This window comes from Aythya fuligula, chromosome 1 (assembly GCF_009819795.1).
Source record: "Aythya fuligula isolate bAytFul2 chromosome 1, bAytFul2.pri, whole genome shotgun sequence".
In the NCBI taxonomy this organism is placed as follows: Eukaryota; Metazoa; Chordata; class Aves; order Anseriformes; family Anatidae; genus Aythya; species Aythya fuligula.
The window spans coordinates 172,939,910-173,228,267 of record NC_045559.1 but is presented as its reverse complement, the minus strand read 5'-3'; positions in this window follow the sequence as shown (position 1 = coordinate 173,228,267).

Here is a 288,358-nt window from a genome sequence, read left to right as displayed (position 1 = left end):
TTCAATTTTTAATTTAAAAGATCACAAGCACACTGAAGTTTGACTGTCAGTACATTTTCATAATTTCCTCAGTCTTGCATAACTCTCGAGTATTTCAGTCTTCCTTCCTTTCTAGGCCAAAATCTTCTGAAGATCTCTATTCTTTTAGGCACTACATTTCTGATATTAGTTGGATTGTTTCAGGAGCATATGTGGCTGTCACTTCGCCACTTCTTGCCAAGGTGATTGGCTCTGGGGCAGACGCATTCTACAGTGGAGTGGGGGGATAAAGGCAGCTAGGGTTTTTTCCCACATGGAGGCCACTTGAGGCAGCTGAGGGAGCTGCCAAGACCTGGCAGTCCTCGTGAGAGCAGCTGATGAGGTGTGGGTGGAGCCAGAACCTCCCACCTGCTGTACAAAGGCACCCCTAGGGAGCACAAGCAACCAGGAACTTGGTGAACAGGGTGAGCAAACAGGGCATGACGCATCAGCCAGGGCATGGCGCATCAGTCAGGGCGTGGCGCATCAGTCAGGGCATGGCGCATCAGTCAGGGCATGGCGCATCAGTCATGCGTCATGGTGTGGCAGTTTGCACAGTAGTTCAAGCAGGCAGGATGCTCCTACTGCTGTTTTCCAACGGTGGTTGTAACCCACTGACAAAGAGCCCAGCCATGGTATCTACCTGGTGGAAAGCCATGACCTCTGTGCCCCTTGAAGCTTCTCCAAGCCCCAGCTAGCAATGCAGCTACCCAGACAGAGGTCTTGGGAAAACACATGACCATCCAGGTCTTGAGCTTCAGGGTCTGTGTGAATATTCTGTCAGTGTCTGTCAGCAGCAGTAGTGGGTATGCCTGTGGGAGGTGTGCTCAGGTTGAAGAATTGCTCAGCCTGGTGGCAGAACTTCAGGAGGAGGTGAGTAGGCTGAGGAGCACTGGGGAGTCAGAGAGGGAAATTGACTGGTGGAAGCATATTCTACCCACCCTGAGACAGACTCATCAACCAGCCACCACGCAAGAAACAAAAGTTCCCCTATCCCACTAGACAGCCGCTACACGAGACAAAGGTTCCTCTATCCCACCAAGCAGTAGTAGGGGACCTAGGACACTGTGGGGAATGGAAGCAGGTTTCTGCTTGGGGTAGGGCTCGCACTCCCTGCCTATCTTACCTTCCCAGTTACTTTTGCACAACAGGTTTGAGGCTCTGGAACTTTCAAGTCAAGCAAGCTTGACTTTCAAGTCAATCAAATGACGATGTAGATGAAAGCCCATCCTGGTTGGAAGGGGTGCTGATGGCAAAACAACCTACCCCCTGCATCACTACATCTTGTACCAAGAAAGAATGGTTATCGTCATAGGAGACTCCTGTCTGGAAGGGACAGAGGGCCTGATTTGCTGCCTGGACCCAACCCACAGGGAAGTCTGCTGCTTCCATGGGACTTGGGTAAGAGACATGTCTAGAAAAGTCACTTGCCTGTTACAGCCCTCTGACTACTACTAATTGCTGTTTTTTCAAGCTGGTAGTGACAACATAGCAAGGAGAAGTCCAAGGGCAATCAAAAAAGACTTCAGGATTTTGGGTTGACTGGTTAAAGGATCAGGGCAAAGGTTGTGTTTGCCTCTGTCCTTTTGGTAGCAAGAATTGAGATCAACAGACAAACTCAATTTATAAATACGTGGCTCCAAGACTGGTGCCACTGACAGAACTTTGTGTTTCTTGATCATGGGAAGGTCTATGCAACACTAGGCCTGCTGGCACCAGATGGGATGCACCTCTCTCAGAGCAAGAAAAGGACTTTTGCCAAGCAGTTAGCAGGGCTGATCGACAGAGCTTCAAATTAGATTCAAAGGAGGAAAGGGATAAAACCAGGCCTGCCTGTGATAATCTATGGGATGGCATACCAAAATCAGAGGGACAGTGTGCTAGTGAGGAACCAAGAGATACCTCAAGATCAACTGCCCTTGTCCTTATGGAGGACTTCAAATTGCCAGATGTTAACTGGGAATATCACGCAGACGACATAAGCAAGTCCAAGAGTACCTCCATGGTGAAGGTGTTAGTGAAGCACTTCTTGGTGAAGGTACTAAGGGAGCCAACTAGGAAAGGTGCCCTCCTAGATCTGTGTATGAAATGTTTTCTTAATGATTTTAATTTCACTTCACAGCAAGAACCAAGACCTGTGTGGTTAGGACACACTGTAGACAGAAAAATTATATAGGCTGAAAGGCCCTTGGAAAAAGCATGACAAGTTCTGGAAACAGATCTCTTATTTTCTGGGAAAAATTTCTGACAGCTGTGTTAAACCACAACATTTATTAACAAAAAAAAAAATATATAGTGTCAGCAAGAAGAACTGAATTTCCTCTCCTGGATATATTTTCAAAGAATAATCTCTTCATTTACTTTGAAACAATGACTGAAAGTGTTGTACTTGCATAAATGGAAGTACTTCTTAGCAGTCTGGTATAAAGATACTTTACTAAAAGACTTTAAAAACATATCAAAACAAAACAAAGAGAACAAATTGTTTCTCCTCAGTTGATTTCATGGTCTTTTTCTATTCAACTACAGCCTGGAAAAAGCTGATTTTACTTTTTTTTTCCTTTTCTCTATCTTTCTGTTCTTATTCCATGGTATTGACTATCTACACACAGGAAGAAGTCAGCCATGCTACCTAAGACTTTTCCTGACTGGCTTACAGGTATTCAACTAATAATAGTAATGAGGGCAATGATGATGTATTCTGAGATATGATGAAAACTAACAGCTTAGTGAGACTGAAAAATTTATTTAAAATTGCAGATAGAAATGAAATATTGCTTTTCTTTTTTTTTCTTTTTTTTTTTTTCTTTTAATTATTATTATGATTAGATACTTAGGTAGTTTCTCTTAATATATTTTATTAATTGACTATGGAATATTTTAATATTAAAATGGAGTACATCTGAATGTCATAAAGGCATCAGGTTCTACTCAGAAATGTGATTCTACTGAAATTTTTTAAGCTTGTTGAACTACTTTTGAGAAAGAACAACATGAGTGGAATTTGATCAAAATGCTGTTTCAATCCTTTCTCAGTGAAAGCTTTCATAGAGTGAAACTCATAGTTTCAGTTTGGCTTGCTAAAGATTTTGAACCTTTTGTTGATCTTTGGTTGAGTTTTTGATTTATATGTTTTGATGCCTATCTGAAGCTTGCCTGCTTTACATATTTAATACTGTTCAAATAAAACTTAGCACTCATTTCTAAATTTCCTTCTCATGGTGTAAATGAACATGAAGTTTGACTTAAGCAAATCAAACTGAGAAAAGATTCTTAAGCATTCTAATATGTACTAAATTTCTTGAACTGAATGAATCATTTGAACGAATCATTCTTGCAATCTTTACTAAGCTTTTTATTGTGGAATCTATTTTTACTCTTTTAACAGATATATAATTTGTCTTAAACTATTAAAAAATAAAATAAAAATAGGTCTTCCAAAATGTAGAGTAGTTGAAAAGAGAAAGAAAGGTAGAAAACTGTATGTGTGTATATAGCATTTGCCCTGAGATAGTGTCTAGCTGGGATATACCACTTAACTTGAACACTAGGAAGAGTTTATGAATTTTATAATCCAGACATAGACTTTTCTCTGAGTTAGATATGTTATTTTGTTTTCACCACAGGGGAAAAACAAAACAAACAAACAAATAAACAACAACAACAGCACAACAGCAACAACAACAAAACTACCTATTGTGTCATGCTCCAAAGCTACAATAGAATAGAAATTCTGGACTTAAGTTTGATGACTATAATGTCTGAAGTTATTCTCTTACAAGAATAAGATTCATGCCTATGGACCATTTCCTGAGATGATGCCTCCCACACTTCTGATTCACAGTGTTGCGTTTGGCATTTGCGTTATTACTCTAAGAATAATTCTACAGCAGAAACAAGGGACAAACAGTGTTATTTCTGCTGTTTAGAACAAATTTGAATAAATAAGGGTCGAAAGCAAGATTCTGAAAATCTTGGAAATTACGGTTATGGGACTAATTTACAAACAATTTATATGTTTACTTTTGTAGATGAATTCTGTGCTTCATATACATAGAATGTTAAAGATAAGCTATTTTCTCATCACAGACTTAAAAGTACATCAGATATTATATTTTGAATTTGAGTAGAAAAGAGATTTTTCTGATCACATGATTATTTTTGATTACTGAGTGATGGCTAAAACTTCAGGAGAAATGGAGAATCTCTAGGAAAAATAGAAATACACTCTAGCTAAGAATTAGAATACATGTAAGAATAGTAATGGATAATTCCATTCTGGTATAATTGCTTTACACTTTTGGTGTTTGTAGTTAATGAAAATACTAGCTATTGCCAAAATACTGACAAATAATTAAAATTGTAGCAAATAAAATGCAAGTTCATTAGTACCTAGCAACATCTCATTGTCTGACCAGTTCTAGCGAAGGATAGTCTGGGGTGTAGTGTGGTGGGGAACCAGTCACTGAAGCAATGGGTTCATAATTTACTGTACTTTTGATTCTCAAAATACCTCTTGTCTTTCACTCATAAAAAATCCTGAATGCCAGTTCAGTTGCTTAAATATATAGATAAATATATATACATATTTAGAAGTACTTAAAGTACTTCTTTAGAAGTACTTAAAGGCTATACCCAAATAAAGACGTAGATCTGAAAAAAAAAAAAAAAAAAAACACTTTAAAAAAAAAAAAACAACTTGGAATTTAAAAAAAGTTTAGATATATATGTCTCTGATTAGAGCTTCAGCTTGGTAGTACCTCACATCTAAAAATGTCTAAACACCTATGTGATCTGCAAGTTCTCCAGCATTGAGGCTCAGAGTATATGAACTTCAGTGTTCTTCTTTAGAATGGATACCACTGTGCTCAATAGGAAGTTAGGAGTCTTATTAGAACTTAGGAGATGACATACTGTTTTGTATGGGTCTTAGCTCATGGCAGAGCCTATGTAGGGTACAGAAACTAAGCATAATGGTGTTTGGCTCCCTGACACATCCAGGCCACTATGCTGTTATAAGAACATATGACATTAAATAATAATAATTTAATAAAATTATTATTATTATTACTACTACTACTACTAATAATAATAATGATGATGAATGAACAATAATGAATAATAGTATGTGATGTAATTTGAAATCAATCAACAGAGGAAATGCTTAATTTTATATAATTGTGTCTTACACAACTGAAGTGTGGAGCACTTTTTTTTTTTTCTTTCACTATCTGGTCACCCAGTGTGGCTGTTTTATTGTGATTCATTCTTCCAATGACTATAATCTAACATCCACATGACTAAAATATTAAACACATCTCTGAATCAATTTCTTATGTCTTTGTGGAGAAGTTTAAGGGTAATTTTTGTGGAGATGTTTAATCGTAATCAACCACTTTACCATGACAATACCTTGGAAAGTGACTGACCTTAATACCTGTTCTTCTATTAGTATCACAGAATCACAGAATTACTAGGTTGGAAGAGACCTCAAGATCATCGAGTCCAACCTCTGACCTGACGCTAACAGTCCCCACTAAACCATATCCCTAAGCTCTACATCTAAACATCTTTTAAAGACTTCCAGGGATGGTGACTCCACCACTTCCCTGGGCAGCCTGTTCCAATGCCTAACAACCCTTTTGGTAAAGAAGTTCTTCCTAACATCCAACCTAAACCTGCCCTGGCGCAACTTTAGCCCATTCCCCCTTGTCCTGTCACCAGGCACGTGGGAGAACAGACCAACCCCCACCTCGCTACAGCCTCCTTTAAGGTATCTGTAGAGAGCAATAAGGTCGCCTTTGAGCCTCCTTTTCTCCAGGCTGAACAAGCCCAGCTCCCTTAGCCGCTCCTCGTAGGACTTGTTCTCCAGGCCCCAGGCCTACTTTAGTAGCCAAACAACACAAGACTTTACACCATTTCCCTCAAGAGAAATCTGAGATTTTACTCTGAACTGTTTCAGGATCCCACATAATATTTTACCTTCACAAGAATTGTTTGGGATTATACAAATCCTGTACTTCTCCTTAAACCTCAGAAATGACTTGAGAAGCTCTCTATTTGAGGTACTTCTTGTGGGGGCTCTAGGCATCTAAATGTTTGTGGAGTGAGTCTCAAGAACGCATCTTAGCGACTCACCTAAATTTTTAGATACCTAGGACTTCATTTAGTTGCTTGAATATCACTGACATACATGTAAAGTATTCTAGGGTATCCAAGGCACTTATCCAACAGCTGTGAAATCTGGGACATCTGTATCTTTTTTCGATTAGTGGCTGGAAGCCATTTATGTTCAGCATCTAAAATATCATTACACACCCATGTTTAGGTAAATTGATTCCTGGGGTGTGACTCATTTTGACTAAATTAGGTGACAGTAGGGTTAGTGTTTGTATATATACTGAGTTATTAAGTTTTCTATAAGGTCAATAATGATTTTAACAACATGATAAATAGAATCTAGAAAACTGTACATTTCTTGCTGAAGAATATACATGCACTCAGACAGAGGGATAGTTCTCTATACTTCACTGACTATATTGTCAATCCACTCAAATAGTAAAGTAGAAACTACTTAGATACAGACATTGAATCTGTTTACCCAAAAAAGCTCCTGTGTCTTTGTTTTATTCTCAGTCTATCCTCAGGCTTCTACTTTGCAACTTCTTTGGAGCATTTAGGCATTTAAAATATTTTCCAGTTTGTTACAGAACCACAGAGTGGCTGAGGCTGGAAAGCACCTCTGGACGTCATCTGGTCCAACCACCCTGCTCAAGCAGGGATGCTTAGGGCAACTTGCTCAGGACCATGTCCAGACAGCTTTTGAGTATCTCCAAGGAAGGAAATTACATAACCTCTTAGGCAACCCAAGCCAGTGCTTGGTCACCCTCACAGTAAAGAAATGTTTCATGATGTTCAGATGGAACCTCCTGTGTTTCAGTTGTCTCTTGTCCTGTCACTGGGCATCTCAGAAAAGAGCCTGTCTCTTTGCACCATGCCTTAAGGTAATTTTATAGATTGAGATCCCCCATGAGCCTCTTCTCCAAACTGAACAATCACAGCTCTCTTAGCTTTGACACAATGGAGTAATGTTAATCATCTTAGAGGCCCTTCACTGGACTCTCTCCAATATGTCCATGTCTCTCTTGTAAGGAGAAGCCCAGAACTGGACACAGCACTCCAGGTGTATCCTCACAAGTGCTGAAGATGATACAAAGACAAGGTGTTTCTGATCCAAAGACAAGTTATTTCCATCTGTTAGTTAGATAACTGAGCTATGCTCACAGTCAGTGGAGCCCAGAGCCTAAATCATTCTGGACATTTCCCTAGGATCGGATTTAGATGCGTAAGTACATTTGTTACCTGCTATTTGAGACTTCATAGGTTTGTTGGTCTCCATCTTTATGGGGCTAACAGATACAGCATAAGTTTCATGGAAGACTAGAACCCCAACTACTAGATCTCCTTCCTAGCTATTGCTTAGTAGAACAGTTATGGGTATAAATATCTTTAAAGTTACATAGAAAAAAAAATTCATCCTATCAACTTTGTTCTGGAGAAGAGACAGGATATGTAACAGACAGGACAAGTGTGCAAATGTTTGCTTCAAAATCATAGGTGTTATAGGATAATAGGGTGTTGGTTTAACGGTGGTTATTCAGTCCTGATACTTACAGATGCCTGTAGACTGTCACAGTGCAACAGCATACTCTAGATCAACCCCTAGGTTAGCTCTCAATAAGAGATTTTCCTGGAATCAATTGTACCTGTTCAAGATGGTCAGTAATTTAGTGCTAAACAACAGTTTATAATAACAGCCAACTCACAAGAAAAGGCCAATATTTTCCTGCCAAGATAAATTGTGAATTTTGCCTACTTTCCTGAGAAAACTGTTAAATGCATTTGCATTATAATATATTGTAATGAAACATGGTGCTGTAAAAACAGATGGTGTTACACTTATAAGTCTCTAAACCCTTGTAACATAAATTTATTCATTTTATTTGTTTTTATTTATTATAAATTCATTTTTATATAGAAAGAATCTTTTTTCTTTTATAAATAAAGGTATACTGCTCAGATGTCTTCTCCTAATGTCGTGGTTTAACCCGACCGGCAGCTAAACACCACGCAGCCGTTCGCTCACCCTCCCCCCTCCCTCTCTGGGACGGGGGAGAGAAATGGAAAGTGAAGCCCGTGAGTTGAGATAAAGACAGTTTAATAAGACAGGAAAAAAAAAAATAACAAAAATAATAATAACAATAATAATAATGATGATACAATGGTGATAATACGAAAGTAATAATAGTATGTACAAACAAGTGATGCACAATGCAATTGCTCACCACCCGCTGACCGATGCCCAGCCTAACCCCGAGCAGTCCGGCCCCCTCCCCCCGGCTAGCCACCCCTATATATTGTTTAGCATGACGTCAGATGGTATGGAATACCCCTTTGGCTAGTTTGGGTCACCTGTCCTGGGTCTGTCCCCTCCCAGCTCTTACTGCACCCCCCAGCCTGCCCGTTGGCAGGACAGAGCAAAGGCTGAGATGTCCTTGGCTTAGTATAAGCACTGCTCTGCAACAATTAAAGCATCGGGGTGTTATCAGCACTCTTCTCATTCTAAGCCAAAACACAGCATTCCACCAGCTACTAGGAAGAAAATTAATTCTGTGCTAACTGAAACCAGGACATCTATCCACCCCTTATTCCATACCATTTATGTCATGCTCAGGTTACACTCTTTTCCATACATTCTAATTAGTCACCTATAGTAATCATGGTAGTGATAACATACAGTATAATATACTATTTAACATGGTGCAATTCAGTTCATGGGCTATTCTCACCCAGTATTAAATCTCCTTGAGGTACACACCGGACCTCTCCGTTCTTTTGCATCACCCACCAAGTATATCCAGGTCCCTGAGCGAAAACAATTCCACGAATAGGTTTGCCTTTTCCTGAGGCAGGAGTAGCCCAGACTGTTTTACCCAGCATATTTTTTACATGCACTACAGGAACTTTATCCCCATCTACAGTACGTAACAGGTTTGATTGGGCAGGTCCAGCTCGGTTGGTAGATCCCCTAGTATTGACTAACCAGGTGGCCTTTGCCAAATGCGTATCCCAGTTTTTGAACGTCCCAGCGCCCATTGCTTTCAAGGTAGTCTTTAACAGGCCATTGTATCGTTCAACTTTCCCGGAGGCTGGTGCATGATAGGGGATGTGATACACCCATTCAATACCATGTTCTTTGGCCCAAGTGTCTATAAGGTTGTTTCGGAAGTGAGTCCCATTGTCTGATTCTATTCTTTCTGGGGTGCCATGTCACCATAGGACTTGCTTTTCAAGGCCCAGGATGGTGTTCCGGGCGGTAGCATGAGGCACAGGATATGTTTCCAGCCATCCGGTGGTTGCTTCCACCATTGTAAGTACGTGGCGCTTGCCATTGCGAGTTTGAGGGAGTGTGATGTAATCAATCTGCCAGGCCTCTCCATATTTATATTTCAGCCATCGTCCTCCATACCAAAGAGGCTTTGACCGTTTGGCTTGCTTGATTGCAGCACATGTTTCACAGTCATGAATAACCTGTGCTATAGCGTCCATGGTCAAGTCCACCCCTCGATCACGAGCCCATCTGTATGTTGCATCTCTACCTTGATGGCCTGAGGTGTCATGGGCCCATCGGGCTATAAATAATTCACCTTTATGCTGCCAATCCAGGTCCACCTGAGCTACTTCAATCTTAGCAGCCTGATCCACCTGCTGGTTGTTTTGATGTTCTTCAGTAGCCCGATTCTTGGGCACATGAGCATCTACGTGGCGTACTTTCACAGCCAGGTTCTCTACCCGAGCAGCAATATCTTGCCACAATGCAGCAGCCCAGATAGGTTTGCCCCTACGCTGCCAGTTGTTTTGCTTCCATTGCTGTAACCATCCCCACAGGGCATTTGCTACCATCCATGAATCGGTGTAGAGATAGAGAACTGGCCATTTTTCTCGTTCAGCAATGTCTAAAGCCAGCTGAATGGCTTTCACTTCTGCAAACTGACTCGATTCACCTTCTCCCTCAGCAGCTTCTGCAACTCGTCGCGTAGGACTCCATACAGCAGCCTTCCATCTCCGATGCTTCCCCACAATACGACAGGACCCATCAGTGAACAGGGCATATTTCTTTTCATTCTCTGGCAACTGGTTGTACAGTGGGGCTTCTTCAGCACGACCCACCTCCTCCTCTGATGATATCCCAAAGTATTTGCCTTCTGGCCAGTCCATGATCACTTCCAATATTCCTGGGCGACTGGGGTTTCCTATTCGAGCCCGCTGAGTAATCAGTGCAACCCACTTGCTCCATGTAGCATCAGTTGCATGATGCGTAGAGGGGACCCTTCCCTTGAACATCCAGCCTAGTACCGGTAATCGGGGTGCTAGGAGGAGCTGCGCTTCAATACCGACCACCTCCGAAGCAGATCGAACTCCTTCATATGCTGCCAATATCTCCTTTTCAGTTGGAGTATAGCGGGCCTCAGATCCTCTGTATCCCCGACTCCAAAACCCCAGAGGCCGACCTCGAGTTTCCCCAGGTTCTTTCTGCCAGAGGCTCCAGGTGGGGCCGTTCTCCCCGGCTGCAGTGTAGAGCACATTCTTTACATCTGGTCCTGTTCGAACTGGCCCAAGGGCTACTGCATGGACTATTTCCTGCTTGATTTGTTCAAAGGCTTGTCGTTGTTCAGGGCCCCATTCAAACTCATTCTTCTTACGAGTTACTTGGTAGAGTGGGTTTACAATCAGACTGTAATTTGGGATGTGCATTCTCCAAAACCCCACAACACCTAGGAAAGTCTGTGTTTCTTTTTTGTTAGTTGGTGGAGACATAGCTGTTATTTTGTTGATCACATCCATTGGGATTTGACGACGTCCATCTTGCCATTTTATTCCTAAAAACTGGATCTCCCGTGCAGGTCCTTTGACTTTATTTTGTTTTATGGCAAAACCGGCTTTCAGAAGGATTTGGACTATTTTCTTCCCTTTCTCGAAAACTTCCTCTGCTGTGTCACCCCACACAATAATGTCATCGATGTACTGTAGGTGTTCAGGAGCTTCCCCCTGCTCTAGTGCAGACTGGATCCGCCCATGGCAAATGGTAGGGCTGTGTTTCCACCCCTGGGGCAGCCTATTCCAAGTATATTGGACTCCCCTCCAAGTGAAGGCAAATTGTGGCCTGCACTCTGCTGCTAGAGGGATGGAGAAAAATGCATTAGCGATATCAATTGTGGCGTACCACTTGGCTGCCTTCGATTCAAGTTCATACTGAAGTTCCAGCATGTCCGGCACTGCAGCACTCAGTGGTGGCGTGACTTTGTTCAGGCCGCGATAGTCCACTGTTAGTCTCCACTCGCCATTAGACTTTCGCACTGGCCATATGGGACTATTGAAAGGTGAATGAGTCTTGCTGATCACTCCTTGGCTCTCCAATTGACGAATTAGCTTATGGATGGGAATCAGGGAGTCTCGGTTGGTGCGATATTGCCGCCGGTGCACAGTTGTGGTAGCAATTGGCACTTGCTGTTCTTCGACCCTCAGCAACCCCACAACAGAGGGGTCCTCTGAGAGACCAGGCAAGGTAGATAATTGTTTAATGCCCTCTGTCTCTAAGGCAGCAATACCAAAAGCCCACCGGAACCCTTTTGGGTCCTTGCAGTATCCTCTTCTAAGATAGTCTATGCCAAGGATACATGGAGCATCCGGACCAGTCACAATGCGGTGCTTTTCCCACTCATTCCCAGTCAGACTCACTTCAGCCTCCAATACAGTCAACTGCTGAGATCCCCCTGTCACTCCACAAATATAGATGGGCTCTGGTCCTTTATAGCTCGATGGCATTATAGTACATTGTGCACCGGTGTCTACTAAAGCCTTATACTTCTGTGCGCGTGATGTGCCAGGCCATCGAATCCACACAGTCCAATAAACTCGATTGTCCCTTTCCTCCCCCTGGCTGGAGGCAGGGCCCCCCTAATCCTGGTCAGAATCTTCCTCGTTTCTGTGTTTGAAGGACTGTCTGCTGGAAGTTGGAGCAGCAAACTTTTCGGAGAATCCCTTTTTCCTGATTGTTTTCTTTTGCAACTCACGTACCCGTGCCTCTAGGGTCGCGGTAGATTTTCCATCCCACTTTCTCATGTCCTCTCCATGGTCTCGTAAGTAAAACCACAGGGTGGCACGGGGTGAGTACCCACCATATCGTCTTCCTTGTGTGGGTGAACGCCTACCCCTGACAGCTGAGACACTGCTTTGTACAGGTGCGAAGGAGAATAATCTCTCTTCAAGTTGGTGAACCTTTTCAGAAAGTTTCTCCCAAGTGTTCTCCTTTGGTCGGTGGGCACTGGTTGGTTCAGGTGGGGAGGACAATAGATTCTCTTCAAGTTGGTGAACCTTTTCAGAAAGTTTCTCCACAGCTGAGACGCAGGCCTGTAAGGAAGAGGAGAGACTTTCTTCGTACTGCCGGAGTTGTTTAGCCGCTTCACCCACTGTGGGTTCCTCATCCTCTTTCCAGGCCATTATTGCCAATGAGCTGGCATATGATGATGGTGCACTCCGTACAAACTTCCGCCACATGGGTCGTGTACACTTGACTTCATCTGGATCTGTGGATGTTTGTTTGAGGTCTGGATCCTCATAAATCACTTCCCGTACGGCTAATTCCCTCAGGTACTGGATTCCCTTCTCCATAGTGGTCCACTTGCCTGGTAGACATAAAATTTCTTCCTTGAAGGGATACCTTTCCCTCACAGCTGAGAGGAGACGCCTCCAGAGGCTGGTGGGTCGTGCTCCATCTGCAATTGCTTTGTCAATGCCGGCGTCTCGAGCAAGGGATCCCAGCCGCTTGGCTTCCCTGCCGTCTAATTCCACACAATTGGCTCCAGAGTCCCAGCACCGGAGCAGCCAGGTGACAAGCTGCTCACCTATACAGCGACCAAAATCTTTTCGCACATCTCGTAGCTCGCGCTCGTTTAGGCTTCGGGTAGTTACTGTTGCTCTTTCGGCATCCTCATCTTCCTCCTCCTGAATCCTTGACGGCCCAGCGTCGTCATCATCTTCGTCATCTCTATACTTAGTTTTGGCAGAAGCCTTACCTGGATTGGCAGAAGACTCTCTGCGTTCTAAACGACTTGAATTTCTATACCATATTTTCACCTTCTCTACAGGGGCAGCTTGCACTGCTACTGCTCGTTTCTCTGACTTTGTTACAGGGTCTGCCACAGGGGTTGGAATGCCCTCTGCAGGGTCAACTTGCACTGCTACAGCTCGTTTCTCTGACACGGCCACAGGAGCTGGAGCGGCTACAGGAGCTGGAGCAGTTGCAGGAACCGGAGCTGTAGCGGCTACAGGAGCTGGAGCTGGAGCTGGAGCAGTTGCAGGAGCTGGGACTGGAGCAGCAGTAGGAGCTGGAGCTGGAGCGGCTTCAGGAGCTGGAGCTGGAGCGGCTTCAGGAGCTGGGACTGGAGCAGTTGCAGGAACTGGGACTGGAGTAGCGGCCGGAGCTGGAACTGGAGCGACTGCAGGAACTGGGACTGGAGCAGCTGCAGGAGCTGGAGCTGGAGCGGCTTCAGGAGCTGGAGCTGGAGCAGCTTCAGGAGCTGGGACTGGAGCAGTTGCAGGAACTGGGACTGGAGTAGCGGCCGGAGCTGGAACTGGAGCGACTGCAGGAACTGGGACTGGAGCAGCTGCAGGAGCTGGGACTGGAGCGGCTGCAGGAACTGGAACTGGAGCGGCTGCAGGAGCTGGGACTGGAGCGGCTGCAGGAGCTGGGACTGGAGCGGCTGCAGGAGCTGGGACTGGAGCGGCTGCAGGAGCTGGGACTGGAGCGGCTGCAGAATCCACCGTAGGGGTCACAGTGGCCGTTGGATCTGTCACAGGGTTTGGAGTGGCCGCAGGGTCTGTCACTAAGTTGACAGCAGTATCAATGGCAGCTCGATAGGCATGAGCCAGGCCCCAGCACGTTACAATGATTTGTGTTACTTTGGAACTGCCAGAATCATTACACCTTTTTTTTCAAGCATTCTGCCAGTTTTTGAGGATTTTGCCATTGTTCAGGGGTGAATTTCCAACACACTGGGGGTGCCAACTGCTCTAGATGCCTGCCCATATCCACCCATACTCCCTGCCACCCACAACTATACTGCCTCCGGGCAGATCTCCGGATGAGCTTCATAAGTAGTTGTTTAACTTTAAGCAGAATCTGAAGTGCATTCATGAGGCAGAACAACAAGACTATGGTATTCTGAGTATTCCAGAAATATTCAATATCTTGGAGAGCTATTGTGACAAGCTCAGGGGATAAGAGGGTGGTGAAGGAGGAAGGCAGAGTGACCCAGGAGGATACAGGGGTGGTGAAGGAGAAAGGGAGAGTAAGCAAGTAAGGAAAAATATCCTCCCCTTTCCCCTCCACAGATTGACTCTCTAATGGAGAAAAACAATAGGTATAATTGCTAATAGTTCCCAAGATGCTGTTTCCAAAGTACAGAGTCCACGATGTTACTGAGTATAAATACCAAGTTAGAGTCATGACCAGATATCTTATCGTCTCATAAGCCATTGCTATAACACTTAGTACCATAATGGTCTGAAACCAGGGCCCGGAGAGGAGAAACAACACTACAGAGAGCAAATACGGAAAATAATGTACTATAATACTCAATTTGGAAAACAGGCGCAGCAGAGTTGTGATTAAAGCAATCAGCATCATGACAAGTGACTATTAAGCAGGTCTAATCCTTACACCAATTTTAGTTTAACACACTCTGATCAGATCTGCCGTTATCTCAACCTTTCGGGCCCCACGTTGGGCGCCAAAAAGACTGTCGTGGTTTAACCCGACCGGCAGCTAAACACCACGCAGCCGTTCGCTCACCCTCCCCCCTCCCTCTCTGGGACGGGGGAGAGAAATGGAAAGTGAAGCCCGTGAGTTGAGATAAAGACAGTTTAATAAGACAGGAAAAAAAAAAATAACAAAAATAATAATAACAATAATAATAATGATGATACAATGGTGATAATACGAAAGTAATAATAGTATGTACAAACAAGTGATGCACAATGCAATTGCTCACCACCCGCTGACCGATGCCCAGCCTAACCCCGAGCAGTCCGGCCCCCTCCCCCCGGCTAGCCACCCCTATATATTGTTTAGCATGACGTCAGATGGTATGGAATACCCCTTTGGCTAGTTTGGGTCACCTGTCCTGGGTCTGTCCCCTCCCAGCTCTTACTGCACCCCCCAGCCTGCCCGTTGGCAGGACAGAGCAAAGGCTGAGATGTCCTTGGCTTAGTATAAGCACTGCTCTGCAACAATTAAAGCATCGGGGTGTTATCAGCACTCTTCTCATTCTAAGCCAAAACACAGCATTCCACCAGCTACTAGGAAGAAAATTAATTCTGTGCTAACTGAAACCAGGACACCTAAGCAAGGCAGTATTGGGACAGAACTACATGAATAGGAATTTGGAAGCAGTAACAGTCAGAAATGTGTGCACAACTGAGTCATTTTCATGATAAAAAAATATAACAAGCTAATAGCTCCTTTAAAAATAAATAAATAAATAAATCCGTGGGTCTACTGCCCATCTTTTTTACTTATCAGTGTGCACTTAAAGATGAGGGAATTGTCCTTCACAGTCTTAAAAATGCTGTTGGGATGATAGACTTGTTTAAAGTCAATCACATTATACAGTAAGGGAAGAACTTCAGTGGAAGTTTGAGTCTGTTACAAAGGATGCCCACAAATGATCAGAGACTGACTAATCATTGCCCTGAAACCGCTGAAAATGATGGGATTTTTGAGTACCAGGTGTCCAGGTTGAAAATAGCAACTAGCTGCCACTGTGGAGCAATCAGCCTTATGCACAGGCAATTCTGCATTGCACAGATTTGGGCTCACTGTGCATAGAGGCATAAAGCCTCTATTTTACATGATTCTCAGTGAAAGCAGAGACATTGATTGAGAGGTGGTACAGTGGAACACAGGACTGGGATGAAAAGGGATGGGGTACAGGATGGCACTGAAGGCCCCACAACAGTAAGCAATCCAGTAACGGTCAGTGACAGAGACGCAGACCTGGAACAGTATAAGACTTGTTTTGTCAATAAAAACAACAAAGAAGAATTCTTGCATATCTGACATGAATTACACATACAGTAATTTTGGATGAAATTTGGAGGTGCAAAGAAATGAAGAAAAAATGTAAAAGTGTTTTAGCAAACACAAAAATAATCCCAAGTGGACCCTAGCGTGAGGAAGAAGAAAATGTAAACATGACCACCACACTCCTCCTGGCAAAAAAAACTCCAGGTGCTGATGACTTTCCATAGCATCAACACCATCACTGATGTAATGAAACCACCAAGCAGCACGGGAAAGGTGACCATGACAACAGGAAAAGTAGAAACTAAGGAGTACATGAATGATTTTAACCTCATTACTCTTCACTCTCTTTTTCTGTGAGGATCAGATCAAGACTAATAATGATTCTTGAATTAGACTGTTAAGATTGCAGTGACACTAACAATAAATTCCTGGCTTTATATATAAGATGCATTTCCTCTTTGTGCATTAACAAGGTTTTGAGCATAACAAGGGCATAAGAAGGCTGCTCAGATTGACTACCTCAGAATACATGAAGTATTCAATAAAATGTAGTAGATTAAATAATAAAAATGTTATTAACCTTTAACAGAGATGATATTACTGATGGACTAATAGAAAGATAGCTAAAGCTGTGTAGATAATTACCATAGTACATTTCCCATGAAATAAAATTTAATAAAACATGGACCCCAAACATATTCATAGTGTTGTATAATAATTAAGTTGCCACCATACTTACTGTTCTTTAATGATACTTTATGAACTTTAATATCTATCTAGAAATGAAATATTTTCTTCTCTCAGGGAATAAAAGTACAATGACTTTTTTTTTTTTTTTCCTGTTTTAAACTAGTGTGCTTAATGAAGGTCATAATCCAAGAGATTTCCTAAAAATAATTTATCTAAATTAAAAAATAATAATACACATTGTACTATACGTAGAATCCTGGGTGCTTTAAAATATTTTTTTTTCCACATAATGAAGTACATGTTCAGAATGTGAAAACCTTGTGCTGAAACAAATATTACATGTGCCCATAAATTAATGTGTCCCCTTAGGAAAATGAAATTTCACAATGTAATTACCCCATTTCTTCACTGAAGACATAAAGAAATTTATGGAACTAATTACCCTGATAATGGAGAGGGATTTTTTTTCTCTTTCATTTTAACCCCACCTAAAAGCACGATATAGGAAAAATGTAATTCATTCAGCTCCACAGCGGTGCTGCTGTTATATAGTTATTAGAAGAAACTGAGGCATTTTAATAGTTTTGTGTCATCATTAAACATAAACTTCCAATATAGTAATAAATATAAACTTCCAATATAATACTGGATTTGTCAGAATGGCATTCTACTTCAAGCTTTATTCTGCTGCTTTTTGGGGGGTAAAAGTACAGTTAAATGGAAAATAGGGAAAGAAACAAAGAAAAAGAATTGTTTAAACAACTATTTTCACAAGTGCACTATTCCAGAATTGTTTTTAATACAGTGTATGAAGAGTCACATTTAATCATGTTCTTCAACACTAGAAAGTTTTTATGGAAGGTTTGGATGGTTCTCCTTAGGACGAACCTCAAAGGCTGAAGTGTTTAAATGTAAACACTTAAGTATGGATTTTTTCATAACAGTAATTAGTTAACATTTGTCCTTTCACAATATCAAAATTCTTTGCAAATTAAAACTATGTGGTTTTACTAGAGGCAATATTCTCTCTTTTATACTTTAGACTACATATCAAGAGGCTAGATAGAAAAAGGAGACAACGGTAAATCAAATGAATTATTCCCACCTCTCCTCCTCAAGAGGTTCCCTAGAAAATGTTTGTGGGATTTTCCTTTTCCAATAAATTCCATTTATAAAAAAGGAATGGAAAAGTTTATAGAGTACCCCACATCAACAGAAGACACAATTATGGTGATATTTCCCCCCTGGAATTAATCCTTGACATTTCCCATAGCCTGCAAAGTTTAGAAACTCAGGTTTAATCATGTTTGCTAACAATATTTGAAACATCAGTGGATAAACAATTATAGCCTTCTAGAGTACCCAGAGTTGGACACTGAAACCCAAAATCTTGCTGTAAATTTTAGTGGTGAATACTGTACAAGCTGTTGTGTTGACTTTGATATCAGTCTTGATCAGAATTCCTATGTTATTGCAGGGTTCTCAGAATTACAATACTTTTGTAACTAAAATAAAATATTTGGCACCATGTTTCATGTATAATACATGTAAAAGCAGTTTATTTCCCTCATAGCCATGCTAAATGATACAGATGAGTCGAATGGTGATTTTTGTTTTAGAAGTGTTTCATTCCTCCTTAGTCACTTCTGTAGATCAACATCTTGTCACCTTAAGAAAATTAATTAAAACAAAAAAGAATTTTCCATTCATAAAGTAATGCCAATACTATGCTCATCATTTACACTCTGTCCATAAGAGAACGTCCAGCACTATTAGCAGTAAGTAAAACAAATTAAAATTTCTACCTCATTGAATTCTATTTGTCAGAGTAAACTCTCCCACATGAGGGAGGAGAGCGCTGTCACGGGTGCAGGTGTGCCCTGCTTCAGGGACTCCTCGAGCATGTAGCTGGGCTGCAGCAAGAAATCAGCAGCCTGAGGAAGTCTCTGAGGGTGACAGATAGGAGGGGTCTCCCTGCCCCTGCTGTTGCAGCCCTCTCCTATGTCCCAACAAGGGGTAGAGGCTGCCCCCGTTGAACACATGCGGAACAGAGGGCTAGACTGTCCACAAGAGAAAAGGGGCTGGACCCCTGTCTTGGCTCGGAGCAGAAAGAGACTTCTGTCCCAGACACCCATGGTGCCACCTACCCCCACGGTGTCCCTGTGAAATAGATTTGAGGCTGTCAGGGAGGTTGCAGAAGAGGCTGAGGGTCTGGACAGTAGTCCGAACCCGGGAAGCAACCCTGAGAAGAGAGTCAAGATTGGGGGAAGTGCAAAACATAAGGATCAGGGCTGGATGGAGCACCGCATGGTAACCTGTGCCACAAAAAAAAAAGAGCAGAGAGTCCTGGTGATTGGGGACTCCTTGCTGAGGGGCACTGAAGCTCCTACCTGCCACCCAAATAACCTAGCCAGAGAAGTGTGTTGTCTTCCTGGGGCATGTGTCAGAGACGTTAGGAAGGCTCTGCCATGGCTCATTAAACCGGAGGACTACTATCCTCTCATAGTCATTCAGGTTGGATCCCAGGAAGCCGCTATTAGAAAAATAAAAAATATTAAAAAGGACTTTGCATCCCTGGGGAGGTTGTTGAGGGGATCAGGTGTGCAGGTAGTGTTCTCCTCTGCCCTTCCGCTGGGTGACTGGGATGCAGAAAGAAGGAGCAGAACAGGACAGGTAAATGACTGGCTGAGGGGGTGGTGTCTGAACCAAGGATTTGGGTATTTTGATCTTGGGCCGGGTATGTGGGCTATGGACAGACACCAACTGAGCAAGTGGGGCGCAAGTGTGTTGGGGATCAAGCTCTCTGGACTGATTACCAGGGCTTTAAACTAGCTTTAAAAGTTTAACTAGCTTTAAACTTCAAACTAGGTTTGATGGGGGAAGCGAGGGGAGCTAAAGGTGACAGAGAAAGGCTGGGGGAAGTCATCACTACTGTCACTGTTGAAGACAGGGAAAAACTTCTGAGCTCTCCTGTAGGATTGTCTGAAGGCTCCTCAGAGAAGGTAGTGTTCCCGATCCCCTGTCCAGTATCTTCTTCTTGCATCCCCCCAGGGGTAACTGCACCTGCCGCTTCCCTAAAATGCCTGTACACCAATGCACGGAGCATGGGAAATAAACAGGATGAGCTCGAGATCTGTGTTCGGTTGCGGGGCCACGATCTTGTTGCGATCACTGAGATGCGGTGGGACAGCTCACATGACTGGAATGCGGTCATGGAGGGCTATGTCCTCTTTAGGAAAGACAGGCTGGGGAAGCAAGGGGGTGGGGTTGCCCTTTATGTGAGGGAGCAATTAGAGTGTACCCAGCTCCAGCTGGGGGAGGGTGAAGGACAAGTGGAGAGCTTGTGGGTAAGAATTAAGGGGTGGGCTGGTATGGGAGACACAGTGGTGGGGGTCTACTACAGGTCTCCAGATCAGGAGGAGGAAGTTGATGAGGTCTTCTACGAGCTAGTAGCCTCACGATCACGAGCGCTGGTCCTCATGGGGGACTTCAATTACCCAGACATCTGCTGGGTAAGCAACTCAGCCAGGCACGAGCAGTCCAAATGGTTCCTACAATGCGTTGAGGACAATTTTCTGACACAGGTGGTAGAGGAGCCGACGAGGTGTGGGGTGCTCCTGGACCTCGTTCTTACCAACAGGGATGGCCTTGTTAGGGATGTGAAGGTTGGGGGCAGCTTGGGATGCAGCGACCATGAGATGGTGGAGTTCGATGGAACTAGGCAAAGGAAGTAAGGCTAAAAGCAGGATTGCTACCCTGGACTTCCGAAGAGCCAACTTTGACCTCTTCCGGGACCTGCTTGGGAGTATCTCATGGGATAGGTTGCTAGAAGGCAAGGGTGCTTGTGAGAGCTGGGCTACATTTAAGCAGCACTTCTTCCATGTTCAGGATTGGTGCATCCCGCAGAATAGGAAATTGGGGAAGGGGGGCAGGAAGCACACGTGGATGAGCAAGGAGCTCATCGATAAGATCAAAAGGAAGAAGAAGGTCTATGAAATGTGGAAAAAGGGCCTGTCCTCTTGGGAGGAGTATAGATGTGTTGTCAGGGCCTGCAGGGACAAGACGAGGAAGGCTAAAGCCCACCTAGAGATGAGGCTTGCAAAAGAGATAAAGGATAATAAGAAGGTTTTTTTCAAGTATGTAAACAGCAAGAGGAAGACTAGGGATAATGTGGGTCCCTTGCTGAATGAGGGGGGTGTCCTGGTCACGGGAGACGCTGAGAAGACAGAGATACTGAATGCTTTCTTTGTTTCAGTCTTTGCTTCAAGGACACTCCCCCGGGACTCCTCGCCCCTAGCAATAGGACAAAGGGTCTGGAAAATGGAGGGCTCCCCCCTGGTGGATGTGGGAGTGGTTCAGGAGTGTCTGAGTGGGCTCAATGCACACAAATCCATGGGTCCTGATGAGATGCATCCGCATGTGCTAAGGGAGCTGGCAGATGTGATCGCCGAACCACTCTCTATCATCTTTGAAAGGTCCTGGAGAACAGGTGAGGTACCTGAAGACTGGAGGATAGCCAATGTCACTCCAGTCTTCAAGAAGGGCAGGAAGGGGGATCTGGGAAACTACAGGCCAGTCAGTCTCACCTCTGTCCCTGGAAAGGTATTGGAGCTGCTTGTTCTGGATGCCATCTCCAAGCAATTGGAAGAGAAGAAGGTTATGAGGAGTAGTCAGCATGGATTCACCAAGGGGAAGTCGTGCTCGACCAACCTTGTTGCCTTCTATGTTGGCATCACCAGCTGGGTAGATGGGGGGAGAGCGGTGGATGTCATCTACCTTGACTTTAGCAAGTCTTTTGATACTGTCTCCCATGACATTCTACTAGCAAAGCTGAGAAAGTGTGGGATAGATGAGTGGATGGCAAGGTGGGTTGAGAACTGGCTGACTGGCCAAGCTCAGAGGATGGTGATCGGCAGAGCAGAGTCTGGCTGGAGGCCTGTGACTAGCAGTGTTCCCCAGGGAACAATTTGCTGGGTCTGGTCTTGTTCAACATCTTCATCGATGACCTTGATCAGGGAATAGTGTCTGCCCTCAGCAAGTATGCTGATGACACAAAGCTGGGAGGAGTGGCTGACATGTCAGAAGGCTGTGCTGCCATTCAGAGAGACCTGGACTGGCTGGAGAGATGGGCAGGAAGAAACCAAATGAGATTTAATAAGAGCAAGTGTAGAGTCCTGCACCTGGGAAGGAACAACCCGAAGTATCAGTACAGGCTGGGAGATGACCTGCTGGAGAGGAGCTCTGACAAAAAGGACCTGGGGGTCCTGGTGGATGACAAGTTGACCATGAGCCAGCACTGTGCCCTTGTGGTCAAGAGGGCTAATGGGATCCTGGTGTGCATTAAAAGGAGTGTGGCCAGCAGGTCAAGGGAGGTGATCCTTCCCCTCTACTCTGCCCTGGTCAGGCCTCACCTGGAGTACTGTCTGCAGTTCTGTGCTCCCCGGTACAAGAAAGACAGGGATCTCCTGGAAAGAGTCCAGCGGAGAGCCACAAAATGATATGGGGCCTGGAGCATCTTCCTTATGAAGAAAGGCTGAGAGACCTGGGTCTGTTCAGCCTGGAGAAGACTGAGAGGGGATCTCCTCAATGTATATAAATATCTGAGGGGTGGGGGACAGAAGGATGTAGCCAACCTCTTCTCAGTGGTTTGTGGGGATAGGACAAGGGGCAATGGCTGCAAGTTAGAGCACAGGAAGTTCCACACTGACCTGCAAAAGAACTTCTTCATGGTGAGGGTGACAGAGTACTGGAACAGGCTGCCTAGGGAGGTTGTGGAGTCTCCTTCTCTGGAGATATTCAAGGCCTGTCTGGATGCCTACCTGGGCAGCCTGCTCTGAGGAACCTGCTTTGGCAGGGGGGCTGGACCTGATGATCTTTTGAGGTCCCTTCCAACCCCTACTGTTCTGTGATTCTGTGATTTTGTGGAAAAAAAAAAAAAAAAGTGCATTCATTCATTGACACCATGATTGACTTACCATACCTCTTTTCCCTTTACTTACACAGACAGTCCATGACAGCTGTAAATACAGGAAGCCTTACAATGATTCCAACTTGTGGGATAAAGGCCATACACATGCCATTTCAGGTGCAAGACTAATTAATTTAATAGAATATACCCAGAGGGAAACTAGTAAGGCAGATTCTGTCAATAATTGCAACATTTTAAAAAGACCTAGCTTGGTTTTATATGAATATTCTTCCTTCCTCTAGTGGTCAGTTTCTTTATGATGTAAAATGAAGTCCAAATTCATAAGATTTTTCATGTTCTATACATACTTGTATGTTTTGTCAATGTGAATGATGAATTAGAAACAAGTCTGACTTACTTCATTTGGTGATGTAAGAGTGTGACCACCTCCTCTGTCCTAGGCCCACTCCTATGCAGTTATGGAGGCCCAGTCCAGTATCAGGGGACCTGGTGCCTCTGCCAAGGCTGGAGGATGCAGCTGCTGCTTTCCCCTCTTCATGTTCAACCAGTAGTGAAGTTGAGTACATATCCAAGACAGAGAGAGAAATGGATCTGCTCCATGGTCTTGCCAGGCACAACAGTGAGACTAACTGATTTGTGTTCCCTGGGTCTTCTTTTTTTCCCCTTTTTGAAAATGGGGGTAATTTTTCCCCTCTTCCAGTCAGTGGAAACTTCACCAGATTTCCATGATTTCTCAAATATAGTGGACAGAGGCTTAGTAATTATGTCTACCAGTTCCCTCAGGACCCACAAATGTATCTTTTCAGGTCCCATGGACTTGTGAACCAGCTAAGGTTCCTTAGCTGGTCTTGAACCTGATCTTCTCCACTGGACAGTTAATTGTCATGCACAGGGCTCAGCCAGACAAGCATGCTGACCATCCTCATTGTTATATGATTGATCCCTTTTACACCCCCGTCTGTTCACCTTTTTCTTTTTTTTTTTTTTGTTTTTTTTTTTTTTTTTTTTTTGATCCCTTTTTCCCCTGCATGTTCCACCATGTGTTTGCAAAACTTTACTGATTCTCCTACCTCTCCCAGTCTGGGTACCCCTGGTTCACAGTCTTGTTATCTGCAAAGTCCCAGTTGATCTTTTTATTATTATTATTTTTTTTTCATTGTCTCCTCATTTGTTTTCACACTCTCATATGTCCTTATCAATTAATGTGACTGCCTAGGTTTATTTCCTATCAGAAACTTCCTTGTCATTTGTCAGTCACATTTGTTCTCCTGTCTGTTCTTGTTTATGGCTTCCTCCCTTTCTTACTGTCCCTTTTTGCATTGAACAAGGTCCTTGAACAGATACTCCTACAGGAAGAGATACTTTCCTTCCACATATCCTTACATCTATAAATACACAGATTTTCACAACCTTTAGATTGCTTTTTAAACAACTTCAGGTCTCAGTTACTCAGGCTAAACACCAAGGACCTTCAAAGGAGTTTTGTTTTATTAAGTGTTGAATTATTTCAGCTTGAAGGCTAGTCTGTGCATTGTATCCTTTTGTGATTCAACTAAGCCAATCCACGCTAGCTGCAGTTCCAAGTGCAATATCCTGTCAATATGGAAAACCTGTAGTTCCTTAATATACCTCTGTAAGATTGTATTAGGTTTATGTGGCAAGTTTTTTGGTATTGGGGTTGTAGAGGTGGTGTCTGTTAGAAGAATCCTGAAGCTTCCCCTTGTTAGATAAGGGCCAGTTTCAGACAGCTACAAAGGGACACGCCGCTGGCCAGAGCTGAACCAATAAGCAATGTTTGCACCTCTGTGACAACATACTTAAGAAAGGGGAAACAAACAAACAAACAAACAAACAAACAAAACCTGCTGCACAACAGCAGCTGGGAGAGTGAGGAGTGAGAACAGCCCTGCAGGTCAGTGCAGCAAGAGGGCAGGATATGCTCCAGGCACACAGCACAAGTTCCCCTACGGGCTGTGGAGAGGTCTCTGCTGGAGCAGGCAGCCTATGAGGCAGATCTCCACACTGCAGGCTGCGGAGGAGCCCCTGGTGGAGCAGGTGGATGTGGCCTGGAGGAGGCTGTTGGCCCATGGAGAGCCCCCGCAGGAGCAGGCCCCAGGCAGGAGCTGCAGCCCATGGAGAGGAGCCCCCACAGGAGCACCACGCAGGATCCACCCAGGTCTGGGGGGAGCTGCCGCCCATGGGGGACCCATGCTGGAGCAGTTTGCTCCTGACAGATGGACCCCATGGTACAGACCCATGTTGGAGTAGTTCTTGAGGGGCTACTGCCTGGGGGAAGCCCACGCAGGATCAGTTCGGGAAGGACAGCATCCAGTAGGAGGGATCCCACGTGGAGCAGGGGCAGAGAGTGACCATGGAGGAGCAGCAAAATGCTATACAGACTGACCACAGCCACCATTCCCCTGTTCCCTTTCCCCTGTTCCCCTGCACTGCTTGGGGGGAAGAGGTGGAAGAGGGTGGATGTGGGGGAAGGTGATTTTAGTTTGCTTTCAGTTTCTCAGTTCTCTAACTTTTTAGTAATAGATAATACATTTCTCTAATCTCCCTACTCTGAGTCTGTTTTGCCTGTCACAACAATTGTTGAGAGATCTTCCTGTCCTTATCTCAACCCTTGAGCCCTTTCCATTGTATTTTCTCCCCCTCTTCTTTTGAGGAGGGGGAGTGAGACAACAGTTGTGTTGGAGCTCAGCTTCACAGCTGGGTAAGACCACCACAAAATACACATATTAAAAATAAAGTTTAGTAAGACAAATATGAATGTGACTGGTGGCTTGATGACTTTATTTGGCCACAGGTCATATAAATTTGATTAGTAAAGGATGGAAAGATTTGTCCAAATACAACCTGCTAAAGATTCAATTAGTGTAACATAAAACACAGGCCTTTAAAATCACCTTTAGGTATGTTGAAAATGTATACTAGCTTCTTTGTTATGAGGTGGCCTGAAGGTGACAGAAAGTATACAGAAGTGTTTGTGCATTATTGGTTCAGGTATATGCCCAGCTGCATCCCAACTACTTACTAAGGTGTGTCTGAGCTATTATGCATTTTCCATCATGTTTCTGTGTTACTCCATGGTTTCCAAAGAAAGGATATCTAATCATAGTCAAGGCAAATTCATGGTGCCTCTGAATATCTTCTAAATTGCATGATTACTAAGTGAGGATCCTGTCAAACTTGTGAAACATAACATTTCAGAAGGAAGCCGACTAAAATCAGCAATGAGCACAGCAGAAAATGTCCATGAACAGGGCTTTTCAACTAATTACCTTATATATATACAATATATGTGTGTGTGTGTGTGTATGTGTGCCTTCTTTCTTTTTCTTGGGTGCTATGATTTCTTTATTCTACATACATTTTCTTTTCCTAAATTCTAGGTTTTTCTCACCTCTTTTTTGTTTCTTCTTTCCTTTACTAACTTGTCTGTCTCTTCTATGTTTATTTTCCTTTTTTTTTTCCAATTGTTTAATTTAATTGCTCAATTGAATTTTATTTTTTTTTAATTTAGTATTTTGATTGTATGCTGACATTAAGTTGGACACCTTTGCCCAATCTGGTGGACACTGACATTATTAATCTGAAATAAATAAATAAATAAAGTGAGACTTATATTTCTAATCTTTCCATTAGGACTATTAATTAGAATTTCTAAGCAGTCGTGTTACACTTAAAACATATCCTTGTTAGGTCAAAGATAGACAAATACTTACAAGCAAAGAAGATCAGCAAAAATATAGCTTTTTTTTATTATTTTTTCTTAAAATGGGGAACCTTTATACTTTATTTTAAATCTGATACTTACCTTTGATATAAAGACTGCACTTCAACAGATTAAAATCTTGGCATCTCCCTCATTTTCTGCAGACACGCAAATAGATGAATTCTTATGAATTTTAAGGTGCCTCTATTGCTTTTATTATTTGCTGTGAATTAAATTCTTCATATGTCTGTTAAAGCATGTTTTCAATTTTATTTTATTATATGTGTTAGAAAAATCTGTGCTATGATTCTATGAAAAAGTCTTCTGCTAAAGACTGCTAGAGCAAAAACAACTATTTTTGGGTGGATTTTGTTCAAAGGCCTCTTTTTTTTTTTTTTTTTTTTTTTTTTTTTTCAGGTGGCACTGCAAAGAAAACAGTTATCCGAGGTAAAACAATAGGAAAGTGTTCAAAAGAAGGAACAAATGCAAATATGGTGATTCTGCATGTCATTGAGAAAAGAGAAAGGAAGGGGGTGAAAAAAAATGCAAAATATCCAATAGAAACACTAACAGTAAAGATCCCCTTTGACTTCTTTCTTCAAGGCAGGATACTGTATAGATTCAGCATTACAGTGGATGAGATTCGCCAGGATAAGTGTTACTCATCTGTATTTTGGTCTCCACATGTCCTGGTTTCAGTTAGGACAGAGTTAATTTTCTTCCTAGTAGCTGGTAGAATGCTATGTTTTGGCTTAGGATGAGAAGAGTGCTGATAACACCCCGATGTTTTAATTGTTGCAGAGCAATGCTTACACCAAACCAAGGATGTCTCAGCTTCTTGCTTTGTCCTGCCAATGGGCAAGCTGGGGGTGCAGCAAGAGCTGGGAGGGGACAGACCCAGGACAGGTGACCCAAACTAGCCAAAGGGGTATTCCATACCATCTGACATCACGCTAAACAATATATAGGGGTGGCTAGCCAGGGGAGGGGGTCCGGACTGCTTGGGGTTAGGCTGGGCATCGGTCAATGGATGGTGAGCAATTGCATTGTGCATCATTTGCTTGTACACATTTTTAGTAGTAGTACTGTTATCATCATTATTGTTATTATTATTATTGTTGTTATTATTATTATTGTTGTTATTGTTATTTTCCTGTCTTAATAAACTGTCTTTATCTCAACTCACAGGTTTCACTTTCCCATTTCTCTCCCCCAACCCAGAGAGGGAGGGGGGGGGGGGGTGAGTGAACGGCTGTGTGGTGGAAATCACCAGTAATGGTGTGATGCTGTTCTGCTTGTAAGTACAGAAATATTCAAGGGGAATACAATTGAATAGTTCTGATCTTCTCCTCAGCCTAATCACAATTAATCATCTTTGTTCTGTTTTTTGATTGTTTTTAATTTGTCATTCCTTATCCAAAACCCCTGAAGTTCATTGTTTACTGAGTATATTATATGAATTCATTTCAGGTAGCATTACATTTAACTGCCTTTCGTCTAGATTATTGGAAGATAAATGGTCTAATTAGTGCCTGTAGTAATCTGAGTTAAACATCTTACCTTTTTTGGATAGTTTCTTAGGTCACATAGAGAACCAAACAAACAAACAAACAAACAAACAAACAAGGGACAACAAGGAACAACAAGTCTGAAATGAAAGAGTCTCCTTTGATAAAATCAGTGTAACTGATATGTGGCACATGGTTGCTGTTTAACAATGCAGTAAACTGTAACAGCTGACCTCAGTTTCTCTTTCAGAATACCAGAAAGTATGAGAAGTATGTGTTAGCATATATTTTACAATAGAAATTCTGCAAGCATTCCATCTCATGTATTATTTTATATTTTTGTAGCTCTACTGTTTGTGTATTGATTTTATTTGAATAGCCATTTGTGTGACGTTTACACTCCTACTGAGTTTTGAATAAAACTCTGAATCTACAATTTATAGGCAATATTTTGACTCGTCTATGATAAATCAAGCTTCTTTAATAATCATTCTTCAGTGCCTCAAATGAACATAACATATACAGGTAACTAGTTTAAGAAGAGTAGGTGTACAAGAGAAATCATATTTAGACAACAAATGCATGAACTGGAAATGACAGATGAGCAGAGCATCTACTGTTTCAATTTGAACAGGAGAGACATCTTGTACTTCTGGGATCTAGTCTCCAGGCAACTAGAGATCAAAATAAAACATTCATTTACTTCCCGTTGTACAACAATAGTCTCTGAATAATATGAGTGAAGAGCAAGAAAAGAGTAGAATGTGGCAGGCAGGTACAGGGTTTTGTTTATAAAATGTGTGCAAGAGGAATGTCTACTTTGTAATGTTATTTCTGTATTTGATCCAATGATCATAATTTCAAGTATATCATAAAAATAATCAAAACTCTAGGCAGTTACAGAAATCATCTTTATATCTCAGCTTTTCCAAAATAGTTGCCAGCTTCCAGTTAATCATTACTAAATAAAATATTTATAGGAGATAGTATTTTCAAAGGAAAACAAAAGTAGTCATTATGTATAAAACTCAGGAACACCCATGCTAAATTAACTTGTGAATGTATTCAGCATTCACTGAAATGTACATACAACTATTGCACAGTAGCAGTGAGTCAGATGTGGAAATCTTACTACCTATGCCATTACTGTGCATTCATTATGTTGAAGACTACATGTAGTTACAAAATTGACCTTTTTTATGTGATTTATCAGTAGATTACAATCAGATACACTGTGCAGGAGTCCAAGAAACATGACATAATGGTATGTATTTTCATACATGCACATATTCACAATTTTTGGTCTTGACACATGCTATCTACTTTTAGATACTTAGTCTGTGGGCTTAGTTCTTTCCAGTCTCTCTTTATTGTCCATGAATGTATGCAGTTGCTGTATAGAGCAACTCGGTCATAAAGTGTCGAAAGCTAGGTGAGATAAAGCACTTGAAATCTCTGTAAGGAATGCTCTATGTAAGAACTCATCTAAACCTTCTACTTACACAGTCTACCAAATGCTTGGTTTACTTTACCAGCTTAATATGTTAAACACAATTTTTAGGTAAACTTTACAGGAGAAAAATTGATTTTGTGTAACTGGTTATTGGTTACATAGATGTTGTGTCTATGAAGTTTGGAAGGAGGTTGTTTGGGACTGGTGATACTTGGAAAAAGCTTCCCTTCCCTTCCCTTCCCTTCCCTTCCCTTCCCTTCCCTTCCCTTCCCTTCCCTTCCCTTCCCTTCCCTTCCCTTCCCTTCCCTTCCCTTCCCTTCCCTTCCCTTCCCTTCCCTTCCCTTCCCTTCCCTTCCCTTCCCTTCCCTTCCCTCCTTCCCTTCCCTTCCCTTCCCTTCCCTTCCCTTCCCTTCCCTTCCCTTCCCTTCCCTTCCCTTCCCTTCCCTTCCCTTCCCTTCCCTTCCCTTCCCTTCCCTTCCCTTCCCTTCCCTTCCCTCTTACTTATTCGTTGTAGACCTACCTGCTCATGGGCACTGTATTTGAATTTTCTAAACGTGCTGTGCACTGTGCATTATCAATCAGCTTGCACAACATCTGATGAGGGCTGGTGCACCTTCAGCATCAGAATCACTGGAGAGGAATCATATAGATCTGCTCATATAATCCTACTGAAGATATTCCACACAAATTGGGAGCCTCAGATATCATCAGAATCTTCTCTTTTTCTTCATTGCATTTTCTACACATTTTTAGTTATTTATGCACTTATTTTTAAAGAATGGAAAAAATGTAGCAGTCAAAAAAGTGAGACTTCAAAAACATTTAATATCCACTCCTCTTACTGAACTGCAAGGACTAGTTATTATATCAAAGTGCAGACAATTATAAAAAAATGTCAGGTAGGACTGTTTTTTTTCCTGAACATCAGTGGTTTTAAATTCAACACCTAGTGCTGTGCTAGTCATCTTGAGCTTGTGTTATCGTCAATGAAAAGAAATAGGCATCTCAAGAGAGAGATTAATCTCATCCTATGAAAGGCAACCAAATTAGATCAAAGCAGTCACCCTCTGGAAGTGCATATTTATCTTCAACAACCATAAATGAAGCCTGAGGTGAACAGCTTAGACTCAGATGTCTAACAAGCAAATGTTAGGTGAAATGAAACTCTAACATTCAACGCTGAAGTCTCTGTACAATATTAACTCCATCAAATTCCTCAAATTCCCCTATTTAACATACAGCGCAAGTCTCAGCACAGGAATTTAAAAACTTTGGAGCTTTAAAACAACTGATGAAAAAGAGTTTTGCTGTCAGAGAAAGTTGCACATTCTACTGGGCATTGACAATGTTCTTGAGGCATTAATTCCCATAGCAGAGAATTTGAGTGAAAATGTCCAGATAATCCTGAGAAGGAGATTGCAGTTCCCAAAGGATGTGGTGAAGACTTGAAGTAAAAAGAAAATGCTGCTACCAGTCTTCCCAGAAGAAGAAAAAGTCTTTCTTGACCTAGAATTGGGTGACCGAGCTGAGTAGAGCTGGTGCTAAAATTTCTATCATTTACAAGGAAGGGAAAAGGAGAGAAAGAAGGAAGGAAGGAAGGAAGGAAGGAAGGAAGGAAGGAAGGAAGGAAGGAAGGAAGGAAGGAAGGAAGGAAGGAAGGAAGGAAGGAAGGAAGGAAGGAAGGAAGGAAGGAAGGAAGGAAGGAAGGAAGGAAGGAAGGAAGGAAGGAGAATTTAAAGTAACCCTTCCACTCTCTCCTCTTCCAGACACATCCAGAAACAGTGGAAATGTGGTTCAGGAGTAAGGGTTACCACAAGCAAAAAAGCAGCTGTCTTTAAAAATGAAATTGAAAGGGTCAATTTTTAATATGTATGTAATTAATAGAAAGACTGATACTTTTTAGCTTTTAAAGTCTTCCTTTCCTTTCCTTTCCTTTCCTTTCCTTTCCTTTCCTTTCCTTTCCTTTCCTTTCCTTTCCTTTCCTTTCCTTTCCTTTCCTTTCCTTTCCTTTCCTTTCCTTTCCTTTCCTTTCCTTTCCTTTCCTTTCCTTTCCTTTCCTTTCCTTTCCTTTCCTTTCCTTTCCTTTCCTTTCCTTTCCTTTCCTTTCCTTCTTTTTCCCAATAACATTAAAATGCATTTTTATGCAATTCAAAAACACATGTTACTTTAAAGTTATACAAAGTTACAACATTAAATGTGTGATTAAAAGTCTTCAGCAAGTTCAAATTATCTGTGTTTTAAAAGTTAACTTGAAAGATAATTCTAATTTATACTAAGTTAATTATTAATAGGTGTCCTGGTTTCAGTTAGAACAGAATTAATTTTCTTCCTAGTAGCTGGTGGAATGCTGTGTTTTGGCTTAGGTATATTTCTATTTCTTATTGTCTGCTAATGTCAAAATCACTTTGGAAGTCCATGGAACAAGCAATGTGTTTCTATAAATACTGAATTTCTCAGAGCAAGATGAAGCAACTAAAATATAACTCCATCATAAATATTATTCCGATTTGTCCTGATGTTTGACAGCTTTCAAGAATTTGTTTTCATCTACTTCAAAAACTGCATTGAGCATGACTGACCTTGCAAGTTTCAATGGAACAAGACTGAAATGGATTTGAGCTCCAACTTTCATGTAAACCAGGCAGAAGCTTGGAGTTCATTGCCACATTTAACTTGGGAGGAGAAATTTTGTTTTGTTTTGTTTTTCTCTGCAAAGCAAATTGTTTAACAGAGAGAAAAAAAAAAAAAAAAGACAAACAAATAAATAAATAAGAACAACACGGGCCAATAAAACGAAAAGCAAGAGTCTGTTTCTAAAAGGTATATGGTGATAAGAGGTATATCATTTTCCATAGTAAAACTTTTCCATAGTAAAAATTTTCCATTTGAAAAGGAAATGTGAGACCTTAAAATATGAAAAAGAAGAAGGTTTTAAATATCTGGTTGATGGAAAAAAGATTGGGAAAATTAGAGAGAAGTGCTGTTTGTGGACAGGAAACAATATTAGTGCTTACAGACTCCAAAAATAAATAAATAAATAAAAAAGAAGAAAGAGAAAAAAAAGTGGGCAGTAGTGGTGGTCGTGAGCTGCTGGTTTTTAGCTATGGAAAAAAATGAGAACTTACTTTATTTAAAGCTAATTTATTTAAAGCTAAAACAATCTTGTTTTGCAAGAAATAGCAAAACAAAATTTAAATGGCTTTAGCTTTGGCTTTGAAAATTTGTATGTCCTCAGACAATATTTTATTGCTAATACATATTGCAAATGCATATCAAGTTCCAATTGCCTATGGTTCCAAAACACACACACACACACAAAAAAATGATACTATATATATTTGTTTATTTGTTGGATGAATTGTTGACTTTGAATAATTTGTCCAGCTCTGTTATTCAGCAGATGTGACTTTTATAACTGTTTAGTAAAATACTATGTCTAAATTAACTGCAGAATCCTATATTTTGTCCCACTTGTTTTTCTTTTATAAAATCTCTAATATTTTGAACTTTTTTTTTTTTTTTTTGGAGGGAGATGAGTGTAACTCCACCTTATCTACATTCCATCTCACACCAAATCTAATTAAAAAGAAAACCTTGTCCTTGTTTCCTCTTTTAATTCCTTTACCCTAACTCTGTCTCCATTACAGACCTTATGACTGAATGCTTTAATTTAAATTGCATTCATCATCTGTTTTTACAACACTATATGCACAATTTATTCCATATACTGTTCTTATCTTGCCTTATTTAATTGTTATGTGTGTTGGATATAGAATATACATTCTCAGAATTAGTTGTGTCATACATAATAGTTGAAAAAAATCATGTTATATATGTTGAATTTATTGATAGAGGTCTTGACTTTCTGAAAATAATAACTCTGGAACGTTTTTTATGAAAACAAGTATAATGCTATTCAGTGATTATTGGTAGGGTTAATGTGATTACAACCAATCATGATAATTTGTTAGGAAAATAAATCACAGCAATTGTAGCTTACTGATATTCTAATTATTTGAAGGGTTTTTTTTTGTTCACAAAATCCTTCTCTAGCCTGGCTTTTATTGAATACTACAGTGGAAGATTCAATGGATTAACAGACAGATGGATAGATAGACTGAATGAGCTTTTATTTTACCTTCTTTAGTGTGGAATAGAAAGTTCCAGAATACAAGCATGTAAAGATCAGGGCAGGAAACAGATCATAACAAATCTGAACTGGAATTCAAATGATACTGACAAAAAAAGGCAGAGGTGGATGGGACTATGAGGTATTTAAATTATCTTGTCTTCACAATGACAGCTTATTTTCATATATATAATTAAAATATTGAATAGTAATCCTTTCAAGATGTTCCAAATATGCAGTCTTAGAAACAAAATATTGTAAAAATGGATTGGCAAAAAAGTTCACTGCTGTTGAATGAATACTTTTCAATGCACACACAAAAAAATCTTGCTGAAAATGTATATCTATGTCTACCAATAAGAACTTACTATTGTGTATTGCACTTCCTTCAAGAGAGATTATTTTTAAACTGTCCTATTTAGTCACTACATTTTTTATTATATTTTTATTATTTATTACCATAGCTCTATACTTGCCTTTTCTTTATTATTTTTTTCCTAATATATTTGGAATGTTAATTCAAATAACTTCTATCACAAAATTGTTGCACGAAGATTGTCTTCTGCAGTTACATAAATGACAGGCAATGGTAACGTGGTTATAGAAAAGAGATATAAGGGGAAGAATGAAACAGATAGCCAGGCAGATTCTAGCTCTTTTGTGTTACTCTGGAAAGTAGACAACAATTTTCTAAGTTCCAAGAGCGTAGGGAACAGAGGAGTGCATCTGGGATAAGACACTCCAGAGATACGTTATTTTTTGGGGAATAGTGACTGTCAGATAGGAAGAGAGATTGACAGACACTGCTCATCCTGCATGCATTCAGGAAAATAGTGGTTCAGCAGAAGGTAGAGTTTTCCATTTGACTTTCACATTCAGCATCATAGGTTGGGAAATAAACTTTTTGAATGGTAGCAATATTTCATAGTCTTCACTATGAGTCCATTGGGTTATTATTGACTAAATAAAGCAGTTTGAGGATGAATGCTATTTCATCATACTTTATCTTACTCCTAAACCTAGATATTAATATTAAAAATACTTTTTTTTTTTTTTTTCCTTCTTCTTCTTCTGTAAAACTTCTGGATTAGCTGATTTTTTTTTCTTTTCTTTTCTGTTCTCTTCAGTGAACAATCATCTGCCGGCCAACAATGCATCCTCTTACAGGGAGGTGGAATAACTGCTTACCTTGCTGGTGTTCTGTGAGAAATAAGTAGCTAATGCTGGTTCTAAGTGCTTTCCAGATGAGAATTGCTAAGTAAGTGCTAAGTGTAATTACTATTATTATTAGAGACACATTCCAACCCAAACGTTTCTTTGATTTTATAGCTGACATAGATTCCATTTGGTATAATATGCAAAAATGGTCTTTTTAAGAGTGGTCAGGTAATAAAAGTTCCTGTGGTGTGTCTTGCTGAGCAGCTCATTTTAATTTGCAAGCCAAGGATCAAAGGTATTTTTAAACAAACAAGTAGTCTTGCTGTTCTTAATGGAAATTCTTGCAAAGTAAAGTAGTATTTCACATAAGTCAAAACATTTCATTTAAAATCTGGATGGCTCTCATATTTGAAAAACAATCCTCAAAGAGACCAAATCCTGATTAATATGTGCAAAGAGAGAGCTCTCATTCCTTTGCACAACCACACAAGAAATGAAAGCATTGGCACAAAACAATTTAAACATGTGCCTAAATGTCATGTCAGTGAACTTTAGCTCTTTGGGTGTCACTCAGATCCACTAAACTTTACCAATCTGGTAAATTTATACTAGAAGAATCCCTAAGCAACTGTGTTTCTTCCAGTGAGCATAAAAATGGTCATCAAGCCTTACGACACCTAAATACTTGAAGCGTCTATTCATTTCAGAGCCTCTGTAAATTTTCAGGTGATAAATTCCTTTGTCTTTCTCAGTTGCAGCACACAGTGTGATACATGTTCTTAAAGCACTCCTACAGGATTCATCAATCCTTATAGGGCAGCCGGGAATGAAACTAAGAGAGCTGGAGATGAGAAATAACCATTCCCCCAATGATGAGAGCTCCACTCCCCACCTGACTTAAGTATTACTTGCAATGTTACTAGAATACAGATTATACATACACTGTTTTGGGCATTGCTGATACACGTCTTTACAGTCCTAAATGTCTGGACCACAGTGTAAGCAATCACAGTCTTTATTACAGTTTCTTTACCAACATGAAGTAAACTTTGCTTTTCTGTTACAAAATTGCTTGGTCATTTTTTCACAGCTACCAGCATCACATTAACACAACCACGTAATATTAGCTGGCAGAGAGGCAGAGAGAATCTACACATAGAATTTATTTCTTTAATTAGCTATAGTATAAGAAATACGTGTAGCTAGTTGTACAGAATTAACTAAGGATCTAAAGGTTTCTGGACATTCTATACTAGGAATCTTGATCTTTACCTTCTCCACAGTGCAACTGTACTCATATGAAAATAAAGCATTCTAATACTGAGTTCTGGGACAATTAAGACCTGCTGTGGAAATAATTCGATATGAAATTCTTGTTGTTATGCATCATGGGGGTATAATATACATATGTACCTTTTCAAATGGGGTAGACTAAAAAGTTACAAGAGGCATTATCAATACAAATTTCTCATGGCTGATGCCTGTCAGACTACACTTCTTTAGGACTACTCAAAAAATGTTATAGGAAATCTAAAGAAAATGGAGTACCCAGCAAAGAAGGTCAGTCTTCTGGGGAAAAAGAGAAAAAGGAAAGAGAAAAAAAGAACTTAAATAAGATTTTTACAGCTACCTTTTCATTTAAGCAACAGCTGCATCCAATGTAATACAGCTAACACAATAAAAGCCATTGTCCAAAAAATTATTGTTATTGATTTATTTTTTAAAAAGTGTTATAGATCATATTTGTCAGAATTAACATTGCTAATAATTATGCATTCATAGCATTTCAATTACTTCCCCAAACCAGTAAGACTACTGCTATTCATTATAAAAATCTCTTTAATTTTGGTATGGTATTAAAAATCACTCTTTTCTATAATTTCACCTAATAATACAGACTCAAATGCCTGTAAAGATTGTGTGAAAAGCTTTGAAAATAGTAAGATGAACCCTGATCTTTCAAGATGTCAATGTCATCTATGGTCACAAGGTATCAAGAGGGGACATGGAGAGACTTTCACTTTTCTGCTAGCTTCTTAAAAACTCGTAAGTAGTGCCTCATAGTGAAGGCATCAGCATGACTTGCTCAGAATAAACCTGCTTAACAGAAAAATGATTCATCCTGGGAATTATCACTGTCCCTCAGCAATCATTGATAGCTTCAAGGTCACAGTCTAATATGAAACTAAGCATATTTTTGACTCTTTATTCTAATGGTTCAGTGGACAATCAATATCATTTCAAATTTCCTGAACAGGAAACAAACATTCTTAAGGTTTACAGTTCAAGAAATTATTTTAAAATAGAACTAGAACTAAATGTGATTTAAAAAAAATAATAATCCATTCTTCTGTTAATTTTCATTTTGAATATGTTTTTGCTAATATTGTGATTACTGTTTTTTGTCTATTTCTTTCTCTCTCTCCCCTTCCCTTCCCTTCCCTTCCCTTCCCTTCCCTTCCCTTCCCTTCCCTTCCCTTCCCTTCCCTTCCCTTCCCTTCCCTTCCCTTCCCTTCCCTTCCCTTCCCTTCCCTTCCCTTCCCTTCCCTTCCCTTCCCTTCCCTTCCCTTCCCTTCCCTTCCCTTCCCTTCCCTTCCCTTCCCTTCCCTTCCCTTCCCTTCCCTGGAGGGAAGATGCTCTTCCATCTTCTCTGGAGGGCATCTCTCAGTGAGTTCTTCTCCCAGTCTGTACTCCTGTCTAAGATTGCCCAGGTGCAGCACCTTGCCCTTGGCCTTGTTGAACCTCATGTGGATGACATGGACCCCCTTCTCCAGTCTGTCCTGGTCCCTTTGAATGGCATATTTTCCTTCTTTGGTTTCAACTGTACCACTCAGCTTGGTGTCATCTTCAAACTTGCTGAGGGTGCACTCAATCCCACTATGTTACTGATGAAAATATTGAAAAGCATTGGTATCAAGACAGACTTACAAGGGACATCTCTTGTCACTGGCCTCTGCCTGGACATAGAGCCATTGACCACTACTCTCAGGGTGTGACCATTGAGCCAATTCCTTATCCACCAGATGGTTCACCCTTCAAATTTGTATCTTTCCAATTTAGAGGTTGGGATGTCATATGGGACCATGTTAAAAGCTTTACAGTAGTCCAAGCAGATGACATCCTTTTTTTTTTTTATTATTTTTATTTTTCCCTTGTTGTCTGCTGCAGCCACTCCATCACAGAAGGTCACCAGATTGGTCAGGCATGATTTTCCCTTGATGAAGCCATGCTGGTTGTCATGAATCACCTCCTTGTCCTGCATGTGCCTTGACATTGCTTATAGAAGGATCCATTCCATGATCTTGCCAGGCACAAAGATGAGGCTTACTGGTCTGTAGTTCCCCATGTCCTCTTTTCTACACTTTTTAAAAATTGAAGTGATGTTTCCCTTTTTCCAGTCACCAGGGACTTCATCTGACTGCCAGGACTTTTCAAATATGAAAGGAGAGAGGCTTGGCAACTCCATCAGCCAACTCCTTCAGGACTCTGAGATGCATGTCATCAGGCCCCATAGACTTGTAGTCATTAAGTAGTGTCAGGAGGTCCTGTACTTGGCCTTTGCTTACAGTAGGAGGGACTCTGATGCCCTAGCCCCTGTCTGGAATTTTGGGGACTTGAGAGATGTGGGAAGTCTGACCACTTATGAAGACCGAGGCAAAGTTGTTAAGCACCTCTGCCTTCTCCTCATCTGTCATTACCTTTTCTCCATCTTCATTTTTCAGAGGCAATACACTCTCCCTGATCTTTTTTTTTGCGGCCAATGTACCTGTAGAATGCCTTCTTGTTATTTTTTGCACCCCTCACCAAGTTTAGTTCTGTCAGTGCCTTGGCTTTCCTGCTCCCATCCCTGCATATCTGGACAGATCTGTACTCCTCCCAAGGCACATGTCCCTGTTTCTGCCATCTGTGCATTTCCTTCTTTGCCTAAGTTTGACCAGCAGAACCTTGTTCAACCATGCCATTTTTCTACCTTCCCTGCTTGATTTATTACATATGGGAATAGAGAGCTGTTGTGCTCCAAGGAAAATATCCTTGAAGAGTTGCCAGCTCTGATCAGATCCTCCGTCCCTAAGGACCATGTCCCATGGGATCTCATCTTCTAATTCTTTGAACAGCTGGAAGTTGGCTCTTCTGAATTTCAGGGTCCTGACTTTGCTCTTTGCCAGGCCCATATCAAAAGTCCCTTTTGATGTTTTGGAGTCTCCTTGTTGGGGCCTCAGTTGTTTCTATGTGAAAGAGCAGGAACAGGTGATAGTCCTTAGGTCTTTCGGCTTGACCAAGCTCTGTAGCCTCTTTGTGATGTCACAAATGCGAGCCCCAGGCAGGCAGCAAACTCTATTACTCAGAGAGTAATAGAGTAATTTCCAATTCCCAACACCCTCTTTTATTTTTTTTTTGGCACTGGTTCTTATACAAGTGGTCTGCTGGTCCACCTTTTTGCAATTGCCCTTTCCTGGATCTTGACCATTACCATTGTTGTTGATACCCTCTCCTTTTTGAGCCCCAGAGCATCATAACTGTTGTGTTGGTGAAATTCAGGGGCAAGAGGGAGGTTCCTCACTCTTCTCTGAGCAGAGATGAGGGTCTAGCCTCCCTTGTCTTGTGAGTCTGTCAATTCTGATGGTTTCAGTTTGGAAGCCACTTTACCATCCCCTTGCAAGAACTTAAGGCAAGGCTGTTGCTCAGCCCATGCCAGTGCATGATGCCATGCATTGATCTCTAGCTTGGATTCCTGGATACATCATATCTGCTTTGCTCTTCACACAATCTGGCAACTTGTTCAGAGATTTCATACATCTGGTCACTCTTGCATCCATGATACCCAACTCTGCCTTGAAGGCCCTAGGGGGACCTCCAGATATTGGAGTTCCCAGCAGTGGATGGTCTGGGCAGTTCTTTCAATCCATGGGAGGTCTTTCTGGGTAGAGGAGTCTGCCAGGGGGGTTTGTGGCCCCTCCGTCTCTGTTTCAGTCTCATTTGCATCATTTTGAAACCTATGCTGGCAGGTGTGGTGGGTGGACAGCATTTTTGCCTCACAGGAAAGGGGCTTTGTGGTGCTGCCAGAAAAGAGAGAGCACCTTCTTTATCGTTTAAAGTTAATATACTTTCATCAATTGTTACTTATGCATATTGTCATAACAGCTATTACTCTTTTTTCTTTTTTTCTTCTTTTTTTTTTTTTTCATACTTCACTATATGTATTCTTTTTTCTTTGAGGGGATCATGTTGTAACTAAAACCATGAATTTTATTATCATCTTTTGCTGTAATTGAAGTAATATTATAATGAAAAATAGAAAAAGAAGTTGAGAACAACTGTAAAGCTGTGTCAGATCTACATATAAAAGCTGGAAATATATATACATATATATATAAAAGATGTAGTATTTTTTTATATGCAAATTTGATAAGTTCATTTGTCTAGTGTATGAGTAAATTTCATATACTAGATATCCATCTCTTCTTTATGGAGAAAACAAAACAAAACACAATAAAAATAGCAACAACAAAACCAGAAACAATGTTTTAATAAAAGAAATGTTCTGAACAACATTGCCCAAAGTAAATTCAGTCTCAGCAACATGATCAGATTGCTACAATTCAAGGTGCAACAATTCAAGACTTGCAGTAACTAACTGTGTTGACCTTAGCTAACACTGCAAGGAGTTGTTCTTGATATTTTGCTATATTATTATTATTTTAAGTGTGAAGTCTCTATTGGGTTCTAATTGCAACCTTGGCTATGGTGTAGAGAAATCTTAATCATCTTCACTGATATGACCACAATTTACACAATCTTAATTAATTCAATTTCCTAATCTTTACTAGATAATGCTAAAAGTTATATCTACACTACATGATTTGATTATAAATTCTCATCTACTGTTCTCATCTTTATCTTGATTATGGTGAATTCTCTCTTTCTGTCTGTTTGTTTGTCTGTCTCTCCTGGCATTCATTCAAAGCTGAATAGGAAAAGAGACCACTTTTATTATCTGGTTAAACATAATTTAGGATAGCCATCTGAAAACAATCTGTCTACAGCTTTCAAATGGAACAGCCAGTATTTATTGCCAGAAGAAATTTAATATTAACAAATAAATGCACATAATGAAGGTTAGTTTCACTTGCAAGATCAATGACAAAACAATCTGAACCCCGCTCGAAAGAATGATAGCAACTTTGTAATAGATATTTCAATATTATTTTGGTTTGATTTTTACCATTAGTATATATGATCACCTTTTATTCTGTAGGATGTCACCTTTTGGTACCTTTAAGAGATAAAAATCATAATATAACTAATACATTTCACTTTAACAAACATGTACAACCTCCCCACATTATTTTTTTTCTTAAAAATGTATATTTTATATTCACATGTTACATATTCATGTCTTATGTTCACATTTGTGTAAATATTCACATTTCATTTACAAGAGTCTTCAGATGTTTCTTTAAAAAACATTTAATCAATTATTTCTGCATGTATACTTTTGGTATACTTATTGTTTGTGTAATACAATATATTAATGTGGATCTGAATATGTCATGATCTGTTAGATAAAATTTATGTAAAAACAAACAAAAGCAAAATTAATTTTCTATTTTTGGAGATAGACTTCAGTGGTCTAAACAAACTTTTATAGACTATAGCATATATTTATCTTTTGATATTAAAAGTAGGAAGATTGCCAGTTAAATAATGAAATTTAACAAAAAAACATTCAATGTTGTTTTCTCTCACACATCAAACACTTCCAATGAATTATTTACTTTTTTTTTTTTTTTTTTTTTTTTTTTTTTGATCACAGTAAATACATGCAAAATTAAGGTACTCTATGGCAAGATTAATATTTTAAACTTGTTACCTCATTCATGCACCTACATATTGAGAGGCCTATCTACATATTTAGGTCTGAATCTTTCAATAGATGTCCATATATTTGAATTTCTAAGATGGCTTGAAACCTACATCATCTAAAAGTTTACATTAGAGTAACTGAAACACTTAAAAATATTTTCTAATCCTGCATTATTTGAAAGCTCATTTTGGCTCTAGTGTTTTGCCCTTTTCCACTTGCAAAAATATTTCTACAGTTTGTTTTCATTTTGCTTTCATATAACACAAAACAAAGTTTCTTTGTGGGTTATTATAGTCTAATTGGTCTGCAAATTACTGATGGTCCACAGTGCTATGGGCAGTGGTTTGCAGTTAAATCGTAATCCACAGTACACTGTGATTTCAGTACAGATTCCCATTAAATGTTTGATGATGGGAATGTGTGATTTGATGGTAAATTACTATAATTGTTTATAGAGGTCTGCTGTTTGTTTTGCAATAACCTATGTCCAAGATTCTACTATGTGTGCCTGTTCGCGTGTGCCTTTGTTTACAAACCTATTCTCAGCCAGAACTCCCTACTGCTGAAAGAGTAGATGAAGATATTTGAAAGCAGAACTAAACAGTAACACCAATTGAAATAGTCAGGAATACTCAGACCAGATTCCTTGTGTAAACAGGAACTGGTCTCACAAAACTTCCTCCTGTTCTGCCCTTGAAACATTCACCTTGGCATAAACACCAGAGTTCTAAATAAGACACATCAGTATGAAGTCTCATATTAATGATATTTTAGACAGTAGCTCTGTACTTCACTTAACATGTTCTTTCACTGTTTGTTAATTGGTATCATTAGCACAAATGTCATGCTTACTTAATTTAATTAGTTCTTACTCATTATATAATACTAATTTTCTTTTTCTGAAAACATAATGAAGAAATTCAAGTGAAAACTTTTTGTTTCCTTTGCTTTTTGCGTTAGGTCTTCTACCTAACTGTTTTTAATGGAATAGTTCTTAGAAAAACACGAACTAGTATTTAAAAAGTGATATATTTACTTAAAGGGAAATAGATTCTGGAGATTTCCTACCATATTCACATCTTTTTATCTACAAATCATTTTTCTGTACTCATCAGACACGAATTCAATTAAACACTGAATTGTACATTTATCTCTGACCATTTAAAATTTGTCAAAGTGACCCAAAGCAACTATTCATGAGTTTAAATGCTTTTCTGGCTTGGAGTCTTTGGGTGTATATTCAGACATACTGCAGAAATCATTATTTTAAAGTATTTACTGTGGAATGAAAGCTAGATGATAGTAGTCAGATGCTGAGTTTTAACTGGCTATGGAAGCTGCAGAAAGACTCCCTCATACTCAACCACTTTTTATTATCAGATGAGTATAGTGCATAGGTAATTCTATGATAATAACTCTACATTGTAAATAGTGTTCAGTGTAGATTACTATGTTATAGTAACCTCCAAAAATAAAATTATTAAAAATAACAATAAAAATAATAACAATAAATATAATAATAATATATATTTTTGAGACTTCAAACTACCAGACTACTATTAACAGAGCCTGAGACTGTGACTTCCGTTGGGAAACAACCTCTGCCCTAAAGATTTGACAAAATAAATGCACTGAAATACAGTAAGGAAAATAGAGTTGCTTAAGGTCACACAGCAAGTAAATGACCTAAATGGGTAAAAAAAAACAAGGAGCTCTTCCTAACAATTAGAGATCTCACACTGCCCCAAACATGGACATTCTTTTCATTGTCAGGCTTTATAACATGCTTCCCTAAAGATTTCAGCTTTACTATCTGATGTGTATTCCATTGATGCCCAAGCAGTTTCTAAGTCATGACTATGTGTGCCAACCTCCACGTGTCAATACACAGCCCAACAATGATTTTATATTGAACACACACATAGAAATTTCTTCAGATTTTCTTGCATAAAACATTCAGGTGGCAATTTTATAAAAATTGATACTAGTCCTTTCTTTTGCATGCTATGAGTGATGGAAGTAAATAGAGACCCAGAAGTCATGCACTGAAAGAATTTAAGCAACATTAGGGATTTAAACAGTATTATAATAAATATAATGAAGTACTGTAGTACTCTTGATGCTACAGAATTAACATGGAAAGAGACCAACATTAAGAAGAGAAATTAAATTTTACTATAAGTTATTTGAACTATTTGAACATTTAGTTACTTGAACACAATAGGCTGTATAGTAGGGAGCTAGTATTCTTTCTAAATACAACTTTCATCTGTTTGCTTAGAGATACATTGATTCATACAAAATTCTGGAATTTAATTTGCTGTGTAAATTAAATTAAACCTTTAATTTTAATAATTTCCATACCAAGAAAAAGACTCAATAAAATAAAGCAAGTTTCTTCTAATGTGAGAGTAGAAATTTTAGAAAATATTTAACCTGCAGCCTTCTTAAAAATGCAGTACCATTATTAGGCAATATTCAAAATAACAGAATTTGCTTTTCATCTATAATAATTTTATTTAAAAATTATAAATACATAAAAATATAAATAAATTATAAAAATATAAATATATAAAAGCAAAAAAAAAAAATCCCTAAAATCTAGAGCAAATTAAATTTGATTTGTTGGCAATAGAAGTTAATTTCATACTTTAGCTCCTTTCATAGTTACTTAAAAAGAGTTTTAGAAAACATTGAGATACATGTTGTCACATTTATGTGGAGAATATTGTTGTCAAAATAGGTATTCATGATAATTTCTTATCCTTTAACTGACAGACTGTATTATGAGTCAGATCCCTCAGATAATAACTTCAAAATTCATATTTCAAAATTCATATTTCAAAATTAGTGATATTTATTTAGCCATATTTAGGACAACCTGAACATGGCTTCATTATTTTCCTTTGAAGAAAAATGTCTGTTTTAGGGATACGAATATTTCATTGTGTATAACACATTATACTGTGCATAATGAGGGAACTTAAATATGGTATAAATATGTTGATAAATTAAATTTGAAAGTGAAGTCTGAGATGATTGTGCAATACAACTTGTCTTGAAATATAAAACATAAAAAGACTTGCTATTGTTATATCTTTCCAGGAAGATATATAGAAAAGGAAATTTAATTTCAAACAAAATATTGTTTTGTTGTTGTTGTTTGTTTCTTTGTTTGTTTTTTTGTTTGTTTGTTTGTTTGTTTGTTTGTTTTGGGGGGGTCATTATATTTATTTAACTATTTCCTTGTCTTCTGACAATTACCTGTTTCCATGTTTTGTTTTGTGTTTTTTTCTTTTCATGCTTCAAAAACATAGACCTTCATTATGTAATTTCTAGACAGAAAAATGTAAACTCTATGTTACCTAAACAGACAAAGGCAGAAGAAAAGCCACCAACTCCATAAAACAGATACATAGTGAATTACCCTAAAAGCCTAGTGAAAATTACATCAACGATTTTGTTCTAATGTGTCATTTATTGTAGACTTTGCAAAGGAGAGAGGTAATAAATTGTTCTGTAGAAAATGATAGAGGTGACAACATAACCTAGATCTTTAGATTTCATAAATGAGTTTTAGTACACACAAAAAGAGAGAAGTACTAGATTCTTTAAAAATTCAATGTTTTCCATGTACAAAGGTTAAAGGCACCATTTTCTTGGAAGCAGCAGAGAGGATTTTGTTTTGAAATATGTGAATAGTAGCAATGTCACCTGGACAGTGACATTTGACACAAGTAATCTAACACAACAGAATAGCAGTTATCTTGAAAAACACCAAATATTCATAACTCTTTCACAGAAACTTTTTAACAAATACAATTTTTGACTTCCACCTCCTCCCCCAAGTGGTGTAGGGGACCGGAGGAATGGGGGCTGCGGTCAGTCCTTAGTGCCTCATCTCTGCTACTCCTTCATGGTCACTCTCTGTCCCTGTTCCAAACATGATTCCCTCTCACGGGATACCATCCTTCCTGAACTGATCATGCAGGGACTTCCCACAGGCAGCAGCTCTTCAAAACCTGTTCCTACATGGCTCCGTACCACGGGGTCCATCCATCCCCCAGGAGCAAACTGCTCCAGCACAGGTCCCCCATGGGCAGCAGATCCCCCCAGACCTCCTGTGTGGGCTCCTCTCTATGGGCTGCAGCTCTGGCCCGGGGCCTGCCTGTGCAGGGGCTCTCCATGGGCCGCAGCCTCCTCCAGGTCACATCCACCTGCTCCACCAGGGGCTCCTCCACGGGCTGCAATGTGGAGATCTGTTCCATGTGGGACCCATTGGCTGCAGCGGGACAGCCTGCTCCACCAGAGGCCTCTCCACAGGCTGCAGGGTAACTTCTGCTCTGGTGCCTGGAGCACCTCCTGCTCTCCTGCTGCGCTGACCTTGGGTTCTGCAGGGCTGGTTCTCACTCTTCACTCTCCCAGCTGCTGTTGTGCAGCAGTTTTGTTTTGTTTTGTTTTGTTTTCTTTTGTTGGTTCATTTGTTTGTCTGTTTTCCATTTCTTAGTTCTGTTCTCACAGAGGCACGAACATTGCTTATTGGTTCAGCTCTGGCCAGCGGCGTGTCCCTTTGGAGCTGTCTGAAACTGGCCCTTAACTTAACAAGGGGCAGCTTCTGGATTCTTCTCACAGAAGCCACCTCTGTAGCTTCCTGCTACCAAAACCTTGTCAAATAAACACAATACATCTTCCAAACCCTGAACTCGTAATAATTGATAATAATTCTTTATGAGAACATTATGTCTGAATTTGACACATCACTTTACCAGACCATTAGAGGTCAAAGTTACCAAGAAAGCTACTTTAAGATGATGATCATAGGAAAAAAAAAAAAGAAAAAAAAAAGTTTTAGAAAAAAAAAAAAAAAAAAAAAACTAATTTTAAGTCTTCAATTTGATAATAAATTTATTTAATAGGCATCATTTTTTTCACAAAATAAAATATCCTTTATGCTTGTTTTGTCCTTTGTGGTGAATGGACAAAACAAAAGAATATCAAAGACCACAAATTACCTGTGAAGTTGCTCACTTCTGGTGTTATGTGAGATGCAGTATATATTGAAAGAACATAAAATATATGCCATGTGTATGTAGCAGCCTGAAAATCAAGTAGAAAAGAAAGACACTGAAGCATTTCCATAGAAGAAGAAGAAGAAGAAGAAGAAGAAGAAGAAGAAGAAGAAGAAGAAGAAGAAGAAGAAGAAGAAGAAGAAGAAGAAGAAGAAGAAGAAGAAGAAGAAGAAGAAGAAGACTAGGAAGATCGATTTACAGCAGCTGAAGTATTCAACTTCAAATCACACAGAATCCAGCACCCCCAGACTCAGTTATACTAGTTAAGGTTGTAGCAACAGATTGCCTTTGAGTTTACTGCAAAATCACAAGCTGCAAATATAAATGTTATGATAGGCTTCCAACATTGTGGAGAGTATTTAGGGTGAAAATCACAGGAACGGCTTTCAAGTGAGCTCCAGCTTGTGGATGTGTGTGTGTGTGTGTTACCATGGATAGAGAAAAAAAATTAGATAAGCTGCTCTTATTACTTACGTAGTACTCAAAAAAGCAAGGAGTCAAACAAGAGTTTTCTTCCTTTCTATCTTTCTCTCTTTCTTAATCAATCAACAAATAAATAAATAAATAAAGATGACAAATAAATAAGTAAAGCAATAAAGGACATCATTAAAGAGAATTGATTGAATCGAGAAATCATTTCATTATTGTATTTTAATAAACAATTTCTATTTTGAGGTAATGAAATAGTTTAACTAGGCAGTACTAAGGTGACTCATATTTGTTCGAATTGTTCTTGGATCTAGATCTGAGCTATCTGAGCTGTCAAAGGAACCTAAAAAAATGAAATTTTTAAGGGTGTTCCATGCCCAGCTTCTCCCAGCTGTTGAATTGTCACATTTATAAGCTCCAACCCACAGTACCATAATGCTAGAATGCTAGTCATTATATGAGGATGTTCAGAATACTCTTTCTTTCAAGTAACTTTATTTTTCCCAAGTAGCAGGTCATATGTTAGAATTAAATACAATCCTGGGTAGTTAGGGGCCCAATAATGCAGGACTGTATACATATGTCACAGTCCCATATGATATCCTAATCTCTAAATTGGAAAAATATGGATTTGAAGCATGGACCATCCGGTGGATAAGGAATTGCCTTGATGGTTGTACCCAGAGAGTAGTGGTCAATGGCTCTATGTCCAAGTGGATGCTGGTGACAAGCAGTGTCCCTCAGATGTCTGTCTTGGGCCGATGCTGTTTTATATCGTTATTGAAAATGTAGACAAGGGGATCAAGTGCACCCTCAGCAATTTCGCAGGTAACACTAAGCTGAGTGGTACAGTTGATACAACAGAAGGAAGGGAAGCCATCCAAAGGGACCTGGGCAAGCTTGAGAATTAGGCTCATGTGAATGTAATGAGGTTTACCAAGTGTAAATTCAAGGCACTGTACCAGTGCAATCTCAGACAGGAGTACAGACTGGGAGAAGAACTCACTGAGAGATGCCCTCCAGAGAGGGGCTTTCTGGTGAATGAAAGACTCAATATGAGCCAGCAGTGTGCATTTGCAGCCCAGAAGGCCAACTGTGTCCTGGGCTGCATCAAAAGAGGCGTGACCAGCAGGTTGAGGGAGTTGATTGTCCCCCTCTGCTCTGCCCTCATAAGGCCCCACTGGCAGTGCTGCATCCAGGTCTGGGGCCCCCAGCACAAGAAGGATGTCGAGCTGTTAGAGCAGGTGCAGAGGAGGGCTGCAAAGATAATCAGTGGGCCGGAGCACCTCTCCTATGAAGAAAGGCTCAGAGAGCTGGGGCTGTTCAGCCTGGAGAAGAGAAGATGCCATGGTGACCTTATTGTAGCCTGTATAAGAGGCTTAAAGGCCTCTTATAAAAAGGATGGAGAAGGACTCTTTATTCTGGTACATAAAAATAGGACAAGGGGAATGATTATAAACTAAAAGAGTATAGATTTAGATTAGACGTTAGGAAGAAATTCTTCACTCAGAGGGTGGTGAGGCACTGGAACAGGTTGCCCAGAGAGGTTGTGGATGCCCCATCCCTGGAGGTGTTCAAAGCCAGGCTGGATGGGGCCTTGGCCAACATATTCTAGTGGGTGGCACCCCTGCCTATGGCTAGGGAGTTGTAGTTAGATGATCCTGTAATTAGATGATCTTTAAGGTTCTTTCCAACCCAAGATGTTCTATGTTTCCATTTGTTTCTATGTTTCTATGATTCTTTGATTTTCAAAGCATTTTTTTTCTAAAAGAAGTACTGAGTTTTGCATCTGAAAATTTGCAGAGATATTTATATGTGAAACTCATGCAAACAAGGCAATGAACAGAATATTGTCGTACCATATGCTTATATATACTGTGAAATTTAAAAATAAAATAAAAACAGAGCATCATTTTTACCAGGATTACACATCTATCTCATCCAATTGATGTTTCTGATATTAACGTGTATTATGTATTCTAAAGATAAAGAGTATTTCATATTCTACTTAGTACAAATCAGAGTGATGAAGCTCTTGCTTAATGACTGAAGACCAAGAAAGAACTCCAAATAATAATTCATAAAAATAATAAAAAAAATAATAAATAACAAAAAAAAAAAAGTGTGCAATGACTTTCATACTATGGCCTTTAGATTAGAACCTGTCACTATCTGCCATTGTTCTCAGAATGTAGTCTATAACTTTGGTTTGTTTTGCTTCATTTTGTTTTTTACTTGTAATCCTGTAGTATTTTAAATGCTAGCAAATAGGTAAAATGAGAAGGCCACTGTAATATGTCCTCATCTGCAGATACATTGAAAGAACATGAACTATTTTATTTATCCAAGTGAGCTATTCATTCTTCACTGTTTTAACAATCAGCAGTCCAACAACAGAGCTGGAATCAGAAACTTCCTCTGTTTTCCAGCCTTGCATACATACAGCTAGTAGTCTAGAAATTCTCTCACACAGTTTTCTTTTCTTTAATTATTGTTAAAATGAAATTTATAACATTACTCTTTATCTATATTATTGATCTTTTTTGTTGGTAAAGCACTGAAGAGGCCTGCAAAACCTGCAAGGATAAATAGGCATAGCCACATATATCCTCAGGACACTGGCCTGGTGCATACTCATTATCTGTGCAGTTTTCTACATCCACAATTCACAAAATGTGCATGTCCTGCATATTTTGGAGCCTGACTGGAGCTATTCCATTTTGCAACAAACCCTTACATATTTGTTTAGTCACAGAGAGGAAGCAGGACTGCATAGTACATAGGAGGTACAACATTCACTCAATGTGGAAGGAGAATTAGTTTTCATTTCTTGTCCCATTATTTCTTTGTCTAAAAATTTTTGAATTTAATTGAACTAGATTTTCATCTTGTGATAACTGCTACACTACAGAATCATATCTGTTCATTCTCTCTATTTGATTGAATATTTATTTTATCAAAATGAAATCATCTTCAGTTAGTGAGCAAGCCCCAGACTGGAAAGCCTCATAGCTTGTAAAGTAAGTTTTTTCATTTTGGCACATAAAAATGATGAAATACCAGAATATGGATTCTTCCTGAGTGCACAAAGACTTCCTTTTCCTGTCTATTAGAAATTATCTTACATCTTCGATATATGCAAAAGTCAGTTGTAAATTCCAAATACAAGGAAATGTCTTTCTATAGCCCAGAACCATAAAGGACTTAGAGGGATGAAATTTAAGTCAAACCCTCTAATCCATTTTTCCTGTAGGTCATATGTAAAGGTGACCCGCACAGAACAATGGAAATGCATCTTCCTTTCCCTAACAAGCAACACAATTTTGTACTGGATTCATGTCTATATTTTCCAGTGATCCCTTCCAAACGCAGCAATTCTATGATTCTACAGATCTATGATTTAAACAAAAAAAGTTATAAGGAAAATAATATATAGGACAAATAATTATACTATATGACTCTCTCCTTTGGGATGCTGGGTTTGAAACAATAAATCAGGAAAGCCTATTTTCTATAACAGAATTAATAGTTAACACTAAGTTAAGGTCCTTAGCTAGTGATCACAGGATTTGAAGTTCTGCTTTTTTAAATACAGATGACTGCCAGGTGTTTCTTGACAAGCAGTTTTTCACTTATAGAAAGATATTTCTCATTGACACGAGTTGCTAATCTCTTTCCTTAAAGGTCTGTTCTGCAATATTTCAGTGTGAGGTAAAACTTTAAATTCATCCAGAACTGATTAAATTTCTCAAGATAAGTCAGTAACTTATCTTGAGCAGAACTCCATGTTTCCCTGTAAGAGTTAGTGATATCATTCTGCATAGCAACAGAAATGGCTTCAGTCTTTACACCAGTCTTGGGAAAGCAACTACTTCCATCTCCTCTCTTCATCATCTTTTGAAAGAATTTAGACAGACCACGGAAACTGGCCTGACATTTTTTGAAGTAATTGACTATACTATGATGTCTAATGTGTATCTATTCTAACTTAACTCATATGTTAGCAGAATTATTATACTGAATTCTGAAACAAGACTGTCCTTTCTTTCCTTCTTGGTAATACAATTTACTGCTGTTTCAAATTCTCGGACAGGAGATTTAATCAGAGAGTTATTTCCTTAATTTGTTTATATTTATTTCTTTTTATTTTTTTTTATTATTTTATTTTATTTTTTTTAGATTTATTTGTATCTTCAACAGCTAGCAGGGACAATTCTTGACAATTCCTGGTGTCATATTTGTTTTTCTTGTCTGATTTTTTATTTTCCATCTTTTGCTTGTGTTTTAAATGAGACTTCAGAAACTGTTTAAGGTCTTTTAGATTGCCACAAGCAGATCTGATGCTGGAGACTGCTTTGAGGAGTAAGCCTCTGAGTAAAACTTTAACTCTGCTGGGAATTTTTCAATAAAATCCTGATGCCTGCTTCTGGCAATCTACATTTCATTGTTTGAGAGCAAATATGTTCTGTTTACAAATGAGATATAGAAAGATTTAATTTTGTTTTGCCAAAATATAGATTCCTTTTGAAGAAACAGTCTGACAGACACAAAGTCCTGATTCCATGTATCTTTTTGTCATATTATTCTGTCTCCTGTCTTTAAATTATGTGAAATTTAGGCTTAAAAGGGTGATAGGTGGGTCATTAACTCTACAATCTTGCAGTTAGTCAACCATTTATTACAACTGAGACCTGTTTTACTGAAAGAAGAGCAAAAGGTTTACTAAGAGTAGGCAAAACAACCTCAGGAAACATGAGAAATGAATTGAAAATAATATTAATTTTGCAGGTGCTTATTCAGTTTGACCCTTGTGATAGTAATGAAAATACTAAACAGCCTTTAACTATCAAATTAAATCATAGTATAAAATTTGTTAGGACTAAATGTAAATGTCAAAAATTGATTTAAAGATTTGCATTAGGGTAGCTTTGGAAACATATGGAAAATTTCCTCTACTTTACAGAAAATATACTTTTCTCCATTTACCAGGAAAAAAAGTTCTCCTTTTACTGCTTCCAAAAATTTCACCTTGATATATATTCCTATAGACTAACTTTTAGGTATTTCTTAATACAATCGTAGGACTCTAACTGGCTGAATCAAAGCATGATTTTAAATGCAGTTTTAGCTGTTAAGAGCATGTAAGACTTGAATAAAAGGAGTTACAACATTCAAAGGAACACATTTTTAACTACTTGGTACACAGAGGCAGCAATGAGCAGAGAGGGTGGAAAAACGTGCATTGTTTGTGGTATTTAATTGAGAAAGTGAACAAATCACTTTCATCATACTACACAAAGTGCAATACTAATTCCAGTAGCACCAGTTCTTCATGAAAAGGGAGAAAAATGGTGGTTAACTGTGGCTGAATTACAGTCTGATTCTCAATCTTGTCCTGTAGGCTTAAGGTAGAGCCATGACTGAGTTGTAGTGAAGGACTATGAAGTGATTTCTCATTGAATCAATAATTATTACTTAAAATGAATGCATTTTATGTATGCATAAATTCTGTACTCATCCAGCTCTGAATAGACTCAGTGTCCACTTAGATAGAAATTCATTTATTTTCTAACAATATACCAACTCTTTCTTCCACCAGTAGAGACAAAGAATCAATGAATCACCAATTAATTTGTATTATTTCTGAACTGACTGTACATCCTGCTTCACAGTTAAAAGAAATAAAATAAAATAAAATAAAATAAAATAAAATAAAATAAAATAAAATAAAATAAAATAAAAGACACAGCATGGCCTTGACATCTCCAAAAGTTAAAATATGTTTTCATTTAGTTTTTTGTTTTGTTTTGTTTTGTTTTTTCCTCATTATCTGCCTTATATTCAAGAAAACTATATGTGACCAGTAGATCCATAGCATGTTTTATGGACACACCAAGTGTATCTTCACTATGTTTTCCTCTGTGTTTTTCTCAAGTCACTGAAGAAGATTTTCAGTAATGAACACTTGCCTGCTCATTTCAGAATAAGCAAAAACTGTGTCTTTCTCCAACTCCCAGAGAACTGTGATATCACAAACACTCTTTTTGAATGTATCAGTACTGATTCTCACTAATCTACTCAGTCAGGGTGCTCGATTCCTCCAAGTGAAATTGAATTGACTGTACTTAGCTTTTCACATGATCTTAGCTTCAATTAACAGGCTAAAAAAGATTTCAGAGATGAATATAACGCTGACCTTATTCCATATATAAATAGCATATAATTAGCATGAGACAGGATTTGGTTCTAGATTAGAGAGCTAAATGTGTCATGACTGTAGAATTGTAGAGTCATGTAATATGCCCAGCTGGAAGGAACCCACAAGGATTACCAAGTCCAACACAGGACTACCTGTACATTAAATCATATGTCTTAAAGTATTGTCTGTCCAAATACTTCCTGAACTGTGTTAGATGGCTGTGTTAGACGGTTATCTAAGTTCTCATTATAGCTGGTGTACATGATCTTCTGGTGCTATTTAAGACAACTTAGAGTATCTGTATCCAGATGCAGTTCCAGATGATCACAATTTTTCTGTAGGTTGTGTATTGTATCTATGTGACCTGAGTCCCCTATCTCAGTCCCTAAGGCATCCCAAATCTCAGACCCTAAGGCATCCCAAATGGTTCTATTTACCTACTTTTCAGTAACTAAATCCCACCTTCCAGTGACTCTACCAAGATGGAGCTTGATTCAGGATTCAAATAGCTATATAATAACTAGAGCATTCATGATGCTCTACAATATCTATCTAGATATTCTAGAATATCTAAAATATCTGGAATATCTGAGATAATTGTTTTCAAATGTGACATGATCAGAAGAACCATGATCTTCTTGAAGTAAAGGTCACATAGAATAGAGGACATATTTGGCACCAGAGACCTATGTTTAGGCAACTGAATTGTACTCGACATTAATTATTTTACATAAATCTATTCTGGCATAATTATCAGTTTCTGCTTTGGAGAAGGTTTTACAGGTTGTATAGATTTTAATTAAGCATTCCCATGTCTAAACCCCTCCATAATTTTGTACCAAATGTCTAATCTATATATGACTAATAATGATAATATGCTGCTAATGAGACAGATGCTATATTCTCCTTCTTGAACAGCAAAACAATCATCACATATTTCTCATTGGACATGAAACCAATGAGGCCATATGTGTAGCAAAAGTCTTCTTCATATAAGTTAGGATGACAGAACAAGACCTTTTATAGTAAACATTTTTTCATACAATTTCAGTATTTGCTGAATATGTTATTGTTGCATGAATGAACATAAATGTTACATAAATCCTGTTACATAAATTTAACATCCTGCAAGAGAACCAAATGCATATTAAGAAAAATAATCCTTTAACTGAAATAAAATATAACGATCTTATGTATATATAAATACTTTAGAAACATATCATATATATATTTTTGAAAAAGGTTTAATTCAAAATACACTAGTAATAATTTTCAGCTTTCAAAAGATGCAGAAAAAAACAATCTTGAATTCTTGCCAGTATCAAATCCTTTTTTTCATGATTAGTCTTATACCATTTGTTAAATGTAGCACATTAATTTATGGTACATTCAGTACAGTTAGATAAATTATAATTAATAGGCTACCTTGTTTATATTAGGTCAAAACCAGCATGTTGAGACTATTAATGGGCAATTCATTTACACAAAATATTATTATACACCTCACAGAAAAATAAAATTCAGTTATTATGACTTCTTTATTTGTAGGTCGGTTTCTAAAATTAAATTTCAATAGCTGTTTTAGTACAACTCAGATAATACATAGATCAGCTGTACTCAAATTAATTAGAATGCTTATTGCAGTAACTAATGCTGAAAGAGAACTGCAGCTGAATGTAGTTACTGCAACCCTAGTCATTCCAAGTGGACTTTAAATCTGGACTGACACAGCACAAAATTTTAAAATTATTGTTTTACAATGATCAGTCTATTGCCTTTATTCCCTCCATCTTCTTTATTCCTTTTCCTTTGCTCATGGACACATCACTAGCATGATCCTATTAACCTTTCTAAACAGGGTGTTTATCTCATACTCAGTTTTTACTTTTATTGACTGCCTGGTGGAACTATAAAAGTTTTAAAAAGTATTTTCAAAAGCAAAGTCTTTCAAGGTTTGAATTGGACCTTATACAATGCTACAGTAGTGCTACCTACAGTTAAAATACCCAGAGGCCTGAGACCACCACATTATCAGAAAAATAAATAAATAAAAAAAAAAAATCCTCCCTCAATGGGTGTTCCACTCAAAATATGCCCAGGTATATCCATATAAAAACATATCCAGGGCACAGACGCTGGATTACAGAATCTTCAACTTAAAGTATAGATTAAGATGGTATGATCTCCTCTTCATCTTTCTCTGATAGGTATGAGATATGTTATAGAACATGAGTAATTCAAAGACCATGGTTTTTTTTTGTTGTTGCTGTTTATTTGTTTTGTTTGTTTGTTCATTTGTTTTTAAAGTTTGAAGCAGAAAATTACATGCATATAAATAAAATTCACTATTAGAATTAAATTTGGCCAGCGATGTCACGGGCAACAAGAAAGGATTCTGTAGGTACATCAATGATAAGAAGAAAACTAAGGATATTGAGTGCCTTCTATGTAAAGTAACAGAAGACCTGTTTACCTGGGATGTGAAGAAGGCTGAGCTACTCATTGACTTTTTTTACCTTAGCCTTCACCAGCAAGAGCTCTAGCCACACTGTCCCAGTCCCAGAAAGTAAAGTTAGGGAGTGGGAAAATTCTGAGATGCCCACTGTAGGAGAAGATTAGGTTCAAGATCAGCTAAGGAATGTAAAGGTGTATAAGTCCATGGAACTTGATGATATACATTTGTGGGTCCTAAGGGAACTTGTGGATGGACAGCTAAATCACTGTCCATCATATTTGAGAAGTTGTGTAAATCTGGCAAAGTTTCTACTGATTGGAAGACAGGAAACATTACCCCTATTTTCAAAAAAGAAAAAAAAAAAGGTGTCACATTAAGGGGTGTAGCCAATTAACCGTTACAGGTCCAGTCGGATTCAGATCACAATCACAGATTCACCAATAATATACTTACTGAACTGCCATGGTCACAGATTCACCAATAATGTACTTACTCTACTTCTGTAATGTACTTACTTCTACTTCTACCCAGTGATAATTCACTGTCTGCAAAAGCCAGCTAGCATGCATGAAATACACAGGTGCGCAGCCTGGAAATTAATGTGTTAAAAGGCACAAAGATTCTATAGAGATTTCTAAGTTTCTGTGGAGACACACAGTATAACCAAGTGTTCAAAGCTCTTCAAAGATGTCCCAATGGAGGGGGTGGAAGGGGGGGGGGGGGGGGGGGGGAAAGGGTGGTAAAGAGAGGGTCAGCTTATCGACTGATTCCAGGAGTCAGGAGGTCCTCTTATGCCAATTTATACTATTTTCTGTCTTACAGGTGGAGCTTGAGTGACTCTAGTCAAGCATATCTTAGTTATGATTGGTGAAAAGTTTTCCCGTCTCCCTTTAAAGGAATAGGCCCCAAAAAATTCAGAGCTCATACTCAGTGAGGGGTGGTCACACCTTGGAGGCAGGTACCTTTTGGGATGGAGGTGTGTTTTGGTATCATAATGATATTATACATTATACGGTCTACAACTTCCTCGTGAGGGGGAGTGGAGAGGCAGGTGACCTATTCTCTGTAAACACCAGTGATAGGACCTGCAGGAATGGTGTTAAGCTGAGGCAGTTTAAGTTTAGGCTGGACATCAGGAAGAGATTCTTCACCGAGAGGGTGGTTGCACACTGGAACAGGCTCCCCAGGGACATAGTCACTGCACCAAGCCTGTCTGAATTTAAAAAGCGATTGGACTGTGCATTTAGTCATATGGTCTAAACTTTTGGGCAGACCTGTGCGGTGCCAGGAGTTGGACTTGATGATCCTTATGGGTCCTTTTAACTTGGGATATTCTATGATTCTATGATTCTATTATAATGAGCAAAAGTACACTAGGGTACAGCATTTGTCAAAACATGACAGGTCCTTGGCTGAGGGTAGCAAAAAGTGTGGCTTATTGGTCTCAGTGTGTACAAGAATAATCGAGTCACCACCTAGTCACAAAGCCTAGCCGTGGTGTCTCCACTCCACTCTACACTCTGTACTGTTCCTTAGAGCTAGCACACCAGGTTCCCCTAATGTGATAGCACCCAAGGTTAGAAGCCTAGGGAACACTCAGGTAATGCAGCTACACCCTACCCTGAAAGCCTCTTCAATGCTGTACATTTTGTTTAAAATGTGAATGTTAGTTTTATTTTCCTAGTTACTTTAGGCAATTACACCAGGCCAGTCAGTCTCACTGCGGTGCCTGGCAAGATCATGGAGAAGATCCTCCTGGAAAATAGGCTAAGATACATGGAAAATAAATAAGTGATTGGTGTCAGTCAACATAATTTCAGTAAGGGCAGATCGTGCCTGACAAATCTGATGACCTTCTATGATGGGGTTATAGCATTGGTGGATAGGGGTAGAGCAACTGACAGCATCTACCTGGACTTGTTCAAAGCATTTGACACTGCCTGCCATTATATCTTTGTCTCTAAATTGGACAAACATGGATTTAATGGTTGGACCACTCGGTGGGTAAGCAATTGGCTGGATATTCGCACTCAGGGAGTAACAAGTGGTAGTCCTCAGGGTCAGTATTGGGACTGGCATCGTTTAACATCTTTGTCAGTGACCTGGGCAATGAGCCTGAGCGAACCCTCAGCAAGTTTGCCAATGACACCAAGCTGTGTGATGCAGTCAACATGCTAGAGGGAAGGGATACCATCCAGAGGGACCTGGACAGGCTTGAGAGTGTGCCTGTGCAAACATCAAGAAGTTCAACAAGGCCAACTGCAAAGTCCTGCATCTGCTCTGGGGCAATCCCAAGCATAAATACAGGCTGGGCAGAGAATGGATTGAAAGCAGTCCTGAGGAGAAGGTCTTGGTGAGTATTGGTGGATGAAAAACTAAATATGAACTGGCAATGTGTGCTTGAAGCTCAGAAAGCCAACCATATCCTGGGCTACATCAGAAGAAGCCATGGCCTGCAGGGCAAGGGAGGTGATTCTCTCCCTTTACCCTGATCTGGGGAGACCCCACCTGGAGTACTGCATTCAGCTCTGGGGCCCCCAGCACAAGAAGGATGTGAACATATTAAAATGAGTCCAGACAAGGGCAATGAGGATGATCAAAGGGCTAGAGGACCTTTCCTATGAAAACAAAAAAAGAGTTGGGGTTGTTCGGACTGCAGAAGAAAAGGCTCCAGGGAGACTTTTGCAGCTTTCCAGTACCTAAAGGGGGCCTACAAGAATGCAGGAGAGAGAACAGGATTTTTGTCAGGGAGTATAGTGATAGGATAAGGAGTAAGGGCTTTAAACTAAAAGAGGGTAGATTCATATTAGATATAAGAAGATTTTAGTATGATGCACTGGAACAGGTTGCCCAGAGAAGGTGTGGATGCCCCATCCCTGGAAATGTTGGAAGCCAGATTGGATGGGGTTTTGAGCAAGCTGATCTAGTTGGAGATCCATGGCAGGGGGGTAGAATTAGGTGATCCTTTCCAATCCAAAACATTATATGACTCTGACTCTAAATCATATGCTATTGAAGAGCATAAGGTTATCTAGCTCCTTCAAAATATTAAATGTTTCTTTGTGCCTTATGAATCTGGTTCATTTAAAACATAAACATGTTGTCATGAATAGGACAATTTATACTCAGAAATTTATTCGCAAATAAACTCAAGAATGTTAATTTTTAGTTTAAATGAGTGCCTGCCAGGTGGGGTGGATCTCAACTTCTACCACAGAGCATACTTCTAGAATTTTTTACCGCTTTTTACAGTAATTGCTGCTAATTGCCTTTTGTTTGTTCTCATGGTTGTCCAGTGATCAAGATCCTGTACATTCTTCCTGTCTTAGTAATATCGTATAAGCACAGGGAATTTCAGTGGAAAATAAAGTACCCTGAGATTAGTATAATCACTGATTAAAGAGCAGTAAGATCAGCACTAAAGGAACAGCATGTTTATGTTGTGTTTACCTGAATCGTGAAAATGGAAACATATGCATAAGTTTGTGTTTACAAAACACAGTGAGACACAGTGAGAGAGTGAGAGAAATCCTTAAAGGCTGTCAGGAATTACGGCCTATCCTTAGTCTACTTAAATAAGATTTAGAAATGAAGCAACTGTTGTGATAAGAAACAGAATTAAAAATAAAAAATAAAAAAATGTTGCATTGTTTGGTTTGCTTGTTTGTAAACAATGTAAACAAAGCTTAGCCAAACAAACCTGTTTCACAGTAATTCTGTAAAAATAAATTATCTAGTAATTGCTGTTAATTACAAGTATATGTCAGTGTGGTAACAATATTAGTAGCTAGGGGAAGCAGATTTAAAATTTTGTTCCTTTTTTTTTTTTTGCTTCCCAACTCAAATCTTATTTTTGATATCTGAAAGAACAGAAATAATGACTAGTAAGAACTTTTATATATAAAATTCAGACCTGTTACTGAAATTAATATAATATTCTCATGTTCTTGAATAACTATTGCTAGTTTTTGTTATCCATATAGCTATATATTTTGGTCAAAACTATTGAAATGAATAAGAAAATGTTTTTATAATTCCTAAAAAAAAATACCTTTCATATTTACAAATTCAAATACTTGAGCATAACTTTTCAATTTTATCTACCTTAAACATTTTGTCATACTCGGTCTTCAAAGAGATTCCTCAAGCTTTCAAATATTTCTGTGTAAAATAGAAAGAATTCCATAACACTGTGATCAGCAAATACAATACCTACAGATTTTTCTTTCAATTATTTCACATTTTAATCAGTGTTAGGAAAAAAAAAAAAAAAACTGATAAACCAAGTGATTTTAAATAAATGCGTACATAAACAGATTTTTCTGAGCCTAGGAAGATTACTAAAACCTATTTGGAGAAAATAGAAGAAAGAAATAAAGTTATACTGGAAAATTAATAACTACTTTTGTAGATGTTTAAATCGCTCATGATTTGATACAAACTGATAAAATGTATTTGCATTTTATCTTTAAAAATATTTCTTTTTATTTTTTTCCTAATTTGTGGGTGTTCAGTGAGGAAATATAAAGCATAAAACCAAAAAATAGAGTCTACACCAAACTGCTGCATTAAGCTAAATAAAATAAATAAAATAAAATAACAAAAGATAAATTGCATCTGAGCAAAGTACAGGGTTGTGGCATTTGAATATATTTATGTAGTGTTAAAAATTCCGGGTCAATTTAGCTTTATAAGATTTATTTATGGGGTTAATAAAAGGCAAGTAAACAGCGCTGGGTGCGCGGGGATTCTGGGCTCCTCCAACACGCACACACATTACATCAGGTGGCTGGTTTTTATGCTTTAGGCTAATTTAGCCTAAATAATGATTTAGGCTAATACATATTAGCCTAATCACAAAGAAACTACTTCTAGAAAAGGCAGGGTTATTATAATTAGTTCCCGGAATCCAAACCATCCCACTGGCACATGCGTATCAGTCTCCGGTGGTCCCTCTGGGGGTCTCTCATGCTGAAGGCTCATAGTCTTACTCCCATGCTTTGTCCTTGTCCTTTGTCCATCTTGGCCGGATATCAGAGACTTGCGCAGTGTCCCATGCAAGCTTTGTCTTTTAGTCGTCCTTTCTCCTTAATCTCTTGGCCGGATATCAGAGACTTGCATAGTGTCTCATGCAATAGTAACAATAGTTAGCAGTTATTCTGAAACCCCTTTGTTCTCTTATCCCCGGATATCAGAAACTCAAGGTTTACCCTTCAAGCCCTTATTGACATGAATTGCTGGAACATTCCTTAAAGTAGCATCCTACAGTCATCAACAGGATACATAGAGAGCCTATGGTTAACCAGAGGAGACAGAATAGAAGAAAATATGAGTTTTAGATCTACTAACTGAAAAAGAATGGTTGCAAATATTCATAAAATATATTAATTGATTAGATATTCTGTAGCTGCAAAGATGTCAGCAAACATACAACATAACTAAACAAAGAAAAAAAAAAAAAGATTATCTGGGTGTATTTTAATTTAGAACATTTTCTCTGAGAATATATAATCTTTGGCTTTCTCTTAAATGCTGCTCCACAGTTTTCATCTATTTGGAAAACAGTTGTAGCCTGCTTTGTGGCTCATCAGCTCTCCACCTTTTCTGGAATCAACCATATGACTGTCGCTAAGCTGAAATTGCTACCATTAGAAAGGCTTTATAAAAGATCCATTTTAGGTAATATGCAATATGAAGTAAAACTGTAGGTTGTAATGTATTATCACTCAAAGGATGTTCAAGCATGTGCTAGCAAAGAAAGGGAACAGAATATTTCTGTAGCCTCATGATGGTCTTAGTTGTCCCAGAACTCAGGAGAAAAAAAAATAAAAAATAAAAAATAAAAACATATTTATAACCCTTCTGGGTGTAGCCTAATTTTATGATTTAATCATACAATGTAATTGTATCAATTTAATAAAAAATTAATTATATTAATATAATCAAAAAATTATAATTCTCATTCTTCAGCATATTTGTATGTGCAACTGAGTCACAACAGTAAATGTAGACTGTGTCTAAAGAACAGTCTAGCATACTTAACAGAAGTGAAGATGTGGCACCCTAGCTTCTGACTACAACTAAATTCAGCTGTTGTCTTCATTACTCATAACAAGTCATTCTTCCTTGACCATCTTTTTCTAAAAGATCTGGCTAAATAGACCGCTGTTAAATGTGTGGGATTTTTTTTTCTGTTTTTATGTTTTCTTTGTTTGTTTCCGTTGGTGATGTTTGTTGTTGTTTATTTTGTTTTGTTTTGTTTTTAATTAAACGCACTGAAAACAATCAGTTGAAGGAGAAAACATACTGATTTTATTGTCAGAACAGAAAAGATAAAACTCACAGAAGCTATGGGAAGGAGGTGCAATTCAGCCTTAGTATTAAGGGTATTTGGACACCAGTACTGTTTTTTTTCTACCAAATAGTTAAACTTGTTTCACTGGTATTTTTTGAGAGTACATAGTGAAGAGAGACATGGGCATACTGGAGAGAATCTAGCAAGTGGTCACCAAGATGGTGAAGAGACAGTCCCTGTCCTATGAAAAAAGGCTGAGAGAGCTGGGACTGTTCAGCCTGGAGAAGAGAAGGCTCTATGGGGATTGCATCATTGTATGTAAATACCTGAAGGAAGGTTGCAAGGAGGATGGAGCCAGGCTCTTTTCAGTGGGACCAGTGCGAGGACAAGAAGCAATGGGCAAAAGCTGGAACAACACAAGGTTCCATATGGACATCAGGAAGCACTTCTTATCTGTGTGTTATGGCACATTGGCATAGGTTGCCCAGAGAGGTTGTGGAGTTTCCCTCCTCGGAGGTATTCAAAAGCCATTTGGTCAAGTCATTATAAAAGTGTCCCTGCTTGAGCACAGGGTTCGGACCAGATGACTTCCAGATGTCCCTTCCAACCTCAACAATTCTATGACTCTGTGATTTTTCTCTGTTCCAAAGGTTGAAACACTGTGCCACTGCTGTTGTATGAAAGGGAAGCTTAGAAGAGAGTGACAGAAGAGTACAGGTGGAGAGTAACGAATGAGGATCCAGGGAACCAAACTTGCTGGGAAAGTGATTATTGGAACCTTCTGCAAGAGACAGATATCCACATTCCCTGGCACTTTAGTACATTTTATTTATATTTTGTTCTTGTAAAGAAGTCTTTTTCTTTCTGATACGACGCTGTTTTGGATGTAGAGCTGTTTTCGTTGCCTACAAGTGGTGTAACACCAGATAAAGGAAGGGAGACCAGGAAAATATACCTTAAATTCCATGTCTGGGCTACCACGTTGGAAAGAAAGATAGATAGGAGAGGGGATAAAGTTCCTTAAAAGACGTCTAGGGAACTGTATGTACATGTATATCTTGCTTGGGAAGGTTCATCTGAGCTCTAAGTGACTATTATGCCCTGTGGACTAAGGTGTTGGAGTCACCACAAGATACTAACATATTTTCCCCTTGTTTATAATCAGCTATCTAAAATTAAGTTATTCAATTATGTCAGGAATAAATCTTCCATGATTTTTTTCAGTTCTTTTTGTTAAAAGTAAAGCAGTGTGTTCCTCTGAATTCAGAATAAGTTTGTATTTTCTGGCAGACAGAGAAAAACAACCCCTCCAAAATACTAAATGTAGTTATAGTATTATCACAGAATCACAGGTTCATTTAGGTCAGAAGGGACTCTTCAGGTAGTCCAGACCCCTAGCTGGACCACCTAGCACAGGTTGTCCAGGTCCACTTCCAGTCAGTTTTTTAGTATTTCCACAGATGAAGACAACACAATCTCTTTAGACCACCTGTTTTTTGTGGTTTAGCCCAGCAGGCAGCTAAGTGTCACACAGCTGCTTACTTACTCTCCCCAGGTGGATTGAGGGAGAGAATCAGAAAAAAAAAAAAAAAAGATAAAACTCCTGGGTTGAGATAAAGTCAGTTTAGTAGGTAAAGCAAAAGCTACTTGTGCTAGCAAATCACAGCAAGGAATTCATTCACTACTTCCCATCAACAGGCAGATGTTTATCCACTTCCAGGAAATCAGGGCTCATTACACATAAGAGATTCTTGGGAAGACAAACACCATTGCTCTGAGGGCCCTCCCCTTCCTCCTTTTTTACCCCAGCTTTTATTACTGAGCACGCTGTCATATGGCATGGAATATCCCTTTGGTCAATCTGGGTAGGCTGTCTGTGTTCCCTCCCAGCTTCTTGTTTATCCCCTGCCTGCTCACTTGGCAGGGCAGCACAAGAAGTAGAAAAGTCCTTGGCTCTGTACAAACACTTCTCTGCAACAGCTAAAGACATTGGTGTGTTATCACCAATGTTTTACATCAAAAATCCAAAACACAGCATCAGATAAGCCTCTATGAATAACTACAATAAGGGATATCACTCAATAATTATAGTCACAAGCAAGACAAACTCAGCATAGGAAGGTTAATATATTGCGTTGACTATCACTAGCAGACTAGAACAATGAGAAACTAAAAACAACAACAACAACAACAACAACAAAAAAAACCTAACCCCCATCCACCCTCTTTCATCTTCCATCTCCTCCCCCCAGCAGCACAGGTGTCCTGGTTTCAGCTAGGATAGAGTTAATTTTCATCCTAGTAGCTGGTAGGGTGCTCTGTTTTGGATTAGGCTGAAAAGAGTGTTGATAACACACTGATGTTTTAATTATTGCAGAGCAGTGCTTACACCAAGCCAAGGACTTTTCAGCTTTTTGCTCTGTCCTGCCAGCGGGCAGGCTAGGGGCGCAGCAGGAGCTGGGAGGGGACAGACCCAGGACAGCTGACCCAAACTGGCCAAAGGGGTACTCCATAGCATCTGACATCATGCTAAACAATGTATAGGGGTGGGTAGCCGGGGTGGGGGGCCGGCTGCTCAGGGTTAGGTTGGACATCGGTCAGCAGGTGGTGAGCAATTGCATTGTGCATCACTTTTTTTCATACATTATTATTATTATTTATTTATTTATTTCTCTCTTAATAAATTGTCTTTATCTCAACCCACAGACTTCATTTTCCTGTTTCTCTTCCCCATCCCAGAGAGGGAGTGGGGAGGATGAGCAAACGGCTATCTGGTGCTTAGCTGCTGGCCGGGTTAAACTACAAAAGCAGGGGAACAGGGAATGGGGGCTGATGTGATTCCCTAATGCTCGTCTCTGCCACTCCTTCATGGTCATTCTTTGTCCCTGCTCCACGTGGGGTCCCTCTCACGGGATGCTGTCCTTCCTGAAGTGATCCTGAGTGGGCTTCCCACAGGAAACAGCTCTTCAAGAACTGCTCCCACATGGCTCCGTACCACAGGGTCTATCCCCCAGGAGCAAACTGCTCCAGCGTGGGTCCCCCATGGGCGGCAGCTTCCCCCCAGACTCCTGCTCCTGCATGGGCTCCTCTCCACAGGCTGCAGCTCCGGCCCTGGGGCCTGCTCCTGTGGGGGCTCTCCATGGGCCACAGCCTTCTCCAGGCCACGTCCACCTGCTCCACCAGGGGCCTCCCCACAGGCCGCAGGGTAACTTCTGCTGCGTGCCGGGAGCACCTCTGGCACCTCTTCCGCAGGGACCTTAAGGTCTGCAAGGCTGGTTCTCACTCCTTGCTCTCCCAGCTGCTGTTATGCAGCAGGTTTGTTTGTTGGTTTGTTTGTTTTCTCTTACTTAGTTCTGCTCGCAAAGAGGCACAACCAGCTTTGTTCATCGGCCTTGCAGTAGGCAATTGTAGGTGCCTTTTCAAGCTGGCTTTAACTGACTTTTTTCTGATGTGGGGCTTTTCTCACAAAGGCTACCCCTACAGCTCCTCTGCTACCAAAAGCTTGCCACATAAACCCAGCAAATGGTTAGCTCTGAAGTGCTCAGGTAGCTGGACTAGATAATCTTTGAAGGTGTTTTCTCACTGATTTGCCTTTTCTTGCCTTGCCTTGCCTTACCTTGTTCTTCCTTTCCATAAAGCTGCAAATGAATAAAGCCATGGTTAAATGAGATCGATGAGGTTTTACCACTATTTCAAGGGAATCCAAGTTCCTTTAATTTCATGATATTGTCAGAACCTTCTTTATTTTGCTTTCTTCTCCATTCCTCTGTCGACAATGGTCCTTACTGACACATACTTTTTATGAGAAACAATTTTCCAAGCAGCGGGTTTTGTCATCTTCATACTACAGCAATAATTTCTCTCTTCTTGTCACACCATTTATTCTTTACTCCTTTTTGTTATTGTTTGTTGTTGTTTTTAATGCTTCAAGTTTTCCATTGCTGTTGCTTAATGATAGGTTTGACTGTATACAAGTCAAATATTACTTAGATTCAGCTGTTGCCTTCAGTCTCTTGTCCAAGTGGATTCCAGTTGGATTACTTGGAGACCTACAAGTAGATAAATTGCCATTCTATCAGTATTACTTCCATGAATAGAAATAAAACAGAAAATGAAGTACAAGTTTTTCTCTTTGGTAAAAAAAATAAAAAAATAAAAAAAATAAAACTAGAAGTGCAATGGCATGTATTGCTTGAGTATGCTCTCTTGCTATACTCTGTGAGAGGGTACAGAACATCTGGTGCCTCCTGGACATCACATATAGAGTAAAGAACATCAAGAAATCAATTTCTGTAGACAAAGACTCTATGAGAAAAACAAACAAATAAACATGTATGTTTTGAGTATTTCCTGTACTCTACTCAGGCTAAAATTTTTTGTCAATTACTTGAAGTCTCAACAGCTACACTTCTAAAACTGTAATTTTTTAGGCATGTTCCAGTGACAGTATAAGTGTTACTCAGTAGATATATGGTTAGCTTATTTGTATGTGGATCTGATTTGTTATAAAATTATTGGCAGGGATAATTGCAATCCTGTCTATAAGTGGAGAATAGTTTTAGCCATCATAAAAGGTTTCCAAGTTCTAGCTACTTTAGCTGTGATTTTAGAGTTCTCAGCTGTTATTTTTCTTAGTTCATATGTATGTCTTAAATTCATTTCCTAAACTTGCTATTCTGCAATTCTACACTGAACTTAGAGCTTTTCTATACTCTATATTATTATTATTATTATTATTATTATTATTATTATTATTATTATTATTATTATTATTATTATTATTATTATTATTTTATTTATTTATTTTTGATGCAGAAGTTACCAGTTTGTGAGGGTGATTGTGAATCCTTCTTTCTTACTGAGCAGTAATTCAGTAATCCTTTCTTCTCATTCCATTATGATCTTATGTTTACATATGGAGCCAGAAGCATGCAGGAACTAGTAATAAAACCTTATCTCTATAGAAAATAGTACCTTTATTTTTTGTGACATACAAAAGGAACACATAGTGCCTGTAGCTTCATTTTAAATAAATTGTTTTAGTAGAGTATATATAGGTCTTGCTGTTTGGTTCACTTTTGCTTTATTCACATTACAGTAAACTGTTTTTCATCAGTATGCTTAGCTCACACACAGTGTAAATCAACTGATGTCAGGAATGTGGGTTGTATCCATGCATTTGATAATGTGAGTATTTTTCATCAGAATGGTATAATATTATGAGCTGGCAAGGCAGGAACAGCAATTATTATCTTAAACAAGACTAGGGAAAATTTTAAAACCCAAAGATAAAATTCTGAATCTTATCTCAAATGTTATTTACATGTTAAAATAAAGATGTAAAAGCCTGATTTCCCCCCTCAATATGTCTTCATTGGAATGCCTTCAACAGTAAATGCCTTAATAAAAATCTTATAACTTATGACAAATTGAAAAATTAATCAGATTCAACAATTTTATTCTCTCTAAATTTATCCAGAAAGGGAGATAGAAACATTTGGGACATTCATGAAGAGAGAAATGAGACCATCTGCTACGGGAGACATGCCATTGTGTAGATCAATGGGAGTATAGCTTTAAGGGACATTCAAAAGAATTTCTACATTGAACTGAGTAATGACTCACAAAGAAAAAACTCATGGGGTTTAAATAAGGGGGAATGTGTGCAAAGTTAGACCTAGGAGAGAAAATGAGAGTTTTGTTTGTCCCCTGATGGTGCACTAACTTAGAGATTCATTATACTGGTTTCTAGTTCAGTTTTTCTTTCCTTCACATGTTCCCTTAAGACATTTTCCATGTTTCAGTGGATGTTTTTTGCTTGTATCAAACCAAAATTAAAAAGTAGTATCTCTGAAAGCCATTATTTAAACACTGCAAACTCTACACCCAAAAAATGGTGCTGGTTTCCAGTTTCCACCTAGTTGAGTAGAATGATATAAATAGACTTTAAATAGCTAGCTAAAGGCAGATTTTTATCTTTATGTTTTCTTTGTTACCTGGTGTTACCAAGAGAAAAGGGGCTAATGCATGAAGAGCAGTAACCTTTTCAGTATTTTTCTGACCAGTACGTCAAAATTCCTAACATCCATCCAAGTAGCATCACAACAAATGAAATGAACTGCAGCACATCAACAAGCATTGCAAAAATAAAGAAATGCATTTAATATTTCAGTGTTTTATTATGAGACAGGAATTTCATGGCATGAAAAATGCCTTCTAAAGAGTCATCGGGTCAGTTCAGGACCCCGATTTCTGTATTTTAGTGACAGAATCCACCAGAAAGAAGTGGCACTGGTTTTTGTTGCCATGGAAACCTGTGTTGCCAAACAACAGGCTGGGTATGTTCTAGCAGTTTAAACTTTCAGGCTGCTAAGAGACTGACTGCAATGATAGCAGAAACAATACCTTTTGCTGGATGTTTTTTTCTGATTTAAAAATAATAACAATAATAATAATAATATTTTGCATATTTTTGAACCACCATGATCACTCTTTCCCATTTGCTTTGCTTGTTATGCTTGTTGGTAGCATTAGCTATAATTAATCTGAACTCTAAATTCTGCTCTAAGTCTCTTACTTCAGCTGCTTAATATTTTCCAAAATCCCCTCCTGATAGTTTTTTGTTTTCCTCACATGGTCATTTGTAAAATAGTGAATTTTGGTGAGATGGATGAAGAAAACAAGGGACTAATATTTGTTTAATTTTGTTGGTTTAACCTGTTTGTACTTCCTCTGCTTGTGGGTGCTAAAATAATTGTAACAATAATAAGATAACTGGGTGGGATTAGATACCTCTAGCTACAGAGTAAAATTACAGATAAATACAGCTGTTCTTGTAATTGGCATTCAGATAAAGGCTACCTCTGGTGGGGCTGGAGCTTTAGACAAGCCTGTCTGGAGCAGATGGTGCAGAGTTCTCTCTGATCTAAGACATGCTATTATCTACAGACACCCAGGTGGGAGTCCTCTGATCAAACGTAGATGCCTGAATTTAAACTAGTTGCCCTAACTTCTCTATATTGCCAATAAAAAGAAACAGACACTGTTAGTAAGAAATCTATTTCAGACTAATGTAGACTAATAAACTAGAAAAGATGAACTGTGCCCTATATGCTCCTGTTTCTCTCCATTGGCTATAAAAGAAGCTTAGTGCCTAGATCAGGCACTCTGTCACTTGGACTCATTGTTTAAAATTGGGTGAGCTGAATCTACTTTTTGAATGGGTTATGTAGACTCCAATTTCTATTGCCTTGTTCATTAACTGAGTCTCATTTGGAGACTCTTCTGGCCACACACACTGTGTTTTCAGTTAAATGTAGACTCTAGTCACTTTCAGCCAATGGTTTAGTTAATTATAAATCATTCAACTTGCTTTAAATTAGCAGGCACCTGGGAAGGCCCTTCTATGCTATTTTTTCCAAATATTTGAACTTTTGTTGTTGTTTGCCTTTTTTTTTTTTTTTTTTTTTTTCCCTAAATGCCTCATAGTCATATGCTTAAGCATATGTGTGTTTGAGCTTCCTGGTAAGGATGGAACTCAAGATGTAAATGCAGAAGTTAATGTCTTCAATGCATGTGTCTGCATGTGAGCTGGGTCTCTAAGCTCTAATTGTAAGTCACTGACTCAGTGCTGTTGCCAATCTGTAAGCATCCACTGCCATTTCACACTCCACAGGGTAACAGAAACCTTCACACAGCATTGATAGATACAGCACTGTAGCAATGGAAGACCTGTACGATGTTGATCCAGCAAAGGATACCTAAGGAAACCTAAGGATAAATAAAATGAATTCAGACATAATGATGTTGGACACTAAAGGATTTCCACCAACAACAACAACTGGAAAGAAGTTCAGCTGATCAGTAGTAGATGCATCCTTTCAAGTGAACAATATCTCACAATACCTATGAACAATATCTATATGAAAATATGTCACTTTGCTTCCACAATGTCATACAACAGTTCTCTGACAACTGGCAAAAGGTATAAGGCAATATAATTCGGGACAAGCTATAAGGAAAATTATAGTGTTCAAGGGTTAAACATTTCATTAGTTTTTGTTGTGAACAATTTTATCCAAATGTGTTTGGTGACAGTGTTTAGAAAGGAGGTGAAGGAACCCTTCACAGTAAATTACAAAAGCAGAGTGTTAATGGCTTAGCTGGGGGTCTATTTTTCAGAACAGCAGCACAATCAACTGATGCTGAAATCTGTAAGTGTGCAAGCACTGTGTATGCTAGGAACTGACCCTAAAGAACTGTCCTGTCCTCTATTTCTACTGTTTTGTTTATGGAAGACTTGATTTATATTTGGTTGAAAGTCACAAATAAGTGAGTCATACTTGGCGTACATTTATTAAAACTAGTTCTGTTATTTTCTTTAATTCATTAACTGTGTGAATTTTATTTTGCATGGATGTACTACAGTTCCAGTAATACACTTTAACTGTGCATTACTGCAAAAATTGTTTTTGTAGGAACCTGGTGAAGAACAAGCTGGGATAGTTTGCTGTTCTCAATGTGCCCTCAGGTGAATTCCATTTTCTTATTTTTCTTTCTGTGTTCGGCAATACCTGGGTCATTTATTTTTCTTCCAGCAACCTTTGCACCTCAGCTGATGTAAATTGGCAGAGATCTGTTGATTTCTTTGACATTGTATTAATTTACATAAGCTTAGAGTAGCTCCAGAGTTGCAGGAAGTGACTTTATAGAACCAGATACCTTCAGTGCATTCAGGACATCAGACTTTTATGTCAAAGACATGGATGCATCTTTCTCCTCTGGGAGAAAGACTCACCAAATATTTACAATGTAGCACACATATATTTCAAAAATATGCTGTCAAAAATAGTGTGCCTAGTTCCCCTGGTTTCAGAGTACTGATATTTACATAATCCTTTTCCTTTATCAGCAACTGATCATGCTGATATAGAGCTGAATAGTGGTGTCTTTGTTGTTTGTTTGTTTGTTTGTTTGTTTTCCTCTCTCTCATCCAGAAGTAATTCAGTTTATTTCTTTCTATATACTGATTTTACTTCTTTAATCTCACATCTCTGCCTATTTCTTCCTATAAATCAAACACCTGCTTATAAACATCTTCACTACTTCTGACAGGAAATGAATCCAAAATAAAAAGTAATATAAGTCATGGTTTGGGATTTTTCTCTAGAATGGCATACAGAGAAGATACTAGTTTATGAAATCATAACTCTTTGCAATTTCGTTCATTCAGCTGCCACAGTTACCCATACAGATTTTGCACCTAGTAAGAATTTCATATCCATCTTCACTGAGATCCCAGGCAGGCAACTATAGTTTTCTCTTAAACACTCAATTTTTATTTATTTATTATTTTCTCTCAAAATCCTTTTACCTTTCCTGCAAATAAATGAAAATAATAATAATAATAAATAAGGTGGTTAAGTTTATAGATACAGAATAGATACAGAAAGTGAACAAAACCATTCTGAATTTGTGTTCCTTTATATGACTCTTATGAAATAAATGAAATAATACAATATATAACTATTGTTAAAACCCTCAGTAAAATATTGGTCCAAATAAATTGTCATAAGGATACAGTCTGTCTAATGCCTGAAAGTTAATTTCAAGGAAATCAGTATGAATTATTCAAGTTATTTAAAACTGAAAAATCACTCACAAAGCCACCAAGAAAGAATGTACAACAAAAATAATAATGGTTTACCCTTAAAAAACAATATTTTCATACAAATCTAATCAGTTTGCTGGCACTTGTTGATTTTGTTTAATTTTTAATCTGAAAAATTTCTAAGTGATTCCTTCCTATTTCTGTACTAATAACAAACAAACAAAAAATAATGTATAAAATGAATGTAGCAGTTTGTATTTCACATTGTGCTTAAATATTTTTTTATTAAATTCAATTGAAATAGCATACATTATACTTGCTTAAGTATTCATATAACATGCCAGAAGTATTTGGTGATTGTTAACACAGTTAACAGTGTGTATACTGCATACTTTGTAGAACAGGAGTGGCTGGGCCACACAGACTGTTTGCCATGTTTTGGATGGTACAGCTGGAGGAAGTAGGATCTTATGGCAAGAAGGGAAAATCAGAAGAGGAAAATATTTCCTCTACAGCAACTCTGATTTTTCACCAAAGGGATGTTTTTTGGGGTGCAATACAGAACAAACAGAGAGACATCCATCAAAGACAAATGCCTGCAGCATGGCTTCAGACATGCAGGCTCCTCAGACTGTGATTAACATTAGCTGAGCTTAGGCTAGATGCACTGAATGTTGTAAAGCTGTCTACAGATATCTGGCTGCTCAGGGAGACAAAAATGCTTGTTGAGCTGACTGAAAATTAATCTTGTTCCAAAAGAGCAGTTACTACTTAGACAAGTCTGTAAGTCCAGAGCAAGAGAGGACAAGCCGGTGGAAGACTAAAAACCTTTAGCAGCACCATAGTGACATTGGTTTTGAAAGCCTCCTGAAAATGCAAGATATAAGGAGTGAGAGGGCTGTCTTGAAGCATGGTTCAAATCCACAGCCAAAAAAGAGAGGAAGAGAGGAGAGAAAAAGAGAGAAAGAAAGAAAAAAAAAAAAGACAGAAATAAAGAAAAGAGAAAAAGAGGGAGGGAGGGAGGGAAGGAAGGGAGGAAGGGAGGAAGGGAGGAAGGGAGGAAGGAAGGGAGGGAGCAAAATGGATTGGGCAGGAGAGAAAAAGACATCTTTCATCCTCTTCATCCTCTGGTAAAGGGGAAACTTCAGAGGAATTAGATTGTTTTTACATCGGCACTAAACGCATTTTTTGCTGTTTATTTAATCAGCTTAACCTGACATTATGTAAGTCATGTTTCCAACCAAATTTTAAATACAAGAGAACTTAATAGGTTATAATTATTAAGATATGACATTTACAGAACTCAGGGCTGTTACCATGTCTCTCTGTTTATGTGCACTTTCTGCCATGAAAACTGAGAGTTTGGGATTTTCAGTAAAAGGATAAATCAGGAGGATTCTATATTTTTCAGTACAGTACTAAAAATGTTATGAGTAAGTATGAGTAATGAGCTATGATTTTAATTCATAATTATATACAAAAATCATTTTTGGATCATTTTGGATCAGGCATTTAATTTTAGTCTCAACAAAAGCAGGAGAAAGAAAAGCTGAATTATTGTGAACTGGAAAAAAAATAGAAATTAGGAATGGGAAACAGAAGGAAATAATGCAGAACCTCATAGGTTCATGAAGGACAAGAGAATAAAAAATTATAGGAGAATGGTAAATTTGATAGAATAGCTGTGGAGATAGAAGAAAAAATGAAAAAAATAAAATAAATATAGGTAGTAGTATTGTATTAGAAAACAAATATGCTCTAAGTAGTTGCTTCCTACTACTTTAAAATATTTTTATATAATTGTCTCTTATGACCAATCTCCCTGCTGATTTCTAAATGCAATGATATTTACAATCTTTCACAACACCTGATAAAAGAAAACTGAGGAAAACTTTCTGTAAAATTCAGCACTAATAAAGGAACCATGGGGAATTGAAGGATCAAGGCAGCTTCAGTCAAAACAAGTATGACTCTTACCATGCAAGACTCTTGAGAAATGAAAGAAACAATTCTTTGTCATTTAATATTGATAAATATTAATATCATTAATATAAATATCATTATTATTGCTAAATATTGATATTTAATATTTAATGGAGTGTTACCATCTCTTAAAGTAAGGTGTTGCCATCCTTCTTTGGATCATGTCTTTGTCTATTTAGCCATGCTGAAAGAAGGTCTGCAAGCAGGATATACAAAGCTGAAACTATAAAACAATCATTTATTGGAATACATGGAAAACATGGAAAACATAGCTAGGTTTAATGAGCTACTACGTTAAACATCAGTATGCTCACTACTACCAAGAAGTAACTGAAAAGTCTTCCCTGCCCAGACAGGCATCAGTGAGGAGGGGAGAGATCAGCCTCAACTGCTACTTAAAATGTTGTCTGGTTTTGCTTAGTTGATGATCCCTCATTCTTGCCAAACTGCCACCAACATTGAGACCTCTGGCATGAGAAACAGACATTAATCATACCAACACATTTGATTTTGTTTCTTTGGTTGTATTTCCTCTTTCAATGATAGCTAAATTTTGTTTTTCATCTTGACTCGTTAAGATAATAATGGATCCTTACATCCATAATTGTACCACTGCTTGTAATCATACCTTTCTTGTCTTTCATGGCTCTATGCTCTATACTTCCTTAGAGCTCTTTCTTACAACTTAGCAATTTTCTCAAAATTTTGAATGAATGTTGCTAAGCTATATCAAAGGAAGGTCAGAGACTGTTGTAACATAGATGTCTGGGACCCAGGGAAGCAAGAGAGGTGACAGCAGAGCTCAGAGAACAGCTTTACGAGGGATGAATTTCCATGGCTGACCTGGACACATGGAGATGAACAGATTACACTGCAATTTGGCTTCAGCCCACTTGGCTGCAGTGCCTAAGTTAGGTGCCTAATTACTGGAAGCTTCTGTCCTGCTGGGAGAGACAGAGAAGCTTATTCAGGAAGGGAATTAGACCTTAATGGGCTAAATAAATACCTATAGATGCCTCTTGTACTCCTAACCCTCTCTCCCCAGAGGAGTTTTTGTCCAGCAATCAAGTTTAGTAAAGAATTTAGTTAGGAAACCATTTGTACACCTTGGGATGAATCCAGATCTTTACTCCCAATAATTTCTTAATGAGGAACTAAGTATTTTCCCAACATTTACTGATAAATGATTGATCCTCAAACTCCTACTTGTGAATATTTGTAATGCATGTCTACATCTGCTGAGCTCATTCATACAATTTACATTAATAAGAAGTATTTTATAAATACATCCAAACTACTTTTAAAAGAGCTAAACATTCTTCTTATTCTAGGCTCAGAGATTAATACTGTTGCTGACCTACAGCACTAGGGGCTTTAGAAAGTCAAACTTACAGTTTTGGTATTGCTGCTGAGATGTGATGGATAATGACAATGTCAGTAAACAATGTTGCCTTCTCATGCCAATGATGGTCATGAGAAGTAATCACAACCACCACAACAAAGAAGCACTTATGGCAGCAAGGGTTTTAGCAGTTTTTTACCATCAGCCTGAAACTTTCTGAATTGCTTGTCTTCCACCAGGGACTCCTTATGGCTTAGAAGCACTTGGAATAAACCAGGTTCTTCACCCTAACAAAAGAGAAAATCTTCTAGCCATACCCCCATAAGCAAATGGTGGTGTCCTGCACAGTGTGCCAAGGATGGTCATGGCAGGCAGAAGAAAGTTTGCCCTGTGCCACTTACACACCCCATGGGTGGACCATCTCCTGCATTCCCCACAATTTACTCCACGAAGTAAAGGACATGGTACATATAGGAATCCCCTCCTATTTTGTGCATGAAGGAGGCTATATTATCTTTAATATCCCCACTGCTTCTTCCCAGGCCTCTAGTTATATCAAATATCAGGACAGAGAACCCATGGTCAACTCTTTGGGTATCTCCAGGGAAGGCTGGATATTCTTAGGATGCTCTTGGCATTTCTTGCTTTTAGACTTTTGATACTTTAGCCCATATACCCCTCCCCTTTTTCCTCTCTTTGTCTCATGATCTGTTTCTCTTTGTTGTAGTTTTTCTTGTTTCATGTTTTTCTGTGATGGTTGTTTGTTGGTTGGTTTAATTTGTTTATTATTTGCTGTCTCAGGGAGACCTAAACTATTACTATTGCTATTGCTATTGCTATTGCCATTGGTATTGGTATTGGTATGGGTATTGCTATTGCTATTGCTATTGCCATTGGTATTGGTATTGGTATTGGTATGGGTATTGCTATTGCTATTGCTATTACTATTACTATTACTATTACTACTACTATAACTACTACTACTACTACTATTATTATTATTATTTTAATCAGTTCTGAATACTTAGGAGTTATTCTGTTTTGGCTGGGCTCTGGCACAAAGAGATCATATCTGATCCTGCTTTGCTCCAGCCAGGTATCTTCTGGCTCACACAACTACCTAATTTAACCATGACATCCCTCATTGAGCTATGTTGCAATCAGTTTCTTAAAGCCTTGCTCAGTTAAACATTTATAGGCTTAATTTGCTGCTGAACAGTCATACACTCTGTAAATCTTAGTCATGCAAAAGGTCTGAATGATTGGAATCACAAGTAAAAATTATGTGGATGAGTAAGGGTTGCAGGATCAAACCATTAATTAATAAATGTCAGTAAACTACTTACTATGAAAGATGTTGTGGGAGTACAGCATACTTCAGTTAAAACATCAGATTTATTTCTGCAAGTTAGTCATGGATTTTGTGAAATAGCAGTGTTTCCAGAACCTAAGAAACTTGAGATTTTTTTTTCCCCCACAGGAAATTCCATATATAAAACAAAATAAAGCAAAATTTCAAAAAATGTTAACTGATGCCTGGAGGAGACCTGCTTTGCAGTTTATCACTTTATACTGCAATTTACTGTACACTGTGTCAGAAGCCACTTATTTCTGACTCATAGGAGATTCAAAGTCCAAAAAAAGTACATTAAAAATAAATAAATGAAAATCCTTCTATCCAATGGTAATTTGTAATCCAATTTGGTAATGTCAGATTTTTTGGGAAAATATATTTTTAATGATGAATTAATCACAACTGATTTCTAATGTATGCACTTTCCTATATAAACACAAAGAAGGAAAAAAAAAATCCTACATCAAGAACTACTGTTTTTCTTCTGGTTCTCAGTAGCAGTTACGCAGATGTGATTTCTGCATATGCTGGCATAAAAACTGAAAGTAAGAGGGCCGTGGTTTAAGCATTCCCTCTGGATAAAAAATAAAATGCTATTTTGTCACAAAATCACAGCATTTGCAAAATATTAGGCTTGGTGAAATATTCAGATTCCCTAAAGAGTATTCTAAGTGCTTTTGCAGAATATGTTTTCCTCTTCTCTTTCAGCATTAAGAAGAAAGATTGTCAGATTAATAGAATGGAATGAGGAGGAGTATTGGATACATTTTTTCTGATGCTGATAAATAACTACAACACTTTTTTTTTTTTTTTTTTTTTCCTTTTTATTGGAAAAACAGGGTGTTTAAATGATGTTTTAGAAATTTCATTTGGAAGTGAAACAGCACATTATAATACCCATCTTTGTAAAGCAGTGCTCCAATTTACATATTTTTCTAATCATTTTCTTTTTTCTTTCTCTTTCTTTTTCTTTTCTCTCCTGTTTTAAGTAAATAAGTATATCTTTGAGCTCACACTAGGTAGGACCTATTCTGCAAACAGTGACACCACTATCAGTAGGTCTATTTTAAGAATGAAGTGCTAAGAATTTGAGAGGAAGAATATTATTATTTATTATTTATTTATTTATTTTTAAGGAGAAAAATAGCATGTGTATGTCAGGTGGGGTTTTAGAATCTCTCATGGCTTTATTCTACATTTCTCATTATACAATGATAGTTCCCATGGTAACTATTGCATCATTTGGCACACATGCTACCTGAGGAAAACAGAACAATTCAATAAAGAAACACATTCACCATTGTGCAATGTGAATTGATTTACTTATTGCCTAATTATGTTTCCTAAAACCAGACAACTGCATCAGTTCTCATTGTCAGCATGACCACTTGCCTGTCAAAATTAACATTTGCGCTCCAAGTTCTTCACAGCTCGAACCATTCTCTTCCATCCACTTACAAATGTTGACACTGCTCAACTACTGTAGAAAAAGTAAATCTCCCACTCTAACTCTACCATTTCTTTCTACCTGCTGATGTTTTCTTCTTTGAATGCAGAATGGTATTGGAGATTTGCTATGAGTAAATAAACAAATGAATTTATACAGATATCTTAGAGTTTTGTTTTTTTCTTAGAACTCTTGCTTTAAAATGATTTTCATAAATCTAGCTAGCTGCTTGCAAGACAATTTAGACTGTATTAAGCATAGGAAAACCACTTTTTGAGTGTATTCCTTTGTATAAGACCTACTTACAATTCTATACATATAGTATCAATGAGTAGCACATATAAGATCTGTAAGAAGGGTTTGATGTTATCCAATACTCAGCTTTTCCTATTGTTCACTATTTTTTTCTCATCCATCCTGTTTTCCAGATTCTGAGTATTTTCATTTTGTTTCTCATTCTCAAACAGGAATCTCTCTTGAGTACCTGTCTCAGTTCTTTGGAATTTTATAAACCTCTTTCTTCCTTTCCTAACAATTAATTATTATCACCTATTATCTATGCCTAAGCTTGAAGTAATTCTCTTGACTCCTTCTTCTTAATTTTTTGTTGCTGCATGAGACTCTGCTTTTTGATAAAACAAGAAAATCCTTCTGTCCTTCCCATTTATAATTTCTCTAGTGGTTATCTGAATTCTGTCTTTATTCTACTAAATAAAGTTGGGAGTATATTAGAATATATTTGTACTTGTCAATCTGGAACAGACGTAGAGTGACTATTTAATTGCATTAACCTTCATAACTCAGGAAAAAAAAAATTAAAAAAAAAAAGATATATATTTTTTCAAACTTATGCCAGGACACACATTTTCTAAAGCTTTAAACCACAGTCTTGAAACATTAAAAAGGACACACAGTATGCCCACAAACAATGTAACACTGAAAAACACTGCACAAATTCCACTACTGTCTCTTTAAGATAAGTGCTATTTAAATTCATTCGTTTCCCGGGAAATGATTTTCTGATCTATCAAGGTAAATAGGTACTGAGGGATGCAAAATTAATCAAGAAAAATGAAATGAGGCATTTTTTTATGTTGCTTCTATCAAGAAAGGCTCTTATTATTACAGCAGACTAAAGTGAGGTCAAGTGGCCTTAGATATGTGAAGCAGCAGAACTTAAAAGCAGTGAGGAAAGGACTTGGCTGGATAGCTTTTCTCTAAGAAAGTGATAGAGAGAAGATTCTCTTTTGGGAGACTGAATTTCACAAATCTAAATGGCAAGGCACTGTGCAGAATGCTCTTTTCTATCTGTTTTACATATCGGAATTGATAAATGAATGGTCTCAAAGAAAACTGGTAGCTCCTTAGCTTTTCAGAGGTACAGAGATCTTCAGGTGTGTTGAAATCATTCCTTCTTAGCCCTAGTTATGTAAAGAGTTACAGCAGCTCAGTTTTCCAAAAAAGTCACTGATTTGTTTAACTCTCTATATGAGTATGGACTAATAAAGTTAAATTCTGCTTTCTGATTATTCCAAACCCCTTGCATCACTCTTCACTTTTAGCCAAGGTAAGGACTTAATTTCAAAAGCTTCTATTTTCCTTGACATTTTTGCGTAGCTAGAAACTTTTGGACATCTGTCAATTTCTTAGAGAGGTTTATAGAAAATAACTTCCTTGTAATACTTTTTGTTTTGCTGTTTATTTCCTTGTGTTCCCCAGTTCTTACTTGTGACCTTTTAATTCTGGAGAGAGATTATTCATAAACAGACAGCACCTCAGTCTTCAGAGAAGACTTTCACCTCAGAACTGAGGTGAAATAAAAGTAAAAGTGGAGGTGTCTTAGAACTTTTGTTACTTTCAAAGGTCTTCAAGTCTGTAGTGTTTTCTTAAGGAAAAAAGACTTTGTCATCAAGTCTCTCTGCTGAAAATCTTGGTCATGCATTCATGTGACCTTAATGCTGCTCTTTCTCTTCAAATAACAAGATCCATTTTTTATTTAGGAACATTGCTTAATTCTGGTGTTATTAATCCCACTATGCTTGCTGACACTTGAAAGCATGACTCTGTCACAGGCACTGAATATTTTGATGTTAAATTTTTCCTGTGGGTCCACTGGGACCCAAGGATTCTTGTATATTATAAGGGGATTTAAACGGGGAGTCTGCTGGTGAGGTACATTCAGCCTGGCTAACAATAAACACATAAACATGGGACCCTGCAACTGCTAAGTGGTTGGTTGACAAGATAATAGGATGCTGACCCTACAATACTCTGTCACTCTAATGCACCATAAATCTGCACTGCAGTTGAAGAAATCAGTTTGATTCCCATATCCACACAGAGGAAGAGTTTATCTCCAATCAGATAACCAAAGAAACAGATTATGTCACTGTTTTTCTGCATGATTTTTATTTTGTTTTGCTTTTTGTTGTTGTTATTTTTTTTGTGTTGCTTTGTTTTGTTTTGTTTGTATGTTTACATGCCTGAATTACATCAGGTAGATCAACATATGTTGCTGCATGAATGCCTGTGTTGCTAAATAGAAATGTGTGGCAGGGGGCAAGGAGAAAAGCATGACCATGCTTTTAGATGGCAACATGAATTTATGGCAATTAAAAATGTCTAGGTGCTGTGATCTGAATCAGGTAACTAGACTATAACAATAACTATACACCCCTCATAAATTTTGCCAGCTCTTTTCACCCCAAGAGAAGATTTGAGGACTGAATTCTGAGAATGAACATCTCTCCCTCAGTTACACTTTCTATGACCTGGGAGGGTAGGACTTTTAATTGCTATCTCATAGAATGTATGAAGTCAGTTCTCTTTAACATAAACCATTATTTATATTCATCCAAAGGTTAGTGAGACCAACTAAAAGAGTACTCAGTAATGCTGTCCTCCTTAAGCCTCTTTCACCCAAGATGCTGCTCTGAATACTTTGCTATTCAAAGAGTTAGTAAACTGAATTCATACTTCAATTTAAAAGAGTTTGAGAAAATCTAAAGTGAAATTCAATGTGCAAAACATTCAATCAAAAACTAAATTGCAATCTCAATTGTGGAGCAATTCCAAGAAAATGCAAGTCAGTCTGATAACCAGAATGCAGAGTGATGCAGGCTCAACTATTTATTTTTCTTCTTGAGGGATAAATGAAAATTATGTTCTCAGTGCCAGGCATGTTCTATTACAAGCATAATTAAGGCATTGATTCTGATCTAAATTAGAAACACTAGGAAAACAGGAGAATAGGAGATTTGCCTTTGACTTCAATTTTGTAATACCCCCTTAAGTTTTACTGTTTTTCTATTATTTCTTTTCTTTTTTTTTTTTTTTTCTTTTTTTTTTTTTTTTTTTTTTTTTTGCTGGGGGGGAGGGGGGAGGAGGAGGGAGGTACAACACCCTTTCACTCACAATACAAGAGATGCAACCTGAAGCATCTTCAAGTGAATCTCAACAATGATGAGAAGTACTGAAGAACTGCATAAGCCTCCATTACTACTTTGGTGCTGTGGGACTTGAGTATTTCACATACTTCTGTTCTATACACTCTCTGGCTTAAACTTTCGTGGTGGAACAAGACAAAGATGAGTAACACCCTAAGGAAAGGTCCATGGGCAGGGACAGAGATGAAGCTGAAGTGTGCTTCAGCAGACCCTCTTTAACCAGATCTGCACACTTTCCATGTAGAGCAGATGCCTTTGTGAGACAAATGCTGGTTTTATGTGAAGAGATTTAAAATCTCAGTTTTTGATTGAGTAACTATCTCCACTAAAAACCTGTTAAACTTGGGGTCTTAATTCCTGCCCTTGAAATGTGTGATATATTGGTGCAGAATCACATACCTTTAGAGTATCTCATCTTTAGAGTATCTCATTCTGTAGGTTTGCAGATATGCATAGAGATCACTCAGACTTGGTGATTCCCATTCAATTACCTCTAGTAATATTATTTTTCTTGTCTTGTTATCACAACCATAATCCTTGTGTGTATGTGTGTGTGTATTCTTCAGCAACGAGGATACTAAGGTTTTAAAAAAAACCCTCTCACTTGCCTATTTTAGACTAATTCCCTATATATAATTTATTATATATATATATTCCCTATATATATATATATATTTTTTTTTTTTTTCTGATATGACTTCAACCAGGCAAATTCAACTGAATTTCTCATTTTACATGCTAAAAAGCAAGATGAAGAATCCACATAATGTAGTATTGACACTAAAGCATAGAGAAAAAAAGAAAAACATAGGCAAATATTTATTTGCATTGTTTAATTGACTTTCTTTGCTCATGATCTCTGTTGTTTTGTGTTGCAGGAAGCACGGCCGAAAGCACGACAGACACCAGTAGAGTCAGATCATGCTCCATTTTATTGCCCGAATAGCCTAACTTTTATAGTGAACTTAACAGGGGCAGACAGTGTTTCACACAAGATTATTAGTCAAAAGCACTCAGACAAACAACTACAAGAAAACAACCCCCTTGTGATTAGCAGTCACATAGACCTTGTCCTTGAGGCCAGCTACTGGTAACAATATTTTCCTGAATTCCTCAATTGGGCGATGTGGGAACACTGTCATGGGAACTTCTCATAGTTGCCCTGGTAGCTTGGTTTGCTCAGCTACAGCAAGCCATGGGATTCTTGCTGTTTCAAAAATCCCTCAACAGTTTTGTATTTGCTAACCATGTTCATTTGAACAAAACAGTTTTATTGGAACAAGTGGTCACAGAAAATGAAGTTGAAAGTCATGAATATTTGCACAGACCAAACTTTTAATTCATATAAAAATATTCATGGCAGAAATTCTTTCTCATTTATGAGATCACAGTTCAAAAGAACTGGAAGAAAAAAAAATGCAGTATTTGATTTGAAATCATCACAACAAACTCCAAATAGGAAATAAATTTAAAAGAACATACAAAGATATTATAATTTGTGTTATAAAATACATAAAAAGAACAGAGCTAATATTCAGTATGAATGCAATTTATTTCAGAGTACTAGGACTATTATAAATTCTCTGTTGAAACTAAATTTTGAAGGAAAACTGTTTTCACCTGTTTTTGAGTACACCTTGAAATGTTTGGTTTCTGCTAATTTCACCAAAACATGATGTTTTAAACTAAAATGTTTGCAGTTATTAGCTGCTACTTTCATGACAAGGACAATATGTTTTGATTTTGGAATGAAAAAAAAAAAAAAAAAAGTAGTTGGTATTACTCTTTAGGTTAGATATTTTCCTCAGTGGGGAAAAAAGTAATTAAATAGTCCTAATTGGATATAATGAGAAGTCCTTTAAAACTGTTATCTCACTTTCTTCCTCTGTATTTTTATAAGCAGACCAAGCTTCTTTTCTTGCCAAGATTTTCTTTTGAGTAGGAGAACTGATGAGTATTGATTCATTCCATAAATATAGGTTTGTGGTGCTGAAAAATTAAGATTTGTCATTTAGTACAATCCAGTTCTGTGATTTTTTTTTCTTTCACAACAAGTGATTTGCTGTGAAGTAGTCCAGACAAAATCTAAATCTTTCATCTTAGCAAAAAAAAAATGGTGGGGGGCAGGGGGATAATAATCAAAATAGTGAAAGAAAAATAGTTGGTTTTGCTAGTTGTGTGTTACATCTATACAATTTTGGACAGTTTTTTTCAAGTCCTCCTATACTTTAAATGCCCCAAGTAATTCTTGTGTGGTTTTGGTTTCATTTTGTTTTCTGACAGCTCATGTCTGCTACAGGAAAGATTTCCCTAAACCTTTCAGAAAAACATACACGCAGAAATCATACACATGGAAAAGCTGAAAAAAATAAATGATTAGGTTTGATTCCTGAAACCTGTCCTTTCCCCTTTTTAAGAGTGGTTGAAATCTCAGCCTCATGAACTGCAAGGTGACTGGCATACATAAAGATGAGCTGGCTATCTAACTAGATGTCTGCTTAATACAATTATCTGTAATTCAGGCTTTGTCTTTGTTGATAGTGTTGTTCCTTTTATACACCTTTTGATCAAGATACATATTTATTTAGCTAAATTGTTTTAGGATTGTAAAAAATCCTATTTTATACCAGAAAAAAAAAAAAAAAAAAGACAATACAGTATATAGATACTGTATTAAGTAATTTAGCATTGTAAGCAAAAGAAAATTAGATTACTTTTGAACTTTCTGATTACATTAAAGGAGAATTAGTGGGAGCTTTAATTCTTTTTGTTCTCCTATCAGTTTTATTAAACAGCTTAAACAGGAGTTCAGTTTTGAGAAGTGATGCTTTTTCTTTGAATTGTATTATTTGTATTATGTTCCATTGATTTATTGTGTTTATTGCTCTTGTCTCTTGTTTTGCCCTTGCAAGCAATATGTAATTGGACTACATATTTTGAACTTTTAGGACTTTTTTATATCTTCTGATTGTGTTATCTGATGATTTAATATTGATGTATTTGTCTTTTAAGGACTTTATTTTTCCCTTTCATTTGGTCATTTTCTATAACATCCTCTATAACCTCCTGAATACTCTGCATGTTACAACAATCTTCTGCAATTCAGGTGCTGAGCATCTAAAACAGGACACATTCACAGGGTAGAAATCCACATCTTTAAAAAGTGGTGTTCTAGGAACACCAATTAGATGTGCATGATTACCTCCTAACCTGCTAAATGGCTGGTTCAGATCTCCTGCTGTCAGTAAACAACCAGGGGCTGATTAAAAGTCTTGTTATCATTCCAAAACCCTTTGATGTATGCATGTACCAGTTCTGACCTCCTTTTTTTTTTTTTTTTTTTTTTTTTTCCCAATTCCGTATGTGTTCCATGGGGTAAGTTACCAATATGAATAGTGGAAAGAAAATAGTAATTCAGTGTGCATGACCTACGATGGAAAAACCTAATTGAATATAGAAGAGTCAGTGTCTTACTTGGCATTATTTCATAAACCGTTTCTCAACCCCGCAATATACATGTACTTACTTTCATTATATCTCACTGTGAAAACCTTGAATTGTTTAAATAAATATTATAAAACTTAATGAATTATTTAAATAAATATTATAAAACTATACTAGTGTTTATAACAAAGAATAGTTTGACATTACCAAAAGTAGAAATAGTCAAAAAGCACCCAAAATATTGCAACAGGAGTAATACTTTTTATGTTTCCTATCTATTTAGCTCTGCTCTTTCAGAGTTGCATTGTGAAGTGGATATTAGTCCAGTTTTATTCATTTTCTAGCTAGGTGATATTTATGCAATGTGTATTGTATCTCTTGTGAAGTAAATGGGAATCGTCAGTTCAGATCACATTGCCCTCCAAAGAGTAAATATGTTTTAATGTTTCCAGTTAATAACATCATGGACTTGGTTGAAACCAGTGACCTAAATGGATTTTTTTTTTCCTAGTTTAATATCAGTTTCCTACACCTGTTGTTCTGATAATAATCTTTTGTTAGTGAAAATATAATGAAAAAACATCATATCATTAAATTGTTGTTATTATTCTTACTGAACGTTGAGATAAGAAGTCAGCTGCAGAGAATAATAACATTTGAAATTTCTAGAGCAACTTGGATGAAGAAAGCAAGAATCCTTTTCCTGAAGACCTTCAAAGACATACCTCAAAAAAAACAGTTTAAAAACAATAAACTCTGTCAATTCTGTGTGAAAGAGAGGTATTCTATCAATTTTGCATCCAAAAAGCATTACACCTTTGGTAATATCATTACTACCATACTTTATTCAGAGTCCTGCTCAGTTTTATCTAATGCATAGAAGTGATCCTAAGGACATAAGAAATGCTGTGCTGGGTGAGTTTAGCTCAGGTTATTTAGGGAAAGCATGAAAGTGTAGCCTTTTTTTGAAGTCCAATATCTGTGTACGACACCATCCCCTCCTACAGTACAAGGAATAGTTGCATTCAAGCTGTTGGAGACTAGTTCTTGACCAGTTCTAACATCCATCAACACAACTTCTGCCTGTGAACTTAACTAATCCCTTCCTGAACCTCCTGATGTTGTCTGCTTCCCCAGGTAGACTCTCCAGAAGTTCACTACTGTCTGTTTAAAGATGTGTTTTAAAATAACATCCTGCCACCTCTAGAGAATAGCCCCTAGTTCTGTACTGTATATCTGTGGTAAAGATATCTAAGTTAAAAATGACTGGACTCAGACATAAGTTGCCTGAGTTTTCATCTGGAAAGGGAAATTAACTTAGGCATATTAACTTAGGACATGTGCCTAAGCTAAAATCTGCAGGCACAGAAAACATAGTGACAGGTGTAGAAAGGACTATGTTATGGGGACAAAGTGAAGAAAGAGGATAATTACCTCTATGACAGCCTGTGTGTTTGACCCTTAAAGTGACCACAGAAGGGGAGAGGTGAAATTTCCTGAATGTAGAGCACAAGGAGAGAGTATCTTTGTCATGGTGAAAACCTTTAAAATTAGAATAAAAGCACATTTGTTCAGAAGACAAAGTTCTACAGGGCTAATTCCAGTGGCAAAAATTCTCATAGGAACTGAGAATCTTTGTGGTTTGAATGCAAGGCACATTTTTTCAACCTTGCTATCTTTATCATTAACAAACAGCACTGTTTAAAAAATAAAATAAAATGCCCAAAGCAGACAACAATTAACTTTCAAAACAAGACACTTCATTAAGCATACTATTCATGTAGGAGAGAGGATGAAAAACAAACAAACAAACAAACAAACAAAAACGCAAAACAAAACAAAAAAGAAAAAAAAAAACAGTCAATACTTGATAGATGTTAGTCAAGTGTTGGATGTTAGTCAATATGCTCAGATATGATGACAAGTGCGGTATAAGAATTCATTTAAAATCAGATACCTAATCCAGTCCCTGAATAGTAGATGTAGTGATATATTCCTCTTCAGCGTAAACACTGAACAGATTAAAACTTGTGACAGACCTGCATCTCAGAAACTTAGAACTCCTATAGGAGTTAGTTGTTGGTCAACAGGAAAATTCCTCATAGAAAATACTCCCGGGTATATACTCAAACTATTCTGTAGTTAAGCTTGGTTTAGGTCTAACACAACTTTTACAAAGCTGTTTTACACCTCTTTCACTGATTCATGTCTTGATTCATTCTTGTTTACTAATTTCTCACATTCTGACTTTCTAAATAATCCAGAATTTTCTCTATCTGCCCAGCTAAATTAATGTCTTGTTTCCAGTAACTTAATTCTCCTCCCCAGACATTAGTAATGCAGATATTCTTCTTAATGTGGACTATCTACCTGTTATTCATTTCACATTGATGCTTGTCTCTTCAGAACTTCTGCTCTTTGACTTGGAGGGGGAAATTACTTTCCAGTGGATTACAGTTTGTGTAGCTCTGTACAAATTTTGATTGTGCTTCCAAGGCTGTAGTTGTGTGTTCTGAGGTCCAAAGCACAAAGGGGTGACCATTAAATGAGTCAAATAGGCAACCCAAACATTTCTCCGATAAGGAAGAAAATAAGTGGCTGTTAGAAGCAATTGATAAAATACCAGTGTCAGTAGTTGACTGTATTCTCTGCTGTAAATAAGTTGCTAAAAAAAAATAATTGTAGCCACATTGCAATAACAACAACAACAACAATAAAAATTAGTATGATCCTTGTTTAATCTGAATATTTAGAAAATTATCTTTGAAACTGAATTTTGGGTCAATATTTTTTCACGCTAAATGAAAGTTACCTTTGTTTAAAACCACATAAAGTTAGAAACAGTATTAGAGCTCTGAGAACTCTGAGTCAACAGAACACAGAGACACCATCAACTCTCCTGTGTTTATCATGCCTAAATTATATTGATGGGATGGCCTACTGAAAAAAGTAGGTCATCAATACACATCTTTAGTTAGAAAATTAAGGTTCAGAGAGAAATATTGACAGCTTTAGAAGGAACTACAAAAGTTAGAAAGAAAACAATATTTGTAGAAAAAAAATTAGTAGAGTTGAATCCTAAGGAAGACAACATGTTTAAAATAAATAAATAAATAAATAAGGCAAGGAAAGAAAGATCACATTCCTAAAAGAAAACAAAACCCCAAATGTAGATGCTGCTATGAAAACAAGTTAGGATTTTTGAGATGGCAAAGTGATAAACTCTATAATAGTACTTCACATCTTGACTTAGATCTGAATAGGAAATATATTTGGTGGTCTTATGACAGTGTTTTTTTTTCCTTTGTTTGTTTTTTTTTTTTTTTCCCTCTATAATACCAGAATGAAACAAAACAAGTATATTCTATAACAAACTTTTGCTACTGGCAGAACTTACATGTATGTATTTTATCTTTATCCAAAGGCATTCTGGCCATCTGTATGCAGGACAGAAAGGCTGGCAAATTCTGATTCATTATTGTCAATACCTAGGCCATGTTCAGTTTAACTTCATGGTGAAAGAAAAGGCTGCAAAAATAAATAAATAAATTAATTAATAATAAATTAGTTACTTTATGGCATCTAGAAAGGAGGAGTAACAAGAAAACAGTAAGGAAGAAATTTATTTTTTTTAAAGAATAAAATGTGAGAAGAGGACAGAAGTTGTACTCAGAGTACAGCCCTAGAATTTATAGCACAGAACTTTTATGTTGTATGCTTCTATTTTATTGTAAATGAAGGCACTGTATTCTGTCCCTGGATCCTGCATGCATGCAGCTGAACTAAGAATTGTGATAACTATGTAATTACTTTGACATGCAGGTAAAATATTCCCTCCTTCTGTTGCAGCTGATCTCTTTTACAATGTTTTGGTCAGAAACAACACATATGACGATGCATTATTATCCTGAATGTTAATTCACAGATTAGAAAGAGCATCAGTCTTGTATTTCATTTCTACAGAAATGAAGGAGTTAACAGTTCTCCTAGGCCTTGAACTGGTCATGTCTTGATTCTTTTATTATTTTGCGATAAGCTACATAACTTAAATGACAACTAAGGATATGATTATGCAGTATACTCACACTAATGTTATCTCTTAGTTAACCTGAATGGTTAACTCTCAGTTAACGTGAATGCGTGGTACAAACTGGCTTGCTTGCTGTTGACTCCAACTCTAAAAACAGGACCTCATCATCACAATTTTCAAAAGCAACCTCTGTGTTTAAGGTATTAGGACAATATGTTAAGTTTATTTTTCACTATCTGAATATTCTGTTATTTCGGAAAGTCAGGTCCTTTAATGTTTCTGAAGTTGGATACTCAGAGTTGTCAGCTGCCTTTGAAAACCTTGGCCCTACACTAAGTAGATATTCAGTAAGATTAGGTTACCATTAATTTTTCTAGCTTCCTGTTCACAAATTAAAATTAGTGTGACCTAGTTCTTACCATGTAGCACTTGAGATTAACACCGTGCTGCGCAGTTATCTTGTACAAAAGAACAGCAGATCCAAGATGGCTGAAAATGACTGGCAACAATTTGGGGAGGGTTATTCCTTTTGCATTAAGTTTTATATAATCCTATCACTTTTTTTTTTTTTTTCTTATCTTTGACTACTATTTAGAAAGATGAAATCAGACCAATCACAAGGTAAAATGCTACCTGACTCATTCATTCTCTGCAATAATGTCATTAGGGACTGAAATGCCTGCTTTAACAGAGAAATCCCTGTTGCCTCCTGACACTGAGCTACACTACACCTGCCAGTCTCACAAATGTCATTTTTGTAGATTCCTTTTTTTTAAAAGCAAGCTGAAGCATCTAATTAAGTTTAAAATAGAATAGCCCTAGGAAGAACTCTTCTGAAAGCTGTAGTAGAGATAGCAGCTCATCTTAACTGGAGGCTAAGACTTGCAATGCTGTGTTCTTTCATGAAATCATGAGAGCTTTATGCAAACAAAAGTAATGTTTTTGCAAAGTCAGCCAGCACAAAGCAGCCATGTAACTAAAGAAAAGAAGCCAATCCACACATGGAAGAGAAATTAACTTTGGAAAAGAATAAGTGACAGGTGAAATGCAAATAGACAGATGAGCTGTATTTGTTCTGGTGTGATTTTCCAGGTCGGGTTTGGCACCAATATGGTTAAAGAGAATAGAAAAAAATAAAATAAATAGAGTTCAGCAACATGTTCTAAAAAATTCAGATTGGTTTAACAGCAAAATCTCTTCTGCAGTTATCACAGTCAATGTAAAACCCTAGGCCCTTGTTTTAAAGAAGCTTTCTGCATCAGAAAACGTTAGGTGCCTGAGGGATTAGCTGAGATGAGGAAATGTGGTTGCATTTCTGTGTGTATGAACTACCAAAACCAGTCTCAACCGCGTCTAGAAGGCCTGATCTGGAATGCCTGTAGTATCAGTTGAATTAATTAACTTCACTCACTAACTCACTGAGGGTCAAATTCTGATCCTGAGGTACAGGCCAAAACAATGAGCTGTATGAAAACTACAGTAGCTAAGAAAGCCCAAGCAGTACAAATCCCTTTTCCCCAGCCCTTTTTTATACCCAGTGAAAGAAAAGCACAATTTACTTGCGTTGTTTATTGTTGTCTTCATGTTTTCTAAGCTGTATTAGCTAGGTAGAGAAGTGAAGAGAGGCCTAAAGTTAAGACCTTTACTGTCCCTCTGAGTTAGCTGTAAGAAGCAAAAAGATATACTTCATTCAGATATACCTGCATGAAAATCCTATATTATTTTTACAGCAGCTTACAAGAGCACTTTTCTTCTTCACGATCTTGAATTGGATGTAATCCAGCTAACAATCTAGCCCCCAAAATGACACTGTTTCAAAAGTCACATTCATAATGCATAAAAATCAAAGACTATTCTGCAAAACTTAATTTAAAATGAGCAAACAGAGTCTGTTGACCTTATACTCCAAAAATTATACCCTTCATATTATTTTAAACATACACATTATACTTTAGCAGATTACTGTGCATTTTAATATTCACTCAAATTCATTGACTTCTAAAAACCTGAAGTTAAATTTTTGTGAAACAAAAGTGTTTTAGGAGAAAGAGTATTTTCTGAGAACCTTTCAAGTACAGAAGCCTTGAATCCCTGCTTTAGAAGACCTATCTACTGAAATGCTGACTTTCTTGAAAGTACAAGGGTTATGATTCCTGGAGTTTTGTTTTATTTTGTTTTCCTTTGCTTTGCTTTGTTTTGTTTTTGTTTGCAGTTTTAGTTTGGTTTGGTCCAGTTCTGTTTCTTGAATTGTTTTTCACAGCCAGGATACTGAACTAAATCAGTAGGTGTTTACAGAAATCCCTGAGAGAGAATACCAACGCATTTGTCTTAATATTAATAGAAAAGAAATACAACCTTCCCCCCTTCCCCCCCCCCCCAAAATTGAACCTGATGTACTGAACATTTATTTAATAGTAAGTAAAGGAAGCAGCATGTAATGAAACTCCTACAGTGATAGCTGACCACTTTCTCCCTTTAAATTTGAGAGATTGTATTAATATGTTAAGATATATGTTTTGTTTTATAGTGCTTCATACAGATAACATCTCCAAATGTAAGGAAATGTTTTCAGTAGTTTTATGACCTGTTTGTTGTGCAATAACTGTTCATTGGTACAGCTGCAATCTCTTGCTTAGTTTCCAAAGGTTCCTTTGCTAAAAGTAAAAGTATTCCACTTTCCTATCCCATAACTACATTAATGATCAAGGAGTATTCAGAGAATGTAGAGGAGATATAAGTACCTACTTTGAAGCAAATCTCAGTAAATGATCTTGTTAAATGATTAGTTTTGCAGAATGGTGCCAACAGTAAACAAAGAACAAAGAGATGGGACTTACAATGATTACTTATTTGGACAGAGACTAACAAGGTAAAATGTACACTAAAAACAAATAAACTGTTGAAGTATGGGCGGGATGGGCACACAGTGAGGAGGAGGGGTCATTAATAGGTCCAACCCTGTTTAACATCTTTATTAACTATCCAGATCATGGATAGCGTGCATCCTTGATAAATTCATAGATGACACAGAACTGGGGGGAGTGGCTGATTTACCAGAGGGCCATGAAGCTATTCAGCAGGCCCTTGATAGGCTGGAGAGCTGGACTGACAAAAATGTCATGAAGTTCATCAAGGACATGTGCTTGGAGAACAGGAAAGTCCTGCACCTGGGGAGGAGCAACTCCAGCCACCAGAGCGTACTAGGGGACACCCAGCTGGAAAGCAGCTCTGCAAGAAAGGGCCAAGGAGTCCTGGTAAATACCAAGTTGAACATGAGTCAGCAATATGTGCCCTTGCCACTAAAAAGGCTAGTGGTATTCTTAGCAGTGTTAGGCAAAGTATTGCCAGCAGGTCAAGAGAGGTGATCCTTCCCCTCAACTCAGCATTGGCGATGCCACACCTAAAGTACTATGTCCAGTTCTGGGCCCCCAACTAGAAGAGAGACCTGGGCATACTGGAAAGAGTCCAATGGAGGGCTACCAAGATGATCAAGGGACTGGAGCTCCTCTGCTATGATGAGAGGCTGAGAGCTGGGACTGTTCAGTTCCCAGGCCTAGGGGGAATCCTACTGGTGTCCTGAAGGAAGAGTGCTAAGAGGACAGAGCCAGGCTCTTTTCAGTGATGCCCAGTGCCAGAACAAGAGGCCATGGGCACAAACTGGAACACAGGAGGTTCCATCTAACCATCAGGAAGCACTTCTTTAGTGATTGTGACAGAGCACTGGAAGAGCTTGCTCAGAGAAGCTACGGAGTTTTCCCCTTCCTTAGAGATCTTCAAAAGCTGCCTGAACAAGTTTTTGGGTGGCCTGCTTTAGGCATCCCTGCTTGAGCATGTGTGCGTGCGTGCATGCATGTGTGTGAATCAAATGGCCTCTAAAGGTCCTTGCCAAACTCAACCATTCTTTATTGTGTAAGAAATTCTTTATTGTGTAAGAAAGGGGCCTGGAGAACAAGTCCTACGAGGAGCGGCTGAGGGAGCTGGGCTTGTTCAGCCTGGAGAAGAGGAGGCTCAGGGGCGACCTTATCGCTCTCTATAGGTACCTCAAGGGAGGCTGTAGCGAGGTGGGGGTTGGTCTGTTCTCCCACGTGCCTGGTGACAGGACGAGGGGGAATGGGCTTAAGTTGAGCCAGGGGAGTTTTAGGTTAGATGTTAAGAAGAACTTCTTTACTGAAAGGGTTGTTAGGCATTGGAACAGGCTGCCCAGGGAAGTGGTGGAGTCACCATCCCTGGAAGTCTTCAAAAGACGTTTAGATGTAGAGCTTAGGGATATGGTTTAGTGGGGACTGCTAGCATCAGGTCAGAGGTTGGACTCGATGATCTTGAGGTCTCTTCCAACCTAGAAATTCTGTGATTCTGTGAAATTGCTCAGGCCTACCTTTTTGCTTTCCAGAGCTATACTTGTAAAAGACAGTAGAGATACAATGATAAATTATTTGTCCAAAATAAGAATATTAAGAATCTACAACCACCTGTAAAACCTCTATTAAAAAGGGTGTTGTCTTACCTATGTGCTATAGATACAGTTTGACAGAAAAGAATAATATCTTTTTTAAATGTTTTAATGACCTCAATTAAAGTTTCACAAGAAGCATGGTATATAAGAATGTAAAACTGAATTCCCCCAGTGCAATAAGTACTGTGTCTTCAACACATTATGCAGAGACTGGAGTACCAAAGTACTTCACCTATATGGCACTGTCCCATATAATTTGTAGTGTTTCTAAGGGAATAATGCTTGGAATTATATTATTCCTGGGGTCTATTACTTTAAATTTCAGACTGTATGGCTTTGATATTCAGAATTCAAAGGGTTTAAAACTAGGAAATTATTACCCACACATGAAGCATAATTTGCTGTATGTCTTTTCCAAATACTCTTTCCTTACATTTCTTTCTCTCTAATGGCTGGAGGGCTGTGATTAGTTGTTTCTCCTCTGCTGATGATTGACAATGGTGACAGCAATGTTCCCAGAGACAACAACATCTTTTTTTCTTTTTTTTTCACTCTTCCTTAATTCATACAGGAGGACTGGGAAATGGGAGGAGGGGAGAACAACATATATAACATAACAAAAGCACATTCTATTTTCCTTACTTCTATTTGTATCTTACAGAGACATCATATTCTTCACTTTGTATAATAGGAATTCTTTTTTATAAAATCTACTGTCCAGAGAAAGTATTATGATAGTTCTTTTCCATTGTTTTTGCCTAGAAATAGATATAAATTCTGGGGGTGTGTTTAGCAAATATACTCCCAGAACACTTAATACCTGATGCTAGGTCTTTTGAGAGGAAAAAATGGTATCGTAACCACTCCCAGAGATAGCCATTAAGGTGCTCTTTAACTTAACATCTCACCTAGGGAGCTTCCAAATAAAGTGTATATGTATATATATATAAATATATATATATATATAATTATTACTCTCTCTTACTCTCTTATAGGTAATACAAATATTATAGAATATTAACGTGGAAATTATTATTTTCGTTTTAATTTTATGTTTTCCTCCCCTTTTTGTTGCTACAGCTCTTCTAGAAATTGCTTCCTATATAGAAGATCCTCTTCACATCAGTGTGTTATCAATGTACATATATACCCGTAGAGCACTGCACTGCACGAGTATCTGGCTCAGATCAGCCAGGTGCTGCCCTAGATAGCAGTCTTTCCCTGTGGGCACACCCTTGTTTGTAACTTAGGCATGCAACCTACTTTAGAAATTCCCATCCACACGCACGAACATACTCATACAGAATTAGTCTTTTCCTCACTGAAAGAACAACTTTAAGGAAACATCCTCTCTGAAGAATTCACATTTGTATTGGATAAGTAAACCAGCAGCAGGAGAATCTGTAATTTGTCTTCGCATGACCTGTCTTTCAGATAGATGGCCAATAATGTTTTCTTTACTAAGCAATAACCAGTCTATGATTTTTATTTATTAAACAAACTTCTTCCTCATTGAACTATTACTTGTTCTAAACTTTCAAAGAGGCAACACAGGTCAGCTGATGTGGGAATCTCCATTCCTTTATGGGACATCTAAAGAAGTGTTATGAGTAGCAATATATTTTAAAATCACATATTAATCAGCTCATAGAATACTCCTATACTGGAGCTTTATTTAGAAGGGGAGAGGGGGAGGGGGAGTGGAGAGTCAATTATGAAAAGCTTAAGTAGTCTTTGAACTCAGATTGCAAAAAGTATGTAGTCAACCATAATTTAATAATAAGGTATGTTTTATCCTCCATGTTCCTATATGCTGTAAAACTCCTTACAGAAGTCACAAGGAATTATAGCAGTTCAGTATCCTAATGTTAAGTTTCAGAATAAAAGTCATACTTCAACTGTACTGCCAGATAGCAAAGGACATGCAAAAAAGGTGGTAGCACAAGTAGGACATAGGTAGTATATAGACCTTCAGTTCTTGACTTCCCTACAAAGCAGTAAATTTCCTTCTACATCCTTAATCCTATACAACCCAAAAATCTGTAACAATGCCAACTTTATTGTTTTGATCATTTTATTGGCAGCAATGTTAGAGCTGGTTAGCTGCAAATTATTCTGTCTGAGCCTTCAAACATGAATACGTTTATGAACTATGAATTATGTTCAAAGACATGTCACTACTGCCCTCACAGCATTATACAAAGAAGTCCATTAAACTGTACATAATATGGGTTTAATGCTATTTCCTTTGATATCTATAGAGAAAAAGTCTTACCATGTGCTTAGTGCACTGGTTAGGATTTTGATGAGCATGCTCAGTCTGGCTACTATAGCACCTTCCTATGTAATTGTAATCCTGGGAAAGTCAGTAGGAAGAGAGAGAAAAAAAAAAAAAAAAGAAAAAAAAAAACCACAGATGTTTAAATCCTGAATACCAAAATATGCATGTTTGCTGCAGTTATGTTAAACTGCTAAATTTCTTCTAGCTGGGGTTTTCAGCCTCATTGTCCCATGTTTTAACAAATGTATTCTATCGTAAGTGAACAGGGGCATTACTTCTTCTAGCTGCACATAGAATGAAAGTTGCAAACCACCCCATCCCCAAATTTATTAACCATTTCAGGTTCTAAAATCTTATTACAAGTCTCTGTTTCCCAGTATCTCTAAAAGAGCTGTCTCAACCCTGGAGAAAAGTGAGAGAGAGAGTGGGACCAGTGGGTGGAATTTATCTCAACTAGCTTAGTCTGATGTATTCTTTAATGAATTTATAAAATATAGAGAAAAATAGGCATTTTAGGATATGAGTCAACTTGCATGTTTTCTTTAGGATGCTATGGCATTTATCACAGATAATGACATTTATTTCCAAAGGAGCCTCGCTCAGATGTAGCTGTCTTCAGATGTCTATACCCATTCACACAAACCTTGCCTCTGTGATTCATAGCACTCCTGTTGGCAAAGGTTGAGAGACCTCCACTCAGCAAGCTCATGCTGCAGATTCCTACTCCTTTTAACCCATAAGGAGAGACAGACTGTGGAGATCAGTACTCTGAACTCTTCCAAAGGATCCAGAAACTGAGCAGCTACTGTGGTGGTTGTGGGTCTGCCACCATTACAGACTCTGAAGCTACATATATATTGTTGACCTAAATCATGATTTAAGCTTGCACTTGATTTGTAACTTTGATCATTAACACTGCTTGAAGACTAAATTAAGCCAGTGGTATCTCTTAGCTAGAAAATATAAGTAGAGGAAATGAAATACTTATATTTGAATAGAAAAGGTTGACAAGAACCCAGTTCCCATTTATAAAAATAGGTTGTATAGATGTAGTTGTTCTCTCACATCATTAAGATTTTTATATATTTTTTTTCCCATCAAATACCTATCTATAAGGCAGAGAAATGAAGAAATTAATACATCCTTTCTAGCACTTCCTTGCCTACTCTTAATACACCCAAAATGGCTGTTGTAGTAGGTAGTTCCCAGTCTTATTGTTGTATACGGAGAATACTTATATTCTGTGTTCCTCATATTGTTTAGGAAAATTAGGTAATTTAGCAGCCAATTATATTAATTAACTTTTATGGTAATTTATTTCATTGATAATAGAGGTTCTTTGTATTTTCCAAAGTATTAACTTTTTAAAAGTTGGTATTCATTAGGAAAACAACAACAACAAATGCACACTGCTTATAGCTGTTATATGACAAGGAACAGAGATACAAGATATGCAAAGTAGGCATACTTGGAGACAATAGGAACTGCAGGTTTTTCAAATTCTTTCTTCCCTCCAGTCCCAGTGAATCTTTCCCTGAAATAAGTTAATATCAAAGCTGTTTTCACCCTAAATTAGTATACAACTTTGAGCTTTTCAACAGAGACCATGCATTGTTGAAAGCCCCCAAATTCAGTGATTTGTTCAAATCCTGAAGCCTCCCTGATCTGTCCTCTGGTACCACTTTTGCATTCTACCTGTCTCAAAGTCTGCTAGAAGTATTTAATTATATTTTTAACACTGCTTTACTTTACATGAATACACTATTTTAGCATTTACAAAGAATTTTTGAATTCTAAAAATTCTTCTATGATAGCAGAAAAAAAAAAAAAAGTTATTTTATCAGATATCTTTGTATGTCCTTCTAGCTACCATCTGCCTGTATATTGTTTTATTTCCCAAATAAAAGATAAACAGATAATATTATTTCTTCTGCGATGTTTGTTTGCATAGGTGGGGCTTTCATTATCAAACTTAATGCAGTGAGCATCACAAACACATAGCTTGATGTTTACTGCCAAGTCTGATCATGAACCTTTCTAAAAAACTTGTTACAATAAAACAAAACAAAACAAGACAAAATAAAATAAAACAAAACAAAACAAAATAAAATAAAATATTTAGCAGATAATTTTAAATACCAGATTTCCTGAATGTTTGATATTTTACAGCAGGTCTCAGTGCCATAAAAATGTGTGCAAACTGGTTATTTGCACATACAAATATACATAGTCAGCTGTTGATGTTCTCAACTACAGTACTACAAAGGCGTATTTAACGCATATTTATGGTATGGTGCCTGAAATGATACTGTATAATTGATATATTAGTATTCAATATTTAGATTCCAATCTAGCTATGCAGAAATATCTCATCTGCTTGAGCAAGTTCCCTAGATCTTGGGTCTGGATATACATGGCCATTTCTTATTTACCTGACCTCTAGAATGGACTAATAAAGGGTAAACAGATTCAAAGCACTGGCTAGAACTTTGGTACCACTACCTCAGTCCCATTAATTAAATACAGAGAAAGGGGAAAATTGGTAGGTGGTAACACTGAGATTTCTCACTTTCTTCATTCTGCCCCTTAAAATGATGCATTTATGGAATGCTGTATACAAATTTTCAATTGTATCATTATATAAATCCAGACAGCATGTAGGCCACTTCCTACAGATCTGCAAAAGGCATTTTAAAACAACAAGTGTATCATATTATAAAGCAATGCATGTATGCAATCACAATTTCTAAAGGCTGGGAAATTTGTAAAGACTGCAGACAAACATTGAAAAGAGCTACACTAATAGGTAGCATAAATAAATCACATTTTGGAGGGAAACTCGTATTTAATCAAGAAAGGGTCACTGATACCAGATGGGAGACCTCTGTACTACTGGAAGATAAATGAATTGTTTTTACTACACTGTCCATATAACAATACACTATAATTAAAACTGCAATATTGAACAACATGATTACAAAATTTGACATATGGTGAAATACGTGTATTATGTTGGTTATATTTAAGATACAGAACACCTTTTATTATTGTTATTACCCGTCTCCAAATTTTTAAACACTGCTTAAATGGAAACATAGCAAAATTCCCAGTATCATTTATGTCTTCTTGTCAGCTTTTATGATGTCCTACCTTTAATTTTAATACTGTAAAATATTTTGCAGTTGTTTACCTTTCTTTGACTTTCAAATAATCAGTGTACTTTTTGCTCGTTTCTTCAAATAAACATACATCAGTTTTTGTCTATTTATTTATAGTCTGCTCATAATGCTGGAGAGTGTAGACTTACAGATTATTCACATTTCAAAGTGCAATATCAGTTCCATCATCGTAGATTTTCAGCCTCATATTACTAATTTATTTACCAATGAATGGTCCGAAAACAGTCAGTCCAACTCCATAAACAATATAACCTCCTCTACATCTCCTTTACATCTATGCATATGCAAATACACACTTTGCTTATGACAATAGCTTTTGTTCTATGTCCTTCTGGAAGCTAATAAAAAGATTTCTATGAAAGTGGTACCCATTGACACAGTATTTCTTCAGATGAAAACCATTAAATCATGTGAATTATTTCAATAGCTTGGCTTCCATTTTTGACCCTCAAGATACTCTAGAATCACTGAGCACTTTGATACTCAGCTATTTTCTAGAATCAGCACTATGAATACTGTGACTGTAAAATGTTTGATCTTTGGTATTCCATTCTGAAAGCATTGTCTAAGCTGTATATTAACATTTTGCTAAATAGTTATATGTAATACATAGTTAAATAATATCTTTGCTGTGCTCCACAGATCCTATCTAACCATAAAGCACAGGACTGTCAACCCACAACCATGAAAATCAATAAAGTAAAAACAGTAGCCAGCTTCTTCTTATTATTATATTCTTCTTAATATCAGAACTGCATATTCACCCTTATCATACAAACACTAGCGAGGGTTTGAAGCATTTATTTTTATTTTTATTTTTTTTTAACTGAAATATTAATGGACAGCGTGTTCTTTACTCCTTCATGTGAAGTGCAACAACATACTGTTAAGTAGTAATTACCTTAGAGGTACCCTATTTTCAACAGCAAATTAAGTGAATCTAGCTTATGGCTTCTATGAAAGTCTCTTAATAGTTAAAACTTAAGTTTCAGCTCATCAAAATGAAAGACACTTGTGAAATCAATAGCAATAACCTCATTGACATAAGTGATGTCAGGTTTTCAACCACTATGAAATGCTAAATGTGTTTCATTAAAGGTACAATAATTATAAGGCTGTTGATGAAACCAAGTCCTGAATTCATTAATCAGTTAGTATGAAATCTAAAATAATGACCTAATAAGACAAAGTACTTCAGGATTTGGACTATCAATAAAAAGAAAATAGAGTAGCAAATAATATACTGCATTTACATCTATACTTTCAGACTTTAGCCACAGGCTACCATCAAAGTAACAAGAGCCAAAAGTAGCAGTTTAATATCCAAGTTTCTTGTTAGCATGGTGAAAAGAGAAACAGACATAAACACAAGTCCACAGACAGTTCAGCTGATCAATTTTCCAACCAGCAGACATTTGTTAATTGGGCATCCTCATTCCAGCATGCAGAGTCTGGGAACAAACCCCTAGAGGGCATTTCGAAAGTCAAAAAGACCTGGTGGAATGGCTGCTAGAACTCTACAGAAATCAGCAGGAGATCCATATTTTGGAATAACTCCAGGATTTCTTCTCCACAGGACAATGGAACTCAGGAACATGGCAATTAATAACTTCTACCTGGAGGGATATAGGGAATAGATGAAACAAAACATTCCTTTTTTCTTTTAGTTATGACTCTGGGGTTATGTACCAGCACAGTAGCTATCACTTTTTCTTTAGTTTTGATTTCACTTCTGTCCTGCCACATGCAGACAACAGCACATTCCTTGTTTCAGGGTTAGGACTGTTTCTATTGAGTGTAAATTTCTAGCTACATTTATTTGAAGTTTATGGCATTCACACTTCTTCTTTAAGGACTTGGATCTGCAGTCCATAGTCACGTTGTCTCCTTTATGCATGCTACTTACACCATTAATTTAATTAGATATATAGGATACTGAGGAGTGATCAAAATTACTTTTTTTTTTTTTTTTTTTGGACAGGTGCCTTCTTGTCTGGACCTTCAAATTTCTCCTTAAAAGTCACCACTATGGGAATGCATACAAAACCCCTGCATTCCGATAATGGCTAAGCAGGTGGTGACTTGTAATTACTGTGATTACTGCTATTGACTAGCTACAAATTGTGCTCACAGCGTGTCTGTGCTAAAACATCCTATTATTCTTGTTATCCCTTCCTCTTGACATCCCACACTTGTTCTTTTTTTAATCCTCCTATAATGTCATGTCTTTAAATTTTTAAGGTCTGTAGAATGAGGATTTTTTTTTTTACACATGGGTCAGCAAGTACATTACCATGCTGGTACCAGGTAATACCTTCTACCACAAGAACGTATGTAGTAGACCCCATTATTAAATAAAGGGTACTCAGTACAATTCAAGATATCCCCTTCTGCAATATCTATGCATTTGTTATATATATAACCACATAAACATATTAGACTCAACAAATCTGGTTCTTGCAACAAAAGCTGCAAGCAATAATTTCACAGGAAGTCAAACATTATTTAAATCCTAAAGTTCTTTTGAAAATCTGTACTGGAAAGACTGAATTCTCAGAATTCATTCTGGCCTTTCCCAATCAGAAAACCTGGCTGAATTCATATGAGCTTACATATGCTTCTTGATAAAGAACTATTCCTCCTCTTAAGTTGAAATCCCTTGATTCCATTAGCAAGAAGTCACAAACATCACTAGTTCCAGTGTGCTCAACAGGAGTAAGCAGTTCACAATTTAACTCAAACAACAGCAATACTTATTTATTTATTTATTTTTATTTTCTCACATTCCCACACAGTGATATGTCCAGTGATAGTAAAGCATTGCATTAGTCATGACTTAATGCAAGCTACATTAAAAACAATAAAGTAGAATGCAGCACATTAGAAATAATTCCATCCCTTAAGCTATTGCTAATGTTTACTGCAGCATATGGCTAATAGAATTGGAATAAAATATTATTTTTTTCCTCTGTTGACTTTTTGCTGAATAGCAGAGACTTCAATAATCCGTATTCAGATAAGACAAAGGCACAAAGCGTTTGGTTGTGTATCTGTGTTTATATGAGTGAAAATGAAGTCAGAGGTGCAAGTGATACAGGAAGTTGTGTCAAGGGGAAAAACTAGCAGTTGTCAAACTCCCAGATATTCCTTTTTAGCGATTAATTTCATGATGGTTATTTGATAAATCTCATCTATTTGTCTAGATTCTCCTTCTGTATTTTTTTGCCTCTCCCTCTCCCTCTCCCTCTCCCTCTCCCTCTCCCTCTCCCATCTTCCCCTTCCCCTTCCACTTTCTCTCTAAGCATTTTTCCTCTTTCCTCTTTTTCTTTTTCTTTTTCTCTTTTTCTTTTTCTTTTTATTTTTTTTTCTCTTTTTCTTTTTCTTTTTCTTCCTTTTCTTCTCTTTTATATTTTTTATTTTTTTATATTTTTATTCTCTTTTATATTTTTATCCTCTCCTCTCCTCTCCTCTCCTCTCCTCTCCTCTCCTCTCCTCTCCTCTCCTCTCCTCTCCTCTCCTCTCCTCTCCTCTCCTCTCCTCTCCTCTCCTCTCCTCTCCTCTCCTCGCTTTTTCCTTTTTTTTTTCCCTTCTCCCTTCCCTTCCCTTCCCTTCCCTTCCCTTCCCTTCCCTTCCCTTCCCTTCCCTTCCCTTCCCTTCCCTTCCCTTCCCTTCCCTTCCCTTCCCTGCCCTGCCCTGCCCTGCCCTGCCCTGCCCTGCCCTGCCCTGCCCTGCCCTTGCCCTTTCCTTGCATTTCTTTCCAAGAGGACAATGATAAGCAATGTATGACTTTTTCTTCTGAAACACATTGTAAAGACATATCTTCAGTGCTATTAGCCTCCTGTTATCCCAAATTTATCTTCCAGTCTTTCAATTAAAGAAGTACATTGATTCTGAGTTAAATTTACTTCAAGGTGATGTATTTCATCTGATTTTATGATGAGTATTGATTTTTATTTAGTGTCTACTGTGTGGTTTCAATAAAAATAATAATGAATGTTGTTGATGCATGTTATTTACCCTTTGATCTGACTTTTATAGTTTGAGGACTTTCCTGAAGGTATATGCTATGTTAACATGAATCCTGACTGGTTGATATAGTTCATTTATCATATATTGAAATGCTCCTGTTCATACCAGAATAATTTTAAAATTTGATCTTTAAACTGGTTAAGTGCAGTTCCCTTACATTATAGTGTGTTTCATTATCTCTTCTTCTGCCACTACTGTTTGACTTTCACCAGTGGCATATTCATCTTCTGCATTTATTTAGCTTGTTTTACATATGGTTGAACAGTGAGAACACTTTGCAAGCCTTTTTGCCATATCTGTATTTTTGAGCCATAAGAACAAGCCTGAAAGGAGATGTATATCTACATGATCTACTAGCTCAATACTCTTCACCCTGAATTTGCAGCCATCCAGATGCTAGGATCAAAATCTGAGAAAGGCAGTACCTTCTTATTGGGGTTTAATGTGGCAGGCAGTTAAGCACCACACAGCCATTCAGTCACTCCCCTCACCCCTGGAGGAATGGGTTAGGCAAAAGAAAAAAAAATAAATAAATAAAACTTGTGGGTTGAGATAAATACAATTTAATAAGAAAGAAAAGGGAAAACAAACTAACAAAAAGAATATGCAAAACAAGAGATGCATGGCACAATTGCTCACCATCAGCCAACTGATGCCCAGCCAACACCTCAGCAATGGGAGCTTCCCCCGCCAACTCTCCTCAGTTTTATTGTTGAATCATTTGGTATGAAAAAATCCTTTGGTCAAGTTGGGTCAGCAGCCTTGAACGTGTCTCCTCACGGCTTCTTGTGCATGCTCAGCCTCCTCAGTAGCAGTTCAATATGAGGAGCTGAAAGTCCTTGACTTCAGGCAAGCTCTACTCAGCAACTAAAGCACCGGTTTGTTATGAGCATTATTTTCCTCCTAAATCCAAAGCATTGCACCATACCAGGCACTATGAAGAAAATCATCCCAGCAAAAATCAGGTTACTTTTGAAGTTTACTTCTTGATACACACAGATTAAAAGGAAAACTTTTGTGCTGTTTTCCCTTTCTGATGGCATCTCATGACTGACACCAAACAGAGTAAAGGGACAGGGATTTTTCCTGGAAAGTTCTAACATTGTCTGCCTCAAAGAGAGAAATAACCTATTTAAATTAGGATGCTCATAAAGGGAATGTATGGAATAACATCTCAGGAGGTCCTTTGCTTTCTGGATGCTCCTGAACCCTATAGCAGACATGATGATATAAATAGTCTGACTAAAACTATATTCTACAGAAATCATGTTACAGCAATGCATATTGTATCACTGCTCTCAAGTGCCTTTATCCTAGAAGTCCGCAAAAGTTCATGTGAGTCTAAACTCTGCTTTCAGCATTTCAGTATGAATCACAATTTCATTGAAATATTGGTGCAGATGCTCGTGATTAATGCATACTGTAAACTCAAGAACAGTTCACAGAATAAGTTTAAAAAAAAAAAAAAAAAAAAAAAAAACAAGCAAACAAAAGTAAGATGTTGTTAATATGTTGTGAATAAATATCATATAAGAGGTTCTGGTTCAATGTTTATATCAATTATCTATAAATTATTATTTGCTAATCATTTGGTTGAACCATGATTAGGCAGATTATGAATCATAAGGTATGATTTGTCTCTTCCAATATAACAGTTAATTTGTTAAACCAGATACCATAAAATGTCAAAGGCTGAACATACGAATTTTCATGTTAAAAAAATATAATAATAATAATGAATAAGTATTGAAAATTTCAGATTTTGCAGAGTATCACTTTTATGTGACATCTCTGCAACAAGATGACCCAAGAATAAGCATCAAAATATTTATTCTTATCCGTTATGACCAACATCCAAATACTTAGACAACTTTACTTAATGATAATTATTATCCTATTCATTTATGTCTAAATGTATAAATATGTAAACTTTGTAAAGTTGTATTGCTGACAAACTGGATGTTACATTGGAAGAATTAAGAGTGAAATAAAACCTTAACAGTGGATAAAAATGAATTTATTTGAATGATAATGATAAGATTAACCTATCCAGACTACACTTCATTAAAATAAATGAAAAGAAGGTAGGATATAGCTTCTCTTTCTTTTCTTTTCTTTTCTTTTCTTTTCTTTTCTTTTCTTTTCTTTTCTTTTCTTTTCTTTTCTTTTCTTTTCTTTTCTTTTCTTTTCTTTTCTTTTCTTTTCTTTTCTTTTCTTTTCTTTCTTCTTCTCTTCTCTTCTCTTCTCTTCTCTTCTCTTCTCTTCTCTTCTCTTCTCTTCTCTTCTCTTCTCTTCTCTTCTCTTCTCTTCTCTTCTCTTCTCTTCTCTTCTCTTCTCTTCTCTTCTCTTCTCTTCTCTTCTCTTCTCTTCTCTTCCCTTCCCTTCCCTTCCCTTCCCTTCCCTTCCCTTCCCTTCCCTTCCCTTCCCTTCCCTTCCCTTCCCTTCCCTTCCCTTCCCTTCCCTTCCCTTCTCTTCTCTTTTTTCTTTATTTTTTTCTTTTATTTTCCTTTTTTTTCTTTTTTATTTTTTTTCCTTTTCCTTTCCTTCCTTCCTTCCTTCCTTCCTTCCTTCCTTCCTTCCTTCCTTCCTTCCTTCCTTCCTTCCTTCCTTCCTTCCTTCCTCCCAAGCTCATTGACCCTAATGGTCACTTTTGTCACTATTATTTTAGCTTAGAGGACTGTTCTTTATTTTGAAGTCTTTTCCTATTTAGAATCCAGAGTTCCAGAGGTCACTTATGATGAAAGAATCTTTGAACATCCATTATCTGCAGGCATTCAAAGATTAGAGCTGTCATTTCCAGAAGTACATATTGACAGAAAACTGCTATTTTTTAGTCTAATTTTGTTTTCAGAAACTATTTAATACAGCACTGTCCATCAAGTGGGTACAGAAGGACTAAATGTGAAAGATAATTTGAAAGCACTCCGTGTCAGTGAGATGTCACCTACCAATTACAGTGTATGAAGGCATTCTGAATGACATATGTTCATGTTTTATCAACAAAGATACTGAATATAGCACTACATATCTGATGAACACTTTTTACTATAATTTTCTAAGAGAAGATTCATGTAATAATTTGTCTTTGTAAGTTTACTTGTGTGCATATGTTTGTCTGTCCTTCCGTATGTAATCTATAAAAAAAAAATATTTTTGAACACGGTGGCAGATTTCAACCAACAAAAACAACAGGGCACAAAGATAACAGAGTTTTCTAAGTTTTGTGAAAATAGGCTGTAGCATAAAGAAAGGAATTTCAGTGAGTTCTTCAGCTTAATATTAAACAAGAGAAAATGCATTTTATAAATACACCCATTACTGGGAAAAGCATCAGCCAATGCTTGCAGTCAACTGCAGAATGCAAATTTTATAAATAAACCTAAATGTTGTTAGTTCCATGCTCACAGAATAAAGAATTCATATTGTATGTGGATACTGTTCTGTGAGGAATACTGCATTACTGTTGAGACTGTAGTTGGTTAAAAGCCTTGGGCTGAATTTTCGATTAAAATATAAATAAATAAATAAAAACTGAAGTAAATGTGTACATACATGCAAAAAAAAGGTATACAGGCATTCAGTTGCATATGTGAAAATAATAAAAAAAAAAAAAATAAAAAAGGAAAAGCTTTGGAGACATACTTTTTTGGTTTCCAATTTCGCTTTCAACATTTATGATTTACTCTAACATTGAATGTAAGAAAGAATAAGTGAATAAATTCTACGATTTCCATGTCTACTATCTTAGCACTCATGGAATAAATTCTTCGGGGGGGGGGGGGGGGGGGGGGGGGGGTGGGGGGAGGTCGGGGAGGAGGTGTAGGGGGGAATGTAAGAAGCTTTTCCAAGTATTGATCCATTCTTTTTTTTTTTCTCTTTTTTTTTTTTTCCTCCTCCTCTCCTCTCCTCTCCTCTCCTCTCCTCTCCTCTCCTCTCCTCTCCTCTCCTCTCCTCTCCTCTCCTCTCCTCTCCTCTCCTCTCCTCTCCTCTCCTCTCCTCTCCTCTCCTCTCCTCTCCTCTCCTCTCCTCTCCTCTCCTCTCCTCTCCTCTCCTCTCCTCTCCTCTCCTCTCCTCTCCTCTCCTCTCCTCTCCTCTCCTCTCCTCTCCTCTCCTCTCTTCTCCTCTCTTCTCCTCTCTTCTCCTCTCTTCTCCTCTCTTCTCCTCTCTTCTCTTCTCTTCTCTTCTCTTCTCTTCTCTTCTCTTCTCTTCTCTTCTCTTCTCTTCTCTTCTCTTCTCTTCTCTTCTCTTCTCTTCTCTTCTCTTCTCTTCTCTTCTCTTCTCTTCTCTTCTCTTCTCTTCTCTTCTCTTCTCTTCTCTTCCCTCCCCGTGCCTTTCCCTTACATTTCCCTTGCCTTTCCCTTACATTTCCCTTACATTTCCCTTACATTTCCCTTGCCTTGCCTTCCATTCTATTGCCATGCTTTGCCCTGCCTTGCCTTGCCTTCCCTTCCCTACACATTCCCTTTCTTACACCTTCCCCTTCCTCTTCCCCTCCTCCTTTCCCTCCTCCTTCCCCTCCTCCTTCCCCTTCCCATTTTTTTTTCTTTTCATTTCATGACAATGGTCTGATTGTATCATGTGCATTCTTTTTGAATTTTAAGCATATAAATTAAATGTGAAAACACCTGAAACAGTATAACCAATGCATGTTACTATTATGTCAGATTAAGAAAAAAAAATTGATTCAATTAATCTTTTATAAGTATTTCAATAAGATTTTCACTTGGCCTTGAAATACAATTCAGCATATTAAAAGGAGTTTGATATGCCAGGGGAATATAATCTGTTTATTTTTCAAAACTGAGACCATTCTGGAAAATTTTAACTGAGGTAATAGAAGTTTCATTTGAAAGCATGCCAGAGAAATCAACTAAATCTCATTTTCTTCATTAAAAATACAACCCAGAAAGAGAATTTACAAGACTTTCAATCCTCATATAAATAGACACAGGAACATGTACATGTATACACACATAAACACACATTAAAAACATATTGTCTAGAAAGTAACTGAATGACTTCTCAATGTCAGTAAATTCTCATTATTTTTAGTTCAAGTCTTACCAAAAAGTCTTACCAAAGTGCAGTCACTGTTTTAAACTAGATTTTTTATTTTATTTTATTTTATTTTTTCTGAAAAACTAGCCTATTATTTAAATCCTGCAGTGTAGGTGAGAACTTCTGAAAATCTGACATTATTATTCAGAAACATATTTTAATTGTATTTAGCACCAGGATCTTCAAAAGTATTTTAGGGCTCAGCTGTTATTTCAAGGCCAGATACTTTGTGTGGGATTCAGTTAAAGGGCATAGGCACATTTAAATACTACATATAGTTAGGTATCTGAGCTACATAATGATCAATAAATGCTTCACAAATAAGGCTTGAATTAGTTGCTACACAAAAATGTCTAATGCTGTTTGAAATACTATGGGGTTTATAAATCCTGTCTACCCCTCTTGAAGAGTGATACACATGGATATCTCAGTCACATGTAGAAATTAGATTTTGATACCTAACATTGGGCATCTAGTCTGGAATAGAATATCATCCTTTACAGGTTGGTTGAATTCACTACACTATTATTTTTCAGCATTACATCCTCAAAGAATTTGTATTAACTCTATCACCTATATCAGTTTGCCAAGAGCTAGCACCATATGAATAGATATTTACCTCAAACTAGTTCACAAATATGCTGGGATTCATTTCCCTGGTTTATATATTAGAATTATAAACATCTGCATTTGAGCTAGTCATAATAATGGCAGCAAGTATTTTAAAGGTGCAGTTTGTCTTCTGAACAGAATTGTCAGTACTAAGGTGAGATGAACCGTGCTCTAAAAATTAGTGGTTTTATCAATGGACTTTATGTAAGGTGGCTAACTAATCTGTAGACATCTAAGAGATATCTGAGGGATCCTAGATAGAGCAATTTGTTACTCTTCAGTTACTTGCGTCTCTGTCCTAATCATTTTATGTTCAATAACTTAGGTGCCTAACTTAACTGTTGGTCTAAATGTTCAGATAATAAAAATTATGTATTTTAACAGGAATTACAGCCCTAGTTTGAAATTACTGGGAGCTGGCTGACTGTGAAGAGTCACAGAGTCACAGAATTGTTGAGGTTAGAAGGAACCTCTGGAAGTCATGTGGTCCAACCTCCTTGCCCAAGGAGGGACAACTAGATCCACTTGTCCAGGATCATGTCCAGACAGCTTTGTAGTTCTGTCCCAAGGTGGGAGACTCTGCAGCCTCTCTGGGTAATCTATTCCAGTGCTTAGTTACACAGTGAAGTGTTTCCTGAGGTTTTGACAGAACTTCCTGTGTTTCAGTTTGTGCCCATTGGCTCATGCAAGGTGTCACAAAATGACTTAAGAAGTTATATTGCTTAGGGACAGGCCTTTTCAGAACTGCCAGCATAGAGCTGGGGAGGAAACACAAGCCACTGGCACCTCACCACGTACACAGCATTTTGTTATCTAATTTAATGGTAAAGCTGTGGATTTCTGCAACAGTCTCTTTCTCTCTCTGAAGGTCTAGACGTTAGCTAGACAAGTGTGAATATGAACTAGATGATAACTGCTTGGCCTCAAGGAGAGAGGCTGGTCTTTTACTCTCTTTTATTAAGCAGGGTAGGCAAAGAGCCATTTGTGTCTTTAATCCATTGCTTTTTAATATAGGCAAAGACATTTGTAAGACAGCAGCTTCTACCAATCTTTATGAGTTAAACATCTCCAGGGAAAAAGACTGAAAACAATCTTGCAATTCTTAACAGTTACAGAAGGCTATACTTACAAAACATTCATATAATAGCACAAAACATAAGGTTCTAATTCTTCTTTCTCTTTCACTGATGACTTTACTGGACAACCTTGATAGCTTCTGGGGATTTTTTTCCAGAAAGTTTCACCAGATTATTTGTGAGGGCAATCAAAAAGACCAAATAATATATACATTTAAAACAAACAAAAAGAAGAAACATCTATTTCTGTTTCAGACCTGCTTAGGATTTGAAATTCAGTACTTAGAGCCTAATTCTGCAGATATATTTCAGAATTGCTTTCTTGTGATTGTGAGTTGTTAAGTTGCTACAGTTCTAAGTACTACTTTAAAATACTACTTGCCCTCATGGAAATGACTTCATGCTCATGGAAACTGTTTAACTGTTGCCCTGAAAAAAAAAAAAAAAAAAAAAAAAAGAAAAAAAAAAGTGATTTATAAAGACAACTATAGGAGGCATCAACTTGGTACTTGGCGTATCATATTCTTTAAAATGATTATTTAAAAGACAAAAAAAAAGGACTGAGTAGTTAAGTAGTAGCATGCATTACTGTATTAGATACTGAAAAGTTTCAGTAGCCAATAAAAATAAGAGCACATTCTTTGTTGTCTCAGGTTCTGAAGAGCTTCAAGTCTAAGCATACAAAGAAAGAAAACAGAATATATGTCAAGTGAAAGAATGTGAAAATGACAAATAAATAAATAAATAAAGGTTTGTTTGCTTCTTGTATTTGTTCTGTTTTCACAGAATCACAGAATCACCAAATGATTGAGGTTGGAAAAGGACCACTGGAGGTCATCTGGTCCATATACACACACACTCAAGCAGGGATGCCTAAAGCAGGCCACCCAAAAACTTGTTCAGGCAGCTTTTGAAAATCTCTAAGGAAGGAGAAGACTCCGTAGCTTCTCTGAGCAAGCTGTTCCAGTGCTCTGTCACAATCACTAAAGAAGTGCTTCCTGATGGTTAGATGGAACCTCCTGTGTTCCAGTTTGTGCCCATGGCCTCTTGTTTTGGCACTGGGCATCACTGAAAAGAGCCTGGCTTTGTCCTCTTAGCACTCTTCCTTCAGGACATCAGTAGGATTCCCCCTAGGCCTGGGAACTGAACAGTCCCAGCTCTCAGCCTCTCATCATAGCAGAGGAGCTCCAGTCCCTTGATCATCTTGGTAGCCCTCCATTGGACTCTTTCCAGTATGCCCAGGTCTCTCTTCTAGTTGGGGGCCCAGAACTGGACATAGTACTTTAGGTGTGGCATCGCCAATGCTGAGTTGAGGGGAAGGATCACCTCTCTTGACCTGCTGGCAATACTTTGCCTAACACTGCTAAGAATACCACTAGCCTTTTTAGTGGCAAGGGCACATATTGCTGACTCATGTTCAACTTGGTATTTACCAGGACTCCTTGGCCCTTTCTTGCAGAGCTGCTTTCCAGCTGGGTGTCCCCTAGTACGCTCTGGTGGCTGGAGTTGCTCCTCCCCAGGTGCAGGACTTTCCTGTTCTCCAAGCACATGTCCTTGATGAACTTCATGACATTTTTGTCAGTCCAGCTCTCCAGCCTATCAAGGGCCTGCTGAATAGCTTCATGGCCCTCTGGTAAATCAGCCACTCCCCCCAGTTCTGTGTCATCTATGAATTTATCAAGGATGCACGCTATCCATGATCTGGATAGTTAATAAAGATGTTAAACAGGGTTGGACCTATTAATGACCCCTCCTCCTCACTGTGTGCCCATCCCGCCCATACTTCAACAGTTTATTTGTTTTTAGTGTACATTTTACCTTGTTAGTCTCTGTCCAAATAAGTAATCATTGTAAGTCCCATCTCTTTGTTCTTTGTTTACTGTTGGCACCATTCTGCAAAACTAATCATTTAACAAGATCATTTACTGAGATTTGCTTCAAAGTAGGTACTTATATCTCCTCTACATTCTCTGAATACTCCTTGATCATTAATGTAGTTATGGGATAGGAAAGTGGAATACTTTTACTTTTAGCAAAGGAACCTTTGGAAACTAAGCAAGAGATTGCAGCTGTACCAATGAACAGTTATTGCACAACAAACAGGTCATAAAACTACTGAAAATATTTCCTTACATTTGGAGATGTTATCTGTATGAAGCACTATAAAACAAAACATATATCTTAACATATTAGTACAATCTCTCAAATTTAAAGGGAGAAAGTGGTCAGCTATCACTGTAGGAGTTTCATTACATGCTGCTTCCTTTACTTACTATTAAATAAATGTTCAGTACATCAGGTTCAATTTCGGGGGGGGGGGGGGGGGGGGGAAGGGGGGAAGGTTGTATTTCTTTTCTATTAATATTAAGACAAATGCGTTGGTATTCTCTCTCAGGGATTTCTGTAAACACCTACTGATTTAGTTCAGTATCCTGGCTGTGAAAAACAATTCAAGAAACAGAACTGGACCAAACCAAACTAAAACTGCAAACAAAAACAAAACAAAGCAAAGCAAAGGAAAACAAAATAAAACAAAACTCCAGGAATCATAACCCTTGTACTTTCAAGAAAGTCAGCATTTCAGTAGATAGGTCTTCTAAAGTAGATAGGTCTTCCAAAAGTATCTGGGTCCTCAACCTTGCCCTTTTTGAAGATAGGAGTTTTGAAGACTGGGGAGGGGAGGGGACCACTGCACTAGGTGGTTGTGACTACCCAGAGGAGAAGCTGTTGTTCCACATCACTAACCTAGAAATTTTGAGACTGCCTCAAGGGTGACTATTGTCTTTTCTGTTTTAGATTGTACTTGGTGATATAACAGCTATCGTGTATGTCCAGTCACTTTATTTGTCATAATTACTGATGTGGAGCAGAAGAAAATACTTCCTTTTATCCTTGTGAACAATGACAGTGGGAAGTGTGAACTGATTATTGGGAACCTCCTTGTCTCCCGGTACCCTAGCATCTTACTGGCCATGTTGTAGACATTTTGACAGTGAGCCCTATCAAAACATTCAAAGCATCTCCAAATATACCAAGGTCCCAGATTCTTATGCAGTCGAATATAATCTCCAGGGTCTCTTGGATATTAATATAGCCAAAGTAAGTGGATAGCAGGATAAAGGCAAATTTTTGGCTTCCCTGAAAAATTATTTGGTTAGGGATACTCATTTTTGTAAATACAGGGCTGAGCAAGAGGTTTACCACTTAAGGTTTACATGTCTTTCTCATTTCTGAAGTCTCCCTGGAAAGCAGACGTTCTATGGTATTCTACCTTTGACCTGACATGTTGCTCTGCAGAGCTGAGTTTTTCAAATAGACTTCAAAGAGAGATAAAGTCTGAGTTCACAAAGACTTTGTTCTTTTAAAACCATTTTCAGCTCAGTTGTAGGTGGCCATCTCATACTCACATCCTTTCTGCCAGGATTTTTTTCTTCAAGATATGGCTTAAGTTTCCTTAAACAAAAGAAGAACTGCAATATGAATATCCAATATATTTGCTGAATCTGCTCTATCTGTTAGACTACGAGTGCAGAGGGTAGTGTCACACTCTTTCTGTCACAATCTAGAAGATAAAATGTCTTAAGAGCCTAATCACAGGGTAATATGCGTCTATAAACCCAGTAGAACCCCTAATAGCTTTAGAGAGTCTAAAGCTTAACTTTTTCATCAGAAGTCTTATCAGAACTTCACATTGTAGCTTGTACATCTTTATGTTTTATTTTGTATGTTTCATTCATTGACCATGAGCCAGCACTGTGCCCTTGTGGCCAAGAGGGCCAATGGGACCCTGGCACATATTAAAAGGAGTGTGGCCAGAATGTCAAGGGATGTGATCCTCCCCCTCTACTCTGCCCTCGTCAGGCCTCAACTGGAGTACTGTCTGCAGTTCTGGGCTCCTCAGTACAAAAAAGACAGGGATATCCTGGAAAGAGTCCAGAAGAGGGCCACAAAGATGATACGGGGCCTGAAGCATCTTCCCTATGAGGAAAGGCTGAGAGACCTGGGTCTATTCAGCCTGGAGAGAAGAAGACTGAGAGGGGATCTTATCAATGTTTATAAATACCTGAGGTGTGGGAGACAGAGGGATCTGGCCAACCTCTTCTCAGTGGTTTGTGGGGACAGGACAAGGGACAATGGCCACAAGATAGAGCACAGGAAGTTCCACATCAACATGCAAAAGAACTTTTTCACAATGAGGGTGACAGAGCACTGGAACAGCCTGCCCAGGGAGGCTGTGGAGTCTCCTTCTCTGGAGATATTCAAGACCTGTCTGGATGCCTACCTGGGCAACCTGATCTAGGGAACTTGCTTTGACAGGGGAGTTGGACCCACTGATCTCTCAAAGTCCTTTCCAACCCCTACAGTTCTGTGATTCTGTGATTCTAAAGCAAACAGATATTGAAAGTTTGGCTCATTGTTTAAATACCCAATCCACTTAACCTCTAATTCTTAGAAACTAGGTATGCAGAAGATTCAGTTAAAGAAACTCATCAATACGACTAATAGAATCATTAAGGTTTATTCATACATGCCATGAAGTCACATGTTTTAGCCTCAGTGAATCAATATGTATTGCAAATTCATTTTCATGAGCTTTCTTTTCCATTCATCACTGATTTAGTAAAGTGCAAGTGCGTGGTGCCTCTGCATAATTACAGGTGCCTGTTTCAATGTTACTAGACAAGTTATAATTAATATGTAAATCCTTTTCTTTCTTCTGAAGGGGAGAAGCATGTTGGTATTTTAAAGAGCAATGTGTGAGCTATGGGGCAGTGACAGGATAAATATAAGGAGAGTTCATTTGTGTATGTGCTGAGGAAGGTAAATTACAAGCTTCACTGTCCCTTACTACTAACAAAATTGTGCAAAGTTATGCATCAGGAGGCTGCTTCAGAAATAGCAGAAATTGAGGCATAAATGGTTACAGGACATGGGAATAGAGAAGAACTTGTTGTCCTGTAGGCAGGCACAGTAGCAAAATCACACAGGAAAGAAATTTAAAAAAAAAAGGGAGGGGGGGGGAGGGGAGGGAGAGAGAGAGGAAAAGGGTCAGATGAGAAACAAAGGAAACAACAATGGAGTTTGTTCCAAACTCTACTCATACAGATTTAAATCAAGAATAAAACCAGTTCTGGGTGTAAAAGAGAGTAAATGGGAGGTGAATTTGAACCATTCATTGAGAAAGTTTTCATGTCCATGACTGTGATATTAACAACAGCATCAGTTTTGTCAGTTCTGTGGTGTTTTTTTTCAACTCATTCACAACTTCATTGAAGCTCCACTTGAGAATCCACAAACCAGTAGAAATTAGGACCTAGAAAAATATTTTAACAAATATTGACCTTATTTTTGTCCTACTAAGAGAGCTCAGTTTAGCTTTTATCCAAGAACTATCCAGGCAGTTGTCAATGTAGCATGTGGGTTTTTATGTGATTTAACCCCATTTTCCCAGGTGCCAAAAATAAGACACCCTTCTCACTGATGAAATAATCTGAAAGTTGACAGCTCCTGATTTTCATTTTATTTGTAATTTTACTCAATTTGTGAGATGTGATGATTACAGATCCAGTTTTATATGTTTTTTTCTGGACTGTGTGGAACTCCAGTGGCTTCAGTGGGGCAGAGTGACCACAAAATGGTAGAGTTCTCTATTCTTGGTGAAGTTAGGAGGGGGATCAGTAAAACTGCTACCTTGGACTTCTGCAGGGCAGACTTAGAACTGTTCAGGACACTGGTAGTGAAGGTCCCTTGGAAGTCAGTCCTGAAGGACAGAGGGGTCCAGGAAGGCTGGACACTCCTCAAGAAGTAAGTTTTAAAGCTGTAGAAGCAGGCTGTCCCTGTATGCTGTAAGATGAGCCAGCTGGGAAGAAGACCAGCATGGCTGAACAGGGAATTTCTGTTGAGTCTCCAGAAGAAAAAAGAGTTTATATCTGGTGGAAGAACGGACAGGCAACTCAGGGAGAGTACAAGGAAGTTGCCAGTGCATGCAGAGAAAAAATCAGAAAGGCTAAAGCCCAGTATGAGCTCAACCTGGCCACTACAGTAAAGGATAATTAAAAATGTTTTTATAAATATAAATATAAATAATGGCAAGAGGAGGGCCAAGGAGAATTTCCATCCTCTACTGGACACAGCGGGGAACATGACTACTGAAGAAAAGGAAAAGGATGAGGTTCTTAATGCCTTATATACCTTTCTTTACTAGTCAGACCACTTATCCTCGGGGTACTTAGCCTTCTGACCTGGAAGTCTAGGATGGGGGGCAGAAGAAACCCCCTACAATTCAGGTAGAAATAGCTAGAGACCTGGTGCTTCACCTGGACTGTCACAAGTCAGATGGGATGAACCCGAGGGTGCTGAGGGAGTTGGCCAATATGATTGCTGGGCCACTTTCCATCATCTATCAGTGGTCATGGTCATCTGGAGAGGCCCCAGATGACAGGAAATTTGCGAATGTGACACCTATCTATAAGAAGGGTTGTGAGGAGGACCCAGGGAAATACAGGCTAACCTTGGTGCCAGGAAAGGTGATGAAACAGGTCATCTTGAATGCAATCACACAGCATATGCGGGACAACTGGGTGATCAGGCCCAGTCAGCAAGGGAAAGCCCTGCTTGACCAACTTCATCTCCTTCTATGAACAGGTGACCCACCTGGTGCATGAGGGAAAGACTGTTGATGTAGTCCACCTAGACTACAGGAAGGCCTTTGACATGGTGTCTCACAGTAATCTCCTGAAGAAGCCAGCATCCCATGGCTTGGACAGATACACTCTATGCTGGGTTCAAAACTGGCTGGATGGCTGGGCTCAGAGAATAGTGGTGAATGAAGTGAAATCCAGCTGGCAACCAGTCACCAGTGGTGTTCCCCACCGGTCAGTATTGGGGCCCATCCTCTTTAATTATTGATGTTTTGGATGAGGGAATTGAGTGCACCTTCAGTAAATTTGCCGATGACACCAATTTGGGAGGAAGTGTTGATCTGCCAGAGGGTAAGAAGACCCTGCAGAGGGACCTGGACAGGTTGGATTGATGGGCAGAGGCCAATGGGATGTGGTTCAACATGGCTAAGTGCCAGGTCCTGCACTTTAGCCACAATAACCCCATGTAACACAACAAATTTGGGGGAAAGTGCCTCAAAAGCTGTTCAGAGGAAAAGGATCTGGGGGTGCTGGTCAATGCTCACCTGAACATGAGCCAGCAGTGTGCTTAGGTGACCAAGAAGGCCAATGACATCCTGGCTTGTATCAGGAATAGTGTAGCCAGCAGGGCCAGGGAGGTGATCATTCCCCTGTACTCAGCTCTTGTGAGGCTGCACTTCGAGTACTGTGTCCAGCTTTGGGCCCCTCAATACAAGAAGGACTTTGAGGCCCTGGAGCATGTCCAGAGAAGGGCTACAAAGCTGGCGAAGGGCCTAGAACACAAGTCCTATGAAGAGCAGCTGAGGGAACTGGGGTTGTTTAGTATGGAGGAGGCTTAGGGGAGACCTTATTGTTCTCTACAACTACCTGAAAGGGTGTTGTCGGGAGGTGGGTGCTGACCTCTTCTCCCAGGTAACTAGTGATAAGACTAGAAGGAATGGCCTCAAGTTACACCAGTAGAGGTTTACGTTGGATATTTGCACACATTTCTTCTCAGAAAGAGCAGTCAGGCATTGGAATGGGTTGCCCAGATGGTAGCATCACTGTCCCTGGGGGTGTTTAAGGAAAGGTTCGAGGTGGTGCTTAGGGGCATGGTTTAGTGGGTGACATTGGTAGAAGGGGGATGGTTGGACCAGATGATTTTGGAGATCTTTTCCAACCTTAATGATTCTATGATTCTATTCTTGCTATCTCAACAATCTGAACACAGAGCTACAAACTTTGTCTTAAGTATGCCAGTTGAAAAAGGTTTTAAAAATACATAGTTCTGAGGGTCATACAGCTGCTAGTTTTTGAGTCAAATCTGCTACATGAGTGTTGCACACTTCATACTTCTATAAGTGCCATTATGCTGACACAAATGAATTTTCGTGTCTCCAGTCTGCAAGAAACTCCACTTAGTTGGGCTGCTGTACCCACGTAAAACCAAAGGTCTGATGAAAATCTTGGTTAAGGAAATTGCCCTGGAGCTAGAAGGGGGAAATTGAATTGTTCACACAAAAGAATTTGGTTATGAGAGCTTTTCTTCAGCCACTTGGGTCTGTCAGGGTTAGCTATCAGAGATATCAAGTCTGTTTTGTTTTGTTTTTATATCAAATAAATCCTGCACATGACTGAAGCTTTCAAACCTTTTGCTCAACCACAATCCTATCCTACAAATAAAAGCATGGTGGTGGAGAATATCTTCTAGCTGTGAGGCTTCACTACTGAACATACGGCTTAGAGTGGCACTCGTGAAAGATCACTTGCTTCTCAAGATTACAGTAGAAATTATCTAGATAAATTTTTTGTTTATTGCAACAGCTGGAAAAAGCTTGCATCTGAGCTTCATTATACAGCTCAAATCATGTTCAAAAACCCTCATAAGGAAAGATTGCTAGGGCACAGCTGGACCTCATAGTACTATGAATCCATGGGGTTCATTTTCTGATACAGTGGAGAAGAAAGGGTAAATTAAAGTCTGTGGAAAAGCAGAAAAGCACAAATCTGCTGCTGTTTGTTGTGTTTTTGTTTTTTTTTTTTTTTTTGGTTTGTTTGTTTTGTTTTGTTTTTTTTTAGCTCCCATTAGGAGCTTATACTGCTCCTGGGGGAACAGTATTCAGGCTGACCACTTTGATAAGACACATTATTGAGTATTCTTAGGGTTTAGAAGTGTTCCCAAACACCTTGCTGTGCAAAAAAAAAAAAAAAAAAAAAAAAAAAAAAAAAAAAAATTAAAACCTGTTACTAGAAAACACTTGTTGAAACCTTGGGTATCAGCTTTTTACCTGGAATGCTGGAATGTGCGGTTTCTGTGGGTTCATATGCAGTTTACTCTCTAAATACTTGAGATATGTCCTGGGGAGCTGGACAGTTGTAAAGACTTTCACTGCCCTGTTTGCTTATTTGTCAAATCTTCAGGCAAGAAGAAGTTTGCTGTTATTGGTTACCCCTGAAAAAAGAGAGGGGGTGGGAGGGTGGGAAGGGAAAGAGAGAGCTAAAGAATTGCTGAATTGGGAATGCAAACTATCAGAAAGATTATGCTAGCTTGTCTCTAACTGTAACAAGAAGTGGATGAGTAGATTTGACTGCAAAGAATTAGACAACCATCTATAATACTTGTAACATGAATTTTCCTAGCCTTCAGTCTTTGCTACACAGGAATTCCTTGACCCCAAACCAGTTTTCATGTTTTCACTACTTCTCAGGGGATTTATCCTCTATGAACTTGTTCAGTCTCTCCTGAAATATATAAAAACTTTAAACATCTTGTGACAGGGAATTTTATACTTCAACCATACATTTTATAAAGAACCTAGCAATTCTTAATACAGACTAGGCTGAGGTAAATAAGTAAATAGCATAAGTAATGTTATTTATATACACACACAAAAAGGAATGTTTTGTTTTGCTGCACATCATGGAAACAAAATAGAAACGTAGGAGAGGAAGTGTAATTAAACTACAATTAATCTACTAGATTAAGTAGGAAATTCTTTATCTTTTATTATTTTAAATGATCGTAGACTTTCCTGAGAAAGCTCTCATAAATCTTTCTTTATATCTTTCTTTATATACTTTACGACTTAAATAGAACATTGCCCTGGAGAGAGAAACTGTACTCTTTAAAGTCCATCCAGGTGTCTGTATGCATTTAATGTTTTTCCTCCAGACAAGTTTATTTCTTAGTTTTCTGAGAGACAGTCCACCTGTTCTCAATTACAATAGGCACTGGTTCACTGCCTTGATCTTTTAGAAATGCAGATGTCTCCTCCTTAGAAGAAATATCATCTCATTGACTGACCAGTTAACCTTACTTTACAAAACTCTACCCCTTTGTGTCATGACTTAATGTACATGCATGACTAATTGTGAATCTCATTTAATGTTCTCAAAGATAAAACCAGAAATTTCATTGCTGGCCTTCATGTGACATCAGGCACAATGATTATTTCTGTTGACCATACCTTTTTTCAAGTTTGCTACAGCAAAATTTAAAAAGTATTTTGGAGGGATTTTAATGCCTAATTATACTGACTGTATGCCTAATTAATGCCTAATTATACTGACTGACTGTTGTAACATGACACTGAAAGCCTATAGATTCTGTCACTTGGATCCAAATGCTCCTGACCACTATCAGTAAGGGGTTACTGCATGTTAAGATCATCCTAGCTTTCAGTTTCAGTGAAGCCTCCAATTCTCAGCTGGCATACAATAACTAAAGTACATTCTGCTCCCTTAAAAAGAAGAACAGCAAAAGCAGTTCCCCACCTATTTCCTATTAGGTCTTTTACATATACTTTACATATATGTAAATACGTATTTACATTTTACATATTTACATTTAGGTATGTGTGTACTCATGTAATTATTATTTTTTCCTTCTACCTCAAAAATGTGCAATAAAGAGAGGTACATTAAACAAAACTTTTAGGATATGTTTGCATTTGTTTAGTTTTCTTTCTTTTTTTTTTTTTTCAATTACATTTCAAAATTCCTGTAAATATTAATTTGTTAATAACTTTAGTCACCATGTACGAAGACATGGTGACATAAATAATTTTTCAAAGAGATGAAATATAATTGGGAATGTCTATTATAACTTGAAAATATTATGCCAGTGAAATTTGGAGGCTCTTTAACAAGTTGTATTGTCATTCATATTGATATATGAACATCAATAGCTACTTTTATACCTGTTATATCCACAAATAAATTGTTTTGAAATTTAAAACAATTGTTTCGAAATTTAAAACAGCATATTCTAGAGCATAAAATAAATATTTGCTGATGTAATTAAAAAAACAACCAACCAACCAAAAAAAAAAACAACCGTTATGCCATAATTACACACCACTGAAAAAGGACTACATTCTAAAAATATTCTGCATTTGGAATTGCAGGTAATTTCTCCAAGATAATTCTTTCTCTTGCTCTGTCACCACTGAGTAGCAAGATACGCAGAAGTGTCTAAGTGTGTCTGTCCCAGTGAATACGTTAGAGACCTGAGCTTCTTTTCAAATCTGCCTCCTTATTTAGAATTTTCAGTGTTGGATGAGACTAAGAATCAGGATCTGAATCTTTCATGTAATGTCACTCAATATTAGTGTTGACAATGTAATAGATTTAATATATACCTATATGGAAAAAAAAATCTAGCTTGTAGAACTTGTGAAAACAGTCATCTTGGTCTAAGATGAATCAATGCAGTTTTGATGCTTATTTCAGGTTAAACAAATTTTGTGGACAACATAATTTGGAATATGAAAAATGTTCTGACTCATAATTTTCAAAAATATGTTTGTCTCCACATTAAAAAAAAAAAAAAAAAAAGACGAAAAAAAAAAAGTTCCTGTTTTCTTTTCCATTTCCTTTTCTTTGATTTTCACTATTATCAAGCAAAATTGGAAGAAGAAAAAAGTGAAAACATTAAATATGTAAATTGCATAAAATAATGTTTTTAAATAAGAAACATGCAAAAAAAAAAAGACTAGGAATTAATCTATTAGAAGACTTAAAAAATTAAAAATATTTCATATGTTTTTCCTTATTATTAAACAGCTTTATTAAGTACCCTGCTGGATCAAGCTCAGCATATAAACAGTTTAAGTCAGACATACACACAGATACACACTGGTTAATACTGGAATTACAGAAATGCTAGAATCAAATTTTATATATATATAAATTTTTTTTAGATCAAAGTGAAAAAGTGAAGGGGTGTAAAGGTATATCCTGTCCCCCCACCCTAAAACTTATTCTGTGGAAACAGCTTATCTACAATCCTTCTCAATCATTTGTTTCGTCATAAGATAGTATTTTCCTCTGATGTCTCATATGTTTGGTAGAAATCAATTAAGTTTAATCAGCATAAAATGGCTAGTCTGCAGTCAGAGGAAACCCAAACAAAACAAGGATCTCAAAAAGAAGACCTGATTTACTAGGCATTGGTCAAATCAGTAAGAAATGTCTATAGAAAGTGAACAGTAGTTAGCTTCATAAGTAATAAATTCCAGAATAATGATTTCATCATGATGATATTTGCAATCATGAGTATATGCACGCACAGATTTCCATAAACTTAATTTGATCAGTACATGAAAATACCAAATCTGGTGAAATATAAACTACAATATGAAAATTAAAATCACTTTAGCTACATCAGGTAATATCAACAAATATTCTCAGCAGGGCTCTTAGTAAAAATTATTATTTTAAGTGAGTATAAGATGAAGTAACTACCAGTTGAATAATGCATATATTCTGGTTATTGCACTTGATCTGCCTTTCATTGTTCATGGTAATTTAAACATACAGTTTAAAATATTTCAAAAGCAATTGAAATTACTGGCATCTAAAAGAACCTGATGCTTTTCAAGCCCCAAAGAAATATATAAACCACTAGACATGAAGAATAATAGTTTTCTTATCATCCATATAATACTTCAGTGATGTATCAAATGAAAAGATAAAGACCAGAAAAAAAATAACATGGAAATAAGGAAATCCCTTTTAATGCAAATAGCACAAGTATCTGATATCCCCTATAAAACATAGTTTACTATATGCTTTAGAAAATTAAAATCAAATTACTTGAATCATTTTTCTTCCACACACCTTTTTGTACCCATCTCCTTTGTACCAGAGACTGAAAAACAACATTTGTATATAGTTAAAATCTTCTCAATGTTCTTATTAAGACAAATTATAACACTAATATTATTATATATATTATAAAATAATTCAAAAATAATCCACCTCATTGGTAAGTCCTTTAATATCTCTCCACTGAATCTAATCTTGGTTAGCTGAGTTAGATCTACAACAGATGTAGAATCTCTAGATAGCAAACTTAAGGTTAAGAGTGACCCCAAGATATAAAATCTGTTCTTTATATAAAGAATGGTATATAAAATTTAACAAATTATAATGAATAAAGAATGGCATATAAAGTTTAAATTAATGCAACTGTCTTTAAAATTTAATATATAAACTTACTAAAAAGTCACAGATTTTGAACACAATTCACCTGTTCTTACCTACCTTTTTTAAGTCCCCTTCCTAACACTTTTGAGAAGACCATGACTCTTTCTTCCATGTATTACTTACATATACTTATTACTTACAAACTTATATAGAAAGAGAATGTGTGCTTCTTTAGGGGTAACTGGTCAAAGATCTTTTCCAAGGCACAAGGGATAATAAAAAAAGGGAAACAGTAGTGGGAATCAAGTTTGTTCAATCACACTAATTTAAGAAGTCATGTGAGAATACAGGAATGTTTGTACCAGCAGGATCATCTACTTGAAGACTTCCAAGCTGAGAGACAATGACAAGAAATAAACCTCTCACTAACAGTAATCAGTGGCTTATCAAACTACAGGTGCCATTTCCAGGAAGATCAACCTAGACTTGGCAGCTGATAAGGATAATTGTGGCCAAGTGATGCCTGGCCTGGGAGGGTGAAGGAAACTCCAGAGCTCTGCAAACTCATGAGGATGTGCAGAGGCAAGGGAGAGCAGGAGGCACTAGGAGGTTGGTAGAAAAGGGTATAAAAAAATATAAAAAGCTTCTATATACAAAAGGTATAATATGCTCATCAGGACAATCCCTGCATCTGATCACTGCAGTCTGTCCCATCTCATACTTTTTTAAGAAATCTTTTCATGAACTCTCTCTTCCATGCATATGTGTGCTGCAAGGACTACACACTAGCTGCTGGCAAGACCAGTATATGTGTCAGTGAAGGTTGATGCCAGCTACTGGAGTCTGGCTGGGGGAGTTGCCACTGCTAGCCTGTGTTGCCAGCTACTGGAGCAAGTGAGCCTCTAAGCATCAATAGTTACAGGGCCCTCTCTGGACCTAGGAGGGTTCCACAGATTTGGGGCCTGGAGTGCCAGCCCACCAGTACTGGGGGACTGGTGAGAGTGGACTGGATGCCAACTACTGGAGTCAGACCAGGGTTGTAGGTCCCTCTAGCCTGTGGTGCCTGGTACTGGATTGAGTAGGTTCCTGGCATCAGCTGCTGAGCTAAGTGGCATCTTCTACTCTCAGCCATTGGGGTTGGATCAGTATGTGTTCACAAGACCAGCTACTTGAGGGTCATGTCAACAGCTTCCAGCACAGGTCCAGTTCAGCTGCTGTTCAACTGCTCTGGGTAATAGTGGTGGTAGGGGGACAGTTGGACCAGATGATTTGGAGGTCCTTTCCAACCTTATTTATTCTATGATTCTGTGATTGTCATGAATGAGGCAAGTGCAGGGCTCTGCACCAGTATCTGGAGTGGGAACACGGGTCACAGCCCATGTGCCTGACACCTGCTGCTGGGGGCAACATTTGTCTACATCTTCCCCAAATACTGCGTGCGTGGCTTGTACACATGTATTTGCTAGCAAACTTTAAGCTGGACTACCTGTCAAGGAGTAAGGGCTTCAGGTCTATGGGGTACAGGGTCCATGCTGGTATGCTGTGGTGGTTTTACCCAGCTAGGCAGCTGAATTCCAACACAACTGCTTTCTTTCTCCCCTTCCTCAAAGGGAAATGGGCAGAAAATACAATGGGAATGGTTCATGAGGACAGGGAAATCACTTAAAAATTATAGTCACGAGCAAGACAGACTCAGCATAGGAAGGTTAATATAATATGTTGCCTATCACTAGCACACTAGAACAGTGAGAATCTAAAAACAAACTAAAAACACTTTCCCTCCATTCACTCTCTTCTACCTCCTTCTCTCCACCCTCACCCCCCCACGCCCCCCCGGACTGGAACAGGTAATGGGGATGCTGTGAGTCCCTAACACTTCATCTCCAATGCCCCTTCATGGTCACTCTCTGCCCCTGCTCCACGTGGGGTCCCTCCCACAGGATGCCATCCTTCCCAAACTGAGCCTGCGCGGGCTGCACCACAGGCAGCAGCTCTTCAAGAACTGCTCCCACATTAATCCATACCATGGGGTCCATCCCCCAGGAGCAAGCTGCTCCAGCACAGGTCCCCCACAGGTGGGCGGCAGCTCCCCCCAGACTCCCGGCTTCTGCGGGGGCTCTCCATGGGCCCCAGCCTCCTCCAGGCCACATCCACCTGCTCCACTGGGGGCTCCTCCATGGGCTGTAGCATGGAGATCTGCTCCATGTGGGACCCCTGGGCTGCAGGGGGACAGCCTGCTCCACCAGGGACCTCTCCACAGGCCACAGAGGAACTTCTGCCTGTAGCACCTCCTGCCCTCCTTCTGCATGGACCTTGGGGTCTGCAGGGCTGGTTCTCACTCCTTTCTCTCTCAGCTGCTGTCACACAGCATTTTTTCCCTTTCTTAAATCTGCTCTCACAGATGCACAAACAAATGAACTTACTTGCTCAGCTCTGGCCTGTGGCGGGTCACTTTGGAGCCAGCTGGAGCTTGCTCATATGTAACATGGGGCAGCTTCTGGACTTTTCTCACAGAGGCCACAACTGCAGCACCCCTGCTCCAAAAACCTTGCCATGTAAACCCCGTACATACTGGGTACTAACAGAGGGACTTGCAAATGTGGTGTGCTTGAGTGATGAGTGTGTACGTGTTACACGTTTGCAGCAAACTTCAAGCTGGACCAGCTGGTGAGTAGATGACCTGTGAATTGGGTAAGGGGCCCAGGATCTGGCTGAAGGTTTCTGCATGGGACGAGGGGCCATGCTAGTACTTGAGGGATCTGGGCAGTCATGCTGGATGGGCAGAGGGGCTGTATCAGTACTTGAGGGATCTCTATCAGTACTTGAGCATGAGTACTTGTGAACCTAGAGTGCTCTGTGTGTGCCTGCACTAGTGAACTTCTCTCTCTACCATCTGGAGAGGGGGAAGGTGGTTTAGCTGTCTGTCTATGTTTATGTGAATACTGTGTGCAAGTGCTGTTGAAGACAGCCCTTGACCAGCCTTTGTGGTTGGTCTTGCAAGTGTCCTGTCTCTGCCTCTGTGTGTCTGCATTTCTGGGATATGTGCTCAGCTTTGCTCCATATTGAATTTGCAAAGGGGAAAGCAGCAGCCACATCTTCCTGCCTGGGCAGAGACCCCAGGTCACTGTGCACTGGGTTAGGCCCCAGTGGCTGGACAGGAGCAGTCCTGAGCCATAACAGCTGGAGGAGACAGCCACACTCTTCACCTTGCTACCTTGCTTAACAATATAGTATATATAGTAATGATATAGTTGTGTTAATATTTATATATCAAGGTGTTATATTAATACAGTGGAATTATTCACTAAAATAACAAAAACAAAATATGAATAAATTATAAATAACATAGAAGGGTACAACATAGGAAACAATAGAGAAACAAAAATATATTTTGAGTAAATTAAGTTTGCTATCAAGTCCTTTTTTTTTTTTTTTTTTTTTTTCCTTCCCCCCCTTCCCTCCTCCAGAAGATTTATAAACCCATCTCTCTAAGATGTGGACTAGAGGAATTTACACATATAGATGCAAGTTCTTCTGTCTACACGTGTAAAATAAACCAATAATTTCAACTACTAGAAACTTACAATTTATTAATTTGATTACTTAGCATTTTTGGAATTCAGGCCAGCACTTTACATTCTTAAATACAAATTTAGGAGATTAATTGCAGGCACTTATTCTTGAAAATGTGGTCTCAGATTCCAATGTTAGAAGTAAGCAATTACAGTTACTTAAATTGTTCAGACAAAGCTCCTAAGCAATTTCTGCCTCACATAACCAAATAGAAGTTTGCCCATCTTCCTTAAATATAAATAATTAAATTGTTGCAAAAATGACATACAACTTGTCACAGAAGTACCCAACAAATCAGTTCAGACTCCTTCCAAGCCCAAGCAGTATGTTCAACTGCTAGGAACAAACACTTAACAGAGTCAGGGCAAAGAGCAAGGAGCTGTGTACAATCATTTAAACAATTTCTAGAGCATTTGCCTCAAAAGCTGAAAGCAGAAAGCTACTTTAAATAGTTTGTGCCTACAAACTATATGAATTCTATCCAAGTCTATGTGAGCTTGAAATCACCTCCTCAAAAAGGCTCTTGTCTTGTGAGATTCCTTGAAGGAGGCTATCTGATCTGTTGGAGCTCAACTGAAGACTAAACTTTACCAGAAGATGGAGCTGTGAGGTTCTGCCCCTCTGTCTCTGTTTCATTGCTGTTTTAAGTGCAGCAATAGCCTCACGTAGAATTCAGATATCCAGTCACAGAGCTTTATCCAAAACCTGAGATCTGCTCCTTTTGCTCCTGAGTCAGATTTCCTCTCACTAGCTCCTCATTTCATTTTGTAATTCTGATACATCTGGCTATATAACCTCAAGAGGAAAATTGGCATTAGTTTTGTACAAGGTATATGTCCAAGGTACTTAGTCATTAAAATACTCTCCTCAAATGTGGGTTTAACCTCTTCAGTGCTGAAAAAAAGCTAGCAACCTATCATCTTCCAATCCCCAGTACTCATTTATGCAAAAAGCCAATTGGTATGCTCCCACTTTTGGAAGACAGGCTGGATACAGACTGGATAAAGACATATCAGATATCTTATTCGTTTAATTTAATAGAAGTCAATAAAAGACTCTTGGAAATTATGGTTATGACTTCCCACAGATAAGTAAAGGCAGCTGACTACTCTTTCTGTCCCTGGCAAATTAAAAACCCTTAAAACAACCTTTTCCTTCTACTATGCATCACTCATTTCCAGATCCACTTTATCTTCTGTGCTTGTGAAACTGTTATGGGGAATCACACATCACAACAATCTGGGAAGCAGTGTTGGAAGGAAAGGGAAGATGGTCCACTTAAGCCAGCACTGGCACAGAATAGTGCAATGGTATCCTAATGGGTAAGGCTGTAGTACACTCTGGATTTCTGTAAAATTTGTGACTTCAATTTTATGTGTTCAGTCCAAGAAATAACTTTACCTTTCTCAAATGATTGCATGTATTTTCCAGTAAGTATATGGATATATGTCAAAAAAAAAGATCCAGAAAACACAGAGACAGGGGTTTGTGGGCTAAAACTACAGACTGTTTTCCAAGCATGTTCATAAAGTTTCCTTTTTTATTCTCTGAGCTACTTCTGTGGATTTTCCTGTAGGAAGAAGTGAGCAAACCCATTGCTTTCTGTGTATACCCCACTTAAGTCTATAATTAGCATTCATTCTTTAAACAGGTGTCAGTTTTAAGACAACCTTATAATGGTACTTTAAAATGTTGCTTCACATCAATTTTTTGGTGAGAAACAATTGGAATTACTAGGTTATTTTCGTAATTTTGTCTTGAATCAAGTATTTAAAGGCATACTTAAGCCTAACATCTTATACTTCTATACTTCACAAATAAAATAAAGTAAAATAAAATAAAAGAAAATTAACTTAATTGGTAGCTATATTTGGGGCCAGAAGAGAGAGAGAAAGAAGGTTTTTGTTTTGTTTTGTTTTGTTTTGTTTTGTTTTGTTTTGTTTTTAAGAGAGAAAAACAACCTAGTATGAATTCTTGTGCTGAGTCTAAGTGTCCATGTTTTAGTAGCAGGGTTGCTGCAGAGAGCCTTCTGTGAGGGAAGGCTCGGGCTGCCCCATGCTGGACACAGTGGTAGCAGCCAACTCTTAACAGCCCTGACTTATGGCATGGCTTGTCCCAGAAGCCAAGATGGAGGAAAACGTATTTAAGAAAGGGCAGAAAACACTACAAAGACAAAAGTAAGAAACAGCAAAAAATGAGTAAGAAACAGAGTGAACACCAAGGACAGAAGGTGAAGGAGGTGATCCATGGCACTGGAGTAGATGATCTGCTGCAGCCCCATGCCAAAGTAGAGGTATATTTCTGAAGGAACTGCAACCATGGAGGAACTCACACAGGAGTAAAGAAAAAGAAGTGGCAGAGAGGAACCTCAGTGTACTGACCCCTACGCCATTCTCCCTGCACCAGCCAGGGGTAGAGGAGTCATGCAGATACTGAGAAAGGGGAGAGGAAATGTACTGTTTTAACACCTTTTTGTTTTTCACTATTTTAATTGTAAATAAATTTTAATTTTTCCTAATCTGAGTCTGTTTCGCCTACAACAGTAATTAGGAAGCAAGCTCCCTGTCTCTGTCTTGAACCATGAGCTTTCTCATCTTGTTTTCTGCCCCTGTCCTGATGACAAGGAGAAGTGATTGAGCAGCTGGGTTTGGTTATTGACAAAGGCTAACTCACCATAATTCCTCATACTTGTCTTATGGCACAATTCTATACAAAAGGAATATCTGTCATCCCTTATTTTGCTTTTACATTTTCGCTTGTTTTAATTTTGTTGTTGGTTGTTGGTTGTTGCTGGTTGTTTTTTTTGTGTGTGTGTGTTTTTTTTTTTTCATTTTATATTACTAATGTTTATTTTCAAATTATGATCCTTCTGCAAACTTAACTCTAAACTGTATGTACTTAGAAATCCTTAGGGTTAGATAAATGTAAATTGGAAACATTTCAACAGTTTAGATCTCTGATATCCCATATATTTAAAGTGGGAGACTGACAGCACTTTGCAGATTCTAAAACAAAACAGATTTTCAAGCTCTTTTCTGTATAACTCTCTATAAAGATATATTCATCTGAACTTAACAGACTAAAATTACTTTATTGCTTTCAAGTTGGTAATAATTGCACAGATCGTCCCTGAGCTGAAAGCAATACGCTTTCTATACAAACAACATTATAATTCATGCTGAACAACAGCACCCTCAACGTACACTTATAACATAATACTACAATGAAAGATCTATCTTGTATCTAATTCCTATTCTAAAATGATAGAAAAATAATAAAGGTACATCTACCAGAAGGTGAAAAATAAGAGTCCACGTACTAGAAGAAGTATAAAGAAGGGCTACTACATTAGGGAATGAAAAATCTTTCATGCAAAAAGGAGGATAAACGAGATGTGCTGAGAGCTAATATGAACTGTTCACATGTCCTTCAAAAGGACTGCTGTCTAAACACTTCAAGGGAACTTGAACAAGACTTCAACAGAGCCCAGAGAAAAGCCTTTTGCTTTTTTTTTTTTTTTTTTTCATATCAAAGGAGTCACCTTAAGATCAAGCTGAGTATAGGAATCTGCAAAATCATAGGAGTAATTCATCACAGTAGTGAGGTTCTGGAACAACTTTTCACAATAAATAAATAATATATTATTTAAAAAATAGCATGATACAGCTGGTTTATAGAAAGATATATGTAAAGAAAATAACTTACCAATGTGTGCAAATATCTGAAGGAAGGCTGAAAAAACAATTAAGCCATATTTTTTTTCGGTGGTGCCCAATGCTAGGACAAGAGATAGTGGGGGCACACTGGTACACAAAAGGTTCTGTCTAAACATCAGGAAACAGTCCTTTACTGTGAGGGTGACCAAGCACTGGAACAGGCTGATGAGAGAGGCTCTGGAGTCTTCTCCTTGGAGATCTTCAGAAACCATCTGAATATGGCCCTAGGCAACCTGCTCTAGGAGTCCCTTATTGAACAGGGTGGTTGGACCAGATAACCTTCAAAGGTTTCTTCCAGCCTCTTAACCATTCTGTGATTCTGTGATATCTGTTCACTTGTAGTCAGTGGTTCAAAGGGCCCTTTATTTTAAATTTCTTTTTGGTTTATAAAGTTTTTTGAAAATCTGGACATCTTCATGTACAGTGGCAATCATAGTGAGCATGATTCACAGAGAAAGGGTTCACAATCTGTCCTTAGTTCACTTTTAAAGCAGATTATTGCATCATCAGCAAACATTGCTTGCCGTTCTATTTCAGATCAGTATGCAAACTGTATTACACTTTTTTCTTCTTTAAATCACAATGCCTTAATTTAGCTAAACTTCAAGAAAATAGATTTATTCTCTTGGAAAGAAAATGGATAATTAAATCTTCCTTGAAAATGATTAAGTCTTATTGAAAAAAAAAAATCTAGTAAGAAACATCTAATTGTAATTGACTGAAAGTGCTTCATTGAGAGAAAATAGATCAAAACATTTGTCATGCACAGCTGAGATCAGCCAAAAAAATAAAAATCTAGTACTTGGATGAGAGACAGACACCCACACAGAATAAGTCACCTTTACTCTATTGTCTGTCTTCAAGCACATGACAGCAAATATTACTAGGAATGACACTGCAAAATCACTATGCCCCTATAATTTCAGTACTTGCTCACTTGAGGTGGGGAGTCTATTAGTGCTTACCTTAAAACACATCTAAAAATAGCAGAAGAAAAAAGTATATTATTTCACTTATAACTCCTATTAAAATGCCCCTCCTTTTCTACAGGACAGTAATAATATTCTGAAGCTGTTACGCTCATTTTTATCCCCTTCTTTGACTTTGCTGTTGGGCAGTGTCAAGCTACTGTTGCTCTGAGAATTAGCTTACAAAGGCTGTTTTATTGCTGTTCACTGAGCACCTTCCCACTGGGACCTTTAGTGTCACCTCAGTAATGCAGCTAGCTGGCTCCAGTCCAGTGCCTAGAATCTAACATTTATTTATATCTTTGATTGGATTTTTTTTTTTTTTCATTAAATCAGTATAAAGTATTGCAAAAGCTCAGCTTGAATTCTAATTTTGTAATGTTGCATATTCTGACAGGCATCAATTAAAGTTTTGGTGATGAAGTAGAATCAATGAGAGGGAGTCTCTGACAAAAAAAAAAAAAAAAAAAAAAAAGGAAAAAAAGGAAAAAAAAAAGTGTGTGTGTTTTGTTGTTTTTTTTTTTTCCCCACTATGTTTAATTTTAAATTCATCATGTATTTAGTAAAAGTAATAGTGTGCAGACTGGTTCTAAATAAAGCAACAAGTTATAATGCCCAAGGCAAAAAGCATACCAGTTTCCAGATTATTGCATATTTCTGAGAGGAAAGCAGAGCTAAGTAAGGGAGGCATAGAGGGATCCTTTTTAATTTAATTTTGAGTACGATCTGTATCAATTTTAAACCACTGAATTTAAAAAACAACAAAAAAAAACATGCTTGGGAAATCAGCATCAGATTAAAACTAAGTATTTATTCCATGATACAGATAGACATGCATATTCTTAGACAAGCTTTTGGATCAGTTGCTATTGGTCTCTTGATCAAGCCAGAAGGCAGATACTGGACTTGATTTTGATTTTTTTTTACACAAATCTACATCTGAATTAAAGATGACAAAATAATTATGTTTATCATTGGAGATATTAATTTGTGTCTTACAAATGGAAGATTCTTCACTGTAGAGAAGCTAGATCACTCATTAAAAGAACGACAGTCAAATGAGGTAAAGGTTTCCGGATGTTTCAGTGTTGTCATTTTTTGTTTGTTTGCTTGTTTGTTTCTCCCTTTGTGTTTTTTTGCTTGTTTTAGATCCACCTGATTTCATATCACTTTGTAATGGGACTGCATTGCATTGCACAGGACAGCCAATGTACTTATACACATTATTCACTTCCATTAGTCCAGAAAAGCCATTAAAGGTATATTTCAGTACAACATTGACTTCATGCCAGAAAGGAGTTCCAGGAAGTCTGAGGTCACTAGGCCTGTTCAGTCTGGAAAAGAGGAGGCTGAGGGGGGAACTCATCACAGTCTACAACTTCCTCGCAAGGGGGAGTGGAGAGGCAGATGACCTATTCTCCATAAACACCAGTGGTAGGAGCCATGGGGACAGTGTTAAGCTGAGGCAGGGGAAGTTTAGATTGGACATCAGGAAAAGAAAGTTTAGGCTGGACATCAGGAAAAGGTTCTTCACTGAGAGGGTGGTTGCACACTGGAACATGCTTCCCAGTGCAGTAGTCACTGCACCAAGCCTGTCTGAATTTAAGCGTTTGGACTGTGCACTTAGTCACATGATCTAAACTTTTGGGTAGACCTGTGCTGTGCCAGGAGTTGGACTTGATGTTCATTATGGGTCCCTTCCAACTTGGGATATTCTATGACTCTATGAAGTCCTTGTTCATTCATTCAGGCCTCCTGGTGCTTTTGTCTGACTTCCTCTTTGTCGGGATGTATCTCTCCTGAGTTTGGAGAAGGTAATCTTTGAATATCAACCACCTTTCTTGGGTATTCTCCTGGATTGCCTGTGCCCTGCTCTGCTGACCCTCCAGCAGATATCAGGGTGGTTGAGGCTCCCCATGAGGACCAGGGCTTGTGAACATGAGACGTCTTTTATCTGTCTATAGAGGACCTCATCTGCTCCCTGATCAGGTGGCCTGTAGCAGACTCTCACTATAATGTCACCTGTCCCTGCCCTCCCTTTAATCTTGACCCATAAATTCTCGTTTGGCTCCTCATCCATCCCCAGGCAAAGCTCCGTTCACTCCAACTGCTCAATGACATAGAGGGTGATGCACCCTCTTCATCTACCTTGTCTGTCCATCTAAAGAACCTGTATCCTTCCATCCCAACACTCCAGTCATGGGAGCCATCCTACCATGTCTCTGTAATGCCTATGAGGTCATAGCTCTGCAGGCATGTATACATTTCTGACTCCTCGTGTTTACTCCTCATACTACGCGAGCTAGCATAGAGACATTTAAGCTGGGCCCCTGATGAAACTGGCTTATGGGCTGGAGTGGCTGGAATTTCTTTGTGCTGTTCTTCAGGTGTTCTCCTGCTAACCCATGTCCCTTCTCCAGGCTTTGGGCATCTATCACTGAATCTAGCATCACACTGGGAGGAGAGGGATAGATTGAGCTTCCCCTGGCAACTTTAGTTTAAAGCCCTCTTCAGCAATGATGGCAAGCCTATGTTCTTCCCATTCTGACAGGTGGACCCCATCAGTGCCCAGCAGACCTGGTTTCTCAAGGTGAGTCCTATCATCTAAGTAGCCAAACCCCTGTCTGTGGCAACAGCCCTGTAACCATCTGTTGATTTGCCATATTTGACTGGTCCTTCCATTCCATACTGGTCCTTTCAATCCTGCTATCCTAGTGTCCTTTGTTTCAGAGTGGCAAAACAGAAAATGTTTTCACAGCTTTTTTGGACCTGCTTCATCCTACTCTCAATTCTATGTTCAGGGTTTTCCTCACCTTTTCACACTCTATTTCCAAGCATGCAACAGTCAAGTAATGTCCTCTTTCTCTCTCCATCCTAAGAAGGGGCTAAAGCTGAAATGAGAATTGAGAAGGCAGAGGAATGATATTCATTCTTTCACGTGTCTAAGTCAAGGCTAAGCACCTCTTTATATTCTTAAGAATACTCCCAGAGTAAGTTGTTAGTTCTATTATATGTGAGTGTAGGATTCATCTCACTTAACTTTAAACACCTGTTGTGTGGAAACTGTATGATCTTCACAAGTAGCCTCCTCTTGCAGTTAATGATGAGTGACAGGCACTTCTAGAGCACAGCTGATTACATTCAAAAACGTTTGTCTAAAGCAGACCAGATAAATCATGCCTCAGAATCACCTATTTCTCTGTTTCTTTATTTTTTTTACTATAAAGAAGTTAAAACCATTCTTGGGTGAGGACTTATACATCTAAATAATTCCAGTGTTAGAGCACCTTCACTGTTTTGATTATACTTTCCTCCAGTGAAGCCAAGAGGAAATTTGTCGTAATTTCAAAGACATAAATATTGCATCCATTTGTTTCAATGAGAACATATACATATATTTTACACATATGTATATGTATACATATATATATGTTTACATATATTTCTATAATGAAATGATACTTAGAGAGTAATGTTTGTTTGTTTGTTTGTTTGTTTGTTTTCTGTTGGTGGTGATTTTTTTTGCTGACCACATAGTCATTGACAAATGGGTGTTTTACAAAAACAAAAGCAATATATTTACCCTCTTTCCCTGTTGTCAGACATTATAACAACTTATCCCTGCGCTATAGATCTGTTTTAGAATTTTTCATACCATTTTTGGTAACAAGAGTCAAACAATGTACAGAAAAGTTTATTATTCTGTTTTAGTACATCTGAAAATTGCCATCCTTTATATTTACCCTGAAAAGTGTTGCTGTGGAGTTATATCAAAATCAAAATAAAATAATAATAATAGTAAAAGAACAATTTACAGATGTTTATCACTTCTATGTGGTAAAGAGCACATTACTCCAGCCTCTGATATATGAAGGTCTAAAAGGTCACTTCTTTCCTTATACATGCAAGTTCTTCACAAAGCTAACTTTTTTTTTTTTTTTTTTTCTGAATTCCATTAGCTTTTTTTATCAAAGACCTGCAGGTGTTCTGATGTATTCAACAAAAGATCTATTTAGTTGGCATAGTGGCTGCAAATATTAGGAGGGATTGAGAACAAAATTACTGAAGATGTGCTTCAATGCATCCATTTGCTTCAATATATTCAGTGCTTAAATGTGTATATGTTGTTGTTTCAATCCACAGAAGTCTTAATTAACACCTAATGGATCTTTCATGTTACATGGAAACCTCACATATGCTTGTTGTACAATTTTTTTTGCATAATAATGCATGAATTCATTTCACATTAACCTCAGCAATAACCAAAATGTGATTGCTCATTTTCATTAAGTCAAACCACTTTGTTACTAAAGAAATCTACTTTTACAGGCTTATTTTATATAATTTATTAATGAGCTATTTATAGTAAAAGGGGTGTTCTTAGAAGAAGTTTTCCCAGCATATGAAAGCTGGGTCAGCCTGATATTGATGTCATGTTTGTTATATACTCTGCAAAAAAAAAGCTAATGAGCAGTATTATCAAGTTACATATTTATGCACATTTTCATATGCTTAATTATATATATATATTTATATGATGTTTTTGTTGTGTCTGAAACCAGTGTTTAAAAAAATGTCTAAATTGGCTTAAAAGTTGAATAAGAATGTTAGAGATCACTGTGTAAATTATAATGATAAAAATATCATGAAGAAAATAAAAAAGGAAGACATTTTGGTTGAAGAAACTGAATATGAGATTTGATGTTTGTAGAATGAGTCAGACTTATCAAAACATTGTGGGTTTGTTGTAGGGTTTTTTGTTTGCTTTTTGTTTCATGGTGTGTGTGTTTTGTTTTTTCTTTTTTTTTTTTTTTTTTCAAGATATTCTATCTTATAATTCTTAGCAAAAGCAGCAAAGAGTTTGACCTTCAAACCACTTGATTTCAGATCTTTTCATGGTGTTTAGTAGTCATTTCTTTTCTACGTGATACTTGAGTCACGTATTGTCTGCCCGATAGGATTACATTTTCTAGGAATACTACTAATTTTGACATATAAAACTATTTTTTCACTATAAATAACACATTTTTCACAGAATGGCAATTGGTTGGTTCTCCTTCTTCCCCTCCCACACCTATTCATGTCTAAATGCTCATTGGGGTAGTACACAAAAAGAATCATGAGATTTGGGTAGCACCACCAGCTTCTCATGACAGGAGTAATGATGTAAATGCTTGAATTATGATTCTTATAACTATGGTTTTAGGACTATAAGTGGTTATCACACATAAAGCAATTATTGGATCTACAGTGAATTTGATTAATTTGAGGAGATTGTTATTTTCACTCCTCAGACAGACTTTGTAGAATTCCAAAATATGGAGAAAGATGCATTAAACAGAAGTCTGTCACTTCCTAAATATATTCTGTAATCATTAACCTTTCATATAATGCTGTCATCAACTGCTATCATTAAAAACAAGTTGACCATTGCTGTTTTCCAGGTGTCCATTCCAGGGCAATTATGGGCATACAAAAATAGGATTTTAGGAATTTAAAGAACTGCATGTTCATACAGTAAAGCTTTGGATACCAAACCAAATGGATACATTAACCATTTTAGACAATTCTTTGCCAAATAATTTTAAGCTATTGAATATTCAAGACATTAAGAGATGATCCTTAACACTTATGTGTAAATAAAAGTATGGTAAATAAGCCAGAGTAATTTGATTCGTGTATACACATATAGGTGTTTAAAGCTATTTAAGATACTGATCTTTCTTTGCCACTCCATATGGATATTACTAACCTGTTGATTTTGTGTTCTAATACCACATTGGTATCTCAGATTCATCAAAAATGGATTAGCTATCTGGATGTGGGTAACTAAAGTATTGAGCTTTTAGATTACTATAAATTGATAAGATTCCAAATATCTTTGATATATATTGCATTATTATATATATTTCATAGACTAAAATTCTTAGAAAGTAAGATGAAACTTAATGTGAATTTAACAGCATTCTGATATAGAAGACAACCATTGTTTAGAGTAGTTATTAATAAACCATATCCTCTCAAATTTTGACATTAATCACTAGCAAAATTACTGCAAATTACCATGCTTTGAACATGACTCAACAAAGTGATAACAATAAAATGCACATCAGAAGCTCACCCTTGTAAGTTCTTACTTGGTCTTTGTCATTTATGATAATAGGTTTTAATTATGCTTCAAGATATTTCACATGAAGAGTAAAGCACTAGTAATAAGAATCCTTGCTTTCTGTCTATGCAGATTTGAAGGGTGACATTATCCAGGTTTTGTTATATTTTAAAAGATATGGATTAATGTTACCTTTGAGAAGAAAATAGTTGAAGGAATATATATTTAACATGATAATGCAATTATATACAGAATTTCAGAAAACTACAAGATCCCACTGTAGAAAAAGACATAAGAATAGAATCTGTAGGTATAAGACAGTCAGGAAAAAAAATAATAATTTTCCCAATTCCTATTAAAAGTGTGCACAAAAGGTGGGAAAGGATGGGAATTAAGATATGGATCATTTTGAGTGTTTTAGAAAAAAACATTCTAATTCTTCATTCTATTCCATCACTGTCTTCTGCCTTAACAAAAGTAGATCTTGACAGTGGTTTAATGTAAATTAAATGAATGTTGCTGCTGTTTCATTGTATGTACTAAGAATGAAGTAGCCACTTTTATGTTTGACTTATAAACATAACTATATAGATATGTATGCATATCTATATGAAGGAGGTGTGTGGGGGAGTAGAAGTGGAAGTGCTGTTCCTGGTACTTTCTATCTGTGTAAATTTGGAGTAAAAATCCAGATCATTACTTCCATGTACATTGGAATAGGGTCTGACTCTTATCTTAAATGATAAAAGGGAAAACCTATATACTAGTAGGGAAGTTCATGTAGGATTTCTTAATCTGAATATTACTGTTCAGTGCTGCAAGTTAGCAAAAGGATAACAGAAATCAAATTCAGATTAGGAGAATTGCATTGAGGGAAGTGTATACTGTTTAGAAACCAAAGTAACTTGTCCTGTTACAACTTGTCATGTTACAACTTGCCATGCTTTTTCAGGTTTCTGAATAAAATGTAAATGTAAGAAAGATATTCAATTAAGTTCGAATGGTAAATAATAAGAAAAGAATGTTGTTATTATTGTGGTTCATGCTATACACAAAGATGAGGAAGCTGATCTATGCACACGGAGCAACATATTGTCATTATAAAGTGAACATTGAACATGTTTGTATATTTTTTCTTGTGGCTGCTGCAAAGTTTCATTTTAACAGAGACAAATCAAAAAATACACGAAGCCAGGGAAACACGTATATGTGTATGTGTATGCCACTTGTCATGTATCAAAGTGTTTAAAAGAAAAAGAAAATGTTCAAAGAAGTACCAGCTGTAGAATGTGTATGACTGAGAGTTCATGAAATCTTATTAAGCAGAAATGTTAAATAAGTAATAATAAGAAATAATAAGTAATAATAACAAATAATAATAAATAATAATAAATAAGTAATTCATCCAACTCCTAGCTATCTATATAGAGATAGGATTGACTGGGTGAGTCCTAACATTTCAGAAGCTGTTGCTTTATTTTTCCTTAATGCTAATTTGGTGTGTGTGTGTGTTTGTTTCAAAACTAATTTTATCTTGCTTTCCACTTCAACTGTATTGAAAGAATGTTGAATACAACATCCATGAATCTGTCTCCTCAACATAATGTTGGTGGTGTTTCTCAAATCCCAGGCTGAACTAGAATGTAAATGAAACATTGCCAAAGTCTTTGCAACACTGTATTGATCCTGATTCCAACTGCAATAATAAAACTCAGAAAACAAATTTCAGAAAGGACAGGCACTTGAGTAAAAACAAACAAGCAAACAGGACCATATTGCAGTATGTATATGTGCATGCAATATGTATCTGTAAACTCAGCAATTTTGTGCAATTTCACTGGAACAGACTATACAGGTCATTTTAAGTTCCATAGGGTCATGATTCTTAAATGAGAGATTTGAGATTTAGGCTAGTTTTTTTTGTTGTTGTTTTGTTTTGTTATGTTATGTTTTGTTTTGTTGTGTTTTGTTTTGTTTTTGTTTCTTTGTGGTTCATTTTTAAACATCTTACAGTTTCTACAATGGATAAAGGGTACATGATTGTCATGTTAAAGGGGATGTATCAGAGTCAGGCATTTTCCTGTTCCAGAGCCCTGCTAAGGGCTGTCACTGAGACAGTTTCACGAAGATGAATGTATTTAATAAGGTAACAGATATAACAGATTTGGAATTGTCATTGATAAATATACTTACTGCAATAGCGCAGTAAGTGTATATATGATATATATGTATATATGATAATAGTGCTAGCAAAATGCTGTCCAGGGTATTCCTCACCAAAAGGAGCTTATTTGTGAGGAACTTATTCCTCACATATCAAGAAGGTGTCCCTGTCATCCTGTCATAGTAGAGGAAGAGGACAACCGCCCATTAACTGCTTCTTTTAGGTCTCCAATTTCTTCTTACTTCCTACCACCCCATCCTTTTTTTTTTTTTTTTTTTTTTCCTAACACTAACTAATGTTTTACACTAACTCCTGACACTTTATTATATACTAACATTATCTGTTCCCTCCTTGGGGTGATGTTTAGCATGATTTGGATGAAGAGTCAAGTACTGTAGTCATACATTTTTAGCAAGTATTTCATTAAGCTCATTAAGTGTAGAGTCCTGCACCTGGGAAGGAACAACCCGAAGTATCAGTACAGGCTGGGGGACGACCTGCTGGAGAAGAGCTCTGAGGAGAAGGACCTGGGGGTCCTGGTGGATAACAGGTTGACCATGAGACAGCAGTGCCCTGGTGGCCAAGAAGGCCAATGGGATCCTAGCGTGCATAAAAAGGAGCATGGCCAGAAGGTCAAGGGAAGTGATCCTCCCCCTCTGCCCTGGTCAGGCCTCACCTGGAGTACTGTGTCCAGTTCTGGGCTCCTCAGTACAAAAAAGACAGGGATTTCCTGGAAAGAGTCCAGTGGAGGGCAACAACGGTGATACGGGGCCTGGAGCATCTTCCCTATGAGCAAAGGCTGAGAGACCTGGGTCTGTTCAGCCTGGAGAGAAGACTGAGTGGGGATCTTATCAATGTTTATAAATATCTTAAGTGTGGGAGACAGTGGGATTTGGCCAACCTTTTTTTCAGTGGTTTGTGGGGAAAGGACAAAGGGCAATGGCCAAAAAATGGATCACAGGAAGTTCTGCATCAACATGCAAAAGAACTCACGGTGAGTGTGACAGAGCACTGGAACAGGCTCCCTCTCTGGAGATATTCAAGGCCTGTCTGGACACCTACCTGGGCAACCTGATCTAGAGAACCTGCTTTGGCAGGAGGGTTGGACCCGATGATCTCTTGAAGTCCCTTCCAACCCCTACAATTCTGTGATTCTGTGATTATCATATTCAGGGATGTGAACTTTAATATTTGTTTTATAAATAATGAAGCTAAATGTTTCATACCAGGCTTCGTGGCCTTAAAGATTCTGTTTTGCCAGCAAAAAAGGGCCATTCCACAAACACAGGATTCCCTCCTTCAGCAATCTCTCAAACCAAGCTTGTAGACCTTCATCCACAATGTTAGTATAAAAGATAAACAAGAACAAGCTGCTTAATTTCCCTTTCCCTAAGGCTGGTGCTTATCAGTGACACTGACACGTCTGACTATTCTCCACAGTGATGGAAGACAAGAACTATTAAAGATATCTCAGAGAACTATTTTGTACAGTAGATGAAGTCCAAAGATGAGGAGGGTTATTTACTACTGCAAATAATGGCATTGTTAATAACAATAGCAACACTTCATTTCTAAAGCATCCACATACATTTGGCCTTTATTTTCCAATGACCAGTTAAGCTTCAAAAGAAACACTGAAAAAATCAGAAGGCATAATCACAAAGAGAACTTATTTCCTCACTGTGAGAAATGATTTAAAATGTCTAATTAAAAACATTTATCATCTTTCTGTTCTCTCTCCTTTTTTTTTATCCTTAACTACAGTACAATCATTTTAGTGATTGATGCCTTCAAATTCATGTGTTTAACTTAGTCATATGACTAAAACTGAGTTAAGTAATCACTGGATAAAAACACTTCACTGAATGTTAAAATATTATAATGTGATATATTATGTGCATTCTTTTAACTCTTTGCTGTTGCTTAACCTAGCAGGCGGCTCAGCACCACACAGATGCTCACTCCCCAGGTATGAAGAGGGAGAGAATCCAAAAGGTAAAAGAGGGAGAATTTATTAGTTGAGATAAAGACAGCTTACTAAGTAAAGCAAAAGCTGCACAAGCAAGCAAGCAAAACAAGGTTCTTCCCATCAGCAGGCAGGTGCTCAGTCACTTACAGGAAAGCAGGGTTCTTCACTCATAATAATTCCATGGGAAGATAATTGCCATCAATCCAAGCGTGCCTACCCTCCCAGCTTTTATTGCTGAGCACAATGCCATATGATATGAAATATCCCTTTAGTCAGTCTGGGTCACCTCTCCTGGCTGTGTCCCATCCCAGCTTCTTGTGCACCCCCAGCCTCCTCACTGTCAGGGCAGCATATGAATCAGAAAAGTCCTTGGCTCTGTGTAAGCACTGCTCTGCAACAACTAAAAACACTGGTGTGTTATCACCACAATTTTCATCAAAAATCCAAAACACAGCATCATATGAGCTTCTATGAAGAAAATTAAATCCATCTCAGCCAAAACAATGACACCCTTTTAATGTTCTTCGAAAGATATATTAAAATTTCTGTTGAAATAAATCTGTTAAGTAGGTCTAAATATACTGACCTAAACAGAACACTTGCAAGCAGTATAAGTAACATACAATTTCAGTGTCATGAGAAGAAAAGTTATTAAGTATTTAAGGTTTTGAAATATCAGTGAAAAGGTTAATGGAAAAATGAATCTGTTAACTTCTATTAGGACTGGATGATATGGGGAACTACCAGAGAACAATTTTGCTTCCTGGATAGTCTTTCCATTGTTTTCATTAATATGAACCACTTCATAGTCATAGCCACGTTGTAGTCCTGATAAAGTCGGGAAAAATATTAGCTTTCCCCTACTTGGCCACAGTGGAAAAAGCATAGGACTAAAAGTTGTCTTAGTGAATCAGAAATTCAGAATTTTAGAGAAAAAATAGGTTTCCTTATGTTCAGGTGGAGCCTCCTATGTTTCAGACTGTGCCCATTGTCTCCTGTTCTGTCATAGGTCTCCACTGTAAAGAGCCTGGATTTATCTTCTTAGGTCTTGACATCAGGTATTTATGTACATTGAGGAGATCCCCCTGAGCCATCTCTTCTCTAGGCTAAAAAGTCTCCTTTCCTTGCAGGAAATTTGCTCCAGTGCCTTCATCATCTTTGTTGCCTTTTGTTAGAGTCCAACAGTATGTCCATGTCCTTCTTGTTCTGGGGAGCACAGAACTGGACATAGTATTATAGTATTCTGGGTGTGTTATCACCTACTGTCATCAGACACATATAGTAAGGACAGCTGTATTACACAAAAATATTTAGTTTACTGTGCATGGATTTACCACCAGGAACTAACAAGACTTTAACCTTAAAAAAATAGTGATGGCACTCTAAATTACGTGTTGCAGTCTACACTCTAGACTGTCCCTTGTATTAGGTCTGTCTTTACTTCCCAGTCTCAGGATTTCATTTCATAACAACCATATCCAATTTTGAGATTTTTGTTTTGTTTTCTTAAGAAATATAAGAAATCTCCATTGCATACCTTCCAGCAGAGGCATATGTTTATCCATATAGCACAGAGTGATCATGATTCTGCCAAAACATAAGGTATTTGTATATATTATACTAAATATCATTAACTCCATAATTCCAAATGTCTAGTTTTGATTGTTTAATAAACCAGAAAAATCTCTAATCATGTGATTAATGTATCACTAACTACATTTTATTATTAGGTTAAAGCCTTAATCTGATTTGAATTATTATCAGAGCATCTGGCAATTTGTTCATATGAGTGCCTAAATATGCACTATATAATAACTATAGCATAGTAGTATCGTACATTCAAGCGTTCAAGTATCCCAATAAGTATTTCACTATATTGCCCCAGGTTTGTTTCTGGAGTTGTCTGTTTCTTTCTTTCTTTTTTTTTTTTTTTTTTTTTAATTATTTTGTTGGTGTTTATGTGTTGATTATTTATTTCATAAATTATCAAGTATTTTGGAAATATGTTCCCTTCAGTATTTATACCTGTAACCTTTTTTTCTGCTCTCACAGAGATGAACAGATTCCTATGACTTCTTATGTAAGTTGCAAAGTTCTAATTGCTGCATGCTGAGAAGGTATTTATAACAACCAGTTCTCATATGGTTTAATGGCTTCTGTTCACTGAGTTGCCTGTCAGTTTTACCAAGACTGTTCAAGCAAGTTCTCCAGTTAGTAACTATTAGTAACTAACAAGAATATTTATACAATCGAAACAGGAATGTACTTTTCACCTGGCATTTTTTCATGATTGTAGGGAAATGATTCTTATTAATATATCTCAGTGTTCATTAACATTGAGAATGAGGAATCTTTTATGAGAGACAAATGCATCTATACTAACTTTTTTCATAAATTGGACAAGCTCTACCTATTTTATGCTGAACTATTTATTTCTTTATGTAGAACAAAATGACAATGAAAGTATTGAAAAAGATTAAATGGTAAATATTATTTACCATTAATTAAATGTTTTTTTTTAGGAAAAACGTTGTAGAAAATGCCTTAATTAAACGTTTTGTTTTGCTTTAGTTTTGGTTTTGTTTTTCAAACAAAAAAAGAGCTAGTTCCTCTTCAGTAAAGAATGTAGACTTTTCCTCAGGAAACAGAGGTTAACAAGACTAATGAGTCAGCAACTCATTGAGAGATCTTTATACAACAGTAACAAAATAATAAATATTCAAATACATCAAGCAGTGTTATTTTAACTGTAAATAATATATATATTTTTTCCCATGAATTTCTGAAATTTGGTGGAAAAAATGTTATCTATATATACACAAAATCACATACCTCCTATTTACTATATAAACAAGAAAATTATTTATATAATGAAGATCCTTTGAAGGACAGAAAGCTAAACTCACAGGGAAAAAAATACCTGTTAAGCTTTTATTTTTCTTGACCGTATTGCATCTGCATATTGCATATCACATGATCATGCCACATATTGAATTTCCTTCTTAGAACATTAATGTCACAAAACATTTTGAATTCCCATTGTCTAATAGACTTTTAAAAATTTGTTTTAACCTTTGCCAGTACAATGAGAAATTTGCAGTCATTCTCTTGTCCAAGATAGGCCTTTTCAATATGAAACAAGAAAAGAGCTCTCATAATAAGAAACTAGTAACAACTTTAGCTCTTCCAAAAGTTGGACATTTCTTGGGGGCTTTTAATTTGGCATTTTAGTGTGAGTGGGTTGTACTTTCTGTTTTTGCTGTTTGGTTTTCATGAAATTATATTTCTTGTGGAGTTTTAGAAATAACAGCTCATGAATAAAGCAATAATAACAAATACCTTGTGTGTGTGTGTTTGTGTGAACTTTGTTACGTACTTTCTAATGTTTTATAGAATTTGAATGAATTCTGAGATTTTCAGAATAAGTCCACATTTCAGAGTTTAGTGTCTTCAGTATTTTCCTGTAGAAAATTATTCTCGGGTGTTACATCACAAAATCAGAAGTCTGAGTTTTGCTTTCACAATGGCATTTTTTCCAAAAAAGTTTTAGTGAAGGTGGAAAGTTCTTCTAGGATATTAAATAAATTATTTTATTTTGAATTCAGAACACATTTTTAACATACTTCCTTGCATCATTCTCTGTTCAGTTTCTTTAAAAAATTAAAATTCCCTGAGCGAGACAAACAGATTAAAAAATATCTGACTGTGCGGACATATATTAGTTGCTTTAACAATACATAAATAATTATGTAGATTATATACTTATGAAAAAACTACGAAAATATTATTCAGTTACTGGAAAAAAATGAGAAAAATGATTTCAGTTACTTTTTATTTATTTATTTATTTTACTCTGATAAAAAGCACATAAAAAGTGTAGACCTTCCCATGATTTAAAAACCCAAAGTTCTGCTGGTTGCACCAGTCCCAAAGCCACGTCTTAATGTGATGAGCCCACTTGTCAGCATCGATCCCCCCTATCGGAAGGACAAAGGCAAACACAACCTGTGCCCCTGATCCTTTATGTAGTCGCCCCAAAGCCCTAAAGTCCCTTTTGATTGCTCTCAGACTTCTTGTTGCTACCTCATCATTACCAGCCTGAAAGACAAGTAGCAGATAGTAGTCGGTGGGCCGTACAAGGCTCTTGATTTTCTTAGCAAAGTCTCTCACCTGAGCCCCAGGGAGACAACAGACTTCCCTGTGGGTTGGGTCCATATGTTTGGCTACTTGAAATAAGCAAGAGATAGTGATAAGCAAGAACAGTCCTTGGCTGACCACATAACTCCTTTCAGTTTCTTGCACAATGGTCTATACACACATGCAACATTTTCAAAACTTTTTTTCCAAATATACTTGTCCAAATGCTTTTTTCCAATTGATTGTTTATAAAAAAGTAATAAGGCTTTAAACAGCATAGTCAAAATATATGAGCAGATATATGTGTATGCTTACAAGTTCATTTATTTATTCACATCATCTACAATAATAGAAAAAAAAAAGACTCAATATTTTATTTTTATCTAATCTACATTTTTCTCCAGTGTTTCATGTTAGGTATGAAATCAAAATACACATTGCCTAAATATATGGGACCTGGAATGGAATTGTAACATTGCACTGTTCAGTTGAGTACTTTATTTTTTATTCTACTAAAAATTATTTATGTATTTCTTATTGAGTACACACTTTTTATCACATTAATAGTCTCAGGAAATAAAAATAAATAAATAAAATAATTAGTTATATTACCATATAACTCTTAGTAATTAGCTACAAGGAACATCTGTAATTTTGATGTAATGATTACTGTACTAATTCATGGAGTGTGCATTGAAAAAATATAAAAGCCATGTAAGTTATTGACATAATAATAGTTCATAAACAACATCATGATAGTTCTAAAATAACATCACAAAATCTAACATTTCTAATTTATTAATGCTACAATCTTCTATAATATACCTGTTTCTCTCACTTTACCCAATCACCCAATTTTATTTCACATACAACTGATATAAATGTTATACCTATGTGGGTATATGTACTGTGTCTTTATACACATATGTTTATATAAAGGACCAAAAAGTATAAATGTATTGCACATAATTTTATATAATAACATGAATATAGATACATAATGATTAATTTTAAATTAAGATACCAAACGCTTCTTCCAAATACTTAAAATGCACAAAATACATATAAGAATAACTGCATAAGCACCTATAAGCAGTCATGTTATGCAAATACTTTTGGGAGAGTGCTAACATTTTATAATCTGTATTTTAGAAGGACCAACCCAACGAGAATTTTGTTATATGCACTTATAAATCATGGCAAATAAGGATAGACAATGAAAATACAAGACAACATTTAATACCAAAATGAAGTTTGATTTTAGCTAACTGACACCTCCAAGTGTAGGAAACAGCTTGACTTCGTTACAAAATAGGTGATATGTTTATCTTACCTTGTGCTCTCCTGTTCCCCAATCGTCTTTGACTTACCATATTGTGACCTTTATAATAGCTTTATAGAGAATCAATCAGGCCAAGACACAACTGTAATGCAAAGAGGTATTCATTATTTTATATTGGCTTAAACGAATAGGCATGACAAGTAAAACATGGGTGATTGATTTCCTGACCTTTGAAGTGTTTTATATGTAAAGTGCATAAGTTCTATCCATACAAGATATTTAATGTTAAAAATGAATTTTAATGTTTAACAATATTTGTTACAGGCTGCCAATGAAACTCATGTTTCATGACAATAAAATCTACTGTTTCATCTCTTTGTAGTGACTGCTTATATGATTTTCTTATATCTTTCCAGTTCTTTAAAATATAGTATGAATAAAGAATAGAGGATGAATAAAGAATAAAAATTATTTTAATAGATACTCATTAATATGATTATGTACTGAATTGGAATCAAGTAAAAATCATCTTCAGGAATTTTTCAGAGACTATCTTTCCAAGCAACTACATAAACTGCTAATGGATCTTTCGGTGTCAGTATAGAATAACAGAACTAGAAGGTATATGGGAGTAGGAAAAATACGTGAACAATGCACATGTTCTGTTTTGATGAAAATCAGAACTTTTTCAGAAAGAAATTCATAATCTAATGAACATAAAACAGTTCCTTGAATCCTCATGTACTTGTTCACTAGAGAAGCTAAATTTTGAGGATTCACCCATAACATTTTTATAGAAGACTTAGGTAATACTTTCTGAAGTCCATTATGGCTTGCAGTACATAAAATGCTAGAAATCCATTTTGAGACATGAATCAAGGTATATCACGTTCAATTATAATTCAAAGGTGCTGACCTTCTTAAATTCAAATGTTTTTATAGGCTCTCCTGTTGGTTACTGTCAAGTTCAAGTGTCTCTTCTATAAGTATCATCTGCTTGAACATATCATTTCAAATAGCTTCATCCAAAAAATCATAGTTAACAATGTGGGTGGTTTATTAAACAACTGCTAAACCCCTGTATTTCAAGTCTGTATTTCAGTGTTCTTTTCCTCAATTCTATATCCCATGGATGTTAATGTGGCGTAATGACCACACAGACACCAGGGTTCTTTTAGGATCAGTAACTGCTACTTCATTGATGACATAACTTCTCTCTCTTACTGAGGGCCTAACTTCATCTCTCATACTGAGGACATAACTTCATTCTTCTTGTTGCATTCCCATATTGAGGACAGGCTCCCATCTTATACTACTTGCCCCACAGCAGTCCATTTCCACTAACTATTCATTGGTCAACAACTTTTGCCCGGCAACACCAAACACCCAGCAGTTCCCATGCCTTAATGACTGGAGAACAAACAACCTGAGACAACAAGGCACTTCCTGAATCACCCTTCTTTGCTCCTTCTAAACTCTTTACATACCTGATGGCCTCATCGTAAAGAGTCGGATGTTATCACCAACAATGGGGCTTGTCAACCCCCATGGCCACACTCCCACGTTAACTTTTATGACATTTTTAGTGCTTTTTAGATCTAGTTTAGATGACTACATCTAAAATGATAAAGTATAGAAAAACCCGGAGTGGAATTATCATGATTTTCTTATTTCTGCATCTCCTACAGCTTTCTTCTTTGTTTTCCCTAATTCCTTATTCTAGGCGTGTTCTAGTAAAATAAACAAACAAGATCAATACATTTTTGTCTTGAAGTCTGGGAGAATTTGATTAAAGGAATGATTTTTTTTTCTTAATTATTATTTCTTTAGAAGCAGAGAAGACAGATGAATTCCATATTTCAACTCATTATCTATATCCTAGTTGGAAAAAGGAGACCTCAAATTCACTAGTACGGGTATTGAGTTGTCCTGTTCAAACAATCTTGTCTTCTCAAAGAACTTGGTCTCTTTCAAGATAATTGTCCTGGTCCTTATAGCAACCTAATATTAATTTTTCAAATAAAAATGTGTAGTTGACACAATTTTACACTGCCAGATCTTCTAAGAGGATGAGGAATCTTCTATCCCTCCTCATCATTAACTGAGTGTTAGTGCTATGTATAACTTTTACACCTTACAAAAAGAGTAATGACAGTGATGTTATTTCCAAAAGAGTTCATTTGAAAGATGGTACTTCTGGAAATGATGTAGTTAGAGGTAGTTTTGATTCCAGATTAATACAGGATCAGAATTTCCAACTATAAGAATTTCCAACAATGCAAGTCATACAGTTATCCACATTTTTCTAACATCAGTCTCTGTTAAATTAAATTTTATAGTCAATTCACACTTGAATGTAGGCTAAAGGGTATGATTCTTTGATTTTGTCTTCTTTAAAGAAATACCACAAAAAGCACTTTAAAAATTGCTGTCATTAAATCACACAATGTACAATTGGGCAGAATAAACTCTCAGTGCATTTAACAATAGATGATAGTTAAACATGCATAAGAGAACTGACATGTAAGGAAAATATTTTAAGAAAAAAAAGACAAAAAAAAGTCGAAGAACATAAATATATATATATGTAATTTTAAGGGATAATGTCTGCTGTTAAAAGTTTTAAGTCTTTTAGAAGTATATGAAATCTTGCTCATATGCTGACACTGAAGATTACTATTACATAATTGATTCTCCTCCACAGATGATGCAGTTTCATCAAAGAACAGAAAAAAATAGACATGGAGGAACACTAAAGACTTTCAGTGCTTCCTCCACTTCCCTTCAGATTCAAAAACCAAGATCAACCTGACTCTGTAGATTATATCCTACATTAAAATGATTTTAGAATATATAATGATTTACTCTGCTACAGGTTTTATACTCAGTCTGCAAGGCCTCAGGCCTGAGGCTTGTTAGGCTTTCTCTGTCCAAGCTTTTCTTTATGTACCTGCAGGTTTGTTTTACTTGGTCTAGCTGTGACAGTAATTTTTCTAATTGACCAGGTGGCTATAGCTAACTTTGCTTGCCTTTGTTTCTCTATGCATGGTACCACCACTGTTTTCCAGCTCTCCACATACCAACATAGGGAGTGGAGCAGAAAAACAAAGGTCTTGTACCATTGCAGAGACCTTGAGAGGTGGGAACACAGGATGTGGTGGAGAAGAGCAGAGGAGTGGCATAAAAAGGAGCAGAGCACAGGCTTGCACTGGAGACCCTATGGCTCCAAAGAACTCACCCATGGTCAATCACAAAAATGCAAACCTGGAGCTGGGAAAAACTGGGTTAAGGGTGACAAAGAGAACAAAGAAATATTATCTGACTTATATGAAAGTCAATATATACTAAATGCAGATGTAATGTGAAAGAGGAAAGGTGTAAAAATGTATTACTAAACACATAAAAATAACCCTGAGCAGACCCTACAGTGGGAAAGAAGAAACCAGGGTCATGTACATCAAGTTCCTCATTAGAAAGGGGCTCCAGGGCCTGACAACTTCCTGTAGCAACCCCTGAGAGGGGATCTTATTTATGTAAATAAATATATTAAGGGAGGGTGTCAAGACAATAGGGACAGACTCTTTTTGGAGATGCCCAGTGGTAAGATGAGAAGTAATGGGCACAAGTTGGAACACAGGAAGTTCCAGCTGAATATAAGGAAACATTTGTTTACTATGAGGGTGACAGAGCACTGGGCCAGGTTGTCCAGAGAAGTTGTGGAGTCTCCTTGTCTGGAGATATTCAAAACCTGCCCGTGTAATGTGCTCTAGGCAACCCTGCTTGAGGAGGGGGGTTGGAGTAGATGATCTCCAGAGGTCCCTTCCAACCTCAACCATTCTGTGATTCTGTCATAAAGTCCTGTTAAGATTAAGATTCAGATTACACTACTAATAAATCATTGGTCTTTATTTATACACATGTATTTATACAAATATAACTTGTAATTTATTTGCCCATAATTTGAAGTTTTGAGCGTAACAACTACAAGGAATTTGTTTGTTTCAATTGTACATTTATTTATCTAAAATACTTGCAGATATTTAGCATAGAAGGAGCTCAGTTTCAATAACCTAAATGGTACTACCTATTCACTCTATTAGCATTGTTTAAAGCATTTTATTTCTTAAAATAGGAAATGACTCAAGTGTTTGTTTTGCTACCTTATCAGAAGGAATCTAAATAGGACTGTCAAGGACTTTAAAATAAATATTGAATGTTTATGATATATAGGCATGTGATGTGCAATATGTGGCATTAAGTATGTGATGTATGTTAACTTTCTTTCCATGTATTCATATATATATGCATACATGTGCATGTGTTTATACATGCATTTGTGCAAACTGGTGTTATACATACAGACACTTACTACATATACCTTTTTATATGCTCATTAAATTCCTATTTTTATCTATTGTCAAAGACAATGTGCCAAAAAAATCAAAGGAAGATATTCTCTCACATTTTTTTGCAGCCCAACTTTTTCAGACTCAAGTGACTTATTTAAGAGTCTCAAACTTCACATTCTTTGTAATACTACTTTTTTGGTTACAAAACCACTGATTTTAACATTGTATTTATCTTCATGAATTTTATTATTGTTTTTACTGGAATACATTTTAAATTGGGCAAACTGAATTTTACAAATCTGTAAAAATCCTCTAATCATTGATTATAAATATTGCTGTTGGGTACTTTTGGAGAATACTGATTTTGACAGAATGCTGGAGAATAACCTCAGCCAGGGATTTAAGAGTTTTCTTAAACTGCCATGTGAAAAATACTTCTTCACTATATCTGAAATGTTTTATGTAGCAAGACTGAGAACACTCTCACAAATTTAAGGGTGAAAGATTAAGACATTTTTTTTAGAAGAAACTACTATTGTATTTGAAGTGCAACTTATTTCATAATTTTAAAAGTCAGCATGCAGCTATTGTGTAGTTTCTGGCAATCAGAAAATTGAAATAAATACTAAATTTCTTGAATGCCTTACATCTCCCTCTCCCTAAAACATTAGCTAAAATATATAATTAAACAAAGCAGCTATATCTAAGTGATCACAGAATAAGCTAAAATCAAAATTCATCATTGTGCTAACACGTTTAGTTATTTAAGTAAGATAAATTATTTACTGTTTCAATAAAGAAATAAGTGTAGAATAACACAGTATTGGAACAAAATGATCCACCCAAAATCACATGAGAGGGTGACACTGATATGACTTAAGATAATAACAACAACAACAACGTTTGAGTGGCTAGCTATACCTGAGCTATTCAATGGTAGGCTCCATTCACAGTCAATGGAGAGAAACAGACCCTTCCACATATGATTTATTTCACCCTAAATGAAATGTCTAATATTGGTCAGATTAGCTGTACCCTAAAATAATAACAACAATAGCAATAGCAGTAATGAAAACAATAATAATAATAATAACTCTCCACTAATCATCTCCACGCGCACACAGATGGTTAATGTAGCTGTCAGTGTCTACAATGCAGATGGTCAAATATAACGAAAACTGAACTCGTCAAATTTCTGTAATGCATTTTAGTATTTTTCATATATCTGGTCAAGACCCCATTTTCAATTAAGGTTTTAATAGTAGTAATCAGATGGAATGAGGAATGATTCAAATGTATTTGAGTGGAGTAAGATGAACAAAAGCTACTCAAGCCTGCAAAGCTGGGAGCCTGTATGCTCAGAAAATCTCAACTATAAAAGTAAAAAAAAAAATTTATAGAGCCACAGTAATTCTGAGTATCTAATTCTAATTCACAGTACTTGTGAAAAGGTAAACACAGGAATAAGAGTTAAACAACTGAATACTAATTTAACACTAAATAAGTCTCTCAGTCTGAGTGAAATGCCATTTTAAATTCACAGAGTTTTACCCAAGACACTATATTAAGAATACGCCATACGCTGATTCACAAAACTGACATTTTCAATAAAAAAAACTTATAGGGATTTCAGCAGATACTTTTGTAAACTATGTATAAGAACGCTTAGTGTTACAAAGCTTGCTAGAGAATTGAGTTATTTCATTAATCGGTAGGGTTTTTTGTTTGTTTGTTTGTTTGTTTTTGTTTTGTTTTGTTTTGTTTTCTGTTAGCAAGATATTATCTTTCTCGGAGTCTGTCTATCTAGGAATTATCACCATGATAGAGAGATCCATTATAGATGGATAGAGCCATTAACTCAATGCAGATACTAAAAAATATATATAAATTAATTTTCACAGCTGAAATTATCCTCAACATGCCTTACATTTGCAGTCATTGAAACTGGATGTATGCAGAAGCTGTCCCTCAAAACTTCAGGGCACAAAGGAAAATTGTACTAGCTATAGAAAATGTTAATTTAAAATCTGGCTTAACTCCAGGTATGCAAAAAAAATATATTACATTTAAAAATGTTGGAAAAAGTCCTTTTCAGGCAATAACTGTGTGTTGTCTTGTTCATCTGTAAACTTGACCACTTATTATTTTTATCCTTATTACCATAATGAATATACTAGGTTTGCTGAGTTATGTTACCATTTGTTTATAGGGCTATTAAAGACTGCTTAGATACTGTGGCTTCCAGCTGGTGATTGTGCAATCAGTGGACTTTCTGAACTCACATTTACGACATTTGCTAGCTCAATGTCTTAGATCACTCTTAAAATCTATCAGTGAGTCAAGCTGCTTAGGAAAAATCTTTTCTACCTAAGTCTCACCATAAAAAGTCAGGCAGAGAATCATTAAGGTTGGAAAAGACCTTTAAGATCATCTGCTCCAATGTGACCCACTAAACCATGCCCCTAAGCACCAAGTTCAACCTTTCCTTAAACACCCCCAGGAACAGTGATGCTACCATCTCCTTGGGCAACCCATTCCAATGCCTGACTGCTCTTTCTGAGAAGAAATGTCTCCAAATTTCCAACCTAAACCTCTCCTGGTGTAACCTGAAGCCATTCTCTCTAGTCCTATCACTGGTTATCTGCAAAAAGAGGCTGACCCTCAACTCCCCACAACGTCCTTTCATGTGGTTGTAAAGATCCATAAGGTCTCCCCTAAGCCTCCTCTTCTCAAGACTAAACCACCCCAGTTCCCTCAGCTGCTCTTCATAGGACTTGTGTTCTAGGCCCTTCACTAGCTTCGTAGCCCTTCTCTGGACATGCTCCAGGGCCTTGGTGTCCTTCTTGTAGTGAGGGACCCAACGCTGGACACAGCAGTTGAGGTGTGGCCTCACAAGAGCTGAGTACAGGGGGATGATCACCTCCCTGGCCCTGCTGGCTACACTATTCCTGATACAAGCCAGGATGTCATTGGCCTTCTTGGCCACCTAAGCACACTGCTGGCTCATGTTCAGGTGAGCATTGACCAGCACCCCCAGATCCTTTTCCTCTGAACAGCTTTTGAGGCACTTTCCCCCAAATTTGTTGTGTTACATGGGGTTATTGTGGCTAAAGTGCAGGACCTGGCACTTAGCCATGTTGAACCACATCCCGTTGGCCTCTGCCCATCAATCCAACCTGTCCAGGTCCCTCTGCAGGGTCTTCTTGCCCTCTGGCAGATCAACACTTCCTCCCAAATTGGTGTCATCGGCAAATTTACTGAAGGTGCACTCAATTCCCTCATCCAAAACATCAATAATTAAAGAGGATGGGCCCCAATACTGACTGGTGGGGAACACCACTGGTGACTGGTTGCCAGCTGGATTTTACTCCTTTCACCACTACTCCCTGGCCCAGCTGTCCAGCCAGTTTTGAACCCAGCAAAGAGTGTATCTGTCCAAGCCATGGGATGCCAGCTTCTTCAGGAGATTACTGTGAGACACCATGTCAAAGGCCTTCCTGTAGTCTAGGTGGACTACATCAACAGTCTTTCCCTCATACACGAGTTGGTTCACCTGGTCATAAAAGGAAACAAGTTTGGTCAGGTAGGACTTGCCTTTCATAAACCCATGCTGGCTGGGCCTGATCCCCACAGTTATCCCCATGCATATTCTGCATGATTGCATTCAAGATAACCTGCCGTATCACTTATACTGTCAACAATTTCTTGTTAGTAAAATGGAAATCTTAGCAGTCTAATCCAAGAATCATAATTATTACAGAAAAAGAAAAACACATATATAGAGAAAAGGTCTTAATAAAATATCGTAATTTATATTTGTGAGGTCTCCAGCGTTATTCTGTGTCCAGCCCTTACCATCCTGTAGCTACTCTCCCTTATGTCATGTCCCGTGTTCCCATGTCTCAAGACCTCTGCTATTGCACCAGGCCTTTATTTCTCTACACTATTATTATGTTAGCTTATAAAATGTTGGTGGCATTGTTTAAAAATAAACAAAAGGAAAACAAAATAGCTGTAGCCACCTTGTCAAATATAAAATAAATAAATAAATAAATAAATGAATTGCTATAACAGCTAAACCAAGATAAACACAAATGAGGGAAGATCAACCAAAGATCAGACAGAGCAGGTCTGACAAGCCTGAGTCCTGAGACTGTGCAAGCTCAGTATAATTCCTGTGGCTTGTTACTAGCAATGGAGATGACATATTTCAAGCTACAGGGTAATACAACATAGTTTTCTGTTTCAAGTACTAAAGCACATCCTGCCTCTACTCCAGCTGTGTATTCTAGATGCCCTAGGATGTCTGAAAATGGAGATTTGGAGGATAGTCAGAGTACGGTCATCGACAGGTATGATATAGCACAAGAAGGATGTTGATCTGTTAGAGAGGATCCAGAGGAAGGCCACAAGGATGGTCAGAGGGCTGGAGTATCTATCCTATGAAGCAAGGCTGAGAGAACCAGAAATGCTCAGTCTAAAGAGGAGAAGGCTCCAGGGTGACTTCATTGCAGGTTTTCAGTACTTGCAGGAGTCTTATAAAAAAGACTTTTTCTCAGGCAGGTGTCAGGACAAGGAAGAATGGTTTTAAACTAAAAGAGGGGAGATTTAGGTCAGATATTAGGAGAAAATTCTTTGCTATGAGGATGCTGAGACACTGGAACAGATTGCCTAGAAAGGCTGTGGATGCCCCATACCTGAAGGTGTTCAAAACTAGGTTGGACAAGGTCCTAGGCAACCTGATCTAGTGGTGGCATTCCTGCTCATGGCAGGGAGCTGGAACTAGATGAACTCTGAGGTACATTCCAACCCAAATCATTCTACAAGTCAATGATACAGTAGATCCATGTTCTGGAAATCCCTGGCTGCAGACCAGGAAGAGTTCCTTAAGGCAGCTAGGATGACATAAAGTGCTTATGTTAAAACCTTCATATGTATAATCTAGGAGGAAAGAAAACTCTTCTGAGATGGGAATTATGCCCATCTAGAGATAAACCTAATGTGAAAAAATTGCTTACAACAGCATGTTTTCTGTTGATTATAGTGGGAGAATACACAGCTAACTGGGACTTGGACACCTACTTTTAAGACAGCAAACTTAAATGAGAAGAAATAAATATTCCTTGCTTCAGTTGCAGCAAAGGTTTCTGAGAAGTTCTTGATTGTGTGTTATCTCCACTACTATTCCAATCCTTCAGAGTAAGACATTTTTCTATTTCTGAAATCACATAGTCGTGCTAAGCTAGCAAGATGTTAACACAGCACAGCACCATGCTAATAAGTCTACTGGTCTTCAATTTGTTCCAGAAATAGGTTTATGCCATGTCAAGTACTGTCTGTATAACATACCCTCTCTTTTTAAGTCTAACACCTCGTTTGATTACATTTTTTTTTTTAAACATAAAACAAAAGTGTGAAATGCAGACTTTAACTGTCACACTTCTTAATTAATTTTCCTTTTTCATGCTTTGTAAAACAACTGTTTCAGTCCTACCTCCCTCCTGTTCCTCACTTCAAAGAGCTTCTCTCCTTAGAAAATAAGTTCTTAGGTATGTGGGCTAGCTGAACTAAAGCATATCGTATGGGTTGAAAATAATGACATTCAAAGAACTTCCTCTATAATCATGCCTAAATGGCTGATCAGGGAGTATATATGGAGGTATGGAGGGGAACTGATTAAATAATGAAAGCTATCCTTCAGCTAGTATAGTTAGCTGAACTGAGTAAGTCTTAAGTTATTCTTTTTGAGTTCAGCAAAAGTGCTGTTCTAGAGACCTTGCATCAAAGATCACCATGCTTTTTGGGCTCTCTGAAGTCCATTTATTGTGTTATGGTTTTGAATTGCTTGCTAACTCTCTTTTAACCATAATAAGGATGAATTCTGATTGCCCTAAAGAAAGGCTTGAGTAGGTTGTTAAATTGGTGTTATGGGACGGTGAATTCCTGTCCTCAGAGACACCTATAAGCTTTAAAATAAAAATGAAAAAAAAAAAAATACTTTTAATGTCTGCAAGACATTGAGTGTCTTGAAGATTCTCACTGCAATAATTAATTGCATATTATATAGCCAAGTGACTAGTTTCTCTCCTGCACTATTTTATTTTTTATTTTTTTTTAATTTTATTATTTTTATTTATTTTTATTTCTTCTTCTTCTTCTTCTTCTTCTTATTATTATTATTATTATTATTTGTTTTATTATTTTATTTTATTTATTTTTGTAGCTTTATAACCTGAAGGAAGCCTGAGATACGTAACATACCGAAAATTTATATTAGACTGCTTGTCTTCTCTAAGCAACAAGTATGCAGTAATGCTTCCAAAATGGTTTAATACTCCCCAGTTTATTTAACAGCTCATGTTTATTATTTTCTTTATTCATCTGATACCTAAAAGAATCACCACTAGATATGCTGAATTAGTCTTCCTCATCTAGCAGTGGATCTAGTACACCTAACTCTTGCCCAATTCGGGGTTTATGTGTGGAAATATATTTATGCCTCTAACAATATCTCTAACAATAATATAAACTAGTTAGTAAGCTCCTTCTGTGTTTTCCTGACCCTGGCACTTAAGTTCAAAAGGCATCTCCTGATTTATCTTATAAGTTTCCCAAGAATGCAACTTCAGATATTCTTATAACATGTGGTGAAAGGCACGAGACGAATGATTTGCATCATAACCTGGCTAGGAAGTCAGAGATATTAGGTGTAGGTCTGCTTTAATCTGAAGAAGCTTGAAACTGTTTTTTTCTGTCCTAAGAAAGTTCCACAACCACTTTACCATATGATATCCTTGGTGGCAATATTACCTATTCCTCCTTTGGAAAATAAACCATTGTGAAGTTAGGAATGCAAAAGTCCAGATGCAAAAAAAAAATATTTTTATGAGATTGGAAAGGGAGAGAATGAGATTTTGGATTCACTCTTTTAAGGGTGTGTGCATAATTTTGGGGTCCTGTTTGTTAAAGTTTTGTTTTTATTTTTATTTTTATTTATTTAAAATTAACGAATATTCTAATACTCAACATACATAAACATCAGATGGTTAACTGTCATTTAGAGGAACTAGGATCTCTTGAGGATGAGATGAACATGATATTGTCTTATCAGAATGTGAACATTTCAGTGGAAATGGATTGTTAAAGAAAACAGAAGGGAAGCAGAAAGAGTTAACATTCTTTACTTAGCAATGCTTTGTTAATCGGAGGGGATGTGGATTAACCTCTGTGATGAGTACCGAAGCTGTCCCTTGATAGATAATAACCAGGTCCAGATAGATACAAAAGGGACCTTCCATTTGCCAGAGCTTAGACAAATGACTGACATTGGTTGTGCCTTTGTGAAAGCATATTTAATAAAGGAAAAAAAAAAAAAAAGAAATGCTGCTCAACAGCACTTAGGAGAGGGGAGTGAGAAAATATGAGGGAAGCAACACTGCAGAAAACATTGTCAGTGAAAGAAGCAGAAAAGATGCTCCATGTGCCGGAGCAGAAGTTCCCCTGCAGCCCATGGGTCCCACAACAGAGCAGATCTCCATGCTGCACCATGTGGAGGAGTCCCCAGTGGAGCAGGTGGATGTGGCCTGGAGGAGGCTGTGTCCTGTGGAGAGGCCCCTGCAAGCTCCGGGCCCTAGCTGCAGCCCATGGAAAGGAGCTCATGGTGGAGCTGAAGGTCTGATGGGAGCTGCCACCCATGGAAAACCCATGCCGGAGCAGTCTGTTTCTGAAAGACTGCCCTCCATTGTATGGTCCCATATTGGAGTTCTTGAAGCGCAGGAGGGAACCCATTTTGGAGCAGGGGAAGAAAGTGACCATGAAGAAGCAGTGGAGACAAAGTGTTATGGACTGACTGTATCGTAGCTGCCATTCCCTGTTCCCCTGTGCCACCTGAGAGCAGGAGGTGGAATAGGCTGTTTGGGAGGAAGGTGGTTTTAGTTTCTCACAGCTCTAGTGTGTTAGTAATGGGCAAAATATATATATATATATATATATATATATATATATATATATTAATCTCCCTTATGTTCACTCTGTTTTTCCCATGAGAGTAATTGATGAGCAATCTTCTTGTCTTTATCTCAAACCTTGACCCTTTGTCAGTGTTTTTTCTCCTCTTCCTTTGAGGAGGGGGAGTGAGAAAGCAACATGGCGGAGTTTAGCTGCCCATCAGGGTGAAACCACCAAACACACTCAGTATGAGGAAATAGTGGGAAGAACTGGAAGCTTTAGTCCTTTCCCAGAGTTATGATATCATTAGTATTAGTGAGACTTGGTGGAATGAGTCCCAAAACTTAAGTGCTGGGATGAAGAGCTATTGCTTGTCCAGGGGAGATAGTCAGGGCAGGTAAAGCAGAGGTGTTGTGCTGTACATAAGGGAGAGATTAGGCTTGCCATCAGGGATGACTCAGTAGAGAGACTCTGGGTGAGGATTAAGGAGACAGACAGCAAAGCACATATCCTTGTGGGTGTCTACTACCAACTGTCCACCCAGGGTGATGGCACAAGTGAACTATGAGTCAGAGTAGAGGGGAGAGTCACATCCCTCACCCTGCTGGCCACACTTTGTGGGCTGCAAGTGCACATTGCTGGCTCATATTGAGCTGCTTCTCATCAACCAGCAGATACAGGTCCTTCTCCTCAAAGCTGCTCTTAGTTCATCCTCTGCCCAGCCTGTATTTTTGCTTGGGATTTCCCTGACTCAGATATAGGACCTTACACTTGGCTTTGTTGAAAACAAATGCTGTGAACACCAGCTATTTCACTGCAGGTTCCCCATGGATACTTTACTAGAAATTAAACCAGCAAAAGTGGGTGTAGGTAGACTTTCCCTCTGCATCAGAAATGTAAGTATTGCTGAAGGTGAAACACAGTGACTGGAGAATTACTTGAATTTTATAAAATCAGTTTAAGTTTTGAAACACAGTTCAGTTTTTTCCTTTCAGTATGAGAGTGCATGCTTACTGTCCAAACTTCAGCTTAATGATGTCCAGCAGAATCTTAATATGTCAGGGTTTGAAAAACAACAAAGAAGTGTGTCTTTAAATGTTGATCTCTAAAATAAAATAAAAAGAAAAATAGTAACATTGAAAGTAATAAAATAAAATAAAATAAAATAAAATAAAATAAAATAAAATAAAATAAAATAAAATAAAATAAAATTAGGTTCAATACCTATCCAAATGAACAACAAATGCTAGCTGTCATAGGCATGGATGTTTTCTGTTTAGCTCTGTGCTATTCAAGAAAAGTAATGTTGCAAAACAGCCTTCGGTGAACTAACAGTTTGTTTATTTTTTCTGCTTCATTCTATTTTCATGTCTTTATATTCTTAAAGTTTGACGGGATCCCACAGACTTCATTAGGTGTCCATAAGTATGTATAGGAGTCCTGCTGCAACAAAAATAAATTTATTTCATCTACAAATATAGTTTTAAAATAATAGTCATCTGTGTTTTCTTTAAATTGATTAGACTTGCTTGTCTGTTTTAATTTTGAGGTACTGTACATACAATGTTACAGAGACTCTATTGTCTCTTAATATTAGCAGGCTTTACCACCTGAAGATTTTCTCTTGAATGCAATCAAACATCTGAGCTGGATTCACAACTTTCACTTTTAGTTTATGTGTCATCTAACTCCAGTATCTAAACAAGTTTCTATCACCTTCACCTAGCAGAATAAATAGTTTCAATAAATAAATAAATATTAAAAAAAAAAAAAAAGCTTAGCTTAAAGCTGTAAAATATTCACAGTTACGCTTCTGTGATCTACTTCCTCAAACACAAATGCTAATACTTCTGTAAGCAAGACAGTTGAAGGTTGTGATACAAAGTTTGTAGAGAAAGATAACATCCTTTATTAGACAGAATGAGTGGAAAATAATAATAATAATAATAAGTCACTATAATTATAGAATAATTACCATTATATTGTTATTATATTTATTATGTTTATTATTATATTTATTATTGTTGTTATATTTATTTTTTTATTATTACTATATGCAAAACAAGTGATGTACAATGCATTTGCATACCACCTGCTAACCAAAGCCCAGACACTCCACAAGCAGTGCCCCTCTCTCCATCCCTCCAACTCCTACCAGTTCTCCCCCTAGTTCAGAATAACGTCATGTGGCATGGAATATCCCTTTGGCCAAGGCCAATTTCAGTCACCCATCCCTTCCCAGCTTCTTGTGCACTCCCAGACTAACTGCTGTCAGGGCTTCAGGAGAAGCTGAAAAGTCCCTAAATAAGGGATTTCATAACCATACTTCTCAGCAACAACTAAAACACCAGTGTATTATCCCACCATGCCAGCTACTAAGATGAGAATTAACTCTATGCCATCTGAAACAGGATGATATCATTTCTTATCCATGCTTAGTGCTTGTAAGACTTGTCTCATTCTGGACAAAAAACTGGGAGCACTGGTTAATATGCCAGCAGGTAATGCTGTTATACAGAGGCACATGGACAAGCTGAAGAAATGGGCTAGCGGGAACCTCTTGAAGCTCAACAAGGAGAAGTGCACCTGGGGAGGAACAACCCCATGTACACATATATCACGTTGGGTTCCACTCATCTGGAAAGCAGCTTGGCAGAAGAGGACCTGATGAAACACCAAGCTTAAAATGAGCCAGCAATGTGCCCTTGCTGTAAGGAAGGCTAATGATATTAACTTTCTAATACCAGAAGGTCAAGGGTGGTGGTGATCCTTCCTCTCTTCTGCACTGTTGAGACTACAACTGTGTGCTGTTTTGGACTCCTTAGTACAAGAGAGACTGGAAGCTCTGTAGATTGTCCATGTGTGAGTTGGATAGCAGAGGTCGACTAAGATGATTAAGGGACTGGAGTACCTCACGTATGAGGGAAAGCTGAGAGGGTTGGGCTTTTTCAGCCTAGAGAACAGAAGGCTCATGGGGGCTTTCATTAATATACAAATACCTGAAGGGAGGATGTAAAGAAAATGGAGCCAGGCCCATATTAGGGATGCCCAGTGACAGGACAGGAGACAGCGGGCACAAACTGAAACACATGAGGTTCCATCTAAACATCAGGAAACAGTTCTTTACTGTGCAAGTGATGTAACACTTGAACAGGTTGCCCAGAGAGATTGTAGAATCTCCCTCCTTGGAGATTTTCAAAAGCTGTCTGAACATGGTCCTAGGCAAGTGGCTCTAGGTGACCCTGCTTGGGCAGGGGGCACCAAGCAGGGTCACCTAGATGGAGATAGGACCAGATGAGTTCCAAAGATTCCTTTGAACTTCAACCATTCTGTTATTCTGTGATCTAAGATCAGGATAAATAGAGAATATTGTCATCCACTTTTAGATAGCTTGAAAGAGATTATGTAAATTTGCCATAAAATATTGTTATCGCTAGTACAAAATGGATTTAAGGCTTGAATGTAGTCATAAAGAAATACAAGTGTCATTTTATTATTAAAATTTCACCCTTGAAATATATCTGTTCACCACCTCGTCTCAAAATTCCGTCATCTGTGTTCATTGAAATGGACAGTAATTACATTATCCTGTGGTGTCTGTCTGTTGATTTTGTTGTTGTTGTTGTTTTGGTCTGGTTTGTTTTGGTTTTCTTTAATGTGTGGAATATTTATTTTTTTTTCTCATGTAAAGTTCTGGAAGACAAAATACTAATATCACTCACCAAGTTCCAGAAGTAGACTATAATGATAATGCTGGATTTTAATTAACATTATTATTTCAGACTTTTGCATAAGAAGAAAATAACTCTGTAATGCTATCTATTCTCATTAGAAGCCTTTCAGAAGCAGATATCATGATTTCCATTTTTGTATAATATGTAAATTAACTTAATGTGTCCCACAACTACGCACTGTGCCTTGTGGCTGTCTGCATTTTGATCAGCTGGACATTACCTGTTTATAGCCTTGGTAACCTGTTGGGAGAGAAACAGAATTGGCTAAGCAATTAAAACTCAAAATAGGTCACAGCAGTACAATACACTAACACAGTGCCTGATTCTATATAATGGACTAGACATCACAAATTTTCCATACCTCATTTTTTTGACAAAGATTTTAATGAGAACAGAAACTGGCACAATATAAATCAGTATGACACAATTTCTTAAGCATAAGGGGTAACAGAAGAGGTGAAATATTAGAATCTCAGGATGTTCTCATTAGTCTGAAAACTGAAAAACTATGATTGTATTTGGTCACTCTAATCAAATCCAAAAGGAAAGAACCCTCACAATTTCTCAAGCACTTTGAATAATAATGTAAAATATTATTTTGCAGAGAAATGCAGAGAGATTTTTCATGATACGTAGGAAGGACACAAACATTCAGGCTTAAAAGCTTTAATTTCCAGTGTCCTGACCTGGGATGGGTTCTGTGTTCTTAAGTGACATATGTGGGTTCTCTGAGAACTACATGGGGCAATGTAGCTTCTTCATGTTCTTATGTAAGCTGTAATATTTTGTTTATTTTAATCTTCTCAACCACATAGAATAAAAAGATGAAAAACTTATTAATAAAATAGTATAACCGTTAAAGCCTGAGACATTTAACATACTTTTAACACTCTTACTAAAAGCAGAATTGTCTTCTGAAGTTCTACAAAATAATTTATTCTACAGTGTTTTACTAGAATATTAAAATTCAATAGATAGCATTACATTATGCTTATAAAAAGCTTATATCTAGTTTTATTACATGTAGTAGTATTCATCAATTGGTGTAAATTGTATCAGTATGGATTTAATAATGGTATGGATTTAATAATGGTAGACAGGTTTTTGACAGTGATTTTTCTTTAATACCTTATTGGAATAAAATGTAATAGAAGTGAGCATGATTTTTTAGATGCATATAATTCTGTATAAGCAATAGTTATTCATTTTCAAGCAAAGATTTTATAATGGTATTTGAAATTTATTGGATTAGTCTGGAGAATCATGTTACTTTGCTGAAGTTATAATATAGACCCTCACTAATGTTACCCAGTGTCTAACCATTAGGATCTCTTTTTCAATTGCTTAGAATTGTTTGATATTTTCTAGTCAAGGTGGCTTCACAATGAATTTATTTATTTGTGGGTTTTGCTGTGTTTTTGTTGTTGTTATTGTGTTTTTGTTTGTTTCTTTATTTGTTTTATTTTTATGCAAACGTAAAGCAAGTAAATGTTATGTTGTTTGGAGGGAATATATTCTGTCTAGCCCACGTTGACTATTAATGACAAATATCTCCATTGACAATTCAAAAAGACTAAGATGGTAGTACTGTTCAATTTTGGAGTAACATTTAAAGTTTTAAAGTTAGATTGGATAAAGCTAAAGCTAAAGGCTCAGACAAAGAAATGAGTAACATTGTCTTTTAACTTGTAGATGCAAAATAATCAAATCCATTTGATTTCCTGGAGACTGCAATACAAGTACTACACTGAATTCTGTCAGCTAGAATTAGAACTGAGTAAGTGCAGAAAATAGTTATTATCATAGAATCATAGAAGGGATTAGGTCGTAAAGGACCTTAAAGGAAATCTAGTTTCAATCCCTCTACCATGGGCACCCACTAGATCAGGTTGCCCACGGCCTCATTCAACCTGGTCTTGAACACCTCCAGGGATGGAGGATATGCAACTTCTCTGGGCAACCTACTTCAGTGCCTCACCACCCCCTGAGTGAAGAACTTCCTCCTACATGTAATCTAAATCTCCCCTCTTTTAGTTTAAAACCATTCTTCCTTGTCCTGTCTTTAGCTGCCTGAGCAAGAAGTTGTTTTCCATCTTTTTTTATAAGCCCCCTGCAAGTACTGAAAAGCTGAAATGAGGTCATCCTGGAGCTTTCTCTTCTTCAAGCTGAACATCCCCAGCTTTCTCAGCCTTTCTTCAGAGGAGAGTGCTCCAGCCCTCTGATCTTCCTCATGGGCCTCTTCTGCACTTGGTCCACATCCTTCTTGTGCTGGGGGCCCCAGATCTGGGTGCAGTACTCCAAGTGGGGCTTCACAATAGCAGAGCAGAAATGGGGGACAATCACCTCCCTCCTGTACCTCCCTTCTAATCCATCAGAGGAGGTACACTCTTAATGACCATTCTTCTCTGGCTAATCATAGAATCGTGATGTATCTATAGAATCCCTTCTTGGTTTTACTTGAATCCATTGTATATTATAGGTCTGGCCTTATTTGAGTCTGTGTTAAATTGTTGAAATTTACTATGTGGACTGCCTCTGAGTTATTTAAGAAGATAAAGATTTTTTCTTGAAAGTGTTGTTTCCTTTATATGTGGGATTAACAGCACGCACCAGAAGTGACAGGTGGAAGCTGAAATCATCTGTATTCTTAATAATGTTCATCTAACTGGTACATTGGAACACAAAGAATACAAAAGGGAAAGGTGAGAAGATGAAGTAGATGAGGAAAGTCTTTTGTGTATCATTAATATAATATTTATATATTAATAGAATCATAGAATCATAGAATATCCTGATTTGGAAGGGACCCATAAGGATCATAATGTCCAACTCCTGGCATAGCACAGGTCTACCCAAAAGTTTAGACCATGTGACTAAGTGCACAGTCCAATCGCTTTTTAAATTCAGACAAGCTTGGTGCAGTGACTACTTCCCTGGGGAGCCTGTTCCAGTGTGCAACCACCCTCTCAGTGAAGAACCTCTTTCTAATGTCAAGCCTAAACTTCTACCGCCTCAGCTTAACACCATTCCCATGGGTCCTATCACTAGTATTTACAGAGAATAGGTCAACTGCCTCTGCACTCCCCCTTAAAAGGAAGTTGTAGACTGTGATGAGGTTCCCGCTCAGCCTTCCTCTTCTCCAGGCTGATCAGGCCCAGTGACCTCAGCCACTCCTCATATATCTTCCCCTCTAGGTCCTTCACCATCTTTGTCTCCCTCTTCTGGACACTCCCCAACAGTTTAATGTCCTTCTTGTACTGTGGTGCCCCGAACTACACACAGTACTCAAGGTGAGGATGCACCAGCACAGAGTAGAGCGGGACAATCTCCTCCCTCGACTGACTAGCAATGCCATGCTTGATACATCCCAGGATACGGTTGGCCCTCCTGGCTGTCAGGGCACACTGCTGGCTCATATTCAACTTGTCAGCCACAACCCCCAGATCCCTCTCTGCAGGGCTGCTCTCCAGGGCCTCAACACCCAGTCTACACGTAAAACCAGGGTTGCCCCATCCCAGGTGCAGGACCCAGCACTTACTTTTGTTAAACTTCATGCGGCTGGTGATCGCCCAGCTCTCCAATCTGTCTCCAGATCCCTCTGCAAGGCCTTTCCACCCTCATCCAAGTCCACAACTCCTCCAAATATTTATATTTATAATAATTTATAATATTATCTAATAGTAATATTTATAAATGTTTATAATATGTATATATAATTAATATAAATATTTCAGCATAAAATAAAGCAACAAAAATAAACCTATGCCAGAATTTCCTGTTTCATTTGGTATCTTGAAACCTTTAAATGTCTAGGTTAGCCATACGAGATCACTATATATTTCTCTCTATATATACATATATATGCAATTTATTTTTAAATTATAAAGTAATTATATTACCCATTACTTTATAATTGGTAATTAAGAATAGTGTAGAAAATTTCTGAAACATATTAAGGTATCTACCAACACTATTAGTAATTAAGGTAACTGCTAACACTGTTAACTAAAGTTAATATATACATTTAAACTTTAACTTTCATCTAAATATTGTCTTAAAATTGGGTACTTTTTAAACTAATCTGACAGCAGAATTATAAGTATTTGCACAAGTAGTTCCTAGGTACTTTTGCAATTTTACATCTTAAGAAAGAAAATATGCCTTGAATTAAAAGGACCTTGAAAGGTCACTATAATTCATGTTATTTATTCTTTTCAGTTTTTCTTAAGATCTTTCAGTTCTGTACAGACATTTTTAGTATCAATTTCCTGATTTTGTTTCTTCCATTTGCAGATATAGCTTTTAATCTCTATAATCAAGATCAGATATTTCTACACTGTCAAAGAACAGGTTCTGGGAGCTGATCTTCTATAGTGTGATGAAGAGATCTGATAGCCTTTTACAGCTTCTGCAACAAAATTTGAAAAAATGAGTAAGCCTTTTTTTTTTTTTTTTTTTTTTTTTTTTTTCCTTCCTCAGTGACAGACAGCAATGGCCACTGATTGTGGCTTAGGAGTTGCAGACTGGATTTTTCAGAAGTCTTTTATTGGCAGAATAGTTCTGAGCTGGAGACATTTACCTGAAGGGTTTATGGAATCCATATACTTGTAGACTTCCAGGCTTAGCAACCAATGTTATGGAGTGAAGTGCTGGCAGTGGGAAGTCGGATGTAGGCAAGAATGATCCATGTCCCTTCTATGATTCAAAATAGGTCCTGTTACCTTGGTCAAGCTGTGTACTCTAAGGAGATCATTCACAATGCATATACCTTAGCTTACTTGTTGGCTTTGATTTTCTGATTAGCCAGGTTCTTCTAAAATAAAACAAGGTTTCAACAATGTTAACAGCATGCTCCTGTGCATGCTGGAAATTATATTGTATGACTTCCCATTCCTTTTGTTCCATAAAGTACTATCACACTATCTTGTCAGGCTTTGAACCCTCAGGATGTTATGCCCACGGCATCATATTGCGTCTCTTCAACATAAGTAACAGCACATGTCATAATGTAACAAAAACATCATGATGGTACTTGCCACACCTCCCACACATTCAGAGAATTATAGAATGGCTTGGGTTGAAAGGGGTCTTAAAGATTATCTAACTCCAACTCCCCTGCCATAGGCAGAGAAGCCACCCACTTGATCAGGTTGTCCAGGGCCTCAACCAACCTGGCCTTGAACACGTCTAGGGATGGGGCATCCATTTCTCTGGACAACCTGAGAATTATTTCAGGAGCTCCATTTCAAGAGCTCCATTTTAGGAGCTCCATTATTTCAGGACCTTTAACTGCAAAGCATGCTAGCTATCATCATGCCCTAGCAATATAAGAACAATAAACATGGCCCATTATAGTCTTAGTTCAAGTGATTCAAAGTGGTTTTAATTGAGTTACATTATAGGGGATCAGTTTTCTGTTCAGAAGATGGAAATAATTCTGAATCATTTGGTTTAGAAACTAGATATTACTTTTCTGAATAGATACTGTTAACAGGGTAGGTGTAAAGTACATGCTACATGGTATAAAAATAACATTCACTGATGTTCTGACCATAAATTAATCAGAAAATTCCATCAGTTTGCTTAACAAGTATTTCATATTCTTGTACATTTTAACTAAAATGAATGAGCAAGAAGTGTTATCACTAGATGTTTCAAATGGTGAGAAGGTCTCATTTAAACTGATCACTTAAGGCACAAATTACATGATAAATATTTAGGAAACAAGACATGGAAGAATCTTGCTCATTATTTGTCTAATTCTCTACTATAAACATAAAGGTAATTCATGATGTTTACCCTAGATGCGGTATCTGGAGATAACCACTAAAGATTTAGTTGCTTTATCACTGGTATATAGTGTTAAGATGCTCCAGAAAAGTGTAAAACCTTGGCTAATACAAAACAGACACTGTGGGAGACATAGATGATTCTTCATTTCAGGTTACCTGAACACCAGTCATGGTACTTAGGATATGGCAAATTTCATGAGATCCTGGCCAGATGAATTGAATCCCTAGAAGTATTTATCTTACTTATTCCAGGTCAATAAAATGAAGATGTGTAAATTGCCATTGTAATAAATGAAAATCCAGTTAATATAGTCAATGGAACCTGGAAAGCAATTGATTTCATCATAACGTAGGCAACCATATTTGTTCAGGTGAGTACATTAGCTTAGGTGATACCATTGATTCCACTGATGTGTTTTCCATTAACTATGAAGTCATCTAGCCATCTTTCTCAGAAGCAGTTGTCTATACCAAAAGTAGATGAAGGAAGGAAGGAAGGAAGGAAGGAAGGAAGGAAGGAAGGAAGGAAGGAAGGAAGGAAGGAAGGAAGGAAGGAAGGAAGGAAGGAAGGAAGGAAGGAAGGAAGGAAGGAAGGAAGGAAGGAAGGAAGGAAGGAAAAATATGAAAGAAGGTTGGCTACCTAAGTTATATAGAACATTTTTTAAATGGGTATCAAAATCAAACGTAAAACTAAGAAGAGCATATTCCATATGTAGTAGCCTATGCTTCTATTTAGTTTTGGGGGTGTTTAATAAATATATAGTTATGTCTATTTAACATCTTTGTCAGTTACATGGATGGCAGGATTGAGTGCACCCTCAGCAAATTTTCAGACAACACCAAGTTGAGTGGTGTGTTTGACACTGTGAAAGGAAGTGATGCCATCCAGAGTGACTTTAAAAGGCTTGAGTAGTGGGTCCATGCAAACATCATGAAGTTCAACAAGGCCAGGTACAAGACCCTACACTTGGACTGAGGCAATCCCAAGCAGGCTAGATGGAGAATAGAAACAGGCTCTAAGGAAAGGACCTGAGGATGTTGGGTGATATAAAACTCAAGGTGAGCTGGAAATGTACGTTTGCAGCCCAGAAGGCCAAGCGTGTCCTGGGATCCATCGAAAGAAGTGTAACCAGCAAGTCAGGAGAGGTGATTCTCTACCTTTACTCTTCTCTAATAAGACCCCACCTAGGGTACTACATTCAGCTCTGAGGCCCACAATATGTGGACGAGGACCTGTTGGAGCAAGTCCAGAATTTGTCCACATGGAAGATCGGAGGGCTGGAGCATCTATTCTATGAAGATAGGCTGAGGAGGTTGGGGTTGTTCAGCCTGGAGAAGAGAAGGCTCCAGGGAGACCTTATAGCAGTCTTACCCTACCTAAAGGGGGCCTAGAAGAAAACTGGGGAGGGGCTCTTTGTCAAGGAGTAGAGTGATAGGACAAGGAGGGATGTTTTTGAACTAAAAGAGATTAAAAGAGCATAGATTTAGATTAGATATAAGTAAGAAATTCTTTACTATAAGGGTAGTGATGCACTGGAACAGGTTGCCCTGAGAAGTTGTGGATGCCCCATCCCTGGAATTAGACTTAGATGCCTACAGTTATAGCACCCCAAAGGAAAAGACAATCAATGACTTAATGACCAAAAACTTTCTTTGGAAAGAAACAGAGGCATACAAATGACAGTTTGACTAGACTGAAGTTGATTCACATAAGCAGTGAGAAATATTTAAGACTTTGCATACAGACAGCAAATTAGAAAGAAATGCTTACTTACTAGTAAAATAAATTATCTCAACATAAGAATGAGACAGAGCTATAAACTAATGACAATGGTCCTAAAAATGTAAATTTGAACCAATTCAATGGCTTGGCAAGTAAAATCCACCAGGAAAGATTTCTAAGTTGAAAAAGAGACCTAGTGTCTCCTAAAAGAGACTTTATTGAAGTCATGGATACAGATAGTCCTTAGACTTTGCAAAGACAGGAAGTAAAGATAAAAGAAACATATGGCTACACTGGGAGATCTTTAGTAAGTCAAAACTTGAAAAGGAATAATTCAAAAGTAGAACCTGGACATACTGTTAGAAAAGACAGAAACCTTAGATTTAAAAGCACCAAGGTAAAGGCATGATATGAGGTGTAACTATCAAACAGCATAATTGGAAAAATAATGGTACTATAAAAATATTGAGGAGGAGATATTTAAAATTATAAATTCATTATGACTTGAGAACTCTACATCTTCTTAACACTCTACATCTCCTTAGCCTAAAAGTGGTAATTGTGAAAGATAGTAAAGCAATTATATTTGCAATGAATTGTAAGGAAAGAACGGTACTGAGAGACCAAGCAGGAATTTCCTGGAATGAAACCATTTGAAATTTACTATAGAAGCTGTGAGATTTTTCCCTGAAGTAACTAAGATAGTAGAAGAAATACTTAGTGGTTATAGAATTGTTGAGGACTGAAGAGGTCCCAGAAGAATGAAAACCAAACATAGTACCTACTCATGGAAAGCATAAGAGACAGGACTCAGAGAGCTGTAAAACAAACCTAGTTTTGATTCCTAGAAGGATAATAGAAGAAATTATTAAATAATTACCTTACAAGTAACTAGATAATTATAAGGTGATAAAAACCATCTGTCATGTATTTGTTTAGAATAGATTCTGTCAAACTAGATTTCCATCTTTGACAGGGTAACAGGTATAGTGGATAAGGGGAACAAGTAAATGTGACATATTAGCTTTATTAAGATTTTTAATATATATTTTCAAATGGCATTTTCATAATCAAACAAGAAAATATCTTTCAGATTGCAGAAAACATCTTTTAAAGTTACAGAAATATTATTCAAAACTGGTAGGAAAAAAAAAAAAAAAAAAAAAAAAAAAAAAAAAAACATAGAATATCACTCAGAAGGATTATTTCTGTCCCTCTATTTCCAAAGTTAATTTAGCAGCAGTATATCTTCACTTTCATATTCATTGTGCCTTAGTCAACTCAGCACAGGCATCTCATGTTCATTTGTACATTCTATAAAGTGCAAAATAGACACCTTAGCCAGTACGCCATAGTTATTTATCTTCACATTTGTGGAGGAATGGTTAAGTGAAATAGGACATGTGGATGTTGGGCAGTTAGGAGGCAATGGGCTAGTGAAGTACCGTACTCAACTCACATGAGTCTGGGCACGTACGCAGCTGGCTGAGAGCCAATCAGGCTCAAGGACACGGTGCCCTTGAGCGATTGGGAAAGTCCCTAAGGCGGGACGGTAGCTAAAAGAAGGAGGAACTAACTGAAAAGAGCGGGAAGTGTTAGCCAATCCTGAGCTTAGTTTTTGCAATATGTATGAGTTGATTATGTTCGAACTAGATAAAAGGCGACTGAGCTATCCATTAAAGTTGAAGTTCATTGTTCACTCATATTGAGCGTCTGTGTCTTCCTTCCGTCGACAACACACTTTCTTTGCTTTTCTTTTTTTCCCCAAACTTTCAATAACAAACTTTTTTTCTTTTTGAGAAACAAACAAAAAAGCCAACATCACAACATCATACCTACAAAGAGAAATTCACCTCTTTGAGACTTCCATTTTTTCATGATTAATTTTAAATAAAATATCTGTTGGTATTAATAGCAAAATAAATGACCCATTCCGTATTCAGTGGCAATGCATAAAACATTGATTCAGGAAGATGCTCCATGTTTTCCAGTTAAAGGATAATCCATTGCTATCAGTGATATATTAGTGTTTTCTCAATTCCATAACAGCTGTATTACTGACTATTCTCATGGATGTATAGCTCACATTCATTCATTCATGGACTTTTCAGCTATTTTCCACAGTTACTTGTGTTGTGACAAGAATACTTGTCAGAAATGTTTTGTTCTTTTATTTATCTTAAATCTAGTTTCTGTCCCTTGGTGTTTTTTTTTTGCTGTTTTACCTCTTCTGTTCTTCCTGACAGTTGTCAAGGAGTTCAGCTCCTTAGTTCCAGCAAGTTCCATGTGTCTTCAAAAAGTGTGATACAGTCAAAACAGATAGCTGATCTGACTAACCTTGGCCCACCACCTGTTTTGCCTCTCTAGACAACTGGAAACATCAACTTATCAGAGCATCTTTTGTTTTGAATTGGAGATGTAGGGGTGTTGGGATTTCTTTTTCCTCTGAATTTCCCTCATAGCAGTAATTTCAACTGCCAATATAAATAAGTAATACTTAATAAATAAGTAAATAAGTAAGCAAGTAAATAAATAAATAAATAAGTAATTTGATGGAATGATATGAATCAGATATAAAAATTGGCGAAACATATCTGGTGAGGCTGACTCAAATTCAGAAAGGAATATAATTACTATATTTTTAATGAAAATAAACATTAAAAATTGTTATATGATGCATGGAAAAAAAAAAAGAAAATCCATATGAGCATTAAATGATAAAATAAAAAAACGGAGCTTAGGTGATTTGACTAAAAAAAGAAAAAATAAAAAACTATCTGGTACCATCTAAGGTGCTTCATGATCTGAGACATCTTAATCATTAGCTGCATGAGCAAGAAGTTGTTGTCCAAGCTGAAATGAGGTCATCCTGGAACTTTCTCTTCTTCAAGCTGAACATCCCCAGCTTTCTCAGCCTTTCTTCAGAGGAGAGTGCTCCAGCCCTCTGATCTTCCTCGTGGGCCTCTTCTGCACTTGATCCACATCCTTTTTGTGCTGGGGGCCCCAGATCTGGGCGCAGTACTCCAAGTGGGGCTTCACAATAGCAGAGCAGAGATGGGGGACAATCACCTCCCTCCACATGCTGCCCACGCCTCTGTTGATGCAGCTCAGGACACATTTGGCCTTCTGGGCTGCAAGCACACACTGCTGGCTCATGTCAAGCTTTTTGTCCACCAGAAGCCCCAAGTCCTCCTCTGCAGGGCTGCTTTCAATGATTTTTTCTCCCAGTCTGTACTCATATCTGGGATTGCCCTGACTCAGGTGCAGCACCTTGCACTTAGACTTGGTGAACCTTACTAGGTTCACTTTTCTATCTTGTCCAGGTCCCTTTGGAGGTTTTCCCTTCCTTCTATTGTATTGACTGTGCCACTCAAACTTGCTGAGGGTGCACTGGATCCCACTGTCTATGTCATTGATAAAGATATTAAACAGCACCAGCCCCAAGAGAGATCCCTGATGGACACCACTTGCCACCATACTCCACCTGACATAGAGCCATTGACCACCTCTCTCCAGATGTGGACTTCAAGTGAATTCCTTATCCACTGAATGGTTCAGTCATCAAATTCATCTCTCTCTCCAATTTGGAGACCAGGATGTCATGTGGGACCATGTCAAAGGCCTTGTACATGTAGAAGTCCAGTTAGTTGACACTGGTTGGTCTTCCCTTGTCAACTGATACAGCCACTCCATCATAGAAAGCCACTAGATTGGTCAGGCACAGTTTGGCCTTGGTGAAGCTGTGCTGGGTGTTTCCTTGGCTGACTGGCTTGTAGATCACTTCCATGTCTTGCATGTGTCTTGTCATTGCTCCGAGGAGGATCTGTTCCATGATCTATTCATGGGGGAAGGGGATGTAACTATGAGTGAAGAAAGCATACCAGAAAACATGATCACTCTCTAACACAAAATACTTGTGAACTGTCCCAGTGCAATCAGGACATGTTCTGGATATGTGATATGACCGATTGCCCCGCTGATGTGCCTCTACACCAACACACGTGATATGGGAAACAAGGAGGAGGACTTGGAAACCGTGGCACAGATTCTTCACTCAGGGTGTGAGGCACTGGAACAGGCTGCCCAGTGAGTCTGTGGATGCCCCATCCCTGGAAATGGTCCAGACCAGGTTAGATGACACTGGGCAACCTGACCTAGTGGGTGGCATTCCTGCCTATGGACAGCTGGTTGAAACTAGATAATCTTTAATGTCCCTTCCAACCTGACCCATTCTATGATTCTATGAATCAATGAATCCACCATTCTATGATTCTATAGTTCTATGATTCCATGATCTTGCCAGGCACAGAGGTGAGGTTCACCAGTCTGTAGTTCCCCAGGTCCTCCTTTCTATCCTCTTTAAAAATGGAAGTGATGTTTCCCTTTTTCCAGTTACTAGAGACTTTACCTGACTTCCAGGTCTTTTCAGATAAGATGGAGTGAAGCTTGGAAACTCCATCAGTCAGTTCCTTCATGACCCTGGCATGAATGGCATTGGGCCCCAGAGACTTGTACCTGTTCGGTTTTGAACCAGATCTTTGCTTACAATCGAAGGGACTTTGCTCCCCCAGCCTTCATCTACATGTTCAGGGAAATGAGAGATGTAGAAAGCCTGACTGGCAGTGAAGACCAAGGTAAAGATGTTGACTACCTCAGCCTTCTCCATGTCTGTCATTACCAGTTCATCCTTTGGAGGGGGTACACTCTCCTTGGCCTTTCTTTTCTGAGCAATGTACCTATAGAATCCCTTCCTGCTTTTCTTTGCATCCTTGGCCAAGCTCAGTTCAATCCATGCCTTGTTTTTCCTGATCCCATCCCTGCACATCCAGACTGAATGCCTGTATAGGATCCCCAGGCCACTTGTCCCTGCTTCCACTGCCTGTGCATTTCCTTTATCGCACCACAGTCTGACCAACAGGTCCTTGCTCAGACCTTTTCCTGCCCTCCCTGCCTGTTCTCTTGCACCAGGGGATGGAAAGCTCTTGTGCTCTAAGGAAAACATTCTTAAAGAGCTGCCAGATCTGTTCAGCTCCTTTGTCTCTAAGGACAGTGTTCCAGGGGATCTCATCTACTAGATCTTTATATAGCTTGAATTTCACTCTTTGGAAGTTCAGGGTCCTGACTTTGCTCTTTGTCAGACCCATATTCCTCGAGATCACAAACTCAACCAGGGCATGGTCACTACAGCCCAAACTGCCTCCAATCTTCATCTCTTCAATGAGTTCATCTGCATTAGTGAGCACCAAGTCCAGTAACACTTCTCCTCTGGTTGTTGTCTAATACCTGGACCAGGAAGTTATCCTGAATGCACTCAGTCTCCCTGATTGGTTACAGTGTGAAGTGTAGATTTTCCATCAGACATCCAGGTGGTTAAGGTTCCCCTATCAGGATGAGGGCATGCAAGTGCAATGCTTCCTGGACCTGAAGCAGGAATGCCTCAGGCACAGGCCTCCCTTGATCAGGTAGCCTGTAGTAGACCCCAACCACAAGGTGTCCTTTATTGGTCCAGTCTTTAACTTCTTTCCCCAAGCTATCAACTTGTCTATGGCTGTTTCTCAGAGGCATCTCTTCGAAATTCATTCCCTAACATAGAAGGGACAACACCCCTGCCCCTCTTTCTATGCCTATCTCTTCTGAAAATCTTGTAGCCCTGAATTCCAAAGAAAGAATCCATTCTGCTGTGTATTTTGTAGACATCACAAAACACCACCACCACCACTTCTCTGTCATCTGTGTGTTCACTCTGAAATTCAAAAACCCAGCTGCCTGATCTAGTTGGATTTGTGATGCATTTAGGGGAAAAGATTGCATCTGAATTTTCTCTCCTTTCTTCCTTTCTTCTTTCCTCTGTAAATAAGTAAGTAAACAATCCATACAGTGGGATAAAAATGGGGGCTCTATCAGCACTACCCCAGTTTACAATAACTGTAACTTCAAATGAGATATTTAAGGGGTAATACATTCTGATTTTTTTTTTCTTTCTTTCTTTATTTATTTATTTATTTTTATTTTAACTTTCAAATTGAAAAACCAGCAAAGGAAGACTGCCTATCTACATTACCTATTTGGATTGGATTAGAAACTGGAGGCAGTTGAATCACCTACTCAACATTTTACCTAACCTTCAAAACCTGTTAATAGAAAACCTACTTTAATGTTACTGTATCTGTATCTGTTTTTGAGAGAACAGGAGTAAAAATAAATTTTTCAGCTCTGCTGTCTCCTAGTTGCAATAAGTGACTTAAATTGGCTTCCTGCTATGGGAAACCTAAGCATTAGCTAATTTGGCTTATACATTTGTGCTTCTTTAACTTTAACCTGGATAGGTGTGTATAACACTCAGCAGGAGTATGTCTTGTTTCTACCAGCAGGCAGAAGTTGTTTATAAAATGTCATTTTCAAGTCTGATTAGGAATTAAGGTTTTTAGAAGTAAGAAAAAACAAAACAAAACAAAACAAAACAACAACAACAACAAAACCAGTAAAGAGTATACTGCAGATAATATTAATGTGGTCACTTTAGAAGCATAGTTCTTCACAGAATGTTACTGTTCCCACTCACAGCAGGGTGACAGACTAGATGTAGAAAGAATAATAAAGTTTTTGTCTATGTTTATGACCAGCACATGAGACAACTAAAATTAATAGAAAGAAAAAAAAAAAAAAAGTGACGCTAGCCCCCAAAAGAAATTACAGTAATGATATAAGTTGTTGGGAAATTTGTTACTTTACAATAGAAAACTTAGGCTTACTCTCCTAATGATGTAGCTGTACTCTATGTAGCACTTCTCCAGGAATCACAGCTATAGTATCTATTACATTTTGTAATTCCTAAAGCAGTGAACCCTTTTTATTCTCTTGATTTCCTTCTCTAAGCATATATTAACACTTTGAATTTTATTTCTGTTGCAAATCTAAAGGTGTTCCTGAGACACCCTATTGTTTAAGATTACTGTTAATCTTAAGTAGCATGCTGAGCAACTGGATACTTAAAGAGGAGGAACATGGCAAGCATAATGTCTAGACATCATTTCCTGTCTGTTTACAATAATTCATATTGGAAGCAACCCAGACTTTATTTCAAGTCATGAACAATGCTGCAGTTTGTGTCTTTGGGTCTCTAGCTGAGAGTCTCCCAATTCCAGAGCCATGTACCTGTGAAATATCTATATCTAGCAACCTACCTATCTGTAAATGTCATTTGTGTTTATATATACATTATACGTACAAATGAATGTATATACACAGGCATTAAAATGTTTGACACAAATAACGATATATGATACACTGTCTTATTTCCTCAGATATGTTCATTCTAGATTGGTGCTTTTTGGCTAAGAAGGAAAATAAGCATGATTTTTTAGGACATTCACTAGAAATATTTTTGTTTTCTTAGATTCACTTACTTTGAGCTTGTTCAAAGCTCAAAGCTGATGCATTTTACAAATGTACATCTTGTTCTAGGAAGGCATAACATCAGTGCTGCTCTTTATTGGTCATCTAACAATGACCAATAGCTCTCTCCTGCTTGCCATGAATATAGCCCTGCAACAAAGTAATTATTTATTATTATCTCAAATTAACATGTATTTATGATAGGCATATATTTTATTACAGCTGGTCTTTTGTCTTATTTAACTGCAATGCAAATACATAGCTAGTAGTCTGAAATTCATTTTTCCCAGTATCATGATACATCAGTTTGGGTTCTGGGACCTTCTCATGGGGAATTTATCTGAATTTACTTCTATAATCTAATACTATATTAAAATATGTGAATAAAATATTAATATCCCCTCCATGAACTTAGCTCATATTTATGAAATAAATAGTTCCCCCCATTGTATTTCTAATTTCCCAGTGCTCTAAGTCTTGTAATTGAAAACCATAGTGTTTATTTTCAGTATTGGTTATATAGGAGACAATGGAATTAGAAGTGTTAATGTCTAAGTTTAGCTTAATAGGTATAGATCTTTCATAATGAAGCCAGGTAGAAATTAAGAGCGAAGTACTTAACCGATGACTATACAAGTATGAGCTGGTCAGATAACCAAAGACACCATATTAATTAGTTGTAACTTCTGCTGCCATGTTAAAGAGTTTGGCTCAGAGAAGAGGTGATCTGGTGTGCTGCTAAATGCTTTAGTTTTATGTGAGCTACTGTAATTGCGCAAATTGTTTTACAAACTTCTTGAACACTTTTTTAGAATATGTAGAGGGTGCAGCCAGAATTAAGTCATGGGGTTCAAACCCATATAATCATTCAGAGTTTATCTTCTGGCAATCTTTTCAGTGTATTTCTTCCTGCAGATTTCTGTTAATGGTACCCTAGCATCTTTTCCTCCTTTTTAGTGATATAGAACTACATTAAATTTTAAATGTTAAATACTTTATATCACAGTGGATTATATTATGCCACCTAATACAAAGTGAATCGAGAAGGACAGCTTCTGTACTTCTCATTCGAGTTAAAAAGTCAATCCAAGAGCTCAGTATAACACGCAATAATAAGAAATATAACATAATGATATGTTTCTCGTGTAAAACATAGTTTGAAAATATAATTATTTCCTAAATGTATATAATGCACTAACACTGCAAATTTAATCTCACAAGTCACAGTGTTGCTCAGTTTTCATAAAGTTACTCAGTTTCAGAGCAATCAAGTTAATCACTTTCTTGCTATGATGAGAAAGTCAGTGACCTTATATCAGACTTATATAAGTGAAATACATCGATGTTATCATTTTCTGTTAATATATATCCTATACGTTGTTGTATAAATCATATAATTTTATGAGTTAAATTAGTTTTTCCTAACTTCAGTGAAAGCAGCATCCACTTCTGATCTGGACTATGGAAATTATTTTGTCATAATATTTTTGTGGAAAAAAAAATAATAAATATGTTTGACAATATTGCACCCTTCTTTTATGTTTGTGGATACATTTCTCCTACCCAGAATAAAACATCTAATTCATATTGTAAAAATATGTGCAAAGTGTGAACACCTGCTTCGGTCATGTTTTCTGATAGAGGACCTTTTCCACACATAACAGTAATGAGTAAAGGGGGAAACTAAACCACAACACAGAGAGACACATACCATTTAGACACGAGCTAACAGAGATAAAACCCAATAAATAATAATAATAATAAAGTAATAAAATAAAATTAAAATAAAATTCAAGTCACTAATGGATGAGAAATGCTCAGATTTATGTGGAGAGTTATATGGGGGAAAAAGTGAGTAACTGCTCATCACCTTATTTCATTTAATTCATATGATAGCAAAGCCTAAGTGAGAGGGAGGACATCAAGAGGGATCATGAGCTTCTTATAGTCTTTAAAAAAAAAAAAAAAAAAAAAAAAAAGCTTTTCTTTTTTAAGAAAAGCTTTTCTTTTTTTTTTTTTTAGTTTTTTAAGCTTTTTTTTTTTTTTTTTTTTTTTTAAAGAAAGCTTAAATAGCTGGTGTTGGAATTATAAAATACAAAATTATGGAAGAACTGCATGAGTTAATATCACTTGGTTTTCAAATTAAATTTGACAGTCAATTATTCTGTAAGAATAACAACTACCATAATTACTTTTACTATGTTGGAAGAAGAAAAATGTGAAATTAATATATATATTTTTTTCATTTTAAAGTAGATACTGGACATAAATTCAGTGTTGTAATCACTAAAAATACAACATGAACTTTAATATTTGGATTTGCTTCAAAAAGGTATGTGCCTTTACAGAAGTTGCTGCTATGGACTAATGAGTCAACATTCATGTTGAGATACATAACTAATCAACATTTCACATCAATGTTTTGTCTCAACAGTTAATGGTTTAGCAGGTGATTTATTCCCTATAGTAAGAATGAGTGACTCCATAGATTATATATTCCTCATATCATCACTGACATATATGTATTAACTTAATTGCACAGCTCAAATACCCTTTTTAAAAGATCTTCCACAACTGGTTGTGTCATACAACCCCATGGTAGGATTCAAGAATCTGTAGGTTAAGTATGCACTTTTTAATCATACTTAGGAAGAGAGAACGGAAATACTTCGAGGACATTTTAAATAATGCCTTCAATAATCTCTAGAACTGAGTCTGCAATACATAGAACAAACACTATATATCAAGAAATTGATTTAAAAAAAATAAATTAAAAAACAAAAAACATAAATGTCACACAGGACTATAAAATTGTCAGAGAAAATTATTGGCAGTATATACTATGAAAGTCCAAGAAGACCTTTTTACAGTATATTCAGTAAAAGCAACATCTTGCAGTCCATACTGTGACAGAAATGGTATTGTGCTCCAACTATTCAATTCTCATTTTGGCTCAGAATTTTAAAGATCTTCCAAATGTGTTTAGATCAATCCACAGGTTCAAAGACCAGTGAAAAAAATGTATTTGAAAGCTGATTAATTTTGTGAATATTTTGACTTTTTTGTAACAATGGATACAATATTTCAATGTAATCATGATTATAAATGACTATATATAATCATATGTACTTGTATATATTCATATATACATGAACATTTATTGATCAGCCTGGAGAAAAGGAGGCTCAGGGGCAACCATATTGCTCTCTATAGGTACATTAGAGGAGGCTGTAGCAAGGTGGGACTTGGTCTATTCTCCCATGTGCCTGGTGACGGGACGAGAGGGAATGGGCTAAAGTTGCATCAGGGAAGGTTTAGGTTGGATGTTAGGAAGAACTTCTTTACCGAAAGGGTTATTAGGCATTGGAATGGGCTGCTCAGGGAAGTGGTTGAGTCACCATCCCTGGAGGTCTTTAAAAGACGTTTAGATGTAGAGCTTAGGGATATGTTTTAGTGGAGGACTTTGTAGTGTTAGGTCAGGGATTGGACTCGATGATCTTGAGGTCTCTTCCAACCTGGATGATTCTGTGATTCTGTGATCTCTTCTCCCAAGCACCAACAGATATAATAAAGGAAAATGGCCTCAAGTTGTGCCAAAGGAGGTTTAGGTTGGATATTAGGAGAAATTTCTGAAAGTGTTGTGCAGCATTGGATTAGGCTGCCCAAGGAAGCAGTTGAGGCTAGAGTTCTTCAAGAAACATGTACATGTAGAACTTGGTAGCATGGTTATGTAGTGGACTTGTTTGTACTATGTTAATGGCTGGACTAGTTGATTTTAAAGGTCTTTTCCAACCTGAATGATTTTATGATTCCACGAAATTAAAATGCTTTCATTACAAATGTAATGCTAAAGTTCAATAAGAGAACTTTTTTTCCAACTTTAAAGCACTATTTCTTCCTTACCTACTGGTGATTGTTATTTTTTGGCTGGTTGATGACTGAGTGCTCCATTTTCTCCCCGCCTTTATGTATTTTAGAAACAAACCAGTGCATATGCAAAACCCAAACCAAGAAGCATGCCTTGTTGATTTATTTGAAGTTGAAACAGAGTTTTATGGTTCTAGGTTAAAAGGTCTGATTAGGAGTCACCTTCACATTTAGGGCTAGAGCAGATTTAAGCAGTTTAATCTGCTAATTTCATGTAACGTGCGGATGGTGCTTTTCAGAGGCTTCAAATCCAGTACAAAAATTAAAACATTTGGCATTGGACCTAAAGTATAAGGCTAGCCATAGGTCCTGCTCTACTTGACCTGTTAACCTGCTCATGAATTGTGTGGCCACCACAAGGGCATACACATGTACTGAATCTAACTCTGGAAAACTAGCTTTATGGTATTACACCTTTTATATTTCTCGTGTTGTATTTCTATTAACTTGAGGATCTTCACATCATATTTTGCACAGTGCAGATTTGTTCTGTCTCAGGAGCGTACTTACTGAGTAACATACTTAGCTGAGACTACTTCATTAAAGTGATCTTGGTGTCCATGTGGATCTGGTAGGATGTATATGATCTTAGGATTATATTCCAAAATTGTCTACTTTGTGGTCAACAGAGATAAAACAAAGCAAAAAGAATAATAAAAATATTAGGAAAGGGTATTCTAACAAGGTTGTAAACTTCCCTATATTGCAGTATAAATCTAAATCTTGAATACTGCATTCTTTTCTGATCATCCTAGCTGAAATGTATTTAGCTGGATTAGAAAAGTTTCAGAGAAAGTAAATCAGATGGGCAGTCTTCCAGAATCTATGAATGTTGTGATTGCTGTGTGGTTCATTGGAATAACATCTTCCCATTGAGAGGAACTTTATATCAGTTCTAATTACATTCTTCATTCAAAACATGAACGATATCCATGCTGTCCTCTGTCTTTCTATTTTTGGATATAGGTCTCTCTATAAAGAAAGATTAAAGTGCCTAGGAACTCTTCAGCCTGAAAAAGGTACAACTGAAGGGGAGATATCAGAAAGGACTACAAAATCATGTCTGGAATGGTACAGGTGATGAATAAAGAGTGATTATTCAGTATTTGTCATAAAAAAAAAAAAAAAAAGAATTAGAGAATATCCAGTGAAAGGAATATTCAACAGATTTGAAACAGTGTATGATTAAATTATGGACCCCCATTGCCACAGAGCATTACAGAGTTTAAGATGAATAGATTTGAAAAGAAAATGAATAGAACACAGTTCTGTCAATGGCTGTTAAATATTGTGATCCCAACTCAATCTCCCAGAGACAGGTTCATGAACAAATAGTTTTTTTTAAAGCTAAGCTCAGATAAGCCTAAATATGATCTCTACCATAGCCTATATATGAACAGTCTATTTCCCAAGGGCTTTTCAGCTAAATGTAATACAATATAACATATTTAAAAAGGAATCAGCACACCATAGAATCACTAATAAGGAATGCTTACAAAACCTCATAATCATTTTCATTTCCAATTACAATATCTCCTGGTTTTAAATGGGAAGGAAGTTCTATTTTGGCTTTTTTTTTTTTTTTCAAATTTACTTTGTACATTTCTCCCTGCAGAGCATCTCAAGTTTGCTATCCTTCCTATTAAAAGTAACGTAGATTTTCTATACAATTCAATAGTTTTGGATCAAGAACTTTCTTGGACTGTAAGATTTTTCCTTTTTCCTTCAGAATCTCAGAATCATGAAATGATCTCTCAGTTATTATCTGCTACTACTGATAATTTGGGGTTATGCCTCAGTCAACAAATTAATCATGCTTCTGCAAGCAGGAAAAAATAATATACACCGAAGGGTAGAAACAAGGGTAGAAAAGTCTGTTTACTGTCTGTGTGTAAACTAAAGAGAAAAAAAAACAAACACAAACATTAATTTAAGGACCCTTGCTAATATTTATTCAAGCTGTAAAAATATCTGTCATTCAGAAACAATACCAAAAATAAAGAAAGGGGAACAGGTATTCAAATATTAATTACATGCTGAATGGAAGGTAGAGAAAGAGTTCACTGAAACTTGTTGGTTAGTAAATGGTACATTAATTTTCCTGAAAGGTCTTACACATACCAATAAAACAGTAATAACTGTTGCAGAGATACATACCTTACAGATTATTTTCTCACTCTCACCTTGTGATAGTAATAATAACCTTCAGAGTGTCTACCATAAACATTGCTAAGATGCTTATCATTCTGATATGCATGTACTTGTTATCTGACTTTGTCATGAAACATTTAGAAATGTGTAGAAAATAATAAAATCATCAGAACAGTTTCCTGGGAATAATGAGTAGCTGCCTTTATTTCCTCTCCTGTGATCTATGAGCTCCAGGAAATACCTTATAACTCAATTGTTATTGTTCAATCTGCTGATGAACTTACTCCATTCTGCCTCCTGCCAAGATCCTGATGTATTAGGGGCAGCTGTTTTATCAAGTGGCTGTATTTAATCTTAACAGAGACACGAGAAAGATCATGGGTTTGTCCCTGGTCAATTAGTATAAGATCATTACCCACCCCCTCCACCAGATCGATGAACATCTCCAGGCCTGTTCCTATCTCCTATGTAACTTGTAGGTACAGGACTCTTTCTCTACCAGTTTAATCATCCAATTAGTTCAACAAATGTCTGTCATTCAGAAGTATTTAGAAGGTCTACTCACTAGGTAATTATGTAGCATAATGTAGGGAATTCAGTAGATTTCTTTTTCCCCATCATTATTTGTATTGATATCTTTCTTTTCAAATGCTGTTTTGTGTCAGCAATAACCAAAAAGAATGGCTTGTCCAGTAACAAAAGCATATGATGAATTTTAGCGACATTTTAGTGTCTAATGTGGGAAAAAATAAAATATTTTGTACTTTTACAGGGTTCTAAAAAGCTTGAGACTTTCTGCTCAGTGCAGTTTTCCCAAGTTTGTTTCTGATTCATTCTGCTCAGATTTAGGTGGAGAGTTAATATGGGAGAACAAGTGCATAACTGCTCATCTCCCTGTTTCATTTAATTAATGATAACAAAGCCTAAGTGAGAGGGGAGGACATCAAGAAATCAAGAAGGATCATGAGCTTCTTATAGTCTGAGGAAAAAAAAAAAAAGAAAAAAGAAAAAAAAATAAAAGAATAATGAGTAAAGGGTGAGGCAATAAACTACAACATACAAACACATGAACTGAGAAACTGAGACAACACCCCCCCCCCCCAAATAAATAAATAAATAAATAATCCTGTCATTAACAAATGAGACATTAAGAGACTTCAGTCACAGCTTTTGAAAGGGCCAACCTGGACTTGGTAACTGATTAGAAGGGGTAAGCAAGAGGAATGTGAGGGTTTGGGATATTCCAGGGGCATCTTTTGGACTGTGCAAAATTAGTAATAACGGTTCAGTAGGAGGGGTTTGGAAAGAAGCAAAGAGTGGAAGACAGACAGAAGTATGAAAGGGACATGTTGCCTGTAAAACGGAGCAGGTCAGCAACTTTTTTTCCTGAGCGGGCAAAAAGAGGAAAAGATACTTCATTGTCTCTTAAGTTTAGATGAAGCTTGATAGTGTTATATATGTGGGTGCTATTGCAGTTAGCACCTTTCCTGTGTCAGCTGTTAGTAGCTTCAGTGTCTGTGGAGTACACACTTATCTGCACTACTGATGGAACTTGGAAATAGGGAAGCTGCAGCCACATCCATTGGCTTTGGAAAGAGCCCCCCAGATATCAGGTCTGGGCACCTGAAAAGAGCATTTCACCTTCTGAGATGAAAAACATTTGTCATTTGTTTTGAATGATTATTCATATCATTATGGGAAGTAGAGCCAATCATTAGACAGATTTGTGCATGAAGCCAGTGTACCTTCCTTCCAAGAAGAGCCTTCTTGATATGCATTCATGGTATTAAAATGATTTTATTTTTTTTTTAAGTGTATATCTCTCTGCCAACACAGTTCTTTCATCCTTCATTTCCATACATTTCTAGCCTGCTCCTGATAAACTTCATCAAATGTCAATGATTTTATGCTAGCTACACATTCTTAACTGGACTTCTAAATGCATATCAAAACTAGAGAATTAATTTTCAGTCTTCATTTGTTACTTGAAAAGATACTTGCTCTGGAATATGTACGGTTAAATCCTGTAGTGTCTATATGATTGATTTTACCTGAAGCTAAAATAATCTTTTTTCCATTGTTGGGTGGAATTGTTTTCACCTTTTAGGGATAAAATAAACAGCTAATCGAAGTGTTGTGGTTCCTTTTATCATCAGTGGAAGGAGGCAGGCAACCAGAAACAGACATTAACCTCATCCAGACGCATATCTTTCTTTGAGTAAAAATCCACATGGAATTATCTCAGGTTTAGGGTGGTGTAGCCAACAATGAAAAAATAACCAGATACATCAGATTGCTCTGATGCTGACATATGCTGTCTCCCTTACTGGCAGTATAATATCCACCCTTTGGAATGGTGCTTGGCTATCACTTAGGACAGACTGATTCATGTTCATATACTGTTCACATGCATGATCACATTTTCCACACTTGGCCTTTTCAAAAATCACAGTGACAAATTCTTTGCTGATTTATATTCCACTCTGCATTTGAAGAAAATATGCCCATGGAGTTTAACTTAAAATGTTTTATATTTTCTTAGGTTGCTATGTAATTATATAAAGAGATGTATTTTCAAATAAAGTATGTAAGAACACTCAAGATCAGGAGATGATTCATTATCACAGAACCACAGAATAACTGAGGTTGGAAGGAACCTCTGGAGGTCATTTGGTCCAAATCCTCTGCTCAAGCAGGGACACCTTGGAGCAGGTTGCCCAGGACCATGTCTGGATAGCTTCTGAAGATCTCCAAGGAGGGAAACTCTGCAGCATCTCTGTGCAACCCGTCCCAGTGCTTCATTACACTGAAAAGAGACAGCTTCACCCACTTTGCATCCTCCCTTCAAGTTTTTATAGACATTGATAAAATCCCACTCTGAGCCTCCTCTTCTTCAGGCTGAAAAAGAGGCCCTATATTGGACTCTTTCTGGTATGTCTCTCTTGTACTGGGGGACCCAGAACTTGTGTTTACAAACATTTAATGCGAATATTAACAAATTATTTATTGATAATAATTTATTAATTTAATCAGTCATCTAACACATGGCAGCTATCTGCACAACTAGGACCTCAGTCAGAATCAATGATACTGAGAGAAGCTCCTGTAATCATTTATTCCCTATTAGCAAAGCCTAACATAATTGATAAGAGAAACTGGAACAGCTGCTACAATGGCTTACCTTCCTCCAGTCCTTCATTATAGATGATTTTAGTTCAAAAGTTAGCAGTGTAAACATAACCAGCATGCACCCATACCAGACTATCTTTGAAAACTTCGAAAATGTTAAGGGTTGTTATAAGTGGCTGCCATATACACAGCTCTGGGCCCATGACTGTGCCTGCCTGACTGCTGAAGCCCTGAGGACCCCAGGTCTCCACGCAAGGCCAATGGATGTGGCTGCTACTTTCTCCTTTGCAAGTTCAACCAGGAGCAAGGCAGAATGTGTATCCCACCAACATACAGACACACAGACACATTGACACGGCCGATCACACAGACCGCCACAGCCCAGGATGCACCCACACAGGGCTCGCACACCACACCAGGGGACCAGCTCAGACCCCTCCTCACCTCAGTCTGGCACAGACAGCAGCTCCTTGGTGCAGGCACGCACACACACTCCTCCAGGCTCACCAGCTGCTGTGTGCACACACACCCCAAACAAACATGCTTTGGGGCAGACACAGACACTGCCCCCAGCAGCTGACACCAGGCACTTGGGCTGTGAGCCGTGGCCCTGCTCCAGCTGCCAGCACAGAGCCCCTCACTCACCCTCATCCTACAGCAGCATGTTTGGGGACACACACCGTTCCCACCCCAGGGGCTGGAGGATGAAGACCTCCACCTGCTCCAGGAGCTGACAATGAGACCCCACCAGCTCCAGCAGCTGTCAGGGCACCTACATGCTGGCCTGACTCCAGCAGCTGCCCTCCTTGCCCTCTCAAACACTTGAAGACCCACCCAGTAGCTGGCACTGAGTCAGTGTGCCAGACAAGCATACTGACCTGCTCTGTTTTATATGCAACTTGTCCCTTTTCCACTCTTTGCTTCTTCACAATCTCCTTCCACTGAACCGTGCTTAGTAAGTTTTTCACAGCCCCACAGATGGCTGTGGAATATCCCAATTCCTCCATTCCTCTTGTTTCCCCCTTCTAATCAGTTACCAAGTCCAGTTTGACCCTCTCAAAAGCTGTGTCTGATGTTTCTTCATGTCTCATTCATTAGCAACTTTTTTTTTTTTTTAATATGTATTTCTTGGCTGTTGTCTCAGTTCATGTCTAAATGGTATATGTCTCTGTATGTTGTGGTTTATTGCCTCCCCCTTTACTCATTATTGTGTTTTGCATGGAAAAGGTCCTTTGTCGGATAACCTGACTGATCACACCTTCCACATACGTTACCTTTTCTGCCCCCTTCTTTTTTCAGAATTCTTTATACTGATAGGATTGATTTTTTTTTTATTTGTGTGTGTGTTTAAAAAAAAAAAAAAAAAAAGATACAGTGATTTTCGTTATATATACATATATATATTTATTTACATGTGCATACAGGGTATTCACTTGCAAAATTAGGAGATTTGAACTTGAGAAATTAAGATATTAAAAATATATAGCTTTGCAATCACATATAAATTCCTGTTTCCTCTATAGGGCTACCTTTCTGTAGCCATGTTTGAAGTACTTTTCCTAAGGCTGGAAGAGTGAAATGCATAACTGTATAATTTAAATGTATAGTATTCTCATTCTGAGAAAGATGATAGGAGATACCCAAAATCCATACAACAGAGACCTACCTAAACACTTTGCTGTGACAAGCCCATGACAATGGGCTTATGTCTGTGGACTGCGTGAAGTAAAAGAAAGATGAACATTATCAATCTGCCATATGACTATATTGCATAATGTTACTACACACAAAGATGTTTTCATTTCCCTTTATTCTATCAAGAATCACCACCTGTTAATGTATTCTGCATGTAATTGAATGTTGTCTATGCTCTTCCTATAAGAAAAAAAAAAAAATCAGTGAATAACAATGGCGAAATCCACCCACCCTCTTTTCTTCTTGAGTGAAAATCTGTATTATTAACCTGGAAGGACATAGGAAAGAAAGCAGCAATGCCTAGGAAAATGTGGGGGCTGGCATCTGTATCTTGAAACAGGGCGCAAAATTCATTTTGCACTTTCTCCTTACCCAAAAAATAATATTTAACTCTCTTGTCTTTATTTTCATAACTATTTCTCAACATAGGATATATTTTTAAAGTATTTAAATGGAAATCAAAATGAACACTCTACTTGCAGGTACCTCAGCAGGCTCTCTCCAAGAGTAACTTCTCACAAATTCTTTCAAACCACACAGTGGGAGCTTTATGAAACCTTATTACAAATTAATTGTTCTAATATCTTCCTAATGATTTTGAATTCAATGATAGATTATGTCCTGAAGCATATAATTCCTTGGAGCAAATAATTTCAAAAATGATGGTTTTATTTTCTCTCCCTATGCATTTTCACTGTGTACTGGGTCTGGCTGGAATGTTAACTTTCCCGGCAGCAGCCCATACAGTGCCGTACTCTGTACTTGTAGCTGGAACAGCAGTGTTATCACACCAGTGTTGTGTCTACTGCTGAGCAGCAGTGGCACAGCATTGGGCCTTTCTCTAACCCTCCTAGGGGGTGGGCAAAAAGTGAGAAGAGAAACATCACTAGGGCAGCTGACCTAAACCAATCAAAGAGATATTCCATACCATGTGATGTCACACTCAGCAATAAAAGGTGGAAACAGGAAGAAGAGGGGAGGGGTGGCCTCTCGTTGGGAAAACGTCGGTCCTCCTCTCGAACACCGGCTGCGTGTGTTGAGGCCTTGCTTCGAGGATGTGGTCAATCATCGCTCATTTGTGGGAAGTAGAGAGTAATTTCTTTCCTCTGCACTTCCATATAGCCTTCATTTATTTTGTTTGGTTGTTTTCCTCCCTTCTTTTTATTTTTCCTTTTCCCCTCCCTTTTCCCCTTTCCCTTTTTATTTCCCCTTAGTTAAATTGTTTAGTTCATGGTAGTCTTTATTTAATTATTATAATTATTTCCCTTTAATTAAATTATCCTTATCTCAACCTGTGAGTTGTTCTTTGCTTTACTTCTCCCCCTCCTCATCTAAAGGAGGGGGAGTGAGAGAGCGGTTGTGGGGTTTAGCTGCCCAGCACGGTAAAACCACCACACACTGTCTGTGTGTGGTGGCTTGAACCCAGCCATCAGCTAAGCACCCACCCCAGTTGCTTACTCTCTTCCTCGCCCCTCATTGGGATGGGGGAGAGAAGTGGAAAAGCAAAGGCTAAAAAGTCATGTGTCAAGATTATGACAGCTGCTTTAGGTTAAAGCTGGTAGGCAAATAAGCACCACACAGCTCATTCTCCTTCAGTGGGATATAAGTGAAAAAAAATCATGGGTTGAAAGAAGGACAAAAAGTGAAGGCTATGTGTGCAAGCAAAACAGAACAGTATTCATTTGCTGTGTTGGCAGGCAGATATAAGCCACTTGCACACAAGTAAGATTCATCACATATAAAGGTTACTTGGGAAGACAAACACTTAAACCAAACATTCCACCACCACCCCCCTACCCCCTTTCTTTTTTTAGCAGCTATTGCTGAACACAGCATCATACAGTATGGAATATCCCCTTGGTCATCTGGGGTCAGCTATGCTTGGCTGTGTCTCCTCCCAGCTTCTTTCCCACACGCAACATCCTTCTTTGGTTGGAGAATCACACTAACAAAAAGAGAAAGCCTTGACACTGTTCAGCAATAGCCAAAACACTGGTGTGTAATCAACACTGTTTCAGTCACAATTCCAGAATACAGCACCGTATGGGTTGCTGTAAAGAATGTTAATTCTGCCCCATCCAGAGCCAGTACAATGTGTTAATTGTTCGTTCATCTTGGAACCCCACTGCACTGTTGGGTGACATTCCCTCCTGGGAAGATCTTACTTAAAAATAAAATCTAGTTATGAAAATAAATGTGTGTTGGTTTTTTTTTGTTGTTTATTCTCTTTTGTATATTTTTATCTGACATGAAAGGATTTACAAAGGTAAAAAAAATGAGGTTCACACATCTGTGCCTATCCAACATGAAATTCCATTTCCATTAAAACATTCTCTGGCAGCTTATTTGCTAATGTATGCATTTGTGTGCATGCACGCACACTCATGAACACATAAAAGTCCATGAATATATACACAATAAGTTATCTATATGTATCAAAGGTTTGCTTTTTATTAGTTGAGGTTTGTTTATTTATTTATTTATTTATTTATTTATTGCCTTCAGCTATGTTATACCAGGATAGGGGGAGAAAGTAGCTAATGAAAAAATACTATGAGGCATACCAAAGTTTCAACTATTTTTAATATTTTAAACTTTGTAGATATAAGAATTTATATGAACTCTTTTGAAGACAACAGATACTCCCATCTATAATTGCTTCTCAAAATTTTTCTGGTTTCAGTCAAAATAGAATTAATCTTCTTCATAGTATCTGGTATGAGCTATGTTTTGGATTTATGAGAAAAATAATGTTGTTAATACACACATTTTTCAGTTGTTGCTGAGAAGTGCTTACACAAATTCAAGGACTTTTGAGCTTCTCCTCCTGCCCTACCAGTAATAAGGCTGGGAGTGCACAAGAAACTGGGAGGGGACACACCAGGACAGCTGACCCAAACTGGCCAAAGAGATGTTCCATGCCATATGATGTCATGCTGAACAAAAAAAAGGTGGGAGGTGGGAGCTGTTGCTCAGGGACTGGCTGGGCATCAGTCAGTTGGTGGAGAACAATTTCATTGTGCATCACTTGTTTTATTTACATATATATATGTATGTATGTATGTGTATTATGCATATTTCTATATGTTGATATTATTATTTTCCCTTCCTTCTCTGTCCTATTAAACTGTCTATATGTCAACCCATGAGTTTTATGGGTTTTACATTTTTTACAGTTCTCTCACCCCATCCCACTGTTGAGGTGGGGAGTGAGTGAATGGCTCTGTGGTGCTTAAATTCCTGCCAGATGAAAACACAACAAACATATTTTAAAACAAAACAAAACAAAACTTATTTTTATTTTTTTCTCTGAATATTAGTTCTAACTGTACTCTAAGCAATACTTTTTTTTTCTTTTATTATGTTATATAAATTTGTTTTCCAAAGTTAGCTGACCTAAATCATCCACAGCATAATTTCTAAATTACTTAACTTCCTTTTGCAATGGTGGGCAATACATCTCCATTGGTTAGAAGCTGTAGTCCACCCATTATTTTATGAGGAGGTGCACTGAATTTCTTTAGTAAGCTCTGCTAAATTAGAGGTAATATATATGAATAATGCAAATTCAGACACATGGTTCTGCATTCAGTGAAACCTGAATTAATATCATAAAAATGCATATTCTTTGAGTAGGTTTTAGTGAATAACTGCAACAATTTAAACCTACTGTATAATCTGCTTAAAGGCGTTGCAGTCTTTGATTGTGTAATTGGCTTTTTGTTTCTCAACACTGAGGCTCTAAAGCAGTTCTGATCCAGAATATATCTGTACAAAGACTATGCATGGCGAGAATAGAGGCAGACAAAATTATCTGTACTGATTCAAAATGTTGCCAATTCATATTTGCAGCTGAATATTTACACTATTAGTCACAAGAAAACAGACATTGATACCCATAGAACTCCCTGGTAACACTGCAAGTTGAAAAGGTTTTGGTTTTAGAATCATAGAATCATTCAGGTTGAAAAAAGCCTCTGTGATTATTCACTCCAACTTTTGACATAGTACTAAAGTCTACCAGTAAGCCATGCTACTAAGTTCTACGTCTACAGATTTCTTGAAGACCTCCAGGGATCTTAGCAGCATAGAATCACAGAATGTTTTGGGTTGGAAGGGACCTTAAAGGTCATCTAATTTCAACTTTCCTGCCTGGGCAGGGACACCTTCCACTAGACCAGGTTGCTCAAAGCCCCATCCAACCTGTCTTTTAACACTTCCAGGGATAGGGCATCCTTGTTTGCTTCTTTATTTCTTTGCTTATTTTTTTATTTGTTTGTTTGTTTGTTTTGATGCAGAATGGTGATTTTCTACATTAACCAATAGTGCTCTCTTTCAGACTGATTCAACTTCATTGACAGTAAAATATGGGCAGAATTTTTAGGCCTATATCAACCACAAAAGGGATACAAGATATCTCAGGAAAAAAGGTTATCCTTGAGGATCATAGTTTTTTAGATATTTTTTCTCCCCTTCCCTTCCCTTCCCTTCCCTTCCCTTCCCTTCCCTTCCCTTCCCTTCCCTTCCCTTCCCTTCCCTTCCCTTCCCTTCCCTTCCCTTCCCTTCCCTTCCCTTCCCTTCCCTTCCCTTCCCTTCCCTTCCCTTCCCTTCCCTTCCCTTCCCTTCCCTTCCCTTCCCTTCCCTTCCCTTCCCTTCCCTTCCCTTCCCTTCCCTTCCCTTCCCTTCCCTTCCCTTTCTTGAATCAAGAAAAACAAAATAAAATATTTTTTAGTCTGCACTATCTAAAATCACAGCCATTTGCATCTTAGAAGCATAAAGCACTATTTTTTTTTAGTAATTTATTTCAAAAATAACTAAGCTGTATTCATTAAACCATTTTACATTAATCTTACATGCACAGTTAGATGTTTATAAGCTTATATTAATAGGTGGACTAAGAGCACTCTGTGAATCATCGTTTCTTTATTATGAAAGTGTATAGTGTTTCTGTCACATCAGCTAAAACTAACATAAAAGTATGAGAAAATAGGTTTGTGAGAATAAAGGGGTTGAAAAGTCTCTCTTGGCATGAAATCTAGCCTGAGATACTAGGGATATATATTTATATGATCATATTTACCTTGAAATTGAAGGTGTTTTTGCTGTAAGTCTGTCTCAAAAGCTTGTCTCATAGTAACCAATGTCTTAGAGTAACCTGACATGTCTTATAGTAACCAATCTGTGGGGGTCATTATTTTTGTGTTGTTGTTTGAAAGCAAGGGCCATGCCATTAAGTCACTCAAGTCTATAAAGTGATAGACTAAATAGAAACCCTGAATTTGTTAGGAATACAAGTGTCCACATGGCTGTGTTTATAGTAAATTGAAATTGCTCCTTATAATAAATTTAGTTGTATAAATAATTAATAATGAATATATAAATAATGAAGAAACAAGTAAAATTTTGTAGTAGTCACTAAACTAATTGAATGTTTAAGCTCTGACTTTATAGTGAACTGCTTTAAAAGGATCAACTGCTTAACTTTCTCTAAAAATAAAATAATAAAAAGATGGCCTTATTTGATTATTGGAAATGGCATTTTTTGCATTTGCATTTGTTCATAATTAATATAATTAGAGTCAAACACTGACAGAACTTCTGTGTCTCATAATTGATTCCCTGCTCATTCCACTTGCATCTGTATTTTTTATTTTTTATTTTTAATTTTATCACAGACATCTGTGAGATAATAACTGTGTGTTCAATGTAAGGCAGTCTGTCCTAAAGTACAAATCCAATCTGACTCATTGAGATCGCCATATGAACTTATGAAATTATTCTCTTGGAATGTAACATTAGGAAATGTCATAGCAAGCTACCTCACTCACATATTAACTACATTTACTTATTAAAGATGGGAGAGGAGGCAGTGCTTAGATACAAATGAGGTTTATATTAACATTTTGGGTTCACTGATGCCAAATCTTTTGAGCTTCTCTAGTCAGATCTTACCACCATATGGCAGGCATCAGTTTTATCTTGTGGTAATCTGATCTTCTTGCACCAAATCCCCAGTGAATGCAAATAGAAACTGGAAAAATGTCGTCTGCTTTTGGATCCAAAATAGAACAAAGACAGACCAAAGCTGATATCTTACCATTTTTCTATGTACTGTGTGGTAATTGCTACAATAACATTATTGGGAGAAAAAAAACCTGTTACTCAATTTGCAAGCCAGGGAACCTAAAAACTCATATTCTCCAGGACAGAACATAAAGCATGTTGGCCATTGAAAGATTTCTTATAAGGAAAGCATACCTTTTTACCATTTATTGGCAATGGTTTTTATCAATGTGTATGCATATGATATAATATGAAATGATATGATATATGATATGATATGGTATGATGTAATGTAATGTAATAATAAGGGAAGGTGCAAAGAAGAAGGAGCTAGGCTCTTTTCAGTAGTGCCACGTGCCAGGACAAGAAGCAGTGTACACAAACTGGAACACAAGAGTTTATGTCTAAACATCACTAAGCACTTATTTGATGTGCAGATGATAGAGCACTGGAACAGGTTGCCAAGAGATGCTGCGGAGTCTCTCTATATGGATATCTTCAAAAGGCCCCTGGACACGGCAACTGGCTCTAGATGTCTCTGCTTCAGCAGAGGGGTTGGACCAGATGACCTCCACACTCTCTTCCAAATTCAACTATTCTTTGATTCTGTGAATTTGTGATTTTTTTTTTTCCAGGGACAAAATCTGGGCTTACATATGTGTGAGAATCTTGATCAAACACCTGTAAATTATTCCTGCTGTTTTTCCATGTAGGTACTGCAGATAACACCTTGGGGTAATAATGTAAGTAATATCAGTGCCTGCAATTCATATTTCTCAGCTGAAAGTTTAGGCTCAGGCAAGTACTAATAAATAAGGAACAAATATATATCTGCAAAAGACAACAGTGAAAGTTTCAGATTTCTTGTTCACCACAATATTCTAACAAAGCTACATTTTCAGTTTATAAAGCAAAGTGGATGGTAAGGAGCATGCTACTCTAGATTTTTTTCTAACCTATACAGAAATACTGACTGAGAATCTAAAGTTACAATACAATTTGGATCAAAATTATTTCAAAGATAATAATGACAAGTTTTCTAAGGAGTTGATAGGAGAAGAGAAAGAGAAGAGGAGAGAAGAGGAGAGAAGAGAGAAGAGGAGAGAAGAGGGAAGCAATACAATCAACAAAAACAAACAAACAAAAAAACTATGTGAGCAACTCATTGCTCATGTGAAGTAAGAGATCGGGTTCTTAGAAGAGAGCATTTAAGGGATGGAGTACTGTGGGAGAACTGGCAGTAACTGAAAAGACAAGATTATATATTCAAAATGGATATATAATAGATATATAAAAGATAGGAGAGCAATACAGGTTCAGACTATCTTTAAAGACCTGAAAATATATTTCCAATACATAAACAAAGAATGGAAACAAAGACAAATGATTACAGATGCACATAAAGGAGAGGGAAAAAAAATATTGGGAAAAAAATCTGAGAGATTAAGGTGTACGATGTGTTTCTATTAGCAAGGAACAGAAAAGCACTAGAAGAAGATTCCATAAACACATTAGAAATAAACAGAAAAGAAAGCAAAGATATAAAACAAACATTGAATTAGGTAAAGACAGAAACAAATAGTTATTTCTTTGCTTTAAATAATTAATTAAATAAATAAAGTCCAACAAACTTTATTTTGAGTACATATATAAAGAAATAAACTTTATGAAGTGTTATGTTTTTTCTGTTGTTTTTTCATTCTTTTTTTTTTTTTAAGTATGCAAATTCAAGTTGTGCAATTTGGTTAAATTCACCTCGTTACATGAAGAATTTATTATATAGGATATCTGGACCTCTGGCACATTATTTTTAGGAATCTGGAGATCTAACAAGAATAAAATTAATACCTAAGCTCAATAAATAAATAAATAAATAAATGAGTAGGAAGAAAAATGCAAATAAAAAAAGAACCCAGAACATTACAGTCCTGTTAGTATGACTCTAATTTCTGGCAAGATTCTATAACAAAAATATTTTTAAAATCAATTTATAAGTACTTCAAATATAATAAGGTCATAGAAATGGATAGTATGTCAAGAGCTGATCATGTCAAACTAATCAATATTTTTTTTCTCTGACAAGCTAACAGGCCACGTGAATAAAGAAGAAGTAGGTTTGGTATAGCTTGACTTTATGAAGTTCTTTGACACTGCCATGCCATCCTTATAGGCAAACTAAGAAAATACAGTTAAGGTGTTATCACCTATTGAAAAATTACCAGAAGAAGTAGTTATGATTGGTTTACACTATGAGGGCTCTTCAAGTTTAATTCCTTATGGATATACGGCAGACCTAGTCCTCTTCAATATTTTCATTAACAGTTGGAATAGGTGAGGTATATTAATGTATGACATAACAGCAGAAAAGGTGACAAGCATTTTCAAGTAGAGGATAGGAATATAAAGTGATTCTTGACAAATTCCTACAAAAAGTCATCAGAATTAAATTAAATATAGATAAATGTAATGGTTACACTAAAATCTAAAGTACAAAGGAAAAATGAGGAATAACTGGAATAACTGAATAAGAAATAGTTTAAAAACAACCAAACCAAAAAAAAAAAAAAAATCATTTCACCTATAAGACATTATGATACCTATAATTCTGCTCTGGCTAGCAACAGGGAAATTCTGGCTGCAGTCTTCCTGCTTTTTAATGCCCACAGATTGTCAGCCCCACCCTTCCAAATCACATTAAGACCCAAGACATTTGATCTCCTGTCAATTGGCTGGGATTTTGTTTGTTTGTTTTGTTTTCACAGCAGCAATAAAGGATGCAACGTTATGAAAAACATCATAACAGTAAAATATTTTGAGGTCTACCTACAACTGCCAAGCTCTAAATAACTAGGTTCATATAAACCATATCAATCATAATAAATATATACTTTTTGGAAAGCCTCTACTTTTCCTTTCTACAGTAAATGGTTTCCATAGTTGCAGATATTTTTTGTAACTACTGTCTGATATGTTCATTTTCAATTTATCTTGTTTCTTTTGACATACAAAAGGTTTTTGATTGTTTGTTTTTCAGATTTTTTTCTGAAGTGCGTTTGTTAGTTTAGGAAATCTATTTCACTATATGCCAGACTGAGAGATGCTTATCTTTCTGTCTGTGGAAGGGGTTTACAGATTAGTCTTTGTTTAAAATGTAAACATGGTATTGCAGAAAATGTAAACAAGGTATTGCATGGTATATGTAATAGCATACCCAACACAACTAATTGCACAGAAGAACGTAATATATTTTAATGGCAGAAAAGGGAGGTTATATAAAGTCTGTCAAAACAAAGGCTGGTAGATAGCCAAAGAATGGGCAAAATACTTTGGAACAGGGAATCTATATATTAAATATGTATCAGCAGATATTGAATATTTAAACAGGATTTCTTCTAACACAGCTTGAATATTGTACGTAGTGTTCCATGGTAAGGCGAAGGATACTCATGAATCCTTTTCCCTGTGATACACCTGTTGCCAAAAAAGGAACATAGAGTCCACACTCAAAATACACTAAGACTGAAAGACATTGAAGAGCTTCATCTCCCACTGGCCCTAGCTGGAGTCACTTTGTGTTCTGTGCTTTCTCATAATAAGACTGTTTGCTTAGGAACCCAGGAATGTATTTAATATTGTCAACTTTAGTGTGTTATTTTTAAAAATCTTGGTCAACATAGTGATGTGCTTATGAATAATATTGCTACATTTATTAACTTCGTGAGAAACCCATTCTCCCAGTAAAGCTGCCCCATCTGAGATTCCATAAACTCATAGCAGATAGTGAGACAATATATTTCTGCACACATTGAAAAGTAAAGCTTGTATGGAAGACATGCTGACTCAGAAAGCATCTGCTAAGCAAATGAGTGAGAAATCTATTGTAGAGAGTTAAGAAGCTTTAGTACACATACATACTTATTTCACTCCATCTATTTAAAGGGCTGTCTGAGTATTTGCATGATGTTTTTTAAATACAAAAAAAAAAAAATGTCTATAATCGATACATGCATTCCTTGTGTTTAGTTAGTTCATATGCCATACTATATTTGCATTCCAGTAATGAACCTTACACATTTTTAAGCAATTCTTCTGCATTCTAAGACCTAGTCCAACCTGGGAATTTAACTTTTAGAGCTCAACTGACAAGAGGAATCCATAGCATGTAGTCATGGCTTATTAATGGCTTATTAAACTTCTATCATAACCAATTAGTAAGGATTGTACTGTTCGCCCACCTTCCTTGGTAAATACTCATTTATTTTCTTGTATCATTACTTTCTTGTATACCATTGTTAATAAGCTTTCTCCTGTGCACAAAGCAACATGCTAGCAAAAGCAGATGAAAGGAAACAATGAAGTTCTTGTAGATTACACATGCTGACATTTAAGGTTTTGTAAAATTGTATTCACTGGAGCCCTGGCCTTGTACTGCCTCATATAGCAGAGTAAAAAGACTACACACTTTCCAGTTAGTACAGGGAAGAAGACACAGAGTGGAGAAAAATACCATAGGGACTAAAATCATTTTTGCTCTCTGGAAAATTTCAAGCTTTCTCCTCAGATGCAGCTAGAAAAAGTAAAGGGCATACATGTTAAAAACTGAAAGAGTAAACAGTAGTTGACAGCCCAAAAATAAAAAATAAAAATCACAGCTTGTTGTTTTAATTGTTAGTCTATTTTCCCCACTACAGAAAAAATAGTTTCTCCTTTTCTTCTTTGAAGACACCTGCACTTGTGTGTTGAGAACAGTCATTGTAGTGATGCTGTAAGTGATCCTATAAGGACACACATTAAGTCTGATATTCCTTCCAAACACTGAAGTTTCTTGAAACTGGAGCCTACATAGACATTGATGTCCTTTAATCTGCCCTGGGGTCTGGCCTCCAAAATCTCCTCCAGATTTGTGTTCTTCAAAGGTCTGACAGCTTCATGCAAAAGAATGTTCAAGGCATTGAGGGTGTTTGAAATTGTATCGAATACCTTAGGTAACTGAATCATAACTAACTGATTTCCAGGACTTACTTTTCTTGTACCAACAGGCAAAAAAGTATAGTTTCCTGGATGAGATAAATCTGTGGCAAGATTATGACAACCGATCTTCGAATCATAACAGAGTTTGAAGTTTCATGGCAAATTTGGTTCTCGCATAAAAGTCATTTAAAAAAGTTGTGCCGTGAAGGCTGTCTTTTGAGTATACTACTGATTCATTTAAGTTTTTCCATTCTCTTAACTAGGAAAATATTTTAAGTTTTGATAGAGAAGTACTCCTTTGGGTTTGTTTGTTTGTTTGTTTATTTGTTTTTGAAATCTTGCTATAGATTTCAGAGAAAAAAAAAGGCAAAAAAAAAAAAAAAACGCAGAGTAAACTAGTTAGAAGGCTGTGAATTGTTGTTAGACTCAACTTTGTAACTTAACTGATTCATAAAAAGAGCTCAGATTTCAATGTCTTAGTTTAAAAGGAACTGGTTTAACACACTTGCATAAGTCTAGACAGGGCTCTCCCATTGGTGTCTGTTGGAATAGTTGCACTCTATAAGTGAACAAACATGCAGAGAAAAAGTTAAATGGTGGAAATTGTACCAAAATGCTCACTATCCTAACCACTGATATATGAAATGAACCAGTCAATCTCACAAGCATATTGTAGTTTGTTTGTTTTTTTCTTCTTTTTACCTAAATATTCCAATAGAACAGCCTGATGTACATGAATTTTTGTAGAAACCACAAATAAAATAAAAATTAAAAAAAAAAATTGACTATTGCAACATGATATGAAGCATAGGAACTTAATAATTGGTACATTGAGTGACAGAAGATGTCTGTGTTACCGTGTTACCTAGTATGTTGACAAGTATAAGATATTCAGGTACAAGAAAAAGTAACTTCAGTGCATTCCTTCCACCTACACTTCTTCACCACCTACAAATTTTAGTTTAGAATAAGTAGGTACATCATAGAATCATAGACTCATAGAATCATAGAATCAGCATCAGAGAATGGCTTGGGTTGGAAAGGGACCTTAAATAAAGATTATCTAGTTCCAAACCCACTCCCAGCCAGGGGCAGGGATGCTACCCAGTAAATCAGGTTGTCCAGGGCCTCATCAAACATGCCCAAGGGATGGGGCTCTAGGCAACCTGTTCTAGTGGCTCACCACCCTCTGAGTTAAGAATTTCCTCCTAACTTCTAATCTAAATCTCTCCTCTTTTAGTTTAAAACCATTCCCCCTTCTCCTGACATTATCTGACTGAGAAAAAATTTGCTCTCTCATCCCCAGCTCTCTCAGTCTTTCTTCATAGGAGAGGTGCTCCAGCCCTTTAATCAACTTCATGGCCCTCCTCTGGACCTGTTCTAACAGGTCCAAATCTTTCTTGTACTGGGGATTCCAGACCTGGGCATAGAAGGAGATTCACAGGAAGGATCTTGTAAATACCTGAAAGGTACTTACAGATTTATATTTATCTGAAGGGATAGTTTATAAATATCTGAAGGATTTGTTTTAACAACTTTATAAAAATGGTTGTTAAAATAAAAAGAGGTTGTTAAAATAAAAGGAGAACAGAGAAACATCTAATGCAATTGTTATGTTTGCAGTGATGAAGAGGGTTTCAGAGACCTTACACTTGCATCCTTCTTAAAATAAATAAAATTAGAACAAAAATAAATGCATAAAAATAAAAGGGTGATGGATAATATTGGAGCATAAATGCATAATGGATTAATAATGAAAAATATTTGGAAATGTGGCATTAATTATGAAATGGTTCTGTCTTCATGACACAATTCATCTCTATATTGCAGAACCCCAAACTGCAAGTTGGGTTAGAAGATTGTACATCTACCTTTTGCTATGTCAAACTAGATTAGCTGAATCATCAAATTGTCTTTATGTCTTGTTTTTCACAGTCCAATGTATCTAAATTTTTTTTTTCTAAGTTTTAGCTGACTAAATGCAGTGAGGTAAACCCACAGTTTCTGCTAAAATCAACAACAAAACACACACACACAAAACACACACACACACACACAAAAAAAAAAAAAAAAAAAAAAAGCATTTGAGAACTATAAGTAAATTAAATTTACTATAAGTAAATTTACTACATACTATATACTAAAATTCACTATAAGTAAATTAAATCTCCTTTCATCTTTGGACAGTCTTTATTACAATCTTCATCAATGTTTAATCAAAAGGAAGTGTCCCAATACTGAGATTATCACTATATGCTACAAATCAGGATGAACTGCCAAAATTCAAACCATCTGACTCTAGTAGATTTATCCTTTTCAAATAACCTTACATTGTTCAATTGTTGTATTGGAAGTAATCAGGCAGAAGTAATTATGCATAAAATTTGGACAAGCAAAAACTATGGATTTTAACATACCTAGACAAATGCAAACTGCTGTTAAGTGATATTTTGTGACTAGAAGATGGTGCCTTAAACCAGTGTAACTTGGGAAACTCAGGTACGTTTCTGCAAAGACAGTTAACTCAATTGTCACTGAACTGGAGTATGCTGTTGTAAAGTTCACAAAGACTCATTACTAACAAAACTTTTTAAAGTGATTCTCAGCTATTTGTCTCAGCTCATTCATGCCAAAGCAACAGTTTCTATGAAAATGTTGATACTCATAGCCTCAGCTTTTTTTTTTTGAAGTTATACAACTCAGTTCTTCTCTGAGATGCTCATCCTGCACAGATTAACCCTTCTCCCCTTTCTCTAAGACCTCATTCTCAGTCCCCCCTAGCATACAAGATAAAGAAGCTTTCTAGAAACCCTTTGTTTATGGGCTCCTGAATCTGGAGACAATTTTACCACATCTCTATCTACAAATAGTCGAATTTAGCTGTTAAGGAAAGCTTACTTTTTAACACATTTTGAAGCCATTCTCAGTTGATTCTAGCTGTCCATTCTAAATCTACTGAGTTTTCCATGTCTGGTACACCAAACTGTGGTCTTATTCATGATTTAGTAGGTGTACTCAGCAGAGAAAAAGACTTAGGTCCTTTAAACCTTCATAGAGCACTTAGAGAAGATTTAGAAAGAGAGTTAACCTGCTGATCAGAATACTTAGAAACAATAGATCCCACCAAGAAGCAAGGATACTCAAAGACACCTGTGTAAAACTTAAAAAAAAAAAAAAAAAAAAAAAAAAAAGTTATTTCCATTGGTTGATAGAAGTACTATGTATCTAGATGTGTCTAAGAAAATGCCATACCATGGTGTTGCATTAAAAGGTAAGGAGGTTTGGCTGGACATAAACCCTCTTATGTTCCAGCTTGTCCTCAGATATCAGAGGGGCTGGGGATGGCTGGGCTTATATTCAGAGTGATGTCCAATTTGATAGTATAAGTCTGGTCACATTTTATATATTAAATTATCATGATCAAAGATGCACACTGTAAGTCTGGTCACATTTTTTATATCAAATTATCATGATCACAGATACACAACTAGTACAATAATGCAATACTGTAAGTCCAGTCACAATAATTAGATTGAATTATCATGGATGCACAAATATCCAAATACATTTTCTGTCTAGTAAATGATTGGTGTAGTTTATGGAAGCAACTGGGGTACAAGTTCTTTTGGATTGCTGGAGATAAACACATTGTCTGCAAAGTATGTGCAGATACCAAGAATATGAAAAACACAACTAACTACACGTGCTAACTTATGAAACAACTCTATCGAGAATGTTAAGTTTCCCAGGGAAACACTTGGTATAAATAAGAGTTCAAATCTCATCCAATAGGTGTCCCTATGGGGGAAAGAGAGTTTCAGCCCATTGACTGATCCCAGAAGTCAGCAGTGTCCTTCCAACTTACTGGTGATGGCATCTTCCTCTCCTGAGCCATCGTTATACTATTTTCTTACTTTTAGGTTGAGCTTCAGTGATTCTGGTGATACATATCTTCATTGTAATTGGTATAATTTTTTCTCACTTTAAATTTAAAGGTATAGGCTCCGAGAAATTCAGAGCACACGCTCAGTGAGGAGTGGTTGCACCTTGGAGGAGGGCAGCTTTTGGCATTATAATGAAATTAAAATGAGCAAAGTTCACCCACATTACATGATTTGGTTATCAGGTAGACTCGGGGCTGGCCATGTATTCTTATCAGTTCCATAGTACCATCATGTTCCCCATCCCTACAGTGATATCACAGAACCTGACCACAGTGTCTACACTCTGCTCCACTCTCCATGCTATATCTCTTAGAGTCTGCACACCAAACTCCTCTGGTGTTACCAACACCTAATGTTGCATGTCATGTTGCCAAGGGCACTATCATGGAACAAATTCCTTGCATATCTGCTGCACCTCACCCTAGGAATTTCCTCAAAACTGAACTTTCTCTTAAGATGTGGACATACATTGAACCTCAATAAGTCACTAAGCTAGTGACTTATAAGTCATTAAGCTAGGCAATAATCTATTTAAGATGCTCTGTTTTGCCTGAAAATCATAGAATCATAAAATAGCTTGGATTTGAAGGGACCTTAAAGATCTTCTAGTTCCACCCTCCCTGTCATGGGTAGGGATGTCACCCACTAGATCAGGTTGCCCAGGGCCTTGTCCAACCTGCTCTTGAACACCTCCAGGGATGGGGCAACCTGTTCCAGTGCCTCATCCCTCTGAGTGGAAAATTTTCTCCTAACATCTAATCCATGATGATGCTTTAATTATTTTAGAAATACTTATGTTTGTGGGAATGTTTTATTCTGTATTGTCTTCTTGTAAAGGAGAAAGCCATTAGAAAAGTTTTATATCCATACTGGAAATGTAGCATGCAGGTGGTTTTTCTGTTTGTTTGTTTGTTTGTTTTTTGGTTTGGTTTGTTGTTGTTGTTTGTTTGTTTGTTTGTTTCTGATTTATTTGTAGCAATGGTTTCATTATGTAGATATTATTAATTTTAGAATGTCTGTATATGTCCAACCACCCACACTCCCTCCCTCTAACCCCCATCCAGAAGACATTTGAAAATCAGCCATAAAGATGGAAAAACATAATGAAATTGGGATCTTACATGTATACTAAATGAACTAAGAAAGGAAGAATGCTCTAATCATAGAAGCATAGAATCATAGAATTATATCCTTGACAGAACAATTCTGGAGCCTGGGATACTCTAAGGCAAGTGCAATGGAGACAATCAACAAGTGTTCATGGCCACTGTGAATCACCTCTCCTTTTCCCACTGCTTAATAAGGGATGTTGGAGTGGAAAGACCATTGGCATGTAGTGCATATAGGGTACTTCTTACATCCTTTAATCATAAGGGTCCTCAAATAAAATTAAAATTGGCCAAGCTGAGATTGTTTAAGACAAGATAGTAAGGAGGAAAATTAACATGAAACTGATAGAGTAGCTAATCCTGGAAAGTATTTCCAGACACATGAATGACAAGATGTGATGGTTTTACCTTGCTGGGTAAAACCATCCAGAGCACAGCACTGTATGGGCTGCTGCAGGGAAAGTTAGCTCCATCCCATCCAGACGCAGTACACAAGAAAACCATGAACAGTAGTCTTCATGGGCTCACCAAGGGGAAACCTTGATTGATCAAATCAGAGGTCCATGTTGGAACTGGTGTTGTTTAATATCGTTATCGATGATATAGACGGTGAGGTTAAGTGCACTCTCAGCAAGTTTGCAGATGACACCAAGCTGAGTGGTGCAGTCCCTACAATAGAAGGAAGGGATGCCATCCAAAGAGACCTAGACAAGCATGAGAAGTGGGGCCATGTTGATCTAATGAGGTTCAAAACAGGAAAAACAAGTACAATGTGGGTCAGGGCCTGGACCTGGGTTAGGGCAATCCCAGACACAAGTATAGACTAGGAGAAAAACTCATTGAGAGCAGCCTAGAGAAGAGAGTGCAAAGATGATGAGTGGTGTTCAGTGACAGGACAAGAGCCAATGAGCACAAACTGGAGCACAAGAGTTTCTGTCTAAAAATCATGAAGCTCTTATTTACTCCACAGGTGATGCAGCACTAGAATAGCTTGCCCAGAAAGGTTGTGGAGTCTCCCTCTTTTAAGATCTTCGAAAGCTGTCTGGACATGGTCCTGGGCAACCTGCTACAGGTGTCCCTGTTTGAGCAGAGGGGTTGGACCTAATGAGCTCTAGAGGTCCCATCCAACCATTCTTCTGATTCTGTGACCCTGAAAAGTAATGATTCTTGGCTTTGCTTGAAAACTCTATAAGTAAAATCTTCACAGAAGCCCTAAAAAACCTCCCACATTCAAGGTTAAAATATTTTCCAGATTTGGAGTCTGGAAGAAATTTCTTCTGTGTGAAACTGTCAGAGATTTTTGTAAATTTGTTACTTATCTCTCCAGCATATGGTATTTTCTACTCCTTAGGATGAATAATTTTATCAAATAAAGTGAAAACTTTATTTGAGAAACAGAACTTATTTAATAATAAGTTGTTAAATTTAACAATAAGTTGTATTTATCAAATACAACTTAACAATACTTAAAAATACTCTCTCTCTCTCAACATCTTTCCTATTTAATGGCTATTTTTTGTTTTTCCAGTTTTACTTAGTGGTTAATGGAATTGTGTTGTGGGTTAAGTATAGAAATGACCATCAGTGAACATTCCCAGATTTCTGTGATAATACATATTGGCAATGATTGTAAGAAATTGGATTAGAATAGAATTAGACCAAATGAAAATTTCAGCTCTACATTCTTATGTTCAGCCTCAGTTCAATATCAAATGTTGAGGCAGTAAACCAGTGGCTTATGAAGCTAAAATAAAAAGAAACTATGCCTCCATATTTTTGGAAGGCCTCAGACAATCAAATGTGAGATGAGATGCATTAATTTTTGATTATTGTTCAATCAAAATTATTGATTGAACAATATATGGCCATGGAGGTGGGGGAAAAATACACCCCCAAAAAAAAAAAAAGTTCTAAATTTCAAAAATATCTTTGACTATAATGTACATATTTTTACATTGTGACTCAGAAAACAAACAAACAAGCAAACAAAAAAGTGAACAAACCCTACCATCAGCATCAACTTTTTCCCCCAGGGAAAAACAAAACAAACAAACAAAAACCTTACCTGGTTTAATTTCTTTTTGCTGGAATCTGGTGTTTTTCCATGTCAAGTGTTCGTTCTTTATATGTATAAGTCAGAGATAACAAATATCTCTGCGAGGAGAGTTTAGTAGTATCCAAAGAACAAGCTTCAGCAAAGGACAGAATTTCACTGTCTTATCTGATCACTACCAAACCTCATAAAGAACTGTCCTGGTTTCAGTTAGAACAGAATTAATTTTCTTCCTAGTAGCTGGTGGAATGCTGTGTTTTGGCTTAGGATGAGAAGAGTGCTGATAACACCCCGATGTTTTAATTGTTGCAGAGCAGTGCTTATACCAAGCCAAGGACATCTCAGCCTTTTGCTCTGTCCTGCCAACAGGCAGGCTGGGGGTGCAGTAAGAGCTGGGAGGGGACAGACCCAGGACAGGTGACCCAAACTAGCCAAAGGGGTATTCCATACCATCTGACGTCATGCTAAACAATATATAGAGGTGGCTAGCTGGGGGGAGGGGGCCGGACTGCTCGGGGTTAGGCTGGGCATCGGTCAGCAGGTGGTGAGCAATTGCATTGTGCATCACTTGTTTGTACATATTATTATTACTTTCCTCTTATCACCATTGTATCATTGTTATTATTATTGTTATTATTATTTTGTTATTATTTTCATGTCTTATTAAACTGTCTTTATCTCAACTCACGGGCTTCACTTTCCATTTCTCTCCCCCGTCCCAGAGAGGGAGGGGGAGGGGGAGCGAACGGCTGCGTGGTGTTTAGCTGCCGGCCAGGTTAAACCACGACAAGAACATTTGTAGCTTATATCTAGAGCTGTGTGGGAGGGAGGTGGGGCACTAGAACATCAATCCAGTTTGAAAAAGTAAAACAACTGAATTTGTTTCAGTTTGTCTTAAACCAAATTTGTCTATTTTGTTTAAAAAAAAAAAAATTAAATTCCTTGAATATTATTCTGAGTAAATAAAAAGCTGTATTTTTATATATCTATTAAAATAATGATTACAATTCATTTTAAATATTATTTTACTTGAAAATGCTTTGAGTTTTATGTAGCAATATTAAAACAGCCCTCAGAATTCTAGGACTGTCCATTCTGAGGACAGATAGAGATTCAAAATGTATTGCTTAATGTAAGATAAACTCTCCCTGTTAATTAGGCAATTGAATTGTTCTAATTAATTAATTAATACGTCCCGCCTTTAGAATTACCCAGCTCAACTTCTAGCAGTCCCCATAGCTTAATACTTCTTTTCTATATATATTGAACAATAAAGAAAGAAAGAACAGCAAAGAGAAAAATTAGGGACAAGACTGCACAATAAATTATTATTATTATTATTATTATTATTATTATTATTATTATTATTATTATTATTATTATTATTATTATTATTATATTTTTTATATATTTATATTTTATATATTTATATATATTTTATATTGCATAAATATTATAATTATTAATATATTAATAATAATAATGATGATGATTATGATAATAATAATAATAATAATAATAAAGACTTCAAGTACACAGGAAATCTGAGTGAAAAAGTAATAAACTTTCCTCTGTCCATCCTCTGTCTTGGTGTTTGATCTTCAATAGCTGAAGGTCTGGGAGAATTTTGATTCTTTGACTTCATGTCTTCTTTCATAAATAAAGAAAGCATGGAATCAGGAATAGAGATTGTTTGGAAATGAGAGAATTTAACGTGAATGTTTTTTGTTTTTTGTTTTTTGTTTTGTGAGGAAGAAACATTTATGACAACTTTGTTTTTAATTGCAATACTAAGATAGTATTGCAGAGTTCACACGCTTGAGAGTAGTACTCATGTGAATTCCTTAAAAGTCCTTCCTCTGAAATGTCAGCAAGTTGAGTGTGTTAAAAATAATAGCTCATTTGTATTATTATTTTTTTTTTTTTTTTGGTCTAGCGTTTCAGCAGAATAAAAGGAAGTGAAAAGATGTGCTGCACTTTTTGATGTTCTCCCATTGTCGTGGTATCAGCTGAAAGAGGTTTGATTTTCATCATAGTGGCTGTTTTGGTGCTGTGTTTTAGTTGTTGCAGAGTGGTGCTTACCCAGACTTTTTCTACTGCCCTGTCAGAGATAAGGCTGGGCAGTCACAAGAAGCTGGGAGTTGACAGAACCAGGATAGCTGACCCAAACTGACCAAAGGGATATTCCATACTATATGATGTCATGCCGAACAATAAAAGCTGAGGTGAATGTTTGGGGTTAGGAGAGGGAACTTCCACATCTCAAAGATGGGCTGGGCTGGGCATCCCTCTTCAGGTAGTGAGCAATTGTATTGTGCACTACCCTCTTTTTTTTTTTTTATATATATATATATATATTATTATTATTTCCCTTCTGTCCTATTAAACTGTCTTTATTTTAACACATGAATTTTACCTTTTTCCAATTCTTTTCCCTATTCTACTTCAGTGGAGTGAGTGAGAACTGCCTGATGGGTTAAACCACACCATGCCTCTACCATGTTAGATGGATTTTTTTTTTTCTATACTACAACAACTAATATTTTGCAATAATGACAAGGTTGAAGTAAAACACTAACTGAAGCAGTGCTCTGTTATTCTTTGATTTGGAGCAAGATATAGTGGAGGAATTTGGAAAATGGCTATCGAAAATCTAGAGCAACTACAATCTCCAACAGTTTTGAAACTTCAGTTTCAAACTTTCATTATGCAATATATGACAGTAGTTGTCAGAGACAACAAAATCAATGTATTTGAAATGTAACATTAATAATAATTTTATTCAATTCACAGATTAATGTTTATTGAAGAATGCAATTTTCAGTTCTCACAAAACATGAAACCAGGCAATAAATTTATAATTGACAAATTTAGTAACAAAGAGAGTGAGAAAAGTGCTACAGGGGGCAGTTATAATTTCCAAAGTAGAAAAGATCACCTCTTCTACTCCAAAAGTTGTGCTCTAGCTTTAAGAAATTTCATTAATTTGCAATCAGAGAGAAAGAAACATGAGAAATAAAGACCATCACACAAGCAGTTTACAAAAGAGACTTCAAATTTTAAGAAAAGACAGATAGTGATGTAATCAACACACATACAAATAATAATAATACACATAATATAAGCATTAAAATTTATTAGATATTTTGAAACATTTGCAAAGATTAGCAATCTCATAGTACATAGTACAATTAGCTTAGAGAAATGTTTTTATTAGAATGAAGAAAAATGCTACAGGCAGAAAATAAATATGTTAGTTACCAGAAAGTAAATCAAACATTTTTTACTTTTAGGGCAGAGGTACAAGGGGAACATGTGAGCCACCAGTGATAAATTTGGAAATAATAATAAAACTGAAAATGGTGAGCTTGTTTTCACTATAGAATATATGAATTACATTTATGGGCAAATGTGTACAACTTAAAATGTACAAGTATTGGATAACGTTGGGCATCAAAAGCAAATTTATTGAAACGAAATGTTTCATACCCTGATCCTCACTAAGAGTGCAAAGAATCAGATCTCATCACACCTCAGGAACTATCTGAAAAGATATTTTGAAGATTGAGCAATATGGCAATATAGAAGAGTACTGAAGATTGGTAAATGTCCTCTATTTCATAACCTTGCCACATTTCCTCTGTGTGAGATTAGAATGAAATTATTGCTATGGAAATCACTGTGTATCAAACTATTAGAATGTATATATTGTCCATTATAGGAAAAATATCAGAATTCTATGTTGTAAACAAAAGGTAAAAGAATTGTGTTTAAGATTTTCTTCTTTCAAAGGAGAGATGTTCAGCAATAGATGGCTGATGCCTAATATATATTCCTTTATGCTTCATACATCAGCAGGGTTATGCTAGATGCCCTTAGAAATACACAGTATATATTTGTGCATGTTCAAGAGCCCATTTGGGAAATATTGTTTTCTCAAACTGCCACTTAGGCTGTGTTCAGTACAAAAGGTGTTTTACCAAAAAAATAAAAATAAAATTTTAAAAACTACATTTTTGATGGCATATAGTTTACTGAGGTCTACAAAGATGACATTTTGATCTGGGGAAAAGCAGAAGAGCATGACCAGAGACTCAAAGCAGTTTCTGAATGAAATAAACAACAACAACAGAAAAAACAAAGCAACAGAAACAAAAATCTAAATTGTGTGAAACCGAAATAACAAGAAAGTAAGAGAAATTAACAGAACAAAGCTACAAATATGTAACAGTAAACTGCAGCTACCAAACCCAATCTGATTCTTAAAAAATAGGAAAGGAATATACAAATGTTTTGGGTTGTGAACTATGCAGTGAAATTGGCATCCAATCCAGTTGTCCCAGACAGAAAAACAAGAGTACTAAGGTACCATAGGGAATAAGATTTATAAGAAATTTGGAATCAAAAATGTAAAAGACCCTAATAGTGATGTGCTGGGAAAGTATTATCAAAACTAAATTTTACACTGAAAATCCAAGAAAAGAAATAGCACAGTCAGAACTAGTGCTGTTTCTATCAAAAGCTGAAAAGTACATTACTCTTTTACAGAACACATCTAGCAGCAGAAACAAACTCCAGAATAAATTGAATATTGCTATTTACTTCACAGGCTAGATTGACAATAAATTTAATAATTTAATTAATAGTTGGATGTAATTAAAATCAATATAAAGTGTTTATTGTTATCTTATTATGGCTAGATTGACTGAGAATTAATGTGTTGGGATTCATGCCCTACACAATTTTTTCTAATGAGCTTTTAAGAAGCAACCAACCAAGGTAGGTTTAAGTAGATGATATACAATGGCAGTCAGCTGGAATCGAGGCACCCAATGAAACACAACTTTATCTGTCTCTCTGACACTGAGTGATTAGTGAACAAGAGGATGTCCATGCTTAGTGCATTGCTTGCCTCTACCACAGAATCATTTGTATTAACTTAATTGCTTTGGAAAAGAGCTGACATTCACTCTGGCTCGGAGAACTAAGATATTTCTGAACTGACTTCAACAATCTTTCTTTTTGACAGCTGGCTTGCAATGAATGAAGCTGAGTAATCAGCCACTCATGTCTGAAATAGGATTTGTACACCTGAAACATATCTTGAACCTGTATTTCAGATATATTTGGAGCTATGAGTACGTTAAGATTTTTAATAATTTTAGAGACACCTCTCAAATCTTGATTGAATCCTGAACTTTGTAAGATCAATTACTTTGAAGGAGATATATTTATAGTATTGTCCTGGTTTCAGTTAGCACAGAATTAATTTTCTTCCTAGTAGCTGGTGGAATGCTGTGTTTTGGCTTAGAATGAGAAGAGTGCTGATAACACCCCGATGCTTTAATTGTTGCAGAGCAGTGCTTATACTAAGCCAAGGACATCTCAGCCTTTGCTCTGTCCTGCCAACGGGCAGGCTGGGGGGTGCAGTAAGAGCTGGGAGGGGACAGACCCAGGACAGGTGACCCAAACTAGCCAAAGGGGTATTCCATACCATCTGACGTCATGCTAAACAATATATAGGGGTGGCTAGCCGGGGGGAGGGGGCGGGACTGCTCGGGGTTAGGCTGGGCATCGGTCAGCGGGTGGTGAGCAATTGCATTGTGCATCACTTGTTTGTACATACTATTATTACTTTCGTATTATCACCATTGTATCATCATTATTATTATTGTTATTATTATTTTGTTATTTTTTTTTTTTCCTGTCTTATTAAACTGTCTTTATCTCAACTCACGGGCTTCACTTTCCATTTCTCTCCCCCGTCCCAGAGAGGGAGGGGGGAGGGTGAGCGAACGGCTGCGTGGTGTTTAGCTGCCGGTCGGGTTAAACCACGACAGTCTTTTTGGCGCCCAACGTGGGGCCCGAAAGGTTGAGATAACGGCAGATCTGATCAGAGTGTGTTAAACTAAAATTGGTGTAAGGATTAGACCTGCTTAATAGTCACTTGTCATGATGCTGATTGCTTTAATCACAACTCTGCTGCGCCTGTTTTCCAAATTGAGTATTATAGTACATTATTTTCCGTATTTGCTCTCTGTAGTGTTGTTTCTCCTCTCTGGGCCTGCCCCGGGGCCCCCTGCTCGTGGTGCCGGGGCCGGGCTGGCGGCGGCCGCCCTCGCAATAAAGCTGGCGGTGAGTGGAAAAAAAAAAAAAAAAAAAAAAAAAAAAAAAAAAAAAAAAAGACTGTCGTGGTTTAACCCGACCGGCAGCTAAACACCACGCAGCCGTTCGCTCACCCTCCCCCCTCCCTCTCTGGGACGGGGGAGAGAAATGGAAAGTGAAGCCCGTGAGTTGAGATAAAGACAGTTTAATAAGACAGGAAAAAAAAAAAATAACAAAATAATAATAACAATAATAATAATGATGATACAATGGTGATAATACGAAAGTAATAATAGTATGTACAAACAAGTGATGCACAATGCAATTGCTCACCACCCGCTGACCGATGCCCAGCCTAACCCCGAGCAGTCCCGCCCCCTCCCCCCGGCTAGCCACCCCTATATATTGTTTAGCATGACGTCAGATGGTATGGAATACCCCTTTGGCTAGTTTGGGTCACCTGTCCTGGGTCTGTCCCCTCCCAGCTCTTACTGCACCCCCCAGCCTGCCCGTTGGCAGGACAGAGCAAAGGCTGAGATGTCCTTGGCTTAGTATAAGCACTGCTCTGCAACAATTAAAGCATCGGGGTGTTATCAGCACTCTTCTCATTCTAAGCCAAAACACAGCATTCCACCAGCTACTAGGAAGAAAATTAATTCTGTGCTAACTGAAACCAGGACATCTATTTTCTTGCTGAAAATGAGAGCAGTTCAACTGTTTTCATTTGCATTTTCCTGGGAACGTCTCTTCCTCTGGAGCTTGTGCATTTCAGCATTACTTGCCTTCCGATCAATTTACCACAAGAGTTTGGGTTTTATCATTTTGAAGGGACTGAAGTGAACAGCATTTCCTTGACAGCATTTACATGTATGTTGCTGAAACACCCAACTACTGCTGTTACCAATTATTCTAGTCATTTCTGCAGATCAAGGACTCTGGACTGCTTCTAAGTGGCCACAAATTGTAATTATTATTGTTATTATTATTATTAAACAAGCCCATTTTCAATAGGCTTTCATTAGCTTTGAGTGATCCATGTCTGGCAGTGCAAATCATGCTTGGTCTGCAGATTGAAAAGGTTTGAAAACTACTTATGTTTCCTGTGTGAATCTTTCCATATGGCTTGATAACAAAGGAAAAACTTAAATTTTCTATTTCTAGAGCTACACCTTACTGCTGGCACAATCTGTTGGGGTGGAATTTTCTTTGTTATTCTGGATTTTTTATTTAATAATTCTAAGATGTTTCAGAGTATTTTTAAAAAGGTTCTTGTTATCAAATACAAAGAATACCCAGAGGGGGAAAAAACTGTATGACACATTTGTGATATCATTACAATGTGAATGCTATATCCAACACAAGACAGCCTTGTAAAAGTGATTACCAAAGTCTCCAGCACAGGTAATACATTATGGAAACCCCAGGAATCTTCATGAATGTTGTTGTCAGCATCTAAACTCAAAAACATAAAATCACTTACTATGTTGTAAGTTTCTTCTTATGGCTGCAATGTCACTATCATGGCTTTTATGAGACACTTTCACTATTTTATTTAAGTTCAATAGATTTATGAATGTACCTTGATTTTGTTCCCACTGCTTCTCATATTTCAACTGAAAATAAAACATGCAAAAAATTATAACAGTCATTTCTAGTTAAAAGTACTGTGGAAAATAGTGTGTCTGCTTGATTAGTTGCTGTAAGTTTACAGTGTAGATTCTGTTAAGTTTAGTAAAAAGGTGACAAGAAAAGAGATGGATTGTTGTTTCCTTCTCCCAACAGATTCTCTGTCAATCATATGTAATGACAGAAGAGAGCAGAAAAGTTACCTTCCCGAACAATATCTGAGTGCTCAGCCAGGAGGTGGTTCTGGACTTGAGGGTAGGACACATACAGAGAGAGAGAGAGAAATCACAGAATCACAGAATCACAGAATTTTCTAGGTTGGAAGAGACCTCAAGATCATCGAGTCCAACCTCTGACCTAACGCTAACAGTCCCCACTAAACCATTTCCCTAAGCTCTACATCTAAACGTCTTTTGAAGACTTCCAGGGATGGTGACTCCACCACTTCCCTGGGCAGCCTGTTCCAGTGCCTCATAACCTTTTCAGTGAAGAAGTTCTTCCTAACATCTAACCTAAAACTCCCCTGGCTCAACTTAAGCCCATTCCCCCTCGTCCTGTCACCAGGCATGTGGGAGAACAGGCCAACCCCCACCTCGCTACAGCGTCCCTTGAGGTACCCATAGAGAGCGATAAGGTCGCCCCTGAGCCTCCTCTTCTCCAGGCTGAACAAGCCCAGCTCCCTCAGCCGCTCCTCGTAGGACTTGTTCTCCAGGCCCCTCACCAGCTTCGTCGCCCTTCTCTGCACCCGCTCGAGCACCTCGATGTCCTTCTTGTAGCGAGGGGCCCAAAACTGAACACAGTACTCGAGGTGCGGCCTCACCAGAGCTGAGTACAGGGGGACAATCACTTCCATAGACCTGCTGGTCACACTGTTCCTGATACAAGCCAGGATGCCGTTGGCCTTCTTGGCCACCTGAGCGCACTGCTAGCTCATATTCAGCCGACTATCCACCATCACTCCCAGGTCCTTCTCTGCCTGGCAGCTCTCCAACCATTCCTCTCCCAGCCTGTAGCTCTGCTTGGGGTTATTGCGCCCCAGGTGCAGGACCCGGCACTTGGCCTTGTTGAACTTCATACAGTTGGCCTCAGCCCATCGGTGCAGCCTATCCAGATCCTCCTGCAGAGCTTTCCTACCCTCAAGCAGATCGACACACGCACCTAACTTGGTGTCATCTGCAAACTTAGTGAGGGTGCACTCGATGCCCTCATCCAGATCATCGATGAAGATATTAAAGAGGACCGGCCCCAGCACCGAGCCCTGGGGAATGCCACTAGTGACTGGCCTCCAACTGGACTTGGCTCCATTCACCACGACTCTTTGGGCCCGGCTATCCAGACAGTTTCTAACCCAACGAAGCATGCGCCAGTCCAAGCCAAGAGCAGCCAGTTTCTTGAGGAGAATGCTGTGGGAGACAGTGTCAAAAGCCTTGCTGAAGTCAAGGTAGACCACATCCACAGCCTTTCCCTCGTCCACCCAGCGCGTCACTTTGTCATAGAAGGAGATCAGGTTTGTCAAACAGGACCTGCCTTTCATAAAGCCATGCTGACTGGGCCTGATCGCCTGCTTCCCCTGCAAGTGCTGCATGATGACTCTCAGGAGGATCTGCTCCATGACCTTTCCTGGCACTGAGGTCAAACTGACAGGCCTGTAGTTTCCCGGGTCTGCCCTCCGGCCCTTCTTGTAGATGGGCGTCACGTTTGCTAGCCGCCAGTCGATTGGGACCTCCCCCGATAGCCAGGACAGCTGATAAATGATGGATAGTGGCTTGGCCAGCTCCTCTGCCAGTTCCCTCAGTACCCTTGGGTGGATCCCATCCGGCCCCATCGACTTGTGCACATCTAAGTGCCGTAGCAGGTCACCAACCAGTTCTTCATGGATAATGAGGGCCACATCCTGCTCCCCATCCCCTTCCACCAGCTCAGGTTACTGAGTATCCAGAGAACAACCGGTATTGCCGCTAAAGACTGAGGCAAAGAAGGCATTGAGCACCTCCGCCTTTTCCTCATCTCTTGTAACTAAGTTTCCCCCCGCATCCAGTAAAGGATGGAGATTCTCCTTAGTCCTCCTTTTTGTGTTGATGTATTTATAGAAACGTTTTTTGTTATCTTTAACGGCAGTAGCCAGATTGAGCTGCAGATGAGCTTTGGCCTTCCTAATTTTGTCCCTGCACAGCCTCGCTACTTCTTTAAAGTCCTCCTTAGTGGCCTGCCCACTTTTCCAAAGCTTATAAACCCTCTTTTTCCTCCTAAGATCAAGCCACAATTCTCTGTTGAGCCAGGCCGGTCTTCTTCCCCGCCAGCTCGTCTTTGGGCACGTGGGGACAGACCGTTCCTGCGCCATTAAGACTTCCCTCTTGAAGAGCGCCCAGCCTTCCTGGACTCCTCTGCCCTTCAGAACGGCCTCCCAAGGGACTCCACCAACCAGTGTCCTGAGCAGCTCAAAGTCAGCCCTCCGAAAGTCCAATACAGCGATTTTACTGGTCCCCTTCCTGGCCTCGCCAAGAATAGTGAACTCCACCATTGCATGGTCACTCTGCCCAAGACAGTTCCCGACAATCACGTCCTCCACCAGTCCTTCTCTGTCTGTGAAGAGAAAGTCTAGCGGGGCACCACCCCTAGTAGGTTCACTAACCAGCTGCGTCAGGAAGCTATCTTCCACGCTCTCCAGAAACCTCCTAGACTGCTTTCTCAGGGCTGTGTAGTGCTTCCAGGATATGTCAGGGAAGTTGAAGTCCCCCACGAGTACAAGAGCTGACGATTTTGCAACCTCTGTCAGCTGCCTGTAGAATTCCTCATCCGTTTCCTCATCCTGGTTCGGCGGTCTATAGCAGACCCTGACCAGGACACTAGCCTTGTTGTCCCTGCCGATCCTAACCCAAAGGGACCTTGTCATTCCCAACCTCGAGTTCTACAACCTCGAAAGACTCTCTAATATAGAGAGCCACACCACCACCCCTTCCGTGCTGCCTGTCCCTTCTAAAGAGCTTATAGCCAGGCATTGCAGCACTCCAGTCATGAGACTGGTCCCACCACGTCTCCGTGATGGCAACCAAGTCGTAGCCTGCCTGCTGCACGATGGCTTCCAGCTCCTCCTGTTTGTTACCCATGCTGCGTGCATTGGTGTAGATGCACTTCAGCTGGGCCATTGCCTTATCCTCCGGCCTTGCCATTGTTCCCCCTAGCACAGCCCCAACAATCCTAGCCTCAGCACCATCCCCCTTCCTACCTAGTTTAAAGCCCTCTCAATGAGCCCTGCCAGCTCCTGGCCCAGGATCCTTTTTCCCCTAAAAGATAGGGACCCGTCTGGGGCCATCAAGCCAGGTGCTGAGTAAAGTGCCCCATGATCAAAAAACCCAAGATTTCTGCGTTGGCACCAGTCCCGGAGCCACGTGTTTAACAGGTGGGCTTTCCGTGTCCTCTCTGAACCCCTCCCTGCCACCGTAGGGATGGACGAAAACACCACCTGCACTCCCGCTCCATCCACTAACCGTCCCAGCCCCCTAAAGTCCCTTTTGATAGCCTTGAGGCTTCTCTCTTCGATGTTATCACTGCCCGCCTGGACTATCAAAAGGGGGTAATAGTCAGAGGGGTGTACCAGGTTAGGAAGCTTCCTGGCAACGTCCCTGACCTGGCCCCAGGGAGACAGCAGACTTCCCTACGGGTAGGGTCAGGCCGACAAATAGGGCCCTCTGTTCCCCTAAGAATCGAGTCACCAACAACAATAACCCTCCTTTCTTTCTTGGTGGAGGCAGTCCTGAGGCGCGGAGTTGACCTCCTCGCCCCAGGCATCCTCCTGGGAATATTTGCTACCTCTTCTTCACACACCGGCCTCTCAATCTCTAGGGCCTCAAACCTGTTGCGTAAGGGCACCTGGGAAGGTGGGGCCGGAAGGGGAGGGCATCGCCTGCGATGTCGAGCAGGGACCTGTTTCCATTCCTCCTCAGCTCCCAGATCCCCTCCCTCTGCCCGACGGGGACAGGGCAGGGGGTCCACCCCCATTTGAGGGGTCTCACCTCGGCACCTCCCCTTGAGGCCCTGCAGGGAGTTACTCCAGAAGTCTATCTCCCGCTCACACTCCCTGATGGCCCTCAACCTCTCCACCTCCTCCTTGAGCTCCGCCACCATGCAGACCAGATCATCCACCTGCTCGCACCTCACGCACGCAGTTTCTCTGCCTCCCGCCGATGGCAGCAACAGGCTCAGACACTCCTTGCATCCGGTGACCTGAACTGCGGCATTTTTTAACGGGTAGTCGGTCTGCGTGTGTACCGACTTTCTGGAGAGCGCGCCGTGCCTGGTGGCGACCATTATCACCTAGTTACGGCTGTTGTTAAGGAGGTGTTGTTTGTGTGTAGGGGGATAGCTCTGCCCTTCCTGCGCGCCCTGCCTGCGCGAACTGCCGCGCTAACTGCCGCACCACTCCCTTCTGACGCGCCACGCCCTGTTTGCCCGCCCTGGTCGCCACGCTCCTGGTCGCTCGCGCTCCCTAGGGGAAAGAGAGATGTTGAAAATTGGAAATTTTATGGAAAAATACAGGAAAGAGTTTCAAATGAAGAAGTGTAGACATCTGTAATGTAGAACTAATTATCGAGGCTCCTTTATAGTCAAAGGAAATAATTGAATCAGAAGGTCCTAAGGTAGACATCAAAATAATTTTCTGAACCACACTATAAGCTTCTGTTCCTTTTTATTGACTGATTATAGAGCTGTGGAGACTCATTGAGACATATCCAGGACTTTATCAGTATATACTATTAGATGATATGACTACCACTCTGAGAAATGCCTATGAGAAGAAAGCAAAAAGAAGAGAGTGAAGAGAAGAAAGCAAAAAGAAGGGAGCGAAGCGAAGCGAAGCGAAGCGAAGAGAAGAGAAGAGAAGAGAAGAGAAGAAAGCAAAACATTGAAATAGAAAATGTTTTATGTAATTTCAAACTGTAATCTGTACTTTCACATCTCAAGCACACTTTCAAACTGTTCAGTGTAATAGATTTGTAACATGAGTTCTTCAGCTAACTATGGTGCATTATAATATCATCATATATCATTAAATATCATCATTATATAAATATATTTGAGAATACTGAAAACTTACATTAGTTCATGCTTTGGGATCTTTGAAGAACATCAGGTACTTCAGGTGACAAGAGGAAGCTTTAAAGCATTTTGCTTTGTAGCCTTTTACAGTTTGTGAAATCATATCAAGTATATGCATCTGTGTACTTTATCTAAAGTCGTTTGGCATAAAAGTCTGCATAGAGATAGAAATAAAGAATTCCCTCACTAGCTTCCAAATAACAATAAATAATGACACCCACAACATCAAACCATCAAACGAGAGCAATGTTTCAATAATGACCTGTTTGATGAAATAGAGAACATGATTACTGTTGTAAATGACATGAAACAGGGATGAACAATTAGAATGCTGAAGGACAGAATTAGAATTTCATGACAAATTGGAGAAATGGCCTGGAAAATAGAGATAAAATTAAATACAGACGTTCATTTTCATAAACATTAGACAGAATATTCAGTTAGAATAATTAGATATTCAAATACTACAGTATTCATTAGGTACTTAGCAGTAAGAGGCAAACTTTCTAAGGCATCTGTTAGGATGTATGAACAGTGTTTTATCATGTAAAACACAAGGAGAAATACTTCCAACACTCTGAGTATTGCATTGCAAGAAAGATATGTACTATGGACACTCCCAAGAAAGAAGTACCAAAATGAACTAGCAAATACAACAGGGAAAAAAAAAAAGGGGGGGTGGGGGGGGGGGGGGGGGGGGGGAAGGGGGAAGGTGAGAGAAGAGACAGAGACCACTGACATCTCTTAAAAAAAAAAAAAAAAAAAAAAGGACATAAAAAAACAATATTCATGTTCATATAAAGGTGACATGAAGAGGAAAGGAAATGTTTTTCAAGCATAGTATTCAAGAAAAGAAGATCAAAGCTGAAATTACAACAAGAAAAAGCTTGTTTAGACACAAACCTTGTAAGGTCAGAAATAGTAATAATTCCTTTCACGTGCAGCTGGAACAGCCTGAAGATACAGAAACAGGTTTGACTAAAAGTGTGGCTCTCTGATGTACACGTGCAGTATAATTAATAATTAGTTTTCACTGCATGGAAGAATTATTCTAATGGACAAAGGCTTGCAATCAAGCACCATTTTCTCCTGGAAGATTTTTTTATTTTTATCATTTGTTAACAGAGGGTTATCTTTTTGATACTGTCAAACTCAATATTTCAGAGTGGCAATTTCAAAAATTTCATCTCTGTGTGCCAAAATTTTGATATTTTACAGGAGAATTTTATTTTATTTTATTGTACTGTGCATCTATTTCCTAAAATTCTGAAAAAATTTAAGGTTTACAAATCTTCTATCTAAAGGTTTATGTACCAAAATTACTATAGCAACAAGTAGCAGAGCTCTCTAGAACTGCTGGGGGTAGAAAATCCTGAAATGTAATTCTTCAACCGATTTGTTTTTATGTTCAGATACTAAATCTAGTCTGAATGTACCTGTGGAAGATGTGGAGTTTTCCTCAATGGAGGTCTTTAAAAACAATTTAAGAAACTTCTGTCAGGAATGATGAATGGCCTTGTTTTTGAAAGCTGGGTTCAGTCTTTTAATTTGCTTTAATTATTCTATTTATTATGCAGTTACTTAAAATATGACAGAACGATGAAACAGAAGAGTGAGATATAATATATATATATATATATATTAATCTGGTAAATTGCAAAGACAAGCAAGGATTATGGGATTTTTTCTGTAAAGAAGGGAGTCAGCTAGGTCAAAGAGAATAGGTGAAGAGCCAATCCAGAAGAAAGTATAAAGTGTTTGTATTCAGAGAAAGACTTGGATGACCAGTAATTTCATCAATAGAAGAGGAAAAGAGACAATTTGATTGAAGAAAGAGAAAAGGACAAACTCAGTCAGTAGTGTTAAATTCTCCTTTACAAACTAGGTCAATCAATTTGTTGAGAAAGACAGAACAGAAATAAATCAAAGAGAGGGATGTGAAACATCTTTACCAAACTCTGACTATTAAAAGTCATCTGATACCTCAGGGGTATGAGACTTCAAGCAAAATAGACTATCAGTGAAATTCCTTCTGGATGGAAAGGTGAAAATTCTAAATGTAATAATAGATTATGTAAAGGTTATATTGAACTTTTTTTGTATTTTATTTTTCTATTTTATTGAAAGAAATTGTATCTTATTTTCTTTTCACATTCATTTCTATACCTGGTTCTTATTCCCTTTTGCTTCTGTGTGTATTGTTTTCTCTCCTGAATTTTTGTCTACACTTTCATATGATTCACTTATTTCTTCTCACATGCAGCCTTATGTTCTTATGCAGCTCCTTGTGTTCTACCTCTCCAGCTCTCATCTTTTCTCTTAATATTTCATTTCCTTAGACCTTGTCTGAATATTTTTTGTTACTCCTCATCATCCTTCAGTTCTCATACTCAGTCTGAAGATCAGTGCAATGCCTTTTATTTTCTTGCTTACATAATATACGTCAGTGCTCTTTGCCCTATTTCCACTTATCCTTCTGTTTTAACCATTTTCATTATTCTGTACTGCAAGTGTTTATCCTCACTTCAGTACCTCTGCCATTGACACTTTATTTCTTGTTTGTATTTTGGGATTTTGTTTCTATTGCTATTTTATCTACTTTTCCTCTAATCTTTGAAGTCCTTTCCAAAACTGTTTTTCACAGCTGGAATACACTCTTACTTTACTGCAAAAGGCTTTTTTCTCTTTCATATTCTTCCTTAATACTCATTTGTATTTAGTCTATACAAAATAACAGATTTGTAATGCTTAGTTAAGTCTACATAACTTTGTGTCTGTATGTACTTAAACAGAAACACCAGAACACTTCAAAATAACAAATCTAATTTCCACAGGTAAGCATGCACATTTTTGGTACTTTCAGACATCTCTGGTTTCTTCTTTTCTTACTATATAGACTGATGCATTGATTGAAATGAGATTACACATTCTTTTGTACAAGGATCATAGATGATTGTGATCTGTCCTGAGTTTGATAAGATTTTTGCTCCAGCCCAGATAGGTATCACAGTAGGACAGAATCTAATTCAAGTAGAGTCATGAGCACCTGCTAGTTAGTCTAGTGCAGCTGCTTAGAACTGAGTCTCTCAAAAGCTTTAATTATAAAAAATACTACAAACAGAAGTGACTCAGAAAATCGCTGGAGCTTACTTGGTATGTCTGATTCAGAAAATTCTTGGCATAGAAAATGCCAAATAGAACCTGTGTTTTAATTTTGGAATGCAATTTGGGTTTAGATCAGAAAAGTCCATTTCAAAAATCACCCACAGAGTGAATACTACTGTGATTCCTTCACAACTACTACTAATTTACAAAGAAAGGAATAAAGCTGAAGTATTTTTTTTAGATTACTGAACTTTAATTTTTCACACCTCCTTCACATACAGCTGGGGTGGCTTGAAGAGTTAGTAATAGGCTTGATTAATTGCTTGGCTTTTTGATGTATGCAGGCATTCATACTATATAATTAGAGTTTTCACTAAAGTGGGTAAATTATTTCAAATCTTACGTAGATGGGGGAGGCTTTTACTTCAAAGATTTCTCACCAACAGCAACTTCCCTCTAGAAGGCATTTTTCATTGGGGTAGGCATTTCCTAATTCAATAATATCAAGTTTTACAGTTCAAAGTAACAAGTTATTTTTGATGCCTCAGTTTTATGTACCCAACTTACGATACCTCAGACAGACATGATTTCCTGGTGTGCTAAGCCTTTATACATGAAAAGGCTTCCTAAGCTGTGAACAAAATACTGAACACTGCCCACCCAACCCATACACCAACAGCTTGTCTATGCAGATCTTATGAGGGACAATGTCAAAGGTTTTAGCTAAGTAATATCCGCTGTTCTCCCTCATCTATCAGACTAGTTATTTCATTATAGAAGCTTATCACGTTGGTCAAGAAAGACTTCTAGGTGAAAGACTTCTAGGTCTGACTAATACTGACTAATACTGATGATTTTTTCATTCTTCATATGTCTGGAAATGGTTTCCAGGACTAGCTGCACCATCTCCTTGTCAGGGAATGAGATGCAGCTGAGTAGCTTGTAGTTCCCTGGGTTTTCCTTTATTCCTTCCCTGAAGACAGGAGTGGCATTTTCATTCCTCAAGTCCTTGAAAACTCCCAGTCACCATGATCCATCTAAGATTATCAAGAGTGACCTCACAATGCTCTCACAAGACCTCTACCAGCTCTCTCAGCCCTGATGAGGCCCTGGGCAACCTGGGTGGCATTCCTGCCAATGGCAGGGGGCTTGGAACTAGATGATCTTTAATGTCAGTTCCAACTCGAACCACCTTATGATTCTCTGATTCTCTGATTTTATTATCCCCTTCATACACAGAGAATGTGGGGTTGCAGTCAGTCCATAACAGTTCCTTTCTGCTTCTCCTTCCTCTTCCCACTTCTGCCCTGAAGGTACTTCCCACTAGCCTTCAGGATAAGTCTTCTACAGTGTGGAGTTCTCAAGATGGTGCAGGTACTTCGAGTAACATCCACCTGTACCAGCGTCAGATTCTCTAAGGGCTTCAGAAGAATTTCTGTTTCAGTGCTGCGGCACCTCCTCCCCATCCTTCTCTGATGTTGGTCGGCTCTTTCTCATACTTTTTTTCTCATTCTTCACTGCTGTGCATAGTGTTGCCTCTTCTTATATACATTTCCACAGAGCTGCGACTGTCTTGACTGCTTGGACTTGACTAATAGAATAGAATAGAATAAAGAGAGAAAAGAGGAGAGGAGAGGAGAGGAGAGGAGAGGAGAGGAGAGGAGAGGAGAGGAGAGGAGAGGAGAGGAGAGGAGAGGAGAGGAGAGGAGAGGAGAGGAGAGGAGAGGAGAGGAGAGGAGAGGAGAGGAGAGGAGAGGAGAGGAGAGGAGAGGAGAGGAGAGGAGAGGAGAGGAGAGGAGAGGAGAGGAGAGGAGAGGAGAGGAGAGGAGAGGAGAGGAGAGGAGAGGAGAGGAGAGGAGAGGAGAGGAGAGGAGAGGAGAGGAGAGGAGAGGAGAGAATGGTTCAGTGGGAAGGTACATTCAAAGGTATCTAATCCAACTGCCTGACCACTTCAGGCCTAACCAAAAGGTAAAGCATATTATAGATGGCATTTTACAAATGCTTTGTGAACACTTACAGTTATGAGTCATCAACCATTTCTTTAGGAAGCCTGTTCCAGTGTTTGAACATCCTTACAGTTTTTTATTTGTTTGTTTGTTTGTTTTCCTCATGTCTAGTCTGAACCACCCCTGGTGCAGCTTTGTGCTATTCCTTTGCATTCTATCATTGGTTACCAGAGAGAAGATGTTAGCACCTTCCTCTCTGTTTTTCCTCCTCTGGAAGTTGTAGACAGCAATGAGGTTGTTGAGCCCATCAACATGTAATCACCCAGTGTAGAATTGTTGAACAATTTGTCCCGAAGGATACTGTGAGGGATAGTTTCAAATGCCTTATTAAAATCTAGAAAAATTACCTCTGCTGCTGCCTTCCCTTCATCCACCAAGCACCTTAGCACAGAAGGAAATCAAATTACTAAAACAGGACTTTCTCTTGATGAATTCTTTTTGACTATGCCAGATAAGCTTTGTTTTTTAACTGTCTTTCAATCAGGACAATCTTCTCCATAACTTTTCCAGACACTGATTAGACTAACAGGTCTGTAGTTTCCTGGCTCTTCTCTCACCCCTTTTTTGTAGATGGGTGTAACGCTGTCTAGCTTTCAGTCAACAGAAACTTCCCCAGACATGCACAACCTTTGTTAAATTGTTAAGAGGTGTCCAGCTATAATGTCTGCTAACTCCCTCAGTACTCTGAGGTGAGTCCTTGTAGGACAGGAAAGCTGGGAAGGGACTCTGTCAGGAAGTGGAGTGACAAGACAAAGAATAATGGTTTAAATGGTTCAAAACTCCAAAAAGGTAGATTTAGATTAGGAAGAAGTTCTTTACTGTGAAAATGGTGAGACACTGGAACAGGTTGCCCATAGAAGTTGCAAATGGACTACACCTGGAAGTGTTTAAGGCCAGGATGGATGGGGCTTTGACCAACCGGGTGTAGTGGGAGATGTCCCTTCCCATGGCAGGGGGCTTGGAACTAGATGATTATTGAAAGGCCACTTTGAACTGGAACCATTCTATGACTCTTTGGGAACACAACCAGATATGCCTGGCACAACAGCTTCAACCTCAAACGTCTACAGCCTGCACCTGTATCCTGGTGAGCATAGAGCAATGATCTCATACCACGCAAGAAAAGATGGAACAACGTTGAAGAGGAAAAGGAAAGAAAAACCCTGCAGAGGAACTCACTGCAAAGAGTGGCTATATCCTCCTTTGGATGAACTCCCCACCGCAGCAGCCAGCGACGACCGCAGTAGCTACAAAGTTGATTTTCACTCGGCTCTCCCCACTGGGGCAGACCAGGTGGTAAATCTGCACCAGCCCAGAAATTCTCCCTCACACCTCCAGCTCCACAGGGACTAAGTGAAATGTGCCTCCGTATGTCCACAGAAGGCTGGGGTGAGGAGTTCCTCACCCTGTTCTAGGGACTCTCTGGGGAGCTAGAGCTATTTTCTTTTTGGCCCTTCTGTTGGGTATTAATGTGTTGGCCATGGGAGTTTCAGGGAACCATTGTGAGGAGAAACCAGGGCTACCCCGTGCTGGATGCAGCGAGTTCCAGATGTTTCCAACAGCACCACTGCAGGGCATGGCTGGGCTTAGCAGCCAAAGGTGTGGTGCCTTGGGGAAATACAAGTGAGAAAGGACAAAATTCTGCACAGTAATGTGAAGAGTGAGGAAAAACAAGGGGAGAGGGGAGAAGAGGATAGTCCAGCAAATACCAAAATACCAAAGTCAGAGAAAAAGGATGGGGAGAAGGTCATCCAGGAGTTAGGAGCAATTCTTCTGCAGCCTATGGAAGATACCATGGTGGAGTAGGTATTTCCCTACAGCCTGTGGAGTACCTTATACCAGAACATGTGGATATGTCATGAAGGACGTGAGGTCCATGAGAAGGACCTGTGCTGGAGGTGTGAAGAGAAAGAAGTGGCAGAGAGGAACTGTTATGGACTGACCACAGTCCCCATCCTCCACCTCCCTGTGCTGCACTGGGAAGGGTAGGGCGATAGAAGTTTTGGTAAAAAAAAAAAAAAAAAAAAAAAAAAAAAAAAGAGTGAAATTGAGCCTGGGGAAAAAGGTGGGGATGGGAGCTTGTTGATTTTAATATGTCTTTGTTAATGTCCTGGTGTTAGCTGGGCTATAGTTAATTTTCTTTGTAGATGCTCATATGATGTTGTTGTTTGGATTTTTTATTTTTTTTTATGAAAATAATGGTGATAATGCACTAACTGCTGAGCAGTGCTTACACAGAGCCAAGGACTTGTTTGCTTCTCATGCTGCCCTGTCAGCAAGGAGTCTGGGGCTGCAAAAGAAAATGGGAGGGGACATAATGAGGACAGCTGACTGAAATGGACCAAAGAGATATTCTGTAACATATATCGTCATGATCAAAATGATAAAAGCTGGGGTAAAGAAGGAGGAAGTGGGGACATTTGGAGTGATGGCATTTGTATTCCCAAATACCTGTTACACATGATGATCCCTGCTTTCCTGGAAATGGCTGAACACCTGCCTGCCAGTGGGAAGTAGTAAATGGATTCCTTGCTTTGCTTGTATGTGCAGCGTTTGCTTTATGTAACAAACAGTCCCATATCCCACTTGGGGAGAGCAAGCATCTGTGTGGTGCTTAACTGCCTGCCAGGGTTAAACCACAACAGTTTCTCAGCATCCACAACTATTTTAGTTGGCAACATATTATTTTCCCCAAGTGGAATCTGTTTTACCAATAATTAGTAATTTTCACATGGCACTATTTTGGTAGTGGAGGGGCTTTAGGTGTGGTCTTTGTAAGAAGAACCCAGCAGCTGCCTCATGTCAGATCAGAGCCATCTCCAGCTGGCTTCAAAAAGGACTCAACACTGGCTAAAGCTGAGCCAGTGAGCAATGTTGTTTGCACCTTTGCAAGATAAGATTTAAGGGAAAAAAATGATGCATAATGGCATCTGGGAGAGAGAGGAGTGAGAAACAGCCCTGACAGCACTGACACCAAGGTCAGTGAAGAGGGGGGAGGAGGAGGAGGAGGAGGAGGTGATTTAGGGAGTGGCAGGGACAAAGCGTCCACGCCACTCAGGGGGAAGATGTAGAAGAGAGTGGATGGGTGGGAAGCTGTTGTTAGTTTGCTTTTAGTTCTCACCGCTCTGGTCTGTGAGTGGTTGGCAACCAGTTACATTAATCTCCCTTATGCTGAGTTTGTTTTGCCCATGACAGTACCTGGTGAGTGATGTCCCTGTCTTGAGAATAGCAGGAAGACCCTGTAAGCACACTTCATGTCATGAAGAGGGGGAGTGAGAGAGTGGTGTGGTGGAGCTTAGCTACCTATCAGTGTGAAACCACCACAGTAAATGGTCTGTCTTTATCTTGACCCATTAGCTTTTTTATTTTATTTTCTTCCCTTGAATAAGAGAGCAGATGGGTAGGCAACTGGCAGCCAGATAAGATCAACATCTCTATATCATAACTAACCCCTACGTATTTTTAGGAGAAAAAATAAATAAATTTACTGAAATACATAAATAATTACTCATTTTTAAATGCATGTCTTTCATACATTCTATGTATTAAGGTTAGGGAATTCAAAAGCTGTATTGTTTGACTACGTAGCCAACAGTGAGAAACAATCATTTTCAGTATGATACAAGGCAAGTTAGCCTCAAGTCATAGTAATGCCAAATTCTCATCTTCCTGAATTCAATCAGAAATACATGTTTCATAGTACTTCTTGCTGATTATTTTTTCATCGGTAATGGTCATGTCCAAGGACAAAATGCATTACTAGGATTAACCAGTGAGAATAGACATAGAAGGAGACTTTTACTGTGAAGCAGTGCCTCTAGAAGACATCTCTTTCCTGATGTTGATGTTATGTTTGGTAGGTTAAACTCTAAAATTATCATTTTTAAAATGCTAAATCTTTCCAGGCAGTACTCTGACAGAAGGATTCATGATCTTATATTTTCAATGGTCCTTCAGTGTCGAGAAGCAACTTCTCAAGTTCATGTTCTCTAGAATGCAGAAAAGTTAATGCTTTTTGAATTCAGCCAAAAAGATAAATTGTATAATATCACATTCATTGATCCCATAAAGAAATAAAGCCCTAAAAAAAGGATGGCATGAAAAATAGAAGTGATTTTGGCAGACTGATGAGTCCTGAAGATCTTGGTGCTTACAGAATTATCCTTCAATAACAGGAACAAAAACATTTGTTTTACTTCTATAACTTGTTTCAACGCTTTACAAGAGTAAGAGTAAGTTTCATCAGAAGAGCTACCAACTGAAATGTGAACTGGCAATGGAAATTGCTTATAAAAGGTCTTCCTTCAGAAGGGTTCCGCAACTGAATAAGCGAGTCTTCCAATCCTCTGGTTTCAACAAAACTCATCTGGTCCAGCAATTGTTGCAATGTTCTTAGGTGTTAAAGTGCGCCCAAGAAGAATCACAACATACTCTGAAAAAATGAACCACAATAGTTTCACTGTCTCTCAGGTGTTCCAGAATAATATAGAGGTTAAGAAACCTGATCAGTGATTGTCGTGGTTTAACCCAGCCAGCAGCTGAACACCACGCAGCCGTTCGCTCACCCTCCCCCTCCCTCTCTGGGACGGGGGAGAGAAATGGAAAGTGAAGCCCGTGAGTTGAGATAAAGACAGTTTAATAAGACAGGAAAACAATAATAACAAAAGTAATAATAACAATAATAATAATAATACAATGGTGATAATAGGAAAATAATAATAATATGTACAAACAAGTGATGCACAATGCAATTGCTCACCACCCGCTGACCGATGCCCAGCCTAACCAAGCAGTCCGGCCCCCTCCCCCCAGCTAGCCACCTCTATATATTGTTTAGCATGACGTCAGATGGTATGGAATACCCCTTTGGCTAGTTTGGGTCACCTGTCCTGGGTCTGTCCCCTCCCAGCTCTTACTGCACCCCCAGCCTGCCTGTTGGCAGGACAGAGCGAAAGGCTGAGATGTCCTTGGCTTGGTATAAGCACTGCTCTGCAACAATTAAAACATCGGGGTGTTATCAGCACTCTTCTCATCCTAAGCCAAAACACAGCATTCCACCAGCTACTAGGAAGAAAATTAGTTCTGTTCTAACTGAAACCAGGACAGTGATGTGTCTTCTTAAAGATAAAATGATATCATATACTGAACTTATTTCAGGAAAAAAAAAATCTTAAAGGAATAAAATTGTGGTGAAATAAGGAAGTAAGTAATTCTGCAAATGTAGAGATTTGTACTAACAAGTTTGATAACTAATCTTTTGTGATCTTACTGTGTGTATATGTATACACATGTATTTGGATGATAGTTAATAGTACCAAACAAACCTAACTGGAAGGCCTGGAATGAACCCATTAGCACTTATATTGAATGGATGGAAGCAAGGAATACAACTTAGGATGGAAAAACACAGGGTTGAACAGAGAAAAAGCAGATAATTGAAAGCACTAAAACACATTTGTTGGATTTGGGTTTTGTTGTGTTTTGTTTGTTTGTTTGTTATTTTCTGGGACACTGAAAGTCAGAATTTGTAACTACTTCTGGAAGAAGAAGCTTATAAATTACAAAAGTGAACAACGCAGATTTCAGAAATTCAGAGGTTTCTTTTTCCTCAGCACAGCTCTCTTCAGCTTTTAGGAAGTTTTAAATAAAGTCTTTTTGTAAAAACAAAAGCTATTTTTATCAGAGTGCCGATAATGTGTTTTGTCTCAGTTACAGAAACTTTATCGTACAGGACTTCAGCTATAAGTCAGATTTCTCCCAGATGCAACAGAGTCCTAACAATTATAGATTTTAAATGTTGACACAAATATAGATCCACGAAAGAGAAAACAGCTCTACTTACTGTAATCCTCTATTTTTAATCCTACCTTTTTACAATTTACAGACTTCCAACATTTACAGGTAAAGAAAACAGATCGTAATCTTGCAGGAAGTTATGTACTCACTTCCAGGAGACAATGAGGAGATAATTCTCTCCTTCTCAGTTATTCTATAATAAAGCTCCTTTAAGAGTAATCTTATTTTATTGATAAATGTATTTATACCTCTGTTACACTCTAGCAACAGAATGTTTTGTTTTTTACAGTCTGTAAATATAAATCACACTGGTGTCTTTTACTTATCCACACACATTTAGGCACACACACTCCTTGTTTTCTCTCCTCTTCCTCATGCACTGTATTGGACCAAATATTGTGAGATGGATATATCAGTGCACTGCCAGAAACAATCACTCTTTCATGCCTTTCTCTGAAAATACATTTTGAAATAATTAAAGGGATAATGAGAACTGACTAATAAGTCTTTATAAAAGACATATTTTTTAAAAGCTTCTAAGACAGGTGAACTTAATAAACCTTATAAAATACTGCACCTTTTTGCTTGCTGTGTTTTTATCTAATTTTATAATACAAGATATTTTTATCACTTTGATGGGTGTAAGGTACTGTACTTACTGACTAGAGGTGTTACGCAAAGACACTTGGAATATGTTGTAATCAACAAAATAATCCTTCTGGTTTGTAGCCTTCCTTTGAAGACCTGTCACAGCAGAAGGACACTTTGTCTATTCCATCTTAATGCTATTTTCTCCTGTCTTTCATCTCTCCTGTAAACCACATAACATAATGGCAAATGGCTTAACCAAATGGATATAACTGTTAGTGTTATTATTTTCCCTTTGAGGGCCAAACTATCACAGCAGGGCTGCAGAATGAAGCACAGTGATGTAACAATATATGTAGCTTGTTTTTTTGTTTATTTGTTGTTTTTTGTTTGTTTGTTTGTTTGTTTTTTAAAGGAGACTGTGAAAAAGATATGGGAAAAACATGATGACAAGTATCAGAATAATAATAGGGGAACAGAATATGAAGGGTGGGCTGGTAATCTCTCCTGATCAGAGCAGTACCATGTTTTAACTGTCAACAGCAAAACTGGAACTGAATAGACTTCAAAGGAAATGAAAACCCACAAAGGACATAAAGAATTTTCCAAAGGTTGCAATTCTATTTGTTTTCTGGGGCAGTCTGTGATGAACAAACTATTTTTATTTTTTTTTTTACATTACAGCAAAATGCAGCCTAAGAGAATAAAGGTTTATATTATGTAGTAGGAGAAAAACAAAACAAACAAACAAAAAAAAATAGTGAATAGATCTACTAATACACAATAAACTGTGAATTCACCTTTAAATTATGAACACCTTGGTAATTCCCTTAGAAACCAATCTAATGTTTGTGAAGTGAAAGAACTATTGTTTGAAGCTTTGTTTAACAAAAACATTAATTTAAACTTATTCAATACTGATATTTTGTATAACTGTATGTACTTGTACTATAAAATTATTATAAAATGATGGCTAGAGTATATATAACAAAGGCACCATATTATATTGTTTTGTAATGAAATAATATTTTTTTCTTTTTTTTTTTTCTTTTTTTTTCCCCCCATGGAAGAATCACATATATAAGGTTTGAGGGTTTTATTTTTCTAACATGTCTCATTTTTGTTTCATTATAACTGTGTTGCTTACACAAGCTCTTTGACAAAGTCTAACTATACAGTTTTTGTGGATAGAAGAAAAACAAAACCTAACAGCTGGTTAATAATATACAGCATTGCGTAACGTCAAAGAACTGGCAAAAAATATATATTATTTTCAGCTGAAACTGCAAAGGAAATACACTTTAATTTGGGAGTTTACTTTCATGAGCATGCTTAAGCCATAGGCCTTTCAAAAAGCTGTCTTTGACATTTCAGCAAAAGGAAGCAAAATTGTAAAGGGCAGACAAGGACTACCAGTGCCAGACATCAAATATGTATAGAAATTGCTGTTGTGTGTACAGTCTTCAGACTGGTTTCAAATTCCAGTTGAATTCAGTAAATTCAATTTTCTTTGGCTGGATTTCCCTGATCCTGCCAAAAAATTGAATTCACAGAACTTGAGGAAGAAATGATTATGTTGGCCTGCTTCTGTTGTCCCATAGCTCAGGCTGTGGCTAGGATACACTACAAGATGTTAGGTAAAGGACTTTTCCAGAGGTATGAGACTGTAGAAAACAAATTTTGCCCTTGATTCAGCTTCAGATTGCATTTAAATTTGGGGATTCTCAACTTGCAAGAAAGTTGTCTCGTTACCATAGTAAAGGGAATTTAGAGTTACTACTTTTGACAGAACTGTTTCACTTTACATATTATGAAAATTGCAATAGTAATTTATCCAGAGAACAAGCACATACAAATTGTTCATTAGTTTGAAGGCTCCAACCCTCCGTATTGGGTTTACATCGAAAGGTTTCGGTAGCAGGGGGCTGCAGGACCAGCCTCTGGGAGAAATGCCCAGCAGCTGCCTTGTGTTACTTAAGAGCAAACTCCAGCTGGCTCCAAAGGAACCCCTGGTCAAGGCAGAGCCAATAAGTGATGTTGTTTGCACCTCTGTGAGAGCAGATTTAAGAAAGGGGAAAAAAAATCTGCTGCACAACAACAGCCAGAAGAGAGTGAAATGAGAAACAGCCCTGCAGACCCCAAGGTCAGTACAGAAAGGGGGCAAGAGGTGCTCCAGGCACACAGCAGAAGTTCCTCTGCAGCATGTGGAGAGGCCCCTGTTGGATCAGGCTGTCCCCCTGCAGCCCACGGGTCCCACATGGAGTAGATCTCCACACTGCAGCCCGTGGAGGAGCCCCCGCCGGAGCAGGTCGATGTGGCCTGGAAGAGGCTGCAGCCTATGGAGAGCCCCCGCAGGAGCCTGGGGCAAGCTACCACTAGTGGGGGGCCAGTTTGTTTGCTTGCCTGCAGTTTGCTCCTGGGGGATGGACCCCATGGTACAGAGCCCTGTGGGAGCAGTTCTGAAAGAGCTGCTGCCTGTGGGCAGCCCCCGCAGGCTCAGTTCAGGAAGGATGGCATCCCATGTGAGGGACCCCACATGGAGTAGGGGCAGAGAGTGACTGTGGAAGAGTGGTGGAGACAAAGTACCATAGACTGACCACAGCCCCCATTCTCCCATTCCTTTGCACTGCTTGAGGGGAGGAGGTTGAAGAGGGTGAATGGGAGGAAGATGGTTTTAGTTTGCTTTCAGTTTCTTACTTCTCTAGTTTGTTAGTAATAGGCAATAAATTTTACTAATCTCACTTACCTGAGTCTGTTTTGCCTGTCATGATAATTGCTGAGTGACCTCCCTGTCCTTATCTCAACCTGTGAGCCCTTTCCATCCTATTTTCTCCCCTTTTTTATTTGAGGAGGGGGAGTGAGAGAGCGGTTGTGATAGAGTTAACCTGCCCAGATGGGTAAAAACCAACACACCCTCACCAAAAAACAGAAAAAAAATGCTGGCTCTCTACATTATTTTTTTTTGCCTACTCATTTAAAAAAAAAAAAAAAAAAAAAAAAAAAGAGTGAAAGACTAACAACAGAAATGAAGTATCTTGATATTCCTGTAATCACTTCCCCCCTTCACAGCATTTATGTTCAATAGCAATATATGTATTTTTTGTTTGTTTGTTGTTTGTTGTTGTTGTTATTGTTGTTTTTAATGACAAATATGATAATCTTAAAATAGGAGGATGACTTGATCCAAAGTTCTCTGCATGTAAGTCAGTATTCCAAATAAGTAACAATAACACCTGTTTTATTTTTTGTTTTTATTTTTGAGAAAATAGTGTTGCTTTTTTATTTTTATTTTTTTACCTTTTCTTTATAATTAACCATACATATACAATGTGAGTAGAATGCAAAATTCCATGCTGAGGTTTATCTATTTTTTCACTTGTCAAGAAAATAATGAAAATGTTAAATTTATTTGGTATCCAGATTTTTTTTTTTCTAACTTTCTTCAGCTATTTAATTGAAAGATATGTTACTCTTTCAACCCTACCCACCATTAGGAGAAGCTAACTTATAAACAATAGTCCTCACCTTTACTGAGTATTTATATATATCATCTGTACTGTGTGCATTTATATGTCATATTTAGTAGTATTATTTTTAATATGCATAATACTGAGATGTTATTTTATTGCTTGAATTAGTTCATCATACATAGTCCTTCAATTAGAGCAAGTTTATCCAGCGAGGTAACTTTAAAAATGGTATAATGTTGGATTAAAAACAAACAAATAAAACACACACACACACAAAAATAAAATAAAATCACATAATAGTTTGTATTGGAAGGTACCTTAACGATCAGATGGTTCCTCCCCCCCTCCCCACCATGGGACTTTGTGGGTCTAGTGGGTCAAGCTTCCACTAGACTAGGTTGTTCAAAGACCCATCCAACCTGGCATAAAACATTTCCAGGGATGGGGCTTCCACAGCTTCTCTGAGCAGAATTAGTATTCAGAACTCATTCTACTCCTTTAATAATAATTTGCCTTTTTATTGTGCTTGCTATCACATTTATGATATATCTATGTCCTTCTATATGGTAAGTGTCTTACATTTTCAATCAAAGAATGAGCACACCCAGATACAGCTATGGTTGATGTATATCTCCAGTACACCTGCTTTAAATACATATATATAAAATCCCCTGAATAATTCACAACAGTAAGGCAGTTTTTCTAAATGGAAAACAATGATTATGATGGTCCTAGCGTACGCATGCATTTGCAAATTTCTGTTCTTAGGTATGAAGTATATATAAAATAAAACAAATCCTTAGAAATAGTATTTAAAAAAAAAAAACAAAACAAACAAACAAAAAAAAAACATGAATTACTCTTATCCCTGTGTTACTACTTTCTCTTTCCGATTCTTAATTGTCACATAATTAGTTTTAAAGGACACACTGAATTGTAAGCTAATTATTATATATAATTTGTAAAGGAAGTATGTGATTTAGGAGACTTTGTTTTAAAGTCTCAAATGTTCCCAGTGAATTTTTCGGGCCAAAAATCCAAACAGTCAGTATATGGTTAGTTAAATAGATTTCTTAGTTGCATTTGGAGTTTGAAACTCTGTACATGTCATTTGCAGTATATCCTATACAACTCTGTTGTGCAAAACTAGATTATAGGCATTTCTTTTCTTTTTTTTTTCTCTTTTTTTTTTTTTTTTTTTTTTTGGGGGGGGGGGGCGTTACGGGAGGGGGACCCTTATATAGGCTTTCCATAACAAATTCTGCAACTTATGATACTCTTACTGAACAGTGGCAATAGCAAAGGGCATGACATATAGGCTGAGAAGGACTGAATGCAGAAAACTGTACTTGGTTCATGAAAATATAATATTCCCTCTAAAATATTAGTATCCTTGTCATTGCTTTGTGTCTTCCAGGGTGGATCTAGGAATGGCTGCAACAGTTAAAACTGATTGTGAACTTTTTCTCTATAAATTCTTGAAATTTAAAGATCTGTTTGATCTCCTTGTGCAAAGGTACCTGTTCTCTCTGGACCAATTACAGATGAAGTGAATGAAACAGATTTTGCTCCTTTTCATGAAGCTATCCCTGGATCCTCTGAATTCAGCGGGGGGCCTTTCATTCACTTTGTTAGCATTGGGATCCAGGTCTTCAGATCCACAGAAAGCTAACAGTGTTCCCAGTCATACCAATTTGCACAACTGAATTTTCATTCAGCTTCTAATCCCCAATTCTATTTCTCCCGTGAAACCCAAATTTACTGTTTTTAGTTAATTGTAAGTTATCACTCAAAGCAATGTCCCTCCAGTGCATTTCCTTGTAACCCGCTGCATAAAAGTTTACATAGTCTTTTCTCTGCTGTCTACATATAAACCAAACTTATTCAGGTTCTCTATTTAAGAAAGCTTATGTGTTTATGAAAATTAGGGTACTAAAGAGGCAACTGAATTTTTCTGTTATGCAATCTTCTGATCTGCATCTGCAAATGTTAAGAGATGATTATGGTAACAAATATTCTAGACTCAATTAAAAGTAACCGATTAAAAACATTTCTACTGGTTATAGACATAATAATATATTTATGTGTATTATTTTAAGAAGTGAGAACTACTTACCACTCAAAATAGTTACATTTATTGTGGGAGTTCTGACTTTAAGTATAGGATATACTGCAAATGAAATGTACAGGAAATAACACAAAGTAGGAAACACTGAGGTTTTAATGTCTACTATTATAACTGAAGAAAAACTGATTCTAGGTCAAAACAAAATATTTTTTTCTGATCATTGAGCTATTCAATGCATACAGCTCCTGCTGAAGTCACAGTGAGAGCTATGAATTCTGAAAGACTGCAGAAATGCTACCTTTGAATTTGCCTTATTTTTCTTTGTATTTCTTTCAGCAGGGTTATCCCACTGCCCCTACCTAAGTGCATTTATAAAGTTTAACATACTCACACTGCAAGCAGTAAGACACAGCAAATAAAAACTCAGATGCACCATAAAGAAATTCCCAACATCTATCATGCACTCACACCATACACAATGTACATCATCCAAAATCTAATGTAATTGCTTCATGTGTCCTGGAGGAAAGAAAATGCTATTCCTGTCTTCAAGAAGGGAAAGAAAGAAACCCCAGGGAACTACAATCCAAAATTTGATATATCTGGGAAGGGGATGGAACAGCTAATTCTGTAAATAATCTCCAGGCATGTGAAGAACAAGATGTCACAAAATTGGTAGGACTGGTGGATATGCCAGAGGGCTGTGCTGGCATCATAGAATAATAGAGTAGAATGGCTCAGGTAAGAAGGGACATTAAAAATCATCTAGTTCCAATCCCCCTGCCATGAGCAGGGGCAACACCCACTAGAACAGGTAACTTAGGGCCTCATCTAGTCTGGTCTTGAACACCTCCAGGCATCCACAACCTCTCTAGGCAGCCTGTCCCAGTGCCTCACCACCCCCTGAGTAAAGAACTTCCTAACCTCTGATCTGAATCTCCCCTCTTATGGATTAAAACCCCCTTTGTCCTGTCATTATCTGATCAAGCAGAGTTACTATCCAGCTTTTTTATAAGTCCCATTTAAGTACTGAAAGTCTGCAATGAGGTCACCCTGGAGCCTTCTCTTTTTTAAGCTGAACAGCCTCCACTCTCTCAGCCTTTCTTCATAGGAGAGGTGCTCCAGCCCCTTGATTAACTTCATGGGCCTCCTCTGGACCCATTCTAACAGATCAACAACCTTCTTGTGCTGGGGGCCCGAGACCTGAACTCAGTACTCCAAAGTTGGGCCTCACAAGGGCAGAGTAGAGAGGGACAATCACCACTCTCAACCTGCTGGACTCTCCACTATTGCTGCAGCCCAGGATGCAGTCAGTCTTCCGGGTTGGAAGCACACACTGCTGGATCATGTCAACCTTTTTCTCCACCAGAACTCCCAAGTCCTTCTCTGCAGGGCTGCTCTCAATGACTTCTCCCAATCTATTCTCGTTTCTTTGATTGCCCCGACCCAGGTGTAGCACATTGCACTTAGACTTGCTGAACCTCATTAAGTTCACACAGGCCCATTTCTCCAGCTTGTCCAAGTCCCTTTGGATGGCAAACCTTCCTTATAATGTTTTTACAGCACCACAGAGCTTGGTGTCATCTGCAAGCTTGCTGCGGGTGCACTCAATCCCGCTGTCTATGCCACTGATAAATATATCAGAATCACAGAATCATCTAGGTTGGAAGAGATCTCCAAAATCACCTAGTCCAATCCCTGACCTAACACTAACAAGTTCTCCACTAAACCATAAGCTCTACATCTAAACATCTTTTAAAGACCTCCAGGGATGGTGACTCAACCACTTCCCTGGGCAGCCCATTCCAATGTCAAACAACCCTTTCGGTAAAGAAGTTCTTCCTAATATCCAACCTAAAACTCCCCTGGTGCAACTTTAGCCCATTCCCCCTTGTCCTGCCACCAGGCATGTGGGAGAATAGACCAACCACCACCTCTCTACAGCCTCCTTTAATGTACCTGTAGAGAGTGATAAGATTGCCCCTGAGCCTCCTTTTCTCCAGGCTGAACAAACCCAGCTCCCTCAGCCACTCCTCGTAGGACTTGTTCTCCAGACACCTCACCAGCTTCGTCACCCTTCTCTGGACTCTCTCAAGCACCTCGATGTCCTTCTTGTAGCGAGGGGCCCAACACTGAACACAGTACTCGAGATGCGGCCTCACCAGAGCTGAGTACAGGGGGACAGTCACTTCCATAGACCTGCTGGCCACACTGCTTCTTATACAAACTGCTGTTGGCCTCCTTGGCAACCTGAGCACACTGCTGGCTCATATTCAGCAAACTATCAACCAATACTCCCAGGTTCTTCTCTGCCAGGCAACATTCCAACCACTCATCTCCCAGCCTGTAGCTCTGCTTGGGGTTGTTGTGCCTCAGGTGCAGGTCCCGGTACTTGGCCTTGTTGAACTTCATACAGTTGGCCTCAGCCCATCGGTGCAGCCTATTCAGATCCTCCTGCAGAGCCTTCCTGCCCTCGAGCAGATTGACACATGCACCTAACTTGGTGTCATCTGCAAACTTATTGAGGGTGCACTCAATGCCCTCATCCAGATCATCAATAAAGATATTGAAGAGGACTAGCCCCAATACTGAACCCTGGGGGACGCCACTAGTGACCAGCCTCCAGCTGGATTTGACTCCATTCACCATGACTCTTTGGGCCCAGCTATCCAGCCAGTTTTTAACCCAACGAAGCATGCACCAGTGCAAGCCACGAGCAGCCAGTTTCTTGAGGAGAATGCTGTGAGGAACGTTGTCAAAAGCCTTGCTGAAGTCAAGGTAGACCCTATCCACAGCCTTTCCCTCATCCACCAAGCGCGTCACTTTGTCATAAAAGGAGATATGGTTCGTCAGGCATGACCTGCCTTTCATAAACCCATGCTGACTGGGCCTGACCACCTGCTTGCCCTGCAAGTGCCCTGTGATGACACTCAAGATAATCTGCTCCGTGAGCTTTCCTGGCACTGAGGTCAAACTGAGTGGCCTATAGTTCCCTGGGTCTACCCTCCGGCCCTTCTTGTAGATGGGCATCACGTTTGCTAGCCGCCAGTCAGCTGGGACCTCCCCCGATAGCCAGGACAGCTGATAAATAATGGATAGTGGCTTGGCCAGCTCCTCTGCCAGTTCCCTCAGTACCCTTGGGTGGATCCCATCCGGCCCCATCGACTTGTGCACATCTAAGTGCCGTAGCAGGTCACCAACCAGTTCTTCATGGATAATGAGGGCCACATCCTGCTCCCCATCCCCTTCCACCAGCTCAGGTTACTGAGTATCCAGAGAACATCCGGTATTGCCGCTAAAGACTGAGGCAAAGAAGGCACTAAGCACCTCCACCTTTTCCTCATCTTTTGTAACTAAGTTTCCCCCCACATCCAGTAAAGGCTGGAGATTCTCCTTAGTCCTCCATTTTGCCTTAATGAATTTGTAAAAATATTTTTGTTGTCTTTGACGGCAGTAGCCAGATTGAGCTCCAGATGAGCTTTGGCCTTTCTAATTTTGTCCCTGCACAGCCTCACAACATCCTTATAGTCCTCCCAAGTGGCCTGCGCTTTTTTCCAGAGATTATAAACCCTCTTTTTTCTCCTAAGGTTAAGCTGCAACTCTCTGTTCAGCCAGGCTGGCTCATCTTTGGGGATGTGGGGACTGACCACTCCTGTGCCATTAAGATTTTCTTCTTGAAGAGTGCCCAGCCTTCCTGGACTCCTCTGCCCTTCAGAACTGCCTCCCAAGGGATTCTGCCAACCCATGTCCTGAACAGCTCAAAGTCAGCCCTCTGGAAGTCCAAGACTGCGGTTTTACTGGTCCCCTTCCTGACTTCACCAAGAATAGAGAGCTCTACCATTTTGTGGTCACTCTGCCCAAGACAGCTGCTGATCACCACATCTCCCACCATCTCTGTTTATGAAGAAAAGGTCTAGTGGGGCACCTCCCCGAGTAGGCTCACTAACCAGCTGCGTCAGGAAGCTATCTTCCACGCTCTCCAGAAACCTCCTAGACTGCTGTGGTGGTTTTACTCAGGTGGGCAGCTGAGCTCCATCATAACCACTCTCTCACTCCCTCTCTCCTCAAAGAGGAAGGGGGAGAAAATGCAACACAGAGAACTTGAGGTTTGAGATGAGAAATGTTTAATTAAAGGGAAAGGGCATGGGGAGAAAAAGAAACAAAAGAAACAATAAGTCCATGCGGAAGCACAGAGAAAAAAAAAAGATTATTCTCTACTTCTGTCGCGGTTTAACCTGGCCGGCAGCTGAACACCACGCAGCCGTTCGCTCACCCTTCCCCTCCCTCTCTGGGACGGGGCAGAGAAATGGAAAGTGAAGCCCGTGAGTTGAGATAAAGACAGTTTAATAAGACAGGAAAATAATAATAACAATAATAATAATAATACAATGATGATAATAGTACTACTAATAATAATATGTACAAACAAGTGATGCACAATGCAATTGCTCACCACCCGCTGACCGATGCCCAGCCTAACCCCGAGCAGTCCGGCCCCCTCCCCCAGCTAGCCACCTCTATATATTGTTTTAGCATGACGTCAGATGGTATGGAATACCCCTTTGGCTAGTTTGGGTCACCTGTCCTGGGTCTGTCCCCTCCCAGCTCTTACTGCACCCCCAGCCTGCCTGTTGGCAGGACAGAGCGAAAGGCTGAGATGTCCTTGGCTTGGTATAAGCACTGCTCTGCAACAATTAAAACATCGGGGTGTTATCAGCACTCTTCTCATCCTAAGCCCAAAACACAGCATTCTACCAGCTTACCAGGAAGAAAATTAATTCTGTTCTAACTGAAACCAGGACAACTTCCCATCAATGAGCGATGTTAAGCCATGTCCTGGGAAGCAGAGCCTCAAAACACATAGTGGTTGTTCAGGAAGAAACCCCCCTCCCCATGAGATCCCCCCTTTTTATTGCTGACTGTGACATCAGGTGTTGTGGAATATCCCTTTGATTGGTTTAGGTCATCTGCCCTGGCAATGTCCCCTCCCCATCAATTGCCCACCCACAGTCTCCTGGCTCTTGGAGGCTTGGAAGGAGTCCTGATGCTGTGCCAGCACTATGCAGCAATAGACACAACACTGGAGTGATATCAGTGCTATTCCAGCTACGATTGCAGAGCACAGCACTGTGTGGGCTGCTGCAGGGAAAGGTGACTCCAGCCCAGACAGACCCAACACAACTGCTTTCTCTGGGCTGTGTTGTGCTTCCAGGATATGTCTGGGAAGTTGAAGTACCCCACGAGAACAAGCGTTGACGATTTTGGAACTTCTGCCAGATGCCTGTAGAGCTCCTCATCCATCTCCTCATCCTGGTTCAGCAGTCTATAACAGACCCCCAACAGGATGCTTGCCTTGTTGGCCTTGCTGCTGATCCTAACCCATAGGGACTCAACCTTATCTTTCCCAGCCTCAAATTCCACAACATCAAAACACTCTGACATAGAGAGCCACACCACCACCCATTCTGTTCTGCCTGTCCCTTCTGAAGAGCCTATAGCCAGACATTGCAGCACTCCAGTCATGACAGTGGTCCCACAACATTTCTGTGATGGCAACCAAGTCATAACCTGCCTGTTACATGATGGCTTCCGCTCCTCCTGTTTTTTACCCATGCTACATGCATTTAGTGTAGATACACTTCAGTTGGGTCATTGTCTTCTCTCCCAGCCTTGTCATTGTTCCCCATGGCACACCTTCAACAAGCCTTGTTTCAGACCTGTCCCTCTTCTTACCTAGTTTAAAGCCTTCTCCATGAGCCCTGCCAGCTCCTGGCCTAGGATCCATTTTCCCCTTAGAGATAGGTGGAACCCCCCTTGCAGTCATCAGGCCAGGTGCTGAGTAAAGCACCCCATTATCAAAAAAAAAAATCAAAATTTCTGTGTTGGCACCAGCCTCTGAGCCATGTGTTTATCAGGTGGGCTTTCTGTGTCTTCTCTGTACCTCTCCCTGCCACTGTATGGATAGACGAAAACACCACCTGTACTCCAGCTCCATCCACTAACTGTCCCGGTCCCCTTAAGTCCTGTTTTAAAACCTTCAGGCTTCTCTCTTCAATGTCATCACTGCCAGCCTGGATTATCAAAAAAGGACAGTAATCAGAGGGGCAAACCAGGTTGGGAAGGTTTCTGGCAATGTCCCTGACCCTGGCCCCAGGGAGGCAGCAGACTTCCCTACGGGTAGCGTCAGGCCGACAAATAGGGCCCTCTGTTCCCCTGAGAAGGGAGTTGCCTACAACGATTATCCTTCTGTCTTTCGTGGTGGAGGCAGTCTTGAGGCATGGAGTCGACTTCCTCTCCCTAGGCAACCTCCTGGGTACACTTTCTACCTCAACCTCACCCACTGGTCTCTCAAGCTCCAGGGCCTCAAATCTGTTATGTAAAGGTACCTGGGAAGGTGGGGCCAGTAGGGCAGGGCATTGCTTGTGAGGTTGAACAGGGACCTGTCTCCATTCGTCCCCAACTCCTAGGTCCCCTCCCTCTGCCCAACTGAGACAGGGCAGGGGTTCCACCCCCATTTGGGGTGTCATATATTAAACTGTACTGGGGGGAACTGGACAGTCTGGACATAAGGATTGACAGGAACCTTATGGACTTCCACAAAGAGAAATGCAAAGTCTTGCACCTGTGGAGGAACAACCCCCGGCACCAATGTACCCAGCTAGGAATCAACTTTGCCAAAAAGGACCTGGATGGGTGGACACTGAGTTGAACATAAACCAGCAGTTTTCTCCTGCTTCAGAGAAAGGTAATTGTATCCTAGACTGCATTAGTCAAAGCATTCCCAGCAGGTCAAGGGATGTGATCCTTCCTCTCTGTTCAGTGCTGTGGCCACAGTCAGAGTGCTTTGTCAGAAGTGGTCTTCCTAGTACAAGAAAGAGACATAGACATATTGGAAAGAGTCTAGATAAAAGCCATGAAGATGATTAAAGGACTGGATTACCTCTCCTATGAGGAGAGGCTGAGAAGCTTGGACAGTTCAACCTGGAGAAGAAATGACTCATGAGGAATCTCATCAATGTATATCAATACCTGATGGCAAGAACAAAGACAGAGCTAAGCTCTGGTTACCCAAAGAGATTGCTAAGTCTCACTCCTTGGAGATACTCAAAAGCCATTTGGACATGATCCCGAGCAAATGGTTCATGGTGTCCCTAAAACCAGATGACCTCCAGAAGTCCCTTCTTGCCCAGCCATTCTTTGGATTCTGTGATTCTATGAAGAATCTTCTAGAAGGTTGTAGCTGTGCATGTGAACCAACTCAAAGAACAGCACCTTAGTTTCTCATTGCCTGGTAAGTTCTCTAACTTCTAAGTTGTTACATGTAAGACAAGAAGCTCTCCCTTCTCTTTGGAGAGGAAGTGGATGTGCATGGTGTGCTTGTGTGCTGAAGTCAGTGCTCTTGTGGGCATCCTGTGGAAATTATGGAAGGAATTGCCATGACAAGATTTGGCAAAAAAACTCATGCCAAGATACTCAGTATACAAAAGATGGTGTCACATCTGAAATGTTCACTAAAATGATACTAGATGTTTAGGTTACCTAATAGTAACTGTAATAATCATGCCATTGCTAGCATCTACCTCTGAATTGACAGCTTTATCATATTCATAAATTTACCATAAGATGAGTAAAGCTGAATGATATTATTCCTACCTTTTGTGCTTCATTTCGCTTTATTAAATGTGTGTAAAAGTTTGTCTCTACAGAATATCATGAGTATAACTTGATTAGTCACTGTGAGAAGACTGGATAATGTCTTATGTACCATTAATTTAAAAACAAACGAACAAACAAACTGTTTAATAGCATTCTCATTATTCTGAAGTTTATCATATTGTTCCAGTATTCCTGAATCTGTCCTGCTTAAGTTGAAATGTGTACTTTACAAACAACTTAATATTTTCCCTTGAAAATGTTATATTACAAATCATATAGTTACTAAACATTCTGCAATCAGTACATTCTGTGCCATCTCACGGTAGTTTGCAGAATTAAAAAGGTGTAACCCATACAAAACAAGCAGAAAATGTCTAATTCTGCTTTGTGTTCCCCCCCCCCCTCCCCCCCCGCTCCCTCCCCTGAATGCAAAATCTAATTTAAATCAGTGAGAATTCCATCAAGATTATACAGATAACAGAAAGTACATTTTGTTCTACTGTTTAACTAAATGCTAGCCTCAGAACATGCAGATAATGAAAAAATACTGTCATTCTCAAAATCACAGTTCATTCTTTGGTATTCCTGTATTCTGATAATGCAAATAAATAAATTTCTTCCCTTACTGTTACCTTGTTGGCTGCTATATAAGGTCACATGCAGTGAGATGAGTCGGGGTCTACTAGGATTGTATTTTCCTACTTGTCATTGTCTGTTTATTTGTTCTAAGAAAGGTACATTGTGCTTTCCCCAACCTCCTACACTATGTTCAGTTATTTGAACAGCCTATAAAGATGTAAGGTATCTTAAATCAAGTAGCTATTTAATCTATCATATAATCTGCAGCAGAAATATTAATTAATAAAATGATTTCAACTAATGGAAAAAATCTATTAATTGTCAACATAAGTGATAATAATAGGGATAAAACTCTGCTTCTGTTCATAAATCAGTCTTTGAATGTCTGAAAGGCCAGATGTACTTGTTATTTGCATTTTAGCCAATACATACATAGTAGAGTAATGGTAACATTGTAAACTTCTATCAATTTGCTACATCGACATCCATCACATAAAATTATTAAATTTACATCTGTCATTTTGTCTATTAGAAATAAAGTCATTGTAATATAATTTTGTCATAAGATCAATAACTTAGAAAATAAATATCTTGGCTTCACCTCAGTGTTACAGTCTTTGGTAGCAGGAGACCATTTTCATTTGACAATATTCCACATCTCTTAATTTTAAGATCAAATACAGTATATATCATTTAGTTCTTGTATTATTTATAGATTTCCTTCATTAAAGTTAGTCTTAAAGGCACAATGAAGCACCATTTGTTCTAGTCCTTCTTTACTTTATTACAAATCTGACTGGCCACACACTTACATTAAATTGTTTCATGCTTCTGGCTTATCTTTTCTGCAGAGAAAATGTAATACACAATGGATGATATAACATGTATTTATTAAAAGTATACTGAGCCTGCTCCCTGTTGTCAGCTGATATGTAGAATTGATGTAGGAGTTAGTGACATGTGAAGTTCTTTGGATTTAGCCAAGCATCAGTATAACTCCTTTGGCTACTGAACTTTTCTTGCTGATTTACACATTTACGCTGGCATAGATGAGAAAGCTCTGTATATCTGTGAATATTTCTCTTGGCCACAGCTTTTAGATAAAGCTTATATATTTTAGTTTTTTAACCTCTTTTTTTTTTTTAACTCTTTAAAATTATTTGAAAGAAATATATATAACCATATTGCAAACGAACAACTTCATTTACTGTGAAATATAGGTCATTTGATTTTTCCTTGCAATATCTGTTATCAAGTGTCAACATAAACATTAATTGCTGTTGACTGCTGATAAAAGGAGTGATGGAATACTGCTGAATTTCAGCTCTGCTTGGGAAAAACTCCAGTGGACATTAAGAGACTGGTTTGCCTCTGTCCTGCAGAAGAACAGATGATGGAAATTTCAGTAACATGATCCCAAACCATCTCATTTCCCTGACATGCCTTCTAGGTATCCTAGCACCAATCTTAGAAGAGAGAAAAGATATAATAAAATCCAACACAGAAGCAGATTTTCACTGATTTGGAGACTAGCAGAAAGACTCTTCCTTTCCACTTTCTATGCAGCTTTGGAAAACTGGAAGGAAGTTCTGGAGCTGTAGTACCCCACTCAGTAATATAAATCATAGAATGGAATCATAGAATATCCCGAGTTGGAAGACACCCATGAGGATCATTGAGTCCAGCTCCTGGCACCACACAGGTCTACCCAAAAATTAAGACCATATGACTAAGTGCACAGTCCAAATGCTTCCTAAACTCTGACAGACTTGACGCCATGACTACATCCCTGGAGAGCCTGTTCCAGTGTGTGACAACCCTCTCAGTGAAGAACCTTTTCCTGATATCCAGCCTGAACCTCCCCTGTCACAGCTTGACACCATTCCCTTGGTCCTATCACTGGTCATTAAAGAGAATAGATTGGTGCCCGCCCCTCCACTCCCCCTCATGAGAAAGCTATAGACCGTCATGAGGTCTCCCCTCAGCATCCTCTTTTCCAGGCTGAACAGGCCTAGTGACCTCAGATGCTTCTTGTATGTCGTCCCATCTAGGACCTTCACCATATTTGTAAAAATCTCTGGACACTCACCAAGAGTTTAATGTCCTTTTTGTACTGTGGTGCCCAGAACTGAACACAGTACTCAAGGTGAGGCCGCATCAGCACAGAGTAGAGCATGACAATCACTTCCCTGTACCGACTAGCAATGCCCTGCTTGATGCACCCCAGGATACAGTTGGCACTCCTGACTTCCAGGGCACACTGCTGGCTCATATTCAACTTGCTATCAACCAAACCCTCTATATGGGGCTGCTCTCCAGTGTCTTGCCCAGTCTGTAGGTATAGCCTGGGTTGCCCTGTCCCAGGTGCAGGACCTGGCACATGCTCTTGTTAAATTTCATGTGGTTGGTGATTGCCTGGTTCTACAGTCTGTCCAGATCTCTCTGTGAGACTCTTCCACCTTCAACAGAGTCCACAACTCCGAGTTTAATATTGTCATCAAATTTGCTAAAAACACCTTCTAGTCCTACATCCAAATCATTTATAAAAACACTGAAGAGAACTGGCCCTAAAATGGAGCCTTAAGGGACCCCATTGGTGACTGACCGCCAGCCTGATGCAGCCCCATTTACCAGAACCCTTTGATGATGTCTTATTCATACTTTATTTAAAATTATTCATGTTCACCTTCTTTTATGGTAAGCATAACACCTTACACAACTTTATATTGTAAATTTCCAGTAAAAAAAAATGATTTCCAGTAAATCTATATGTCTATTCCTTCATCTGTCTACCAAAGTGAGTTCTCAATGCACAATAGAATTTTTCAGACCAAGTCTTAAACTTTTTTATGCTTAATAGAACACTGGTTTGTTAGTCTACCTTTAAAACCATATAGAAATTCCTGTAAAATGTATTGACACTTTTATTTTCAGCAAGCCATTCTCACTTTGTCATAGTAATCTCATTTCTGTAGAACAGTCTTACAATTGTTTCAGTGTTAATAATAAGATTGAGACCAGTTCCACATTAGCAACATTTTCTGCACGTTACATCTATACAATGTAATTTAGCTGTATCTTCACTTTAAGATAGTAGGTTACCTAACTTGCAAAGCTTATGCTTATGCTAGTTTTTCATATTTCATTGACAATTTCTCAGAAGAAACCATAACAAATATTTCATAGACAGAGTTGTATGAGATCTACTGTATTTTCCTTCTAAAGACATTCACTTTATTAATAAAAGGTATAAGGTTTCCTCTTATAAATTCCTTATAAAAGATTCCCCTTTCCTTTCCTTTCCTTTCCTTTCCTTTCCTTTCCTTTCCTTCCTTTCCTTTCCTTTCCTTTCCTTTCCTTTCCTTTCCTTTCCTTTCCTTTCCTTTCCTTTCCTTTCCTTTCCTTTCCTTTCCTTTCCTTTCCTTTCCTTTCCTTTCCTTTCCTTTCCTTTCCTTTCCTTTCTTTCCTTTCCTTTCCTTCCTTTCCTTTCCTTTCCTTTCCTTATTATGCTTTCATTTAATCTTGTATTCTTACAAAGTCTAGAGAGAACTGATATGGAAAATACACAAGAAAAATGTAGATAGAAACAGTTCAAAAAAAAAAGGAGGTAAAGCACCAAAATAGGTTCAAATAAAAAAAAATAAAGGAGGGGGGATTTTTTTTTCTCTTAAAAAAATCTAATGACTTTTCAATATAACTAAAATCCTGAGCTAATTAACCTATATGTAAAAAAAAAAAAAAAAAAAAAAAAAAAAAAAAAAAAAAGTTTTGTTAGATAATCATACAGATGAAATACAATTAAAAATGTATTGCAACCTATGATTTATCATTCGTAATATTTATGGGAAGATATTTGAATGAAATCCTGGTTCTATTCATCTTTTAAGAACATAAATACCCACAAATGTGTTATCTGTACATATATATATATGAATTGTAGATATAGATATATATGATTTATAGAATTGTAAAAAGGATTCTATTGGAAGGAACCTGAAAGATCATCTAGATCCAACTCCATGGACAGGGATGCTATTCATGTCTGGGATTGCCCCAACCCAGGTACAGTACCTTGCACTTCTTGAGCTTTATTAGCTCTGCATGAGCCCACTTTTCTAGTTTGTCCAGGTTCCTTTGGTTGGCACTGCTTCCTTCTCTTGTTTCAACTGTAGCACTCAGCTTAGCATTGTCTGCAAACTTTCTGAGGGTGCATTCAATCTTATTGTTTATGTCACTGATAAAGATACTAAAAAGCACCAGTCCCAAGATGGACTCCTGAGGGACCACTCATCACCAGCCTCCACTTGGACACAGAGCCATTGATTGCAACTCTGGATGCAGCTACCCAGCCAATTCTTTATCCACCAGATAGTCCACCCTTCAAATCCATATATCCCCTATTTAGCAATAAGGGTGTTGCATGGGACTGTGTCGAAGGCTTTACAGAAATCTAGGTAGATGACAGTGGTCAGTCTTCCCTTGAGGTATATATGAACAAACACATGCAAACAGAGATAAATATCACTTGTATTAAAAAATCGAGAATCATTCTGAAGTTTTACTCATATAGTTTAAAGAAAAGCCAGTGAAGTGATATGGATGGATGTTCCCTGCGACCTAAGATTATTATAAATTTTATCATTTTCATAAAATGTATGTGGTAACTATTTTAAGATCAGACATCATTTTCTTAGATTTTTATAAGGAATATAAAAATGATCTTTTAGATCACCTTGGTCAATTGAATGCAGAATTGTTTCTTTGATTAATTTACACCTATGAAATTCAATTTCTGAAATAATTTAATTCTAAGAACAGTCAGGTATGAAATATACAGTATTTGCTTTATTTGGCTATCTCTGGCAATATTTTACAAATATCCTTAGTCAATGTTTAGTTCCTAACAACAGTTAGTGCAGGCTAGGATCTACTAATCTACAACATATGTTTGAAGACGTAAATGTTCCAGGTATCCTTTCTTGTTACTGTGACAATGTATAGAAATATTCATGTAGGCAGAGAAAGAAGTGTTTATCCTGTCTTTTGAGTCTCATCTTAGGACTGGCTATATCTACTTTCATTCATAACTTATAATGAACTTCTAAGATTAATCACTCAAATGTTTGGACCCCAAATCAGAGCAGATGATTCACACAGAGGTACTTACTTTATCAACATTTGTGTTTTTACACCCTTATAGTGTGTCTAAAGCTTATAGAACTAAAGGAAACCAAACAAACAATACTATAGACTAACTAAAAGCTGAGATGAATTCTAGTATCAGTTGAAGTCTTTACTATTCTGATCTATGCTAATGAAATATTCATATATTAGGTTAAAATTCTGTTGTCCCTGTTTTACTGGATATGGGAATAGATGGTGTTATTGTTTTCTGTCTTTCATTGTCTATTAGTCTGATTTTATTTAATTTTGAATAAGTTTGGAACTATTCCTTGCAATGTAGTTGACAAAATGTTTAAAGTGTATTAGTGAAGAAAAGATTATCAAGTAATGTTTCAAATATTCTCATTTTTAAACTTTCTTGTAGGCAGTATGCATAGAATAGAGAGATATATGGTGTGCTGGTCTCCCCCTTTTTGTGATAGCACTACTACAAACAAGACAAAATTAGTTTCCCATTCTGTCAATAAAATTCATGAAAGTTTGTTCAGATGCATCTAATGAAATTGCTAATGTAAGCAACATGGATAGAAAATAACAGGAATGAAAGTAGAACACCTCATTACGACTGGTAGTTGTATCATTTACTGTACTAAAATCATTTCTGTATTGACCCAAAAGAGCATTCATATGCTATTTATAAATTCTGGGAAAATAGTATGAGCCGTGTTAATTCAGAACACTAAGACATTCACAGCCTTGTATGTCATCTACTTCAAGTATGTGTTTGCCAATAAATATGAATAGCAAACCAATTATTTTTCCAACTAGAAGTGTCTCAACCAATCAGCAATAATGCAAAGTATCCCTGGCTTTTAGAAAGGAATGCTACAGGTGAAAACTGGCAAAGCTGAGCTAGCTCTTTTCAATACCTAAAAAGGTATTGGAGCTGATAGTATTATTATTATTATTTATTTATTTTTATTAATTTTGTCATGGTGAGGCACAATGACACAAACACACAGAGAATCACTTCTTCAGTCTCCTGGGCTTTTTGTATTTGTATAGGGTTCTCTGCATCACTGTAACCAGTAAAGTTATATGGTGAATACAAATATATATACATATATGTATACACATATGTGTAATCATATCTGAAAGTCCATAATCAGGTTTTCACATAGTCTTTTCTCATTTTTTTCAGCGACACCAGTGGATATCAGTGAGCATACTGCCAATATAAATATTGAAACTAATAAAAAAAATCATTTGTGGTCATAAAATACACTGCATAATGCAACACAGTATGTGATAACCCCAAACTAGCTTTCAGCATGTTTGAACCTCTATTTGAAGTGGCAGATTGTCAAGCAGAGAGATACTAACTTAGATCCTGGAACAGGACTGAAGTGTCAGTCTTATACAGTATCATAATAAATTATCTCAAAGGTAGGAGGAATTAGTTTGATGCAGCTCTGCTGAAATGACTATCCTGATTATAGGTCTACAGCTAATTCTTTCTGTGATAAACTGAGAAATCTCTGCACTACTCTTGAAGTACAGACAGTCATAAGGGTTTACACTAAGGCCAGCACACACCAGAAAAAAATAAAACATATCATTGCAATAACTAGACTTCTACTTCAGAATTCAGCAAAATTTATAATTATTAATAGGATGTCAATTGGTGATGTTACTAGTATCATCTGGTGGCAAGAAAAAAAAAATGGAAAAAAAAAAATATTAACTGCATTTTTTTTATCTCTTGGTAATACTTAAGCTTAGAAGGAAATAACTAATCCCATAATTGCTTTCACATTATACAGTTGTTCCCATATTAAGTAGTTAGCACTCAACTACTAATCATGTATGATTACAACTGTAGTATTTGTGACTACTAATAAAAGGAAGGAAGGAAGGAAGGAAGGAAGGAAGGAAGAAGGAAGGAAGGAAGGAAGGAAGGAAGGAAGGAGAGAGAGAGAGAGAGAGAGAGAGAGAAAGAAAGAGAAAGAAAGAAAGAGAAAGAAAGAAAGAAAGAAAGAAAGAAAGAAAGAAAGAAAGAAAGAAAGAAAGAAAGAAAGAAAGAAAGAAAGAAAGAAAGAAAGAAAGAAAAGAAAGAAAAGAAAGACATCCTATAAATCTAGGATTTCATTAGGAAATTAAAAGCAAAATGAGAGGAACAAGGAAAATAACATATAATAAACATTCTTGACAAGCAACAAATCTGGAAGATAAACTTTGGATTCCAGGATAAACAATGGATTATTTTACAATTCAGTGCTCAGGTGTAACCACAGAACTGGAATATAAAGAAATTAAAAAAAATGAGGAAAAACAAAATAGAAACATACCATTTTTTGACCATAATTAAATATATATATATATATTCTCCTACTCAATAATAACTGTGTTTAATTTTGGGAATAACTTAACTTTTCAGTTTTTAATCTTCTTGCCGAAATGTACATGAATACGGAAATGAAAATAGTGTAAATAAAGCAAAAATAAATTTTTAGAAACTAAAGCACAAACGTGTTTCTACAACCTTTGTTATAAACTTGTGGAAATCAGTATGCTTTGAGTTCTGTCTCCAGTATCTTCAATACTGACTGCAGTCATTCGTTGAATTCTTCCCAAGTACAGCAAGAGTTAACATCCTAATATATTCCATCTAATAACTTAAGAAAAAGCATGGTTCTCAATTATAACACAAATATAATAATATTATTGACTGTTCTAATATCTTTTCTGCAGTCTTTAACATACAATACACCCATAACACTCCACGTCTCTATTTTCTTCTATTTGTTCCATATTTTCATCTATAGAAATTGTATGCTATTTTTCATAGAATCATAGAGTCATTAAGCTTGGAAAAGACTTGCAAGGTCATCTGGTCCAACCATCCCCCTACCATCAATATTACCCACTAAAACCCTAAGTACCACATCCAACCTTTCCTTAATGATACCCAGGGATGGTGACTCCACCACCTCCCTGGACAACGATTCCAATGCCAAATTACTCTTACTGAGAAGAAATTTCTCCTAATCCCCAACTTTAAGCTCCCTTGGTGTAACCTGAGGCCATTCTCTCTTGTCCTATCACTAGTTATCTACAAGACAAGGATGAAGAATTTTATCAAAACATGCATAAATTAAGAGTTTACACCAGACTCCTCTCCCTGCAGCCCCTCACAGCTTTGTCGTCTATCCCCAATGCTATTTGGCCTCAATGTTCTCTATATGGTATTAAATGTGATTTATTTGAATGTGTTGTGTCTGGTACATTCAATTTGTTTGAAGGTACCGGTAATTCTAAAGAGATAGTGTCTTTTGTAAGTACTGATTATAACCACGTTAGTGTTTAAAATATGTGCATATGGAACACATCTTTTTAATTTAAAAATTTGAACAACTTGGAGCAAAACACCACTCTGCTTCAGAATGAATTCATAAGCATCTCTGTATACCTACATACCTATCATTACTAATAGCTATCCAAAAGATCTGTGTTAAGATTCACTTAGTATCAAAATGTCAGGATCTTCCTTATATATACCTAGGCATATGTAAGCATTCCAAAATCTAGGAAATTTAGACAAAGATTACAAAATAATATAAGAAATGCAGTCATAAAACCTCAATATTTAGGAGTTTCTTTTATTATATTTTTTCCGACTATTATGCAGTATATGATAGGCATTCTCCAGCATGCTTAATAGTTCAATCCAAAGGAGTATAACACAGTCATGGAAATTATGATGGGTGATTTTAATAGGAACAGTTTCCCTTGTGCACTGTAACTAGCCAAGGCCATAAAAAAATACACTAGGTGTGTGTATAATTTTTATATCTGTTTGGTTTGGTTTGGTTTGGTTTGGTTTGGTTTGGTTTGGTTTGGTTTGGTTTGGTTTTTAAAGCTATTATATAGAAAAGAAAAAAAAATAGAAACTGTGAAAAGCTATGATAGAACATAAAAAAATGTCCATTTAAGAAGAAAAAAATAATTAGGAACTTTATAGAATTCCAAAAATAACAAAGACCAAAGTCCTAGTCAGAAAAAAATCAGTTTAACTACTAAAAATCTATCGCAATTTTCTAGTTTACAGAATTGAAAACCAAGTTCAAAATTATTTTTAAAAATATTTAGGTTATGTATTATCCACAGCAAAGAGTCGATACATCTTTATTTATATCTACACAGTGTGTAGTGTAATCAACGTTAATTGCAGCAACAATAATGGGAAGCTTTCACTCACTCCAATCCCTCACAAATGTTTTAGCACTGTTGTATGACAGTCAACGTAAATCCTGAGTAGGCAAAAGGAGATTTTTAGTACTCTGTGGCAAATAAAAGTGAGTTCACACAGTTCTGTGCTTGATCCAGAACAGGAAAGTTTATCATGTTTACTTTTGTACATCCACAAGTATCTCCTGGCTTCAGACAAAAAGTGAAACTCCTTGGTTTACCAACAGCCAGTGTAAATTGATTCTGTTTAATACAATAAATCCATTTTAGGTTCTAATTACCCATGTGAAAAGATTAAAATAAAAAATAAAGATAAAATTTATCTGCTGCAATTCAATGAGAAGTCTGAAATTGATATTAGGTAATTCCAAACCACAAAACCCTTTTGGCCCTTCAAATCATCTCATATTAAACTCATTGCTATGATTTATTTATTTTTAACCATTTTTAAATGTCTTTGATGTCTGTTAGATTATATGTAGTTTGTAAGGCAGTGATTTTTGTTTGTTTGTTTGTTTGTTTACTTACAGAATTGAGTTGGAGGAGAATATTTAACATAAGCATGATTTTTAATACATGTCTTAGATATTCATTCTTCTTTACAGTGAAAGAGAGGTCTTCCAAAGTTCTTCTGTGATATATGATCACTCTGGGATTTCCATTTTCTGGAAAACGCCACATTTCCAAAGACATAGAGGTACATAATTTGAAAAGATGAAATCATGCAAGTTCACTTTTGAAGTGAATTCATGCAACTTATGTTTCTGAAGCTGTCTTAGATGATGATAGGGAATGATTTTTAGTGTGATTTATATCTACATATTTTATAACTATATATATAGTTATATATAACATATAGTTATATATTATATATAAATATATAATATATTTATAACTATATATTTTTTTACTATATATTTTCTGAGGACACGAGAGACTTTGTTTTCTAGTGAAACTTCCTGTATAACAGGACCAGAGTGCTTTCCAGAGACAGTCCTTTTTCAAATCCAGTGCACATTTCTTTTCTAAGGAAGAGGCAAACAATGAATAGCCCTTCTCTCTCTTAATTTATTCCTGGCAAGTAATTTCCTTCACACTTTCACACTTAATACTTTTAAAGTCATTCATTAAATTATTTAATCCTTTGATTATTATTATTTTTTAATTTTAATATAAGTAAAATAAATACTTTTTGTGCTTGTGAAAACTTATAGAGACTGATTTATTTTCCACCTCTTTGGGGTCCCCATCTCAGAGAGATGTAGACCTGTTAGAGCAAGTCCAGAGGAGGGCCACAAAGATGATCGGATGGCTGGAGCACCTCTCCTATGAAGAAGTGCTGAGAGACCTGGGGATAAGAAGACTTAAGGGAGAACTCATTGTGGAATTTAAGTACTTAAAGGGGTCTTATAAAAATGATGGAGAGTTGACTCTCTATTAGGTATATAATTATAGTACAAAGGGGAATTGTCTTAAACTAAAGGGGATAGATTTGCATTAGATGTTAGGAGAAATTCCTCACTGTAAGGGTAGTGAGGCACTGGAACAGGTTGCCAAGAGAAGTTGTGGATTCCCCATCCCTGGAAATATTCAAGGCCAGGCTGGATGGGGCCTTGGCCAACCTGATATAGTGGGCAGTATTCCTGTCTATGTTGGATGATTTTTAAGGTCCCTTCCAACCCAGGCCATTCTATGATTCTATGATTCTGTAGATGAATATTTCATTTTCACACACAGGGTAACAGAATTGCAGACATGACCAGTAGGTTCTAGTCCAAACCCCCTCCGATTCAATTAGGGTCAACTAAAGCAGATTGCCTACGCCCAGTCAGGTTTTGAATACCTCTTGGTGCAATCTGTTCCAGTGTTTAACCACCATCACAAAAATGAGCAAACAAAAGCAATAAAACAAACAAAAAAGTTGAAGCCTTGAAAACAAAAGCCCTTAAAAAAAAAACAAAAAAAAAAAAAACGTAAAAAAAAAAAAAAAAAAAAAACTTTTTTCTTAAGTTTAAACAGTACTTCCTGTATTCCACTTTTTGTCCTTTTCTACTTGCCCTGCCACTGAGCTGTGCCTTTTTTTTTCTCTAGGCTAAACTGTGTCACAGCTCTCTTAGCCTCTCCTCATGTGATAGATGTTTCAGTCCTTTAATCATTATTATTGCCCTTTATTATTTGCTGGTCTTGCTCCACTACATACTGTTCAGCACTGGATCCAACACTACAATGTCTCAGCATTGGTAAGAGATCACCTGCATCAATCTGCCGGCAATGCTTTTCCTCATGCGGCCCAGGATGCAGTTAGCCACATTTGCCATAAGGGCACATTGTTGGCACATGTTCAACTTGCCACCTACAAAGATTCCCATATTTTGCCACAAGCTGCATGGCTTCATTCTTCCCCAGGTGCAGTACTTGGCTTTCCCCTTTGCTGAGTTCATGAGACTCATGGAGGAAGATGGTTTTAATTTGCTTTTAGTTTCTGACTGCACTAGTCTGTTAGTTGTTGGCAAGCAACTACTTTAATCTCCCTTAGGCTGAGTCTATTTTGCCCATGACAGTCCCTGTCCTTACCAACCCATGAGCATTTTTCAACATTCCCCCTCCCTTCTGAGGAAGGGGGAGTGTGAGTGCACAGCATGCTTAGCTACCTACTGGTGTTAAACTACCAAATCTGTGTGCCTATATTTTCCTTAGTTTTCCTTTTGCTGGTGATAGACTTGTAGAAAACCTCAACATCTGCCATGTGTGGTTTTCTTTTGTTCCAGGTTTTCTTTTGTTCTTCTAACCTCAGCCCAGTATTGTTTGGCCAGGTTCTCCAAATTCATCTTGAGTTACTTGTTTCTGCATCCTCTTCTTGTATGCTTCCCTTTTATGTTCGAGTTTGGTCAAAAGTTCCCTATCCATCCATGCAATCTTATCACCTTTGTTTTATTTTGTGCTAATTAATATTGCCCATTCTTGATCTTGGAGGAAGTGATCCCTGAATATCAACCAGCTCTCTAGAAAACCTCTTCTATTTTTCTGAGGTTGTAAACAGGGTGTTTCATGAATACACTTCAGAAAGCACCTTGATTCTTGTGCCATGCTGAGTTGTCTCTCAGCAGATATTGGGGTCCCCCATAAAGACCTGCAAATGCAAATTCTACCTTGACTTCAGTAAGGCTTTTGACACCATCTTCCATAACATCCTCATAGACAGGCTCAGGAAGTGTGGCCTGGAAGACTGATCAGAGGTGGATCAAGAACTGGCTGGATGGCAGAGCTCAGAGGGTTGTGCTTAGTGGTGGGAAGTCTGGTTGGAGGACCATAGCTAGCAGTGTCCCCCAGGGGTCAGCACTGAGTCCAGTCTTGTTCAATTTATTTGTCAACAATAAATGGACATGGATGATGTAACATAGCGCATCATCAACTTTGGTGACAACACAAAGCTGGGAGGAGTGGCTGATACCCAAGAGGGCTGTGCTGCCATTCAAAGGGACCTCAACAGGTTGGAGGATTGGGCCAAGAGGAACTTCATGAAGTTCAACAAGGGCAAGTGCAGGGTCCTGCACCAAGGGAAGAATAATCCCAAGCACCAGTACAGGCCTGGGGGGTGACCTGCTGGAGAGCAGCTCTGCAGAGAGGGACCTGGGAGTTCTGGTTGACAGCAGGCTGACCACAAATCAGCAATGTGCCCTTGTGGCCAAAGAGGCCAATGGTATCCTGGAGTGCATTTGGAAAGGTGTTGCCAGCAGGTCAAGGGAGGTGATCCTCCTACTTTACTCAGCCCTGGTGAGGCCACACCTCGAGTACTGTGTCCAGTTCTGGGCTCCCCAGTACAAGAGGGACACGGAACTACTGGAGTGAGTTCAGAGGAGGGCTACTAAGATGATTAGAGGATTGAAGCACCTGTCGTACAAGGACAGTCTGAGAGAACTGGGCCTGTTTAGCCTGGAAAAGAGAAGAATGAGGGGAGACATCATCAATGTGTATAAATACATGAGGGGAGGATGCCAAGAGAATAGAGCTAGTCTATTTTCAGTTGTGCTCAGCAAGAGGACAAGAGGCAATGGGCAGAAACTGAAGCATAGGAGGTTCTGTCTGAATATGAGAGGGCATTTCTGTACTGTGAGGGTAACAGAGCACTGGAACAGGTTGCCCTGAGAGGTTGTGGAGTCTCCTCTGGAAATATTCAAAACCCGCCTGGATGACATCCTGTACAATGTGCTCTAGTTGATCCTGTTCAGCGGGGGGGGGGGGGGGGGGGGGGGGGGGGGGTACAATTGCCTGAAGTAACTAGGAAAATAAAACTAACATTCCCATTTTAAAGAAAATGTACAACATTGAAGAGGCTTTCAGGGTAGGGCGTAGCTACATTACCTGGGCATTCCCTACACTTTCAACCTTAGATGCTATCACGCTGGAGAACCTGGTGTGCTAGCTCTAAGGAACAGTATGGAGCATAGAGTGGAGTGGAGACACCACGGCTAGGCTCTGTGACCAGGTGGGGACTTGATTGTTCTTGTGCATACCGAGACCGATAAGCTTTTTGCTACCCTGAGCCAAGGACCTGTCATGTTTTGACAAATGCTGTACCCTAGTGTACTTTTGTGCATTATAATATCATTATAATACCAAAACACACCTCCATCCCAAAAGCTACCCACCTCCAAGGTGCAACCACCCCTCACTGAGCATGTACTCTGAATTTCTCGGAGCCTATTACTTTAAACAGAGACTGGAGAACTTTTCACCAATCATAACTAAGATATGCTTGACTAGAGCCACTCAAGCTCCACCTAGAAGATAGAAAATAATATAAATGGCCTAAGAGAGAGGGGATGTTAGGGAAGATACCATCATTAGAGAAGATACCACCATCAGGGGAGATACCATCCCAAGGGAATACACCATCCTGAGGACCTCCTGACCCCTGGGATCAGTCAATGGGCTGAGCCTCTCTTCCCCCCACTGGGACCCCTTTGGGTGAGATTTGAACACTTGGTTATACTGTGTGTCTCTGCGGAAACTTAGAAATCTATATAGAGTCTTTGTGCCTTTTAATGCATTAATTTCCAGGCTGAACACCTGTGTCACCTGTGTATTTCATGCATGCTAGCTTGCTTTTGCAGTCAGTAAATTATTGCCGGCAATCCAAAGAACCTGTGTACCTGTTGCTGTAATAAATTGCACTTGATTGCACTGTTCCTAGCCGTGATAGTTCTCATTAAACACAACTAGATTAAGGGTGGTTGTACATTGTTGGTGAATCCATGACCGTAGTAGTTCACTGCTCTGAATCCAACCAGACCCCTAACGGTTAATGTGTTGTTGGTGAATCTGTGATTGTGATAGTTCAGTACGCTGAATCCAAATGGATCCATAACAGTTAATTGGCTACACCCCTTAATGCGACACGGGGTTGGACTAGATGATCTTCAGAGGTACTTTCCAACCTCGGACATTCTGTGATTCTGTCATTCTGTGAAATGTGAGGCATCTTGCTCAGCTGTATGAAGAGGGCTTTACTGTCTTTCTGTTCAGACAGTTCTGTAGAGAAGACACATCACGCTATCCCCCATGTTGGTCTGCCTGCTAATCCTGACTATCAGTTCTTGGCTGGCTCATCATCCAGTCCTAGGAAGAACTTCTTGCCTTCCTGTTACCCTTTCAAATCAATAGTGTTTTGCTCTCCTTTCCATCTGGATCAGTCCTTCATAAAAAGCATATATCAATCTATTCCTACAGTCCAGTTTTTTCAGCTATCCCACTACATCTCTGTGATTCCAATTGGTTGTAGCCCTGAAACTGCACGCAGGCTTCTAGTTACTCCTGTTTTTAATTCATGCTGCATCCATTAGTGTACAGGCACTTAACAAAATAGTCTATTCATGCTGATTTCTCAGAAGTGATATGAGAGATGTGATCATGAAGACTTGTTTGTATTTCCTTATTTATGTGCATATACCTGAAGTGGGCTCATTTAACTCTATTCTATTGATTATGAGATCTCTTGTCTATATCACCTAGCTTACTTCACTTGACAGACTGTTCTGCTGCTTCTTCAGCTGATTGTAGTTCATCATCATCATTATTCAGTTTAAAGATCTTTTCAAAAACAGGTTGGCCAACTTTTCAACAAAGATGCTTTTGCACTATTTTGTCATGTAGATTTCATGTCTTCAGAGAAGTCTTTGATTCTCAAAAAGTTGTCTATTGTCATATATGCCAAATCTCTGTTACCAACACAAGCCCACCAAGCAGATGTTGACCCATAGGATCTGTTCACTCCTTTTCAAGACTTTCTCCCTCACCAGTTTGATCAAGGAGAAAAACATATGGTCCTCTATATCCTTAATCATTTTCTGCTTGTGTCAGAGAAAAGGACAGGTAAGCATTTGACTATCCTGGAAACCTAAGAACTGGATTTAAAATATCATTGTCTAGAAAGTCATTTTATATTTTGTATAAAAGGCAAAGGCAGTATTGAGATCTGGAACCAGAAAATGAATTCTCCAATTTTCAACAGATAGTCTCACCCCCTTCTTGCCTGACACAATTTTAGATTCCACTCTTGGCTCACAACTCTCATACTCACATGTGATACTTAATGGCCATGGTCAAGCCCATAGCTTCTGTTCCACTCAGGACAAAAAGGGCTGAAAAAAAAGTTTATGGTTCTGAGTGAGTACTCTAATGAGATGAGTGCTATGGAAAAAACAGGTTCCTTTCTTCCCAAAAAGGTGATAAAAGAAACAAGCTTGACAGTTTCTGTATCTACAGGTTAGAAACAACTGGAAAGTTGGTGATGCAACTCAATCATATATTTATTTAATAATCGATTCTACTCAGATTCAATCTTTATTTCCATCTCCAGCTTAGGTAGACTAGATCTTAGTCCACAGAAGTTGCTATTTTCCAGGCTGCAGTGTCTCATCTTGTAATTTTAATTTAATTTTAATTTAATTTAATCACTTGCTTATTTCAAGTGATTTTAAAAAATAGCAATAGATCTTAAAGGGTAAATTTATGTAGAACCTAATGAAAATCTACTAATACTTCTCATAATTTTTCACTATGCATTTCTTTTCAATGCTTTAAAAAGCTTTCTTTTTTAGGACTTTAACTGCTTCACTCCACGTGTAATTACCAACCTTCAGATAGGAAGATTATTTTTTTTCTCATCACTTCTTAAACTTCTTGGCAGTACCATACTTTCAGTTTTACCACTAAGTAAAAGATAAGGAATTTTATCCATATCTGAAAATTAGGGAGAATTAGCTTTCATTGGTTTAATTTGTGTCAAACTATTTCGTTACCTAATTCCTATAATAGGTAAAACAGAAGCAAGAAATAACAGAGATTTATTTCCCATAATTATGCATCTGGTAGTAAAACTGTTTTTTACTTTTTTACTGTTTTTTACTCTTTTTTACTGTTTTTTTTTTTTTTTTTAAATAGTTTTCTTAATAATTCCATTGTTTTTCTTTGCACATACTCAAGCAACTCTATGACCTTCTTCTAGTGAGAAGTCTAAAACTGACCATAGTACTCCAGGTATGATTTCACCAGTGTCAAATACAGAGGGACTATCAATTCCCTAGTCCTGCTGGCCACACTATTTCTCAGACTCTATGTGATCTAAGACAAAACTCATTTGTAAGCTAGTTCATAAATAAATAAATAAATAATAAATAAACTGACAATATTCCTAAATTTTAACAGATAACAGTAATTTGTATAGAGATGACTATACTTGGAAAAGTAAAAGTTCTTCTTGAGGTCTCACACTTCCTGTGCACATGCCAATTCAACTCTAATGCTCATAGTGTTTAGCTGGGAATTGCTAGGATGTCAGCTATTCCATTGGTCTAGTTTGAATATTTAAATGATTTGCTAGGTAATTAAGTCTTACCCTACTGTTCTATACCTTTAGCTAAAGCTTGAAGTCTGTGCCAACTGAAATATAAATATATATATATATAAACATATATATATATTTGAAATCAACATCTCCTCTCAGTTTCTCTATCTATCCATATAGTCATTTTTTTCCCCTCTGCAAAGTGGCAAGTTACAAAGTGATCCACTGAGATCTGATTCAGTTCAAGTGGACATTAAACACCTCTGAAAAATTCTTGCCAATTAAGTTAGAGAATGAAAACAGACTAGAGTTCTCTGTGAAACACCCCAGACAGGTAGAATTAACAAACTGGGCTTGCACACTTACTGGGTTTATACAAAATAAATATGAGACATTCCAAATGTGAAGGGTTTACTGCATCTGGAAACTTATAGAGTGCACACAAGATGTATAGTGCATCCTAGAAATCTTGCCATTGAGAAAAATTGTGGAAAAGAAATATACTATATATATATATATATACATATATGTATATATATGTATATATATATACATATATAGTATATATATATGTATATATATACATATATATGTATATATAAATATACATATATATACATATATATATATGAATGTATATATATATACATATATATACAATGGATATATATATATCCATTTAGATACTTGGATATTTAATTAAAAGCAAAATACTATCATGTCATTGATCCATGATACTTTGAGATGTGTCCCTGGCACATGCATACTTTTAAATGCTAAATGTGGTGATGGCAGTGACACTACTGAAAGATAGACATTAAACATCAAGTGAAAAAGAGAAAAAAGCATAAATGTTATGTCCCAAAAGGATTGTTAAATGAAATGAAGTTCATATCCAAAACAAATGCAGTAAAAAAATAAATAAATAAATAAAATAAAAGTATAGAGAAGAAAGCAGACTTCATTATAACCCAGTGACCTGCACTAAGTTGCATTAAAATAGCAGTTTCTAAAAGGGAGAAGGGGGGGCGGGGGGGGGTGTGGGGGGAGGATAAGTGTTGGTGGAACATGGAATTTTCTTAAATTTTGTTGTGCAGTTAAGGGCAGTTAAGGGATTTTGAGACCTAGCCTTTTTTTTTTTTTTTTTTTTTTTTTTCAATTGAACTATTTTCTTCTCTCTCTCTCTCTTTCTTTTTTTTTTTTTTTTTAATGTATAAAATATGTGTGAAACTAACAGATTTATGAACTTAAAGAAACAAAGATTCTCCATAAGACATAACTGAGTGATGATAAATAAATATTAACCTAGATTACTGGTGTATACTAGTAGTATATATAATAGAACTACAGTGGGATTGGGTTAACACTTGGAAAAGAAATGAAGGGAGGAAAAAGAAAATTATAAACAGATCCTATTATCTATGACCAGAGCTTCCTAAGGCTTTGTAGCCACAAAAAAAAAAAAAAAAAAAAAAAGTTTCCCTATCCCTATGCATGTACATTTTAGAAGACAGAGTAACGTATTCTTCTTAGTTATGTCATCACACTGCTATTGACCTCTGATTACAATTTATGGCACATGGCACACAGTCACCCTTTGTTTGGCTTCTTATGTTATTCTCAGCATCTCAGCAGAGTCCCTCACTCTAGATCACGTTTGCTGTCCTTTGGGTTGGTACCCATGAGTCAGTCTGGCATACAATTTCAGCCTGAAAATTCTAGGCCTTTCCCTTCCCTGTGGAGCCTTTGTGACTTCTTCTTTTTCACCCTTTTCTTCCAATCATCGCATAACACCATTGGTCTCCACTGCTCCGGATCATAAATTTTCTGCATGCCTCAAAAAGCTCATTTCATTACAGATGACATCAGAATAAAGGGTGGCGATTCTCCATTACTCTAAACTACCATGGGAATTTTTTAAACTGAGTTTGTTATATACTTCCATTGTGTTACAGTCAAATATATCTGTAATATCTAAAATGATACCAAAAAGGTAAAATGAATGTCCCTCCATTGCTAAGATTGTGTACTCTGTGTAAAAATTTAAGACTGCAGTAATTTGGTATACCAGATATAAATTTCCAAAAAGCATGGTTTTCGATGAAAACTTTGACAAACCTAGCTATAACTGCATGAATACACCACTAGCATGAGAAAACTCAATGTTTTTCTAGTAACAAAATGTGCTATTCCATTTTTAAATTTACATTCTTTCTGTACACATAAGTAATATAGTAAGCCATAATCACTATATTTTGAAAATGTTTGAGATTATGATTAAAACACCATCAGTTTATGGCTACAGAGATAAATTTATTTGAAGGCAGTGAACTCAATAAACTTTCACAATTAACATCTGATTTATTTTTTTCTAATTAATTAGAGCAGAAAATGTTAACCTTTACCGAAAATGAATAGTATACTGACACTAGAGAAATAACAAAGAAAATACCTTAATTTCTCTTAGAACAGTACCATATATGAAAAAGAAATTAAATACACAGTTTATTTAAGGAAATAAGTAGCATGTCATCAGTAAGATTGTGCAAAATCCTTCTGCAGAAGAGTTGAATACCCCTAACTGATTGCCAAGGTTTTAAATTGTCAACTGTGCCAAGACAAGTATTTCTTCCTCGTAAAATCATACATAAAAGCATGTGGTGTACTTTTCATCCCATTTTTTCCCTTCTTTCCTAATACCGCAGTCCATGAAGCTGAAAACTTCATCTTTTGATTCAGTTTGTAAATCTTTTCTTTCCTGTAGCAAAATTATGCCTTCTCTAGCACTGTTTGCTAGGGCAAGCTCCTGAAAAAGAAACAGACTTGTACATGAGTTAAGGATGTACATTTGGAAAATTGTTTGTGTTTTCCCATTTGAAGGTTACTTCCTCCAAGTTAAAGCAATTGCTATATTTGTAACCTGAAATTCACATTGCTGACTTTTTTTTTTTTTTTTTTTTTTTTCCTGTTGAGAATATGCTTCTTTTATACAGATTATGCAGCCTGAAGGTAGCTTCTTGAAACACATTTATATTAAAGCAGTTAAGTCCACTTGCCGAGGTGATTGGCCCTAGGGCAGACGTGTTCTGCAGCGGAGCAGGGGATCAGGACACGCAGGGCTTTTTTTTTCCAGCATCGAGCCCACTTGAGGGACCTGCCAGGACCCGGCAGCCCTCGCAAGGGAGGCTGGAGAGGTGTAGGCGGAGCCAGCAGTGCCCCCTCCCCCGCTGTTCAAAAGCTGCCCCTAGGGAGCACGAGCGACCAGGAGCATGGCAACCAGGACGACCAGGACGGGCAAACAGGGCGTGGTGCATCAGAAAGGCAGGGCACGGCAGCTAGTGCAAGCAGGGTGAGCAGGGAGGGCAGAACGTTCCCCCCCGCCCATACAAACAACTCCTCTAACGGCGGTCTACCACTAGATAGGCTGCAATGGTCTCCACCAGGCACAGTGCTCTCCATAGGAAGTCTGTACACACCCAGACTGACTGCCCGCTCAGAAATTCAGTAGTTCAGGTCTCTGGATGCAGGGAGTGTCTGAGCCTTTTGCTGCCATCTGCAGGAGGCAAAGAGACTGTGTGTGTGAGGTGCAAGCAGGTGGAAGACTTGGTCCGCCTGGTGGCAGAACTCAAGGAGGTTGAGGGATATCAGGGAGTGTGAGCACCAGATAGACTTTTGGAGTAACTCCCTGAAGGGCCTGAAGTACAGGTACCGGGGTGAGACACCCCAGATGGGGGTGGAACCCCTGCCCTGTCGCAGTTGGGCAGAGGGAGGGGACCTAGGAGTTGAGGAGGAATGGAAACAAGTCCCTGCTCAACATCACAGGTGATGCCCCCCTTACTGGCCCCACCTTCCCAGGTACCTTTACATAACAGATTTGAGGCCCTGGAGCTTGAGAGACCAGTGGGTGAGGTTGAGGTAGAAAGTGTACCCAGGAGGATGCCTAGGGAGAGGAAGTCGACTCCATGCCTCAAGACTGCCTCCACCACGAAAGACAGAAGGATAATCGTTGTAGGCAACTCCCTTCTCAGGGGAACAGAGGGCCCTATTTGTCGGCCTGACGCTACCCGTAGGGAAGTCTGCTGCCTCCCTGGGGCCAGGGTCAGGGACATTGCCAGAAACCTTCCCAACCTGGTTTGCCCCTCTGATTACTGTCCTTTTTTGATAATCCAGGCTGGCAGTGATGACATTGAAGAGAGAAGCCTGAAGGTTTTAAAACAGGACTTAAGGGGACCGGGACAGTTAGTGGATGGAGCTGGAGTACAGGTGGTGTTTTCGTCTATCCATACAGTGGCAGGGAGAGGTACAGAGAAGACACAGAAAGCCCACCTGATAAACACATGGCTCAGAGGCTGGTGCCAACACAGAAATTTTGATTTTTTTTTGGTAATGGGATGCTTTACTCGGCACCCACCTTGATGGCTGCAGTTGGGTTCCTATGTCTAAGGGGAAAACGGATCCTAGGCCAGGAGCTGGCAGGGCCCATTGAGAGGGCTTTAAACTAGGTAAGAAGGGGGACAGGGCTGAAACAAGGCTTGTTAGAGCTGTGCCAGGGGTAACAGTGGCAAGGCTGGGAGAGAAGGCAATGGCCCAACTGAAGTGCATCTACACTAATGCATGCAGCATGGGTAACAAACAGGAGGAGCCAGAAGCCATCATGCAGCAGGCAGGCTATGACTTGGTTGCCATCACAGAAACGTGGTGGGACCACTGTCATGACTGGAGTGCTGCAATGTCTGGCTATAGGCTCTTCAGAAGGGACAGGCAGCACGGAAGGGGTGGTGGTGTGGCTCTCTATGTCAGAGTGTTTTGATGTTGTGGAACTTGAGGCTGGGAATGACACGGTTGAGTCCCTTTGCGTTAGGATTGGTGGAAAGGCCACCAAGGCAAGCATCCTGTTGGGGGTCTGTTATAGACTGCTGAACCAGGATGAGGAAACAGATGAGGAGTTCTACAAGCAGCTGGCAGAATTTGCAAGCCTACCGGGGGAAGTGCCCCACTAGACCTTCTCTTCACAAACAGAGAAGGACTGGTGGAAGACATGGTGGTTGGAAACTGTCTTGGGCAGAAGGACCATGAAGTGGTAGAGTTCTCCATTCTTGGAGAAGCCAGGAAGGGGACCAGTAAAACCACTGTATTGGACTTCCGGAGGGCCGACTTTGAACTGTACAGGACACTGGTTTGCAGAGTCCCTTGGGAGGCGGTTCTGAAGGGCAGAGGAATCCAGGAAGGCTGGGCACTCTCCAAGAAGAAAAATCTAATGGCGCAGGAGAGGTCTGTCCCACGTGCCCAAAGATGAGCTGGCAGGGAAAAAGACTGGCCTGGCTGAACAGAGAGTTGCGGCTTAATCTTAGGAGAAAAAAAGAGGGTTTATAATCTCTGGAAAAGAGGGCAGGCCACTCGGGAGGACTATTAAGGATGTTGTGAGGCTGTGCAGGGACAAAATTAGAAAGGCCAAAGCTCATCTTGAGCTCAATCTGGCTACTGCCTTCGAAGACAACAAAAAACATTTTTATAAATACATGAACACAAAACGGAGGACTAAGGAGAATCTCCAGCCTTTATTGGATGCGGGGGGAAACTTAGTTACAAAAGATGAGGAAAAGGCGGAGGTGCTTAATGGCAACTTTGCCTCAGTCTTTAGCGGCAACAGCAGTTGCTCTCTGGATACCCAGTACCCTGAACTGGTAGAAGGGGATGGGGAACAGAATGTGGCCCTCATTATCCACGAGGAAATGGTTGGTGACCTGCTACGGCACTCGGATGTATGCAAGTCGATGGGGCCAGATGGGATCCACCTGAGGATACTGAAAGAACTGGCAGAGGAGCTGGCCAAGCCACTATCCATCATTTATCAGCAGTCCTGGCTATCAGGGGAGGTCCCAGCTGACTGGCGGCTAGCAAACATGATGCCCATCTACAAGAAGGGCCGGAGGGTAGACCCAGGGAACTATAGGCCGGTCAGTTTGACCTCAGTGCCAGGGAAGCTCACGGAGCAGATTATCTTGAGTGTCATCACAGGGCACTTGCAGGGCAAGCAGGTGATCAGGCCCAGTCAGCATGGGTTTATGAAAGGCAGGTCCTGCTTGACAAACCTGATCTCCTTCTATGACAAAGTGACGCACTTGGTGGATGAGGGAAAGGCTGTGGATGTGGTCTACCTTGACTTCAGCAAGGCTTTTGACACTGTCTCCCACAGCATTCTCCTCAAGAAACTGGCTGCTCTTGGCTTGCACTGGCGTATGCTTCGTTGGGTTAAAAACTGGCTGGATAGCTGGGCCCAAAGAGTCATGGTGAATGGAGTCAAATCCAGCTGGAGGCTGGTCACTAGTGGCGTCCCCCAGGGTTCAGTACTGGGGCTAGTCCTCTTCAATATCTTTATCGATGATCTGGATGAGGGGATTGAGTGCACCCTCAGTAAGTTTGCAGATGACACCAAGTTAGGTGCATGTGTCGATCTGCTTGAGGGTAGGAAGGCTCTGCAGGAGGATCTGGATAGGCTGGACTGATGGGCTGAGGGTATGAAGGTCAACAAGGCCAAGTGCTGGGTAACCCCAGCGGCTGTGGGAGCTGGGCTTGTTCAGCCTGGAGAAAAGGAGGCTCAGGGGCAACCTTATTGCTCTCTATAAGTACATTAAAGGAGGCTGTAGAGAGGTGGGGGTTGGTCTGTTCTCCCACGTGCCTGGTGACAGGATGAGGCGGAATAGGCTAAAGTTGCACCAGGGGAGGTTTAGGTTGGATATTAGGAAGAACTTCTTTACCAAAAAGGTTGTTTGACATTGGAATGGGCTGCCCAGGGAAGTGGTTGAGTCACCATCACTGGAGGTCTTTAAAAGACTTTTAGATATTGAACTTAGTGATAAGGTTTAATGGAGGACTTGTTAGTGTTAGGTCAGAGGTTGGACTCAATGATCTTGAGGTCTCTTCCAACCTAGACAATTCTGTGATTCTGTGATTCTGTGAAGTCTGCAGTAGACAGGCAAACAGGTTCAGTTACCCTCTCAGGTTAAAAGAAGACAATGATGTTGGTTCAGATATACATGTGGATAAGAACACAATGAGGCTGTATATGTATCTGCACTAGAAGTTTGGATTCTGTGATGTGGTTAGCTACTTTCTTCACAAACTGTAGCTTTCAACTAATGGAAAGCAGGGGAATTTCTAGACTGAGTGTTCTCCACTGAATGTGTGAGCCACTCCACTCTTCCCCGTGCAAGAGGTTTTTTGACCTCTCTCACTTCAGATGCTTCTCTGTGGATGAATTCATGGAATCATAGAACCATTTATGTTGGAAAAGACCTCTAATATCATCTTGTCCAAATGTTAACCTTGCATTGCCAAGTCTAAGCTCTACATCTACACGTTCTTTGAGGACCTCTAGAGATGATGTCTCAACTACTTCCCTGGGCAACCTGTTCCAATACTTCACAACCTATTCATTGAAGATTTTTTTCCTAATATCAAACCTAAACCTAAACCATCCCTGATGCATTTTAAGGCCATTTAATTTTCTCTTGTCTTATCACTTGGTGCTTGGGAGAAGAGTCCAATCTTCACCTTGCTATAACATCCTTTAAGGTAATTACATGTATAAAGTGTGATAAGGTATCCCTGATCCTCCTTCTTCCCATCTTCCCTCCTTCAACTCCAGCTTCCTCAGCCACTCCTCATAAGACTTATTTTCTAGACTCTTCACCAGCTTCGTTGCCCTTCTTTGGACATGCTCTAGCACCTCAGTGTTCTTGTAGTGAAGGGCCCTAAACTAAACACAGTATTCAAGGTGCAGCCTCACCAGAGCCAAGTACAGAGGGACCACCACTTCCCTTGTTTTGCTGGCCATGCTATTTCTGATACCAGCCAGGATGCTGTTGGCCTTCTTGGCCACCTGAGCACACTGTTGGTTCATGTTCCACTGACTATTGATCAATACCCCCAAGTCCTTTCCATCAGGCTGCTTTCCCAGCCAATCTTCTCCCAGCCTGTAGCATTGAATGGGGTTGTCATGCCGCCAAGTGCAGGACCCAGCATTTAGCCTTGTTGAACTTCATACATTTGGCCTTGGCCCATCAATCCAATCTATCTAGATTCCTCTGCAGAGCCTTCCTACCTTTAAGCAGTTGAACACTCGTACCTAACTAACTGTTGTCTGCAAGCTCATTGAGGTAGAACTCAATTCCCTTGTCCAGATCATTGATAAAGATATTGAAGAGAAGTGGCCCCAGTAGTGAGCCCTGGGGGACACCACTAGTGACCAGCTTCCAACTGGATGTAACTCCATTCACCACGACTCTTTGGGTCCGGCCACCCAGATAGTTTTTAATGCAACAAAGCGTACACCTATCCAAGCCTTGAGCAGACAGTTTCTTGAGGAGAATGCTGTGAGGAACGGTGTCAAAAGCCTTGCTGAAGTCAAGGTAGACCCTATCCACAGCCTTTCCCTCATCCACCAAGCGCGTCACTTTGTCATAGAAGGAGATCAGGTTCATCAAGCAAGACCTGCCTTTGATAAACCCTATGCTGACTGGGCCTGATCACCTGGTTGCCCTGTAAGTGCTGTGTGATGACACTTATAATCTGCTCCGTGAGCTTCCCTGGCACTGAGGTAAGACTGACAGGCCTGTATTTTCCTGCGTCCTTCTTCCAGCCTTTCTTGCAGATGGGTGTCATATTTGCTAGCCACAAGTTGACTGGGCCCTCCCAATAGCCAGGACTGCTGATAAATGATGGAAAGTGGCTTGGTGAGCACTTCTGCCAGCTTCCTCAGTACTCTTATGTGGATCCTATCTGACCCCATAGACTTGCATACATTTAAGCAGAGTAGCAGGTTGCTAACCATTTCCTTGTGGATTGTGAGGGCTTCATTCTGCTCCCTGTCCCTATCTGCCAGCTCAGGGGGCTGAGTACGTGGAGAACAACTGGTTTTGCTTCTAAAGACTAAGGCAAAGAAGGCATTAAATACCTCAGTCTTTTCCTCATCTCTTGTCACTGTTTCTCTCCACATCCAATAAAGAATGGAGATTTTCCTTAATCCTCCTTTTCTTGTTTGTCCATTTATGAAAACATTTTTAATTGTCTTTAACATCAGTAGTAGATCGAGTTACAGTTGAGCTTTGGAACTTCTAATTTTCTCCCTGCACAGTCTCACAACATTTTTGAGGTCCTCCTGAGAGGCCCACCCCTTCTTCCAAAGTTCATAATCCCTCTTTTTCTTTCTGAGCTCTAGCCACAGCTCTCTGTTCAGCCAGAAGGGTCTACTTCCCTTCTGGATTGTCTTTTGTCGTGTGGAGACAGCCTGCTCTGAAGCCTTTATGATTTCTTTCTTGAAGAGTGTCCAGCCGTCCTGGAATCCTTTGCCCTTCATGACTAAGCAGTCATGGACTCTGCCACAGAGTTTCCTAAACAGGCCAAAGTCTGCCCTCTGGAAGTCCAGGGTGGCAGATCTGTGAATTCCTCTCCTAACTTTTACAATCATTGTAAACTCTATTGTGATTGATGAGCCCAGGACAGCCTCCAACCTCCACATCACCCACAAGTCCTCTGTTAACAAGCTAATGTTCAGAGGGTCATCGTCCCTTGTTGGCTCACACACCACCTGTGTCAGGAAGTCATCTTCTGCACACTCTAGAAACCTTCTAGACTGTTTCCTCTCTGATGTATTTCCAGCAGACATCTGATAAATTGAAATCCCCCAAGTGATTGCAAGACTTCTCCAAGATGATTATATAATATTTCATCTGCCTCTTCAGCTTGGTTGGGTGGTCTATAACAGACTCCCACCATGACTTCTGCCTCATTGGCCTTCCCCCTGATTCTTACCCATAAACACTCAGCCCTGTCATTGCCATTGTTCAGCTCTAGACAACACAAACACTCCCTAGCATACAGGGCTATTCCCAGTGCCTTGCAAGGTCTTTCAGACTGAACTTGTGATACCAGACATCCACTGCCAGATGCTCAAGGCTGGTGGTGCTCCAAATATTTCAGAGACAATGTCATCTCCCTCTGTCTCCAAATGGCTCCTTCTGACCCTGAAAAAAGCAACTACATCAAGAAAAACACGTAGCTTTCCTCCTTCTTGCACAGCCTCCAATCTCTTAAGTACATATATCAAGCTTAGAAATTAACTGGAAACAGGCATATTAAATATGTCTACCATCTGTCACGAAGCAGTTGCAACAAATTTGCATATCTTGTGCTGCCATAACAGTAGTAATGAATGCATTAGCTTTAAGTAGTAAATAAGAAAATATATCAATATATCATGGACCATGGCACTTTTTTCCTGATTTTTTCACTTTATTTTATAGACTTATAAGGAAATAATTGCATTACATTCTACACTGCTAGGAAAAAAAAATGAAGCAATTTATCTGTCCTTTAGACTACTATGTTTAAGATACTTGAGTTATCAAACTTAGGAGCATTTTGATTAATTAAATGAATTGGAGTTAATGAATGATCATTTCCACAGCTGAAAGGAAAAACACACGCGCACACACACACACACAAAAGAAAACAAAACAAAAAAAAAGAATTCAAAAGAATTCAAGCTATAACATGAGTGCAAACCAACATAATTAATAGGACATGACTGGTTTTCACAGTAACTGCATTAAATTGTGGTTTTGGGTTTTGTTCAGAATTTGATCTTTACAGATTGCAAGGGAAGCATATAAGGCTGTTTCAGAGAGAGAAAAACAGAAATAATAAGAGAGTGAATTGTTATCATGATTCTGCACCAGGGAATTCATACAGATACAGATAGGGTTAGTTTTTACACTGACTACCAGAATTCATTGAGTAAGTGATACAGTCAGTGAGGTATCCCTTCTGTCACTACCTAAAGGGCTTCTGCATAGTTCACTATATCTCCAGCTACAATCTATGTTTGGCAGTCACTGAATCATATTAATACCTAAATTAAATATATTGCTTAAATCAATACAGATTTTTTCACAGCTTGCAGGAACATTATGAAATGTTCAGTATTGTTCGACGTGATTGTTCCACTGCTTTAAGTTTTCACATTTTATTTAACAAGTACAATGTGGTAATTGTTCAAGAGTGTAAAATGCCTGTCAACAGAACCACATTTTTAAATTAAAACTTACCTCGGTTTCTTACAATAATAAGAAATGCTCTCCACCTCTTAGCATATACTTTCCAATGTCTTAGTGACTTACCTAGATCATGTTATTGCTTCTGTCACAGAGAAATGTGTAACAACAGCTCTCAGGGCTGAATTATTCCTTTTGTTACGGGAATAGCCCCAATATGCTTTCTCAAGTCCTGAAAAGTTCTTTTTAAAAAAAATGTTTCTACTTGCAGTCAGGCATTGGAACAGGTTCCCAGTGGAAGTGTTGAAGTCACCATCCCTGGGAGTGTTTAAGGAAAGGTTGGACCTGGTGCTTAGCAACACGGTTTAGTGGGTGACATTGGTAGTAGGGTGATGGTTGGACCAGATGATCTTGAAGGTCTTTTCCAACCTTAATGATTCTATGATTCTGTGATTTTTTAATATTTTTTTTTGATACACTACTAACAGCAACATCCATCTTTATTCACTAAGATAATGATTCACTCTACAGATTGACCTTTTTCATCCAGAACTCTCCCAATAATACGGATAACTGTGCATAGTGAGAAAATCTGAAGATCTTTACAAACTGTTAGAGACATGCTTGTGTAAATAAACTAGAATAAAACATAAATTATATTTTTCTAAACAAGCTGTAATTCTAAGGCATTTCACTAGCATACAGTGGCAGTTTGCCAGGAACCTTGCTTGTATAAGAAAAATATAACCTGCCTTCAATAGACAGGCTTTGTGTGGACTAGACACACACAGGAGACACCCCTTAAAAGTTATGTGTTCATATCAAGTTATGATATTATAAGGTATCCCTTTTTTAAAGGAATGGAAAGAGGAAAAGGAAATAGAGAGAGAAATGACCACTGATTTATTGTTAATTATTTTAATATACATGATTTAAGTATATTTAATCTTGTTTTATGAATTTTATTAACCTTTTGAAAGGCTTAAACAGAATCACAGAATCATGGAATGATTTCAGTTGGAAGGGATATGATGCCAATAAAGAGATATGCAGACATTATATAATAAATATTTTATGCTTAATCTAATATATAATATTTATATACAAAGGGAAATCACTTAGAGAATACTTGAAGCCAGAACTGAAAACTATATGAAGCATATGCAATTCAGAAATAATTCTGGAAGTGTCTGGTTTCCAACTAAGGAATTTAGAGAATGTGGTATTTCAAGACAATTCAAAGAGTCAATGAGAGTGATAGAAGTCTAATATAGAATCATAGAATCATTGAATATCCCGAGTTGGAAGGGACCCATAAAGATCATAATGTCCAGCTCCTGGCATACCACAAGTCTACCCAAAAGTTTAGACCATGTGACTAAGTGCACAGTCCAATCACTTCTTAAATACAGACAGGTTTGGTGCAGTGACTACTTCCCTGGGGAGCCTGTTCCACAGTGTGTGACCACCGTCTCGGTGAAGAACCTCTTCCTGATGTCAAGCCTAAACTTCCCCTGCCTCAGCTTAACACCATTGCTGCGGGTCCTATCACTGGTGTTTACAGAGAATAGGTTACCTGCCTCGCCCTTCGCGAGGAAGTTGTAGACTGCTATGAGATCTCCCCTCAGCCTTCTCTTCTCCAGGCTGAACAGGCCCAGTGACCTCAGCCGCACCTCATACGTCTTCCCCTCTAGGCCCTTCACCATCTTTGTTGCCCTCCTCTGGACACACTCCAACAGTTTAATATCATTTTTGTACTGTGGTGCCCAGAACTGCACACAGTACTTGAGGTGAGGCCACACCAGCGCAGAGTAGAGCGGGACAATCACCTCCCTCGACTGACTAGCAATGTCATGCTTGATGCATCCCAGGATACTGTTGGCCCTCCTGGCTGCCAGGGCACACTGCTGGCTCATATTCAATTTGCTGTCAACCACAACCCCCAGATCCCTCTCTACGGGGCTGCTCTCCAGTGTCTCTTTGCCCAATCTGTACATATAGCCGGGGTTGCCCTGTCCCAGGTGCAGGACATTTACTTTTGTTAAACTTCATGTGGTTGGTAATTGCCCAGCTCTCCAATCTGTCCAGACCTCTCTGCAAGGCCTTTCCTCATCTGAGTCCACAACTCCTCCAAGTTTGGTGTTATCAGCAAATTTGCTCAAAACACCTTCAAGTCCTACATCCAAATAATTTATGAAAACACTGAAGAGGACTGGCCCTAAAATGGAGCCTTGAGGGACCCCACTAGTGACCGTCCACCAGCCAGATGTGGCCCCATTTACCGCAACCCTTTGAGCCCTGCCTGTAAGCCAATTGCTCTAACAAGAACATGTATGATGTTCTTGTTAAGTTGTATACTGGACATTTTGCCCAGTAGGATCCTATGGGAAACTGTGTCGAAAACTTTGCTGAAGTCCAAAAAGATCACATCAGCTGGTTTCCCTTGATCGATTAGATGGGTGATCTTACCATAAAGATCATACTATAATCAACCACGTGCATTCAAAACTCATGAGATTGTTTCAGAATAATGAGAATCTATAAAGAATAAAATTTAAACTCTTCTTGTTTGCTTTCTCTTTTTGAGTCCATAAATTATGTTTCTAAGTTTTTCATTTTTTTCTTCTCTGAAAGCAAAAACATAAAATTTTCTCTTTGAATTAAATAAAAAGAAAATAAAATGACACATTCTCAGGGAGGGGATGTCCTTAGCAAATATAACAGATATCTTGGAGACTGTAATAATACTTTTATGATTGACAATGTTTCCCACTAATCAAATCTATTTTATCTGACAATTAATTAAATTATTTTTCTGAATGTCGAGCTTGTTTTGCCTTTGACAGCAAGTGATGTCCCTACCTCTGTCTTGACTCACAGTCTTTTCCATTTTCTCCCCCTACCCTGTTGAGGAGGGGGAGTGAGAGATGGATGGGTGTATGGCAGCTGGCTAAGGTCAACCCACCACAATAGTATACCAATTTTTATTTTTCATTACAAGTTTTTATCCAAAGTTATTTACAGAATCACAGAATCACAGAATTTTCTAGGTTGGAAGAGACCTCAAGGTCATCGAGTCCAACCTCTGACCTAACGCTAACAGCCCTCCACTAAACCATATCCCTAAGCTCTACATCTAAACGTCTTTTGAAGACTTCCAGGGATGGTGACTCCACCACTCCCCTGGGCAGCCTGTTCCATTTAGCAGTCTTTAAAATATAAACAAACAGGTCTGCCAGCACACATTGCCAGTGAGGAGAGGAGAAGAAGAAGAAGGAAAAATAGTGGGAATGGCTGAGTTTCACAGTTTACATCTACAGAAAAATGAAAGATTTCCTAGCTTAAAACACAGATTTCCTGTTGATTAGTTTCATTTTTTAATAGTTCATTACCTGTTACTTTTCTCCAGAAGAGCTAGTTGTATACTGCTGTCTGCATATAATAAAACATTAGTAAAATTATTTGTTCCACTTAACATTATTATTATGCCTTTCTATGAATGAGCTCACACTATCAGTGTAATGTCTCAAAGGGAAGACTAAAAAATCCTATTCTCATTTTTTTCTCAAGATAAAGTTCTTACCTATACCAGTGGTCAGAGGAAGACTTTAAGAATCAGTTTGGGAAGAGTAATCCCTTAACTAGGTAATGAGAATCACCTCACAGTGTTAGAGCTCAGTGGAGGAAAAGAACAACAGAGCAGTGCTGCTTTAGAGACCCCATTTTGAATATGTGAGTGCTGGGCTTCTGCTCATATTATGCTGTGGAAAGGCAGGCCTGATTTGGTGGGAAGGATGAGGAGATTTTCGACAAGGTTATGCAATTCTGTTGCAGAGTTTAGAGCTGTCCAGCGTATCTAAGTGAGAAAAGATGGAAACTTGACTAGGGACCTGATGAGGGTATCGGTATGGTTGTTTACAATCTCTGTAAGATTCCCACCATCTTCTGGTCTCAAAGAAACCCTGCTGCCATGATTGAAAACACAGAGTGGGCAGCTTTGGCTGAAAGTCCCTTCTTTTGTTATATAGTGAAATTGCATACCTCTGGATATGAAGGAATTATGGAAGGACAGAGAGAGTTAATAAGGAAATGAGTGAGTGATTTGAGGAAATTATGAGTGACATGAGGAAGGGATCGTAAGAGGAAAAAATAAAAGAATTCAATTTGTGTTACTTGGGCATGTATATATGTACTGCAAGGAAGTTGTTTATTGTTACTAGTATTATAATTATTTCATAAATTTGTGATGGGTTACATGTGTGGAGGTGCAATTTGTAGCAGCATAATTCAAAAGGAGTTTTAGAGAATTTACTTCTTCCTGCCTGTACCAAATAATACATATATACAGTGGTATTTTAAAATTCCCCATAAATCCACTCTGTTCTGCATACCGCAGTCTGATTTCCTACAGGTAGCTGCAGCACAGAAATTCTGGATTCAGTAACATCCCCTTTAGTGTGTGATACCATCTGGGCAACACTGGGATAGTAGCAGTTTTGCAGAATACTTAAGAGTGTAATAGTAATTGCAGGATATAGGCAAAGATGTTGGTTAGCCTAAATTGCTGGCATGGGGATTTTATTTTTTCACCAGAAAATGAGTCCACTAAAAGAGGATCTGTGAATCGGAGAAGCAGCTGAATGAAGCTGAAGGAAATGGAAAAGGATCATGTCTTCACAATATGTTATGCTGTCATAAAAATTATATTAGTAATGTGCCTGACATATTGATATTTTACAGCCGAATGCAATTTTTCACTAGAGCTGGCTAAACAGATGCCCCGTGAAATCTATCTTTTTCTTTTGAAGATTACTGTGTATTTCTTTTTTTATATATCTTTTATTTTATTATATATATATTTATATTTAAATTTAGAGAAGCCTGTAATTCATACTAATTGTTCTAAAATACTTTAATTATATACTTCTAGAGATAAACCTTTTTTAATTGTTTTCTCTCTCATATTCAGAAACAGTAAAATTCCCTAAAACATGAAGAAATGGATAATAAAATTTAGCAATAGTCCATAATCTTTAAATACCAGTATTGTCAAGTAAAGAAATTACTATTTTAATATTATTTCTCCAGTAATTCACCCCATTCTTTTAGAAGAGTTTAACAGTTTTTATTGTACAAAACTTAGTTTTGGTTTCTGTTTACATGGAGATTTTTTTCCCTACTACACCTATTTGAAACAATCCTTCATTTTTAAAAACTTTTTTTTTTTTTCCTAAATATTACCTTAGCAAGAACTAAATTATCATTCAACAACACAGTTAATCACAACAGTTAATCCTTGTTGTGAGTTTCCCATCAGAAATCTCACCAAAGCTGCAGTAGGGAAACACAAAAATAAAATTTTGAGCTCTTTTGCCTATATCTGATGAATACACTTAAAAATAAACTGAACCAGAATTTTACTTCTTTGTTATAGAGGAACCTATGTGCAAAGAATAAAGCTTCATAAAACTAAAGCATTTTCTCATAGGCATGTTTAACACCTTTACTTTTTTGGGTCAGCTTTTTTTGGGTAGTTAACACAGTTTAGGTACTGTTGATACTTTTAACATGAAATAAGTCTATTTATTTTAGCTAGCTAAAATCCATTTTAACAGCCTAAAATTAATCTGAAATATGCCTTTTATGTGTGTAAATAGCTCTATTCTATCACTGTGTAACATTAAAATGACATAGCCTATATGCAATTAAAAATAAATAAATAAATAAAAAGAAATAGACAAGCCTGTAGATATCTCTACATTGGTGTAAACCTTATCTTGATCTAATTTAAATAAAAAGGTTAAAAATAAGTCTGCTCAAGTTCAGCTATTGCACATATAAAAACTGGAACCAATCTAGTCATTTATACCACAATAGCAATTTCTTTGAAACTCTCCTTTTAAAAATTGGCTATTAAAGAATACTGAAAAACAAATAAACAGACAAACAAAAACACTCCTTGCACTAGAGAAATGCAAAAATGTTAAAAGCACATATATACATGTATGCTAAAGGGTCTGTGAACCATATTACAGAATCACAGAATCACAGAATTTCTAGGTTGGAAGAGCCCTCAGGATCATCGAGTCCATCCTCTGACCTAACACTAACAGTCCCCACTAAACCATATCTCTAAGCTCTACATCTAAACGTCTTTTAAAGACTTCCAGTGATGGTGACTCCACCACTTCCCTGGGCAGCCTGTTCCAATGCCTAACAACTTCTTTGCCATTCGGTAAAGAAGTTCTTCCTAACATCCAACCTAAAACTCCCCTAGCGCAACTTTAGCCCATTCCCCCTCGTTCTGTCACCAGGCACGTGGGAGAACAGGCCAACCCCCACCTCACTACAGCCTCCTTTAAGGTAGAGAGCAATAAGGTCGCCCCTGAGCCTCCTTTTCTCCAGGCTGAACAAGCCCAGCTCCCTCAGCCGCTCCTCGTAGGACTTGTTCTCCAGGCCCCTCACCAGCTTCGTCGCCCTTCTCTGCACCCGCTCAAGCACCTCCATGTCCTTCTTGTAGCGAGGGGCCCAAAACTAAACACAGTACTCGAGGTGCGGCCTCACCAGAGCTGAGTACAGGGGGACAATCACTTCCATAGACCTGCTGGTCACACTGCTTCTTATGCAAGCCAGGATGCCGTTGGCCTTCTTGGCCACCTGAGCACACCGCTGTCTCATATTCAGCCAACTATCAACCAATACTCCCAGGTCCTTCTCCGCCAGGCAGCTTTCCAACCATTCCTCTCCCAGTCTGTAGCTCTGCTTGGGGTTATTGCGCCCCAGGTGCAGGACCCGGCACTTGGCCTTGTTGAACTTCATGCAGTTGACCTCAGCCCATCGGTGCAGCCTATCCAGATCCTCCTGCAGAGCCTTCCTACCCTCAAGCAGATCGACACACACACCTAACTTGGTGTCATCTGCAAACTTACTGAGGGTGCACTCGATGCCCTCGTCCAGATCATCGATGAAGATATTAAAGAGGACCGGCCCCAGCACCGAGCCCTGGGGAATGCCACTAGTGACTGGCCTCCAGCTGGATTTGACTCCATTCACCACGACTCTTTGGGCCTGGCTATCCAGCCAGTTTCTAACCCAACGAATCATGCGCCAGTCCAAGCCAAGAGCAGCCAGTTTCTTGAGGAGAATGCTGTGGGAGACAGTGTCAAAAGCCTTGCTGAAGTCAAGGTAGACCACATCCACAGCCTTTCCCTCATCCACCAAGTGCGTCACTTTGTCATAGAAGGAGATCAGGTTTGTCAAGCAGGACCTGCCTTTCATAAACCCATGCTGACTGGGCCTGACCACCTGCTTGCCCTGCAAGTGCCCTGTGATGACACTCAAGATAATCTGCTCCGTGAGCTTTCCTGGCACTGAGGTCAAACTGACCGGCCTATAGTTCCCTGGGTCTACCCTCCGGCCCTTCTTGTAGATGGGCATCATGTTTGCTAGCCGCCAGTCAGCTGGGACCTCCCCTGATTGCCAGGACTGCTGATAAATGATGGATAGTGGCTTGGCCAGCTCCTCTGCCAGTTCTTTCAGTATCCTCAGGTGGATCCCATCTGGCCCCATCGACTTGCATACATCCGAGTGCCATAGCAGGTCACCAACGATTTCTTCATGGACAGTGAGGGCCATGTTCTGTTCCCCATCCCCTTCCACCAGCTCAGGGTACTGGGTATCCAGAGAGCAACTGCTGTTGCCGCTAAAGACTGAGGCAAAGTTGCCATTAAGCACCTCCGCCTTTTCCTCATCTTTTGTATTAAGGTTTCCCTCTGCATCCAGTAAAGGGTCCAGCTACAACCATCCAGCTACAAAGAACCAAAGATTTTCCTATGATCAGGAGGCCCAGGAGCATTGCCAGTTCAACCCAGACAAGCCCGGGGGTCTTCAGCAACCTCATTCCATGGCTCTCATACTTTTGGCTTAAGGACTGTATCCAGACAGGACAGCCTACACTTCTCATGCTGTGCTGCACAACTGCAAGCTGATGCCCTATGCAGTGCAGGATTGACCTCAGGAGGCTGGAGTCAGCCCTGCCTCTACCCTCTCATCACTCTCAGCCCTCATGAGGAGATCTCTGGTCATAGTGATGTCATCTTGAAAAATGAAACCACAGAAAGATGACTTTTGCAATCATCTTCACATGCAGAAATTTTCTGAACATTTTCTGCAATGGTTAAATATGTTGGCTTTCATCCACTTTCTTAAGACTGGCATCTGTTTTTTGAGACTTATATGACTTTACTTTTTTCTTCACAACATTAAGGTGTTGTTTTGAGGGAGGGAGAACAGATGTCAATATGAGATTCTGCTTTTTTTTTTTTTTTCCTTTTTAACCTACAACAAAGATGATTACAGCTGTAGGTTTCTTCAAGAAATGATGAATGATGCATTTATGAGTAATACAAGTACATGTTAGGAGAAAATGACATTGCTTTTACTGCAGAGCTTCTGGTTTCACTGTCATACAGTAATTATTCACCTGTATAAAGAACTAGATAACACACTTCTAAAAATACTAGTTAAATTATTAATGAATGACACTTCTGTGTTGTAATGCACTTAATACAATTAGGTATTATGAAAAGCCCAGTGTATATGTAATATTGAACAGAAGCACCATTTTTGTAATTTCTTTTCACCCTGAAAATATTTGGGGATAAACATACATACTGTACAGGAAAATATAATTAAATTATTCTTTCACCCAAGAAAATTGATAGAAAAATGTTCTTAAAACATGTAAAGAAATCAAGACTGTTTCTTACGTTAAACATGAATAAAAAGATGTTAATAGAAAAACAAACAGGAATAGGAATAACACCACCATGTTCGGTCCTTTGGAAGAAATTGATCCTAAAGTTACACATTCAGAGCAGGAAAGTGTTTCCATGATAAACTTGCCTTCTTTCTGAAACTAAATTGCAGTGGTAGCTGTTATCTAGTATAGAAAAACATTATCCTTGTTAAAACTGTTTGCATATTACAATTTTTGCTCTGTGTTTCTGTTTGTTTATTGCAGCATCTTTTTCCTTCCCTCACTCTCTCTGCACTGTACTGTTTCTCTGCTATGTGTTCTTGTTGCTCCTTGTCTATTTACACTTGTTTGTTTCTTTTTTTCCTTCCTTTCTTTCGTCCTCTCCTCATTCTTGTGTTTTTCTTCTGCTATTTTCTATTTTATCTAATGAGCATTATCACATGTTTTTTATTCGTTAGCATTATTGTTAATGCTATAAAGCTTGTAGTTCTCATTTAATTAATTTTAGGGGTTACCTTTCCCATAAAAAGGCCATAGCACAATTAAGGAACAGTATTTTCCCTTTTTTTCCTTTTTTTTTTTTTCCTTTTTTTTTTTTTTCTAGTTTATTGTTCTTCAAAGCTATAATACATGCTGAATACTAATGAAGTAAAGCTAGTTCAGCAAAAAGCATTGGAGGGTCATTAGTCTGAGTACCATATACTCTAGTTTTTCGGGTGTCAGATGAATAAGGCTACTCATGAATATTTGGGGTATCCCCATTTATCATGTTTTTCAGCTCTGGACTATGCTTTTTTTTTTTTTTTTTTGGTGGGGGGGCAAAGGGAGGGTGAAGGGGAGCACTCCCTTTTGGGTTGTTTTGTTTTTTTCCTAATACAGTTTATATGCAAAAGGTGTGTTGTATAACTTTCCAGTGGAACTTAGACAGAAATTGAGCACAAATGGAGCATAAGTTATTCATGAATAGAAATTGTAAGGTTGTTGACAAAAGTGTATCTATTCTTTTTATAGTTATTGTCATCCATATGGATGTATTTCAGACTAAATGCAAATGTACAGTACTTCTTTCTCAAAATATTTTCATAAGAATGATATAACTGAATTGTTTGGTATTAACAGAGACTTGGAACATAAGGAAATTCAGATTAAATTATAAATTTATTTCTAAAATTGTCAATTATGATACTCGGAATGCAGGAAGAGAGAGGAGAAGAAAATGCTTTCTCAGTATTCATGACAACTTTTTCCTAAGATACTTATTTTCTTATGTTTTCATTGAGGTATCTGAGAAATTTTTAGTAGATATGTAGCAAATACTCAGACGCTTCACTAAATATGTGAGCACTACATTAGATATAATTGTACTGTTTTGTCTATTTATTTTTTTAATTAGAAAAGGTGTGTGTTAGCCAAGGGGGAAAACACAAGAATGTCCAAATCTATTATCAGAGCTGATAGTGCACATAGCTTAGAGGGTGGGCTCCAGGTTTTATTCTCAGCCAACTTCAAAACACTGTTGCTATTACTGTTATATTAATATATTACTGTTATATTAATACCTTAATTCCCATTAGTTTTCCTTATTGACCTTTTTTTTTTTCTTTGCAGCATCATGCATATCTGTCTGTCTAGCTGCAGAGTTTAGTGCAGATTTCATTAGCTTTTACCTAAAACCTTTTCACAACCAAGAGCATGTACAAAACAAGCATATAGACACTGCACTAGCACATTTCAATGCAAGTACATGTTCACCTCCATCAGATCACTGCATAATCACAAATAACACTTTTGTTGTTGTTAGTATGTATCATTAAGGAGTCCTGGACCCTGGACTAAAAGTTGTAAGTTATGAACAACACAAAAGTCATCACTATAAATTCAGGATCTGTTCAGAACAGTTATGTGGGTTATATCACCTTCAGTTTTCATTGAGTTCCTGAAAATGAAACCTGAAAAAAGATGATCTCTAAACCAATATAAGTACAAAAAAGTTGGATCTGTTATCTTCTTCATAACTTTTTTTTTTTTTTTTTTTTTTCCCCAGAAATAGCTATTGGTATGTCTAAGAAAAAAGGGAAAAAAACAAACTTTTTGTGTGAACCCATAGGATGGCAGCAACACTGAAGTGTTTGCTCTTCAGCTGAGATAAACTCTTCCCTTCATCTGTGATAAACATGTATCAAATTGCAAATATCCTGGATAAAGGAAGAAAGTATTTTTTATTTTCTCTTTCATTCATAACCCCCCTCTTTTCTCATAACTACAAACAGGGCAAAATCTAGTGGCAAATGGAAAAGAGTGGAAAACTACACACGTGCATTCAGTGTATCCATATAAGGCTGGATGGCAATTTTCTTTTAAGTAATTTGTAGTGTTAAGATATGATGATGTTGTACTGGGTCGGGCTAGTTAACTTTCCCTGCAGCAGCCCATGGACAGCCTGCTGTGCTCTACACTTGTAGCTAGAACAGCACTGGTATCACACCAGTGTTGGGTCTACTGCTGAGCAATACTGGCACAGCATCAAGACTCCCTCTAACAACCCCCCCCCTCCATGCCCTGAGCAAGCAAGCTGGGGATGGGCACAAAGTGAGGAAAAGTGAGGAAGGAACATCACCAGGGCAGCTGACCTAAACAAACCAAAGGGATATTCCATACCATATGATGTCACACTCAGCAATAAAAGGTGGAAAAAGGAAGAAGAGGGGAAGGGTGGGCTCTTGTTGTGAAAACATCTGTCCTCCAGAACAACGGCTACATGCATTGAAGCCCTGCTTCAAGGACGTGGTCAAGCGTCACTCATTTGTGGGAAGTAAAGAGTAATTTCTTTCCTCTGCACTTCCACACAGCCTTTGCTTTTTGTTTGTTTGTTTGTTTTTCTCCCCCTTCTCTTTTTCCCCTTTAGTTAAATTGTTAATAATATTTTTCCTTAATAATTATTTTTCCTTTAATTAAATTATCCTTATCTCAACCCTTGAGTTGTTTCTTTCCTTTTCTTCTTCCCTTCCTCTTCTGAGGAGGGGGAGTGAGAGAGCAGTTGTGGTGGAGTTCAGCTGCCTAGCAAGGTAAAACAAGCACAGAAATGTAGAAAAGGATAGGGCATATTTTACTGCTTGATACTATGTGCTACCCAAGATGCAAAGAGAATGACAGTAGTCCATCTCAAAGAAAGGTTGAGTCTTACAGTATGTAACCTAGACAAAACCTTGAGCAAGCTAAAGACAGAGAAATGTCCAACATTTTCAAAGTCTCACATAAGGTCGTGATTACTGGATAAGATGATGATTTGTACACAAAGGTGTATAAATCCTCATTTGTACCCAGTTCAGAGGAGGCTTGTGTTTGCAACCATAATTCTGAATAACTCTGAAAACAAAATTAATTTTCTGAAAGCCCTAAAATTTGCCCATAATTAATCTCCTCTAATAGCATTATACAGATCTCTTCTCAATCTCTTGTGAAAATGACTATTTCTTCTATTTCTTCACAAGAAACATAGCATTTCAAGTGGAATGGAGTAATCTGATACCAAAAAAAAAAAGGTAGCTGAGAAAAAAAGGTAAGAGGAATAAAAAATAAAGAGGAATAAAAACAAACAAACAAACAAACAAACAAAAAACAGTAACAACAGTAACAACAAAAACAAATACAAACAACTGCAAACAACTGCAGTTTCAGTAACCAAGACAGACTTAAACAAGTTGGGGCAGGGGGGACAGGGAGGAGAGGAGCAGACTGGTAGTTTTGCTCAGCTGGGCTGGGTTCAACAGTTGAGATAAGGACAGAGAGATCACTCAACAATTATTGTCACGGGCAAAACAGACTAAGAGTAGGGGGATTAGAGAAATTTATTACCTATTACTAACAAGTTAGAGCAGTGAGAAACAAAGAAAACAAACTAAAAACACCTTCCTTCCACCCACCCTCTTCTACATCCTCCCCCACACAGCGCAGGGGAAGGGGGAATTGGGGCTGCAGTTAGTCCCTAAGGTTTCATCTCTGCCACTCTTCACAGTCACTCTGCCCCTACTCCACGTGGGGTCCCTCCCATGGGATGCCATCCTTTCCAAACTGATCCTGCAGGGGCTTCCCACAGGCTGCAGCTCTTCAATAACTGCTCCACGGGGTCCATCCCCCAGGAGCAAACTGGTCCCAGCACGGGTCCCCCACAGGCTGCAGCTCCCCCCAGACTCCTGCTCCTGCATGGGCTCCTCTCCATGGGCTGCAGCTCCGGCACGGGGCCTGCTCTTGCGGGGGCTCTCCATGGGCCACAGCCTCCTCCAGGCCACATCCACCTGCTCCACCACGGCTCCTCCATGGGCTGCAGTGTGGAGATCTGCTCCATGTGGGACCCATGGGCTGCAGGAGGACAGCCTGCTCCACCAGGCCACAGGGGAACTTCTGCTGCATGCCTCCTGCCCTCCTTCTGCACTGGCCTTGGGGGCTGCAGGACTGTTCTCATTCCTCATTCTCCCAGCTGCTGTTGTGCAGCAGTTTTTATTTGTTTGTTTGTTTGTTTCCCTTTCTTAAACCTGCTCTCACAAAGGCGCAAACAACATCGCTTATTGGCTTGGCTCTGAGCAGTGATGGGACCATTTTGGGGTCGGCTGGAACTGGCCCTTATCTGACATGGAGCAGCCTCTGGGCTTTTCTCACAGTGGCTGCTACCAAAACCTTGCCACACAAACCAAATACAGGGGTTCATAATAATAGATTTTACATAGTGTTTTTGTTTGTTTGTTTGTTTGTTTGTTTTGTTTTGTTGTTGTTTTTTGTTTGTTTGTTGTTTTTATCTACCCCCAAGTAAAAATAGCATGATCTTTGAATGCTATTATAGGATACTGAAGTAAATAAATAAATAAATAAATAAATAAATAAATTCACAAAGAAAAATATATTAACTGTGAGAAGAGGACATACTAATCTTTCTAGGCTGAACTGATTCTAATTATTGAGGACATGTCACATATTACCTGGTTTTAAAGCATCACCCAATTATTACTATTGCAGTTTGATTTTTTTGTTGGTGTTTTGTTTTTAATTTAGGAAGAGAATTTGTAATAAGTTTCCAAATAATTTCTTTTGACAGTTAAGTGTAATGCTTGATCAGTAAAATATCTTTGATGGCTTCATAGTATATTTTCAAAGTAAACAGAAAACAACTTAAAAAAAATGGGTATGATGAAATTTAAAGTTAAATATGAAATCAGCAAAAAATATTGATTGTGATCCACAAGTGTAATAATATCCGTGACTCCGGTGGTATCACTTTTGACCTTTGGAAATAAAATGTATACAAGCTAGTCTTATAGCACAAAGCCACTTTTGAAAACTCAGTAAGTTTTCCATCTCTGACTACATGGCAAACTACATGTCCAATCAAAACCACAAAGCAGGATCCTCCCTTTCAACCTAATTATCCTTCAACAGTCAAACCTGCAGACGCAGCAAGACATTGGGCTCTGGTTTGCCCCTTTATGAATGTTTTAGTATCAATTATCATCTCTACAAGGTCATATATAGTAATAAAGTTGTTTACTTCCAACCGGTCTTTGAAATAAATACAGATCCAGTGGAAGATGTGCTAGAACAGCTATGGGGTTTCTGGGGTCATACTTACAGAAATCTAAAGAAATATTTGCATTTTCAAATGCATAATTTTCTGTTCAGTAGGTCAATAAACTGACCTTTTTAAAAGAAAAAATATGTATATGTGTTCCTGAATATTTTATTAATTCATTATGATCATATGTAAATATTTCTGATCTTTACCAAAATGTACAGGAAAAATTGCCTAAAATGCAGTTATGATGAGCAAGAATAGTGTGGTTTCATGCACTTTTTATGACTATCTGCCTGTTACAAACTTGAATAATTCAGAGTTCTTGTATAAGAACTGTCATAGAGAAGGTTGTGGTTCAGTAAATTATTCTATATATTCTATGTTATAATTAAGAAGAAGAAAAAAAAAAAAAAAAAAAAAAAAAACAGTGTATGAAAGTCAACAATGGCATCCTTAAATTATGAGATGGATAGAGATCTCTGCTCTAAATAAAGTTCATTGCCCTAAATCTCTAGCAGTCTTCAGTAGGTGAGAGGAGGAAGCAGATCAAAAAAAGTGATAGACTACAAATTTTTAAGCCAAAGAAATAACCTATAAGCTACTTAAATAAATACTGTATTTAATGCTAAAAGGAAATATAATTGTACAGTAACTAAGAGAAATCTGAGATCTGGCTTTGTTTGCTTGTTTTTGGTTTGTTTTGTTTGTTTGTGTTTGTTTGTTTTTGTTTTTGTTTTTTTTAGGATATCTATCAGTAATATTTAAAAAGAAAGATTAGAAGAAATTATTTAATATCAAAATACCAAACACATATGAAATATTTTTTTGTAATAAACTTGAATTTCTCTTACATTCAATTTCTGGGCAAGCTAGTGAGACAGTGTTGTGGTTTAACCTGGTCAGCAGCTAAAAACCACACAGCTGTTCGCTCACTCTCCCCCCTCCCTCCCTCTCTGGGATGGGGGAAAGAAATAGGACAGTGAAGCCTGTGAGATGAGATAAAGACAGTTCATTAAGACAGAAAAATAATAATAATAATAACAACAATAATTATGATAATAGTACTACTAATAATAATGTGTACAAAACAAGTGATGCACAATGCGATTGCTCACCACCCACTGACCGATGCCCAGCCTAACCCCGAGCAGTCTGACCCCCTCCCCCCAGCTGGCCACCCTTATATATTGTTTAGCATGACATCAGATTGTATGGAATACCCCTTTGGCCAGTTTGGGTCAGCTGTTCTAGGTCCCAGCTCTTTCTGCACCCCCAACCTGCCTGTTGACAGGACAGAGTGAGAAGTTGAAA